This window comes from Harpia harpyja, chromosome 4, assembly GCF_026419915.1.
Source record: "Harpia harpyja isolate bHarHar1 chromosome 4, bHarHar1 primary haplotype, whole genome shotgun sequence".
NCBI classification, from domain to species: Eukaryota; Metazoa; Chordata; class Aves; order Accipitriformes; family Accipitridae; genus Harpia; species Harpia harpyja.
In genome coordinates this window covers 18,617,146-18,905,503 of record NC_068943.1, presented here as the reverse complement: position 1 = coordinate 18,905,503, position 288,358 = coordinate 18,617,146, and the positions used below count along the sequence as shown (strand labels likewise).

Sequence of the window (288,358 nt, the reverse complement as noted above, 5' to 3'; positions counted from 1 at the left end):
ATTTAGATTAAGACTACCTCAAAGAAGAGATTTATACTGTGAGGGATTTGATGAAAATAGACTTGGGAATGTTAACTATGAACCCCTCTGTTATGAACGAGGCTCTCAGTTCAGGCAATGTGGTAGCACCTTTGGCCCTTATGAAGCAAGGATGCCTAGGAGACTATTGGTATGTGCTTGGGTACACATAGACTTTCAAGCACTAGACAGTGGTCTTGCGCCACCTTTCCTTGGATTTAGATACCTGCTTTCCACTAGAGCCCATCAAAAGACATTTGGTTTTTTTCTTGCATCTTGCCCTATATGTTCCTCACAGAGAAGAACCAGGCCTCTGCTTGCAAACAAGAAATGAATTCCTGAGGCAGAAAATTATTAAGAACAATTAAAAAAATTAGTGTCTCCAACAATCATATATCCTATTTTATGTTTCTATAAAACATTTTCCGCTATTCTTTTATTGTCACTAGAATGCAGATTTACAGCATAATAGTAATATTTACATGAAATAGTAGGCAACTGCACTTTAAACCACTTGTTGCTGTAAGCCCTCCCTCCCCCTCAAACTACTCACACTAATAAAAAAGGAAAGTCTTTCACTTTGGTTTGTCCAGAGCATCCATAAGATCCATCTGCTTAACACATAAGCAACAATTTACATGTTTAGGCCACAAAAAAAATCCCCCAAGTGTTTTACAGGGAAAAGACAAAAATGTCAATTCCATTATGCCAACTCTGATACAAAAAATTTACATTATTTGCAGTATTAAAAACACTTGAGAAACATTGAGGCATTTTCTTTTTTAACCAGGAGCCTGCAGCCCTGAAAACAGTGGATAATAATGGAAAGAGTTTATTCCTTAGCAGCAATGCTACATTGCTAGCTCTGAACACTTCTTTTTCAAAGTTAGCATGTGGCACATAAATGATATATGACTTCGGGTCATATTTCCATGAAAAACCTATTCCAGCCTCTGTTCTGCCTATGAAAGATCATCCCATTATATGTTTAGACAATTGAAATACAAATATATGATTACATGTCCCTGAACATCATTCACCTACTAATATTATCCTCCTCACAGTCTGTAGTTTAAGGTATGGACAAATTTCTGCCGATTTTACAGAGTTCCTCCAAATAGCCAGTCTGAACTGACCCGATGTCGTTGCTGTGTAAGGTCAGAAACAGTAGCCAAGCTCACAGCAAAAAGTCCTTCACCCGCTAGCGTGGAAAAATGGACCCTGAACTGACAGAAAACCCCTAGGTGGGATATTTAAATCTTAAGTAAGTGGTCAGTTAAATGCCTGCAGAAGCAAAAGGACAGATAGCATATTTGGTATGCTAATAGAAACCTATTTACTGGAGGAAGTGACAAAAACATCAATCAAATCAGAAAGGGCTATTAAGAACTGTTAACTCCCTTTCAGATGAGCAATGATTTCCATTGGGAAGTAAATAAATATTCATGACAGGGAGCAGTGACAGAAATTTCACCAAAATTACACTCTGGCAAGGCTTCTGCACCAGACAAATCTTTAAGAGAGGCAGTTGGCTGGCGTTTTGGGTGGGGATTGAATATTTAGAGAACTCTACACAAGTCCCAGAAAAATCTATTTCTGTATTCTTTTTTCCTTCCTCAGAAATCTGCTGTAGATGTTGTATTTCAATATCATCCAGTAAGTAATCCAAACCCGAGATTTTTAAGGATTTAAAGATCACTTTGATATCATTAGAAGTCCCTATTTCCTCATACTTCTTTTGGTGTCTTCTCAAAAATATCTTTTTTTTTTTTTCCCAAGATAAAAAATCTTGAAAAAATTAATAGTGGATCCTGATATTCCACATCATTTGAAAACAAGGTTTGAGCTTTTTTATGCAGATAATTCTGCCTACAGAGCTCTAAATTTATCAATAATACAAAGTTAAAAGGGTCATTATGCATTTACAATGTCCCAGAACCAGATGTGAAAACAAATACTTGCTGGCTTTTCCTTTATTTCTGTATGAAAGAAATAAGTCTTTACCTCCTATTTCCTCCTTTAGGCTGACACATGGGAAGGCAAATTCTAGCTTCATCTATCCACTTTCCACCTGTTCAGGAAAAAAGTATTTTTGTCCTTTCTTAAGAAAAAAAAAAATCAATGCAGGTTAATAAATATAACAGCTCACAATGCATTAGTGTATTAGTAATGTAACCTAAAATTAAATAACCTACTTACAAATATGGCAGCCTTCCATGCCAAGTTTCAGCCTGGAGCAAGTTTTTATGGTTAAGTTATGAACCTCTAAAATACTGACTGTCCTTAATACACTATCTTACATGTCTCCATCTCTACCACTTGCTTCTTTTTGATACCAGTTAAGGGATATTTTTCAGGTAGCTTTGCAGATTGGTTACTCGTGTGGAGTTAGTTGGTAAGAATAAATGCTTATGCCTTATCTCAGTACATGGAAGAAGAGATTTTTGCATAGAGAAGCAGCATATTTTGCCTGAGATCTTCAGTGGAAAGAGGAAAAGGATACCCTGGCTCATTGCCTTAAAAACCTTCTCCTTTATCAAGACTGCTTGTCAAAATCACAGGAGGAAGAGATTTCTCCACTTCTCTCTGCTGAGCAGGTTAGCAATTTGAGGAATAGGGAATTTTTATATTTTTTTTCTGTGAAGATTCACTGATCTTGTAATGGGGGATATTTTGTTTTGTATTTTTCCCTTCCTAGATGCATCATAGTGGTCCAGATGTAGATCACTAAGACTAGGACCTAAAAGGTGAAAATATCTGTAGAACTTAACTGTAAAATTTCATTTCAATTTGTTGCTGGTGTGTAGCGAGGGTCAGGGACTTGAAAAGGACAACTGTAAGATTAAGGAAAAAGCTGGTGATTTTTATAGACTGAAGGAAAAAAGGTTCAACACCAAGGGCTCAGTACCATTCAGTCACTCAAGTTAGGCACCAAGAGCCACCTGTGATGCCCCGAGGTATCTAAGAAAGCTTACAGGGCTGACAGGTATGACGCACAACTCATGGGAAGCCCAGGCTGAATTGGCAGCTGGAGACTAAGCAGAAAACCCAGGTTACCTCAAGTGACAGCAGTCTCACGCTCAGGCAGTTAAATTTTGCTTGTAGGGTGGGATTCAGTTTGAGATCAGATCTATATATCAGTGTCTATGTGTAGGTACCTCCACCTAAGCTAGGAGCTCGATCCAGCTCAGTCGAAACGTCAATGTCTGGTGCCATTTGAACTGTCTCTGGGTTGGAAGAATGAGCTGCTGTTCCAGAGGTCCTCAGGTCTCCCATGGGTCCTGTGTCACTCCTGCCAGCCCTGTGTGCACGCCAAGGGTGTCTCAAATGGGATGAGACACCTCTTTTCAGACAATTGACTCCTGTCCTAGGTGTCTGAGCTCCCTTTACAGTCAGTACAGGTGTAGTCTATAGAAACTAGAGAGCTATTTGGCTTACTCTAAAATAGACGTGCTAGGTGAAATTCAGTTGCCTAAAGAAAGGCACCTATGGCCATTTCAGAGGTTCTCATGAATCTGAGACATCCTCACAGGGCTGGTAGATATGACACAGAACTTTTGGCAGAGTACCCTCCTGGGGCAGCAACTGGAAATCCCTCACTGTATCTAAAATGGTAGAATAAAACTATTTTTAGGCATGACTTTCACCATAAACCTTCTCTGAGTACAGTGGTAGCCTAGACACCACACCCTGTGGACACCATAGGCATGGCTCAGCTGCTTACTTGTAGGCATCCAGTCCCTTTTGAGGTGTCCTAAGTATCTTGAACATGGACATGGGGCTGACAGAAATGACACAAGACCTATGGGAAACCCAAATCCTTCTGGCACAGCTGTTAAAGTCCAAATTCTCAGGTAAATGCTGGGATATTTCAGGCAAATGCACACCTGTGTGTAGGCAGCTGAGCCTGGTCCTAAATAACTGCAGACTGTTAAACACGTCTGTCTTTTTTTCTTTGCTTTTTTTTTTTTTTTTTTTAATGCCTGCAAGAATAAAGGCAAGGTAAGAGTAGGGGAACTGAATCTTAGTGACAAGAATCACCCTGAATACTGATTATATGGTAGGGAGGCTATGTAATTGGAGTTCAAGAAAATCTCTGCCTCTCAGATGTGGAGGTGAAGAGGTATTAACTGCGGTGCTTTCAGTGAAGTTGAAAATTACTGTAAGTGCATCTACCCATTTTAAAACTTCAGCCTCAAGTGTGTGCTTTATTTTTTGTGTGCATCCTAGCCAGGAACTGGTATGGATATATATTCAAGCTTAGCTGCGGCAACTGCACAAAACACTGCAAATCTAATATGGATGACAGCCTAACCCAAATTTTGCTGTAGTTCAGACAAAGCATCATCACACCTCAGTGAAAACCTGAACCATGCATACAAGTCCTTAAATGTATGAACCAAAGCACATGCATTTGCATACAGCAGTATGATCAGTTCTGGCCCTAAAACTGTCATTCTTTCCATATTGACCCTCAATTTGCTGGTCATTAGCAACATTACAGTCTCAGTATGGTTACCAAAAATATAATGTATCTGTATGTAATTACATCACTGCAGTTCATCTTGTCATAATGGACGAACAGACAGATTCAAGTGCCACCATCTGATCTACTTTGCATCCATTTCTGTTTTGTGAAATTATGTTGTATCAAACACTGTGTAACTGCTAAATCATTACTTGGAGGAAGGCACCTAGTCTCATGTCTGTTTATTGTCCTTATCAATGTTCCCTTTCAGGCAAGGGATAGAGTTACCTGATGTCAGCCAAACACCAATACTATGTCACAAAACAGTGTTTCTAATTGTGGTCCTGCATTAAACTAGTATAAAAAGTTCCGTGCATTTCTTTGAACGATATATCGTGAAAGCTCTCAAAAATAAAGTGGTATTTTATGAGATCACCATTCATCTACAATTTCTTCATTCTAAAACCAGCAATATGTGGGCTTCGGGGAATGCAAGCCAATGTTGCTGCGTGACTCTGAAGGTTATGTCTAATGATTGTGGTTGCTAAGTTTCTCTGTTCTTTCCACACTGACATTCTACATCAGGACAAGAGCTGACTCACTGGTCAAAGTCAGTCACATTTGCCCTTTGACTACTCTACAGTTCATCAACCTTTTTTGTTATGGAAGTTGTGAGCTGTGATTAGTCGCTTCTCATAACATAAATAAAAAATGTACAGCTATCAAAACCCTTCATCTTCATTCAAAGGTCTGAAAAATATTGTAGTTAGTGTCAGGTTTTAATAACGTAGATTTCCGGACCTTTTCTTTGCAAATATCTACCTTTGAAAATGTAAAGAAATGTAGACCAACCTATCAGGGTTGAAGTTTATCAGTTTTTACAGACATGACAATAGACTTATGAATTGTAGGTGCTTTTAAAGATCAGTATTTTCAGGACCTTTGGAAATAAAAGAAAAGAAAGTGCTTGGAACAAAACTGTAACAAGCAGCTGTCAGAGCTAGAGATACAAAATCAAATCTAGGATCTCGTAAAAAGATCAAAAGGGACCAACAGGGGTCAGCAAATATAACAACAAAAATTCAGTAATACTTACCTATCTGATTATATTCAAATATAGCTAAAAATTAGTGTGGAGATACTCACTTGCATAGGTAAGTCAATCAATAACTACTTCTTGCATCCCTGAGTGCTGCCTGACAATACTATCCATATAAAGACCACTCAGGTACCCACCAGGTGTGAATCAGTAACCAGATTACATGGCTGGAATCTATTTATTCTTACAACCAGAGGGATTGTTCCCTACTTGGATGTAGCCCAATCCAGGACAAATCTAATCTTTTTTAATGGTTTGGTTATCAGAAATTATATTCCCTATATCAATTCAAATGCCACTTCAAAATCTGTCTTGGTGTCAGCTTAGGAGAACATTTTCAATGCAAGTATCTACCCACCAATTTTAATAACTGAAAAATTATTCATGTATTAGTCAAAACACAAGGTGAAGATAATTTCTATAAATTCAGTGTACCTAGCTGTGCAGACTGTAGTGACTATAGCACCTTTATGGGCTCCTTTAGGAACGTAGCAGTATGTTCTGGTGGCTTGGATCGATGGGTGCAGTTGTAGTTACTCTTGTCCCCTCTGAGCTGCAGAGCCAAGCCTCAGCCACATGTTTCGGAGCAGGAATGTGTGGGCACCACTGGAGCTCAGCTCTCCCACCTGTCTCAACATCTCCGCCCCTGTCACAAGATAAATCCATGCTGGAGAAGAACTGAAATATCCTACAGAAGGGACTGGGTGACCTTCAGTGCTGGAATACAAGAAATGGGCTGAAACGGATTACGGTAAAAAGTGGAAGGTCACACAACCGAGGACTAGTAACAAGAATTTGGATTGTGAGCTGGGAGCTTATAAATTGGAAATGACAGAGGAGAAAGTACAGGTTGTATCAGTCAATCACAGAATACCTATTTGTGTTTTAGCTGCAAAAAAGCCAGCTCCTAGAGCATATCAGGGAAGATATGTGCAACAGAGATAGGAAAATATTAATGTCATCACATGCAATTCACATTTCACCTGGAATACTGTGTGCAGTTCTGTTTATTCAGGAAAGATGAATTCATATGAAAAAACATCTAGAGAAAGGCTAATCAAATAGGGGAATGAGGAGGAGAAAGCAGAAAGGAGACTAAAGCTGTGGTTGCACATCCACACGTCACTTCCGCCAGCAGCAGCCCAGCCACATCCTGTTCCTGACTGCATCACTGCCCACCCCTGTCAGGGGACTTGGATCCCCAGACCTGCCAGCTTCACTTCTTGGGAATTCACCCAGGGAAAAGAACAGGGTTAGGAAGACTAATGTGGATGTAAATGGTATATGATTTAATTCAGGGGGGAAGTACCGAGCTCTTGGAGTTGTCTTCTTATAGAAGGAGTGAGGGCAAAGCTATTTACTGGTTTCCAAGGGGAGCGTGATAGGTTAACAACTAACGTTACATGGCACAGTGCCCTTAAAAGCAAGAAGATGGACAGAGGACTGCCAGTATGCCTTCTGGTCCCATGTTCTTTTACCAGTCCGGTACTTGTTTCTATGTCTATGAAAGACTTCAGAAATTTATGTCATTTTTTATCTTTATTGCATTAAAAAAAAAAAAAAGTAATAGCACAGATCTGGAAGAGAAATATTCCTCCAAAGGAAGAAGAATGGATTCATAAAGCTTGGCAAATTACAGTCATTGACAAATTAACTCTCTCTCTGAGAGATCAATATCCAGATTGTGCTGCAACTTGGGCTCCATTCCATGTGTCCCACAAAAGGGTAAAAACCCTGTTAAACCATTCCTTTCTATTGTCATTTTAAATAAATGAATGACAACTTTATCATTCAGAGGACCTAGGAGTGGCTAATTGTGGTGGGTTGACCCTGGCTGGATGCCAGGTGCCCACCAAAGCTGCTCTATCACTCCCCTCCTCAGCTGGACAGGGGAGAGAAAATATAACAAAAGGCTTGTGGGTCGAGATTAAGGACAGGGAGAGATCACTCACCAATTACCGTCACAGGCAAAACAGACTCAACTTGGGGAAATAAGTTTAATTTATTACCAATCAAATCAGAGTAGAAAAATGAGAAATAAAACCAAATCCTAAAACACCTTCCCCCCACCCCTCCCTTCTTCCTGGGCTTAACTTTACTCCTGATTTTCCCTACCTCCTACAACCACAGTGGCGCAGGGGGACGGGGAATACGGGTTGTGGTCAGTTATCATAGAATCATAGAATGGTTTGGGTTGGAAGGGACCTTAAAGATCATCTAGTTCCAACCCCCCTGCCATGAGCAGGGACACCTTCCACTAGACCAGGTTGCTCAAAGCCCCATCCAACCTGGCCTTGAACACTGCCAGGGATGGGGCATCCACAGCTTCTCTGGGCAACGTGTTCCAGTGCCTCACCACCCTCACAGTGAAGAACTTCTTCCTTACATCTAATCTAAATCTACCCTCTTTCAGTTTAAAGCCATTACCCCTTGTCCTATCACTTGTAAAAAGTCCCTCTCCAGCTTTCTTGTAGGCCTCCTTTAGGTACTGGAAGGCTGATGTAAGGTCTCCCCGGAGCCTTCTCTTCTCCAGGCTGAACAACCCCAACTCTATCAGCCTGTCTTCATAGGAGAGTTGCTCCAGCCCCCTGATCATCTTCGCGGCCCTCCTCTGGACTCGCTCCAACAGGTCCATGTCCTTCTTATGTTGTGGGACCCAGAGCTGAATGCAGTACTCCAGGTAGGGTCTCATGAGAGTGGAGCAGATGAGGAGAATCACCTCCCTCGTCCTGCTGGTCATGCTGCTTTTGATGCAGCCCAGGATATGGTTGGCTTTCTGGTCTGCAAGCACACATTGCCAGGTCACGTTGAGCTTCTCGTCAACCGACAGCCCCAAGTCCTTCTCCTCAGGGCTGCTTTCAATCCATTCTCATCACAGGTTGTCTCTGTCGCTCCTTCCTCCTCAGGGGCAGGACTCCTCACACTCTTCCCCTGCTCCAGCGTGGGGTTCCTCCCACGGGAGACAGTTCTCCATGAACTTCTCCAATGTGAGTCCTTCCCACGGGCTGCAGTTCTTCACAAACTTCCCTGGCATGGGTCCCCTCCACGGGCTGCAGTCCTTCTGGCACAGACTGCTCCAGCGTGGGTCCCCTGTGGGGCCACAAGTCCTGCCAGAAAACCTGCTCCAGCGTGGGCTCCTCTCTCCACGGGGCCACAGGTCCTGCCAGGAGCCTGCTCCAGCGTGGGCTTCCCACGGGGTCACAGCCTCCTTCGGGAACCCACCTGCTCCGGCGTGGGGTCCTCCCTGGGCTGCAGGGGGATATCTGCTCCACCGTGGACCTCCCTGGGCTGCAGGGGGACAGCCTGCCTCACCATGGTCTTCACCACGGGCTGCAGGGGAATCTCTGCTCTGGTGCCTGGAGCACCTCCTCCCCCTCCTTCTTCATGACCTGGAGGTCTGCAGGGGTGTTTCTCCCACATATTCTCACTCGTCTCCTCGGCTGCAGTTTCTGTTGCACAGCATCTTTTTCCCCTTCTTAAATCTGTTCTCCCAGAGGCACTACCACCGTAGCTGATGGGCTCGGCCTTGGCCAGCGGTGGGTCCGTCTTGGAGCCGGGTGGCATTGGTTCTGTCAGACATGGGGGAAGCTTCTAGCAGCTTCTCACAGAAGACAACCCTGCAGCCCCTCCACTACCAAAACCTTGCCATGCAAACCCAATACACTAATTGAAATTTAGGTCTCTCCTTTTGTATCTCACATTGAACACGTAAATGTGTGCACACATGTGTGTTTGTGTGTGTGAATAAACATGTATAAAGTTGAATTACTATTTCTTATTTTAATGAGAATAATACCCATCGTGCACAATTGCTATTCTACTGAAATGGGAACTGCTGTGTACTAGTTTATTTAAGAAATTTCAGTGACCGTATTTATGAAGGCAATGTAGAAAAAAATCAACATTTCAAGGAAAAAGTAGAAAGAGATTGAGTAATGGTGCATCAAACTTACCAGAATTTGCACCAGTGTGCCTCTGCTGTTTTTTCAGGCTAATCCCAGGTTGCCAGAAGATGTCACATTCTTGTCCATACCAGAGTTTCAGGCTAGTTAACCTTTAGAAGCTACCCAGCATATACACTGGGGAAACATTTTTGCACCAATGTCATTCCTGTGTTTCACTTTGCCAAAATATTCTACCACTATTGGAATAAGTCATTAAACAGGCAAAATTCCCCAGAGATCCCACTCCCCCAAAGAAAAAAATCAGTAGTCATCATTTTAGCAACTGGATAGAAAAAGAAGAGCCATATTTGATAGTAGGCTTCAAATGCTTTGGGTGGCTGGTATTTTAAGCCAGTCAAAAACTCAGCCTCACTGGCCTGTTAAAGAGGGATATGGCTGCTTTGCCACACCAAAGCAGTGCAAAATGGATAGAGCACATCAGTGAAAATGGTCCCAGATGTCTTAAATAATAAAATAATATACTAAATGCTTTGCAGTGCTAATGTGCCTTGTGCACACAGATCTCAAGACACCTCACAGACATTAATGAATTAAGCCCTGTAAAGTGGGTAAGTATTATCCATATTATGCCCAAGGGGAAAGTGAGAAACAAAGATGTAAGATGATGGTCCAGGAAGTCTGTGACAGACGTGGGAATAGAACCCAGGTCTCCTGGTCCCCACTCCAGGGCTGGAGCAACAAAACACTCTCTAAATTCATCTGTCAGTTATTTTTTTAAGTAAATTTAGTCCTTATGAAATTGACAGCCCCAAAGACTGAAGTGCTCTATTAAACCACAGTACAGGTACATCACCAGCACTGCCTGAGCACATTTTTCCCACGCTGTCTCAATAATAAGCGTCAGCTACACTTGTTTGGAGACTGTGGGCTGCTCTTTTTGCATCCTGCGCATTCAGCTCTCAAATTTCTCAGTAGAGATTATTGAACTACATACGAGGTGGAGCTTGTTCTAATGTGAGAAGGTAATAATAATTGGTGACAAATAGTATTTGTTATTCAAAGTAAGGACCAACAGTGATCTGTTTCCAGTTTGATACGCTGTCCAGTCCATGTTTACCAGGGTAGATTCTTGCTCAGAACTACAAAAATCATTTGCCAAATGCCTCAAAACTCACTAATATTCCTAAGAAACTGGACTGTGGGGTTTAATTCTGCCTTCGAAGCTTTGAACTCTATCACAACTGACAACTAAATTAATGCCAGCTTTACTGGCACTATCACAGAATCACTCAGGCATGAAGAGACCTCAGGATGTCTCTGGTCCAAGCTCCTGCTCAGAGCAGAGCCAGCTCTGAGGTCAGACCAGGTTGCTCAGGGCTTTATCCAGTCAAGTCTCAAAAAGCTCCAAGGGTGGAGACTACATGGCTTCTCAGGGCAGGCTGCTCAAATGCTTGGCTCTCCTTAGAGTGCAATTTCTTTCCTCACACCTAGCTGGATCTTCGCCTGCTTTAATTTATGCCCTTTTCCCACCACACCCCTCTGTGAAGGGTGCAGCTCTATCCCCTCCAAAACCACCCCACAGGCACTGGTGTGCTGTTAGGTGCCCCTGCAGCTGCCTCTTACCCAGGCTGAACAAGCCCCAGTCCATCAGGCTCTCCTTCACAAGGCCCAACAGTCTTGGTGGCCCTCCACTGAACCCACCTCAGCTTATCAATGTCTTTCTCGTACTGGGGGGGGGCAAACCTGGCTGCAGCACTCCAGATGCAGGTTAATGATTGCTGAAAAATCAAAGAATAATCATTTCCCTTGATCAGCTGCCTACATTCCTGCTGCTTACAGCCCTGGATGCTATTAACATCCACCACTGCCAGGGCACACATTGACTCAAGTCTAGCCCCCTTGCTCAGCAGGAACCCCAGCAGCGGGGTAGCTGGTGGTAGAAGCTCTACTTGTTGCTGTTAATGCCCTTTGCCCGTTTCAAATCCATAACGTTTCTGCACAATGTTTCTATGTTCTTATTTGCACCCTGTCCTCACTAACCGCCTGTTATACTGCCTTTGGCTCTGGAATCCAGTCATGAGTTCCAAGCTCAGCCAAGCCAGTCTGCTGATATATCCACCAGCTTACCTGGTAAGCATCAGGGTGGACCATTCTTGAGCTTGAAAGTGGTTGCCCTTAAAGACCTGCCAGCTTTCCAAAGCTCCTTTGTCCTTTAATGCTGCCTCCCACAAGATCTCACCTATCACTTCCCTGAGTTAGCTGAAGTCTGGTCACCTTAAGGCCACCGTCTGTACTCTGCTACTTGCCTTCCTCATTCCCTTCGGGATGTTGAAATGCATTGCTTAATGGTCGCTACACCCAAGACTACCACTGATTGTCACATCCCCAATCAGTTCTTCCAGCACGGCATCACCTTACCTAGCATCCATCTTAAGTTGTCTCCAACACCCTCTGGAAATGTCCTGGATTGCTTGTTTCCTACTTTTAAGTTTCTACAGGTTAAGTGATTAGGGTTCCTGATACAGGGTTTTCCACCAGGCATTTTATAGACACATTGGAGGTGAGGCAACTAGCGTCCCAACCTAACAGCATAGACCAAACACAGTGAGTTTGTGATCTGGGACTTCAACTTATAACCCTCCTTCTCACAACCAATTCTAATTAGAAATACAGTATTTTTAAAAATGAGATTAATTAACTAATGGCACCATTTCTTCAAAGATGTTGCTGACACACTATCACTTGAAAGCTTTACATTTAAATTAGATACTTTCTGAAAAAAATCATTAGCTATCCAAAAGTTGTAGGTTTGACATAGAAGCCACTTGGAAAAATTTAAAGCATCTATTATGCAAGACAAGCATGCTTCAGATTAGAAGTTTATAAGTATGTTTATAAGTATGTCTCACTATGTGGAAAACCCACTCAACTTACACATAAGCCACAAGGCATTCATAAGAAAAATTAGCCTTTGCTGAGCTGGGTTGGATTAAAATCAGTGACCTATAGGTAGAAAGCTTTGTACATCATTAGTGATTCCCTAGGGCAGCCTGGTAAGCACTAATGTTATGCCTTCTAGAATGAAGCTTGTTTTCTGGAAAGATAAGCTTATTAATTCAATTTTTGACCTTTATTGAGCACTCAGGCAAGGTTGTCCACCCCCTGGACACAAAGGTAATATCTCCTGCATACATTGCTCTCAATCCCAGACACGTTCTACAATTAAATATTTCAACCTCTTCCTAAAGGATCTGCTCCCATTAAGAAGTAAACAAGCATGCAAAAAATATTAGCCTAGATTGCTTCCTAAATGTGTATTGCAAGTTAAAAGTTCAGCCAATTTTGCAAGGACTTCGTATTAACTTTTGTATTTTTTTGTACACAGGCACACCAAAACATTTTTGTAGTCATAGAAGATTTTAGGTTTTCTATCTTGAGAGTCACTGTAACTGCATGGAGAGGCAGGAAGGATTCTGCTGTGCTTTCTCAGGAACCGTCGCTGCCTAGAAATATTCCCAGGCTCTGTATCTTGGTTATTCACATTGCTGAACCATCAGATCAGATTTTGCTGTGGTTTTGGCCCAGGCCAAACAACTTTCTCCCAGACATTCCCAGGCATAATTTAGGAGCTAGCAAGCGCCAAGGACCATGATTAGTGGTAGCAATTTACGTGTGGCTACCCTATTTTGGAGGGTAAGGATTTTAACAGCATAACAGCATTTTAACAGAGGCCTGCCATTCTATGTCAATTAGCCCTGGTGCCAGAGAGCAGTCCTAAAAATATTTAAAATTTACCATTTTAGATCTGGCCTTGGAAAGACACAACACAGATTTCTCTCTTAAGGTTGCAAGAGTATTTAAAAGGCAGCAGAATGAATATGAGACATTTTTGTTTTCTTTTGGAAGCAAGTTGAGAACTAGGATTGCAGACATCATAGGCAAGCTTGACCTTCTGTAAGGATAAAACCTGGAGGTTTGGATTTAAAACCATAAGCGCACATGGTGCTTTTTTGCTAGGCACCTCTGTTAACAAAAAACCTATGCAAACAGTATGTGCTATATAAGCACATCATTTGGTTTATGCCTTTTGATATTAATTGCAGTAGAGTAAATGGCATTTGGGTCTGCTATACTACAAGGCACATCCTGTTTATAGGTTTAATTCAGTGACATTGTCAAGCTCTTATTTTTTCTTATTTGTCAAATGGGTGAGCATTACCTCGAGAGCTATTTAATAATAAAGATTATGGAGGACACAGAATTGAGTAAAAAATCTCTTGGCTTGGAGCTCAGTGTAAGTCTTAACCTTGGGTGCAAGCTAAGGGATGAGAAAGAGGCATTTTCATCCAGAATCAATTACCACAAATGCTCCCACAGTCACAGCCAAAATCACATTACTCGCAATAAATTAACAATACCTGGCAATTCTTTTTAAGTGCCTATACTTTCAGATTTAGAAAAAAAAGGAAGAGTTAAAGTTCAATACAAGGAAGGAAGGTTCCATCTTGCTACATCCTCTGCCATGCCCTACTCTCTTTTGGTCAGAGTCTCAGTCTCCTGTGTCCATGCTCCATGTCCCATAGCACCTTCCATGCCCATTTTGGTGCCTCCACTCCTTACATGTTTCTTTCCTTCACTCTTCAGCACTCTTGTGTTCCCTTGCCATTTCTCTACATGCGATCTTTTCCATTATCCTTCCTTGTACTTAAGTCCAAGATTCAATAACAGCTCTTCATCCTCTTCCTTCTTTTACCTTGAAACAACATATGTTGATTTATACAATCTAGAGAAACTAACCTCAGAACTTTAAAATAGTTCCTGTGATTTTTTTCTCTGAAATTATGTATAACACACAACGTGTGAAATTCCAGGGAGACTGGCAGGTACTTGTCAAGATGAGGTGTAGGCAGTGAAACTGGTCTTGGACAGGAGGGTAATTTCTGACATAGTTACTCATACTGGCTGCAGTTTCATAATACATAACTGGCTCCAGAAGCAAATGTCAGAAAAATAATTCTGTGACTATTTGCAAAATTTTATATAGCATGAATATAGACACACACTTCTTATATGTTCATGGAAAGTAAACATGAGTTAACAAGACTAATGCACGTTTGCCTGTGTTAATGCTTGAGGAAGAAGAGGTTTAAGCTAATATTAAGGATGCAAACATCTAAAGCACACAGATTATTCTCTACAGTTATTATGTGTCAGGAGCCATAGACTGTTAAGTGCAGAATTAGTAAACTGGTAAATGGAATACATTGATTGCTTTTACATAACATAATACAACTTAAACCAAATGATCAGTGTCCCCATAAATCTTTACTAGTGCTTTTCCACAATGACAATTAAACAATATAACAGCACCCTTCACTGTTATGAGTGTGCATTCACGAGCAATGGCTTTATGATGCAAGAACATCACATTTTAATTCTTCAGACAGACACTAATTTTTAGTGGTCTATTTTCTTGTAAGAATGACACTTTGAGCAAGATAGTAGCAAGACCAAAAATGGAAAGTTTTCTGAAGTTTTTAATCTTGCATACTTGAATACAGATTCAAAATCCTAGCCTTTTTTTCAAGCCATCCTTTTGTTTCTAGGACACAGCAGCCAACAGAGGGAAATAATGCCATGTGAACTATTTGGCCAGTCTGTGCCATAAAACATAATTTGTTTTTTAGGTATAAACTCACCAAAAAACTTTCCTAATTGATTCACTAAGACCTTTCAAATCACCAAGAATATTAAGCAAGTTGAAAAAACTGTCTTTGAAGAAACTGCAGTGTAAATATTCCACAAGAAGAAAAGGAGGCAATGTCCACAAATAAAACAAGTTGCTGAAAATAATTTGCTTAATTCTAATTAAGACTGTTTCTGGTAGTTCATATACAACTGGGTAGGTAAGGAATAATATTGATGCAGGCAGGATTCCTGCTTTCAGTAAGAAAGTATTCCTGTACCATCTTGTTTAACTAAAAATAAGAGAGACCTGCTTTTATTCAGATCTTGTTATTTCTCTATAACAAGTGCACTGGAATAAGAAAAGTTGCTTTTGCCATAGTACTAAGGCAGAAAGAACAGGAAAAGGTAAGGCAACTGTTCTCTGATCTTCGTGTACATCAGTTACATGCAATAAATTCACTGCTCTTTGAGCACAGACAGAATCTCAAATGCACATATACTTTGGCTATTAGAAAGTATAAACCAAATAGTGATAAACAGTGACTATTTGTTGTTTAGATTTATTTTCCGAGTAATATAACTGGGTGAAAAAAAAATCCTAACCTAGTATTGAAGGATGTATCATTTTTAATCTCAGTGCTTTGGCTACTGCCAACATCGGATAGGGTGTCATATTGCAATAATTCAAAGATCTCTCTATTAGTTTCTCTAAGCCTTTAAAGTAAATGAAGCTGTTACAACAGGAAATGTTAGGCACATTCTCTAATTCTCCTCAGGTCTGGGACCTAAATTTATTTTAAGGAGAAATTCAAGGTAAACTGTATTTTACTTAAATGCATTAATCTTTTTAACCGTTATTGTTTGATACACTATCCAGGTGTTATTTTTCTTTTCAATGCCTGCAATAAAAATTGCTGTTGCTCCCTTTTGCAGTTCAGACGTGTTAGCAGCAGCATATTAAGGCTGCGAGCTACTCCCTAACACTGCTAACTTTGGGAAGTGATATTCTCTAATTGCTCGCACCCAGCACTTAAATATACGCCATACTCCGAAAGGGTTAACCATCCGAATCTGCTGGAGCAGTGTTTCCTAAAGAACAACAGAAAAATCATTAGTGTGTTAACTGAAACAATACCATACTTTTCTCTCTATTGTTTAACCTTTTGTCCACATTACAAATATCTCAGCGTAGTTCTTATCTTTGACCTTGAGGGACTGTAGCTTTATCAGTGCTTCCGTTTAGATCACAGATGACCTTCAGCTGATATCATTGAGCCCTGACCTGCCTCAGTGATCTGCTCGCGCAGAATACATATGCTGAACAGTGCTGGTGTGTGCAGTAGGGGTAAGTGAATTATTTACAAAAATTTGAGTTGACACCTTTTATCAAATGTGGAAAGATGAAGACAAAACAGCTGCTATTGCTGTCGTAAGCAATCTGCTGGTGATTGAATAAAAGTGTCAAGAAAATGGCTGCTTGATGGCCTTTTGTTCTCTCTCATCCAGCTTGATGTTAGTTTGAGCTGTCAGTTAGGAATCACGGCACAGTGATTTATCAATAGGCTGAGTGACCTTCTCGTTCCGCCGGCGCTAGCGTGAGAAGACAGCACCCTCTGCTGAGGGCGGCCGCCGCTCGCCGGCACTGCCACCGCTCCCGGCAGCGGCTCACCACCTCCAGCGCCAGCAGGAGCCTCAAATGGGACTCGCCCCCTTGGGTTTTTTCCCTTTTCTGCCTTTGGTTTGTTTTTGTCAAGTCTCAAACGCTTAGCTGCGAACGCTCAGGAAAAAAAGCAGCAGCTACAAACTGCAGTGCAGATTCGCAGGCTTTCTAACGAAAGGGAAAGTCGTAAGTGAATCAATCCCCGGTACTCGGTCAAACCGAACTTGCTGTAATTAGACAATGGGACGTGGAAACACAGCGGCGGCGAGGCAAGGCCAATTTGTGACGTGGGTTTGAAACACGGTGGTTATCTCGCACCGGATAATTCCCACCTTATTTGCATTTATTCTATAGCTCCCATTTTTTACACCTGTGTTCTCTCTCAAATATCCTCACGCGATAAAGTACTAACTCCTACCAAGTCGTACTGCTTTGTTGAACTTCTGGGACTAAACAAGCACTCAGGGTGTTTCACGCAACGCACTTGTCCTCTGCCAGAAGCTGGTCCTCCTTCCACCCAGCGCACCAGCTAGGAGCATCCCTGTCCTCTCCACACTCACCGACTTCCCAGTGCCAGCTGACCCCGGCAGAGGTTTTGAACTTTCAGGACATCAGTCTGTGCTGGGTCTTCCCCCACATGTAATCTTTCTGTTCCCCCTCCACACGGCCACTCTGCACCCCGCAAAGCGGCGGGCAGCCTTGGCGGCTGTGCAGATCCGGGCAAGGGCAGCCTGCGAGCAGCCAGACCCAACTCCGTCTTCCCTGTCTCTTCTGCCATGTGCTCTGCTTCTGCTAACAGACCCCAGGACACCTACAGCCAGAGTATGCTTTACACCTCATTATTAGCAGCTTTCAAAGACATTCTCATCAAAAATTGCTGTCCGGACCAATTCTCTCTCTTCCAGGTTCTTTTCACAGCTTTCTGTTAAATTTAAATTTTACTCAGTTTTCTTTTCTCTCTAGTAGCCTTCTTTTCTCACAGTTTGTGGGACCGATATTCCTGTACTGTGCAGGACAGTACAAGTCCCTTCTTTCCTTTCTGGAGAAGAGTCTTTACTGCAATTATCAGCTGGAACAGTAACTGTTGATACTTTTAAACTCTTTTTTTTTACTAAGGCTAAAGTAATGAGTGATTTTTTTTTTTTTCTTCAGGACTCCACTTTTCACATGTGCATGCGTGCACACACAACAGCCAAATTGCCTTTGTTTTTTCCTAGTAGGGGAGAAAAAAAGGAACCAGTGACTCAGAAGGGCTAGTATTATTTCCTCTGTACATGCAGAATTTAAAAGTAATTCTGTGAAAGAAGTTTTGCTTAAAAACTGCTGTGATAAAACAATGATTAAAAATCCCAACAGCTGCTGCTGCTGAGAAACAACTTTTTAATTCTTCTCTTTGTTGTTAATTTTGCACAGCGGGGCCCTTTTTCTGCATTTATTTAATCATTTCCTTTTAGGACCCACAAGTTAAACCAGTTCATAGCCAAGGAGTCTGGATCAGCACTTAGCTGAAATTTAGTGAAGTTTTGTGAGTTTTGTGCATATTCATCCAGGCCAGATCCTGTGGTTAGATCCATGCAGCAAGAGACCTTCACTGACACAAAGACTCAGATTCCAGGGCCAGCACCAAAGAAATGTCATTCAGTCAAGGAGAGAGAGCCTTTTGGTGGCACAGAGATGAGCAGCAGGTGGATGAGGAGAATCCAGATCAGAGGATATCCTTGTAAATCCGTGTGGTATCCCAAGCTGATGGGGTACTAGAATGACAAGAAGTATTTTCATTACTTACAAAGGGACACAAATTTCTAGGTCTCTGTCCTAGGCAGGTGTAGACAGCAGCTGAATAAGGGGTTCACATTCCTGTCATTTCAGCAATGCTTTTCTCAAAAAATAAACCTTTTTTTCCCATTTATTTTTTATAGCAGTTTCCTTCATTTTCCCTGCCTTGGTTTCACGGGCATGATTTTTTTTTACATTTCTATCAGGTCAGAGCCAATGATCTGAAATAGTACTGTTACACTGGTGCTTATCTGACAGAAGTGAAATCAGAATAACGGCCAACATTTTCTAGGGAGACAAAGCATCTTGGCTGACCCTTCTTTGTGCTCACAACATGGCTAGCAGCTCAGTGCCAAGAAACACCTTCCTGGCTTGGATGAAGGTTACCAAATTGCAAGTTGTGCATAGGTCTTAAAAGCAAAGTTCTTTAGATCATAAGAGTCTGTAATAGGACATAAATGGACATTTCATCTATAAAATGCCTGCTCATACACTGTCCTCACACCACAGCTAATGCATCAAAACATGAAATGGGTTCTGTGTGACAATTTATTCCCCTGGTTACAGAAAATAATGTCTTGTATTATCAGTAGATATTCTACAGTACTTATATGTTCTACTAAGATATCTTGCAAACATTTTCTGTGAGCTTTGTTATCAGTTTATATTATTTCAGTAAAAACGGTTATAATATTTTGTATTTTCTTGTGTTTAAATGGTCATTCATTTAATTTGCTTGTTGTTTAGGTGCTTACTTCATTTCTCTCAGACTTAAACTATAAGAGCTGAAAAAAAACCCTGTGTTGAATGCTCGTTGCAAAGATCAGCAAAAGTATAAAGGGCACATATCTTTGTTGTTTGGGATCATTTTCATAGGGTTAGTGTTCATATTTTTAAACAAAGATATTGATCATTTGCAAAAAACATACTTAGCATCTTTTATTGAAGGATATGAAATAATTTTAAAAGCACTGAATATGAGCAGAACTTCTTGAGGAGATGAGGACTTTTTAGGTGGTGTGGTGGTACTATCTGTTAAGAAGGCTACCCAGAACTTCTTCATGCAAGACCCTGTTTTGCTTGTAAGAACAAAATTAATATTTTAGGGTGAAATGTTTTGTGTCAAGCATCTGCTTCTGGCCCTCACTGCACTTTTATCCCTATCCTTTCAGCACACATCCTCCACATGCAGAAGCACAACTCTGAGGGGCTGTGAGGAAACTCATTGTCTTCGGCACGAGCCAAATGTTCTTAAAGAACATCAGAAATCCATGCCTGCACTGGACAGGATGGCTGTGTGGGGCTTGGATGGCACCAGGGCCCTTCTCATTGTCTATCAAAGGCTGGGGAAGTTGTTTGGGACTGTAAGACACAGCCTGCTGGGACACGGCATGGCAATTTTGCAGTGGAGTGGAGGGAGGACTGTTTCCAGCCCAATCCCAAGCAGACATTTCTGGGGACATCTACAGAGGCAGGGGCATTTAATTACAATTAAAGTCCAGTTTACTGTTGGAGCAGGAACTTTCATCCCCAGCAAGCCCACCTCAAATTTAGTAAATTACAAATCTCTGAAACTATGCCAAAAATGCTTATAAGGGAATAAGATTCATCAGATTAATTCCTGAGAGATTCTATCCATGCCAGACATGCTCCATCCATCACAGCTGAAAAGGGCTTTCCTTGCCACGGAAATTGGAATTAAGGTTATCTAGAGGTAGGTGTCTACACTGCAGCTATACCTGTGTAAGCCTGTTGGGAGGAAACAAGGAGACAAATGGGATAAGGACTATGTGAAAAGATATTGGGAAGGGGAGTGAGTGGAGCTGGAGGCAGGTGTTTTGTGCAGCAGTTTGGGAGAAGAGTTTGGACAAGAAGCTGAAAGGTGGAAAAATGGGATTCACTCCACTTGTTGAAAAGCTTGAGGGGAAGAGACTGAGCATGATTTGGTGAGAAAATGGGGAGCTGGATGGGGAGTAGGTATTAAAATTGTGTAGAAAAGTGCAGCTTGGAGGAAGATGCTAATGTCAGTCCAGACTAGGGGTGAAGACATGCACAGTTTGTGCCCAGAAGTACACTGCTCCTAGAGAGTGGAAGGAAACCCAATACTCCTAGGTCTGCTGAGAGCCAATGCCTATGAAATCCACCTCATTGCCTGCACAAGACATGTGCATTGTGAAACAATCTTTATTTGCATGCCCCACCTAACTTTTGATGTACTCAGTGAAGAGGATGAACCTGCTGAGCTACCAGACAAACCATCTAGTATTCCTACCCATTAACTCAAGTGGCTAATGTTTTTGTGATTGATGTCCACCATCCAGAAAGCACTACCAATGGCTGTTCATATGACATAAAATGACATTTCTTGGTAGGATTTCTTTTTTTCAGTTTATTGTCTTAGAAATAAACCAAAACGTGGTAAAAGAACTTTACAAAAGTCTGCCACTCAATGACTGTGAATCACCAAAATTAAGGTTACCTCCAAGAACTCCAATTTGCCCCTGTACCTATATTTTAAGGAGTCTTTAAATTGGCATCATCACATTCTATTTTTTTACCTTGCTTAATTCAATTCATATTAAAGCTGATGCTCAGTTAATGAACATATGCAATATTGTTGCCTCCTCACTGTTCAGTGTATGGCCCAAGGTCTTACTGCATATGATTCAAATCCTGCTCTGAATACAGAATTATTAATTTCCCCAAGGGCTTCTTTGTAAAACTTTCCTAAATATTTCCTAGACAGTAGTGAGTTCACTTTCATAACACCTCTGGGAGATCAGTGTCATTATTCCCATTTTACAGTTGGGAATAATAGCACAAAGAATGTGGGGCCCAAAGTATTCACTAGTTTGGGATATTCAGTTTAAGAACAACAGGACCAAGTATTTATGGGCATGTAGCATTCTACAATAAAATTACAATTTACTTCAATTTCAGTTGTGAGTGCTTATTGCTTCTGTAAATCAGACTCCAGACACCCATAACACAAGAAACACACAATTATTGACCACCTGTTCAGTGACTTGCCAAGCATCCCACAGGAATTCCCTGACAGATGCACAGATAGATAGAGTAAAATTCCCTATGGTTGCATTCAGCTCCCTTAACCATGACACCTTCTTTTCTTTTTTTGCAGTCTCTTATCTTGGCCACTATGCATGGGATTATTTCATCAAACTTGAACCACCTAGAAGTTAGCCCTGAGCTGGTCATCATGCCTCTCTGTTGACAATAAGGAGACTGGCTGAATCACTAAACCTCTGTAAGGATAAATGGGATGGGGGAGTAGGTGCCCGTCTTTTCTCACTGACTACAGAGAGATCCCAGACTAGCTTAGTTACACCCAGCATTTAGAAGGCTAATTTAAGGTAAAATGAATCCTTCCCAGTATAACTTTATTTTCTGTAAGAAAATACATAGAAAGCAGCATCCCTCACAAAAATGTGATAAGCACTCAGTGCCCAGGTTTAATCTCTTAACTAAATACAGCAAGAGTTACATATGTGAAACATATAAATAAAAATAGCTTCAATGCATATGTCCAGTGGGGGTAAATTAAACCATAATCCCAGCCTTATATCAGTCTATATAGCTTCTGAAAGTAGTTTAGTCACATTCTTTCAACACTGGTTTTGCAAGTAAAACCCTGCTTAACTCAGCCAGGGCATGTCCTTGTCTCAGCTGTCCTTGTCATCTCTTATGCACATTACTGCCTGTATAGTCACATTTTGTGATAAAAATAAAGGAACCCATGTTCTGTATCGTAACAGAGGGTGGAATTTTCAATCCACAGAGAATCAGCCCAAATTCAAAGCCCAGGTCCATCTCTCTGTTCAAAGCTATATGATCAGTGACCTTTAGATCAGACAGTCCACAACATGGCTAGATCACTAAGCTTGAATCCAAATTTTGGAGGGTCTAGTAAATCAGTCCTACCATAAGTGCCTGTGTTCTCTCTCTAACTAACAGATAGAAGTAGATGGTTTTAAAGAGCCCTAGAAGGTAACTCTGCCTACCTAAATCTAGGCATCTGGATCTTACTCCGCACCTGGAATCTGACTCTTAGAATAACAAAAAGCAAAGGACTTGACCTAGCCTTCTCCAAGTGAAAATCATGTTGAGCGTATGATATTGATACAACACTGAAATCTGTCAATAAATCTTGGTGCTTTGGAAAAGGCTGTCTCAAGACACCATAAATGCCAACAAAGTCACAAAAAAACAGTAAAGAAGCCAGTACAGCCTTGAGAATATATTACACCTGAATGTTTGGAATGAAAGAGCTATCGAACTTCAAACAAAAGTAGATGTGTACTTCTTACTTGTCATTACCACTTCTCTACATGGATTTTGCAGCTTGGACAATTTACAGTTGTGACCGTCTGACAAATTATAGCCAATGTCTCAAACTTTCATTAAAGAACTTTGGTGGAGAAGACAGCCTCTGTAAATGTGCTGGAGCTGTGTGAACAGGAAAATGTGGCTGGAGGAGAAGACCTCACGGGGGGTGTGACCGTGCTTCTCCAAAGCCACACTTCCTTATTTTAAGCAACCATGAGAAGAAGCACAACGTCTGCGCCTGAAGGAAAGGTCAGACAGCAGTCATGCCTGCAGGGAGGGAGAAGCAACTCCCTGAAGACCCCCCAAGACCACCGACCCATTTCCAGAGAATCCTGGGAACGTGAACTGCGTATGTCAAGACGACCGATTCATTTTTGGAACATTCCTGAGTTCACACTGCACTTGCTCAATGATGGCAAATCCCCACCTACCAGGGCAGACCCTTTAGGTATAAAAGAAGGGAGGATGAGTTCTCAGCACGCGCCCTCCAGAACTGGTCCTCTAGACTGGCTTGACCAACGCTGGACCCAGGACTGGTGAAATCCTCTTCTCTCTCTCTTCCTCTCTCTCTCTCTTTCTCTTTCTCTCTTTTTTCCACAGTCCTACACCTCATCCTTTTAAACACAAACAGTTGACCAAGTCTGGGACTAAGCATGGATCCAGCCGCCCCCGGGCTCCTCTTTGAGAAGGAGTCTAGAAAGCAAGGGGGCCTGCTCTGAGCCTCGTGACTCAATGGGAGGGCTCGCCTTATTTTCTTCTGTGAATTGATCCCCAAATAAGTAAGGCTTACATATGGTTAGCACATGTTGTACAGTTTACTGACATAGTTTCATGTTCCTTTTTCCATTTCTTTTTCTGTACCTCCCTTCTCCTTTCAAGTGGTGGCTTAATGACATGATGCAAAGTTCACATTGATAAGTTCACTTGTACTTGGGCAAGGTTAGCTTGGTTGAATAAATGTTGATTGCTGTTGAACTTCACTGGTGTCATTTCACCTCAGTTCTGACAAAGGAAATCCACAAACCTGAGTCGCTCCAATCTTGGGACACGACGACAGTTGCTGTATCAAGTGTCTTAGCCAACTCCATATGTTGCCTTTGTACTTTTACAAGTATAAAATGATAGGGTGCTCTCTAACAGCAAGATCTTAGAGCATTGGCACAGATGTAGCATAAAAGCAAGCTCAGTTCTGCTGGTCTGAATACCTGGTGCATCTCCAGATATCCACAACTGACTGCACAACAACCAGGTGCACAACATCAGCTACACACCTGAGGCATATCAGCTATAGAAAGTGGTACACTGCAGCTGCTGCTATCTCCTGTGGCAAAGAATGCATGTTCATACCACCAAAATCACAATAATAGAGCAGAGCACAAACGGTAGGAATGTTGGTATAGTGTTCAGAGTGGGTTCCAGCTGAGTATGTGCAAACACAATGCACAGAAAAACTCATCAGTTTCTCACTGATGAAATCCCCCAGGCTGACTCTTCATATATCAGATTAGTGGAAAACTTCATCAAACGCAGGAACAGAGACAGGTAGGTCTTGTCAGGATTTACAAAAGACACAGGAATACAGCTCATATCCAATACAGCATTGCCTCTCTGTGCTCCATTTATTTTTCCTAAGACTTTGCACAAAAAGGTGCAGCTAGAGTAATCCATTTCATGGGTTAAAAAAGTTAATCTTTTCCAACCTACAATATTTTTTATTTCACATTCTCTTCAATCTCTATGTCTTCAATGTGCAGGGATAGTTGTCTGCCTTAAATCTCATGCACATATGCATCATGACTTCTTCATAAAAGGACTGTAGAATGTTGAATAATATGTAAATTTTATGTTGTAATGAATTGGGTCCTAAGATCTTTAAAGGTCAGACACCTGATATAATACATCATGTTCTTTAATATCAACTACAAAATAACCGTAATAAATTTTGCCACTACCATATCCTCACACGCTGTTACCCACAAAGAAGCACCAAAGGAAATGTGTCATTTGTCAAAACATGTAGGGAAGCTGACGTGTGTACAAGTAATTTTGAAAGTATTGCTGAGGTTAGGCATAGTTATACAAGTTACAAGGTTGACTTTTGAGGGAAGTAACACATTGCCAGTGAGTCTGTTGCTTAAATTCCCTAGAAGATTCAGAAAGCCACAAGGCTATTTCTTTTAAACTCAACTCACAGCTAATGAAATGCCTGTGAATTAAAACTAGCTAGCAGAAGCTAGACACGTGGCAAATTGAAATTATTGCTATTGATGTGGAGTAAACAAAACAAGAAGCTGTAACTAGGAAAACAGTTCATTTAGGCACAAATTCAGTAAAGCCTTTAAGAGCACTCTTTAGGCCCAGAAGTTAAACATGTTTAAATACCTTGCTGAACAGGAGACTCATAGACATATGTTTCAACTTAAGCACATGCTTAAATGTTTAATATAAGAGATACTGAGCAGTTAAGTTCAATAGGTATTTCCTTAGCAGAAATAACTCCTAGCAATATTAATGCAAACAGGAGGAGAGGTAGACAAAAATGTGGAATATACACCAGAATTCACATGCTGTGATGACTGGATCCAAGACCCCTTGGGCACACCGCAGCATCAAAAAAGATAGGACAAGCACAAAAAAGTATGTGGCTCCCTGGCAAAGTTTGACAAAGATAATATGTGAGCTAATTTACTGCTTCTTCACAGTCTGCACAGGTAGACAGCAAAGCCAAGGACAAGCAGTACATATACTCACTGCTTTCTTTTCTCTACCAATTTGTGCCTAGCATTCCTGTCTCTGAAATGTGAAGGCAGTGAACCAGTTACAAGCTATGCAAGTGGCAAAATCACCAAACTATACTTTATAGAAATAATAAAAAATAAGAAGTGTCCCTGATCTTCTCAAAGATAGCAAAAGGAAACTCAGGAATGGGGCAGATCCTGTCAGCACAAGAAAAGATGTGTCTAACCGTAGGGAACACCACTGATAAGGTTTTGACACTTAACAAAAGGGAACTTCTTATTAAGTCAATAAATGGTTTGTTGTTGTACTATGATCACATCATGCAATGCTAACAATATGGCACATGTTCCCAGTCTCCTGGTATGCTCCTCCTTGTATGACTGATCTTTCTCCCACTGACAGAGTAGGACTGAGTAGGATTTTGCTTTAGATTCACTCACTTAAATTTAGCCACATCCAATGTAGGTATCTATTCGAAAGCTAGGTGTCCAAGTTCCAATTACAGTCAACAGAAAGATCCAGGGCTCAATTCAATTGCATATGTGGCAGCTTCTAGTGCCACCTGAGTCACTCTGGAGCATCCCAGAGAACCTCACACTGCTACTTCAGAAGGTCTTATCTGAAACGGAGCTGGGCATGTATGCATGGGACATGAATGGGGCAACTGATTATACTGTGAGCTTAAACACCTAGCTCATGTACAGGTGTCTGCAATGTAGGCATATCGATTTAGATAAGAGTCTCAAGGTGACTCCCACACTTCCTGTTTCCTTGGTAAGACCTAGTTAGCCAAGACCAAACTGTCCATCACTTATAAATAATGGCCTCCAAATAGACTGTCTGCTGATAGGAACATCCAGGACTCCACACTCCAGGCAGGAACGGTGAATGAACAGGCTCAATTTCAGCCCTAATGAACAACTGCTTCCTCATTCACCACAAATAAAGCCCCGATGACCAGCTAAAGCTAGGAGGAATGAATGTGATGCTTAATTTTATGCACTTTTTTGTTGTTACTCATAATGTATTGTTATAGTTTACATTACTGATCTGGTTCTATGGAGTTATAGTCATGGTCAATGGCGGAAAAATAGTCCCAGAAGAGAAAGCCCCTCTGAACAGAAAGTGTAGAAGAGAGGTCCCCTTTGGCCCTCTTGCAGCAGGAACAGATAAGCCTGAACAGAAACAGCGTGAGAAACAGGGAAAATCAATGAGATTTCACAGTCTGTATTTTGGGCAGATTATACGTATCTACCTTGCAAAAGTCTTTGGAAAACTACTGTTTAAGTCTGTGCAGCATTTTACCAGGGATGAAATGTGCAAATTGTCACTTTTATACGTTTCCTATGATACTTTCTTCCTTTGATACCAGCATATAACCATCATGCATTAAAGAAAGAAGAGATTCCCTATTAGTGTAAAACAGATGTATAATATAGGGTTAGTACCTGAAGAATATAATTTTAATTTTGCCATTTCATAAAGAAGCCTTAATTCATAAATGTTAATGACACTGTGGAGTAACAGTCTTTTCCCTGGAGAAAGATTAGACCTTATATCATATTGTATATTCTTGGACACAGTTTCAACCTGGTTTTTATTATCATGTACATTTGATGATTTTTTACAGGGATTCCATTCTACTTATGGCAAACATTCTCATTTATATGAAAATTTGTGATTTTAATATACATGACACAAACATAATTTTTTTAACCACTAACATTTCTGTTTATTTTAAATCATTGCAGTTCACTGTCAAAGAGTGTGTGTATACAACAAATTTTTTTACTCACTAGTGTTGTTTACCACAATGTGTGATGCACAATCTTCTAAAACAGTTTCCAACATTTTAAATTAATTCTAATATAGGTTTATCAGTTCCTTGTTATGGTGCAGAACTTATATTAAATTCTGTGATCCATAAAACCTTTTTTTGAATGACACATAGTTTAGTTTTTCATTTAGAGGCTATAAAAGTGTTCACAAAAGTTATGTTGGAAAAAAAATGATTGAAAGTGCTAAAACACTGTACAGAATATAAAATCCTTTCATAGACTTTTTATGACACATGAAACATGAGTCTTAAAGGTTTAATGTTACTGACTTTTATACAAGGCTTTTTAATTCTTGATTCCAGTTATGGTTCTGCAAATGAACTGTGACATTAAAAAGAATCAGGCTGGAACTGCCTTAGCTTTCTCTCTAGATGAGTTTCTCCTGGCCATGAAGGGTTCACATAATCTGCCCCACCCTGCCCACGTCTGGTTAGCACTAACTTGCTTTAGCAGCAGCCAAGTGTAAATCCTGCACTGCATTAAATCTGCCTAACACATCGCATCCTACTCAAATTCGTCATTAAGGTTAGGTGGGCTTATAAATTATTAAGAAGGGTGAAGTGTTACTTTATTTCTCTTTCTCTTAATATTTAATAGTGTGCTACAACAATTGGGCACGTGATTTAATTGACTGAATACAGAACCAGCACTGATACATACTCCAAATAAAGAGAGACAAAACCAGTTATTCCGTTATTTACATAGGGGCAAAGAAGTTCATGCTATTGGGACCAGTGGAGAAACAGGTTCTTACACCTTATAACAGCTAAAGGAAGCCAAGTATTCACACATGGACCACTCTCCCAGCTCAGCAGATTTTCCGGACTCTCCAAAGGAGTAGCGTCACATATTTTCTGGGCATTTCTGTGGGTGGATCTGTCACTAGATGAAAATTGCATGTGATATGGTCCCAGCCAAATGCAGACATGACCAGGTTGGAGGGGGTTCCCCAGCACACCAAGTAACCTGCAGTACATATACTACATTAGGGACTACAAATGGGCAAAGCAGCTGCAGTCTTGGTCTCCTTGAATCCGTCTCTGCACAGGTACTTTGCATAATCACATTTTGCCTGAAAAGCAGTTCAGCTCCATTGGCCCAAGGACTTAGGGAGGCATGAGAGTGACTGAACTTAGGTTTCATTTGACCTGGACACTTGCAGCTGCCTGCTTCAACAGCTGTATCTGAGCAAGTTGTCTATACAATCAACAGAAAGAAAAAGGGCATGATTAATCCCATCCTGAAATAACCATTTTACACCATTAGAAATGCCTGTTTCTCTCCACTGAGTACAAAAGCAGCTAGGATGACTAGGTCAGGTGTAGATGTATATATTGGTACATAAGAGGGATCTTGGCCTTTGAGTCATTTCAACCTGACAGCAGCCAGTCGAGAGATCAGTGCAGTAGCAGACAGTGCCCATGCAAGAGCTGTGTCTTGCAATTATTCACGTTCTGCTATCAGCAGTCAAGAGAAACACCCACCCATGATTGCATCCATAGAAGTAAATAACGTAGGATAGTGTGGGATACTTGGAAAGTAATGGGCACATAGTGAACAATCCAGACTCGATAGAATTGATCAATTTGTGAGCCAAGGATGTTTTGTAGGCAGCAGGCTTCAAGGACGCTTTGCTTGTGGACACATATTTAGCTAACGGTAGTAAGAGCATTCCAGATGCCTTTAGAAGGCCTTGAACAGAATAAACAAGAAGACAAAAAAAGAAAGATGCCAATTAGAAGAACACAGGTGCGCATTCCACGATAAAGGGAACTTGGCAAAGAACCTCAATTCCACAGCTTATCTTGGCCAATTAGACTGAGACAAGTTTCACATGTTTTAGTTAATACAACCAATTATGCCTTATGTTTATGCGCATGTACAGTGTTGTTATAACCAATCACTAGGTGTAACTAGGCGCGTGGACAGCTCATGCTAACCAATCTCTAATTTGCTTATGCGTGAACAGTAACTAGAATGAACATATAAACCGAGCTATCTTGGCAATAAAGTGGCATCTGCTTGATCATATTGATTGTGTGCAGTGTCCGTGACTTCCGCGTCAACAGGATAGGACCAATTATTTGGCCCTGTAGGCAAGAGGCATGCTGCTGTTTGCATCTATGCAGCTAAAATCCCTTTGCCTCCAAACAAAATAGCCTTGTCTCTACTTCTTACTGAGAAGAGCCCTTGGCTCATGCAGAACTTGGCCCAGCTATCACTAGAGATAGAGAGCTAGTTGGTATGGTTCCTCGTTTGCACAAGTGGACAAGATGGGTGAGTCCGGACTATGCTTAAGCCTAGGCCCCAAACCTGTTTAGTTTACTTGTGCAGATACAGTCAAAAGTTGCAGGTGAAGAGAGATAAGAATATTCTAGGTTCTACCTTCATTAATGTATATTTAATTCTCAATACAATTCCACACAACACAGAAGATTGATTAAGATTGACTTTTTAAGGACAGGGACACATTTTCACTGGTGCACTTTATTAAGTACTACTGCATACCTGGAAAACAGGCCATCACTAAATTGTTACGGTTTCTATACTACAATACATAGAAATTCTGTTCATAGCCCAGGTTCATAGAGGCTGTGTACTAGGCTACTTACAAAAAAAGAATAAAAAAGGGAGACTTTGATTCAGATAAAGCACTGTTACAAGATACCTTTTACAAGATTGTATTAAACTTCCTGTTGTTTGACTGCTAAGGCTTAGGAAACACAAAAATAATACCAAAGTTTTCATTTTTTCATATGTTTGTCAGAAAAGTAAACCTCAACTGCTGTTACTCAGCAGGAAACCTGGATTAAAACACAGGTACTTCTGGCGTTTTAAACTAATAATGCAGCCACTACTCTGTATCGCCTTTCCCACATTTTAAACACCTAGTCAAAAAGCAAGAGTAGGAAAATGTCACAAATATTTCACTGAAATGTTTCTTTTTTCTTGTCCAAGATGCCTTTTTGTGTGTGCACCTATTTCTGCTATCCATGATTGTACAGTAAAACCTCTTTCAATATCTTCTGCAAAAATCAATTGGCAAACAGATTTTTACAATAACATTATTGGTTTCTATTAAATATATGTATATATCACACTAACTATCTCACAATAGAACAAAATGTATACACATTCAAGTGCAGAAATTACCAACATCCTGCTGGTCCTTTGCCATGTAGTATGCCTTTAGCTTGCTGGTTGGTGCAATTGTAATATTATCAGTAGATGGCATGATTGGCTGGGGCTCAGTACCAATTTACTTTGGGGCATGATGGAATCAAAATATCTGTGTAGATTCTCATGCTTGCTTTATACCTCATTACAAAATTATTATAGCTGTAGCTATGCACACTTAACCAACTCTAGTGTATGCCATACTATAAGTCAGTGGAAGGGAATCTCACTATTGTCTCTACAGGGTTCAAAAACCTCAATAAAGGTTTGCCGGCTTTTTTTTAATCCAATTAGCAAGTGGCAAAAACACATTTACAGCAAAAGTTAATAGTGCATGATTGTGAAGCAGCAATCTACTTCATGAGCACTGTGTCCAGCAAATGCTATGGGCAATGTGATTCAGCTGCTGATGAAGAAAAATCCACTGCTGTTACCACAGTACATTGATCTATTCCGAACTAATTTCGTAATTCCAAGCTTTGCACTGGTTGCTCTTGAAGATTTGGCAAGCACATTAAGGGCAGATAGAAACAATTTGTACATTGTATATCAACATTAGCAAACAAACTCTATTTTCATTTTGCCTTTTAAGGTTTTTAATTTAGCTTCTGTCTAGAGAACATGCTTGAGTTGTGTTTGTAGGAAGAAATATTATTTTTACACTGTGAAGGAGAAGAAAAGAAAAATAAAGCTGTAAACTGCCATGAAAAGCTGTCGGCTACAAGGGCAATATTTCTCTCTTGGCAGAAAATCTCCATGTTCTTTTTCCAAAACCCCTCACTAAACTCAGAAACATTGATCCAGACATTTCTATTGCTTCCTTGCTCCACAGGTTGATTACATACTTCATGAAAACTTCATTTACAACTCATGTTGTAAATTTTCAAACAAGAGAAAGCATACCGCTTATCCACACCGCAGCAGAAATGTCATTTCAGCTTGCCTTATAGCTTTCCCACCCACTTCCATTCACAATCTCAGGATAGATTAAAATATTAAGTAATGTCAAGCTGTAATGTAATGTAAATACAAATTTAAAGTAATGCCTTGCTCTCAAATATCTGTAAAAGCAACCTATTATTTTAGTAATTAGAAGACTCCTTTTTCACAAAGTGCCACAAAAAGTGACAAAAATGTGCTGAACAAACCAAGGTCAAAATCTGGATTTTTTGTTGCTGAATACCAGTTCCCTTTAAAAAGCATCAGGGTAGGTTTAGTCCCTGGTGTAACTCCTGCACCTCATCACTTTCAGCTGCTCAGCCTGTGCCCAGTTTCAAGTGCAGGTATAGTAGGGAGGGGGTATCTTCTTACAGCAGGTCATCTCACTACCTCAGGTATCCCCTTTCTCCTTGCTCTTTCTCCAGGACTTCCCCACTTCAACACAACCTTTTGGAGCTTCTTTCTATAAACCGTTCATGTAGCCAGAACAAACCCAGCTGAAAGCTGCCTTTTTGTTTTTCTTTTTTTTTTTTAATGCTGTTTTGAGAGATGTCTGCTCAGGTGAGAAAATTATGTTTTCTCAAGTATTTTGAGGAAGGGAAGTTTAGAAAGGAAAGTAGCATTTAGAAAGCATCATCTTCTGGGCAAATGTGTTTTACAAAAGAGGCAAGGGATTTTTTGGTCCAAAAATCCAAAATACCAGAATCAAAATAGTTGTTAAATACAGTAATAATGTAGAAAGCAATTGTAACCAACAGGACTACATGAAAGAGACTGAAGTGGGACAAAAGAAGAGGATGTTTTCTTAAGCTATTGAATTAAGGTAGTGACAAAAGATAGGAGGAAGAATGAAAAGATGCAGAACTACAAGATAGCAAAGAAATTATTTTGGATTGAAAGAAGAAAGTTAATTCCTTGCCAAAATTCAGTAGAGGTGCCTAACCTGGATGAGTGTTGAAAATAAATAACACAGAAAGGGTGCCACAGAGATGTAAAGCAGTACAGGAGAGAAGCAGCATTAGAGAAAAGCAGGAATAACAGCACTGGTAAGGAAAACAGAATAGGAATGGCATGAGTTGTTAAGTCCAGCTTTCTGCTATACCAGGTGTAGGTACTTGCTACTGGGAATATGGCTCCTATGCTTTCAGAATTCACTTTTGTTCTGTGCTTCTTTCCTTGAAAATTTCTTTTACCTCTCACTTAGACTTTCTGCTTGTCCCTAAAATTCTTTTTAAGATATCTAATCTTTCCTGTCGGATTGGGATATTTTCCTACATGTTTCCCCATGTTCTTTGCATACAAACTCCAATTTCTGTGTTTTTAACTAAAGGAAATTCCAAGTATCCTGTAGATTTGACTGCCTGATGACTTCATTATCTTGCTTGAATTTATTTGTCTTTTTTTAAATTAAGATACCCAGCTACAGATATACTTCAGCTTTTCCTTCCATTGAATTCAATTTGAATCAAAGTGAGATTGCTTGATGCAAGACCAGCTCTTCTATGATGTTTTTATTTTTCACCGAAAGAAAGTCTAAACTAGTACTATCTCCTGGTTCAAGAACAGTTGGTGAAAAAATCTGTTAGTATAGCAGTAAGTATCTAAATCCAGTATTACAGATATGAAAACATCATCTCATGCTCAGATAAATATATAGTAGATGTTACTAATAGCACTGTCGTGGTCATGATCTGGTTCTGTACACACAGGTAATAAAATTATTAGTCTAACTAGTACAGCTGGAAAAAATGGATAAGCTTCTGGACTCATGAGTTGTAGAATGGAAAAAACAAAACTGAAATATTGCTAAGACACTGATGGATGCATATCCCAAATAGTACATGTAGTTCTGGAACCCAGTGTCAAAAAGGATACAGTAGCACTAAAAAACAGAGAAGAATGACAAAGAGAAGAAAGTATAGAATGGTTTCACATGCAAAAAACAGCTAAATAAACTAGGATCCTTCAGCACTGAAAAGATATACAGCAGGGTCTATAAATTCTGAGTGGCATGGAGAAATAAAGCAGTCCTACATTGTTCTTCTTAATAAAAGATGGAAAGAGCCTTATATGAAAGCAGCAGATCACACTGTCAAACAAAGGACATTTTTTTATCATCATTCATAGTAAAACGCAGAACACTTAACCACAAGAATTTTGTGGATGCTTAATGGCTACATGGGTTCAAAAAGCAAATGGACAAACTAATGAAGAAAAAATCAAAGTCCAGGAAGTACAAAAATATGACTGTTTTGTCTAAAAGTCCCCGAGCTGCAAATCAGTGAAAGGTGTGCTGCGCACACATGTACTTCTCTAGGCACTTGCTGTTGGCTGTGTTGGAACTGGGCTAATGGGATTTCAGCTTCAGCACGATACAGCTATTCTTATATTGCTATTAGCACCACTCAGTTTTAGTACACCTTGGCTTCGGTGTATATTGGGAAACAAAAGTAACTCATAATGACTGAACTTCTAATACTTTCCTTCTCTCTTACTGCAATAGAGGACTGCACACAATTCAAAATGGAAGAAATGTGTTTATAGCTGACTCCTAGCCCCATACTAGAACTTCCCTTATCTTTCTTTTCTATGATTCTGGGTCAGATTCTCTCTTTTCCCTGGAAGCCCTCACTCCAGGGATCTGTGAAGACATAAGCTTCATGTGGGAGGCTGAACCAGAAAGGTCACAGCTGTAGGAGCCAGCTAGCAGAGGAGAAGAATTTCCTTCCCTTGACTCTGCACCGTTTACTACGCCTCCTCAATATTAATCTTTTTCTAGATGGTATTTTAACCTACATGTATCATTTTAAATGCTGAAAAAAACCCCACAGAAGTATTATTACATATGGGGCCTGTGAAAAGCTGCTATTGACTAGTAGGATTTGAATCTTGTCCATGGTGTTGATCTATTCTGCCTGCAAAGGGAATTAAATTAATGTCAAAATCTCCTGGCCAATACATATCTACATCCACAAAATGGAAAGCATCTTGACTCTTGCAATAGTGGCGCTGAGCTGACTAGAATAATATCCTTTTCACTGCCATTATACTAACACAATATAATTGGGGAATTGCTAGAGTCCCTATATTTAATTTTAGTGCCTCGGCAAATGATCCTAATAGCCTAATGGCTAGATGCTGCTGTTGCTAATGCTGTTCAATTGACTAGGTTTCAAAGTGTATCAATGAGTCTTTTAAGTATCCACTAGAGCTGTAAGGTTTCAGATTACAGCTCTTAAACTATATGTGATCTCTAATGAAAAAAGGGGGAAAAAAAGGAATTGATAAAGCAAGCTAAGGCAGCAAAGTCAGCAAAAATTGCACAGATGGTCTAACTTCACTCTATAATTGGGTGAGCACATAAATTACATTTGGTCAGTAAATAATACACCTGGGAAAGTAAGCAACAATGCAAATAATAATCCATTTTTTAATAATTAAATCTTAGCTAGGTCCTCATTTGGTCACAATGATAATTTTTTTATAGAACTATAAGTATAATCATGGGATTTGTAAAAAAATAAATTGCCTTGTAGCTTTTTATGAAAATTAACACATATCCAGTATTGATCCTGATTTGTGCATGTTAAAACAAGTCTCCTCGGGTAAAATATTCTTAAAGTCAATAATATGCTGTAATCTCATGTGACACTAATAAAATAACACAAATGACAATTCATTTTTGTTTACTTGTCTCCTCTTTAATGGATTGATAAATTTTGTTTAAAAAAGAAAACTAGATCTTGGTGCATAGTAGGCATATTTCTAAAACAGTTCTGATTGATTTTTGGAGTCATTTTTGAAGAAACAATCAATCTCTAGAATTCTTTCCTGAAATATATTTTAATGGCTGTTGATGTATGTTGTGCATATCACAACCACTGAAAAACACAGCGCTGAAGGTCTTAATCCAGCAAACACTTTACACTTGCTTCCCCCAAGCATTTGATTCCTCCAAACATACACGTATGCTGTAGCTCCAGCGAGGCGCAGCTGATTTCACAGATTTTAAGTTAAGCATATGTGTTTGCAGATTCTAGACTAAAAGAAGCTGAGATATTACAGAAAACAATTCTGTCATAATCAGAGTTTATCTGTGTGCAATGCCAGCTGTATTTATTTCAAATTGCCCCAAATTAAGATTGCAGCTATTACCCTTCCTCAAGTAGCTGTACTTTGCAACCTCTTGGAAAGAGAATAGGAAATGGTGAAAGTGCTGTCATGATAGTGCTAAGAACTACATGTATTTACTGAGACAAATAGAACAACCCTGAAACTATTCTTCTGCCAAAGACAATATTGCATCTCCTCAGTTATGGGAGAGGGAAAGAGAAAAATAAGTTAATTTACTCCACCTGTACAAACTGCTAAGAGGAAGTAGGGTTTCAAGGCATTGAGATGCTTTTGAATTTTGTTGGTTAGGTCAAGTATTTTCACAAGAGCAATCTCGGTGGTCTCAGTTGATATTTTGGTGTTCACATAACAGAGCTAAGAGCTCAGTAAATGGTAGAAAAAATAAAGCCTGAATGGGGAAATGGTGCCAACCTATCTTTTTAGAGCAGAGGTGGATTTGGAACAGCATTCACTAGCTGTGAGAGAGTTCTGCAAGCAGCAGAATGAAAATTCTGTATTTGGGCTAAAAGGTAGAGCTCCTGTGGCTGCAGTCTGACTTTTAATAGGGAAAAGTCCACAGTGAAACTGAAAAGCTCAGCTTCCCACAGTGGGAACACACTCTTCCTCATCTGGATTTAAATGTTTCTTGAACAGGGGACAGCCTCCATACATGACCATAATGATGCAATTCTGATTTTTTTAGAGAAAAAGGACTAAAAAAGCATTTACTGGAGCAGATTGTAAAGCGCCATTGAGTTCAGTAGAAATGTTCACAGACCCCATCTATAGACAAACTTGTTACCCTTTTGCACTGACTACTGTCCAGACACCCAGTTTCCTATGACCTTGTATTTGGGCTGTCCTTATCCCACAGTTCCTGAGATTTAGAAGTGACCAAGCAGTACTAAACAGAAAACAAGCAAAACAAAGAAAAACTATTTATTTCCTCTTCTAAACAGAGCCTCCTCTTTTTTTTTTCTTTAAACATTTAATTTCTAAGAAAAATCCCTGCCTTCATAGGTTTTCTACAGCAGGAAGAATATTGTCGATGCCTGGAAATTTTCTAATAAAAAGTAGTAATTGCTGCAAGTAAACAAATTCATAACAAATTCATAACAAATTCATAGTGTTACCATTTTTTTTAGTTTACTGCTTCTGAAATAATGTAGGAAATTCTTTTTAATTAAAAAAAGCAAAGAAAAATGTTTTATATGTAAACCATATGAATTTAACAAATTACACACCCTCAAAATTCCAGTTCAAATGAGTTAAACTCTCTGGCTAAACAAGTTTTCGGTGTTGTTCCTCCACTGTGAAAAGATCTATTCCAGAGACAGATTAACCTATATGCTTTCTGATATCTGTAGGTGTGCATTGGCTGAAATACCTTCCTACCTCTTCCTGATTCAATTTAAGGAAACAGATTACTTGAATTAACATTACCTACTAAGTCCTTTGCTTTGTTTTTGCCTTAAACAGCCCCGCTTCTAGTCTTAAGGCCCTAGAAATTCCATTCGGCCCTCCACCGTTCATTAAAACAAACACTGCCTATTTTATTATTTGCAGTCCTGCCATCTCTCCACTGAAACAAAAGGGTAGATTGTCTGCTGCAGGAGACACCTGGAAGGTGCACAAAGTACAAAGGCCAGAATTCAAAGGAGTTCCCAGTGTATTCAACAAGCAATTACTTCTGCTTGTGATGGGAGACTGTCAGCTTCAAACATGAGGCATTCTTTGGAAAGATTAGTCCAAATTACATTTTATTACATTGGCCTGCTTGGATGGCCTAAACTTCATCTCGTTCTTATTCTAATGGAATTCAATCAAGGGTATTAATATATTGTTTATGACATGTTTGGAGTTCTTGTGTTATCAGCATACATTCATGAGAGCAGCTTCAAACAGTATCAGATAACAGTGAGCTGGATGTTGGATGTTGTACAGCACAGGGGATTTTATCATCTTGTTGAACCAGTGGCAGTGATTAAATTAAACTGTCTGAACAAAGCTTTTGCATGTCAGGCTGTTGAATGGCAAAATGAAAGAGTGACACACTTCAAAGATCAAGGAGAGAGCGAGCTGGAAAACCATACTTACGTAACTTCTTATTTAATATACTGAATAACTGAACCATTGGCTGCCCTGGCTTTTATTAGCAAATAATCAGAACAAAACATTTTATGCATTCTAGCATTAATTCACTACATGTGAATGCCAAGGTACATACGAAGTTCTCACATCTTTGTTACTTCTCTCATCTCAGTGAGCACCACACTGAATCTTACTAGTTTTTCCCTGCCATAGTTTTGAAAAACTTCCAGAAAATCTGATTTATACCAATTTCCCTTACAGCTTAGTTTTCATATTTGCAAGGTCCACAGGCACAATTCTTACATCTTTTCTAAAATGAGCAATACCAACATGCATAATTTCATAGACACCAGCAGGCCTGTTTGTGGGAATAAAACGTGTTCATAAAAGTAAGGGCTAAAATATCCAGACCCCAAACTCTTGAAATGCAAGGTGGTTAATAACTTATATTACTTTTTAATAGCAAATCTAAAAAATAAAGAAATAAAGAAAGAAAAAAAGAAAAAAAGTGCTAATATGGAAAGACTGGTTGAAAGAAAAGAAAATAAAAAACAAATTATTGACCTACATGCTATCCTCCCAGAGTGTCTGGTTTCTGAAAATAACTACTTTAGGCAAATTTCATTTAGATACTTGAGAGCTTTTAATGTGTACAGCATGATTTACAGTATAGCATACAACTTGCTGGTATTTTTGGTATGAACTCAGATATCTTCCTTCTACCAAATCTTATGTAAACAAATACTGCTACCATTTCATCTATTACACTGCAATCTCCATAAAAAATGGCTTTCTTCTAAAATCCCAAATAAGAGACTCCTAGATTTAAAATAAATAGGCTGAACCAAAAAGCAATTTCTGTTACAAGGTTTAGCTGAATCTTCACTGAGGATGGATTATTGGCTGGGTATTCATTTTTTTATATTCATTATAGCATAAGTCAAATCTTAAGAAACACCAGAATGATTTTCTTTGATTCTATGCAGAACCCAGAATGGGTCTTGACCTTGTTCAGGGTGTTAACATAATATGAATTATCATTTCTTATCAATAATAATTTCATCTCATTACTTTACTTTGCACATTTAAACAAGCTTTAGTATGCTTTCTGCATAAATAAATAAATTTCCTTTATTTATATGGCAAGATTAATTTGTTTTCATGTGCAAAAATGAAAGCATCCTTATTTTTATCGGAGCTGTGACTTAAAAACTATCTTCTTCAAAACTTGTAGTGTTTTTATTTGATAGTAATATTCTTCCTTCTTGTAGAGCCATAGTGCAATGACATCCATTAACATTCAAAACTAGAGAACGCTTTCAAATTCAAATCCACTTGAGATGGTACAGTAGCAGAAATGGAGCCTGAGGGAAAGAATTTTGAGAATAAACAGAGGACCAACCCATTAGAATATTCTACTGTGTATATCAGTTTTTATAATTGGTGGTACATATGTGTGTATACATGTTTGTATTTCGCTGCAGCTCTATGAATAAATCAATATTTAATATTTATGGCAAACAGGCTAAATATTAGATGTTTCAGTGCACTACAGTCTTTACGCAATAGTACAAAGACATCTAATTATCTGGTGTATATTTAAGCATATGTATATGCCTGTGCTTATTTAAGAAAAAATACACATTAGCTTTCCAGAGATACTTGTTTATGTTAGACATTTCGGGAATTTCAACCTATGATTTACTATATGTATAATTCTTACTTTTTTGATCTTCCTGTTTTCATCATTAAATAGCACTGTATGTGAGAAGACTTAATAGCCAAGTAACATTAAATGTTGTACTTGCTTAGAAAATGTACTTGCCTAATTTTCTTTGCAAAAAGTAAATACTACATATTCACTACTTATGAGGCACGGGCAAACTAAGCAAAATAAGGTAACCATTTTACTAAATAACAAGGCTATTTTACTATTTTTCCAAGCTATATTTCAATTTAATTTTTCAAATAATTATACCTAAAATGAGTATAAAAATGCTGGCTTTAGTATCATGCAAGTTTCTAAAGTTTGCTGACATGAACAGCATTATAGCAGAAGGAATTGAAGAAGCTCTCTTTAATTTTAGTTCTGCTACTAGAGAAGTCCAAAAAAGGGGTCTCATTATTCATGTGCATATTCATGTAAGACAAGGAGAATGTGACCCAGGTTTTATACCAAGTTATGACATCCCTCTGTGTTGCGGTATTTTTCACTCTATAGACTAGAATAAAAAATGCATAGTACTATAGTACACAGTATACAGTACACAGTATGGTACACACATGGTACACAGATAACATGTATTTTTAATTGTGTATAAGAAAATGTATATATGCACTGTGCTTTGGGGCTTTATTGTTTTGCTTGCCTAATATAGGTGTAATTCACTAGTAAGTAGGGTGAAAGCATTGAATAGCCATCAGATTGTAATAACAGTTGAGAATTTCCTCTGGTGTCTTTCAGTTATTATGTGATTCACTGACACTTTCCAAATCAGGTAACTTTCAGATATTTGTAGTATAAGGTACTCAGCCTGTGAACATTTATACATACAACAAGTTCCACTGCACTCAGCAAAAATACTACATGAATAATGGTAGTTGTGTCTCTCAGAACAGAATTCATCTGATCAATAATAAAAGGCTGCATCTAATTTAATCTAGATAATTAGCAGATTAGTATAATTTGATTTATCCATAACAGTAGTCTAAAACAAGTCAGACTGTGCCCCAAAATTGTGTCTCTCCACCAACAAACAAACATGCCTAAGGCAACTAGCTCAGTAGTAGACCTCGTTATGGCAAATGTGAAGTTAGATAAGGTGAATCTCCAAGCTAAGTATCTGCAGTCACGTTCTAGCATGAGAGAAACAGGTCTCCATCCCAAACTATTCAAGTGCATGGGAATTCCTCTGTAACTCATAAGGGAAAAAACAAATATATTCAAGACAGGATTGTAATCCAAAGCAGGAACAAGATGAACACTTTCATGGGCTATATAGGTATGAAAGAATCCACCAATACTCTTTGAGCCATTCATTCCTTATCATCAACCTTCCTTAAATAGGTTCACTTCAAACAATAGTAGTTTATTAATTATATTCTCATCAGTGAAATTCATATTGTTTTCCTGTAGATATAAAATAGAAAGAGTGTTGTGCTTCAGTGGTATTATTCACCACAGAAATGTTTCAGTTTTAGGGAAAATGACATTTGAGCTTCATTCCCTATATTACTAGAGACTTCCAAACCCTGGATAGAGTCTGGGGAAAGCTGCTTGTGAATTCCTTTTGTTACCGTGCTATTCCATATGAAGTCATGCAGACACAGGCTTAAATAGTTCCATATTCCATATTGAAAGTGGAAACAACAAACAGCAGAGTCCTGTTTGTCTAGTAAAAGCCTCATTTAGAAGAGCACTTTACAACATGACTTTCTGCAGCTAGAGGACACATTACTTCAACTAGAATGCCTGAGGAGTCCATTCCCATTCCTAATATCTAGGAATGTATTAATTATTCTTAAACATGGCTATTAGAAGTGTTAGCACATCAATATAAAGCAAAGAAAAAGGCAATTTAAAGTGTGCAAAAGGAGCAAGGCAATATTTTACTGTCTAAACTATATGCTTCTGTTAATACTTGTGGTCGGAATCCATCATCATGCATCAATGCATGCCAGGTCGTACAGGAAGGGAGCACTACTCTAACTGGCAGCCATAGCATGGATCAAAAGACCAGAGTGATATGCTAATTTGGTTTAAGATGAATAAGCATGTCAGCTGCAGCATTTTATGTAAAACAGAACTTGTGAAGTTTTACAGCCAGGTAGACACCAGAAAGGAATTACAATAATCCACCTCGGAGGTGACAGAAGTACTGTATGGATTAGCGTTTCAGCTGTGGCCTGAGAAAATATTATCCTCAACCCAGCAACAGCAAGCACATAAATGAGTAAAAAGTGTAGTGAGGATGGCATGTAAACAACTGCTAAAGAACACAAAGAGTAAGATGACTATGACTATCTCTGGCAAGGGATACAGGGAAAAATGCGGCGACAGACAAACGACACGAGGAATCCACTGAAGTACTTATATATGGCTTTCATCTACATAGTATCTGAAACACCTTTGTACCTTTATCAGAGGGCCCTTATTCATCAATGCATTTAAACTGGCAATTTGAGGTAGATCCAGGAGAGCTATAAAACTCTAACCAGTGCCTAGTAAGGAGGGTGACCCCTACTACTCGCAGCACAGGGCTGCAAGAGCTGTTAGCTCCTGAAATGCTCCTGAATGCCTAGGTAGTTTCTGTGGTCCCAAAAAGAGTTATTCCCCCTACCTTTGCTCTTGACATGAATAATGAGGGATTTTTCTTTTTCATATATAGTTCGACACTGTGTTCTAATAACAGTTCTCACTTCTTTGCATAAAGATTACCATCTACAAAAGGAGATGTAGCAAAATCACTGGTGTATAACATGGCTGCCTACTTAAAAATGGAGAGTCACACTGAGAGCATAGTAAGCCAGTGAACCTGGATTTGAAGTGGCTATGAATAAGCTTACAGAAGCAATTAAAATATTTGTTTAACATTCCATCTTAAACATTTGCACTCTAGGAAACACTTGTACAAGTCTGGCAGCATTGGTTAGGCCTCCATCATCCAGTGAGAGAAAAGGTGCTCTATGCTGCTTACAGGGCAATTATTCTGGACACGACTTTAAAACCTGAAGCTTGTTACATGTATATACTAATGTTCCTGTGCTTCGTTTTGTATGAACAAGGATTTGCCGAGTGCCAATGTACCAAATAATATTTCCTCAGGGAATTAAGCTGGACCTGGTGTGAGCCTAATTTAAACCATTATAGGAATATAATATATAAAATACAAAGATTATGCATTTTGATAAATATGGATATAATTTCTTTTTGCTTCACTGGGATAGGTTCCACCTGGACAGGTGTTTTATGGGGACATTCCCCAAGAAACTGATTATCCTTATTCTACTGAATGCCAACAGGCATTTTAATTGAGAAAATATTACCACACATTCAGTGTCAAGTAGTTTAATGGTGTTTAACCAGGTGCTAAATAAGTGTCAAATACTAAGCTCCACACTTCTAATATGTGTGTTGCAAAATAAAGATTAAGCAGGTATATTTCACATATACATAACCAGGCATAATTCTTGTACTGAGTAGCAAATAGATAAATAAATAAGGCTTAAGTGTACAGGATCTAATCAAGTGGAGCTAGATTCACAGCTTTACTAACACATGAAAATAATTTCATAGGAAATATGCAACGCAAACCCCACCAAAGTAGCACACATAGTTGCAGTGGTATTCGATATATTCCTGCAAATTTTATGCTTTACATTAATTTACAACAATGAGCAGTTTGATAAGTAAATCAGTCTAAGGGCTGTCTGAGCTTCATTACACAACCACGTACTTCTACTGTCACTGTCTTTGTCAGTCCTGTCTTGCTACTCTTCTCTGTGTGTCAGATTTGAAATTGGCTCATGAACTTTTTCAGAACTTTATCAGCAGCTGCATTACATTAAAATAACTTTATTGCTCACCCTTTTTCTTCCTAATTTAGATAACGAAACATTATAAATATCTCTACTTTTCTGTCTGACTCAGAGCAGCAAATAATAGAATGTTTCCCCTTATATTTTTGTAGTTCAGGATGCTTTAAATGTTGCTACGCTGTGTAGTTGCTGCTTAAACTTCTCACCCTCCAAAAAATGACTCTTACTTTCCAAAAACATTTTGGACAATTGAAGAATGTCATAGTCCTGGTCACCACTTAGGCTGCCTGGTTCTTGTGAGGTTTGTAGTCTGAGAGCATATTTAGCTTATTGATAGGCAAAACGTTTGGACTACAATGCCTGTGAGAAAATATTTAGCTTGCCATAGATTTGGGCTATGCTACTGTAAGGGAAAAATAAACAAATAACAACCAAGTATATCTTTCAAGGCCTATCTTTAGATAGTCTCCTCTAGACAAAAGAATCAACAAGACACTTGCAACAGTGCCATCTGGTGACTCCCATAGAGTCAGCCCTAATAACAGGATTCATTTGCAATAGTTGTAAGTTTGTAGCACAAAAGATACCCTCAATAATTAGGAATGTCTTAATTCTCATTTTAACCAGTAAAAACAAATGAATTTCCATACTTGGATACTGTCTGGGGTCAGGGAAGTGCTCTGGCTACTTTCTGTATTTATAAACAGCAGTCAAAAGAGTAAGACATGCAAAATTATAGAAAATAAAAATATTAAAATTTTACATCATACGTTAATTTACACATACTTGGAACTATGAAGGAGCTAGTTATGTACAGTTGAGGAAAATAGTGGGGTGAAGGAAAACTTAAGCAAAAGATCTTTAGTGTTATATATTTAAAAATCTGGAGAAATAAGACAAATCTTGAATTAGCACTAATATTGTACCATTCTTTTGAAAGGGCAACTGTGATGACCCAGGTAACCTAAGGCCAGTAAGCATCACAAGAAACCCAGGGAAAATTAATGGAAAAGCTAATAAGCTGATGTGGGATTCAATTAATATGAAATCAAAGGAATGAATGTAATTAATGATGGTCAACATGGTTTTGTAGAAAATAGGTCTTGTTAAATAAAACTTACTTCATTCTTTTATGGGACTATTAATTTGGTTTATAATCAAGTCACCACTGTAACTGCATACTTCTGGACTTTTGTAGGGAGTTTTGACTTTAGAAAGCCTGACAGCCTTTTTTTTTTTAATGGGCTAAACAATCTCAGTAAAAACTCCCTTCACAGGATTCAGAGATGGCTAAATCTTCCAAAATACAGTTTCCAAAAGCAAAGACATTGTTAAGACTTGATTTAAATAAGGATAGGACATATACATAAGCACATGCTATGGTCATATTTTTTAATGCAAGAGCACACACAAGCAGGAGCACCCATCCTGATTTTAGCAGCGTGCTGCAAGGTTCAGTAGCTAAACTGATACTTTGTCATTGATAACCTAGAACTAAATAAAATTGTTGCTGATACAGTTTGTAGATTACACAAAACCTGGCAGAGTGGTAAATGTAAAGACAAGACAGACAGAAAGAGGGATTTTGAACTGTTCAGTAGGGGGGACCAATTCTAATTAAATCCATTTTAATGCAGCCACATGAAAAGCTAAACAACTGGGAACAAGCTGGGCCATGCTTGAAAAGTGGAGGACCATGTTCTGCAAAACAGTAACTCCAGAAAGGACTTAAGGGATGGCCGAGAAAGCATAATTCAAAGGGAACCCTGAGTGTGATACTGGAGCAAAACAGTGAATTGGGTAGACCGATCTTATCTCCACACACAGCACAGGTGAGATTGCTATCAGACAGAAGGGAAGGCAAAAAACCCCACAGGCTGCAGAGAAGACCAGAATGAGCACTGGCGAGAAGAAAAATGCTTTACAGAAAGGAAAATCCTTCCAGCTTATCAAAAAGAAGATGGAGTGGTGACTTGATTATAATAGCTCCCTCAGGAGAAAATCCCACAGACTAAAGGGTTCTTTAGTTAAGAAGGAAAAAGCATAACAAGCAGCTGTGTACTGAGCTCAAGCCAGGTAAATTAAAACAAGAAATAAGGCACACAAAGTTTAATAGTGGAGATGATTAACTATGGAACAAACCAAAAAAGGAAGCAGTGGATACACTATCTCTATTAATGTCTTCAACACAAGAATAAATGTCTTTTTGGATATGCTTTATCTAAACACAAGTTATTGAACTCAATAGAGAGGCTGTTGGGTGAAATTCAAAGGCTTGTGAAATAGAGGAAGTCAGAGTAGATGATCTAATGGGAATATTTGCAAAGACTAATCTTAGCCTCAGGATACTAGTCTCCTCGGGTTACTTCTTCAGTCAATAGAGAGTTTCCTTTAGAGAGCAATTCAGAGACGAAGAATAACTTTAGTGCTCCGATTTGCCTCTCTCCACTGGCTGCAGAGAAAACCAGAGGTTTGAGGATGGTTGAAATCATCTGGGTTTTTCACTAAAATACCACCACCCTGTATAAAATTACAATATTATTAAATATTTGGGGAAGGGCTTAGTGGGGGAACTGTGGGGAGGATAGGGACAGGGAGGAGGACAGCTCTCTTTTCACTAATTAACCCTTGATAACCTAATCTGATTATGCTGGGAGCTACAACTTGTCTCTGAGACATTATCATCTACAGTGAGAGGCTGAAGATTAACATGGCACTTCTTTCTCACCCCCTTAAATATCCTACTTTAGGAAATCTCCATCCTTCCTCCATTCCCCTTTCATTTTGGAGACCACAGACAAGCAACAGATCCAGAAACATATTTGGTGGACAGAAATGAGCTCCTGGACAGAGGGCAGGTGGGAGAATTCATCCTGCCTCTACTTTCTCTTTTCACTACTGGAAATGGTAGGAGTTGTCTTAATTCTTACCTAATCTAATAAATGTGGCTATTTATTTGGTATTTATTCTAACATATTTATTTTAAACTGTGATGCTACTATGGTATTGGTACATCCAGTGGTATATCCTCACCAAGGAGGCTTATCTTCCTACACTACAGTTAGTCTATGTGCCACCCTTATCTCGATTGTGCCTTGTCTTAAACGTAGATTGCTGACTAACTTCCAGAAAGTATATAAACACCAAAAGGGAAAAGTTAAAGTGGCTATGAACTACAGAGGGTTGCAGAACTTCCTTCGGTGCAGTTTCTAAGACAGTTAGTGTACATTTTATTACTCTGAATGAAAGGAAAAAGATGCCACTACAAATTTGCTATGCTGAAAACTCTGTTGTGGCTATTTTACTACTGGTATATCCCATTTGAGTAAAAGTTAAATGCATTAAAAAAAAATGTTAAGTGCTTAAACCTCAGCTCTCTTTTGTGAGCCAAAGTCATGCAATCAATAGCACGCTTTTTTATTCTTCCTTCTAGTTTTAAAATGTTTCAAAAAATAAATCAAAAGGTTAAATTGCACCAATCCTTCATTAAACTGGAAATTGATTCCAAAATACTATTTATTAGAACCCATGCAAAACTAACAGAGAGGTATTTTACAAACCTGCAGCAGTGGTTGCAAATGTTTGTCTGCCATCTAGTGGAATATGCAACAGTTTTCAGTAAAATTTTTATTTATCTTCCTGCTTTCTGTTTTACAAATATTGGAAGTTCTTAAAAAAAAAAAAAAAGCAGAAGTAAGCATGAAAAGCATGAAGGATAACGGTACCCTTCTCATAAAATTCTTAAACAACAAACCTTAATTGCTGCAAAGATAAAATAGTCCCCTTTGTGGATACAAAGGTCTGTAACACAAATCGGGTTGTGTCAGCTGATTATCAGAGAAGCTGGGATGATAGAAAAAGACAAATATGTTGAAAACAGGGCAAAGCTCTGTTTCTTCTTCTGCCTGAGATTTTTTCCGAGAGGTTTTTTTGCCAAACCTAAACCTATAAACAGACACCAAATGTGACTTGGATACCTACTATTTGACACAGCACAGGACAGTAATAATAAAAAGCATACATATGCCAATGCATTGGATAGCTATACTGCACACTATAACACTCTGAAGGTATTTTAGGGATACATAAATACAGAAGTTTGTGCACCAGGACACGGAGCAGGTTTGACCATGTAGAATATTGTGTAACTCCAGTCTTTCTGATTGTTGTGCACATATTAGGACCAATCGAAATAATTCTATCAAAACTGTTTCCAGGAGAAAAAGGAGTGACCAAGGAAACTCTTTATTGAATAGTGCCTGATTATCTTGGGGAAATATTGTAGAAATGACTGCTGAAAAATTGGAAAACATTGAAGTCTGACCCCCTCTAATGAGAGAATTAAAATTGAGGGGAGCGGAGAGAGGAAAATGGTGAATTGTGGCAGATGTAGTTGGCAGAAAACCCAGCTCACAGAAGAAAAATGGGAGCACAAGATGTAGAATGACAAATTATAGTAACACTATACTGAATGAAAATCTTTGGAGCTTTAGAAAAATTATTTTCATTTTTTTATTTTAATTATTGTTAGTTTTTAATATTTTGATGAAGGAAAACAACCTATTTTACCTAGAGTGCCCTCCCATGGGAAAGTTAAAAGGATCTGCCCAAACAAAATCATGTCTTTATGTGCTCCATTAGGTCACAGTTAAGATGAACAACGTCCTATCCACTGTTGGTTCATGATCTGTATTGCTATTTCACTAACGTCAGTAAAACTTCACAGGGTGCAAGTCAATGATGACTTTGGCCCAACACATCTAAAAATGGAACGGCTACTGCAAAGTCATCAAACCAGAGCAGACAGACAGCCACTGACTAAGACTGGCAGCTTTATTACTGATGTCGTTCTTAACAGTGAAATGCATAGACCAAGATACCATGCTAAAAATATAGGCCAGATTATCAGTCTGTGTATGTGCCATAGATTTTTTTCTGCCTTCAATGTGAGTGCAATCATCACAGCACATAGGAATAAATAGCTGTGCATGTACCTTGCTGAGTTGTTCCTATGCCTGAGATTGGTTTCACCTGAACAGTGAAGCTAAACAAAACATTCATTTTTGAATGAGAAAAGCGCTTATCCGAAAAGAGACTGAGTTTTACTTCAGCCTGTATCCCTGTATATCCAACGTCCTATACAATTCAGGCTGTATCCTGAATTCTCCCTAAGAGAATAGCAAGGCTTTTTATATGTCCTAGAAAATGTTCATCCAGATATTTTTGTTTGTATCTTTACTTCAAAATGTGTGAGACTGGTATATGATTCTCCGTTAAATCACACATTCAATCTTATGTATGCCAGAGTACTGTATTTGCAAGTGATTAATATTTTTTCCTTAACATTGTTCTTACAGCATTTCTATCTCATAAAGTCTTGACCTTTACATGTAAAGTGTGTATTATTGTAACATCTTGGGTTTTTCACAGCTGTAAATCATAAATAGTCAATAACCACCTGCTGCTCACAATACACTTTGAGTTCAATGCAAGTTCACTGGTCACAGGAATGAGACTATTTCTTCATCCTTATTAGCTGTCCCCTCCCAAAATTATAATTCATCCTGTTCACCACCATCTGCCCCTATAAACTGGCTTGGGAAAAAAACCAGAGGGCATACCAAGCAGCTTTCTAAGAAGGCAAGAAGAAATGTCACGAGGACCTAGGGATGGACCTCCTTCTAGGAGCCTAGGGAAGTGGGATGGAGGATAGCTGACGAGATGGGATGGAGCAATAGCTGACTACTCGGCTCCTTCAAGCTGTGCCAACAAGCAGCGATGGCAGACGGGGTCGGCGGCCTCATTGTCTTACCACTGCCATCTTCAAGGCCAAAAAACCACTGGAACAGTCTAAAATGTTTTAGCATGGCCACCCCAGGCTTGCATCTGGCACCGGTTCCCCTTGCGAGGCCTGGCCACGTCTGCCTGGCTGGGGCGGCGGGACGGCCCGGGCTGCCAGGCCCTGCCCTGAGGGACCTCCGGGGGCCCTGCCACCCTCAGGGAGCCCCCAGCCTGGGCAGTTCTCCGGCACAGCTTCAGCATTGCTGAGAGTGGTTAATAAACCATTCCACCCGGTTCAAAAAAGTCTGTTGTTAAAGGGACTGAACCTGTGGGTAGGGAGTAGGGCAATATTAACCACCTATTAACCCTAGTCTCTCTTCCCTGTATCTCCTCTCCATTAAATAGGAAGATAACTCTTACCCGTTGCTATCTTCAAACGTACCAATTTTGGATCTGGTGCACAAATAAGATAATCAAGTAAAATCAAGCTGGGATGTCCCTCGGCCTCCTCACCCTCCCGTGGCTTCCTTCCCCACTCGGGGGTCCTTCCGGCTGCTCCCCTGGGGAAGCACAGCATGGCGAACTGCCACCTCCTCCACTCCCACGTTTTCCACCTCCTTCACTGAAAGATACATTCGAGCGCTGAACTCCCACTCGCCCATGTAATGACACCATTGGGCTCCTTCAGAGGTTCATTTTCATGAACTGGCCTCTTCCTACATGTAAGAATCGGAGGTGAGAAGATAGGAATATTTATAAAGTGATAATAAAAGTGCCTAGACTCGGTATATTCCAGATTGCCTGTTCAGATAATTAATAGTTGTGTTGTTTGGGTTTTTTTTAATCAGGTAACGTTTAAATGTCCCGGAAACCAGGCTTCCATTTATCTTACTGACAGAAACATCACTGGTATTCATCCTAAATATTCCTAATTTTCTTCACATTACTTTTACTTAGAGCTGTTTTATACTGCCCTTCATGGATGCTGCAGTCAGAAGGAACTGCTACAGCCAGCATGCCTGACACCCTGCAGAGAGGTATTGTAGACTTTTCCCCAAAAACTGGGTTAAAACATGTCTTTTAGAAGTATTCTTAATTTCAATTTAACAACATCAAGCAGTAGCCCATTTGCCATTTCCCTAGTATGCCATGCCAAAGTTTGCTTACCTTCACACCTGGGAAGTTGCACCTTAGTTTTAATGTATGATTTGTCTAATATCAGCTACTGGATCTGGTATGTTTTCTCTATCAGGTTAAAAAGATGCAGCCACAAGACTTCCTTCCATGTTCAAGGACATACCCATGGTCATTATGTCTCTCCTCAACTTCTCTTTGAGAACCTGCACACTCCTGAGTTCTTTCAGACCTCATCAGGCTTGTTCTCCAGTCCCGAAACAGTTTTATGGCTTTCATTTAAATTATCCTTGTGTCTCTACAACTTTCTCAAAGTATAAACAGTGAGCCTGGAAGCAGTAACCAGAAAGCACTATGGGTTTACTTCACCATTTCTACTTGATAAACCTATTTTCTGTATCTAACAGGAACTCTTCCTACAATTTCACAAAATCGTCACAGTAAAGTAGCTGTATATGATGCTTCAAAAATCCTTCTCAATTTACCATTTTTCAAGAACTGAGATTTTGTTTTTTACATATTTAAAGGTTGGGTTTTTTTCAAATCTCACTCCCAAGGTAACAAGACAGCAAAAGAGGTAACAACACAGCACATTTGTGTTTTTACTGAATGATGCCAATGGTGTGTTTTAACTGAAAATTGTCCTGCATAAATTGAAGTGTACTATGTCATCTTGCATGTAAACCCATAAATAACAAAAAAATTAGCCCACTGACATTTTTACCAAACCATGTTCAAATGGAACTCAGTATACTATTTTTTGTCTTTCATTCTTTGCTGATAAAAATCCCAAGTTCACTGGTTCACTGTTTGCTAGTGTTGATGCTAGGTAACTGGTCTTCAAGTCTCTGTTACCACCCTTGCTCTTTTAAAGGTTGAAATTACTTTGGCACACCTTTCCTTCTTTGGAATTCTGTTTTCCAAACTTTAATTAAATGTAATGGTTCAATGTAAATGTATGGTTCAGAGTTGTATCTCCGCTACTAAAGGCATAGCTAAGTCCTTAGCTCAGATAATGCATAGTAATGTAAAGCCCCACTGTTGAGCACTACTTCTCTTTAAAGCGGGTTGTCTACAGCCATACTACATAGCATTTTGTCATGGGTCACTGCTGATTCTTCGGTTATTGTACTTTTTTGTGCTTTTTCTTTTAATTTAAAGTATATTCAAATAATGAGGGCTGCAGGGTTTCTATAGCATGAAAATATAAGCATGCAAAAGTAGACAGGAGTGCTTCAAGGTGAAAAGTGTTGAGGAAGAATGGAAGGACTCAACCTGGTACAGCCTGCTGGAAGCAGTCCCTGAAGTAAAGTGTGCCCGCAACAGCATTCAAGTTCATCTCAGAGGGAACTAGTTGATTGAATCAAAAAGCGAGTCTAAGATTGAACCAGTATTTGCGCAGCTGGCGACTAGCACATGGGAAAGAACATTAGCTGACAAATATACATGTGCTTTTCATGGATACAGATCTATTAGGTCAAGTGTCTTGGCCTGATCATCATCGAGCTTTTTTTTTTTTTTAAACAGATTTTTTTGGTTAACAGTTTCATAAGAAACAAAAACTCCCTAATGTTAAGATGGAGACTTCAGGATCATGTGTTTGTCATCTTTTCTAATACTCTACAATCTCCTGTAAAGTTATTTTTCTGACTCAAGTTTATATTTCTAAAATGTATACAGTTACAAATGTCAGGGATCCCAATAGTTATCTAGAATGCCATGCTCTCTGCAGGACTGGATTCATGATTGTGCTTAGGTTCTCACAGCTGTGCTATATGTGACACCAAACATACAGTTTCTTTCTTACACTAAGTGGTAGGCAGGACTGCATTTTATTCACAATCACTGAAAAGGAATGGGAATGAACAGTCAGTTCCTGCCACAGGTCACCAGTGGCACTCTGCAGAGACTTTGCTAGGTCATGTGCTGCTTGACCTATTCATAATTAACCTCAAAGAGGGGACAAAGCAACAAAATTTGCCAATGATAAAGTTAGTGAGGGTAGTAAGACTACTGGTAAACCATGAAGAACTACAGAAAGACACATAAGACTGATTACGAAACAGAATGGCAGATGCAATTCAGCATAGATAAATAAAAAATGATACACATGGAGATAAACAACTGTAGTTTCACATATGAAACAATAGGCTCTGAGCTTATTACTACCACTCAAGAATGAGATGCTGCAGTTAAATAATGCCATGAAAACAGCTCAGTGCTCAGTTCAAATTAAAAAAACAAGTCAAGTATTAGGAATTACTAGGAAAGGAATAAAGAATAAAAAAGTAAACAAATAAGCCAGTACTTAACTACATGTCTAATGCTGCGTGCAGTTTTGGTTCCCCTCTCAGAAAATAATATATGAGACCCAGAAAAGTTTCAAAGAACAATAAATACAGAAGCTATTCCATGTCTTTGGTCAGCCAAGGAATATTTTAACTAATGCATTTCAGTTTAGAAGAAGAAATTTAAAGGTGAATGTTATATATCTGAAGAACCATGACTGGCACAAGCATGGTAGGTAAAAGTTTACTGTGCAGGGAACATTAAATTAAGCTAGTAAAAATCAGGTTCAAAATAAACAAGAAGTGGCAGTTCTTTATGCAAGACATCAATTGATAAAGGCTGCTGTTATTCAGGAAGCATATATAGTCCAAGGGAAACTGGACAAGTACTGGAAAAAGCAGCATTGGGGATTACTAAATAGACAAACCATATGATGTTCAGGAAAGCCTGGAATAGAAGACACATGGAAGCTAGGAGAACACAGAAGGAAAAGAACCAAATGTGCTTGCATTGTTCTTATCCTTCCTCAGGCAGCTACTTTTGACTACAAAAGAGGCTATTGTGTTAGAAAAACCTTTGGTCAGGACCTGTACAGCTATTCCTATGTTTATCTGTTCAAGAGTTCCAAGAGCATGTAAGTAAGGAGCATGGAGGAAAAGCACATGCTGTTTGCTTGGCTTCTTACAGTTAAATCTAGTAGAAGGTGGTGTGTGTTACAAACGCAGCCAAGGCTTCTCAGCCATTAACGCCAGGTCTGAGCGCTCACATTCACATAGTAGGGATGCTAATAAAGTGACAGACTTATTTTACAGCACAGAAACATTTCCAGTATGAAACTTCCTACTAGAGGGATTTTCTTTTTTTCTTACCAGGAAGAAGAAAAAATATTTCTTGTATTTGTTCTGGATGGTACCCCAAATCAAAAGCAATCAAAAGTTCTGTTAGACCAATTCCTAAGCACATTTGTTCCACACAGTATTTTGAAAGAAACTTTGCCAAGTACGCTGAGGAAATGTATACAGACTTTCTAGGTAACCACAGATCTGCCAGTTTTAAAAAACAACATGTCCTCCTTGCTTTCAGCCCAGATATGTTAAACATTCAACCTTAAGGTTTGCATTTCATTTTGTAAATATGAACTATTAAGTATAACCAATGTTACCATTTAGATCCATGTAATAATGAAAATGTAATAATGAAAGTGATGCATTTTTAGTGTTACATACGTCAAATTGGGGTTTTGAATGTCAAAAAACATGCCCTGCTTCTATAATTCTGCATGACAAATGGTCTACCAGCAAATGTCTAAGTGCATAAAAACAGTAAGCTTATTGGTGGTAAAATGGTAGGTGGAACTTCCTGGACAGATCAAGAATTACATATAAATTGTTCTCTTATTGCATTTGCAAGCTCGTTTTAAGCATTTCAAGGACATAGAATCAAAACTGAAAAAAAGCTTAAAGAGCAGCAGATTAAGAGTACACAAGAAACCATTTTCTTATGAAGTAGAATTCCTGGATGCAAGGATATTTACTGGAAAGTAACATGATAAACAGTTTACTGTATATACTATAAACACTTGTTTTGGCATCAGTGAAGACTCCTAGTGCTGAATGAGAAGACATTCCTATACCAAATGACTTTTTAAGACTCATTGATTCCCATCAACCAAACCTGATGCTTCTCATAAGTTTTGACTTTGAAGCAACAATATGGCCTTAATATTTTTAGGTCTAGTAGTCAGAACAAATGTAACAAACACAGCATCTGAACTCTGTAAAATATTCCATGCAATCTACAATTTAAATTTACATACATTTCTGCATGGATAACTGAAGTTCCTTTGTAACCCAAGTTAAAAACACTTTTTCCAGCAATTTGATTCAAAAGGACCATTCATTACCTTCACTATCAAAAGTGCTTTATTTCTTACTTTCAGACTGAGACTTAAGTCACTACCCTTACTCTAATTAAAATAAAATCAGGATGGGCTTCATTCCTATCTGGTCCATAAAGCAAAACTAAAATTGTACATGTATTTTTTCATCAAAGCAAGAGATAAAACCCAAGATATATTCACACTTCTAAAAGATGCGTTAACAAGGTATAATCATTATAACAATACTCATTGCTACACACTAGTAGGTTCAGCAAGTGTGCAGTATCTCACATGGTTTAAAAAATACTGGATGCCAAAGAAAAGCAACTGCACTATTTTCACAAATAGTTCACAAAAATACCAAGTAATGAGATTATGGGTGAACTTATCTTATTAAAATTTTTTTCAAAGCTATTCTATACATCATCCTTTTCAAGAAGATTACAGAAATATTCTGAAACCTTTGCACACACACTTATTTCACTTTTTTTCTGAATAGTGGCAATATTCAAAGCCTTTGTTAACTTGGCATTCTTCTCACACAGAAATCTTCTCCAATGTCAGCCTGTCATATTTTCAGCAGCCTAGAAACAGAAAAAAATTTATTGCAAGTCAAAGGTAGACACCATGTAGATTAAATTTAACCTTTTCCTGTAACTATTTTATTTTACCTAGAGAACTTAAAAGTCTAAAAATAAGCTACTAAGGAAAATTAAGATGTGTAGTGTTGTTCTTCAATCAATACTTTTTTTTTTAAATAATGCTGTCAACTGCCATTAGCCTTTAACATGGCCATTTCTGTTTGCTTGTGTTAAACTGTGTATCCTGTATCTGAGCAGCTTGTACCCTGTGCATTTTACCCTAACGCTTTCAAGAAGTGCTCAAATGCAGGAATTTTTTTTCCTTTGGAGTTTACTTCTTTATACAATTTATAGTAATTATTACTCCCACTCCTACAGATAAATTATTGACACAAAACTTAGAAAAATGACACTATCATAACTGCATAAATGACACTGCCAATTATTCGATCAAGGTAATCAGGAAGTATATTTATTACTTAATAACTCAACCCAGCCAACAAGGTACAGTTGTTAAGAGACTGACCCTGACAGATTTTAACCCAGTTACGGGACAAACAGGCAAAGGATAGCAAGGGAATGATAAACCAGTAAAAGCAAAGGAAGAAGTAAAACAGCCCTCAATTACTTATATACACATAGTTAAACACCTATGTATGCACACATTTAAGCATGTACACACATATAAAATATGCGTGAACATGAGTATAGAAAAAATTTAAGTTAAAAATGAAGTAAAAATTTTGAAAACTGGTGAAAAATAGCCCCGAGTAGCATCCATCTAGAAGAAAATCTGTAAGTTAAATTTTCTAAGAATCAGAATGCAGTCTTCCAGAACAGAGGTAGGCAGGCCAGATATAGGTTTCCCCTCCACCTCTCCAGAAATAAACAAATATAAGATACAGACCATGTTTAGGTAGACAGTGAAAAGTGAAAATCCTTTAAAAGGCAAGTGAAGATTTTTTCTGAACCATAGTTACCCTCTCTACTAGCTAAACCGGTAAATGCTAAATTATCAAAAGCCCTATATATACACACATCATGAAATCCCCTCTTGTTTGTCTTTGGAGAGATTCAAAGCACAAGTTAATGTGGTAAAAGCAATATATGAAGATTACATTAGCAAACTGCATGTACCCGTTTACAAGTACTGCTGCATAGTATTAGGCCTGAGGTTGTAGAAATGAGGTGATGGGGTTAAAGGAGAAAGTAGCAATCTCTTTGTGATATGATGCAGGTAGGGGGCAAATGGTGGCTACAAATGCCCAGAATAAAAAAATCTGTGGGTTTTGGTGGTTGTTTCTTTTCCTTCAGAAGAGTTAATCTAATTATTTCTGAAAAGATTTTATTCGTACCATTTCTCACTTCATGTTCCATCCAGTTGTATTCATTGCCTTTTCTATGGAACAGTTTAATTTCCTTGATTTAAAAATGAGTCACACCTTAAAGTACAATTTACAAATTGAAGTATAGCAAGTTGAATATGCCTGACACTTAAAAACAAATAAGCTTTTTAAGCAAAAGCTTTTTAAGCAAAAGCATTACCTTTAGAGCTTCTGTAGCCTTACGCAGTTCTTTAATAACAGATGATAAAGCTTCTGGGTTTATCCCCTGTTCACAAAGCCTCACACAAATAGACAACGTCTCCATATCCAAGCCAGTGTTTAATATTCTTGAAATCTCAAACAGAACTGCAACAGAAAAGATGAAAACACTTTAGTCCCTATAGACTATGAAATTTCAGTGATTGAAAAAGTTATTCATCAACATTTAATTTCTACAGTAGAGTCTGTGAACATGGCAGTTGTGGAAAGCTCTTGCAGTCTGAACCTCAACAGCAGCATTCATGTTCAGCTTTCCAGCATAAGCTAGAAGCCACAGCTTCTAACATAAATACCATGCTTTTCTGGTTCAGCAGGCTTAATACTGGATAATGGGTTTTGAAAAATAAAAAAATAAGTGAAGAATTCAATAATTAACATGCTTGCTAATTACGTAAAAGGTAGGCTATAAGAATAATCCATGCTTTTGAACTCCAAATACTGACAAAGTCATAGAATCATAGAATCGTTTAGGTTGGAAAAGACCATTAAGATCATTGAGTCTAACCGTTAACCTAGCACTGCCAAGTCCAACGCTAAACCATGATCCTAAGCACCACATCTACACATCTTTTAAATACCACCAGGGATGGTGATTCAACCTCTTCCTGGGAAGCCTGCTCCAATGCTTGACAACCCTTCCGGTGAAGAAATTTTTCTTAATATTCAATCTAAACCTCCCCTGGCGCAACTTGTGGCTGTTTCTCCCAAGTAACAAGCGATAGGACGAGAGGAAGAGACCAGCACCCACCTCACTGCAACCCCCTTTCAGGTAGTTGTAGAGAGCAATAAAGTCTCCCGTCAGCCTCCTTTTCTCCAGGCTGAACAACCCCAGTTCCCTCAGCCGCTCCTCATAAGACTTGTGCTCTACACCCTTCACCAGCTCTGTTGCCTTTCTCTGGACACGCTCCAGCACCTCAATGTCTTTCTTGTGGTGAGGGGCCCAAAACTGAACACAGTACTCGAGGTGCGGCCTCACCAGTGCCAAGTACAGGGGGACGATCCCTTCCCTGCTCCTGCTGGCCACACTATTTCTGATGCAAGCCAGGATGCCGTTGGCCTTCTTGGCCACCCAGGCACACTGCTGGCTCATATTCAGCCGGCTGTCAACCAGCACCCCCAGGTCTTTTTCTGCTGGGCAGCTTTCCAGCCACTCTTCCCCACATCAGTAGCGCTGCGTGGGGTTGTTGCTGTTACCCAAGTGCAGGAGCTGGCACCTGGCCTTGTTGAACCTCATACAATTGGCCTCAGCCCATTGATCCAGCCTGTCCAGATCCTTCTGTAGAGCCTTCCTACCTTGAAGCAGATCAACACTCCCACCCAATTTGGTGTCATCTGCAAACTCACTGAGGGTGCACTCGATCCCCTTGCCCAGATCATCGGGAAAGTTATTAAACAGAACTGGCCCCCAAACTGAGCCTTGGAGAACACCACTTGTGACCAGCTGCCAAGTAGATTTAACTCCATTCACTACAACTCTTTGGGCTCAGCCATCCAGCCAGTTTTTCATCCAGTGAAGAGTACACCTGTCCAAGCCACGGGCAGCCAGTTTTTCCAGGCGAATGCTGGGGAGTGTCCTGCTAAAATGAAGAGGAAGCACATTCTTAAAGCTTTTACAGGGAATGTCAGGAGTTTTCTAGCCACCTCCTTCCACAACTAAACCTAGCTTTAGGTCTAACACTAACACTGGTTTAAGGATAAGCAATGCTATTCAATTTTTACATGACCCAAATCAAGAGCAGCGCCGTGTCAGTATGAAACCTTTTGCAGAAGGAGATTCCAGTTAGCTTTGTGTAGAAATAAAGATCTCTCTCTCTCTCTCTTTCCCCTTCCAAACCTTCCCCGGAAGGCCCCTTTTCTTTGATTCTAATAAACAGTTTGTTATATATGTAACAGAACAACTCACTGAGATTTTATTTCTGGTGGCTACAGTAATCTCCACCCTGAGGTTAAACCTCTAGCAACGCAGGTTGATTTTGAACAGATGTTATTCACACTGTTTCTGTAATCAAACCTCCCCCAAACTAGAAGAAAGTGAAGTAGAAGGTCTTTCTTACCATGTAAAACCAGCATGGCAAGTGACTACTGTCCACTTGAGAGCTATGAGAATATTCTACTTCGGTATACCAAAGACACACTGTAGCCAGATCAAGTGTATGTTTAAGTTAATGGAAATTTGTTTTCTTCTAAAAACACCTGACCTTAGAAGAGATTAAACTATGAATGTCTATCCTAAATAAAATATACACATTGTTACACAGGAAGCCTGGGCTCCTAAATCTGAAGGCTAGTACACTTTCCATAGCAGTTCCCCAAAGCCTTAGTTTGTCTTTAAATCCACATATCATCCCTCCCATCTAAAACATTCATGCAGAAGTGGAGAGAATGTAGATGTCCAATACAGTTATGAGAACTTAGAATCGCTGTCCTTCCCAAACAAATCTCTGTCCATCTGCACAGAATGGTCTTATCCTCTTGAAGCATCAGAGCAGCCATAATAATCCTGCTAGTCCTGCCTTGCCTCCAGCAGCAGGTCAGAGTGGGTAGATCAGTGGCTGAAACACTAATTTTTACAACAGTTCAACTCATGAAGGTCTTTGCTAAGGAATCCTTACGTAACGGTAGCCGTAAATATAATACAAGGGAAGATCATGAGAAAATAACAAACACAAAGCGATACCCCCCTGAACACTCTCCCTAGCCTCTAGTCCCTCATTAGGGCATTTCCAGAGAAAGCCTTCATATTTAACAACCCTCAGTGGATTTCTGGGCAGCTTTCCACTCTGCCTGAAATCCTTATAAGCTTATGGCATAGCCATTCCATGGAATTCCACAGTGTCACACTACACATTGCTAAGAAACACCTCCTGAACCTGCCAGCTTTGAATCCTCATAGTTAGGCTGGAAGAGAAAGGGAACACCCGATCTTCACTCACCCTGCTTGCATTTCTCATGGCTTCTAAATCTCTGAAATATTTCCCACTGCTCCTAGTGCCATTTTGCTCGCATTCCCCATCCCATAACAGCGCCAGGTTTTTTGTATCAGAAACTACTCTAATTCCATAACACTAACTGCCCTTCTCAAAACTTTTTCACTGAGGTTTTTTTTTGTTTGTTTTTTGGGTTTTTTGGGGTTTTTTTAGTAATTTACTTCGGTTTTCTGACACGAGCTGTCCACAGGAACAAGATACTGGGGTTCAGATCGGTTCAGGTGCTGCCACTCACAGTGCCACAGGCTTGGTCCTTCCTCTCCCTTCCATGCACTTTCTTCCCCCCAGTTTACATCCAAGATGCACACAGCCAGGTGACATTACCTCGCATAAGCCATCTCAAATAACGAGAAAGAATAGCAAACGTATACATTTATAAACATTAAACCCCCAACGTTATTCTAAACTACCTAACAGCTAACTAAAAAGCCCCAGAAGAGTCACACGAGGTCCAAAGACGCTCGCACTACGCGGACATCCGAAGCGTTTGGGACACCACGCGTAACACGAAGCAAAACAGAAATCGCCCTGCGCCGAATCCTTCAGCAGCTGCAAACCGCAACCTTCCTCGCAGCAGAGCCGCCCGCGGCGACGCACAGCGGGCTCACAGGCCGCGCAGCTCTGCGGAGAGGGCCGACGGCAGGAGCGCCTGCGGCGAGAGCCGCTCGGAGAGGCCGACCCGGGGCTGCCGCCCCCAGACCACCCACCGTCCATCGTCTCCCGCACCGCGTTGAGGCTGGCGGCGTTGCTCGCCATGGCGACCCCGCGCCACCCCTCACCTCCCACCCGGAAGCGGAACGAGCTCCCCCCCTCCCCAACACCGTTCAAATACTCCCGCCCCCGCTCGCCCCACGTGACGCCCCAAACGTAACCCCCTCGCGTAGCAGCAGGAAGACAGAGGGCGGGTTTTCTTTCGAATTTGTGTAGCGGCTCCCCTGGCGGTTGGCCCGTTCGAGAGCGGGGGAGCTCTGCTACTGGTCTAGCGGCAGAGACTGCGCGTCGCGATTGGGCAGAGCCCGCGAGGGGGCGGGGCCGGTTAAAGAGCCGCCCGGCGCGGCGGAGGCGGGAGCTGCGATCTGGGGCGAGCATGAGCGGGCGCGGCGGCGTCCCGGTAACGGCAGCAGGTAGCTGCTGCGCGGGCCCCGGGCCCGCCCAGGGACGCAGCTGCTGGGGCTGAGGAGAGCGGCTCGGGGCGAGGCTCGGTGACGCCGTCCCCGCGGGAAAAGGGAGAAGGGGCTGCTCTTGGCGGGGGGGGGGGGAGGCGGGGGCATCTTCCCGGGGCTCCCGTCCCCTTTGCCGCCCTGAGGTGAGGGAGCTGGCGGGGCGGGGGGCGGCGGCAGACCCGCCGACCCTTCTCCCCCTGCCTGCCGTTGCGGGAGGGAGCGGTGACGCCTGCCGGAGCCCCTCGGGGCCGGGGCTGGTTTTAGCGCCTGAGCGAAGCGGGCCCTTTCTGAAGGGGGCCTTATTGCTTCCCGGCCGTGCGGGCGGCACCGGGCGTCTGCCCCGCGGCCGGCAGGGCTGCCTCCCGGGCTCTGGGAAGCTTCTGGGGCCGTCCGGTGCGGAGGAGGGCAGGGTCGCCGGCAGCCCCGGCTCGCCGTGGTGGCTGGGGCTCCGCGTCTCCTTCCGTGCTTGCTGCTTGGCTTGTGGGTGACGCGGGGCTGGCTGGCGCTGAGGGGCACCCGGGGAGACCGGCCCTGGGCTACCCCGCCTTCCAGTAATTCCTCTTTGTTTCTGAAGCGCTTGAGTGCCAGCGTTCGGTATGTGAGCTGTCCTCCAGGAATATATTTGGCTTCATCGCCGTTTTGTTTCTTCCGGTGGTTTTGGTGGTGGCGGCTGGTTTTTTGTTTGTTTTTTGGGGTTTTTTTAATCGCCTTTAATCGTCCTTTTAGTCGCCTTTAATTGTCCTTTCTTGTTTCGTTTTCATAGGTTCTGTTTATTTTTAGTTGTTCATCATACCAGCCTTATTGATCAGCTTCACATGTCAGTAGGTCCAAGCCAAAGCGAACTGCGTTTTTGTTAGTCTTTTAAATGTTTCTGGCTCCTTAAAAACGATTGATCATCTCTTCCCAAAACCTTCAGGATGACCCTAAAAAAGTCAAAATTATAATTTCCTTTATTTCCCCCCCCCCCTTCATTTTTCCTCTCCCTCTCTCTTTTCCAGGTATAGCTTAGTGTTATGGGTGATACAAAAGAAGCTAAAATGCAGATAACACCAGAAACTCCAGGACGAGTCACAGTCCTGAATCCTTTTGAAAGTCCCAGTGATTATTATACTCTTCAGGAGCAGATTGTCTCCAGTCCTTCAGTCTTTAAATCAACAAAATCCTCATCTGTAAGATCTAGTCTTTAGTTGTGTAACTATGCAGATCTAGTGCTAATATTTTGAAATGCATCTAAAAGTGTGTTTTATGTAGCGTGCTTTAATGTATATACTAAGCTAAAGAATTTTGGTGGCATTTGGTGTTTCTCCTGATTACAGGAGTATGTTGCTTTTAATACTAGCCACTTAGTCTTCGTACCTTCCTGATTTTTTTTTTTTCTCTTTAGATATTAGGTATATCAGTAGATTAGCATATACCCGCTAAGTGCCAAAACCTGCTGAAAGTAGATAAAGGACAGTTGTTGGATGTGGTGCTCTTGTCCCGCTTAAAGTGGAAAAAAACCAGTTCCTACTTACACGCTAAGCAGGCTGGATGCAAGAAAAACTTAATTGCACTTCCATTATGAGCTGTTTGCATAGTCACAGAATCAAGTTAATGACTGTGTATATGTAACATTTTTTAATGGCAAATTACGTTCTGGTTTGCAGTTGGAATTGTTTTCTGATAAGCAGTAGAGATGATGCTGTGCTAATGAGACTAAAAAGGCTTGGTAGATCATTTTTCAAACAGATATTTGAAGAGTATTTTGTAACGAAGTGTTAAATAAAGGGGTGAAGCTGCTTTATTTCTGAATTGGGTTTTGTTGTGCACTACGTGTGGCATTATGCGGGAGACTTGGCAGGCTGCATATGGGGTTGCAACTCCTAAGTCTTGGAAATGTGAGGTGAAAGGAAGGCTGCTCTATCATTTGGATAACTTGGGTTAGGTACAGACACTGGCTTTTCACAGAACTGCAATTTTGATTCTGGCAATCTAGAAGCAACTAAATATTATCCAAAATTCTGTATCTTTAGTAGATCTGTCCTCAGAAATTGAGAAGAAATTGACACCTCAGTTTGTAAATATTAGCTGTAACCTTCCACTTTTTATTATCTTGTAAATCATTGTAATACCACTACCAGGATAAAGAAGCCTGATTGACTTACTCATTTTTTTTTTTTTAAAGTAGATCATTTAAACAGAAACTCTTTTGATTGTCTTTGACAGAAACTATATGGAAGTTATGATTGCGTTGTTCCATTGAGATTTGTCCTGTGGTTTTATTTTTATCTTTTTAGACTAGCAAGCATTAAGATGTCCATTTCTTTTTTTAGACACCAGGAAAATTTAGATGGTCTATTGATCAGCTTGCTCTAATAAATCCTGTGGAAATTGACTCGGAAGATGTTCGACGCCAAGCAATGTATTTGAGTCATGCTAGGTAACTTACCATCTGTTTTTATGCAGTTAACTTGGCTTGAATACTGGAACACTGTTCTTTTGCTTTATTGACATTTCAACACAGCATTAAAGACTTTTTATTCAAATCTTCTACCATAGATTTTTATGTGTCCCTGATGTGGATGTAATATTTAGATGAGGCTGCTTCTGTGTCGCTCTTTTTTAATGTTAAGAACCACTGATCCACTCTGATTGTAGTTTGAAAGACAGCCAGATAAAAGCAATCAATGGAAGCAAGAAAATGTCTTGCCAATGATTGTTACCAAGCTACCTTTTCTGCTCCTTGTCGCAAAATAATTTATCTTCTCAGAGTGTTCCATACGGAGACTGATGAAGTGTAGGCTTCTTTGGTCTTTGGGACTCCTGCAGAAGGGTAGGGCTGGGAAAGCTAGTTAGGTAAGCCAGTACCCTTTTTGAAATGTATAGATTGGACTTAATGTGAAGGAGGGAAGACCAATAAGCTTGCTGTCCTTGAGGAGAAGGAGGTTGCTCGTTACTTGAAATAATTTGGGGATCTTGATCTCAACTTTTTCCTTTCTCTGAAAATAACTTCCATGGGGAAAACAAATGAGTAAGTAAAACAGGCTTGATATTCACGGCTTATCTTGAGGGATAGTCTTACACACTAATAGTACAGAACAACATGCCAAGTGAAGGTAGTCAAGGGAAGGCCACAATTGTGAATCCTGTAGACACTGCCATACGTTTCTCAGATACGAACTTGCACAAAGAATTGCACCTCACGGCATGAAGCACCACGGTAATAGAATAATAAAACAATCTTCCATCCTGTTTATGCCTATTGGACTTTCGAGTCCTGTTACTGCAATGAAACACAGATAGAAGGCTGTTTAGGGCAAGAGTCCTCTGAATATTCATAGAATTATAGAATGGTTTGGGTTGCAAGGGACCTTTAAAGGCCGTCTAGTCCAACCCCCCTGCAGTGAGCAGGGACATCTTCAACTGGATCAGGTTGCCCTGTCCAACCTGGCCTTGAATGTTTCCAGGGATGGGGCGTTTACCACCTCTCTGGGCAACCTGTTCCAGTGGTTCATCACCTTCATCGTAAAAAATATTGTGAACTAGACCTAGTGTTCTTAGTGTCTGACCGAACCTACATCTCTTTTTGAACAGAGAGAGGTATAAGAAGGAATATGAATTTCTTGCCACAGGAGAGATGTAGAAAGAGCGTTAACTCTCCTCAGCTGTATCTGTGAATCACCATGTCTTAATGTCAATGTTATTTTTCTTAATGTCTGTTCGTTTCCTGGCCTTCCTCTAGCAGCCAGCAGGTTTCAGACTCTAATACTTTTTGTATGTTATAAAGCCTTAAGCCTTATGTTTCTAGGGAGTTGATTAGATTGTTTCTGGAAGCCTATTAGGTTACACACAAACTAGTTTTAATTTAGATGGCTTGGGTGACAATTCCAGTGATGATTAGTGGCATGGCCTATAGATATAAACATGCATTGTCCTTTAAGTCTGTCCAACTGTTTCATACCCACTGTGATTTTTTTATTTTTTTTTTTTAAATCATCTGATATGACTAGAAAGAGGCTAGTATGTGTAGGTTTGCTATGTCCATGCTTGCATGTTTCAGTGTAGTACAGACTGAGGTGGTTATTTCTAGTGGCTGCAAACTGTACATGGTTAAATGCATACATATATATATATATGCGTGTAAGATTTTATATGGCAACTGATTTTAATTTACATTTCATAAATACTGCTTTATGGAAACTAAAGTGTCATAAATACAGGTCTTGACATTAAAAGTTCCTGATAAAAGAATTTGAGTTTTTGAAGTCCATGCATAATGTTACGCAAACTATATACTCCATTTTAATAATGCTTGTTAACAAGCCATTTTCTCGATTAGTTGCAACAAACCACAAGCGTAAGAAATTTGGTGTATAAATATTTCAAACTGTTAATTCTCCATTAGTGAAAACAGTTTGGGTAGCAGCACAGTGTAAAAGCTCATGAGCACTTTGCGAAGTCTGAGCGTGTATCACATGTAGACTTGATTTTGTGCAGTATTACTGTTTCTATAAACTGGGCCTCATCTGTGTGCTGTGTTTATTGCACTGCTTGTAAAACAATTAGGAGAACTTTTTTCTGGCAGACTGTGTTAGTGAAAAATAGTCTGTCAGTAATTGAGCAGACACAGTGACGTAGTCTTGTCCGCAAACTTTCCTCTTGCTTTTTTATTTCTACTGGTAGAAATTGAATGTTTCTAAATTGGATGCTATGCTATTTTATGTTAAGTACTAAAAAAACCTGTACTGCGTCTTGTGTACTGTGTGTCACAGTTGCAAGTGCTATGTTGCTTGAAGTTGCATACAAGACTGCCTTGTTTTTATTCTTGTTAAATACATATGACATTTTTACGTTGTTATTTTCCTGGAGTTATGCACTAAAGAAGAAACTTCCGCACTAACCAGCACTTTTAGTGGGACCTGTTTTCCCAGTTCCCCTGTTTCTCCTTTGGAATCTGGCTTGTAAAGATGCTTATTACTCGTGATTCACTATGCATAAATACACAATGATTGTATGCTTATTTTTTTTTTGTACAATAACCGAATTTTGTGCAAGTGTCTTCATAGAACTGTCACTTTAGCATCATCTAGGCAGACAGTTGAAGATGGTATGTCCAACTATTGCAGGTCTATTCAAAGTCTGATTAGCATCAAAGAAAGAGGGCTTTGAGGGAAAGTTCATGTATTAGGTACATCTGCATGTGTTTGTGTAGCTAATGTCTGTTATCTGACTGATTTCTGAAATTATTCAAGGGTAATTCAGGTATACTAACTGTATGGAAGTATTATGTGATTCAGCTAAGATGATGAATATTCATTGTAAAATTTTTTGAAGCTTATAAATGACATAGTAGTAACTGAAAGCGAAACTTGAAGGTGACCGTTAAAGGAAGTAAAAATGTAGAATCTCACAAATCATTTGAAGATGGCTGAAGTAACTACAATGTTTTTTTTTTTTTTAAAAAAGAGGTTAAAAGCTGCATAAGGGAATGTGTTAATTGATCCAAACTGAAATACAATATTGTATCCTGAACTCAAGAAAATACGGCAGACTAGCTATTTGAAAGGGGGAACTCTGCTGGGAAGGCGGACTGTGTCAGGAATTTGAGTATACAAACATTCCATAAGTATCTTCTGTTGCCCTTTTGTTCCTTACAGCTCAGTTTTTTATTCTGCTTGATTTTGTAGTGAGATTCTTTATAAGCATAATCTCATGGCAACTTTAATAGCAAAATCTATTCCTATGACAAGTTCAACATAACTAAATGGATCATTTTGGAAGATCAGTTATGATGGAGTCTTTGTCCAGATAAAAGTACTTGCTGATACAAGGAGTAAATAGATATTTGCAAATATGTACTTCTAAATGGTACAGATCTTTTTCAAATGAGCTGAGGTAACTGAGAAGTGCATTTATATTTCTAAATTTATGGTATGAGATTATTGCACATAACAGTAAAAACATCATAAGATTTAGGGTTTAGTGCAATTTCATTTATAATGTTTCTCTTAAGCATCTGTAAAAGATCACATGGTTGGACTTTTTTTTTTTCCAGTTATGTGATGGTTTTGATAATTTAGTTGTTTTTCATTTGTTACTTAGAATTGATAAGGAGATGGAAGACAGAAGGCAAAAAGCCATTGAGGAGGTAATAAAACTTTCTGTGCTATCAAGTATTGATTTGTTTTAGCTACATACCTACAAAAAAAGATCCATGTCTATTATAGGATTTTAAAACCCAGAAGCCTATTATATTTTACTGGTCAGTAAGAAAGTAATTTTGTGTCCTCGTCCCTTGTGGTTGTAGTTGGAATCCACATGGTCTTTTTCCTCCCATCTTTTTTAACATACCTGTAAGTCAAAACAGCAGATTTTGTTTCTTTCATGTTTCTTGGCTAGTGGGAATGTAGCTGTAAGATAACTCTTATAAATAGTTAATTTAAGGTTAAAAATGATCAAGTATTTTGGGTTTTACAGTAACTGTTAGTGTTAGGTAGCTTAGTTTCTTTTATTGCATTTTTAAAAATATAGTAGAACCTTGGTGATTTTTTCCACAGTCTGCTTAGTTGGAGGCAAGACTTTCTTCTGGTAGCTTGTAATACTTTCTATCTATTTTTCATTTTATTTTTTACTATCCATTTGTCTAGCAGAGAAGGAAAAGTACAGTGTTTCAAATCTTCACTATAGAAATCTTCAATGTTATTTCAAAAAATAAGGCTCTGACAGGCAAGTCTTCCTTAGTGTTATTGACCTTTTTATATTGTATCATGCTGTTATCAGTTTCTGTCTCTATAAACAAAAAATATGTTTTATGATTCCATAAAAGCGCTATGTAGTTGACCTGCAGCAAAGATACTTTGTTGTTCTAAATCCGCATTAAAAAGCGTATTTCTTCTTTGTGAGGCATAAACTAATGGATTATGCAGCTGAACAGCTTGAAACCAGGTCTCTGATAAAAATTATGCCTTTAATAGTGGGGTGTTTCAAGCTGAGTTTTTTTTCATTTGCCTTCAGTCTTGCATTTATTGTGAGAATATGATTTGCCCTGTATTTCTTGAAGCTATGTAATAGTGTTCATCTCCTCAGCCTCAGGGTGTTCTAGAGTGCAACTGTGACAGCAGATACAGTTTCTGATTCAAAGAAAAAGAGTGAAGTGCCAGTACTCATAAATGTTTCACTGCTAACCAGTTTAGCCAAATACACCAACAATATTGCCAAAAAGCCTTGGTTTTACTGGTGTTACTGTTACTGCAGTGTCTCTTTAGCACTTCTGCGAAATAGCTCAATTGTCAAAATACAACAATTTAACAAACTGAAAAGTTGAAAAGAATTATGTTAAACTACTGTGCAGTAAGTATGATAGAGACAATTCAAATTTTTTAATGAATAATTAGTGTTAAATGAAACTTTTGTGCAATTTTCACTCTGCAGACTTGAAAGATCTGAGGTGGTATGTGTCATACAGAACATGGGGGTCTTCAAATCAAATTGTTTTTTCTTTAACTTCTCTGGGCCTGAAATAATGAAATGTATTTTGGGTATAAGGGATAATCTCTGCAGGTTTTGGGGAAGGAAGAGTTAAAATTCTTAAAATATAGATCTGTGAGTAGCAAAAGGTATGACTTAATTTTTTCTTGTTCAGGGTGCTAATCTAAATTTAAGTTGAAAGTCTTCAATTTTTAAAAATGCTAAGATGGTTTATTTCTATTTGACTCTAGTTTTTCACAAAAAGACTCATAGTTCCTTCTCCTTGGACTGAACATGAAGGCAAGCAGGTTTCTCAGTTTAATTCAACTAAATGTAAGTTGCTTTTGTGTGTCCACCCAAAATTATCTAGCTTTTGGAGAAATTATCAAGCATAATTTTTTTCAACCTCAATTTAAATTTTAAGAACCAATGATAAAAGATGGCACAACTGATAGATTTTTAGCTGTTCTCTCCAAGTGCTTTCTTTGTTTAAAAATCGTTAATTAATCCAGAATCTTACATAATTTTTCCTTTTCGTTATTTTTGGTTCCTGCCCTTAAATCTTTTTCCTTTCATAACCTGTCTTTAACCAGTTTAATTTTCACACACAACTTTGCTGCATCAATACTGGTAATAGACAAGTCTTCTACTTTGCTCTTTTCTTTTGATATCTGCATGTCTGACTTATTCTGACTGCTTCCCTGCCAATATATGGGAAACTCAGTTCCATATTTTTCTATCCTTACTTGCTATGTAAATTCCTGTTGTCCTGCTAGCTCGCTGTCACTGTACATAGGGTTGTGGGGTTTTAAGTTTATTTCATTTATGCTGTTATTAGATTTTATTTTGTTATTAAAGTTTATATATAAACAACAGAATACATAGTAAATGGATTACAAGCTGGAGAAGGTGCTGAAATTCTCTTAATCAGCTATAATGGTAACCTTTTTTCAGTGCTCCTTTCTAATCTTTTCCAAACTTTGATGCAAAAATTTTGTTTAGTTGTATTAAATATTCTAACTTACTGCTGCTAGGTTTCAAAACTCTATATGCAATGCATGCTTAAATTTAAGTTCTTATCTGTTTTACAGCCATAGATCTAAATTACATTTCTCCAATTAGAAGACAGCTAACTTTGCATCCTGGGAAGAGCAATGGTGGGTAAAAGGAAATGTTGGAAATTACAGGCTTTCTCTAAAGCAAAATTTTTTTTTAATGGCTATTTAATTTCAAAAGGGAATGATTTTTTTTGTTAATATTCCTCTAGAAATAATTTTTCTTGAACTGTATGGTTCTATTAATTTTAATATCAATTTCTCAGTAATTTCATTCTATTATATTTTTTCCAAAGTAAAAACTGAAGTCCTCTGTAGACTGTAGAGTGCATTTTTTCCAACCCAATGTATGCACTTTTTCTGAATTAAGAAGTGAATATAAGCCTCAGGTTTATGGCTAAATTACAGTTTCAAGAAACCTTTAATGTGTTGGGTTAAAGAATCTTGATTATTTTCTCTGACAAATAAATAGCAGAAATCTTAAGACATCTTTTAAACTATTTCATTTTAGATAAATAGGTAGTGTTTTTTCCCCGGGATATTTTGATGATCTTTCTCCCTTTTCCTTTTGAATCCTTCCTTTCTTCAGAGACCTCTCTCTCCAGTTAAGAATGCCTCTCTACAGGCTTTTATGTTACAACCCTTGATTTTTTATGTCTAGGCCTAAGTGTGCTGCATATAGTGTTGTCAAATCAGAATCCTAGCTTTAATTAACACTTTCCCTTATTGCAACTGTAACTTAAATAGCTCAATCGCAGTGTGATTTGAAAGTGAATTTTTGTTTCTACAGTTTTAGTAAAAGGTCACTGCAAGCTAATTTTACTGGTTTTATTCATTGCAGCTGCTTGTCAGACAGTACTGTCTTTGCCAGTGGATTTTAATTTAGAGAAAATACTAGGTATGTCATGTAATATCTACATTTAATTATGAATGTCTAAATAAAAAACTTGTATTGTTTGCTGTTTTGGGGTCTTAAGAAATAGTGAAAACCTAATGTGAATTAAAGTTTTAAGTATGTGTTCTAAATAGTTATTGTGTGTTGCATGGGACATCTGACTTTAAATGATAAGGTGTGAGTGTAAGAGATAAAAGAGGAGGGATATGGAGGACAATTGGAAAGTGATTAAAAATTCTGAATGCATAAAAGGTAGTAAGAAGAAGATGCTCCCTGCCTCCCCCAAATAGAGCAGTTATTTAACTTGGCAGAGCTGTTTGACTTACAAATTGCTGGCCATGAGGCTCATAGCCCAACCTTGCCTTGAGCAAAGCTATGCTGTAATTCTGTGCCCTTAATTTAACTGAAGCTGTGGTGGTGACTGGAAGTTGTGTGGTGGCAAAAAAGCCATGACCGCCAAGTGGGGAGACGAGTCCAAATTAACTGTCTGATTATAACTGCTATATCGAGCAGTTGCTGCCAGCTTCTCAGGCAAAGGGACTGGAAAGGCCTGTTCTTACAGCTCATATGTGGGAATAGTGGGTATAGCCAGCTCAGAGTTTTTTGGCTGCATGCTCCTATACCAGTATTGAAGTTCACAACCCTGATTGTGGGCCATCAAAATTAAAACAGAAAAACAGAACTATATCTGTTGCTTTTATGTTTCGTCTTAACAAATGCTTCCATCAATGCATAGTTTGTGAATTCATGAAAAATTTCTTCTACAAGGAATATCCAATTAGAATAGAGCAAAAAACTGAAATAACCTGGTGAGTCTCAGCATATTTTAATGGGTCTTTGTTAACATCTGTATGCTTTTCTACTGTAAACTGCTAACTGCTTTGACTGTCTTCGAGTTGAATCTGGTTTGCCTTCGCATGTATCATGATGACCATCAAAGCGTATGGGAGACCTGAAAAAGGGTGTAGTTTTGCTTGGGTAATTAACGACTCCTTTTTCATAACTTGGATGTGAAGAATAATACAATTTTGGGAAGAGGCCAGCAAGTAGATGCTAGCCAATATTTATATTTTTTAAAAATGCGGACTTTAGTATTAAAGGATGATAGGCAGAAGTGTAACCTTAGTAGACAGAGTAGACTTTCTGTAATGATAACAAGTGATCCTTTGGGATAGGTGCCTAAACTAGATTAACTTCTTGCTGTATTGGTAAATTGGATTAAATGTTTTAATTTAGTTATATATGTCTCTGTAGTCAAGATATTTTTTTTTTCTTGCATTCTTACTGGAAACTACTTCTCCCGCACGTTTCTAGGTGAATATTTTAGAACTGATGAATTTGCAGATCAGTCTCAGGAAAATCTGAGCTCTTCATCACTCAGAAGAAAGCTGTTTTTAGAAGAAAATGGAAGTGTATCTGAGTGTTTGTCCCCTTCTCTGCATAGTCCATGCAGTAGTCAGCCACTTGAAGTGCTTTGTTCAATAGACATATCTCCAGTACGGTGCAGAAGCCCTCTGGAAACATCTAGTTCAGTAAGTAGCCTGTTTTGTGGGCTGGATGGGATGTGACTTACCTGGCACAGGAGTAGTTCTCAGAGCAGGCTGTACCAATTCTATGTTCTGACAGACTTCACAAGATGAACAACCATGTTTTTAATAAGCTATAACTGCTTTATGAGAGAGTAGGTGTTAGACCAAAGGGTGGTAGGGTGGGTTTTTTTTCAAATTCCAAATTCAGAAAAAAATATGTGAACAAAAAAAGTCTTGAAAGAATATATTACTGACTTCTATTATATCAAATTATTATGTTGGGCTGCTGTTCTTTTGTATAGAAGGAATTATGCTTCATGTTATGAAAAGGAAGTAGGAATTGATACATATACAAGACTTGCTGAAAGCATGTTGAAACTTTTTTTTTTTTCATAAAATGCGTATATAAAAAAAGGCCTGTTTAAATCCATGAACTGCTGTCTAAAATACTAATTGATATGAACAGGTGATATAATTATTTCCCTTATGGCTCATAAACTCGTTCATGGTGGAAGAAAGGACTTGTGGATCTTTGAATGGAGTGCTAAATATGCTTTTTTCTTTTCCATTGACCAGAGATTTCACATGAGTAGACATTTATTAGAACAGAGAACATAATGTCTGTTTTTTAAATTAAGCAAGATGAATCTTATTCCCAGGTGGACATAGCACAGATAAACTGATTTAGGGGGTATGGTTTCGTCCGTCTGGCGACTGAAGTGCATGTTAAAAAAACTACCCCAGCAAGAGTGTGGCTTAAAAAAAAAAAAAAGTCTTCACTATGGTAACCTAGTAAAGAATTCCTACAACATAATTATACTGCTAGAAGTTACTTTTCTTTTTGCACCATACTCTTAAGCAGGATCACAAGCACTATTCTCTTAAGGAAAAGTATTTTGTTTGCTGCTGAGTTAATTCAGGTAATATGGATTCCAATAAAATATAAATAGTGTCTGGCTTTCATCTGCATTGGTATGAGTAAGAAATTGAGATTAAATACTTGACTATATACACAGATAGCATTAATTCTCGGTTTAGGCTTCTCATAGATCTTAAATATAATGGATATTATAGTCTTAGTTGGTATTATGTGACAGTTTGAGTCCATTGTTCTTTTTCTATGTAGGGGCATAAAGTCCAAGTGAAGAGCTGCAACTGGAATATTTAAGCTAAACTAATGATAGAGAATGTCGTTGTACAGGATTAGTTTTCCTCAGTGCTGCCATATTAAGGTTTTTAGTTAGAACACTTTATATATATATTAGTCAAAGTTTTATGCTGCTTTTTTTTTTTTTTTTCTCCCCCCTTTAACTGAAGGGTCAGTTTTCGTCAAGTCCTATTCAAGGAGGAACAAGGGCTTATAGTCTGGGAAGTATAACCAGTCCTACGTTTCCAGAGGGGTCTCCTGCACATAATGGTTCTCCTACTTTTTCACCAATTGCTTTTCACATCAGAAAGACACCACTGTCAGGTATGGTTTAATTGTATATCTGTTATTCTTTCTTGATTTATATATTTTTATTATAAAACTTGCTGCATTCTTACTGGAACTTTTCAGAGACAAGTTACTGTGCTTGGCAGACTAGCAGTCCCCTCCTATATGACACATATACTGTTTAGCAGTGAAATATCTTAATGATGTGAAACCGTGAAGTGTATCTGCTTGCAAAAAATCAACTCGAGAAAATATTTTAGAAGAAGGAATTGTGATCGAATTAGAATGAAAAAAAAAAAAAATTAAAGGATTAATCTAGTGTGAGGAGGGGTTTTAAAGCCATATGCCTGAACTAAGTCAGGTCACAATTCTGATTTGGCCCAACTTGAAGCATTTTAATTGGACAAAGAATGTTAAGCTGAGTTTTCAAATCATGTGATCGTGAAGATTATTTGAAATTAAACTGCCTAGTGAAGAAATCATGAACATTTTGTGTCCTCATTGCTCTAGGAAATGTACTTCCTGTTTTGTCCATTGCCTGCTAAGACATGTTGCCATGTTTATACATGATTTTGCTCTGATGAGCCTTGTGGTATTTCAACACCATTATATGTGGAGATTGCATAGGTGTTTTCTCACTTATTTGATTTTCTTGAAAACTACTGCTGCCCCAAATTTTTTAAATGCCTATAGAATATGTGTATTGGTATTCGCTTGGAAAAAAGCCACAGAACCAGCCTTCACACATTTTCCTTTGAACACTGTGTAGTGTTGACATTTGAAAATGCAAGGCCTCTAATAGAGCAAACCATGTCATAGGAAACAAATTTGGTGGTAAAAATGGGATGAAAACTTGCTTTTACCATGATAGTTTAAATGTGCTGGTGGTTTATTTTTTGGGTTTTTGGTTTTTTTGTTGTTGTTTTGGTTTTGTTTTGTTTTTTTTTTTTTAAGAAGGCCTTGGAGCTGAGAGACAGAGGTCAGTGAAACACTATGTAGTTGGCTATAATTATTCGAAAGACTCTAGGGCTTTGAGGATGATGACTTTAATTCCATCTGATATCTGATAGAGTAACTTTGTTGTTTTTTACAGACCAAAGAAAATTTACATTTCGTTCTCCAGATATTCCTTCTTCCTCAAGTAGAATGACACCCCCAAGTACAAGAAGTCCTTATATAGATGGTTGTTCTCCAATTAAAAATTGTTCTCCTATGAGGCTTGGAGCTTGTAGAGGAACTGCCCAGTATCAGACTTCTGTCATTAGAATACCAATTGCAGTTGAGAACCACGGTGTAGATGAGAAAGACAAGGAAAATGCTTCTCCAGCAGAAGCTCGGTTCCCAGAAATGGATAATGGAATAAACTTATGTCAGCAAGATGGTGATACTTTTGCACATGGTACACATCTCGTGGTAGCAACTGTGTCTATTGCACCAGATCACTCAGAAGCTTGTTGTCAAAGGTTGTCATCATTTCAGGATATAGAAGGCTCAAAGGAAAATAATACCATAGATATGGCTGATGCAGCTGAAGTGTCAGAGGAAAACGCTTGGATAAAAGAAACAATTGGCAATAGCAATGCTCCAATGACCAGCTTTATGACGGGGATTACTTTCAGTATTGAAAACTCTCGCATGTGCATGTCACCTCTTGCAGAAAGCAGCGCAATTCCTTGTGACAACAGTAGTATTCAGGTAAAAATAAAAATCTTTTTTTGCTTCTCTGTAAAACTGAGCTTGACATGGTAACTTTCAATATGTATACCATTCTGGAAGTAATTGTCTATTTTCTCTTATTGGATGTGGCATGCAGGTGGTATTGTTACTTTTATTCTTTCCCCCCCATCTCCTTTTTCCTCTCAGTGGAGTTAGTGTAGCAATTATGAATTTTTTTTGTGTTACTATGCATAGTAATATACTTAATCCAAAACTAATTCTGACAGACCCGTTTACAATTTGCTTTTGTTATTAACTGAAACTTTGTTGGATTAAGTTCTGTTAATCAAATGCAAGTCATATCAGGTATGAGAATCTGAGGGGTTTATTGGTGTTAAATTGTGGTAGACTTTTAAAGCCCTGTTTCTTGATTTCAGGTGGACAGTGGTTATAATACACAGACTTGTGGAAGCAGCATTATGGATGCTGCGGGGGCTGAAAACAGTTGCAGAGAAAATGATGTGAATACTAACGTGTTTCAGAATAAATCTCATCTCCTTAGAACAAAGGTAGGAGTTAAATTGTGATACAAAAGTGATAGGTTTCCCATCTAAAGCATCTGTTCCCTGTTTTATTCAGTTTCAGGGAGCCTGAGGGGAGAGACTGTCAGGTGATAATAGAGGGTGTGTTAATGTAGCATCATTTCAGGTACTATGTTGAACACAAGGAATAAATGCGGGACAAATATTATAAGCTGGCAATAAAATTAATGTGTTCTATGACAAAGGCAGAGGTAGTTTCAGGGGAAACTGAGGTATATGCGTGAAGGGTAGTTGTGAGGCTTCTCATGGCTTCTGATGCATTGCAGTCTGTCTCTTATTTTTGTTTCTGTTGTTCTTGCTGCTCTTTTTATTGCTAAGTTTTTAAATATGTGCCTGTGGACAAGCACATCTTTGGGGAAAAATTGTCTGCTGCTACTTTTCATCATCTGGCCTCAAGTTTCCTAGACCATAGCTGGCATGCTGACTTGGTGGGGAACTTTCTGCTTGGGTACAGTCTCTTGATTACAAGCCCTTTGATGACCTATCTTAAAACCAAAACAAATTACAAAAGACAATACATATCTAGCAAAACTCCCAAGCTCTTAATCTTGTCGCTGATGGGAAGGAGTTCTACTTCTTCCACAGAATGGGAATCAAAGCTAGTTTCTTTGGAGGAGAGAGCAAAGATCATCATCTCTCACTTAGTAATTATGGTCTTATAAATTTAGTAGCTTATGGTCTACTACTTAGCGTTGTTTACAGTCCTTGAAGGAGAGACAGTACTGACCAGTAGTACCAGATTATAAAAAACCTCAAGTAAGCCCATTCAGCCATGACTTCACTTCTGACATGCTAATAGCCACTTCTCTGCTAAGGTAAAGAGCAGATTGATGGTGTTTTATAGACCATTGACATCAAATTTTGAACTGCTCATTTAAGATTAGGATAACTGTGCCCTTACAGGAAGAATAGATGGATATTTTATCTTTAACGTAAAAAAAAAATAGCCATCTACTCTGAGGTCTTGCCCCACTCACCCTGTTGGACATGGATTATACTTGTGAACGTACTCATCGGAATAAATAGTCTAACACCAAACCTGTCCTAGAGACTCACCAATGTCATGCAGCTGCCTTCTCCCACTGCTAGTCTTGCAACTGCTAGATCCTGACTAAGTCCAACTTTGCATTTTGGATTAGGACTTAAGTGTGGAGGCATCAAGTACTTCATTCAACTCTCACAACAGAGAGCCCACAAAGAATGAAAAGAAAAAAGCATGCACGTTGCTGGCTAAAAGAACCCAGTCTGGGTCATTCAGAGCATGTGTGCTCTGAAAGGAGGTTCTGGCTGACAGCACAAATCTCAAAGATTTGTGCAGAGAAGACATTACCTTTCATTTCAGAAGGGGAGAGGTGGGAGGCTAAGGTACTAATAGTAACTTGAAATTTTCAGGTAGTAAGTTTGGATCTTGTTTCTTTGGGGGAATTTTTGTGAAAATGGTTTTAAAATTAACTTTTCCTTATTAACCTAGGAGTGTACTGTTTTAAACCATAAGGACAATCAGTTGCTGAGAGCAAAATCTCCAGAGAAGCAATCCTGTTTCCAAAAAGCAAAACCACGCAGTACAGTATTTGGTCAGAATACAACTTGTAACATTTCTGCCTGGAAACATAAAAATGAAAATCAAGTTCAGGGTTTTCACAAAAATGGTATGTAGTTTTCTGATGGAGAACTTATATTGTGTTGTCTAATAAATTTTTATATATATATGACCTCAATTACCTGGAATTATACATACTATTTTGCTTTTTTAATGCAAATGTAATAAATTGTCTGGTATATATTAAGGGAGTTTTTAAATAATGTGGGTTTTTTCAGGTCTTACTAACAAATGTATTGGTATCATTAAGCAATCCTTTTGAAAATTAAGGCAGCTAAACTTGGTACAAAGAAACCATAGTGTTTTTTCAGAATTGTGTTCCTTCTGTGATTACGGTAGATTCCACGAGGAGCCTTGTTTCGAAAGTTTGGACATAACTTCAGCTTCAAGAGGAGTGTTTCAGATGGACTGGGCAAACCTAGGGTAACTTGCATAGCAGCCACTGTCACTGCAAAAACACCTACATTTTAAGAGACAACTCCTGAAGGCATGAGGGAATTTTTTCCATGGAGGAGAGAAAAAGGAAAGGAGTATTAGTTTAGATTTGGATTGCTTTTCCCCTGATCAGATTTATCATGTGGCTTCAGGAATACTAGCACTGGTACCAAGACAGTGTCACTGGACAGAAATGAACTGCTGGGGGTGTGATAAGAGCAGGGCTGGGGTCACAGGAGAGGGGCGAGTGTCGGTATCAGTCTAAAGTAACAGGGATGAAACTCAGCTGTGACTTTCATGAGGAAAGAATAAAACTAGTGTTCCAGAAATGGGTCCCTGGAATATGTATATGATTTAGAGTAGGCTGCAAACTGTTAAAAATGGGTGCTTTGATTTTAATACCAGGCTAGTCCTTTTAATTAAGTTTTCCTCATGAACAGCTGCATGAAAACTCCATTCTAGTTACAGAAATAACGCACTTTTCCACAACTTAAAGTTTAGTAATTGTATTAGTACTAATCTTTAAGTCGATCACCTGACTCCACCAGTGTCCCCTAAGAACACTTGTGTCCAAATTGATGCTCCAGTACCTTTTCGAAGGAACATAAGAAGGTGCAATAAGGTTAATTGGTCTCAGTACATCATTAAGACAATGGTGCAGCTTTCCTTCTATTAAAGTAAACCATTACACTTTTACTTCCCTCTTATGCTTAATTCCCAATATTATTATGTTGCTTACAGAAATTGCCAAAATATTTAGATAAATGTTTAGAAAAATAATTAACTTTTTGCATGCCACTTACTGCAAAAAGTATTAATATAAACAAACTCTTGATACTTTCAAGAAAAACATCAATGAACAAAAGTAATGGAATGAGGAGGGTCTGGAAGCCCAGAACTCCCTTTGCCTAATCAAATCTGATTTGGTTGAATTCGATTGGATTTTAAAAGAACCTTCTGGAATTTATAAATGTGAATGGGGAAAAAAAATCCATATGGTAATCTTCTAGTGACTAAGAGGGGAAGAAGAGATAAGGGAAATACTGAGATTTCTGGGCTCTGTTTGTCGAGCTCTGAAGTAAACCGTGTTGGATTAATCAAAAAGGAAAGTCCATTCTAGTACGTGCCCCAGGTGAAGTAGTCTTTCTCTGTTCATAGCAAGGATATCCAGTCCCAGGATACTGGATGGATGTTCTGCTTCCCATTCTGTTCCACAACCCACAGGAAAGCTTGTACCAAAGTGATAGACTGTGGCTGATGAGTAGCTATTGGCACACTAAGCCTCAAACAGTTGGTCACACCTAAATTCAAAGGCAACTGACAACACTTTTTAAAAATCTGAAAAGGGGAGGTGCGAACAGAATTGCACAGCATGAAAAAGCAATGCATTAGACCTGAGACTTGGGTGCAAGAGTTTTGTAAGGTTCTAAAAGTTATTTATAGCCTTGCATCTTTTCTGTTTCTCATGATACTTCTTTTTAACAACAGTCAATTGAAAGGGTGAATTTCAGATTCCTGGACTGTACAAAGGATTTATTTTTGCAAGTGTGATTACTAAAAATACTAGTAATGTTAATGTAAAGGGGAAGATGAAAAGCAGGGCGGTCCAAATTATGATCTGTTTCTGAACGATTTGGCGTGATATGTCTAATTAAGATTTGGTTTTATTTTTTTAATTAAAACTTTTGATTCTTTATAATGATATGTTCAATGATCAGACCCTGTGTGAGTATTTTCTTAAAGGTAAGGGAAAAGTAACATCAGAAATGGGTGAATGTGAGAAGTAACTAAGGATCCCCACTCAAATAAATTGCCTGTATTTTCTGTCCCGTTTTTATAGTCTTCAGTTAGATGGGAATTATTTATTTTATGAAAAGGTGCCTATTTTTTATTATGTTCGTATAATTGTTTTGTAGAGGAAACCTACTGTGCAAATTATCACGGAAATCATTTGACCATTCTGTTTCTCTAGTTGTACTTAATGCATTGGTTGGTACACGTTGCAAGAAATGGTCATTGTTTACATTAAATTAATTTTGGTAGTTTTAACGAGGGTCATTTAACATGTATAATTGTAAATTGAGTAGTGAAATAGAATAAAGACATCTCTTTCATAACTAGATTGTATTAATTTTTTTGCTACAATTTGCAGCATCTTACATGGAGCGCTGCCTGTAACACACACGTGTGTGTGGTGTTTGGGTGGGGGGCCTTGGGGAACAGAGGAAGAGGTCAGGCAAGGAGCTTGGCAAGCTTTTGCTCTCCTGCATACAGGTAAAAAATGGGTTCAGTTACTGTAATATATGGTGCTGAATTAAAAGTGCAGTACCAGTTATACATCTAGTGCTCTGCACATCTTTCTTTAAAATTTAGTTTCAAGTTTCCAAAGCCTTTTAGAACAGTGGTGACAGGATTCAAATGTCTCGTTCATAGGGTGGGGTTTTTTTCTCTTGCAATCAGTTAAACACATTGTCTCCTTTTGATGCCTTTTATAAATATGTACTTTATAAATCTGGTCCAATCCTTTAAAATGACAGCATAGAGGGAGCTGAGTAAATATGGCCAAGTGACAACCATGTATTGATCAGCTGTGACCCACTGATTACCCAAGCAAGCCACTGAGGAGTAAGTGAGTAGTAAAGTTTGTGAGCTCTAACTCTTCAATGATCTCTGAGGAACAGCTGTAGTACATGGGATTGCAGTTTTTTGGCTTTGAGAGCTAGGAATTGGCATCAGGAGAACCAGTCTATGGGTGCTGAAGCTAGAATGAAAACGACTGTAATCAGAGGCATGTTGGAGCAGGTTTACTGAAATGAACCTGTGGAATTTGACAGCAACCACCTTGAAGTCCCTCTGGTGGGAGCTCAGCACCGAGTCTAGAAGCACGCTTAAAATTACTTCAGTCCTCACAGCACATAAAATGTACTCTATGACTACGCAGCCAGGTGATGTAGCTTGACTGTAACAATGCAGTTCAAGGCACAAAATGTTTGGGTTTTTTTTGACAATTCTAACTAAGAATTCTAACTTGTCAGCATCTTGACAACACAAACTAGAATGATCACTGCAAAACTTGTCATGACTTGTGGATTTTTGTGTAACACAAATGTAACTGATGGTTTCCATCCTTTTTTTTCAGGCAGTTCATCAGAAGCTAAGCAATGATTTTAAATAAGCCTTAAGGTCTGGGACAAGGACTAGTGCACTTTTACAGTTTCTCTCTCCATCTGCATATCATGTGCATATATATACACAGCTCATCGGGTGTGAGAGAGAACTTTCCCAGAAGGAAGTACAAGTCTGTCGAATTTATCTTTCAAGAGTAAATTCTGTTAGTTAGCACTTAAGACCAGTAACAAGCACAATTAGTTCTTTCAGTTCTGAGGTGCTAAAGAGAATGCACTGCAGACTGAAGAGACTGACTTCTCTCAGGCTTTTCAATGGCCTTAAGGCTGTTTAAAAAAAAAACCCAAACAAAAAACTACACCTATTCCTTCACTTTGCAAAGCATTTATTTTCACCCACTAGACAAAGTATGTCTACAGTTTTATTTTAAAACTACTGTTCTCCTGCATACATATATTCATAAAAAGTTTTTTTTTAAAAAAGTTTTACAAATTATTAAAATGTGTATTTAAAAGTAAACAAAATCTGTTTCTAGCATTTTGCCCATAGGGAAAAAAAAATACATAAATACAAATACACGTGACTTCTATATCAAACTATTTTTGTAGCTTCTTTTTCTTTTTCTCTGGTTCGTTCTTGCAGCTTATCTCTGTAGACAGGTTTGCAGGCACATCATTTTCTACTATCTACAGTAAGAAAAGAATTAGAAGTCAGAACATGTTTAACTCACTTTTAGCTTATATTGTCCTGATAAAACTCAAGTTTACTTGTACAGGCCTTTTACAAATGCTGTATCAACATCAGAAAATCCTGTTACTAGTCATCTAAAAGAAGGTCTACCATCATATAACAATCACAGGTAGAACATTCAACTGAGTTAAAAGCTGGAAAATGTGCAGGGAAATACAAGCAGCAGCACCTCCCTGACTAAACTGCCAGCAGTTCCTTTGCACCAGATGATATGTGCCGCCTTCTCAGTTGTTTGCCATGCCTTAGCAAATGCTTGGAACGCAAGGCAGGGGGTATGAATGAGAGAGGTGAAAAGGGGCCTTAACAATTTTTGTTTTGCTTTTAAAACAATCACTACTTCAGTGCTGCTCCAGTCAAGCAGAGGCCCTGTCAGGCTCAGGACGCTGCACAGCAAAAAGGCACTTAGCTTTGGTAGAAACTGGAAAAACTTTTGAAATAAATGGAAAATGGACTTCTTCTAAAGCAATGAACAAGAATTGAGAAAAGCCTGTATGCTTACAGCAAACGACCTGTCCTCATGGAAAGAGGTCATCAAGAAGCATGCTACGCTTTCTTTGAGAATATGGAAATGAGTGGTATTCAAGCAGAGAAGAGTGAAGCAGGCTATGATGAAATACAGTTCACTTAAGTAGGGTTCATAAAACAACTGGACCAAGACCAGACACATGTATGTTCCTCCACACCTGAGTCTATGGGCAAACCGTAATGTCCAATTAGGGAAAGTAACAGGCACTTCAGAAGCTTGATGCAAGGAAGCTGATCACTAGGACTTTAATACCAGGTTATCCATTATGTGAAAGCAACAACAGCATGTGTCAGTAGAAGAGCCATTTAATTGTATTAGAGTACCTATGCTGGAATTAAACCCACCACTGTAAGCTGAAGGCTATGTTTTTGGTCAGCTAGTCAGGATGGCAATGATTATGACATGCTAAGGAGTATGGGAGAGGCTGTGCGAACAGGTAACATGGTAACAATAAATTACCTTCAATGAGTAAATATCACAAGAAGGCTCAAGACTGAGTCCAGGTTTCTAGCTGCCATAAAGGCCTGTTTTGTGGAGCAACTAGTCAGAGAACCCATAAAAAGAGAGAAGCAACTCTTGCCTGAGGACCTGCATAAGAGGTTACCCACAGAATCATCCTTCTCATACTGATTTCAGTGTACTTATTCAAAATGCATCACCACGGTAGAAGGATAAAAACCCCAAGCCTTAAAATGCATTACATGAGCAATAATAAGGAATTTAATGAAGACTTTATTAAAGGGGGTTGCAAAAAGGTAAAATGCTTTCAGGGCTGAGATGATAGATAGAATTTTAAAAAAGACTTAGAGTAAGAATATGCCATTTATCAATGGACTTTCAAGAGAACAGTTAAAGTCAGTAGAGTGATAAGTATTACAAGTCAACAGGCATCCTTTAAGACGTAAAAATCTTGTCCAAATGAAGAAAAAATAAGTGCAAAATGAAGTTAAAATAAACAGGCAAGCCCAAAAGACCAAAGAACAGCAATAAAAATTCTGAGTAAGTTAGAGGTAGGGAATTCTTCCTTGCTCCTCCATCAGTGGATAGCTTGATTATGGTAGAAGTCTAAAACAGGCATGAAGAACAGGTCAAAGTGTATTTGAAGCACTCGAGAAAATTAAGACTAACATCAAGAAAACTGTCACAAATGACCACAATCAAAAAAACCCACAAAGTTTAGAACAAACTGGGTAAGAGGAATACTAACAGTGCCAGGACTTGACACTGTCCATTGAAGAGTTCTAAAAGCAAGTGTAAAACTGTCAGCTAGCAACCATTGGTGTGTATAAACTCATTGCTTAAAACTGGTCTTGGTACTAGCAGGAATGGAAGATGATGCAAAGTGTTCCCACATAACACTATACAACACACAAAATCCTGTATGGATCTCTGTATGTATGTGATCCTGTATGGATCTATGGTGTCCTCACATTCAGAATCATGCATGTGCTTCTGGTTCCTCCCAGCTCAAAAAAAAAAAATCACATAACGGAACTACAAAAACATAAAGGTGATGAGGAAGATCAAAGATAAGAAATAGTTTCCAGAAAAGTAGGAGCTAACATATTGGATAATAGAAGTATATAGAATTGAGTGGCATGGGAATGGTAAATAAGAATAAAAGACTATTTTTCATAGTGTAGGAAATACAGTATGTCATCAAGTAACAGTATTGGGCACCATGCTTGACACAAATGAAAGGTTAAGTACTTTTTATTACATGGTGAGCTGTGGAACTCGCTGTTACAAGATACTGTGGGAGTCGGAAGTGTAAGCTGGGAAAAGAAGTGATGAAACAAATTCACAGAACAAAACTGTATACTGAACACAAAGATGTGTATCTCTAGGTGAGACAGTATTCAAGTTGTAAATTGCTGGAAGCTTTGAATGGACACAAGCGGAACGATCACTGTATGTACATCTTACCCCTATACTCGTTCCTTACCAGGAAGGAGGATTAGTAACTGATGTTTAGGATGACAAAGTATTTTGGATTAACCAGTGAGGCCATTCCTGTATCAAGGGATAACCTAAAATTACAGTGTTGGCTTTGTTGTAGACCAAGGACCTTCACAGAAATTAGTACAAGTAGTAGCAGGGAAGGGGAGGGAAAAAAACCCCAAACAAACAACAGCTTGCATTAGCCTTACTTTGTGTCTATTTTCAAGGAACGAAGCATGTCCCTTGGGGACTGGAGTCATTGCAACAGGAGTGTTCCTGAGTTATGCCCACAACAGCACCTCTGACAAACACTGGTTGGTGAGCACAAGCATGTGAATGCACAGCAAGATGTAAGCTCTCTTTCTACTACAAATTCTATTTACTCCTACTTTTTGAAATCATGAGGACTGCCTTCAACTCAAGCTAATACAACAGCTCAAAGATCAGAATATTTACATGTGTTTGGAAACAAACGATTTCTCAGAAAAAAGAAATAATAATGTTTGACTGCATAAACAACAAGGTTACTCTGGGTTTTCTTTTTCGTCCATGTTTACAGATAGATACTCAATTACTGCAACCACCTGTTTACCAAAAAAGTCACATGTAACTTAATGAAAGTACGCAATCTTGTAACGGCATGCAAAATACTCAGCAGGCCTGAGGTGTGAGACCAGGTGAAAACCCCAGTGTCCCAGATGCACTAAGAAGCTAGACTTGAAAAGTCTTAAGACCAGAGACACAGTTATTAGGGCATTACAGTTCTTACAACATTATCATGAGATAATTTTTATATTGTCAAAGTTGTAAGAAAGGACTGCCATTTACAGTCAGCAATTATACGCTCTCCTTCTGAGCCACCCATCACAGTTACACTGTAATTTACTGGAGCAAAAAGAAGATCCTACTGAGTTTTGGCAGATTTCCAAAAGGGAGATTTGATTACAGAACAATGAAATTCAAAAGATATTACTTCAGCAAATCATCATCTTTCCCAACAGTGGAAATATCCCTGATGGGCCCAGAAGGGAAATTTAATTTAGAGCCCTTTATTCTTTTCAACAGCCAGTGAAAGCAGACCTGTGTTTTACTGAAAGTAAATATGAAGCAACCACTACAATCTGCTGCTAAATGATTTTTTAGTTCTGGGCTAAATATCAATTTCACCATATGCTGATTTTTTAAGATTTCTGAAGGGTAATACGACTCTATGAAACACAGATCTTGTGCCTTACCTTTGGTTCTACCAACACCATCCGAATTTTCTGATGTTGGATGTTGGAAGCATCTAACATAATGTTCACTTTAACTTTATCAAATACATGTAATGTTGTGTCTTCCACAGTAAGTGACGGTACCTGAAAGTTCAAATTTTGTATAAATACTCACTGCTTACAATGTCTTATGTTTTTATAGAAATAAATATTTTTGTATGAAGTTATTAAAAGTTACGTGTCAATAAAAATGAACACAAATTACTGTCCTGAATGTTCAGAGTGTCATAATATGTGCCACATACATTTTTGTGGTATTTACTCAGATAATTAGGTATTAGTTGAATCTATTACAGAAACCAGTTCCTGACAGAACCTGTTTATTTAGACTTATAAAGACAATTGTGGCACTACTACTACAAATTAATAAATTTGCATTTAGAAAAGGCTCTCTTACCTTTCTAAATCCAACTACAATATATTTTAGTCAATCTGCTCACTTACCAAATCAAAAATTAAAGGTATTTAAGAACAAACCTTATAAAATGTACCTCATTGTTGTAATCCAGTCTTGGTGTTGGTTTTCCTTTTTCTTCAAAGAAGACTGTTCCTTCTAACCCATACTTGGGAATCAGAACCACAACTGCATTTTTTCTTACAAATAATATATATGCATCTTCATTCACTATTCCTTTGCTTTTGAAGAACAGCTGTAACAAAAGTAAAATACATGAATAAGGAGAAAAAAGCACTAGAACAGTCTCTTTTGGATTATAAATATACTAGCTTAAAAAAATAAAAATAGTCAAATACAAATCTATACTCCATGCTAATTACACACCATATACTGAAAGCAGATTAAAAAAAATCCCATTAAATGTTTACAACATTACTGTAGAATTAAGCATTCATCATATTTATAAAAAACACAAAGTAAAAAGAATCCTCAAGATGCCATTATTCTAAATTTTTCAGGATCGGCAATGCAATGTTGAAGCTTTTCCTCAAAGCAGCTGCCCCCATTCTTAATCATTCCTGCAGACTTGCTTGATTTTGCTCTACAAAGTACAACTCAATGTTCCCTCCCTTCCTTTAACATCAACATGAATTGTCCATAGTTGATCCTCACGTCTCAGAACTTCTTACCTGCGTATGGAATGCGACAGACGCTCTTTGTGCATACTGAGCCATTTTATGTCGGTAATTGAGATTTTTACACATATCTGCTAGTTTATGTTTATCTGTAAGTTCTGGGTAAGTACTGTCTGCTCCTATGGCCACTGCCAAAAGTCGATGTACTATAATGTCAGCGTACCTGCAAAGATGCAATGAAATGGTCAATGACATATCAAAACATACTTTTCAAAAAAAAAAAAAGTTCCTGAATATAATTTTGTTTTTATAAATCTTATAGATCAAAAAGTCTTTGTAATAATGACAGTCTGCTGATAAATCCATGTATTAATTCAAGATCACTCTCTTTGCTGACCAAAGATACACTCTGCAGAGCCAGAATGAACTGTACTGTTTTCTAAAAGAAATTCTTTACTATATTCTACCAACAGAGCCTGTATTGTTGAATGTTTACAAAGAAGAAACAAAGTTTTATTTTTGGACTAAAGAATGATGTTTCACCATGGCAGCTTAAGCCACTCCCTCTTCCATTTCCCATGAACCAGACAAACTTAGTGTAGAGTGGTATTTCAATGCCATTGATCTGCAAAGCATAATCACACTTGAACTTCTCGGTATATAACTTTTATTAGAACTTCAGCCAGGAGCTTTTAAACACATCCGTTAGCAACTAGAATTTACTATTAGGACTCCTAGAAGCTCCACAAATTATCCACACAAATGCATAGGAATTTTAATCCACCTGTAAGAGTGAAACTTGAAATGTTTCTAAAGAGCAAAATACGCCGACAATTATTTTCCTCAAAACTTAGATACTTCTTGGTTAAAAGAAAAAAACACCCTCATTTTCAATTTCATTACAGTGCAACAGCTACAGTAGCAAGTTTCAAATTAGGAATGTTTTTATATGTAAAATACAGTCTCCTCAAAATTTAAACACAGCTCCCACCTGAAAAATGACTGACCAAACTCTGCCCCAGTCTCTGGTTGAGTTATACAATGCTAAGTGATCCTGAAGTGCATTTCTATGCCAGAGAGATGCATTAGGGATGCATTTCTCTTATGAGTCTTTTTAAAAAATTTTATTAGACCTTAGGAGTTGCAGACAGCAGACCTAGCAGCTTACACGAAGATGGATCACCGCGTAAAGCCACTGCTGTCTCAAGTGAAATCTAAAGCTGAACAGAAACAGTATTTTGTTTTAAATGGACAACACCACAGTTTAAAATAGAATTTCTTCACAAACAAACCACTCTTTTGTTCTCTGAAACTTTTATAAAATAAAAGTACCTTCTAATGGGTGAGGTAAAGTGGGTATAAATAGGTGAGGCTAAACCATAATGATGAAAATCATTATCCATTCCAGAGCAGAAATACACTGCTTGCATCATGCAGCGAGTGGTCAAAATTCGCAACAGTGTATTTAGATAGGGGAACTCAGGAGATTCAGCTTTGTCTAACGATTCAGCTAAAGCCTTTGCTGAATCTGTCTTGATTTTCAAATTCTGGAAGGAGGGAAAAAAAAAAAAAAAAAAAGTCAGGTATTACTAGCAAATATTAACAGAGTATAAGCAGAAATCTAACAGCTACATCCATGCTGATCTTAGCAACTGGCACAGGTATCACACCTAATAACCTAATGGAATGCCACTATCACCCAAAAAAAAAAAAAAATCCACCCATGCACAGATCCATCCCTCATTATTACTAGTGCTCTATGCAAATAATGAGCAACTAAGTCAGTAGCCTAGGAATTCAGGAAAGACATCCATTCAGAACTAAGAAACACTTTATGCTAATATTAACAAGTTTTTTTTATTTCCTTTGGTTTCATTTTTCTATCCTTTTATTGAATAAATCAGAAGGGATATGGGGAAAAAACCAAAGTATTTATGCTACACAAAGATTCTCATCCAAGCACAATGTAAGCAGTAATCAACCTTCTTGTATTTCCTCCACAAAACTATTAAAGCTTATACTTGGAAAAGTGATTTGTAAAACTAGTATTGTATTACATTAAGTTTGTTCCGTGTTTGCTAGTGTTCCCTGATAAAAATTCAGGTAGCATGAAAATAAAGAATGCATTTTTAATTTACAGTCACACAACTACATTTCATCACAAGAATCAGCATGTTCTTTCCTTCATGTACATGTACACCACTGACAAAAAACTATGACCCAGAGATCAAAGTATGTCTGTATTATGGTAAAATAACTGCATATTACAAAAGTTTAACAAAAACATAGCATATTAATGCCTAATTGTGATGGTTCTGTCAGAGTAGTAAAAAGTCACTTTGGTTTATCAAAGGAACTTTTGTCTATGCACAGGAATTTAGCTTTCCAAATAAAATGGTACTTTAAAAATAATTTTCAGAGTACAAATGAAATCATTATAGTTATTCCAGTTTTATAGCAGAGGAAAATGAAATGGGTTGGGTTTGGGCTCGTCTGTTAATCTTACACCAACAGAATTTGGGAGTTTGTCTTGCCCATAGGAAAAAAAAAGGGGGGAGGGGAAGAGTTGAAGGGAAAGGAAATATGAGTGCACATCACAATGTCTAAAAGTTAACTTTAAAAATTTAGCTCCAAGGGGGCCCACAACCTTTAAATAAAAGGTCCTGAAACTGGAAAAACCATTTTTCAGTTCAGACTTGTTAATTCAATCAGACTTGTTTCAGGCTAAATTAACCTCTAACTGATCTGAGGAGAGGATGGAAACTATGAACACACATGAACACACTTTCTTACTTCCTGACTTTGAGACATGTTATTTGATGTGACTGGCCAATTTTTAAATACATGAATGACGTATGTGATCCGAAGCCAAAAACTGGCTCAAAAATCACACGTGGCTTGGAGAGGAGAAACATTTACAGCACACAAGAGTTACAATACAAAAGACTTAGAGTGATTTGCTTTCTTTACCTGTGAAAGGGTTTTTAAAAAGCACAAGATTCTTCCTTTCATCTAGACGTACAGATATCTTGCTGCAGGTACCAGCAATTTCAAAGTGTAGCTGACACACTGTCAAAATACTGCTTTCCAACCCTTATTCTTGGGTAAGTGGCCAACCAGAGAGAAAACACAACTTTTTATAATTAATTGACTTAATTAGCATGGTAAAAACTTGCCTTGGACTTTGCTGCCTTCACAAGGATGTCATAATTTGATGGGGGAGGAGCAGGATGCTTCCTGAGTAAAGCAAACTCCGGGAACTCTTCGTAAATTTTTTGTGCTACAGAGACATTGGCAAGCAACATGAACTCTTCAACCATGGAGTTTGTTTCTCTATCAACATAAAATAAAATTGTTAGAAAAGCATTAAATTATATATTTGGTTTGAGTGCCTAATGACGAAACACTCCACTATCCTAATAATATTATATAACAGTAACTAGTGGCTTTGAACATTTATACAATTAGGCAAACATTTCAAAGACTAAAAACATAACAATTATTTACTAAGTTTCAAATAATGAGTCAGATACAAAAAAAAAACCCTAAAATGCTCTAAAATAACAAATTAAAGAAAAATGCTCTTTGAAATGTCCAAAAAGACCAACAGATAAGCCTCTTGATTTCTTCCTAAGAGTACTGTTCAAATATCATGCATATGAACTTTGAAAGCACCATGTTTGCACACCGTAATGCCGTGACAGTATACATAACTAAGTGTAGATTTTAGCCCACAAATTCAGTAGTAGTGTGAGAGAAAGCAAGTACCTAGCTTCAGAAATTAAATCAGTAGCTCCATTCCTAGAACTCAGTAAGATTGTCTCTATCGCTCTGCACATGTGCAATAACTGCTCTGTTGTTCTTAATCTGTGTTTCAGTAATCCGTAACTCCAAGTTCTACTTTCTCTCCTTTGTTAATACCAATAGGAGAGCATCACAGAGAAGCCAGTGGGATAGAGAAAGTTTGAACCTTAGTGCTCCATTAAATCAGTAATAAAGACTTAAGTTCATATATGAAGCATACAGTTCAAAACTTGCTTCATAAATAGCGCAGTAAAATACAGAGGAATTCTCTTTTCTAGGATCAGCTTGCCCAGAGAAGTTGTAGATGCCCCATCATTGGAAGTGTTCAAGGTTCGACAGGGCTTTGAGCAACCTGGTCTAGTGAAAGATGTCCCTGTCCATGGCAGGCGGCTTTGGACTAGATGATCTTTAAAGCTCCCTTCCAACACAAATCATTCTATGATTCTATGACTGTCCTGCACTATTATAGGAACTTTGTATACTATTAAGTAAATGTTGCTACTTAAAACATGCCTTTAATTCCATCCCTGCCCTGAATTAATTAACTAAGGAAAAGGCATACTTGAGCTCCTTAGCCTGCAGATCAATAGGATCATGAGTTTCACTGTCCATGTGGAAACGAACTTCTGGTGAGGAAAGCGTCAAGGCTCTGGAAGACAGTAAGTGGTATTAACGAACTATAGTAAAGCAGACACAGCACTTGAGTTGCAACTCTGTACACAGCATCTGGGTTTATCATGAAACTGTAAATTAAAATTAGCAGAAATTAAAACTAAAATTGTGAAATCAATGTTCAAATTAGCAGAAATTATGATGCTGACACACATAAAGAGTGCTCCTAAAACTTCAAATGCTACTCCTCTGGTTGTGTTTTTATAATGACTGTAAGAAATCCATATTGATTGATCTTGTGAAGAAAAAGTTAACATCCCAAGTTTGTACTTTTGGGGAAATGAAGACAGGCATTTTTATGCAAATTGAAATGGCAAAACACTCTCTTTCAAAAGATCTTCACTGGAAAAATGGACACAGAGGACCATTATACAGTTTGACAGCAAAAAATAGCCAGGGAAAAAAAAAAAAGGAAAAAAATGAAACAGGGACACTGCACAGTTTACCCATTATCAATTCTTTTCTTCTTCAGAATTTTTGCTAATTTGTTTAGTCCACGTAGGCTGGTAGTAATATCATCATTCATAGTTGTTGAATCAATTCTCATCTGTGCTTCGGCGTATGTAAGAGAAGCCTTGAAGATGTTAAAAAAAAAAAAAAAAAAAGACATATCATGATACATAATTGACTACTGAAAAGAAAAACATAATTCTGCCTTGCAGAAACTGAAGTTTGCTGCCAAAGTTGGTTCACAATAATACAAAACTTTACATTCAACACCTAAATGCATGTCATTCTCAAAGAACAATGGACAAAACAGGACAGATCTATGCAAGATATTAAGAAATACCAGGCATTTACAGTGTTTTTTTATGCTGATCACAGATATATTTTATACATTAGAAGTCTAATTTTCAGAAATATATTAAACACCTACAGAGTCCACTGAATTTAACTGAAAATGATGACTAGCTGGTACATACTAACCATGTGCAATATATGTATCAATACATTTATACCTTTAAAATGAAATATCCTAACAAAGCAACTGCACAAAAAACATTGCAGCCTTAAAGATTTAAAAGAACGGGGCAGAATCAAACATCATCTTTATTTTTAGGATTTAAGCATGATTTTCTAATTCTAAGAAAATATAAATCAGTAAACAGAAGAAAACTTTATTATCATAAAGTCTGTTGATCATTGTTTTTATAAAAAGGTGTCCAGCTTTTTTTCAGAAGTATAATATATATGTGACTAACCTTGGAATTAATAATACTCTTCGTAAATCTGGTTTTTAGAATTTCAGCCTTATGATTCATCTCCCATATACATGAAAATGCAAGCCTATGAGAGGGAGAAGGGTAGAAAATTGTTAAAATCCATATATAAACATCCGGAGTGTCTTGTCGGGATCAAAGTATGGACCATATACATATACCTGTCCACATTAGATCTCAGGGAGCATAAATTGGAACTAAGTAACTCTGGAACCATATCAATCCTCTGCAAAGTAAAGAATAAAAATAATGATTAGTTAAAAGTATGTATTTTAATTTCCTGATTTTTAACATACTAAAAGCTTAGAAATAATAATTATTTTTTTGCTAAGAAAGCTCGGATTTCTGAAAGAAAAGTAAGCTACTTCAGAGGAAAGTCATTCCAAGATCCATTTTAATTATCAGCTTTTCAGTAACAGTTATTTCTGAAAAGAAACTGTGGTCTGTGTGAAATAAGTTAAAATAAACAGGACTAAGTGTACAGTTGTAATGAATACAAATCATAGGAAACAATAGAGATTTAGCTATCTCAAGACAAAACAAGGGAAAAGGCAAAACCAGGCCACTTTGGCAATTTCAGTTTGGTATTAAAACAGTAGTCCAGTTTCAGAACTACATGTTATTAATGCTTCAAACAGGAGTTAAAAGGGATATTCTAGAGATAATGGATTTAAAATGATAAAATTCTCCCTCTTGCTGTCCAGACTGAATGACAGAAAGCACCTTCATTTTGATAGTCTGAGGCAAACTAAATGCAGCCCAAAGGAGTCTACTTTTTTTTTCCTTAGTTTAGAGATGTCTCTACTCCCGAGAATTAAAAGAGGAAAGCAACGAAAAATCCAACCACTTAATTGTATAAAAAGCTTTTTATATAGAAAACAATTACTTTTTCACACAGATAGACTGTTGTTCCTCTTTTTGCTGACTCCTCATCCAAAGCATTTCCTGGGCGAATAAAATGACTGACATCTGCAATATGTACACCAACCTAAAAAACAAGCATCATATTACGCATCTTACAAAAGAGAAATAGTTCTCAACATGAAAGAAACTTTCTCAAGTTTTTATTTACAACCCAATTTACCCATTCCCAGTTCCCTTCAGCAGCTCCTATATTTAGTAATAGAAATAGTTAAAACCTATCTTACTGATATTAAAAAAATGAAGAGTTGCAGCAATTATGCAAAATAAGGGCATGCATACATTTAGTGGAAAGGTATATTCATTACCAATGCAACTCTTCTTGCCTGGGGCCTCGAATAACCTCTTTCATTTTCTTCAAGGTTCACTGCAAATTTGTTTTTGTTTTTCTGTTTGCTAGACCTTCCATTTTGGCACACTCTGCTATTACAATTACAAATTAATTTATAACAAAGAAAACCTGACTAAATCAGATAAAGGCGGTAGAGAACTGGTGTCAAGCCTGTAGCTTTTTTATGCTTTTTCTTTTTTTAAATAAAATAATCATTCCTTAGGCATTACAGAAGTAGCTTTGCTTTTTCTACTGGAAGTTCCTTATCTAGCTGTAGATAGCCATGTTGATACTTAGCTAAAGCAGTAAATAAATTATATATTAATATCCCATGCCCAATGAGCAGAAAGCAGGGTGAATTCAGAAAACATTAAATTCCCACTTCTGACACTGATGTAATGCAAATCAACTCGGTTTCTTTATTACCATCTCGCAGTTGTGTGAACACCACTAATTTCTTTTACAACGGATCTAGAGCTCTGCTCATGTCATTTACTATTACCACTACTGCACTGTTTGTAAAATAAAGGAAGTAGTAAATAAATAAATAACTGGCTTCATTTAAAAAAAAAAGAAACAATACCTCTATATTTCCATTTTCTACTTCTCTACAATGTAATGCATCATCAATATCTGTACAGCCAGGAGGATCAACACTACAAACATACAGATGCCTTAAGTCCTCCCTGTATTTCATATCCTGGGGGGGGAGGGGAAAAAAAAGAAAAAAAAAAAAAAAAAAGACGTTTTCAAGAACATCTTCCATATCAAAATAAAAATGATCATTTGAGAAAGGCACTTCACATAACATTTTCCAAAGCAACCAAATATTTTCAGAGTGCTTTTTTGTTTTGTTTTAGGACAAGGTTTACAGTAATATTTATTTATAAGATCAAAACATATGCAAAAACTACAGTAACAGAAAAACTAAGATGATGATGAAGTACTGAGAATTTTTCTGTTTTACAGCAAACAGGAAGAGAAACAGAGCAAAACCACAATCTTTTCATAATCTCAGAATTAGCAGGACTAGGAATCAAGTCTTTTTTAAGTGAAATTATGACTGATGTCCAGCTGGACAAATTGTTTAGGATATGACTGTTCTCAACCAACTTCAGCTTTCTAAGGCTTAGATGTCTAGACAGTTGAAAGAACTGCACGCTTTGGAAGTATCTACCTTTGCATGATTGCTACAAAAAGATCTCAGATAGGTATCTTCGACCAGACAACTGACTTTTAGACAGCTAATTTACACAAAGATCCCTCCTTCAGTTTCCACATCAAAAGAAATAGGAACAGGTAATAAATTATAATAAAAGTAGCCCACCTCAAAGAAATTAAAATACAGAAAACACACAAAAAACCCCGTATCATGTTCAAATTGTTCCCTGATGACGTTTTTCCATACATTCTAAACCAACTATTTCCCATCTTTATGCTACTGGGGGGAACCTGGAATTCACTAACAGCGTTTAAAATGAGCAATTCTGCAAACATCAATTTCTCTTTCTCTAATTACTTTACTGGATTATAGCAGGACATATTAAAGTCTCCTCTCCTCAGATGATTTTAGGGATGACACTGGCTGCCACATTTGGTTACAAAGCCATTTAGGAAGATGAAAAACTCTTAGGGATGATCTTACAATTATTTGAATTGTAGTCTCTCTCCTTTGCAAAAGACCCTTTTTTTATATTTTTATTTTTTAACGAAATCCGTAATATGTTTTTTATCTTAAAATATCTATCACTAACAAACACAGTTTTAGCCAAAATCCAAAAACTTGCAGAGGCCTTGTTTCCATAGGAAATCTGGCTGGTTTTGGACATTTCTCCTCTATTTTTGGTGCACTGGGATATCCAAGAATGTCACAGTTTGATCTGAAGGAGAAGGTACAGTAATTATTACAATAATTTAGAAGTTATTACCTGTTCTGTAATGCTCCATGGCAATTTTGGTAGGAAACTAAGGACACCCTGGGAAAAGGGCTGATGAGGGACATCATGTTCAAGCAGAAGAACTTCTGTCTCGGTCTCTTTATCTCCAGCACTTCCCAAGTTCTTTACAAAATGACCCTGAGAAACAATATACATACATACAAATATATACATACACATACACACATGCACATCAGGCAATAGTGTTTGCTCAAAAATAGGTATGAGACCATTATCTCAGAGGTTATTAGTATATTAAACTACACAGAAGGAGTAATCTTTCCTTCTTCAGTTAACTTTCTCATCTTTAAAAGAGAAATTTCATTTCAACCATTTAATTGATTCAGTAAGTCTGAACTTTATACTTCCTCCTCTTTTCCTAGAATAGCACTAAATTCTCCACATTTAAGACCGCAAAAATTGTAAATGTGGCAATTCAGTTTTGCAGAAAAAACATTTCTGTATAAGCAGTGAAACTAATAAGGTCTAATTTCTCTATGAGTTTGTGTTGTGCCACACATCCCACTCCCTAATACGTTAAATCTACTTCCTTCCCCATGCATCTCACCCTCTGCAGTTATGGTGTCTTTAACACTCCTTCCATATATTTTCCAAGTTTCCTTCACTTCTCTAAACATGCATGAGACAGCTGTGCTCTCGTTCATTACAAGCTATGCATTCCTACACAAGCCAATGGAAGCCGCCTCAAAACCTGATGTTCAACACAAATTTAAACAAATGTCCTCAATTTCTCTTACATCCTCCTCTATATTTACAAAGAACTTTTAAGAACTTAATTACCTGTAACTCTGCCCGACTGGCAGTTTGACTGAATTTGGCCAATGTGTTTAAAAATACTTGCCAGGATGGTGATCAGTGTGTGGATGCAAAGGCACAGCGAAAGGTTCACATTTCTAGGAACCCAGACTAAAAAAAGGTGGTCCCTAGTTAGTCTAAATAAAGCACCTTAATTAGCACATGTATGTTCACTGCAGAACCTAAGGACCAAGTTTTTAAGTATGATAACCCATACCTGTTTTTTTGGTGATAAGAGTAAACTAAATCATTTAGAGACTTCCTTAATTTGCACCATCAAAGAATGGCACTCAAGGAACTTAAAATTTACATCAACACTTTTTGAAGTTACTCAGGATTACAGATAATAATAAACATCTTAGCTAATAAACACATAAAAATCAGATAGATAAAAGTTCAGAAGAAAACACTTAAACTTACATTAGGATACCTGGAATTCCTGGGCCAACCGTCAATGGCAACAATTATTCTTTGTCCTTCCAATGTATCTGCTTGTCTTGTTTCTATTCGAATGCGAGGAATTCTGCGATCAGCTGGTGTAAACAAATGGCGCCGTGCCTATTAACATCCAAAAAAAGGAACAAATAATTTCTAATTAAAGAAAAAAAAAAATCTGCACTTACAATAACTTGATTATTTCCCTACCTCTTTGATCTGTGATTTGGAAAGCATGCCACAGAACGGTCGCCAGTTTCGTTTTATAATGCCCACTACTTTTCCTGTAGGTCTCAGCATGTCCTTGTTAACAGAAGTCTTCAGCTGGTAGAAAACATGGGGGTTAAAACCAAAACTGTCTGAACTCGCGGTAACATGCCTGACTGCAGCATATATCTCAAACCTTGGTGGTAACAACTTAAGTGTCACTATAATGCCATAAATTCTATTATGACTTCATAAGCAGAACTATGCCTCCCTGTGCTTTGCATGACACTTAATATTTTTAGTATGTGACAAGACTACTTTGTTGGCTTATTTTTTTTTTTTTAAATGGACATTGTTTCCGAAAAACAAAAGCAGCAGAAGATGGCTCTGAAGAAATGCTATCTTCTTCCACTGTCTCTGCTTAGTACACAACTACGTCCCTTTTCTTTTCCAACCTATTATTGTAATTTTCTGGAGTCCTTTTACATTGCTTGAAAATTCTGCAGTAATTCTGAACACAATAATTAAAAAGGATTCCCATGGAATTTAGTGGGAAGATCATGTTTCTAAAGAAATTAAAATATTTGTTGGACAGGGTGGACATGCGTGAGCACTGCACGCACATTAAGCGGACTTATGGCAAGCTAAAGAATATTTTACAACTCATTCCAAATGTATGCATTGCCTATAAAAGCTGACTGTCATCATGATACAACACCTGCTCCTATTCTAGCAAATCCTAATCTGCACATCAGTAGATAGCTTTGCATTATTACCTGAATACTCAGTAACTTTTGGATTTATTAAGTTTAACGAACTAACGTGGGAATTTCTGATTGGGTTTAAGTATCCATTTTATACATAATCATGTATTTAATGCAACTGTAGGACTACAATTAAGTTTTATAATTTCTGAATTCACAATAGCTTTTAGGAGTCAGTATAAAAAAGACGTATAAACCTAAAGCCTAACTGTCAGAGTACTGCAGATTTCATCACTCTCAACATAAGAGTTAAGTAAAAAATTATTTATATCATACAATGTTTTCTTTCTCCTCTTCATTTTCAATGTCATCTTCATTCTGGCCATCATCTTGCAAGATCACTGAGGACGGTGCCACCCATTCATCTTTTGCCAACAGCTCCACAGCTACAATATCTTCATGAACTGCTCGGTTTAAATGTTTCAGTCCCTGTATAATTATCTGGATTTTTTAGAAAACAAAATGAAAATGCAAATATTCATGATGATAGCAACAGAAGACCCAAATCAAAGCTGTATAACAGAAGAGTATATATGCATAACAGGCTCTGCGCTCTAAAACATTTTAAGGCATGTTTGCGATGCATTTTTCCCTCTGCCTAGGTTTTTTTCAGTACTGATGATATTTCAGGATTCCAGTTGCCTCTATAAAAAAAAAATTTTGTTTTCCCCTGACTTTTTTTTTTAAAAAATCAGACAACCTGTGTATTTTTGCAGGCTAGGGGACTCCTCATACTACCAGGAAATAGGAATAAAAGAAACAGAGAGCCAGAGAAGCACCTCCAGCCACCACAAATAGGGAGGGAGGAGGCAACTGCTGCTGCTTGGAAACAGAGTCTATACAACTGTGCCAACAGAGAATACAGTAGGCAGACAGGTGGGTTAACTGCTCGGAGGGGAACAGCCCATCAACTCAGCACCGGCTTGAAAATAGCAAGAGAAATAGAGTAAGAGAGCCCCAGAAGGGCTCACCACAGGTTTTCTGAAAATCATCCTACAAACTTGTTTCTCTGTCTTTCACCATATACTTCAAACTAATTAAAAAAAAAAAAGGGGGCTATATTTTAGTCAACTGAAAAACTATTAACAACTAGGATTCAGCTTCATTTTATCAAATACTTTATCAAAACACAAAGTATAATTTTAAACACATTCTTTTTTCAAAAAGAGCATAGTCAACATTTCAGTAGTCTATATCTATATAAACAAACAAATGAAAACAAAGAAAAAAGTCAAGAGAAACACAGGAGAGGAAAAATTACTATAATGCTCCATTTTAACATATGTCACCATGAAAGAATTACACTTTAAGTCATTACTGAGGTTAGTTAAAGTTCACAGCATGAAGACAAAAATGAAAAACTTACCTCTTTGTTTTCTTCAGCATCTCCATGAACCCAAACAGTAGCTTCAAGATAATTATCTCTGCTTGCCCTATAAGTTCCTTGAAGGTAAACACCAGATTTTATTCCTTGCTGCAATTTGCTAAGAGGAATATGTTCTGGGAAAATTATTTTTCCACTTTCTATTTCTTTCTATTTCAAAAAAAAAAAAAAGAAAAAAAAAAGAAAAAAAAGGGATGAAATGTTCAGAATTCTGTATTCATTATTCCAAAACTGAGCTCAGGAACATGACATTCAAGCTAACAAACTCCAAAATCCTAACTATGTGTAGGTATGAGTATGCATAATAATGAAAAACTACTATTAAGCAGCAATTTTTCTAATGAAGCACAAAAAGCATAAAGAACATAGAAACATGGCAATTCTAGGAACTCCTCCTTTTCTGTTTGCCTGCAGTTACTTAAAAAGACACTGCACAAGTGACATACACTTTTATGTTGATTTGGACATACTGACTGAATATACACTTAGTGAAGAAAATATCAGCATAGTACTGCATAGCAAAGAGTATGGCACACAGTGAAAGCATATACTGTAAGCTACACGAAACATGAAAACACATTACTGTGACTAAATGTTGGAGCAGTCAGACAATTAATTACAGCTGAATGAACGAACTACAGCTAAATGCTGAAAAGATCAGCTGAGCCCTCCACTTTCTTCCCACTCTTGCATGTCCCATTCCATTCTGTAAGAACTAACTCTGATGAAATTAACCTTCCCATTTTTTGGTGGTGTTAGTTTTCAGCTATATCAGTCTTATCTGAAAATCTAAGCCTTGATTCTGATAAACACTGACCACAAAAATCAGAGCTTTTGATAGAAAACCCTTGTAATCAGTAATAAGTTTAAACATAAAACTTTCAAACAGTAGACACAAAACAAAGATCTAAATGGTTTGCAATACACACTTTTGTAGTTTTCATTTTGTTTCCATTATTTCTAATATTTATACACTGTCTTTAACCAAGTTATTATTCTCATCTTCACATCAGTTATCTAAAGCAACTGGCTTTATACAAATAACTAGATACCTACTAATATGCATATAAGCAGCAGTAAAACCAGCTGCAATATTTCCTTTTTTCTTTTCAGTTGTCAAAAAGTTGTATTGCCAAAATGGTAACGAAGTCCAGAGTCCTCATATTCTAAACTGATGCTTATAGCCTGACATATGGTGTCCAATAATATACTGCAAACCATTTGTGATTAGATTATTTTATAAAAAGAAAATAAAAACATACCCCTTCATCAGATACACAAGCAAGACGATCTACAAGATCAGGATTAGCTATCAAGCTTTTTATATACTCCTCACCTACAAAAGCACACACATAAATATTTATGCAAGAGATGCACTGGATTTAGGTATGAAAAGACTGCTGAGATTGTTTATTTGAGCAATAAATTAAACGTACATGCCACTTCACTTACACGTATAAGCAGTTATCCCTTCCTCTAGAGCTTTCTCTTTATTAGTTCTGTCATTTGTTAAAAAGATAACTTGAATCTTCTCCTCATCCTCTATTTTCTTCAAGTGTTCACTGTACCATTTTACTGCTACCCGAATGGCTCTGTCATTGCGGTCATTAGAAGATTCTCCTTGCTCTTGCTGTATGTATGTTTCTCTAAATAAATTAAAAACAAAAAAACAAGGGGGAGGGGGGAACAAAACAAATCCCAACATCTATCCATACTTACAAAAATTTTTCAGACAAACAAGATCAAGACTGTGAGGCCAAAAGAATTACTGCTGTACCAATTTTTATAGTATGTGTGACACTCTATAGGCCACTGAAGGCTGAGGAGACAGAAGGGTAAAGAAAAAGAGGAAGGAAGTGTTAATCTCTAATACAACGTTCTCACTGCCGATTGAAGAGGACTGCATTCAAGATGCTAGGACTATGGATTCAAAACACCTAGAACTACAATACTGCAGTATTGGAAACTACTTGTGAGCACAAATAAAGGCAAATTAATTGCATCTTCATTTCTTAAAGCCTTCTGTCACTAACTGACTAACAGGTTTTTGAATTTTGCTACAGACTGTCCTGGCAATATTAATAAAGCATTGGGAGTGTGTTTAAAAGGGACACTAAAATGGAAAAGCATTATTCCATTGCTCAAGTTAACAGTCTTGTCTGTAAACTTTACTCAATACTCTAATCACCTTTTCATAATATACCTATGCTTATACTAATTATAAACCAGAAAAGCTCCTGGAACATGCAATAGGAATCCAATAGGATTCCTTAGAAGTATACAGTTCTATGCACTCCAATCTAATTTTTTTTTACCTAGTTCACATGTTCCAGTTCTGTTTCCCCACTACTTTTACTGGACATCAGTACAACTTTGTGTCCTGGTTTCAGCTGGCATAGAGTTAATTGTCTTCCTAGTAGCTGGTATAGTGCTATGTTTTTAAGTTTGGTATGAGAAGAATGTTGATAACACTGATGTTCTCAGTTGTTGCTAAGTAATGTTTAGTCTAAAGTCAAGGATTTTTCAGCTTCTCATGCCCCACCAGCAAGAAGGCTGGAGGGACACAAGAAGTTGGGAGGGGACACAGCCAGGGCAGCTGACCCAAAGTGACCAAAGGGGTATTCCATACCATGTGATGTCATGTCCAGTCTATAAACTGGGGGGAGTGGGGGGGGATCGCCGCTCGGGGACTAACTAGGCGTCAGTCAATGGGTGGTGAACAATTGCATTGTGCATCACTTGTACATTCCAATCCTTTCATTATTACTATTGTCATTGTATTAGTGTTATCGTTATCACTATTAGTTTCTTCTTTTCTGCTCTATTAAACCATTCTTATCTCAACCCATGAGTTTTACTTCTTTTCCCGATTCTCTCCCCTATCCCACTGGGGGGGGAGGGGGAGTGAGTGAGCGGCTGTGTGGTGCTTAGTTGCTGGCTGGGGTTAAACGACAACACTTTGTTACACCGTGTTCCACACCTTACCTATGATGTTCATTGGTGAAGGAATAGAAATGTTTTTCAGGGTTTTGAATCACATCTCTAATTCGCTTGTATACTGGTGCACTCCGATTCCTGACTTCTTGTAAGACTGTCTGTAGCACAATGACATTCTTAATAACAGGATCTTCAAGTATATCAATCTGAGGAACAAAATGGAAGTGAATCAAAATTGTTGTTTAATTCTACCCAACAACAGGACTTGAAATATTTGTTTGATTAATATGTAAAAAGCTAACATGAATAATGAGTTGCACTACTTCTGCCTTTTTCTCTCACCATTGGGAAACTGAACAGTATATTAAGCTGCTTCCTCCTGCTTGTGAGCAAAAAGTTCAAATAGGATTTTCCAGCCTCTCTGTGACCTGAATTTTGCTGGATTGAAGATAAGGACTTATTCTGACTGCCACCAAATCCAGCCCCAAAGTATGCAGGACTCCAACCAAATTTAAGGCCAGGAGTACACTAGAAATTTTATTTACATAAGATGGGTTCTTGTAAATTATAATCTTTGTAAACAAAATACTTCTATGCACAATCTGACAGTAATCCAACATAATTTAAAGGCTGTCTGCCACATGTCTTTGTGAGCAATGCAAACCATGAAGTAGTACCTGACCACTGTTACACAGCTAACACGGACATGCCTGTGCACATGTAGGCTTAAGTTCTCTAAAACTAATCCCACTGTTGCACTGCAATTTTCATTTCAGCCGATTCAAATCAACTGGAATTCTGCTAGCTGCTCTTCACCTTTTCAAAGATCCTTTTTTTTGAGGAAATTTGTTAAAAAATTTTCAGCACTTTTCTTTGCCAACACCTGACAGCTGTGGTGTGCAGGAGAGACAAATGTACACCAAAACCCCATGCACCTGTCAGGTAAAAAAGGTGAGCTTAATTTCCTAAGCTTGTGGCAAGGAACTGTGCAAACCCACCTCCAAAAAGAGACATCAGTAAGGCTCTAGAGAGTATGGCTAAAAGAATTAAAAGCAATGCCAGACCAAGCTTCTGTGCATCTGATGTTTGGATGACCTAAAAGATTCAGAGCCCTGTTCATAGGGCAAGAAATCCAGTATTAATTCTAGGCACAAGCAGAATTACCAGGTCAAGTCTTACTGTTGCAGTCCTGTTCCAGTTGCTAGGTAAAACCTTTTCCTACTGCTACCAAGACTTCCTAATCCCTGCTGCTCCAGTTCATGGCAGCATACCCTGGTGCATCCTCAGAGTGCTCTATAGTATGTATATACAAACTTTGCCAACAGACACCAAGAAGTCCATGGGTAACAGGCTGAAAACATCCCTTGACTTGCTGTTGTGGGAAGAAAACCCTTAGTTACACCTTTCGGGATGGGTAACTGCTGAAACACGTGAGTGTTGTGCCCCCTCCTGAGTAATCCATGTTAGGATTCATGAATTATTTCCAGTCTCCAATGTCTGCACGGGGCTATTCTACTTTCTACAGATGTATTCAAAAGCAATCAAAAAAAACCAAAAAAAAAAAAAGAGTCAAACATCGAGCTTGGGAATTCACTGCCTCTCAGCCTGGAGTTCTACTGTCTGCACTCCCCAAAGTCAAGCCTTTGCACAATCAGCAAAGGGCTGCAACGTTCACCCCATGCTTCCGGAGTTCTACAGGGGACGATTTTGCAGCCTCTATTCGTTGCCTGAAATCAACATCACGGTATAGAGAACCTAGGCCTATGACAGTCTCTGACAAAGAGGATCGGTATTTAGGAAAATTCAGATTGACAGGAAAATTCAGCGACCACCTGAAGATGCCAGCTGCTGCTTCAGAGTCTATTCGCTCTCCTTGCCTGCCTTTCCATACCCGTATCAGACCGCAACAGCTCAAGGAAGAAATGCTCCCACCGTTCGGGCAGCAAAACCTAAAACCGGAGTGTAGTCTGAAACCAGGCTGGCCTCAGTGATGCGGAAGGCCTACCTCGGCAGCTGGCGGGCAACGAACAGACTCCGCACGCCGGCATCAAGCAGGCACGGGTAACGCCGGGGAGGCACGGGCCCCGAGAGAGCGCTGCCGAACGCGCCCGGCCAGGAGCGACGCCCGAGCCCCGCTCGGAAGGCCGCGGGCACAGTCACCCCCGCAGCGGTTTTAGTCGAGGCTGGCGCAGGGCTGCAGGCCCCGCGGGGAGCCCGGCCGGGCCCAGAGGGAGGCGGCGGGCCCTCCTCCGCGGCGCCCGGGCCCGCCCTCCTCCGCGGCTCGGCCGAGGCGGCCGCCGGCGCCCGCCCCCTCCCGCAGCACGCCTGCGGGGGGCCGCTCACCTGGTGAAGGAGGAGGTTGGTGTCGGGCAGGAGGTAGTGCGGCCCGGGGCAGAGGCTGCTGGCGGCGCCGCTGGGCTGCGCCTCGAGGCCGCGGCCGGTGCCGGCGGGGCGGGGGGGGCAGAGGCGGCAGGCGGCGGCGCCGCAGGGGATGTCCTCGCGCAGGTAGTGCTCGCGCACCACCTTCACCACCGCGCCCGCCCGCGTGCGCTTCAGGAAGGTCCGCGAGGTCAGCATGGCGCGCGCGGCGCGGCAGCCCCGCCGCCTTCCCGGCACCCACCGCGGTGGGGGGGGGAGGGGAGGGGGGAGCGGAGCTCCGCCTCCCATCGTGCCGCGCGGCAGAGCGCGGGAAGCGGCGCGCGGCGGCGGCAGCCCGGTCGCCCTGGTGACGGCCTGGCGCGGCCCCGCCTCCGCCGCCCGGAGGGAAGGCGGAAGGACGCGCATGCGCCACCGGGCCCGCCGCCGCCGCCGGCGGGGCGCGGGGGCTGCGGCACTCGGCGCTGTGGCACTCGGCGCTGCGGCACTCGGCGCTGCGGCACTCGGCGCTGCGGCACTCGGCGCTGCGCGGGCCCCGCCTCTCCCGGCGTGCGTGAGGGTCGGCGAGCCGGGGTCGGCTCGCCCTCGCTCCTCCGCAGCCCGCCGTGTGCCGTTACCGGTGGGGCGGCTGCCCGTTGCTCCTCCGCAGAGTTGGGCAGCCGGCGGGTCGAGCAGCGTCTCCTCCACCGAGCCGCTCCTGCCCCGGGGAAGGGCGGGGGAGACGGCAGCGGCCCGGGAGAGCTAGCCCCCGGCGGGCTCCGCCGCCCCTCGCCGCAGGGCAGCCCGGCTGGCGCTGACCGGGGCTCGGAGCGCAGCATCCCCTGTCTCTGTCGGGCCTTGAACAGCACGCGTTAGTCTGCGCGTCTCTTAAGCCAAAGCTGTGGTCTGTGCCAAGCGGTCGTAAAAGTACGCGTGACTGGTAAGAACAACGGAGCTGCGCTTTCAGAGAAGACAAAGCTGGCCATCAAAGTATTCCTTTACCGTTTTCTCCACCAAGTCTTGTTGTGCCCTTTATTGGACGTTCTCTGACACTGTATGTATGCTTCGTGGGTCTCAGGAGTTACCCATGCATGCTCTTCCGACAGTGTGAATGGCAGATGCACATCTTGATTTAGCTATAACGTCTTACTAGTAAGCTTGATTCATGCAGGCATTTAGCTTATTGCAGTCAAAACCCTTGTTAACAATTATTTAGGAAGAGAGTCCTCGGGCAACTGCCCTCTTCAGAGCTTCTTAAAATGTTTTTCTTGGGTGAACAAAAAAATATAGACATGTGATGCTGAGAAGTATTGCTTAGTGGTCTTGTTTAACCGGTTAATTTTTCATAATGATGTAATGCCTTTCACTGTTTTGATTCTTGCAGCTGATTCTTCAGGCAGCTCATCTCAAAGTATACCTTGAAGAAGCTTGCCAATAGCAGAAGAAAATGTCCCATAAAAGCTCTAAGGAAATCAGGAAAGTAAACATTTCTAGCTCCTTGGAGTCTGAAGATATTAGCTTAGAAACCACAATACCAACCGATGATGTTTCTTCCTCTGAGGAGAGAGAAGGTACTGTTAAAATCACAAAGCAGTTGATTGAACGGAAGGAGTTGCTCCATAATCTTCAGCTGCTTAAAATAGAATTATCTCAAAAAAACTTGATGATTGACAACTTGAAAGTAGAATATTTGACCAAGGTAAGAAGTGTTGTTCCTTTTGTTGTATAATCTTTTTTTGTTTCTGGTGCTTTTAGAGTATGGTAGAAACTTCTGTTCTGAAATGAATTTCTGTGAATTGCATGCTGAAAGCCTGCTTAGTTGTTTGAGGGGGCTTTCTTGGTCTTTTTTGGTTGCTTGGTTTTGTTTGGTTTTTTTAATGAGAAAAGAAACAAACAAAGATATTGAAAACTTAGCTGACTTGTCCAAGTCATTATACTTATAAATGAATGAGGTGGGATCGAATTAGTTTTTCCTTTTCTAAAAACAAAGGAAAAAGACCTGTTTTCTTTCAGAAATGAAGAATAATTTTGTCACTGATGTAAGCAGCTTAACAGGGCTTTTAACCTGAACTTGTGGAATACCAGAAAAAGTAATCTGAATACTATTCAATGATCTATTAATGAAGATGTGGCTATAATACACCAATGTGCTAATAGTAGGAGATTCTGTTGTGTACAGTTTCCACTAAGATGCATGAAACTAAGAAAGGTGTGAAAGCTTTGCCATGTTTGTGTGCAGTCCACATTTACAACCTACTATATACTAGCTATGGCTTTCACTGGCTTGCTGCTCTGACTTTAAGTCTAGTTTGAAATTAGCTGAACAAGTAGCTATTTGGCTGAAAAAGATCAATTTTAGAACAAAGTCTTTTTTATTTTTAGTTCATTAGGGCAAAATTCATACAGAATTTTATGAAGCCTTAGCATATTTAGAGGTCTTGTTAGACAGTCATTGTATTTCACAGGGCATTGAGCTCTCCACTGTTTTCTTTCAAGTTGTTCTTTTTGTAAAATATTTTTTTGAAGTCACCTTGGTAACTTCTTTTCTTCATTTTATACTTATATTCTTTAGATTGAAGAGCTAGAAGAGAAGCTTAATGATGCAATCCATCAAAAGCAGCTGTTGTCTTTACGACTGGATACTCAGCTGGCATTACAGCAAGAAGATGCTAGGTATGATGGAAGTAAAACTAAGAACTTCATCTTTAATAACTTATTAATATGAATTCAAATTAATTCATGGACAGTTAATGGAAATGTTATGAGTTGCAGGAATAGTATTTATTTTTCAGATTATATTAGTATTCCCATTCTAAAAATGGAATTTACATATTTAATTTACATATAAGTAAATTTGAATTCAAGTCTCACTGGCTGAAGCTTGTAGTTCTGGTTTTATTGTTACCTGGATTCAAAATTTAATAGGAACTGGGAGTAAGAATGTTCTTAAAACCAGTAAAGAGCAAAAGGAGTAGGTGGAGGAGACAGACTTCCCATCAATTTAAACTGAATTTTTAATAACTGCAGCCTAGATGACTTGGGAAAGGTAAGGGGATAATGTTTAGCACTTCCAGTTAAGATCGCTTATTGGTCAGAAATGCTTTCACTTGATGATGTAGACACTTTTCATCTTGCTTTTCTGAAACATTTTGGGTTAACCTATAGCTGAAAATAGACTAGCTAGCAGACTTCTCCAAATTACTTTGTCAATTAAAGGTTTTAACACCTGTGAAGGAAGAGCATTACTTAATAGTCTCATGTTACAGTAGAGGATGCACCAGCTTACAGGATGTGACTAGTTCAAAGTCATATTCTGTAGTAAGCCTCGAACAGGTTTAGGGATGTGAAGCCAGACCTGAGATGAGTTATAGCAAAGTCTTTCAACTAAGAGCAGCTGACTGTCAGAAAAATGTCTGTCATACTGTATGCCTATTTGCACCAGAGTGGAATATTTTTATGTTAGCCATACTTGAGTTATCTGAGGAGTGCTAAGTAAAAAAGTACTGATGTGCAAATTGTTTTTAATAGGCACAAAAGAGTTGAACTACTTTCCTTTCCCCAGTCTTTTCATTAGTTTCCCTGTCTGTCTTTTACCTCACTTTCATCCCCATTTAATAGAATCGTACACTATATGTGGAGTATGTCCTTGTCTGACTGCTTTGCTGACCCGGGACTTTCTTTTGTCTTTTTGAAACCAGGGGGGCAGACATTGCCTTGTAGTACTAGCTAGTATTTTTAATATTACTTTTAAGTAATGTAGGAATTACTGCATTTTGAAAAGTAATTTAATTTTAATATATTTTCAAGAGTTACAGCTAAAACCTCAAAAAAAGTAGGTCAGTCGCCTTTGATTTAAATAAAATAAAGAAAACTCTTTGAAATATCTTTAAGTGATGTGCAGTTTCTCTTGCTGTATAATACCTTGTTGCTGGTGATAATAGTAATGATGGTGTTTTAAGGCTGGAAGTAAGCTTGCTTGCTTAAGTGTAGCATTGTCTGTGGGTTGGTTTTGGTTTTTGTTGTTTTTTGTTTTAAAAGTACCCCAACTTTGTATGTTACACTGGGCAGAAAATGAAGGGTTGTGTGTGGAATAGGCCATAAGCACATGTGCTGAAACTTGGTAAGACACAAATTGAAGTTGCTATTGCTTTATTTTGGGATTTACTAATTCCCTGGGTTTTGTGTGGAAATATATTCTGCTTTTTCATGTTTTTAACCTTTTAATTGGTAAATTAATACTAATTTATAAATTCAAGTCAACATGTGGAGAATAATTGTCACCTCTCAGATTCAGCTCTGTATTGTCAGTGACTATGACATTTCTGGCTTTTTACATATACTGTGTCTGATATGATTGTGTAACCATGGTGGTACACAGTCTTGTGCTAATTACCTAATCTCTAAGTAAATTTCCCCCTCTACAAAATGAGCATAACTCACTCCCTTGCCAGGGTATTGTGAAGGTTTGTCACGTGTGTTACTTGCTGCTTAATGTCTTCTGTTTTCAAATCAATCTTGAAGAAAACACCAGGCTCTAATGAAACAAGAAATGGAAACTATTTTATTGAGACAGAAGCAACTGGAGGAAACAAATCATCAATTAAGGGAGAGGGCTGGAGATATCCGTCATAGCTTGCGAGACTTGGAATTAGCAGACGACTGCTATGAGAAGCTAAAGTCTCTTCCTGAAGATCAGCTTTCTATCCCTGAATATGTTTCTGTGAGTATCATGTTTTGTATTGGTTTAAAATATAGCTGTATCCTGGGTCTGGCTGGGATGGAGTTAACTTTCTTCATAGCAGCCTGAATCTTGCCGCCACAAATCAGCTAAAACAGTGTTGGTAACACACCAGTGTTTTGGCTATTGCTGGACAGTGCTTACACAGCATCAAGGCTTATTCTTTTCCCCATTCTGCCTCCCCTGTACCGAGTGAGCTAGGGGTGCTTATGAGATTGAGCGGGGACACAGCTGGACAACTGACCCAAATTGGCCAAAGGAATATTCCATACCATCTAACGTAATGCTCAGCAATATAAAGTGGAGGTAGAGGAAGAAAGGGGGGGGGAGGGGGTGGCTTCCAAGGTGGTTATTGCTCAGAGACTGGCTGGGCCTTGGTCTGCTTGTGGGAGGTGATGTGTGATTGTCTTTGCGTGGCTCTTTATTTTGTTTGTTTTTAATTTTACCTCTCTTTCATTCACTAATTAAACTGTTGAGAAAACTTGGCACCTGAGTTTTCTTGCTTTTGTTCTTCCCGCTCTGTCCTGCTCCCACTGGATGCAGCAAGTGAACGAGCAGCCATATGGGTGCTTGGCTGCTGACCGGGGTCAACACACCACAAGCTGTAAATTGCCTTTGTTTAGAATTAAAGGGATGTGCATATAGTAGAAGCCAGTCTATACTCTTAGAATTCTTACTCTTCCCCAACTAGAAATGAAGGACCTTCAGAGGCAGATGTGCTTCTGGATCAGTCCGTTATGACTAGATTCCAGTGGAACCTTTTAATCCCAGACTCTGATGTCTTACAGTAGAATTGCTGATGTGTTTTAAGAAGGTTAAGCAGATGGGGTGTTACAATTACACACTGGGCACACATTGATGATATGAAATACAGCACGCTGAAAATAGGAATCAGAAACTCAGCTTGCCAGAACCACAGGTTGAGATGGCTCTTGCAAACATCTCTTACCTTTCCCTCATGCTTTCCATCTGGCCCTTTCCTATCCGACTAAACGACAGAGATAAAGTGTACCTTAAAGTATACTTTAAGACTCATTTTCTTGGTTTAAGAAGTTTAATTATGGTTTATGCATAGATGGAGGGGCGGGGGAGTACTCTGCTTGCAATAAAAAGACAATGCTTTCACAGACTGTGGGACATGTCCGGAGCATCCTGACTCACTTCTGAGAATGAAGAGGATTTAGACATGTAGACCTTAATTCACCAAAGTATTAGCATTGTACTTATCTATAGAGCTAGTTATTAAGGAAGCTGTAAATAATGTAATGTTAAAAAGCTTAGTGCATTTGCTGAGGTATAAATGCTGTGTGAATGAGTTCTCTTGCTGGATGAAAGTCATGGTATACTGTGCTCTAGATAGATACAGAGACGTAAAACTTGTCATTCTTGTTTAAGGGATGTTTTTGGGAACATCTTTTGAAAAGTTGCAAAACTTGGAGTTTTGAAAGTACTAGGAAAATGTTAAGGCTCTGAGTGATAAACAAGAACACTTAGCTTGGGGCCTATTAGGTTATTACCCCCTAGCAGTCTACTGTATCCACTGCCCTCTGCAGAAGTACAGGTTGAGAGGTTTTTCTTGATTCCTGCACCATCATGGTCGATAAAGCATGTTTTTAACACAAACTGAAATCCATGTCAGCTTGCTTGAAATCGGTGTGCAGGAAGCTCCAGGGCTTCAGGAGTTGACAGTCAGTCAGTACAAAAGACTGTAGCCTGGCAGGACAGATACCAAGAGTTAGTAACCTTGCCAGCTGCTTTAAGTGAAGCTGTCACAGCCCAGTTAGAGTGCTTAGATTGTATTTGTGAGTAGAAAGGGGCTCTAAAAAAGATGTGAAGCTTCTGAAGGGAGAGGTGAGTAACAGCCACCTTCTACCCCTGATCTACCTTTCTTTTCCTCTTGCGTTCAGCCAGTAAATGCTACTTTTGCCTGTGACTCAAACGCCACTACTTGTGTGTTCAGTGAAGCCCCTTTCTTCTTTACACATCACTTTTTTTATTTTGAAGAAGTCCTTTATTGACCAAATTAATTTTTATTTTTTTTTTTTTCTGGAGAAGACATTCTAAAGATATACTGTAGTAAGATGCTGTTTTCTGCTTTTTCTCTCGACTTCTTTTGGCAACAGGATCAGTGCGAACCTGAGAGTATCATTTAAGCTCAGTGATTGTTTATTATTACTTTGAGTTATTTAGCTGATACAGATGCTGGGAGTCTACAGAACTGCTTTGCATATCCTGTCTATGCATCCATTTGGCTTCTGAAAGCTAGGAAAAGGATGTTGAAGGGAAAAATTAATTGTTCTGATTCTGTTTTCTGCTTTGCTTAACTAAGGAGGAATTGTGCATTTCTCAGGCAGATAAAATCTCTGGCTCCAGGTCTATGTGCAAACTAATAGTATAGTCTACTGATAGTAAGGTAAAATTCTCCTTGGTGAGAAAGAGTTCTGCTTAAAGAAAAATGGAGCAAGAAACTTCCAGACTCTTTTTTCTATTTATCAGTTATAAAATAATGCCTTACAGTTCTCCAGGATAGAAGTAAATGTATATGTAATGCTTACACTTTATTTGAAACCTGGTATACTGGAAAAAAAGCAAGAAGTGGTTAAATACAGATTTTGTGTATAGAGGTATTCCTGGTTTAAAATAACTAGGATTAAGACAAATGTGAGATGTTTTTCACTGTTCTTCCACAAAGGGGTGCAATAGTGACATGTTTGAGCAAAGACCAGATAATGTTTAATGTTCATGATGATGACAAATGCAAAATGATCTTTCTTTTAAAGTCATGCTTTTTTGTTTTGAACTTATATGTAAAAATTTAGGGGATTTTAACTGTTTATAAGAATGATTTTTTTTTTTTTTTTTTTTTTTTTTTTTTTTTTTTTAGAAACCATGTATGTAAAATTTTAAAGCACTTCAGGCCATTGAACTGGTGCTTGGCAGCTGAATCACTTAATTTGTTCGGTATAATGAGCCTCTTGTGTACTCTCCTCTAAAAATTTTTCACCAAGTTGTTTAAGAGTGGTATCTGCAAATTCTGTTTGATCTGATTTTAATCACCATGTCTGTCAGTTGCATCATTTTGCTTACTACAGCTCAGTTGCTCTTTGCAGTTAACTGATTGTCGTTGTTTAACCCCAGCCAGCAACTAAGCACCATGCAGCTGCTCACTCACTTCCCCCCACCCAGTGGGATGGGGGAGAGAATCAGGAAAAAAAAATGTAAAACTCGTGGGTTGAGATAAGAACAGTTTAATAGGACAGAAAGGAAGAAACTAATAATGATAACAACAACAATAATAAAACGACAATAATAATAAAAGGATTGGAATATACAGAACAAGTGATGCACAATGCAGTTGCTCACCACTTGCTGACCAATGCCCAGTTAGTACCCGAGCAGTGATCCCCCCAGGCCAACTCCCCCCAGTTTATATACTGGGCATGACATCACATGGTATGGAATACCCCTTTGGCCAGTTTGGGTCAGCTGTCCCAGCTGTGTCCCCTCCCAACTTCTTGTGCCCCTCCAGCCTTCTTGCTGGCTGGGCATGAGAAGCTGAAAAATCCTTGACTTAGTCTAAATACTACTTAGCAACAACTGAAAACATCAGTGTGTTATCAACATTCTTCTCATACTGAACCCAAAACATAACACTATACCAGCTACTAGAAAGAAATTAACTCTATCCCAGCTGAAACCAGGACACTGATGCAACCACTTTCACACTTCATTTAACAGAAGCCAAGTTTCTCATCCTCTGCACCTACCCATTTTTAGCTTAACTCTAATTTTCTGTAAAAAGTGGTGGGCACATGCTAAAAGTTTTTTTTTTAAAATTGCCTATAAAGTTGTAACTTTTTCCTTACAGCACATCTATATAAATTTGTAGTTTTTAAGATATGCAGTTGTTTCTGAAATCCCATTACAGTAATTTTTGTTTCTGCTATATTGACTTGGCAAGAGGCAATGTGTGGTTTAACTGCTAAGTTACATGAATGTTTATTGGCCATTAAGCAAGCTAAATAACAGTAACAGTTGAACTTCTGCTACAACCTTCCCCTCATCTGCTGCATTCATTTGCACTTTCTTTTTACCATGGATAGGTCCATTCTTGGGAAGGCTGTGCAGATATGCTTATCCTTGATACCTGTATCCCATGTCATCTTGGTTTGATACTGGGTAATCTGTTTCAAGGTGGTGGTTGTTTGGGAAGTAAATGTGGCATGATGGCATAAGTTAGGTTTCCTAGGGAAATCACAGTAAAAATACAAGAACTTAAGGGAAAAGCTAGGTGTGGTTTAAAAAAATGCCCAGTGCTTTAAATGGTTACCAATTGTGACAACCAATGTTATTTTTTAAGAAAAAAAAAACCTTAAAAATTTTGTAATCACTTTTGTTTGGGGAAAAAAGAGGATTTGATTGAAATTCAGTTGCTTGGTTTCAGATGTAATCAGACAAGTTCTTAAAGAATCCAGATAGACGAAAACTGTGGTCAGCGGAAGCTGTAGTTAAGAGACTAAAATTGTATTTACTGCTTTGCATGCACATTTCTAAAGTGTTTGGGTTTTTTTTCCTAAGGAAGTAGTTGAAGCCTGTTATAGTTCAGAAGTTAGAAAGAACCCACAAAACTAACTTCACCGTTTGATTTCATGCAAACCCATTAGAAGCAATGTGATTTCACAGATGGACATGAAAAAACTCCTTAAATATTGAAGGAATAGAATACTGCAAGAAAAAGAAATAGAAGTGAAGCAGTAAAAGGAGGCAATAATATACAGTTAGTTTACTTCCCAGAATAGAAAGACATTTTATAGTTTTAACTGTAGCACCTGATGGTTCAGTTTGTCATTTGGAACTTTCACAGCATGAACAAAAAAATTATCATAACTTATTTGGGGTTTAAATGAATTGTACTTTTAAAAAAAATCCTTAATTTTGTTCATTTTATGTGCAAACCTAGACATAACAGATTGAGAATCCCTTGTTACCATCTTAAAAAAATTAAAATAGCAACTATATTTTGGGAAAGCTTTCATTTTTTTCAATAAAAAGTAACTTTAAATTTATAGCATATGTCCTGTTTTAGCTTGTATTTGTTTTCCATCTAAAGGTAAGGGTGAAAGGTGGAGTCTTTTGTTGGGTACAACAAATTCAGACAACTGCAACTTTCAACAAGCACAGTATTTGGAAAAGCTTGGAAACAAAACCCCCCAAAATGTACCACTTGTTAGAAAATTTCACTTTTCTGCCTTACTGCTAATCTTCCAGTCATGTTGCACACTTGCTTTATTGTATAAAGCAAACTACACCTATGTTTACATTGCAAATTTCTATGGCTTCTGTGTTTTTTAGAATTGTATGCTGTAAATTATATAGTATATACCTGGAACTTCTCTTTGTCTTCTGCTATTTACAGGTAGCAAAAGAGACCTGTCCTCTTTCTGTGTGGAAGTATAGTACATCTCGCTCTTGAATGCTTACTTTATTTGTGCTTTCTTGCTTGTATTTCTTCTTCAATTGTATATCAAACAAAGAGTTAATGATGGGGAGTATGGAGTAGCTTTTGCATGAAAATAGTGTTTAATTATCTATTCTCCCCACGCCCCCAACAAACAAACATTTTAAGGTATCAAGTTAATCTAGGAGTAATAACCTCTGTGTATGTGTGTGTGGGTATATATCAAAAAAGCTCTTTCTTCTTTGTTTTGTCTCTTTTTGTTTTTTAATACTGACTTTGTGCTTTTACTACTGTGTTTTCTGGTATTTTTTTCTTGTTCAGTAGAAAAGTTCTGGAAGAGTTTTATGGATCTGAGTCTTATTTGTCTGAATCTATGCCTGTGACTGGAGTGGGGGAAGAGAGAGGAGTATGTGTTGTAGTTGTTTTGGGTGTTTTTTTCTAAATCCTTTTACAAGGCTTTTTTTCAGTGTTAATTTAGCAGAGTCAAGTCTTTGAGAGGCTGAGCTACATGATGCAACTGAACCCATATAGCAACATGCTACTGCTGAAACTGTGTGCATGGGGTGTGTCACGGTGCTTCCTGGTTATGTGCTGTTCCTGCTTCCTGTGCTTGCTCTTGCATTTTTCTTGGTGCAGATTCAGCACACTGAACTGGCAGAAAACAAAACTAATCTCTCTGCATTTCTACATACCCCATAAAAATTTATATTGGCTTGGGGGAAGTTCGCAAGTTAAGTTGGTTTATTGCTAAATAGGCTTTTTTTTTTTTTCTTTTTACACTGTTAATCAAATAGTCTCTAGAGTTGGCACAAGTAAGAGGGTGGGACCACTTGGTCCATTAGCAGCTGTATTTTTTAATTGAGCAGCCTGACGGGGAGCTGCCTTAGTTGAACAGAAATGTGTATCTTTACCTTTATTCCTCTTTTGGGTTTTTTTCAGTGCCAAACACAAACTGATTATTTCTTAGCTGCTGCTGTCAAAGGCTAAGGAATGACACTGTCTTTGCTTTAACATTCCCCCACTGCCCCAGCCCCAACCAGGTTCTTGGTAGGCACTAGAAATCATTTCATGAATTATTGCCTTAAAATGTTGAGCTGATTTGTTTTGGGGATTGTAGTTTTGCAATTGCAATTTTGCCAGTCTCAATTTTGAATATATATCTTGTTCTTCTAGATCCGATTCTATGAAGTAGTCCATTCCTTAAGAAAAGAGCTAAGTGATCTACAGATGAAAAAGGAAAGCTTAACAGAAGAACTAAGTGGGTACAAATCCCAGCTGAAGTGTCTGACAGAGGTCTGTGAACCTTAATTATCTCAATTAATAAAGCGTGTAAATATATATATTTTGCAAAAAACTCATTCTCCAAATCATTATTCGTGTATAAGATATAAAAGCTTTTTTGATTATAAAAATTACTTGGAGGAGGAGGGGGCGGGGAAGGAGGGAAAGGGGAAACATGCTGTATACATCCTTGCATAACAGCTAATTTTAAGTTATGGTTACCCTGCAAGATTTTCTCATGAGACTGTTCAGAATAGACTCTCACCAGCTATGTTGTGCTTTCTGAGGGTAAGATTCAAGGTGGGGAAGCTGAGGCAGGAGATCCATCCAGCAGTAGTTGATGACACAATGATGGTTCAGTTTATAGTTTTCAAGACGGTCATGTCTTGGTAGTAATTTGCTTCACCTTTTCTTTTAATGATATAAAAATGCATTTTTTAAGAATTCTTTGGAGTTGCATCTTCTCTGTTATGCTTTTCAACTTTTTATGTTTTAATTTTCCTATTTATTTCTATACTAAAGGAAAAAGATAATTTGATTTCAGGTAAGGCATAAATGCCAGAAGTAGAGAAACAAATCATCTAAATACATTTAATTTTTCTTTTCAAAGAGTAAAGGAGTTGAAACGGTATAAGGAGAATGTTGTTTTTAAGGTATTTATGAATTTTTGTAGTATTCTTAGTATGTATGCAGCTAGGATGATTTGTATTTTAGCTCAGTTCCACATAAATCTGGAGTTGTGATAATACAGTTTCAGGTACCCAGAGTATATTTATCCAAGTCATGGCTAGCAGGGACTTAAATGCCACTGTCATTTTACTACTTCTGAAATTATTCTTTAGTTACCGCCTTTTTTTCCTTTAAATTTACTTAGAGAATAAGCAGGTGTAAAGAGATATTAATTATACAGGATTATCTTGTGAAATTCATATTATTTTCATTTCTCTTTTAAACTGAATTATAAAAAATAGTCAATAAAATTTGTGCATTTATGTGCTTCAGCATTATTTTCTGTCATCATCTCTGGTCATAATTGAGATTAAATTAATCCTGTTAACTTTGATTTACATGAGCATTTTCCTTCATTGTACATTTAATGTGCTCTGATTTAATAAAATTCTACAGGAGGATTTCAGCCTTCTGAGATTCAATAGACATCTGTGTTAATTTTTGCTGCAGCAATTTAACAGGATAGTAGATAACAATAATTAAAGTTGTGCTAGAAACAATTTTCTTGGTACATTGACCTTTCTTTAATATAGAAACTTCTAATTTTGTTCTTTTTATACCACATGGTGGCAGCATCCACCTTTCCCACTGATTTATTTTTTCAAAGTTTGAAGTTTACTGTGCTTTTCTTTTGATGCCAATGAGAAAGCAGTAGAGTGTTTCCTGTGTTGAACTGAGGTGGTTCTTTGAATGCTTATACCCTGTTTGCATAATCATGCTTAAAATGAGAGACAATTAGTGAGAATGAATACCTTGTTTAAAAAAAAAAAAAAATCAGGCAAGAGATCCAGATGTTGAAACGTCACAAGAAAAAAAAGCTTACAGTTGTTAATAAAAATTACTCCTTAGGCTTCTCAGGTTTCAGATAAGATAACTTACTCTGGTTCTTCCATGTGTACAAAACCAACCCCAAACCCAAGTCTTCACCGTATCTGTTATGCATAGAGATGACGTGTTTTGGATATTTAATGAAATGTGACCTGGTACGAGGTATTTTTTGTATGGGAAGACTTAAGAGTCTGTATTTTGCTTCTGGCAAGTTAAGATTTGACCTAGTGACTTGGTGAGCATCACTGTAACAAGGTACCTCAGGCTGTTTCAGATAATAAGGTAAGAGGAGCATCATCAATACGTGAGGGTACTTTAGAATGTCTGACGTACTTGGTACACTAAAACTAACATACCTACGCATCTCTTGCAGTTTACGAAGAAGTGGTTTCAAGGTGTACTGTTGGCGTAACTTATTTAAGCTCCTTCAATAAGGTCAAGCTTTATTGCAAGGAAATCTATCAGTAGGAAATAAAGCACAGTTTCATTCAGAGTCCTACTTAAGCTCTTACACTCTTCTTTTACTGTTTTTGTGGTATTCCAATCATTCTTTATGTCCGGCCATGTGAACATAGTTGCTGAAGTTTCTTGCATGTTATTAAATAACTCACACTCTTCAAATCCTTCCTCTGGTTTCCCATCCAATATTTCTTAAATTTTAAGTTTTCTCTAACAGTTGCAATATTTCTGTTCTCTACATAGCTTATCAACAAAGTGTCTGTTCTGGTTTTAAAATTTCTTTAGGAAACTACCAATACAGACATTTGAAATACAGTCATCACAGAAGTTAAGACATTTTTTTCCCCCCCTCTGTGAGAATAAACCACTTCCTACAATAAGCATTCCTTTTTTTCTACTATTGCAGATAATTAAGGCTTTTCCTAATGAGTTTCAACATCTTTTTTTTCCTCATTGTAGAACATGGAAAAGAATGAAAATATATGTTTAGCCCCAATCTTTCTATTTGCTACTAATGGCTTGGGGGAGGAGGATTTTGCTGGCTTTTCTGGTTTTTCATGGCTGACAGACTAGGTTTGAGTATGTTTTATACATCTAGATATTCACCCAGAAATAAAGTAATGAGAAATATGAGAGAATTAAGTATAGAGTCATAGGAAAGTCTGTCTAGCCAACAAAGAATTGAAAAAGTTTGAAGGAAAATCCAAACTTGTCTAATAGGTTAAGCCAACTCTAGGAAAATTTAAACGTGCAATGAATTCATCAAGACAACCATCGCCTAACATCAGCTATGTTATTTTGTGTCAGGATGGCTCTAGTCCTTTAATTTGGTAAAAGGAAATGAGTGCTAATTTTACTGTTCTTGTTTTGGAGTGTGAACTTAAGACACTTAGATTACTTTGTTTTCTCTGCTCACAAGCCTTTATATACTGTTTTGTGAGAAAGCAAAGCAGCACAGTTCTATTCTCTGAACACTATTACGATGAGCCGATATGGCTGAGTATTGGTTATATAAAATCAGGTCTTCAAAGCCACTAAATCTTTTTTTGCTACATGCTGCCATTTTTTTTTTTTCTGCTGGGTGGGGGAACCCACCAAACAAAACTCATTGTTGGCACAACAGACCTAGCCTAGCACAAAAGTGAGTGCAGTGGCCTGGTATTGTGGCCTCTCGGCCAACAGCCAACTGAGTTTATAAACTTCTAACCATGCCAGCTAGGAAGCTCGGTTCTGTAAAAACTGAATTGTCGTTGTAGCCTTGTAGAAACTAATTTTCTAAGACTTGACAAACCCACATGTTCTTTTTTTATCTCTGGGCAATTAATTAATTCATTTGTATTAGAAAAACTTCTATTTCTGACCTCAGGGCATAAAAGACATCTTTCAAATGTTTGTCACCTGTATTTGTACTCTAGGTATATGAAAATATATTTTGTTTGTTCAGAAGAGGCAGAAGGTCCTAAGTGTCTATCAGCCTCTGTTAGCACTCATTTAATTCTTAGTGTGCTGAGGAGTAAGACCACTAAAACTCTAGAACTTGGTAACAAAGTTCTCTTGTGGATTGTGTGTTGCTGCTTTGAGTTAGCACTTAATCAAAGCCTGCTGAATCTGTAAGGCAGACCCAGTAGGGTGGGAAGCTGCTTCTGACAACTGGTAGCAAAGAACAGTGTGTGAAGACTTACTTCTAGCACTGGAACATAATCTGATAAACACAGCTAGTGTCAAAAGATCTTTGTCGCTAATTTCTGTTTCTAAAGTGGTCAGTATAAGTGGTTCTGCAGTACTACCACCAAGTTAATGGCTCTCTGTACACAATTGTTGCATCTGTGGTTTAGACCAGTGCAGTTCCTCTGATTCTAGGTGCAGCAGCAACAGACTGGGGGGAGGCGGTGGAACAGGTAAAAGCGGTGTTCCTGTATTGCACTGGTGACTAATCTGTTACCAAACGTATAGTACAGACTTGTTTCAATCCTTTTACAGTGCTCAGTACTTCAAGTACAGATAACGTTGGCACCCACCATCTTTGGAGGTGCAGATAAAGAAAGTCCAACTATAATGTTGTATTACCAGGAGCTTCCCAGAAATAAAACCAGCTTCTGATGTGTGTGTTCCCATGCTGAACATCAGTGTACTATTTTCAGAGTTGTTTGCTTCCAAAGTGGTTAGAACCTTCCCTCAAACAGATGTAATTTACTACTTGCATGTTTCTCTTAAGGCTAGGAGAGAGTCTGAGAATGAAATTCTGCTTTTCTTCGTAGCTTTAGAAGATTTAAGTATTGCTTTCTTCTTCTGGCTATGACTTTCTTGGCAATGTTTTCCTGGAATTTGGTCTTGATAGAGTTTTATCAGGGCTTCCTTTCTCTAGTTATTTTTTTTCTGTAAAGTTGCCTTCAGGACGTGCAATCAAATTTATAGTATGACAGTTACTTAAAAGCTATGGTTAGCTTAAAGACAAAGCTGGGTGTATGCAGGACAAAGATCTCTTCTAAGACCTCGTCTCTGAATCAGGATTAGTAGCTGTCAGGTTTTGCTAGACATACCTAACAATTTTCTCTGTGATAATGTTTCCCAGCTGGAGGAAAAACGTTTCTGTTGTCTTCAAAGAATGAACTAAGTTACTGCACTCAAAGGATCAGTTGGCACTAGATGTATCTGAATGTTGTAAAATTGAGGCTACTGTTGCTACTCCAGAAGGACTGCGTTCTGTAAGATTTCTTCTGAAGTTTGCACATCTGTAATTAAAGACTGCACTCGAGAACCCTTTCCAAGCCCCCTGACACAAATTCTTTCAAGTAGTGCTTTGATTACTTGGTCTTCACGTCTCTCTCTAGAAAGGACTGATGAGGCCTCAGTCTTAGGTGAGATGTGCCTTCTTTCCTTCATTATTGTTAATATTTATCTTGTTCAGGAAAAAAGCTGCAAAGAAAAATATTCTACCAATAACTATTAGCTTGGGGCAGCAGTTTAACATTTCCAAGACTCAAGAAAACTTCCATAGATATGGAAGTTCCCTTTTCTATCCAATGTCTTTCTACCTCTTTTGATAAATAGCTATGGCTCATACAGACTGCTAGTTGTTCAGAAGTACCAAATGGCTTAATTCTAGTCTCTAATGCAATGATCTCAAGGATCCTTTTCACCTGAGAACATTTCACTGAAGTCAGCTTTTATTCCCCCTTCTTTTGTAACAGAGGCACTTATGCCAAAGCTTTTCTTTCTTACCTTTCTTGTAGAACTTCCCTATTTTGGAAGTAGCTCAACATTTTTGTTTATAATTTTTAGTGGCAGATAGTGCCCCAGCTACAGTCCTTGGCAGATTACCAATTTCATATCAACATACTAGAAGAGATGTCTTATCCAGTTATGCATAACTTCTTCCTGACATATGGGCCGTTGTATTCAAATAAATAATGTATCGACCAATAATTTTTGAATGCATGCTATCTAAACAGATTGAAGCAAAATGTCAACTTTACTAAGTAGCAGCACCTCATCCAAATAACATGAGGGAACTGGTTTTCACATAGCAATAGTATAGTAGCTTTACATTTGCCTAGGGCCTTAAGGTACCTTAGGATATGAACAGAAAGTGTTGGCTTGTGTAAGTGATCCTTCAGAGATGAAGTTCTTTTAAATAAGCTTTTTAAAAGCAGGATCACTTTCTTCTACAGGCTTATCTGTGGACAGTGTGAAGAAGTCATGCTGCTTCTGCTTGATTGGCTGATTAATCTTTTCCCTGCGTTTCTTTTGTTTATCTTCTTATCCCCAAAGGCTTTTTGAAGGATCAGCTAATCCCTACCATGTATTACTTCTCACTAACTTTGTTCAAAAAGTATGTCACTTGGTTTTTGTACTTGGAATTTAGAGGTGTTCATTTCAGTGACTGCTATAAGTTGCTGTTCATTCCAGATGGAGGATAACAGTGAAGCTTAATATCATAAAAGTGAGGTCTGTCATTAGACCTTTAGTTTCTCTACCAGTTTGGGTTTTAAATAGCGCAGATCAGGCAAGTTCAGAATCTTCTTGCTTGAAACATCTATCTGTTGACAGTGTTTGTAAACCAAATGGAAGTGCTTCTTGGTAGAGCCTGCATCACATGCCCTGTAGAAACCACCTGTACTGGTTAATACTGGGTCTCTTGGACAGCTCTGTTAACAATTTCTTTAGGCAATGTTTGCCTACCCATCTTGCACAGGACAGGTTTGTTTTAACCACCTCATCTGTGTGAGGTGCTACTCTCTGCAGTAGCAAAAATTAGTAAGAAGCTGTGCTACGCATTGTTGGCAGGATCATCACAGTCACATTCCATGTGAGGAAGTACTGTTTGTCCTTTAATTTTTTTTAAGGTTTGTGGGCTTACTCAAGTTATTTCTATTTATTGGTGTTGTTTCCAGGACCTTATTCATGTCCTTGGAAGTGCTCTATATCTTGTTCCTTTTAAAAGCCCCTTTTTTGCTTCAGCAGGACAAAGCTGTTCATCAAGAGACTTCCAGGCTATCTCTTGAAGATAAATTGAAAGATAAAGCTGTTCCACTGCAGAGATCTTAAAATCAGTTCAGGGTATATGGACATTGCTACAAACTAAATTAACTTCATCACATGCAAAGCAAGGCTGCTTCTTTCTAAGCACAGGCAGCTTGATTATATGTCTTTAAGATGTATTGCTGTATAAGTCCAGAAGCTTGTGTATCTGCTACCTGGAGATATGCATACCATATAGGGGGTTTTGTGTGTTAGCCTATAGACTGTTTATTAACTTGCCTTGTTGCATTTCTTCCTGTGATTAAAATACAACTTTAACATCTAAAAGATTAGATATTTGGAAAATAGTGACCTATGCAGTAGAATTAGTATTTCTTCAAGAATTAGGTAAATCTTTAAAAACCAAACCAAACCCCTTTCCTTAATTATCTGTTTAACAGTTTGATACTTTAGGTATGTCTTAGTATCACTTTTCAAAAGTAGAATTTAATTTCCTTCCCCTCCACTGGAGTTATTGTTACGTGACATTAACAACTAATCTGTTAAATAAAATTCAAAACCTAGTTTAGGTCTTGGGTATTACAAGGAACTAATTTTGTAGATACTTAACTGTTCCGTAGATGGGTGCTTTAGAGCTATTTATGACAAATTTGTCCAGAGGTTAACCAATTTAGTTTTATACTTTTGGTAGTTGTCTTCTAGCTGCTGAACGTGTAATAATGTAGGAGCTTCAATAGCCCACTCTGTGAAGGGCATATGAATTCCAGCATGGCATTAGCAGCAGAATGGCAGAGGGTCTCCACAGAGGAATTGTATCCGAACTTAATCTTTCAATTTGCACTTAAAAGTGCCCTTACCACCATTTCCTATTGCAAGATGAGTCACGTTTGCACTGTGTAACTGGGTACTTGCACCTGTATGTTACGTATTTAAAACTCTAGCTAACTTGTAGACAACACCTTTAAAAACATCTGAAAGAGGCTTTACCATTATAATTCCATCTTTATAAATGATGGCATGTTAATTGGTTTAAGAAGAAAGTGTTCTGTAGTGTTAACTTGCTTAATGTATTTCCATTAATTAGGGTAAACATAAAAATAAGCCATATATACCAGTATGTTAGGACGAATAACAATTGTGTCTTTAGATGACATGTTCTTAATGATATAACATCCAAAATCCTCATGAAAACTTTCTCAGTGTTGTGATTTTGTAATTGTGATCTAATGTCATTTTAGTGCAAGTGAAAATTACTAGATTTGTGAAATATAAAACAAAAAATTCTTATTTATCAGCAGAATAGTTACAATAAGTTTAGTAGCTCAGGGACCTTTTCTGTAGTGTCTTACAAGTATTTAGGTGTGTTTTTTCAAGAAGGCATTCTGTCAGTCTTTCAGTTTATGGTGCCTGTGAATTTGGTCAGAGTGTTCTTTGTGTCTTTCCATCCCTATCCTAGAGTATTATCTTTGTGTTCATTCTTCCTAGGAAGCTGTATGTAGGAGTCATCCACTCCATATATGCTGTTGTCCTAAACTTTTCTTGTCTGTTAAAAACTTGCTAGACAAAGTTACTATCCTCTCTTATAACTGTATAAAGCATAGTTTTCATTTTTTTTTTAAATTATGCACTCGTACAATGTCCCTCACTGCAAAATAAATTTAATTTGCAGTGGCTAAATGGTTAGTTCAGTAATCACATCTCAAGGCGGTCATTTGGTGTTTTCACCTTCAGTGAATAATATTGTGATGTCCTTTTGGCATAACCAGATGGAGTTATTGTTTATCAAGCATCCATTATCAAGCTTGCCATGTATCAACCATAGCAGAAAACAGAAGTCAGCTGTATTCTCAGAAACAGAATGTGGAAAAAAATCTAGATGCCCAGGGGGTATTCTCAAATTTTTAACAAGCAACTCTTTTTCCTGTCCATCAGTTTTCCCTAGTATAGGTGGATGAGCATTATTTTTTGGTTGTTTTTGTGAAGAAATTACTAAGTAGTACAGCATTTAGGACAAGCAAGTAAGGTAAGTTTGTGAAAATAAATAGCTACTTTGTAGAAAAATCTGAGAAATGGAGTCTAGATTGGAGATGAAAGTACAAAAGTCTGCTATTCCCATGGGGGGTGGGAGGGAGGAGTATGATGATTAGGAAATCCTGTTTATTTTCAAAAGGAATAACCAGTGTTTTAAAAGACATGCCTTCTGTGTGTTCTCTTGCTTTAGTCCCTTTTTTTCTAGTTGCCATAGTAGGCTCTCAAAGTATACGAAGAAGAAAAAGAAGGGAAAATGAAAGTTAACGTTGATAGACCATAAAATAAGCACCTTTTTTCTTCTTTTTTTTTTTTTTTCTTACTTCCTCCACCAAAGCTTTGGATGATACGCTTAAGCAAAGTTACCAGATACAATTTGGGAGTACCTGGCTGGCATTTTTCATATAGTGACAGAAGTTGCCAAACTTTCTAAATGACCAATCCTCTTTCTTTTTTTTCAAATGGACCAGCAAGCATCATCACAAGGAAACTTGTTTGAAAATGTTGTAAAGGTGGTGTGACTTTTGTGCTCCTACTATAGGTTTATAGACCACCAGCTGTACATATGAGGGTTACTGGTCTTGGAATTTGTGCTAATGGACAAATGTGTTAGAAAAAATAGGTACATTAATCAACTATTTAGAATAAGATAAAAATAAGTTGAGTATCAATATAGCTGGTTAATTTGTGAAGTGTGCTAATTTTCTAAATGCTGAGACGAATATACTACCAACTGAATATTCATGAGAGGTCTTCACAAAACTTAGTCAGTAATTGCTTTAAGTAAATATCAGTATAGCTGTGATCATTTCAAAATGTCTTACCTTCTAGAGCTATGAAGATGAGAGGAGGAATCGGTCAGAGCTTGAGGTTAGATGCCAGCGTTTAGCACTGGAACTGGCTGATACCAAGCAGATGATTCAGCGAGGTGATTACAGACAAGAGAACTATGATAAAGTAAAATGGTATGTATCTCTATAGTTCAAGTGTTCTACTAACATACAAATGTTAATAGATAAGCTTCAGCCTTGATTGACTAGGGTTTTTCATTTGATTTTTGGCTTATGCACACAACAGATATTTATCCTTACCTCAATCCACTAATGGTTCAATTATCTCCTGTAGTATATTGCAGTCATAAGATGAACAACATTTTGAAATCTGTTGCATCAAATTATCTTCCTAAAAGTTTATATTTAGGGATTTACTGTGTTTTCAGAAGAGCTTGTTAGTCTCATTGCTGCTAAAGAAGTGGGAGCTGTTGATGCCAAGCATCTTAGAACAGCTACTCTTTTTTTCTTTTCCTAGTTTAAAAGCAATGACCTAACAAAAGGCCCTGTGCTCTACTATGTGGTGCCTACACAGTGAATTAAGAGGGTAGGACCTTGGGAATTAATATTTACAACTTAAGATATCCTTGTAACCATAAATTTGAAAGGGCTGTTACGAAAACTCTTTGTCAAAGAATTTTAGGATTACCATAGTGAATTGGTTTAATAGGAAGTTCCTGCTGCAGGAACTGCAGGAAGTTCCAGTGTCTCTCTTCATTTTTAAAATACAGATTTTACAGTTCTAGCCTATGCTTTGAATGCCCATCTTGTAAATAACAATTGCAAAATAGCGAAAATGGACTTCTTGTAAATACACTCATAGACGTATACTTCACAGCCCAGCTCCCAAATGGCTTTTTCAGTGTTCTTGCAAGTACAAGAAATCTGGCCTTTTGGCACATCTGTTGGGGAATGGATTGAAATATGGGGATTATGAATAGAAAACACCATGTCAGCTCCTTAGCTGTTCATGCTGAATGAACTCGGGCACAGTTACTGACACAAATGACTTTGCCACTAAGTCATTTGAAGGAGAGTCTGTCTTCTGGATAACTGTTCACAGTTACGTGTACTAAAGCAACCTTGGAATCTACCTGGAAGCTTGTTGCAAATAGGATGGATTGATGCTATGGTTTGCTTCCCATGTGCAACTGCATCTTAATAAGTGGATCGTAATAACGTTCATGTGAATGGCCCCAGTGTTTAACAGTGTACATTTAAATAGTCTTGAGTTTAAAAAGGCATGAATGAACATGCCAAACCTATATTTGAGAGAGTAGGTTGTATTCATCCAGGTAGGCACAGATGAAGGGGAAGGGAGAGCACTGTTGGCACGACTGCATGAGGATATTTGGGAGCATTGCAGGAGTTAATCACTTCCAGGCTCGTTTCTGCCTTTAAAAATGCTATGTCGAATCTTCTAGTTCTGGTGTACTACAAGTTGTCTCAGTTTTAAAGCTATGCTATGCTTAATATAAAACTGGTTAGCTTTTTTTCCAAACTGCAAGATCATACTGGCTCATTCATTTCACTGTTCTGACAGGGTCAGATAGAGTGGAGACATAGAGCTGCTGCTTTGTGTGTATGGAAAGCACTATTATTCAGGACATCAACATAATTTTTGCAGCTGTGCCATGTATATTTTACACATGAGAAAAGTAGTACAACCCCCTCTGGTATCAAGGGACAGTATACAAGGGAGAGTAGCAACTGAGAACAAGTGTAGATTGCTTTGTGTTTGATTAGGAAGATGGGAATGAAGTGGCTTTACTTTTTCATCAGACTTCAATGTCTGCAAAAGATTCAAAAGAATGCCATGGGAAATAGCATCAAAAGCTTGATAAAGCTAAAAGGATAGACAAGGGTCCTTGCAGCTCATTGCTAAGAGGAGAAATGTATAGCCCAAAGTTACACTAAAGAAGAATAATCAGAGGAGAATGAAATACTTAGAATAGCAATTCAGGATTATTGTATTATAATTTAAGATTATTTTTTAAATACTTAGAAGTGAAAATTCTTTCATATAATAAGATACTGTTGTAGGTGTTAATAACTAAAAAAGGTAAGATTATCAGTAATTGCCCTATGAGTGACTGATTGGAAGAAGTCAGTGTCATGAACTGGAAGAAGGATGAGAAATTACAAATGCACAGGAACCTTGTTCATTACACTTTATGCATCTAATAGTTTCACTTTATTTTAACAGTGAACGTGATGTATTTGAACATGAATTGTCAGAACTCAGAAGAAAATATGAAATATTAGAGGTGTCAAACAAAGCACAAGCTAAAGAAAGAAGTGACTTATCAAAAGAGGTAAACATAAAGTTCTTATTTCAGTAATTGTGTGTTTCTTCATCTTGGTAATTTGATTCTTTGTCTAATCAAGTCTGTCAGGATCACCTGTAAGATCATGGAATAATTTAGATTAGAATGGTCCTCAGGAGACCAGCTGGTCCAACCCTCCCATGCAGTGCAGAGCCAGCTTAGGTCAGGTTGCTTAGGGCTTTGTCAAGTTTTGAGTATCTCCAAGGATGGAGATTTCCACAGCCTTTCTGGACAATCTGTTCCAGTGTTTGTCCACCCTCTTTGTGAAAAAGTTTTTGTAAAATCTATTCAGAGTTGTTGCAGCTTTTTTCTGTTGCCTCTTGTCCTGTCATTATGCACTTCCAAGAGTCTTGCTCTTGCTATGCATTCCAATTGGATAGGTGAAGATAACAAGATTTTTCCCTACCCAGTTTTCTCTTATGAAGGCTGAAAAAAACTCCATTTCTTTCAACCCCTTGTACATGCGGTGCAGTCCATGACGATCTTGGTGGAGCTCTTTTGGTCTTGCTCCAGTATGTTAACGTATGTCTTTATGAGGAACTCGGAATGGGACATGGCACACCAAATACAGTCTCACAAGTACTGAACACAGAATTATAATAATTTTCTTCAACTTATTGTCTGCATTGTTGCCAATACAGCCTAGTAGGCACTTGGCCTTCTTCGCTGTCAGGGCACACTTCTGGCTCGTGTTTAGTTTGTTCAGCTGGTGTTTGCCTATCCAATCCATATTTTGCCAGTTTTCCCATAGAGGTGTTATGGGAGATGGCTGAAAGCCATGCAAAAATTCAAATAAATGACATGGACAGCTGTCCTCTTATCCATGGAGCCAACTTTCTTGTCAGGTTTGCTAGGCACAGTTTGGCCTTGGTAAATCCATGCTAGTTGTTTCCAGTCACCTTTTCCTCCATATGCATGGATATGGCTTCCAGGAGGATTTGCCTCATAATCTTTGCAGGGACTGAGATTAGATTTACCAACCCAGAGTTCCCTGGGCCTTCCTCCTTGAAGGTGAATTCTGGTCATCAGAAGCCTTGCTCGCTTGCTATGACCTTTCAAACAGCTGGCCAACCTCACAGCAACATTGGCTATCTCCCTCAACATTGGTCAAGTGCTTTCCATTTTTCCCTGGGCATTATGTACATGCCATTTTCCTAGGTCTCTATCTTAGTCTTCCTTTGCTTCAGCCTTCCAAATTCTGCCAATAAGCTCAGGAGCCTGAGAGGCCCAAGGGCAAAATTTACCCATGAAGGCTGAATGCTGTGAGTATGCTCTCTTTCTCAAAGATGCAGAACTATTTATAATTTGCTTTAGCTCTTTTTGATCAATAGTGACAGTAGGGCAGAGCTACTATACAGCTTATGTTTTGTTGTATATGTTTTTTCTATACATCAATAGAATACAAAGGTTTTCTTCTTTGTGACTGTCTAGTAAAATAACGGTACAGTTGCCTGAAGTTTCCTTCAGTTCGCCTTTACAGAAGTTAGTTCTGTGTCAGGAATAGAGAGACTGCTGTTCCAGACCTCCTCTTTCTATGATACTGCATGTTGACAAGAGGAATTCCAGTGCTGTTTCTCTTCTGGGCAGGACTATCTACTAGGATGATGGACTGTTTTTCTCTAACATGTCTCTATTAGTCTTTGAAAGTCTTTCTGCTGGGAAAATGAATAAATGCCTCTTCAGGCGCAGAGGGCTTCTCATCTTTATTAGGGTTCCAGTGAGTTCTGATCCAGTTAGTTCAGTCACTTCACTCAGATCTCGGTCATTGCTGTTCTGGTAGCACTAGTATTGCACAGGGGAATGTGTTTCTGCTGCTCTAAAGACATTTTAAGAGCCAGAAGCCTGTCAGGTCAAGAGAAATTTCCCTTGCTGCTTCTCTGTTTGGTAATTTATTCATCCAAGAGTCATGAATTCTGTTCAGTGATGGCTCCCTTACTGGGCATGTATGATAACTTTTGGGTCAAGGGACTCAGAGAAACATATGTAGAGAATGTTTCCAAGTCCACTGCCTTGGTCTATAGGACTTTTGATGGTTTATACCAGTACAAGCTTCCATTACTCAGTATCCATTTTCACTATTTCTGCATCTAAATTGTTCATAGCAAGAATCGCTTCACTGAACCTGCAGGATTAATTATTCACCTTAAGTAAGCTAGTTAGGATAGAATCACCCAAAACTATCGGAATCACATTTTTCCCTTCGTTGAATGTAAGTGTAACTTTGCAACAGCTTTTGGGGAGGGAGAAGAGGCTTTTACTGAATCTCAAGAAAGAAACTTCTTCAGTTTATATCATCATTGACTATTATCAGATGGTTTGTAGCTCAGTGCAACTTTGATGCAAAAATAAGACTGTTTTTTAAGCTGTGTTCCTGTATAGAGATCTTTACAGGAAACACCAAAAGGAATAGAGAAATAATTGATTGGCTGTTCTGAATTAATTTGCAAATTTACTTTTTAATGCAATACGAAAGGGGCACTGCATGAGAAGGTTGTTCTTGACTTCTGTACAGGTCCAGGCAAGAATCAAATGGAGGATCTTTGTGTGCTAACACTTTGGCAGCTGAGTAAATGAGACCAATTATGCCTGAGAGAATTCAGGGGACATTGTGTTCCTTAGTGTCTCTGTACAAAAGTGTTACAGATAAAATAGTGGCTATAAGTACCACTTTAAAGATAGTATTCCTCTGCCTAATTTTATAAGGAGCCATAGAGATTCTCCGAAACCCTAGGGAAGAAACTGAGTTTCTGTTAGAAAATAACTCTTATATTCTCTTTTACATCAGTCTGAAGGCTTTGTTAGGCTGTTTATTCATCAGTGTTCTAGCATTGTAAGAGGACATCAAAATGCAGGTTTGTTCTCAGCATATAACAATGGCCAAAAAAGTATTGTCATTTACATCAAGTTTGTATGCATGCATCAAGTACTGCAGTGTAGCAGCAACAATGGCTTTTTTTTTTTTTTTGTTAACTCTATACTAAATTCATAGAATCATAGAATCATTTAGGTTGGAAAAGACCTTCAAGATCAAGTCCAACCATCATCCGTGCCCACTAAACCATGTTCTGGAGTACCCTGTCTACTCGCTTTTTGAATACCTCAGGGATGGTGACTTAACCACTTCCCTGGGCAGCCTATTCGAATGTCTGACAACCCTCTCAGTAAAGAAATTTTTCCTAATATCTAACCTAAATCTCCCTTGTTGCAACTTGAGGCCATTTCCTCTTGTCCTGTCTCCAGCCACCTGACAGAAGAGACCAGCACCCACCTCACTACAACCTTCTTTCAGGTAGTTGTAGAGAGCAATAAGGTCTCCCCTCAGCCTCCTCTTCTCTAGACTAAACAGCCCCAGCTCCCTCAGCTGCTCCTCATAAGACTTATTAATCTGAGAGGCAATAAAAGTAGCACTATAAACTAAAATACCACTTCAAACTGTGTCATTACTTGAATCTCCTGGAAGGTCCATAGTGGGTTTTGTATATGCTGATACAGTATCACAAGTTCTGGATTGGAAGAGCATACAGTTGTAAGCGTTCACACAGCATTTATTCCAGGGGAGGAGGAGTTGGAGGGGGGTAGTAAATCCTAGATTTCTTTCTTTGTGTAGTAATCCATGATGTCTGTGTTCACTGTGGATATACATATAACCTGTTACTTGGAGAAAGAGAGGACAGTTGTGGTTTTTTTCTTAAATAAGTATAGGACAGGCATTAATACCTCACCCTCTGTGGTGCTCAGCAAGTGGGCAGATGGAGAGAAGCATGCCTCTAAGAGCATTTTTTCTTTTTTGTATGAATTTTCAGCTGTTTAACTAGTTGTTCTTTGTCTTTGATTCAAGTATCTGCCTTAAGTAACCTTTAGTTCTTTTATGACTCAGGAAGGGTGAATTCTGTCTAAAACATGTACATGATGTCTTTATAGCTTTGGGGGACATATTTCTGATTAGCTATTGATTTATCATTCTTTGAACTTGGCATGTCACATCCTCAGGAACTTTAAACAGTAAAATTATTTAAGGTGATAAAGCTATGTTTTGCTATCATGAATAAGGAGATGGGCCACTCTGCACCAGTGCCATTATGCTCTGTGGCTGTTCTCTGACAATATTCACTTCAAGGAGATGGAGACTACTCTCTCCCACACCACTTTCTTCTTGGAGGAGTAAAGATTTGGTGATTGGGAAGGCCATTACAGAGACTCACAAGATATTCATGTTTCTGTTTTGGCATCAGTTCAGCCTTCTGTAGCAACACCATGCTAAATGAAAGTCAAAACAAGGCGTGCATAACCCTCTTTGCCCTTGGTGCTGACCTGAAACATTACCTTGTCCACAGCAATCATGATATACTTCAGCCCCAGAACTACCAGTTTCACCATTTCTTTACGGAGCAATAACAACTCTGGTGCCCTTAAACTTTTCACTTCTGTTTCTGAGAATGTTGTAGCCAGTATGATGATAGATTGGCACCAGGACTTGACATCAGTATTTCTGACTTAGTGCTATTCAGTACTATCACTATTCAATACTTCAGTACAATTTAGATACTGAGGTAGATTAAGGGACACTTTACCTCTTTTTCAGGTGCCAACTACCAGAAATAAGTCATTGAAACTCATAAAATTATAATTTTATTGAAGTCTTTTTTCAGCATAAAGCTTCACCAACTTACGTTAAACCTAAGTGTAGAGTTTTTTCGTTCAGGTAACTTCACAGAAGAGAGTTAAAATTAAATTGTAAATATGTGTACATAGGTTAAATACTTACCTTGAAGTTCATGTTAAAGTGTTCTTTTTAATGCCTTTTATAGCTGGCAACCATACAACAGTCTCTCAGTTTGTTGCAAAAAGATAAAGATTATCTTAATCGCCAGAACATGGAGCTTAGTGTTCGCTGTGCACATGAAGAAGATCGTCTTGAAAGACTTCAGATTCAGCTAGAGGATGCCAAAAAAGCTAGGGAAGAAATGTATGAAAAATATGTTGCATCCAGGTAAGTCACTGTGTGTTCACTTCTATCAATAGACAAGTTATTGACCTATATTCCTTTGTTTCTTGCACAAATCCTGTTTAATTGAAAATAATTTTAACTTTCAGAAAGCTAGTCCATATTTGCGTAACTAGAAACAGAACACTTTTGTTGAGTCTCAATGTGTATCAGCAAATTATTTTTTTTTTTTTAAACCTTTGATAGTTTAGACCATAGTAGTGAAGACATCAGCATTGGAAGTTTATGGCAACTGTTCTCTTAGGTGTATATAGAAATTTATGGAGGTAACTATAATTAATTACAAAAGAGAGAAAAACTCTTTGAAGTGCATATGTTACATGTCTTACTCCCTACCCACCCACCCCAAATGACCTTTATTAAAAACAGGAGCATTTGAAAGACAATCTGAACGATTATTGCAGAATAAAATAATTATATTTAATTTTCACAAATGTTTAAAATAGGACATCGCATGTTTCTTATCAACTATTAGAGCTATCAGTCTTTCATATCTCAAGTTTGAATACAGATTCTCTAAATGTAGCCTTGAGAATTAGATTGATCACTGTATGCTAGCCAGAGTGGTAGTGTCAAATCCTGATGTTACTTGAACTGGTATACATATGTGTATGACATGTTGAATAGGAAACACTACGCTATTCAGATACATATCTTGCTACATATGTAATGCTCTACAACAAAATTTCATAGAATCATAGAATATCTCAAGCTGGAAGGGACCCATAAGGAGTATCGAGTCCACCTCTCTCCTCCATGCAGGACTACCTAAAAGTAAATCATAAGACCAAGAGCATTGTCCAATTTCAAACCACATTTAGATTTTTCTAATTCGGAATTCAAGGTTATCCGGTTCATGTTATTTCCCTACATTTAGATGCCAAAAAATATCATTTCAATATATATTCCCAAAATAACATCAAGTATTTGCCTGTATGTACTTCACTAATGAACATAAAACTATTTTTTTGGTTAGTACTGTCCTTAAAAAAAAAAAAACCAGCTGTGGATTGAATGAATAAGCTTAGAGTATGAAGTAGGTTCAGCTTCTCTTCAGCTGCTTCCTTTGGTTTGAATCAAGAAGATGGAACTGCAAACAGCATCTGTGAATTTTGTGTCTTTATATAACTACCATGAAGTGTGCTAATATGATTCTCCTGTAATACAACCAAAAGACAAATTGTTATCTAAATGGAAATAATAATATGGAGTTCTAGCCCATATCAGCAGTGTTTTTAATGCTGTTTTTCCTTTCAATGCAGTCACTTAAACTTTTTTTAATTTGTTTTACATGTGTATATCTCAGAACTGTGTTCACCTGGAACTTTGCTTTTTAAATAAATTTTTAAGACTTGTTTTTACATGGGGTTTTAAAGACATAGGTCTGAGCAGTCTTTTTCTACAAATGTGCTTGTAAACAGTGACTCCTGTAGCTAGATTCCTATTTCTAGAAAACCACTGTGAAATCCTTATCCTGTAATAGTGATATAGAGGCACTTTTACAGAGCTGTCTCCATTTGGGGAACCCAGAAAGAGACATATGTAGCTTGTCTCTACCACAGTTTGGGATACTGTGCAAGCCTGCTTCACTGTCTGCTGGAATATCACAGGTCTCTGTCTTCTGCATTTTGATACCAACTAAAGAGAAATCCTGTGACTCTTACTTTGCTGTTAGAGGTCTCGATACTGTCACTGGGATTCTGTACTGTTACCAAATCTCTCTCTTGACATCATTGGTATTGGTGACTCTTTTCATGATGATAATTTTCATAGGACAGATATTAACTGTAATGAATAATGCAGGTATGTCTGCTCTCCTCTAGTGACCATTATTGTCTTTTGCAGCGATAATACAGCACAGCAGAGAAGACAGTGTAGTGTATTGAGCAGCATGTGTAGGACTGCACTGCAGCTTGGGCAGCCTAGGTTTTATTCAAGGTTCCACTGCTGACCTGCTGATGAACTTTGAATAAGTCATTTCATAATGTAAAAATGTAATGTAAAATGTAAAAATGTTCATGTAAGGTTTCTTTTGTAAAATGGAGGTAATGGTGTCCTTTTGTAAAGTGTTTAAAACCTGCATGTGATCTGCAATATTGCAGAAGCTGATCCTTCTTTATATTTTCTCACATATATGTACAGGAATCCTGTCTATTCAGGAATTTAAACCATCCATCTCTCAGGTCAAATATGTACGGTATTAGATTTCTTATAGAGACCTCTACAGAATCCAGGTTTTTTGTTAGGTAAATTAGAGGGGTACAAAAGTAGAGCAGGAGAAAACTATACCAACTAATGGACACTCTACAGTCCTCAGTGCTACCTGGAGGTGACATCAGTTTGGGTAATAAGCTTCTATTTGCTACCTTTTGAAGAATTTGAGGCTTTTTAATGCTTGCTTCACATCTGGATCTCTTTTCGTTGCTGTAGTTCAGGAATGAAGATGATGAAAACAAACCCAAGCATCTATTTTTAGGAATAAAGAATAATTCACTTTCTGGTTGCCATCAGAACTGCTGGCATTGGGGTACTGCAGTTAGGAAATTACACACTTTAGGAAACTGAGGGCTTAACTTGCCAATTAAAAAGGCACACTTCAAAATAGGTTGAGACTGTGGCAAGATGAATGGCAGCAGCTTATAGCTACAGTTCTTGGGAATCTGTGTGTAAGCACAGACCAACACAAAGGATTTCCCTTTATATGTTTTAATCTTAAAACACAATCCATAGTTGCATTGAGATGCTTAGATCATTTAGTTTATTTGCAGTATAAAGCCTTATGAATAATGGGCCTGGAAAGAAGTTCATTAAAGCCTGCAGCCTGAAGAAGGCAAAACAACTTGATAAGGCAAAAACATTTTTAATTACTGCTCAAGCAAAAGACTGTAAGAGTAGGTCAGGAATAAAAATCACAAGTGATGGTTCTTTGCTTCAGCAGCAATTCATTTGCTGTTTATTAAAAGGCATTGGCAGGGCAGTCAAGCTGTATACTCGGAATATGCCTTTGACTATACCATTTGTTTATTTTAGTCATCATAAAGATAAGTGTCACTTTGAACTGTCTTCTGGTGCCATCACTGTGGGTGTTCAAGACTTTTCCAAATTGCTCTAATTTTTTCAGTGAACCTTCCTGACTTTTAGCAGTCTTGCCATGGGAAAGAACATGTAATTTCTGCAGTGACAGCAGTTTCTTTTTGGCACGTAGTAATGGTAATAGCAAATTATCCAAGTACCAAGAGAAGGATAATGCTTATTGATTCTGAACATCAGAATTGTATCCTGAGGTCCTGATTGTCAGCATTCTTTTCTTTTTTTTCCTACATATGGAGCCACGTAACGTGTAAAGAACACAAAAAGTTTATAATGGGGACCTTACATTCCAGTACTGTGTTTTGTTTGTTCTTGTTGGTATTTTATTATAAACTTCTTCATTGTATCAAAGATCTTCATAAAGTATTTTGCTGTAGTGTGGTGCAGTTGAGGAAGGAGAGGAGATAAATTTACTTTTACCTTGTAGGGTCAACTGAAATTCAGTGTCTCAATAAAAAGAAAACAGGAAAACCTGGACAGCAAGCATTCTGACATTTAAATATTTTGGGCCTTTTAGTTAATGTGAAGGAGGTTTTGGCCAGCTGAAGTGCTAATTTCTAAAAGTTACAAGCTATCACACAATTGGAAGTTGGAAGAAATCTAAAACCTTTTACAGTTGTAAACGCACGTTTCTTCATAAACATGTACCTTCTAGCAGTTCCTCACTGCTGATTGATTATTCTTGAACATTAACTAGGTGCTATAAAATTTTAACATTCCTTAGCTGTTAAGTACTTACAACATAAGCCTTTTTTTGTAGTTTTGTAGGAGAAATTCTTTATGGGATTCCTTACAATCTGTCATGGGCTTCCAAAGTTATAAAAAGATGTCAATATTACTCTGAAATGAAACTCTTTCATCCTGGAATCTTTTGATATCTGCTTCTTAAAAACTTAAGTGTGTATTTTAATTAATTTATGTCACACTGACAGAATAAATTCCCAAATCTTGGATTTTTTCAACTTCACAAATGTCTACAGCATGTAATCTTCAATGTTTCTTGTGATGTTTTTTCCCCATATGAGGTGCAAATAGTACACAACAAAGTCTTGGACTAGCATGGAAGTATAGCAAGTTAGCAAGTTGATCAACTCTTACTCAGTGATGAAGAAGCTAGAAAACTTTGGAAAGTGAGGAATTTTTTTTTTTTAAGTGGTTAATTAATGTAAACAAACACTCATATAGAGGCTGACAAAGAATTTCTGGAAGAATGTTAAGCATAATGTTATATGATTAATCAATGTTGAATTACTTTAAAAAAACTTTTAAAAGTATGCAGAAAGCTTTTATTTATTCCCAACTAAATATTATTTATTCCTGATTGATTTTTCACTCAGTTTGCATAACAACATAGGCTAATATTTATTTCAAGCAATTTGGGAGGAAAATGAGTAAGAATTAAAATGTAAAGTCAAGAAGTGCTCTGCTCTACCTGTACAGCTGTACCTGAAGTTTTGATATTTTGGCCAGTGCAATTAATTTTAAATTCCCATGTTGTGTGTTTGTTTACTTACAGAGACCACTATAAAACAGAATATGAAAAGAGACTGCATGAAGAGTTGGAACAAATAAGGTTGAAAACAAATCAAGAAATTGAGCAACTAAGAAGCACTTCAAAAGAGATGTATGAACGTGAAAACAGGTAGATAAGTTGCAGGCAGTAACCTAATTAGGGCAAAACTGACAATGTTTTGTGCTTAGGTATAATCCCAGTTGACTGGCTCTTTGAGAGGTAATCAAAATGTGAGAATTTAAGTTCAATTATAAAAGTGAGGAGAATCCTGTAAAAACTAAAATGAAATTATACAGTAAATATATGGTGTTGTAATTGTTATTAAATGATGGACATCCAACATTGTCAATGAAAAGTATTATTAAAATTCATGTTCTAGATAAACATCAGTGGTTTGAAGTTTGTTCAGATGTACAGTGTTAGTTAATTAATACAAAATGTGTTGGTTTACCTGTTATGCTATATGGGCAATCTTGAAACTGTGCCAGGAAACCAGAAGAAAAAGTGTTGATGCAGAAAGTAAAGCAGAAAAAATGAGGGAAACCAATAAGACTCATGCCTTCTAAAATAAATCTATTTGAGATTGTTTACAGCATTATGATTCAAAAAAGCATTTATTTCCTGTAAATTATTATAAAATCCTCTTTTGAAGAAGATCCTAGTCCTGCAAAGACCTGCATATCAAATTTTGTATGTGTGTCTTCTTGTTGAATTCCGTGGGATTAGATGCAGAATTAGGCACATACATAAGCCTTTAGGGATCTAAGGATTTGGACTTTTGGATTTCTTTTTGAGCTTGTTTTTTGCCCTTTTTATCCCTTTAAAATGGGAAGAGTGCTTAATAATTCATTATAACTTCATTGTAGATGTCCTGAAAGTGTCTTGTGTGGAGAAGGAAATGACTGTAGGTAAAAGATATTTGTGGCATCAGCATCTGTTCCTCTAATAGGTGGTTTTGTTACTGCTCAGAAGAGTGAAAAAAGAACATGACTCCTGCTGTCTGTCTTCCAGTCAACTGGAAGGTTCTAATTAAAAAAAAAATTACATCATTGTGTAGTTTTGCAAGTGTGAGTAAAATATATACACACAGACATATACATCCACACCACTTCCTGTATGCAAATCTATTTTGAATTACCAAGTATGAATTTAAACCTCCACTGTTCATGGAGCTTTGACAAGGGGCTGTGTATCATTGAGAAAGCTACTGAAAGATATTTCATTTGTATCTGGAACTGATTTACAGAAGTTTTGTTCCTCATTTTGAAATAATTACTTCTGAAATGTAAATCCCTTAGATTTGACTTCATATTTTGCTAAAAAAGGATTTATAGCGTATGCTATTTCTGTAAAATACTAAAAAATTCCACCATAGGACAGTGCTTCCCAGTCTGAGGTGCCCCTCATTGGCGAGACAAATGGAACCCCAAATTGTGAGAAAAGCAGTTTGCAATGAATTTGTGTGATGTGGTGAGATGCTGATTGTGACTGAAAATAAAGCTAAGGTGCTGGTTTAATCTTCAGGCTCAAAGCATAGAATGGTACTACAGCTAAGCTAATCTAATACTCAGTTGCTCTTACTCCTTACCACTTTGCAAAGCCTGATGCTTCTTCCCTTGAATTTATTGGCACTTATTTTACACTTGGCTGAGTCAGTTCAAGAAGCTAAAATGGGGGGTGGGGGGAGGATGGGAGAGGCAGGGACAACCAATAAAAAAGTGATGCTTTCATTCTTAATTTATTTGAGATCGGTTTCACTTGTTTGGTTGTAGTAAGCATTGGCTATATTTGCATTAGCAAGCATGAGTGAATTCACAGGGCATGTGAATGTCTGCATGAGGTTTGACTTTGGATTAGCTGTAGTATGTTCCCATAGATCAAACACAACTTAGTAGTTTTGAGCATGTTAGATGCTCTCCCTGAGCAGATCTTCTGACTTGGTTCAATCTGACTGGAATCCAGTTTGTGCACTCTAGAATAGTTTAGGGCTGTGAACTGAAGTGCAACAAATGGCAGTTGCTAAGAGGTTTATTTCAAAAGCTCTGCCTCTGTGCTTCTGCTTCCCCTCCCCTGCCCTCATCCCACCTTTTTTCCCCATACCTGTTCATGAATCTGTAGGTAGTATCTCTGTCCTATTTTAGAGGGGTACTTTCACTTGTACGATAGGCTTGCTAGATACCTGATGGTCCGTATGGCCTGTACATGCAGCTATCAGATAGGTTCTTCACTTCATTTAAAATCTCAATCACACCATCTGAAAACTGGCAGCGTTGCTAGTGTGTTTCCTAGCTCTGTTCAAAATATTTCAACAGAAGGTACATTGCATCTGTGATTGTCATCTTGTTGGTTGAGTAGTACCTCACTTGTGTCCTTTTATCTTCTATTGCATTTTCAGTTGATTAGCTGTTAAGTTAAGCAAAATAGTTTATTCTCTAAATGAGTCGCTGTATATTTCCTACCATTTAATTTTTATCCCACTTCCGTTACTCTAGTCTTAAGAATACAACATTGTACTCCTACTCTGAGACATAGTATGCTTGATCTTAATGCTGTTAACAAAATAAATTACCATGTTCTTATATTTTGGTATGAGTCAATTTTAAAGAATCTACTCTCAAGATTGGTCCCTGAATTTCATTGGTAAATTCTGTAGCCCAGTAACTCAATTTTTAAAGAAAATTTTGTTATCCTTCTCTCATAGCCAGTCAACTGTTACATAATTCTGATGTTCATTCTTCATAAGTAACTATTTTCTATTCATATGAACTATTTTGAGTTCAGAAAAGTGCCATTGATAACATTTTCTTAGCCTAGAAAATAGTCTTTCATCCAAAAATGATACACCATTAGTGTGGCTAAAATGACCTAGGATAACATTTACATGGGCTTAATAATTTTCCATTTACCTCTATATCTTGACTTTTCTCTTTTCTTCAAAATTTGCCTGAGACCATAATTTCACTTTGCTTTAAGTCAGAAAGTTCCTGTGGGAGAGGGAGGAAGAAACAACTTCAGTGGGAAGAGCTTGGTTGCATCTACATTAACAGTTTAGTTCAGATGAAGAATGTGGTTTTGAAGTGAAACCCCCTAGTCATTGCTGCTTGCCACATTTTTGCTTGCCTAACAGTTTGTGCTTGAATTTGTGGTATTATGTTCACATTTGTAGCACATGAACGGGATTCCTTTTAGATGAAATGAAATTGAAAGGAGTCTCTAATATATTCCAAATGCTAGTGAGTGTTCAAGTTGCAGGAGCAAACCAGGAGTAGAGTAAAATCCTCGAAAACAGTCATAACATAGGTGTCTGGTCCTCAACAACCACTGTTTGCTTTGCAAATTGGCTGTTACTGTGTTGCACTAAATAATGGAGATACAGCTTATAAGCACTATCTAAGCAGTACTTCCACTTGGTACAGTTTATTGCAATGTTATGCTACAGGCAGACTGCAGATTAACAGACTATTAATACCTGTATAATTTTTTAACACAAATACTATATGTATTATTCTTCATATCATACTGTTCTCATTTGTGTCAGTGAAATAATAATGAGGTAGTTTGCAAGTGTTGACTGATTCTTGGTTAAAAAATTGAAAAAGTATAGATTTACAATAGTTTACAATACAATGTTTGTATTATTTTATGGTTCTGTGCAGATCAAAAATGATGCCAGCAATAGAAGCCAGAAGGAGACACCAATGATATGCAATAACCTATATATCAGAGTAACTATCCAATTAGTTGTATGTGGAAGGAGGATTTTTATGCCTAGCTAATCTGTTCCTGCTCTATCATAAAAGTTGTGAATCATCTCAACTAGGACAACGGCATTTCCCTAGTTATTAGTGAAGTACCAAGCAAAATTATTAGAATTTATTTAATTCCTACAAAAAATAAGTACTCTATAGTTCTAGTATTCTAGAATTATTCATATATTTCTACATATAAATAGGTGGCTTGATCATTGTTTTTAGAATTTCAGAACTGGAAACTTTGCTGGTATATATGAAAGTAATCTGAAGTAAAGCCTCTGTAATGAATAGGCATATAGACAGACAGACCCCTCTATCATTCTATAAGAATTGAAGAAGGTAGTATTGAAGTTAAGATCAGTCAGTAGTAATTCATCAAGCAAAACAGTCTTTTTCCTAACAGATTCTTGACAGAATAACTTTTGTTTCCTTCAGAAATTTGAGAGAAGCGAGAGATAATGCTGTCGCTGAAAAAGAGCGAGCAGTTACTGCTGAAAAGGATGCTTTAAGAAAATATGATCAACTCTTAGAACAGTAAGTATCTTTTAAAATGCATATAAAAAAATTATAGTTATACCTTTAGATATCTAAGGAGCTTTAGGTAAGAGAAATGACTGCTTTGGCTTTCTGCTTATAAAGAATAAATTGAATTACAAACATTTTATTTAAATGAAGTTACAGATTTAATTCTAGTAGTAATTTTTTTTCCATTACCAGTGCAGTAACAATATGAAAGTTTGATTATTCTTCTACAATCCTGTAAAGAAGAGCAAACATAATTATGCTTCTCATGGCAAGAATGTGGATTTCATGCTGTACAGTGGCAGTGGTCAAACTCTGAACCTGTTCTCTTGGGGTTTTTTTCTTTAGTTGAAAGTAGAAAATTATCTTGTATGATGACTTCAATTAATAGTTTTTGTAAAGTGTGGATAGAGAGCAGTAGTCATGAACAGTTATGCTTGCTACATGCTTCTTTTTGTACTGCTATCTCTTCCCAGTCTTTCATATTCTATGTATAAAATATAGTGTCTGTACAAACGTACAATTCTGTTCATATGGAGAAGGAAACTGGTTGATTTTCTGCCTGGTTACAAGCAGTCTTACTATCCTGTTCTACAGCACCTTGTCTTCACTTTTTGTAAATTTAGAGTATTAGCTATAGTAAATTATGAGGCCATTTAAAACTATGGACGGTAATCAAAGCTGTTCAGGGTAAGTTTGTCATGTGTCCTTAATTTTGGACTTGATTAATTGTTTAATCCAAATCTTTTTTTTCTAAAACGAAAAGTCAGTTCATTAACCAACTGTGCTACCTAGTCATTTACTCAAAGTGCTGCGTGTGAACTTTTTTTGCTTGGAATTGTTCTTAATTACAAGTAGTAATCTATTAAAATGTTAACTTAAGCATAGGCACAAATTAATTAAAGCTTTTAATTTTTATGTATGACTCCTAAATTGCGGTGGTGATATTACTGAAGAAATAGCGTTGCCTAAGGACTGAAAAAATGTCATTGCTAACTAGTGGTGTGAAACAATAGGGGTAGTTATAGAGTAAACGAGATGGGTCAGAGGACTTGATATCCATGCTGAGTTTCAGGGGTTTGACTTCAGATTAATTCTAGTTCAGGCTGAATGAGCCCAAGGGTGCCGAATGCCTTTTAGTGGTTAGAGTGCATTGTAGATGTTCTTGGATTTTCAAAAGAATTCAGTTAGCAAACTCTGAGATGGTGACTCCACAATGCAAATCAAAATGTGGAAATCAAAGCTGGTTAAGTGGGGGCAATCAGGAAACTTGCTTCAAAACTGATCTCCTGAGTCAAAACATAATGCTAATGTGAGTCAACCATGTGTTTCTTTCCAATGGGACTCCTACCTTTCACTGTGATAAGACTTACTATGACATGTGGGGAGTTCATATCTAACTGGAAGCTCTTCTGGAAAATAGGTCTGGTGTATTATAATTTTGAGTATACATTTTCTTGTTTTTAATGAAAATATCAACTTTATAGTTCTTAACACATTTATTTTTAAACTTAAGAACCATGGAGAAAATATTTTTCTGTTCTGCTGTATTCCCACTCATATAATGTGTCATTTTTTTCGTATTGTTGCTTTTTTTTGAGGAGGGAAGTTCCCCTGCAATCAGAAATATAGGAAGATTTTTAAAATGTAACCTTTAGATGGGGAAAAAAAGAAAGTTAGTAATATGCCATTTGTTGTCATCTTGTTTAACACACTCATGCTTCTGTCCTCCGGTAGGTTTCTCTAGTGATAAGCTCTCCAATTAAGTAAAACTCTCCTTTCCTCGATTTAAATAAGTTAATAAGTTTATTAATACTAGTTTTTGGAGTTCATAGTGGTAGATTATTCCTCAGAAGATTATGCTTTTTCAGAGAAAAAAATTCTGCTTGGGAAAATGGAAAATCCATACTTCCCTTCATTAAAATGTAGGGATGTCTCTTTAAAACTGCCTCACTTGTAACCACAGTACAGGTGTCAAGACTGATTTTTTTTTTTTTTCCCCCACATTCCAAATCATTTACCTAAATGAACTGCAAAGTAACAAACTGGCATGATGAATAAATGCCTTAACTTAAAACACCCCAAATTCTGAATTTGCTGTTCACTGTCATGTGGCAGTTCTGTGGAACAAAGAATTTTTCTAATATCACTAGAAACCCCCATGATAAAGAAATACCTGGGTTGTCCAATTCTATATTTAAGTGATTATAACAGCTAGTTTTACTTTAGTGAAAACAAGGTGACTCATTGTAGTTACCACTGGTATCATAATCTGTATAAACAAACATGTTTGAAAGCTTCAGAAGTATGTGGAATGTTGACTGGCCTGAATGGTGGTTAAATAAAGCCCCTGGCAAATCTTGTGATCAGAAGTGTAACTAATACCCAATTTTCTAGTCAAGTGCAGTTATTTTCATTTTTCTTACTGATGTTTGTGATAGCTTTTTTTTTTTAAACAGCTGTTTACAAATGTCAAGAAAATACTGAAGTGATAATATTCAGGAAAGAGTTATATTGGGAAAGAATCTGCTGTTTCAACCTCAAAGTAGATCACCGTGATGTCAGGATGTGAGTTTTGTTGCTCTCTTTGCTATTACATAGCTGTAAATTCTGTGTGAGAATCCATGTTTCATTTACCTGTGACAATGAAAAAACTTAACTGATTCGATATTTTGGATTAAACTATGGTCAATGTCACACATGTTCTAAAAAAAACTATGACCAGATGGAAACATTTTCACTTTGTTTTAAACTGCTGGCAATGTGACTAAGACTTTTTTCTAATTTTAAAGCTATTTTACCTCAGTTGAAAGTGTCTAGGGGTTGAATAAGGAGAGCAATTCTGTAAAAGCTCTATCATCTACTACATAGTAAAGTATAGATACTAAATATGTTCCAACTTTTCCTTCTCTTGAATAGTCCTGGAGTCTTATTTTCAAACTATTGACTGTTAATCTGTTACCCACTTCTCCTTGCCGAAAAAATCCAACTCAACAAAACAACAACAAAAACAGCACCAAAAAGTAGAACAAATGCATCCTGGTTTCCTATCGTTTTTTTCCAACTGGTTAAATTTTCTAGTTTCATAAAAGGTGCAACATCAAACTGAAATGGTTCCTTTGTTCAGAGTGGACTCTAAGGTCTAATATGGGGTGAACTCATACAAGAGCACTTCACCTCAGGGGGTTCCTACAAGAGCCATCTCTTGCCTTTGATTGTTCACTTTCTTTAAACCTTGAGGAGTATAATGTAATTTTCCAGGACCATACAGCACAGCTCTATCAACGGAAACTGGTTTAAAAATTCCAGAATTACTGGGAACACAAGGGAAATCCATAGATAGTTTGATTTTACAAAATCTTGTTTTTCTTAGTGACAAAAAAAATCTGTACTCTGTTACAGTTGATTGCTGCTCAAATGATGTACTCAAGGTGATTTTTCTTTTCCTGTCTTTGTAATGATAAAATGAGAAGTGTAGAAAAAACAAAGAGAAACAAAACAGGTATGGAGTAAACAGAAAAAGAATATCCAAGAAAATTGTGTTATGGCAATACTATTCCTCCAACTTTGCACTGGGCACTATTTATAAAAAAAAATCAGTTTTGTAAAAGCTAATGGGAGGTTTAAATTCCTGCCTCTGTCTATGAGGTAATAGGATATCTTTAAGTATGTACCTTTTTTTTTCTTATTTGAATATGCACAGGTGATGAAAGGGCATTTTTAAACAATGTTATTTTATAGTTGGGTTGAGTAAAGTCAGGATGATGGCTATAAAAAATAGTTTAGAGCCTTAGGTTTGTTCTATAAACATTTCAAAGGATTTTGGATTATCATTTAAACATTTCTGGATTGATGTATATAGCTCAGCTATTTAAAACTATGAGATTTTTAATGGACAATCTGCTACAGGTAAAAATACCTTTAGGAGTATTTTTAGTGTTTCTATTTAGAAATGCCTTTCTCAAATAAAGAGCAAAATAGAATAAGTCATTGACATTTCTTGATAGCAGTTGTCTATGCTTTGTAGGTTAAAAAAAGTGTGCAGAAAGTTCTCTGTGTGTTTGTGTTTACCTATTTAATGCTTTTCTTTCCAGTCAGCTGCAAGCTGTGTATACATTTTGGAGACTTCTTTTAGTCTATCCATTTATCTTTATAATTTGAGTCTTTTTTTTACCCCTGTTTTCTTTGTTCTTTGTAATTATGGTACTTTTTAGAATTCATTTGGAGGTGAGATAAATGCTATCTGATTTTAGTCATCTCTCTTAAACTTTGTAGGTGATGGAGGGAGGTGATCAATCCTGTTCATAAAATGGGTGTTTAAATTAGATGAAATTAAGATCCCTGTATCTTCTAATTAATTGCAGACAAGCCTAGAGGACTATCTTAGATGAGAAGATAATTGGATAAATTTACTGAATAAATAAATGTTCTACTTTGCATTTAGAATCTCTGCTGAGTATGCAGGAATCTTATTGTTAGATTAGCATTTATTACATTATACATTCATTGTTAATAGAAACATTAAAATTAATTATTTGTCCCTTCTATTAACATGTTTTTATAATCCGGATGTTGCTGACTGCAGTGACAGAATTCTACTCTTAAAATTAAGTCAGTGTATTTGTGTGCTGGACTTACTGCTAATATTTAAATGAGGGCCTATTATCCTTCAAGAATATTTGTATAAAATGAGGATTTAAATAATGAATAATAAAAAAAAAATGCTGAAAACTTCTGGCCAAAATATTTCTTTGCCAAAGCTGCCATAACCCTATATTAAAAACTACTGTCATAGCCCTTTACTCCTTGCTACTTTTGTATATGAAGCACTTTGTAATCCCTTGAAGCGCTATGTAGGTCTTGAAAATTACTACCACTTTAAATCTTCAGTTTAACTTCATTAGTGTTTTCTAAAATACTTTTTTTGGTAATAATAATTTGCTGCTTCTGTATTTATTTATGACTTCTATAGTATGATGTGTATATGTAATTTTGATGACACTTAGGATTTCTGTCAAAATAAAGCCGAGCCCTTTGCTGTCACTATGAGACCTTGTCTAGATTTCACCCCTAGTCAAAGTAACTACTACACATTTCCCATAAAAACTACCTTCATCTTGTTCTCCTGACTAGAAAGTTAAGTACGAGGTGCAGATAAAAGGGTAACATTCCATGAATGTCTTGGAAATTGCTGAAAGACACCCTCTTGGAAGTTCAGAATCTTTCTGACACACAGGCAGTGGGGTTGAGTGCACCCTCAGCAAGTTTGCCGACGACGCCAAGCTGTGTGGTGTGATTGACACACTGGAGGGAAGGGATGCCATCCAGAGGGACCTTGACAGGCTTGAGAGGTGGGCCCGTCTGAACTTCATGAAGTTCAGCAAGGCCAAGTGCAAGGTGTCCTGCACATGGGTCGGGGCAATCCCAAGCACAAATACAGGCTGGGTGGAGAATGGATTGAGAGCAGCCCTGAGGAGGAGGACTTGGGGGGTGTTTGTTGACAAGAAACTCAACATGACCTGGCAATGTGTACTTGCAGCCCAGAAAGTCAGCTGTATCTTGGGCTGTTATCAAAAGCAGCATGGCCAGCAGTTTGAGGGAGGTGGTTCTCCCCCTCTACTCCGCTCTCATGAGACCCCACCTGAGTACTGCATTCAGCTCTGGGGCCCCCCAACATAAGAAGGACATGGACCTGTTGGAGTGAGTCCACAGGAGGGCCACGAAAGTGATCAGGAGGCTGGAGCACCTCCTCTATGAGGACAGGCGGAGAGAGTTGTGGTTGTTCAGCCTGGAGAAGAGAAGGCTCCAGGGAAACCTTATAGTGGCCTTCTAGTACTTAAAGGGGGCCTAAGGAAAGATGGAGAGGGACTCTTTATCAGGGAGTGTAGTGATACAATGAGGGGTAACGGTTTTAAACTGAAAGAGGGCAGATTTAGATTAGATGTAAGGAAGAAGTTCTCCACTGTGGGGGTGGTGAAGCACTGGAACAGGTTGCCCAGAGAAGTTGTGGATGCCCCATCCCTGGCAGTGTTCAAGGCCAGGTTGGATGGGGCTTTGAGCAGCCTGGTCTAGTGGAAGGTGTCCCCGCCCATGGCAGGGAATTTGGATCTTTAAGGTCCCTTCCAACCCAAAACATTCTATGATTCTCGAAGAAGCACTGAAATCCATAACAAAAACAGTTCTATGCATCCTGTATTTCTACTGAAATGATTAGGGAGGCTCCTACTCTTTTTCCCTTTTCTTCTGAGGAAGGGTTTATTTGGAGTTTACATCTTAATGGATGATTCCAAGCTGCATTTTAATAAACAGAAGGAGAAAACCTAATTGATTTGATCAAATAGGTGAGTAGTAGTGTTAGGAAGACTGCACACTTGCTAGGGCATGCCTAGTTGTCTTTGGTTCTTCCCTAATAAGGTTCTCAAAATTTTGCATTCTTAGCTAAGATAGTGTTCTTCCAGAATGAATGTTTTAAGCCCTGTAACCAGTCACCTTGTAACTGTAACTGTCTTGATGTTGTAGAATTATCCATGTAGAGACTCATGGGAATGATAAGTTAGTCTGATGGCTGACCTTTCTGAGCTTCATTACATCTGGAACGCAGGCTTTGAAGTTTGTTCTCTTACTGTGCAAGGAATGTACAATGATTATATTTATAGCTCTAGAAATCTTTTTATTTCAGTTCCTCTTGCCCCAGCTCCTAAGAAGTAATTCTCACAAAATATTATTAGCCTCTGAAGGATGCTTTGGGAAGGTTGTGATATGAACATATCCTCATATCATAAAGATTTTCCTTAAACCTTGACGTTCTTGCTTTACCTGTTCATTTCCTGCTAGCCAAAATGCCTTAATCTTAAACATTAAGATTATTAAAGGCAAAATGATAAAATACTGTGATGGCTATTACGCTGAGTACCTAAGAAACTATTTACTCTTTTTAAGTCCTTAGGTTTTTTGCTAGCCTGGAAATGTATCAGTGTCCTTCAAGAACAACTTTGAAAGCAGTTATAAATTCCTTCAAAGAGGTATTGTATTATATGATATAAGGCAGCTGTTGCTTAGACTTCATATATTTCTTGAATTATTCCACTGCAGTCCATGATTTTACTATGATTGTTAGTAACCCTCATGTATACAAATGTTTTTGTGATTAGCTGTGCACAGCTTCTCATTAATGATTTAGAACTCATTACCGAACGATGTTTCAGATGCTAAAACTTTACATGGGTTCAAAAGGAGACTGAAAAAGCTCAGAGATAAATTTGAGAATTACTTAAAAAGTAGAAACCACATCCAGTTTAGGAAATCCTTGAGGTAGAAATAGTTGAACACTAGTGGCAGAGGATTAGGGAGAAATACAGTCTATGCAGAAGGTTTTCTTGCTTTTCTCAAAACATATACTTTTGGCTACAGTTGGAGACAGGATTATCAGGCTACATGGGCCTTTCGTCTGATACACAACAGCTATTCTATGTAGCTAGTCAATGTAGAACAGAACAGAAGCTATGAAACACTGGGAAACTTCTTAACCTGTTTACTGTGTGTGCTTTGTGTCCCTTTGAAAAGTGTAAGCTGGGTGTAATGACAAGATATAAAATAAAGCATTTATATGAAGAGGAAGTTAACGTGATTTTATTTATTTATTTTTTTTTAAAGATTGTTACATATATCAGGTTATCTATGCAAATAATACTTAGTTCTGGAATGTTTCTAACCATTTGAGCTTGAGGGATTAAATTTGTGTGTGAAGCCCCTAGCAGCATTAGGTAGCCCAAAACATTAACACTTCAATGGCAGATGAGAAAAAAACCTGTTTATAGGAAACTCCAAGTACATGGGTTTTAGAATACGGAAGAAGAACAAGTCACAAATAACAACATGACCGTAAATACGTGCAGTGATTGTTAGTTGCATATGTCTACCAAAACTGTGTATTATAATGCCTATTCAAAAGCTAAATTCTTCAAAGCTGGGACATTGTGTTTTCTGTATGGCTGTACAAAAATTTTTATATTCAAATGATGGCTATTTATGTAATATTAAATTTCAGCCTAATAAAACCATAAAAGTTTTCTTTTAATAGTAATTATCTTCTGGAATTACATTCTGAGTCTGTGGTTACATTCCGATTAGCCTCTGGAAAATGATGTGATGCTATACTCATATCTGGGTAACTAACTTGAAGAACAGTCTGTCCAATTAGGTGTTTGTGTGGTTTGAGAAGGAAGTTACAGCTTTGTAGTCTTACGGACCTCACAGTAAACTCATGGGAAACTCTGCAATGTTAGTCATGAAGACTGATATTTATGAGAGCGTGCTTTGGGCTGAGTTTTGGCCAGACCTTGTCTTCTGCAGAATCACATTCAAAGTGTTGAGAAAATGTTAGGTATAACTGGAAGCCTAACTCCACTGCTCTCATCCTGGTCTTCACTTGCATGGTGGCAATACCTGTTTCATCTAACTAATTCTCATGAATAAGGAAAATGGTAGTATGTTGTTCTGGAATTGAGGGTAGCTAGTCCATTTGTAAATGAATAAATGAAAGACTATGAGTAAATGAAGGACCATCATACTGTGTTCATGAACATACTACCAAAACAGTGTATCTCAGTGGGCCAAGGTACACTGAGGCCATAAGCCACAGGGAGCTGTTTGCCTTGGGCATTAGCCCATCCAGCATTGAATATGCCTAATTAATCTTAATCATTTTGAGGACTTCCCAAAAGAGAGGGATGTATGATATTTACATGTAGTGCTCACAGCTGATGAAACCACTGTTCACAACTGATGGAACAACCATGCGAGTCCTTGGCAGCCTGTTTGCAGTTTTCTCTCTTCATGAGATTGGCTTGTCTGGTGACCAGTGCCTCTATGAGGAGAGGCTGGGAAGACCAGGGTTGGAGGGCTAAATTCCCTACTTCCCTTTTGTATAGTCATGTTTCTAGATAAGATTTCCTCAAGAACGTATCCCAGACTTTGTCAAGGTTGGCTCAGAGTTGTTTACATTCAGGGAGACCAGTACTTTTTTTTTTTTTTTTTTTGAAACTACATGCCTTCAGCACTGAGGTATTGCATCATATATTGGATAGTGGGAAGGCCATGTCCCTTAGTTTACTCAGTGCAAAGCTATTTAGATAATTTTTACAGCTGTTTGTGTTTCTAGCTAAATGATCTAAAGGCACAATTGTGTCTACTTATATGACTGTCTGGGTAACTTTGTAAGAATATTCTGTGAAGCCAGCAAAATGAACATGCAGTTAATGAACTCTGGTTAACTATGCATTGAACAAGAGCTTGCTAAGGAATACCTTGATCCCGGATAGCTGTAGGATGGTAGTGTGACATATTAGCAGCATTTTTACCAAACATCATATAGCCATAGTGGCACTTAGATGCGACATGACATTTGAATCGTGGGGACACCAAAAGGTGGTACTACTTTGAGTTATTTATGGTATCAGTGAGTATATAGGTGTGAACTGGTTTTATATTTAAAAAAAAAAAAAAAATTACTTGCAAACAGAAGTTTAGCAAGACCCAAGTGAGATGGGAACATTTGTTCTGGATGGGCCTCTGAGGGGAGCACTGCATGAAAGTATATATGCTGGACTGCTGCTGATGGTAGCTGGTGATGATTAGTGAGCGGATTTGTAGTTCTCTGGTAGGAGGAGTATGGTGAGAGACAGTAAGGACAGAGAACCTAGGAACTGAATAAACCCAACAGAGATGGAATGGAAGGGTGCATATGAAAGAGTAAATCAAGGGGCTTTGCTACAAGCAATAAAGGGCTTCTGTAGTTCTTACTGCTAGGTAGAATTCATAAAGATGTTGCTCATATGAACATATACTACCCAACCCTTTCTCATAAGCCCTGTTTATTAGCAGTTTTTGTACTTGAAAGGAAACTGATGTTGATGACTGAAGACGATATTGCACAGACCACCCTACAAACTCCTTTCGTGAAACATGGAGAGGGTAGGGATTGTGTGTGTGTGTGCGCCTGCCCCTTATAGGTACTCCAGAAGCAAAAAAATTGCCATAGCTTATGCCTGCTTCTCACTCACAGAATAAATATTCATATAGGCAGCATAACTTGAGAAACTTTCTCTTGAAGGGAAGTAAAATTTTCCAATCAAGTGGTAGTTTTGTTTTAGAAATAAGCATGCTAGAAATATAATTTATGTTCCTTTGAGATGAAGCTTGGGTGTTATGTAAAATGCTTATACCTGTCAGTCATTTAGTCTTTTCATAAAATGTTAGATTTCATAATATATACGTAAAATGTAAATGTACATTCTTGCACTTACAAGTCTATTTGTAGATTTCTTCTAAAATTTAAATACTGGATATATTGTCAAAATGCTGCAACTCTTGGCTGATATTTTAACATAAATACTACTGCATGTGTATGTATATAATCTAGTTTAAGCTTTGATGTGGAACTTGTCATCTGGAATTGTTTTCATGGATATTCTAATTGTTTCGTGGAAAGTGTTCGTTGCCATGGGTAAACAGATACAGAAGGGCACTGATTCATCTGATTCATCCCTTCTGAAATTTTGCTTAATGTTTGCTCTGATTTCTCTGAGATCTTAACCTTTTCCTTTCCAGAAATGTAATCTAGATCGTAAGTTATGAGACGCTTTAAAAAGCTGCATATTCCTATTTTGACTTGGATACATTGCTGGGGTCACTAGAATTCGTTGTGGGTTGTAGAGAGGGGAAGAATTTGTTCCACTCAAAACCCTATGGGAAGGAGAAAAGGTTTTGTTTGTGCAAAATGGTACCAGAAGTAGAGGAAAGTGTTTAGAAACCCTAGTCCTTCTCTTGTCTTCATATGCCTCTCGCTTCAGGCAATTAACTGTCTCTCGAATCTCTGAGTATACTCAAGATAGACTGTTTCTCTAAACAGTAGAGGACAAACACAGTTTGACTGATGTAAATCCCATGCTCCTGCAAAATGCCCAGAATTAGGTGAAGTCTCCGTTAATATCTTAATTCTAAGAATTTTAGACCTAAACCCATGTGAGAAAATATTAGATCTTTTTTGTCTGTTGCATGTTCATCTAGGACACTTTTGTTTTTACAGGCAGTGTACTTTTTAGAAGCTAGTGAGGCTGGGTTTTTTGGTTTTAGATTTGTCCCTTATGACACTCTGTTCCCAGTCACAAGTTATGAAATCTGGGTCTAATTTCTGTGTTATGTCAAAATTCTGGGCTTTTTTCAAAGTATTCTATACGCATAGATAAATGGGATACGTTTCAGGTTTATTTTCTCAGTGCCAGATGAATGTCTCTTTTCAAAGAAAGAAAAAACTTTTTCAAGTAGTGCATTTGCTGCAAGGTACTTGCATTATTAAAGTGTGCAGGTGAACAGAAAGTAGTTGACATGCTACAAGTTAGAAAAGAGGTACTTCATGGTAATTTGTTTGCCTGCCAGGGCTCTCCCCACCCCCCCTGCATTTTCTTACTTTGTAAAATAATCAAATCTTCCTTTTGTCCTTTGTCTCAAATGGTTATCTGTTTATACAGAGCAACTGTATTAAACAGCTTTAGTTTAATCATTAGAGTAAGCAAAAATAATTGCAACCTTTTTTATTGCTAAATTGATATCCTTTGGCAGAATTATTTCTGAATTATTTTTAAAGATAGTCTTTACATTTATCTTTGTAAGTCTCTTTTGTTATGCCAGCTGTCTAAATCTTTTCATAAACCTCAGTTAAAAGAAACATATTTTCCATGATTATTTTAAAATATAATGTTTACTGGAAGGGAAGTCTAGTGAATTCCCACAGATGAAGTGTGAGTGTATTTCTCCCACTTGTAAATGAGTTCTTATTTCCTACAGTACATATTCTGGTACCACAATGAGTCATTTTCAACATGTTTTAGTTTAGCTTCTAAAACATTTAAAAACTTGGCAGATACATGTAAATGAATGTTACATCCAGTTTTAGAAACTGCTTCCAAATAATATTTTACTAACATGATGACTGTGAATAGACCTTTCAGAATGCAGAAGTGTCCTCTGTGATAAGCCTAAAAGCATTTGCAGAGGTCTTATTTTTATTTTGTTTTTCTTACCTTTAACATGTTTTGGTTTAACCATCCTGTAAAATAGGGAGAATACTTTTGTGAAAAAGCCTTAAGGTTTACAGGCAAAATGTTGTGAATGGAGTATTTTAGCAAGGCAAGTGATAGCTTTCTTCGGGTATATGAACTGAATTTTGCAAAATTTCTTGCTATTTTATTTTACAATTTTTTAATTTTACAACTTTTTCAAAATAAATATAGTGCCATCTCTGTTTTAATATGATATTGTTTAAGGTTATATATGCTATTCTACACTTTAATCTGTTTCCTAATATGTTACTTTGACAGTTCAAATATTAGAAAAGAACTCAAGACTAAATAGTTTGTATGATTAAAAGGGACTTATGAGTAATGGGGGTGGAGTGGGAGGAAGATGGGGGAGGCAGACCAGGCATACTTAGATTAAAAACCAAACAAACATGAAAAACAAACAAAAAGCCACAACTCAAAATCACCAGTGTTCCATTTGTGAGAAAGTTTATTTTCATTTATCTATTACTTAATATTTCTTATTTTAACTTCCTTGTCCTGGCTTCCTGGTATCTGGAACATTTATTATAATGGGACCTTGGATACGTTGCTCACGTGTTGATACCTATGCTTAGACACACTCGCATTTCTGTAGTCTGGATTTGAATACCACCCTAAATTTTTTCCAGTTGTTGGCAGCATTTGTCTTGTCAGTTTAATATGCATGGTAGGGATAACTTTACAAGTCTGTGATTATTCTCTGTTCCAACTTTAACCATCTGTATGTTGTCCGTGATGCAACACCATGTTATCAGTAAGTTCTTACTGTAATTACCACCCTTAAAAATTTCTTTAGCTTTTTATTAGACTCAAGAAGATGGGGAAAACATTTAAAACTTGGATTACTATGTCTTTCATTTAAAGATTTCCTGGAATCCCTTTTCCCTTAGTTGTGTGGTGTAACATGTAAAGGAAACCTATTTCAAAACGCTTCTTCTCTCCCCTCTCCCCAATTGGTCTTAAATATATTAACTTTTCATCAAGGAGAAATAGAAAAAAGGAGGGGTAGAAGTTAGTTTAGGGGATTGAGAGTCAGACAAATACATTCTTCTCCTTCCATTATGTGTAAGTTGTGAAACTTGCAGAAGATTGATGATAGGCAAAAGGGGAAAGGTAATAAAGATGAGGGGTGGGGAAAGGCATAATGTGAATTAAAAAAAGAGAAAACAAAAGAGATAGTCATGAAAACTATACTGAGTGGGATTCATCTGAGTGTGGAATATATAGTGCAGTTTGCCAGTCTTTCTCTTTGGAAGAGTGGTCTAAGCCAGGCAAAGACAAAACAGTCGCATGAAGGGATTGGGTGAGTGGAAGGCAATGTGTTGGGGATGGTGGCAGAGTCCATTTCTTCCACTCTGCCCATCCAGTTACATCTGTATAGCTGTTTGCAGAGGTTGAAACTGTAAATCTTATTGATGGTAACTTATTTGACACGCATTTAGTTCAGTACAAGGTGAACATCTCCTTCCAGTAGTAACACCAAGAACCCTTGAACATCCATTTTCAAAGAACTCAGTTTCATTCATACCACTGTTTCAGAATCCTGTGATCTTTTTGAAGCTTTTTTTTTTTTTTTTTTAGTGTAATATACTCTTAGATTTTGGAGGAGTTCAAACATTAGTTTCTGAGAAAAGTAAGTAAATGCAACATGGATTTCAGTACAGCTTTTACTGTGGCTGGCATCAGTCTTGTCTAACTTTAAATGCCTGTGCTGGGATGAAATCATGTCTATAAGGTACTTGTTTCTTTCCATTGACTTATAAGGGAGTCTACATGACAGGCTCAGATGTAGCTACCCATGTTGTAAATGTCTGAAGCTAGGTGAGGCGAGTCCCACCTGTCTTTTCTGAGTTTAAATGAGTTCAGCATAGACTCTTTTCACAAATTCATGGTTTGGGGAGCTTTTAGGCTTTACCATCATTCTTACTGAGTCTTCTTTCAGTACAGAATCTTTAAGCCTTTAAGAATTTGTCAAATGCTGGTCATAAAATTGAATGTTTTCATTATGAAGTATGATACACTTTATATACTGCTTTTTATTTGCCCCCCCCCCCTTTTTTTTTTTTTTTAAATGGACTCTGCTGTCTTCCATGATTGGAAAGATTTTGACTGACAGAAGTTCATTGAGATTACGTAGGTCTAGAGTTGTGATTATACAAAGGATAAGATCTGGTTAATAAAACTACAGAAGATAGGAAGATACCATGCTCCTTCAAAGTTTTCAATCTTAGTGATCTTACAGTAACTCTTAGAAGAGGTACCACACCGAAATAAAGAGGAAGTTTGCATTTGTCTTTTTAGAGAAAATGGGAGAAAGGACAGACAAAAATTGGATAATGTGCCATACTGTTTCCATAATATAAAATACATGTAAGCCTCTTGGGGTCTAAATGTGACAGCACCACTAAACAAAATATGCGTGGCAAGGTTTTGGTAGCAGGAGGGCTACAGGGTGCCTTCTGTGAGAAGCTGCTAGAAGCTTCCCCTATGTGTGACAGAGCCAATGCCACCCGGCTCCAAGACGGACCCACTGCTGGCCAAGGCCGAGCCCATCAGCAACGGTGGTAGTGCCTCTGGGAGAACAGATTTAAGAAGGGGAAAAAGATGCTGCGCAACAGAAACTGCAGCCGAGGAGACGAGTGAGAATATGTGAAACAACCCTGCAAGACCCCCAGGTCAGTGAAGAAGGAGGGAGAGGAGGTGCTCCAGGCGCCGGAGCAGAGATTCCCCTGCAGCCTGTGGTGAAGACCATGGTGAGGCAGGCTGTCCCCCTGCAGCCCAGGGAGGTCCACGGTGGAGCAGATATCCACCTGCAGCCCGGGGAGGACCCCACGCCAGAGCAGGTGGGTTCCCAAAGGAGGCTGTGACCCCGTGGGAAGCCCACGCTGGAGCAGGCTCCTGGCAGGACCTGTGGCCCCGTGGAGAGAGGAGCCCACGCTGGAGCAGGTTTGTTGGCAGAACTTGTGACCCCGTGGGGGACCCACGCTGGAGCAGTCTGTGCCAGAAGGACTGCAGCCCATGGGAGGGACCAATGCTGGAGCAGTTCATGAAGGACTGCAGCCTGTGAGAAGGACCCACATTGGAGAAGTTCATGATGGACTGTCTCCCATGGGAGAGACCCCACAGTGGAGCAGGGGACAAGTGAGGAGTCCTGCCCCTGAGGAGGAAGGAGCGGCAGAGACAACGTGTGGAGAACTGACCCCAACCCTCATTCCCTGTCCTCCTGTGCCACTGGCGGGGAGGAGGTAGAGAAATCAGGAGTAAAGTTGAGCCTGAGAAGAAGCGGGGGGGGGAATGTTTTAAGATTTAGGTTTTATTTCTTATTATTCTACTCTGATTTGATTGGTAATAAGTTAAACTAATTTCCCCAAGTCAAGTCTGTTTTGCCTGTGACGGTAATTGGTGAGTGATCTCTGCCTGTCCTTATCTTGACCCACGAGCTTTTCGTTACATTTTCTCTCCCCTGTCCAGCTGAGGAGGGGAGCGATAGAGCGGCTTTGGTGGGCACCTGGCATCCAGCCAGGGTCAACCCACCACATTGTACTTAAAATGTAATATATGGTTGATAAGTACAGGTTTTGCACGCGCTAATGGCTTTCCAGCAGGTTGTCATAGTGATATCTGGGGGCAGATTTTCCTTGACTAGGTTCCACTGAAATTTTACCAATACCTCCTCAAGCACCACCTAACCTCAGAGGCACTTAAAATCAGTCTGCATTCCAAGTTGGAGCACATCTAGGTAGAGGTCCCTGTGCATGCTTGGAAGTCTCCTGGTTTGGAAAGCTAAGTGCTTTTTTTGATATGGGTAGGGAGGTGCTTGAATTCTGTTCAAGTCCCTGAAGGGCCTGTTTTTATTAGATCATGGCTAACTCATTCAAATGCATTGACTTCACTCCAGAACACTGTTAGAAGAGGAGGTAATGGCTAAGCTTGCCTCTTCTGTAACGTGCTTTGAGCACTCGCCCAGGAAGTTCAAGACCTTGGTCCTTTCCCTCTCAGGCTCCCTAATTATTTAAACAGGTTTTGGTGTTACCTGGAAGTTATGTCAATTTGCCCAGAATTGTTGGCAGCAAGTGTTGATATACATAATGTATAAGTTAAGCAAAATACCACAAAAGAGGAAAAAAAAAAAATTTGGTGGATTTTTTTTGTGAAAGCTGATCATACAAGTCCTAAAAAAAAATTATAAAAATACAATTAAAATATAACTTTTAGACCTTTTTAGCTATGTTAATTGCCTTTTTCCATTTCTTTTTCCATTATTAAAAAACAAACAAAGATACAAATGTGGATATTGGCAATAAAGTAGTTACCTATAAGGTTTATAAACATAATTTTGAGAGTGAGCCTTTTGTATCATTGATTCTTTTGTCATTGTATGTAACCATCTTTTCATAAAATAAACGCTGATCTTTACTATTCCTAGTGGCAGCTTTTCTAGTTGTCATGTTCAGATGGAGTTTTAATTTCTGTTCTAAGATTATTTTCTCCTGGTTTATAACAAGGAGTTCTGATGCTAGCATTAGTCCTTAAACATCTGTTGTTTTGCCCTCTTAAAATCTTAGTCAGACTTTATTTTCCTAGGTTGTAGCTTATTTGACTTCTCATGGGATAGATTCCTTGTTCTCTTGAACATCTGAGTACCATTTCTTTTAATCTTGACCTTCCTTCCTTCAACACAGATAACTGGAATTCTGAAAAATGTTTCAGATCATTTCCTGCTCTGTCTTGTATGATACCATCATTTCCACTAGATGTACCGTAGTGATTCCTGGAACTGTTATGTCTTTTGCATAGCTGGATCATGTTAGCAGTTTAGTTATCCTGGTATCATGTAATGAATCTAGATCCTTTTCCTCAGTCTGTTCTGTCTTCTGTCTGGATGAAGAGAGACACCACCTTAAGTTTTCTAGCCCTTTAAGTCCTGAATTTGTATGTGCATTCTTACTTGTTTTCGTGATTATTCTATTAATGTAAGAACCATGCTCTCTGGCATATCAGAGTGGCACATCGCTCTGGAAGATGTGCAATCTTTTTGCTCCAAGTACTCAACATGAGATACAATTCACCTAAATGTAAGTGTACTCAGCGTGTGTACTACAAAGGAGTTGCAAACGTCCAAGATACCATTATAATAAGTGGAAACTTAGTAAGCACAGTTGGTGGGGTTTGGAAAGTCATTCAGCTGACCAAATAAAGATTGCTGCTTCAGGGCTGTAAAGGGTTCTCATTATAACCCTTTGACTGCAGTGACTAGATTTCTACCAGTCATACTGGAAACCTAATTTACAGGTAGGTGCGTAAGCCTTTCTAAACTTAGATTTAAAAAAATCACAGAATGGTTGCAGTTGGAAGGGACCTCTGGAGGTCGTCTGCTCCAACGACCCTGCTGAAGCAGGGCCACCTAGAGCTGGTTGCCCAGGACCATGTCCAGATGGCTTTTGAGTATCTCCAAGGAGGGAGACTCCACAACCTCTCTAGGCAACCTGTGCCAGTGCTCCATCACCCTCACAGTAAAAAAAAAAAAAAAAAAAAAAAAAAAAAAGTGTTTCCTGATGTTCAAATGGAACCTCCTGTGTTTCAGTTTGTGCCTGTTGCCTCTGGTCTTTTCACTGGGCACCACTGAAAAAAGCCTGGCTCCGTCCTCTTTGCACCTTAGTGGTCTTAAATGTACACAGCTGAGGTAGTAATGAACTATATCATCTGAGCAAACAATGGAGTCTTTAATGTAGAAGCTATAAGTAGTAGCAGTATGATGATACAATAAAAGATAATGTCATATGAATGTCAAGGAATCTCCGCAAACTTAACCCCTACAGCACTTTCATAAAGGAAGCATTTGAAGCATTTCAGAGTTGGATTTAGCAAAACTCAGTTTATGTGAAATACAAACCAATCTTATGTTAGTGAGATAAGAGTAGATTGACTGTGAGTAGGTTTTATTTATATTTTCCTATCCCATCTTCCTTTTCTACAGCATTCTCTAGACTGAGATGTGATATGATTGCCTAAGCAACAGTTCCTGAAACATGTTTTTAATCTATATTTTTAGTATTCTTTTTCAAATCTTCAGCTATTCAATGATGTGTCAATAGCATACAAAAATAGAATTGCTAAAAGAAGAAATTAAGTAGGTTGCAAAACTTACAATTTTAGCTCTGGTGTATGATGCTAAACAATGTAAACTTTCATTAATGAATTGTGGGGGAAAAAAATAACGTTTGTGAAAAGTGCGAATACTAGTAAGTTGTTTCCTTGTTTTTATCATTTAACAGTTCATACAAACCTGTCGAGGCATTTTTTTCTGTATTAGCTAGTTATGAAAAATCAGAAAATGAATTACCCCAGTTTCTCTGTAATTTTTGTAGTTGCGTAAGTATTAACTCTTCTGTACATTTTGTTTAGCAGCTACCAGATTTAATTATGAAAATGTTGACTAATGTTACTTTTTCATCTTTTAGAAATATGTAGGTTTTAATCACGTTTGTTTCGCTAATTACTAGGCATATGGACTATCCTTCTGTGTCCTATTTTAAACAGAAACTGTTTGATCTGTAAGAATGACTTTTTAATACACTCTGGGTTTTAGGAAGAGAGTAGTATAGATTATGTTACAGGTCAAACAATAGGCTTGCCTTTCACTTGCCTGCTACACTTTAATATTTCACCTATGTATTATAGCTTGTCAGTGAAATGATTAAATATGTTAAAGCATCGCTTCTTAAATTCTGTCTTAGGATATTAGTACTTATTATTTTTCCATAATGTTTGCAATTCCAGGAGTTTTTGTACTTACTTGCCTTGGCATTCCTACTCCGCTTACCACCCTACAAAATAAATCTTTGTATATTTAAATTGATGCCAAGATGCCAGCAGTACAAATTATAATGTATGAGTCATATTACAAACTCTTAGAGCATTTATTGGTACGCTAGTACATTCCTGTGAAATGACAGTCAGATAAATTTATATATGTATAATCACTGAAAAAGATTCTTTGTTGATCTTGCATTTCTGCACGTTTTAAATCAATTCAATGATCTTTAAATGTGCTTAGAAAGTAGTCATTTTCTCTTACTGCCACATTAATGCTAAAATAGTGAATGAACCATTTAAAAACAATCTTCTGAAATACTAAACTAAATTTATTTGAAAATTAGAACCATGATATATTTTCTGAATTAAAAATTGAGTTTGTGTATCTGTGGAGGGAATATAATGAAGGAGAATCTACTAAAATAAGAAAAAAAAATTTCAAAGGTAACTGAAATGTGATTGTGCCAAATAAAAGAATAGTTTTGCCAATATGACACTGATGCATATAAATGGTTTTCTAGATCTTTACAAAAATCTGAGTTCTAGTCCTACCAACTGAATTGTGCTCAAGACCTCTTCCTTTTGCTATTTTTGTCATTTTTTTCAATTACAATTTCAGAAATTTCATCTTTATTGCATGCTAATAATGATAATACTTAGAGAACTAATAATAATGCTTTCAGAAGGCCTTGAGAAAAAGATATTTTTTAATACAATCCGAAAAACACACATACAATTTTACTATTGAAACTCAGTGGCAAAAAATGGCAGCATGGTTTCTCTATCACAGAAAGTGAAAGAAATATTTTTAAATAGTACTGTAGAAAGTTTTCTTTTTTTCTTCTCAAGTCACTTCAATGTCAAATGCTCTCTTTTTTTTTTTTTGAGCTCTGTTTTGCTCTTTGATATTCTTTTGAACAGTACCAACCTCTACATTTCTTTTTTTTTTGAAGCTGCGTAAACTAATTTGAAGTCAGTGAGAAATGTAGAATGGGAACTGTACATGCCATTAGAGCTGTGGAAACTGGAGTTCATAGGAGAACAGTACCAGAGCAGTCAGTATTGTTACTTTTGTCGTTGTAATTTAAAGTATAAAATCTGACAAAAATATTTGCAATAGCGACAGAATTTTCTTTATTAAATCCATAAAAATAAATGAATATGCAAGTTATAATTCTCCTTCTAGTGTATATTTTAATTACTTTCTTCTCTGCAAAGTTTATGGTCCTGTTTTCTGTCTTAATAAGAGTACCAAATACTGCAGTATGCTTTTATTTTATTAATCATATTGCATGCCATATTTGATCATGATCTGAGAGATGCACTGAATTACTTTAAACACATGCTTTAGATTCCTATAGATCCATAGTACAGTTGTTGAACATACCCTGCATTTCTAAAGAAGCAAAAAAAGATTGCTCACATTCATACAAGAGCTTGCTTCCAAGCCAAGAATGACAGATGCTGGTACAGCTGAGAAATGTAGTGTTTTAGGAAAACACTCAAACAGTAGTTAACTTAGGTCAAAGTAGAAAAAAATTAATTTAAGATGCCTTAGTCTAGACTGGACTTAAAGGTACTTGAGGTGTAGATGTTGGTTGTACAAACTGTCAAGGATTATGTTCCAATTTGGTAAATCTGCAATATCTGAATGAAAGAAATAGTTCTGGTCTCTGCTTTTATTAATTTCAAATGTGCCTAATGTCTTCCTCATTTTAAGTAAGTATATTTGCAAGAATTTTTTTTATTGTTTGTATTTTCATGTTGTAGAGTATGTGTAAATGATAGCATACCAAGAAATGGTGAAGAGGGGAGTTGTCTGTACGTAATCCAAACTTTTGTGGCCTGGATTTGACTTTACTGTGCCAAAGCAACATATTTGTCCTATTTTAATGTTGACATGATCAGCTAGAGTCTTTAAATTCATTCCATGTGCTATAGAGAATAATTCACGAGAGATTGATTGTCACTTTTAGCAAGAATATAAGATAAAGAGTAAATGGAAATTTGAAAAGTAAAAGAGAAGTGTTAATAAGACAGTAGTACTGAATTATATAGCATCGTGTATAATAGTGCTATACCTAGCATTAATACACACTGTTGTAGAAACACAAGAGAGGTAATGGCACAGACTCAACAGCGTAGCACTTAACATACCAAAAATCCTGCCACACTATTGCACTTAAGAAATGACAATTTTTGTTCCTGCAATACTGAAAACGTGTATGGTTTTACATAAATAAGAAAAAGAGTTGTTCTGAAAATTTTTGTTTGTTTGTTTAAAAAGGCCCTTAAAGATGGCATAGAAGTAGTAACTTCTCAAATCTAAGTCATTGACTTTACAAACCTACAAGTAATTCCTTGCAGTCCAGCAAGGAAGCTTGGGAAAGGTATTTCTTGTCACTGACAAAAAAAATCAAACCATCTATAATGGGTGAAAAAGGTGTGATTCTGCAGTTGTAACAAGTTTTATTCTTTGATTAATTTATAATGTTGTGTGTGGTGGTAAGTGGCAAATAACCAATAATTCATTTGGCTTTAAAAAGAGATTATATTTTATATAAACAAGCAAGTTCTGTTGAATTGTGTTATATTGTCTGTCTAGGAAACAGAGATTCGTAAAGAATAATTTCTTCTATTTTGAGGAGGCAATTTTAAGATGGGATAAAATGCTAAATATTCTGTATCTTCCCAGTGTTGGTGTTACAGGCAGAGTTGAATTAGCTTGATATTTTTTATTACTCTGAAGGGGAGAAGTTCCCTTGAAAGTTCAAAGAAAATTGTTCAAACAGTTTAAGCCACAGGCCACTTCAAAATAATCCCTGTTTAGAATTTGACACGTATCTAAAATACTGTTTCTCTCAAAGTAGATATTCTTTACTCTTACTGACATATTTTAATTCAAACAAGAATTAATTCAGGGAAGTCCTGTGTTTTATGTGGGTCAAACAAGCTGATCTTTGTGGTTACTTTTGACTATATCTAAGACTATGTATACATAGTTCATTGTGTTCTTGAATGTATCTGGTCTAGCTTTATACTAGTCTGTTCATATACTGTTATTAGTTTCAGCACGAAGCTAAGTGAAGACTAATTTGCTGTTCTGCTTAGCTTATGTATTGACTGGAGTCTTGGAAAATGCTCTTCATTATTGAAAGCCCAGGCCTCCTTTTGAAAACCTGCTGTGACCAAAAGAATTGCAAATCTTAGCAGCATTCATCCAGAAGTAACAACTTTTTAATGAAATACTGATTCCCGTAGGTATTTGTCTCCACATATGTGCATTCATACATTCAAGTCTAAGGACAGTTTCCTTTGTTTATCAGTATTCATGCATGTTACCTATAACCAACAGTCCCGCATTCTCATACTTAGTCCCTTTCAACATGAAGCTGAGGATACAGAGCATGAGGTCCAGAACTATACTGTGGTTTCTGCTTTTTCTTCATTTCTCCAGGGTTGTCACCTCCACCAGTAGCTTTCTTATTGAAGGTAACTTTCTCAAATTTGACGCTCATGTTTTTTGCTTACTCTGCTTTAAAGAGGGAAAATGGACATTTCATGCAAGGTCCAAAACATTGACCAAAAAAAGCTGTTACTAAAAAATCCAGGAAGAGTCTCTTCTGAAAGAGAGACCCCTTGACAAAAATAGGAAACCTGGATAGATGTCCTGTTCTGAGTGAAAGTGTGTTTGCTCTTCACTTTCTAAGATCTTCACACCCATGACAGAGACCTTTCACTTCATCTAAGGACTTTATTCCAGTAATCTGCTGATGTAAGGCTTAAGCTTCACTCTGGAGGACAATTTACACTCCCATATCTCTGGAACTTAAGAATAGGAAAAAAATATTCACAAAGTCCTCTGACTAAGTTCAGTATCATTATATGAATAATGCTGGGTTGACACTGTTTTCATATCATTTACTAACAAAAGTCAAAATGGGATCTCCTCACTTAGGAATAATGGATCAAATGGAATTGGTTCATCAGCTGACAGGAGTGTTGAACACATTAGTAAATAGGATTGCTTGTTCCTAGTTAAAAGACAATTAGAGTGGGGAGTGATGTTTTAAGAGCTATTTTCAAAGACCTTGGAGATAACACGTGATTGGTCATCTTACCTCAGACACCAACAGGGAGCAAGTGTAAATCTTTCTCTTCAAATTTGGATGAATCGGGAATGAATTTGAGAAGTTTGTTTTTATTTCCTAGCTGGGAAAGCTGCTGAGTGTTTTTCCTGTGTTGCTTTTGCTGGCCAGAATCATCTGTACAGTAAATCCCCAACACCCTGTAACAGTGGGGATTCTGCTAATGGAAATATACCAAGTAAAGTTCTTATAATAAGACTTTGTACATAGAAGTTGAGGAGACTGCTAGTATTCTTGAAAATTTTTCTTTGAAATTGAGTCAGATTTGTCATGTAAGCCTCAGATCCCTCCCCTATCAGGAGTGCTGCTAGGTTGTCGGAAGTAGTTTTCCTACTCATCACAGGCATTGCGTAGCCTGGTATGAGGAAGTATTTGTTAACGTGTGTGGCTGAGTCAATCAGATTCTTGACTTATGTTATGGCTAGGTCGCTGACCTTTTTTGAGGTAATGTGTCTAGGGCTTCATTACATACTGTAGTTTGAAATGTTTGGCCCTTTAACTCTGTCAGGCAACAAGAAGAAGAATTCCTTTCCCTCTTACTCTTCTGCCCTGAAGTATAGCTGACATGCTTTCATTTGATGTTAACAGACTCAAAACTTTTAAATACTTTGTTGTGTGTGGCAGAGTGATCCTAGGGAACCTTGATGTCTTAGAGCTTTCTCACGGGATGAAAAAGCTCTAATATTTGTAATCGTAATCTAGTAGAGCCTGTGTCACAGTGATGGTTCCTGATGTGAGTTCACCCCTGAGATTTGCACTGCTGTGTTTTAACTCCTGAAACCCTTGGGCTTTATATTGCTTTCAGTATGGGTAGGGAATCTTCAATAAGAACTGCAGAAATCAAATCTACCTATAACTGTTCTTTAAGGTGTGTTTTCTATATGTACATTCGTAGCACACCCTGTTTATTGCTTGCCTTTGAATGTGCATTTATGGTTACCAGGAATTCTGAGATTGGGAAGAAGTGAGAATACGGGCCAAACTCCACCCCATTTATGTAACAGCAGTCAAAGTATTAGCCTGTGTGCCCCATTAGCATTGCAAAGATGAGCATGCTTCAGTGTCATGTACCTATAAACGCTGCATCTTCAAGAACAGCTGACAGTAAGCAGATTTTCTTGTTTTCTGAAAGACTGACTCCATTTTGAATTAAGGCAAGTTGAACTATTAGCTTAAGTGGTTTTAGATTAAGCTTAGAGTCTGGTTCCAACCTGGTTCAGACTTTAACAGTGGCAGAATGGAATGCTGAGAATGGAGCTCAGCATGGAATAGAGTTTAAAGTCCTGTGGAAAAGTATTAAACACCTCCATCTACTTAAACCTTCTTGTAATAAAGAAGGCAAAAGAATTGCATGTCACACAAAATAAGGTTAACTGAAGTACAGTAGTAACTAGACTGTTTTTCATTCATGACCTAAGTATTCACACAAAACTGGTAACCTGTATGGTCAGGCCGAAGTGCAACAGTTCATTCTTCAAATTTTAAGGGGAAATTAACTTTTCCTGTCTATATCTTAAGTCCTTATTAAGTGGAAGTCTTGTAAACCATAAGAATACAAAGGATTAGAGCCATGTTTTAACATACTGTTCAGTGAATGGGTTCCTTTGATAAAAGGAGTTAATGTTAACAATATGGCTATGTTAGAGGGAACTTCCCAGCTGCTGTTCAGTGAGTGCAAGAATTGCATCTTCAGTTGCTTTGTTAGTTGCATGATAGATGTAGCCATATTCTAGGGCTCCTAGCAGAAAGAATGGATAATGACAGGGATGAAATGATACGAGCACTGAATGCACAGAGTCATAGGAGCTTTCTCTTTCTATTCCACAATAAAAAGATGTCTACTTTGATATGCTATGATCTAACAGTTAAAAAGTTATAGTCTCCAGGTACTCAGTTGGGACAGGGAATATTTGGAGATCGGGAGTGTCTTTTCTACAAGTCCCATTAGGGGAAAAGACCCGAAAGAACAAACATTTGTTTTCAAGTCCACTACAAGAAGAAGAAGGAACATTCTATTTCTCAGATGTGGTTATTGCAGGGATTGTGATAGTTCAGCTGAAGAAAGAACTGATTAAATGGTGTGAGAGAATGGAGAAAATGGGAGGAAAATACAAAAATTAAGACAAAGATATGCAGGAAGGGAGAAGAGAGCTGGACATAATTAGAGGAAGCAGAGAAACAGAAAACTTAGTTAGTCTAAGAATTATATGCACTAAAATAAATACATTTCGGTGCTTTTTGCTGTGGCCTCTCAGGAGCCAGGTGATAGTTATATCACATCTAAGACTCTTCTTAGAAGGTATGCTTGAAACTTTTATTGCAAAGCCTGTTAGTATCCCTGTAATTCATTAATTCTGACTTCCTTTTTTTCTTTTCAAACCTGGATTTTGTTTTCTCTTTTTTAACTGCTTCCCACAATACTACCCTTCTCAAATTAATAACTTTAGTAGTAGAAAAAGTAGAAGAGCTATATAAAGGCAAACTTTTGTCTGTCTATAAAAATTTTGTTAAACTTGTCAGGCAACTGATAAAATACAGAAAAGTATGTTGTGAGAGCAAATATGCTCAAGAGCAGAGATAGCTTGGAGTTAACTGATTATTTTTCAAAATAGTTACTGCATTTTTTAAGTATTTTCATCTTTCACATGCCTCAGCAGGTAATATAGGATAATTTGATAACTGAAGAATTTATTGGGATAGGCTGCTTTATAGAAAACTTTGATTCATTGGACTTTTTCCTGCTTAGAAATGAAGAGAAATAAGTTTGTTTCTTTAGCGTCATAAACAGCTTGGTGATGTATCTGTTCAGGATTCATTTTTTACTCTGCTTGAAGCTTTTAAGAGCGTGCAGACCATGACTGTAGCTCCTTCATTTTGTTTTGGGCTGTGAAAGTATCTTCCATGTCCTCCTATGCTGTTGACGCGGTTGTCTAAGTGTGTTTATTGTTCTTACAATATCTTCAAAAGATTATCTGACTGATTTGAAGGACTTGTGCAGTTCAGGAAAAATAATTTTTGGAAGTAATACATGTTTCACTTCTGGATAATGACACACACGGATATCTACGTCTTAAGACTTGTAACAAACCAGCTAGTATACAACACTTTATTATTTGATAGTTGTCTCTAAAGCTGAAATGCAGTTGATGAGCTTGTTTTTTAAGTCATGTGAATGAAGAGAGGTCTTCACGCTGTCTACTTTGTTTTCCCTTTAATGGTAAAGTTAATGTGGTTCCAGTCACTATCATTGCAGAGGAAAGGATATTTCACATATCTTAGACTTGAAAGAAGACAGATCCAGTAATGCTCTGCTACCCATTGCTTGTCTGTCAGTCATTTTAGTATCCTTTCATTATGTAAGACCCATCTCTGCTAGCTGTTACCGTTAGTGTGTCTTTCCATCCTTTGCTCTTCTAACAAAAACTTCCCTGAGCTGCTCAGTTGCACTGCAGCATGCCTGATGGCCTGCAGGCAGCTTAAGGGAAGTTCCTTTAAGTTCTGAAAGACAAATGGAAATCCATTTATTTTTCCAGTATCAAACTTAGTTTAAAACAACTGCTGGAAGTACAGTTATAGTAATCTTTGTTACATGATTTTTAATATTTTAATAGCTTTTATGTAGCATTCAGATGCTAATAAGGAAATGCAAACTATCTTGTGTGTGACTACACATCATCCTTCTTGTCTTTGAAGGGAACAGATGTTTTTTTGTAAACGGCAAGCTCAGTATTAGCCAGCAGTGTACCCTGACAGCATCCTGGGCTGTATTAGCAGGAGAATAGTCAAGACATGAAGGGATGTCCAGTTTTGGGACATCCAGTACAAGTAACATGGTGATAAACTGGAGTGAATCTAGTGGAGAGCCACAAGAATGGTCAGGGCTGGAGCACTTGCCCTGTGAGGAGAGGCTGAGGAGGGGGTTTGTTCAGTCTGGCTGCTGCAGTACCTAACAGCAGTGCCCTCAGTGCCTACCAGGAGGTCACCGGGAAGATGGAGCCAGGCCCTTCACAGCGGGGCATGGTAGGAGGACTAGGGAACATCAGTTGAAACAGGAGATTCTGCCTCGGTATAAGGAAAAACTTTTTCACTACAGCCAAGCATTACTGTGGGCAGTCTCCATCCTTGGGAGTTTTCAAGACCCAAGTGGCTAAAGCTTTGAGCAACCTGGTCTGATTTCATAGCTGACCTTGCTCTGAGCAGGATGTTGGACTAGATACCCCCTGAAATCCCTTTCAACCCGAATTATTCAATAATTGATTTGCATTTGCATTGTTGAGTTCTCGTTTTTAAGGGGTAATTTTACTGGGGAATAAATGGAAAATTATGCAGCAATATGCTGGCCTCTCATATTTAGATTTTGATTATTTCTTAAGTCACTGCAAACACCAAGACCCTTCATTACATTAATTCTTAGGGGGAAAGTTGCTTTGCTGTCCAACATTGCTAACTGTAGCACTTTTAGGAACACATCCTTGACAATAGCAAGGTCTGCCTGTACTTTGAACTCTGCTTATCAGGAAATCAAACCTGTTACGTGTAATATAAAGGACATACCAATCATTTGTTAAATTATGGCAGTTTGAACTCTAACCTTCTGACCTACTCTGCCAGACTTTCAGTGGGGAAAATGGAGGGGGGGAGCAGTCTCTCTACTGATACAATAGTTACATATATCTTTTCTTTTTCAGATGTCAGAGAAGCTTTGTCTGATGGTCTCCCAGTTAGCTCTTATCTGAAAAGACTTTTCCCTACTTTCTCATTTTTCTCCCTGTCCTTTTCTGGGAAGCTTCAGTGACGACATTTCCTTTACTTATTTTTTCTTTGCTGATCATCTAAAAAGCTCCTTTTTTTCATCACTGTATAGAATGGAATTTTAGTTTTGATTTTACTAATTATGTACAAGTTACATTTGTGGAATTCAGAACTTAAATATTTGTATATTCATTTCTGACTTTTTTAAGGACATATATGGCATTCCAAACATTTTTCTTCTGTTTGTAGCTGTCTGTGGCTTTAGTGCTTTTTAGATTTTATTTGTTAAAAGGAGAGAGACGTTTCAGTACTGTTGTTGTCACTTATATAACTGCTGTTCTGTCAATCATTTCACATTAACTTTTTCCCTTTTTGCATTAATGGAATTAAAAAACATACAGTAATTACCTTGTATTAGGTATATATTTACATCTAAAAGTGTCTTAATTTTCTATTAAATCAGAGGAACAGCAGCATATACAACAACAGATGATAAATGCTATTGTGGAAGGTAGAGGATAAGATTGCTGATTCATATTTAAGTTTATTTTCTTCTTAAACTGTGGAATTTTTTATGTTTCTAATGTGTAAAATGTGACTTGAATTTCATGATTTGCACTGTTATCTTTGTTAATCTTTTAGTCTCTGGGTTTACTGCAAAAGTTTTATCAAAGTTGTATGAGATGGTTAATTGCATTTTGCTTAGTAGTAGTTTGTGTATACGGCTACAACATATCTGTATACCCATTGCACAACCCATAATATTCTTTCAAAATATCCTTGCAATCCAGTTTTAATTTTAATAATTAAATATTATTTTAATTTGGGTTTTAATTTTAATAAACTGCTTATGCAACCTAGTTTGTAGAAAGAGTAGCAAAGGGAAAGGGTTGGAGAAAAAAGTAAAGTACAGGCAATTTACAGATCGATGTGTTCACCATGTAAATCATGTAAATGAATAGAAAAGGTAACAAACTTTGTCAACATGAACATCCAGAGAGTTTATTTCCTTGAATCACCTTCATCTTGTTCATTTATGGTTTAGATTTGACCAATATGTGTATATCAGAAGTTTTCAGTAGCTTCTTTCAGTGTCTGCAGAGGTTTAAAGTTTGTGACTTAAGATATTTTTTAAAATAAATTAGTCAAAACATCTACTAGCTTTAACAAGGAAGGTTTTATGATTTTTTTCAGTTTGGGTTTTGTGTGTGTGTGTGTATACTTACTCATGCATATGCATATGTGGATGCAGTATTCTTTTTTCACAGTGACAGCACTAGTGTGGATTGATTAATTAAGGAAAAAGAAAAAAGTCTATTCCCTGGAGAGGATCTATAGCATATTGGTAATATTGACTGATTGTTTACCTCAAGAATAGCACGTAAATTTGGTAGTTTACTTATAGTTACGTCAAGCTTCTTTAATTATCAGTCTTACATTTGTTTCAGCTACTATCTTGAAAAATTGTTGCTCTAGAACATTCGGTGAAGGGAATGTATGCAAATATGCTAAGGTCCAGTTGTGAGCTGAGAGGGTCAGTAATGCTACATCAAAATGCATTTGAGCCATGTAAAGTAAAACTACATGCACATATTGGCACTCTGGAAACTCCCTGAATACTGAATTACCCCAGCAAGTAATAATCACTCTATCCAGAATCACAAGAAAGACCTGAAAATATTTATATTGATTTAGCTGAATATCTGACAGAAAATAACCTCTGTGGCTAGTGGGAGTGGAGAGTTTTAGAAGATACATTTTTGTATGTTTTATCCAAGAGGAAAAAACAATTCAAGCAACAATTTCAGACTCTCTGTGTAATTGTTGACTCCGATTTCTTAGTTTACTTGAGCAATGAAGAACAGTGTTTGCAGTGCAATAATAAAAATGTAACAAACAATTTCTGTGGCTTCTGATATCGCCCAAATCTGTTCAGGTATGTTTCATCTGCTACAATAGCAATTTATTTCCATTGTATTCCAGAAACACAAATACTACTACTATTAAAGAACATTTTCATGAAGTAACATTATTTCTTGAAAAGCTAATACTTGATTTTAAGGAGGTAAGTTGTTGAATCAGTATTGAAATTGTATGGTAGCTTAAAAAAAATAGTTATGAACAGCAGGAAAAAATGATCAAGCTAGACAATTCTAAGTGTATGTTACAAATTTGAAATTTAGTATAGAGTAATATTAAAAGTTGATGCTTTTTTTAGTGTTTTATAGCAAGGAAGTTGCTGGCATTTTCTTCATTGAGGTCTGTTATATATTTCTCATGTCAAAGCCTCTCATAGTTACAATTCAAATTAATTACTATCTATACTAATCAATATACATTATTGGGGGATATGTCTCTCTACTATTCCTTGCCTTTTTGTTGATTTAGTACAAAATTCAGCTTTGTGAACATGGCAATTTTTGCAAGGACTGAAGTAAACCATGAAATAAAAATACTGGTTTAATAAAGTTAATGGTTTGGGATGTCATAGGAAATCAAATAGAAAATAACGTTTGCAGAAAATGTGACTAAAGATATAATGAGGTTTTAAAAAATATGCTTCAGGGTTTTTGCTCTCGGGTTAAAATACGTACAATAGGCAAAACCATATTGCAGAGCAGGGACCCTTTTCAATCTGTTACTTCAAAGTGAATTTTTTAAAAAATTGAAGTATTTATCTGTTTGAGCAAAGATGTCACTTAGGCAATGAGAAATCTAATTGTGCTTATTCTGCTGCTTGTCCAGATGTACGTTCCACCTCAGTTCAGCATATTTCTCATACATTCAAGGTGGAAGACTTTTGCCATTTTATGTGCTAGTGCACACAGATGCAAAAGATAGCTTCGTGCAGTGTATCGAGGCTGTGCCAGAAACAATAGAACTGTTCAGCTTCTTCGGACTGCTTTTGGCTTGAGGTAGAGCTGCTGGTGTCTGCATCCTTTAGCTTGGCTATGTTTCCCTTTAGATTGTTGTCCCGTACTTAGGAGAATTCTGTGAAGCTATTTCCTTTGGTATCTTCTCACTAGGCTTCAGAAAACTCATTTAATAGCCTTCCTGTTTGAAAAAGAGGAATCTTTTATCTGTCTTTTGGGTTATTTTGAAGTTTTATTCGAGGGATCTTGTGAGGTGATAATTTTCATTTTTGGATTCAGAAACTAGATATCTCTGTGCCTACGTCTCCTGAAATAACTGATCTGGTAGGTATTCTCTGACTAACCCTGTATACTGATGATTTCTGTTTCATGTTTGTACAGTTTTTCATATTTAGAATTCATCATCCCCAGAAACATAAATGAGAACACAAGGATATACATCTTGACTAAGATACATAGGCAAAGAGAAAAGCAACTACCATTAGACTCCTAAAAATTACCAGGGTGACTCTGTTCTCCTATTTATGTATCTAAAAAAGCTTTTTTGAGGACAAAACGGTGAAATTATATCCCATTCCTTATTATATGCTTATTGGTTTCTTCAGATCCTTTCTTTTTGTTAAGAATGCTGTTATTAATATCTCTATACTGATAAAGTTGTTATTTGAATAGATTTTGTGTTTATTTCATTGAATCAAATAACAAAAGAGTTAACTCAATCAAGCTGCTGATTACTTAAACCAAGTAATAACAGTCTAGGCAAGTGACTCTGAGCAAGCTAAGCATGCTTCAGCAGCATTGAATTAACACAGAGTAGCAACCACATCCTGTTTCATTTTTAATAAAAGCATGACAGGAGTTGCTCATCTTTTTTACAGTAGCCCAAAAGTAAGCACGCACTTTCGGGGAGTGGAGGACTGGATTCAACGTCCATCAGAGCTTCAGGATTGGGAGAAAACTCCCTAGTGAAGGTTTATTATGAAGTTCTCATGACTGAAATACAACTCCCAAGCACAGGCTGGGCTAGCCTAGGCTGAAGCAGTCTCTGCCATTACTATTGAAGCTGTATCTCGGTGCAGGAGCAAATCTTAAGTTTTGCAGTGTCAGAGTCAAAAGGGAGCACAATTGCATAGTCCAGAGACAAGGAAACAAAGATGGATTCAGTCCCTGCCAGTCAGCACGATTTAGCATATATATCTAAAGCAGACTCATCTTTTGTAATGTTCATTCTTCCAATTCTTAAAAGGCATGGAACACTCATCGTGGTAATTAGGTCACTGTAGCTGTCCTAGTGGAATAAACACAAAGATAAGCAGCTACCTTTATAGTAATTCATCAAGATGTGCCTTTTATATGTATATTCTACAACCCCACCTTTAACTTTGCTCTTTACTAGTTGTGTTACAGGTTAGTGAGAAGATCTGTGCAGCAGCTAACCTGTTTCTTCCTCTGGCGTAAGGTACAAGAATATATGTGAAGTATGCACGTTCTCATCGGACACTGCAGGGAAGAGTGTCCAATCTAGTGTACACTGGGCATTAGTCTAGTTAGGGTAAAAAGAATACATGCATTCTACATACTGAAGAACTCCACTTAATGCATAGGTAATTTGGGGTTTAGGTGTCCTGAAACTACAGGTAGTGTAAAACAGCTGTTTATCTTGCTGAATCTGGTTGTTTGGAACTAGCACTTCCTACAAACTGCAAAATAGTATGTGGAAGTGTTGCCTCCAAGGAAGTTGTTTCAACAGAATGAGGATCAGAGGCCAATACATAACAAATGCTTAGAATGCTGCAAAACACAAAAATCTGCTTTGAAGCGAGCAGCTTTAAACAAAGCTTCTAAGCTTTCTCTCTCAAACAGATTTTGCTAAACCACATGCAAAAGTACTGTATGTTTAATTACTTGATACGAAGCAAATGTAACATCTGGCAAGAACTTGCATGTTAAATCATGTTTACCCTTTAGCATTTAAGCTATATGTTTCTGGATTTTTTTTAATAACAATCTAAAACAGGAATACTGTGCTGAAAAAATTCTCAGCATGTTATTTGGGGAAAAAAAATTTTAAGTGAAAACTATTTCAGCATACACATTTTTCATTGTTTAAACAATTTGTAGATGGCATGCTTCATCTTCTGTTTAATCATTATACTCAGAGCTTTTTTTTCTTTTGTTGGAGGTATTTAAATTGTTGTTACTAAGTGCATTGTTATTTTAGTCCAGATTAGAAATAATTTAACATATTTGATAGACTTTAATGAAGCAATAAATGGTACAAGACTGAAAATGCCTATAAACTTAATGTAACAATCTCCATAAAATACATGTGTTTAAATGAAGAATGACAGTTTTCTTACCCATTCCATAGTAAATATTAGAACAGACTTTCAGTTTATGAAACCAGCCAGATACACGATGCATCAGACTTATATTCAGTGCTTCAGAAGCTGAGCAATGAAAGCATTTGAAACTAAGGATCAGAGTTCCTACATTTTCAGTTACTTAGTGGGTAGCGTGTGTACTCAATTCATGCGAAATTTTTGATTCCTCAGAAACAAGCCAACCAGGTTTTAGTACCAAGGATCAAAAAGAGAACCAGTGAAAACAAGATCCTTTGAGTGCCCATGTTTGAACTGGAGTCTCACAGTTTGCTACATGTATGGACAGCGTATGTGCAGTCTGTAACATGACTGAATTTAATTTAGGCCTGTCTAAACTGCTGTTACTCCTTCGGTGACTCCAAGTGGCACAATGAAGAGTAAGGAAAATTCTGTTCTGTACTTTTATACTTAGCTTTGGGCTCTTTGGAAGTGAGGAAGCCTTAACAGCCAGACTCAGTTGCAAAAGGTGAGGAAGTTAAACTGGGATTTGAACCTCATATTGAAAGAAGTATGGGTAGGATTTGATGAAGGAAGCCAAACTATGAGGGTGATGTAGGAATAGAGAGAAAGAAAACCAGCAGATGGAGAGTAGGGCTATAAGATAGCAATGGAAGCTGAATTGGCTAGGAACACAGGTGAGAAGAAAAACAGATGCATGCCCTGAGTAGAAAAAATGAAAATAGAATTGGAAATCAGGAGAAATGTGGACAGAGAGGGAGGAGGGCAGGAACATTAGAGGACATGTTGAGGCTGCGGGTGGAAGGTTTGTGATAGGACAGGTTAAGGAGGAAACACCTAAGTGTTTAGGTTTCTCTGCAAATTTGGCACTGAACCAAAGCACAGACATTGTACAAATAGGAGAGTACATTGTAATTACTCTAAAGATCTTAGATCTGGAACTGACCCATCTGTGGAATCAGGATGATTTCACAACTTACAGGGGTTTTTTCCATTTTTAAACTTGAAAATAATGTCTAAAATATATCCTAAAGAGCTTTAGGTTGGTATAATCAAGTTTGCAGAATTAGAAAGGGTTGGTATTTTGTATGATTTTGGCAGGACTTCCTTTGGAGGATGTATTATTTGTATTTACTTGCTTGGCATTCTTTCCTATTAACAAGCTTAATACTAGTATTTGCTGCTTCTTGAATGCTTAATTTTACAAATTTATTGTCTTCTAATGTACTTCATTGTTCAATTACTTTTGAGGAGTACTGCTGTACATCTCAGGTTTTGTTAACGGGATAGACAATGGTAAAAAAGAGTCTGTTTCTGTTAGGTAAAAACACATTAGAGTTGCTATCTCAGTACTTATGGAATGCTTGTAAGAAGTTGGAAATGTTAAGTGAATCTCACTTTACACACATATATGATAGAAATCTCTGAATATTAGATTAGGCTGTGCTGGATGTGTTTTGTTGTTCCTCCATTCAAAAAACAGTCGGCTGCCATACTTTCTTCAGTGTACAGACTACATGATTTTACCATGAAATCTTTCAGTTTACTCTCGTTGTATGTGTATTTTGAAAAGTTATTATATCATTATCCACCATTTGCAAAAACAGACTCCTCTGAAAAATCTCAAAACCATTCTTACAAACCAGAGTTTAAGTCCCTCTCTGAATATTCTCTCTTCTACTTTACTCTAGAAATAACCTTTTTGATAACCATTGTGTCACTCTGCTTTAGCAAACTTCAGGCATTATTGACTGGTCATCCTAATGACACAGAGACGTAATGAAGTTGAGACCTCATTCCAGATGATTCTTACATGTGGGAGTTTTTCAATTTTTTTTCATTAGCTCAATCTGTAATTTCCCTTTCATTCCCAACCCTCATTCTTCTGTGAGACAAAAACCTCTATTCTTTCACTATATCAAGTTTGCTAAAATTTCTCGATGGAGAAAAATCCTGCACACCTGCATTCCACTATTTTTCTCCATAATAGTATTAAAGCATAGGCTGGTTTTGTTTTCTTTTGTTTTCCCTTAGAGACCATCTAGGCAGATTAAGGAATGTATTTTGACATTGTGTTACATGACTCTATACACACATGCACACACACTTGTGCTGAAATAGTAGCCAAGAAACCAGAGGTACTATTTGGCCAAGTAAAAGCAAATATGACAAAGAAACTTTGGTGCTACAGTGGAGGAGTTACTAGTGAGCTCAACAGCATAGCAAGGTCAAAAGAAAACTGACCCTTCATAACCTTACCAGTACAAAACATATCATGCACATGTAACCTACTTCAAATTTCCAAAACAAAGTACAAAAATTTTTTCTGAAGTTACTGTTCATGACTGGGTTGATAAGCATGCTCTGGAAGCACCCAGCTGATTGAGTAGACTTACAAAATCATCAGGGAACTACAAGCTTCTCTGTAAAGTATAGAAAGTAGGTACAGAGAAGTATGCATAGCCTATGTTTATGCATGTTTCCAGTGTATAAGCTCTGTACAGAACAGATCATTGAACCTCAGGCTAATTTAAGGTCTGAAGCTGTGTACAGGAAGGCATTGCTATTTAATTTGTATACAGGCAGAAGATATGAATTTGTTGTTGAAAGTCAATAAATATGACTTGTAGATAAATTTCATTTGTGTGTTGCATTGCATATCAGTTGGCTGGGTGACATGTATCTTTGTGAAGACTTACTCATTTTGGAACAAAAGCAGTCTACCCAGGATTGTAAACCATGTATATAGCAGAACAGATTTAGTGTCATGTCTGCAGCTGATCATGTACAAAGTGTGGAGAATGTAAGAGTACTGAAACTTTTTGCGTGGTAAAATGAAAATGGGAGCATACAGTCAGGGAGAACTGATGAAATACTTAAAGCATCAGCACTTGAAAAGCATCCTCAAGCAAAATTGACAGCAGTAGTCGATAACCAGCTAGATAATTGGCATTTAGCAGTTTGAGTGCAGTAACTCTGAGAACAAGCATAAGAAAATTGTTTTCAAAAGAGTGACCTTTTCATGAGCTTGGTAGGCTGAACTTCCAGACTCTGCTCATGCAGCTTCTGTAGGAACAATCTCATTCATGCATTGGACTGTTTACTCATACACGGATGTCTACAGAGTGATTATAAAGGGCTTCATAATGACACCTGTTTGTTCTGTTCCAAGTTAATTACAGTGAAAATTGCTTCCTCTTTGTGCCTTAGAAACATTCCCACATCTGAAATCCTCAGGGAAAATATTTGAAGTAATCCCCTTCCTTTTGTTAAACCCTCTCAATCCCACCTAAAGATCAGGTGCTAAATAGGATGGAATTGTGTTGCAACTGCTATTTGACAAATGACAGCTAACATTACAGCCGTGCTGGGTTAGAGTAAAGGTTTAGCTGGCGTTCTAACAATTTGTTAAGTGACTTCTGTGTGAGAGGTACCATCTTTCATTTAATAGTTTTCAAAGGATTTCTCTGCTGCAAGTTTGTTCAGTATCCTCTTGAGTAAGTGTTAATTTTTAGCATCCACAGCATCTTATGGTAAGGAATTTCACATGTTTTGTGTGTGAAGAATGACTTCTATTTGTTTTCATTCTGCATCTGCTAGCTTTATAGATGCCTTCTCATTCATCTGTTGGAAAATACAGTTGATTCCTATTCTCATTATCCATGCCACTTATGATGTTACAGGCTTCTCTTATTTCTTTCTTTTCCTTACACCATCTCTTTTCCAAGTTATAGAGTCCTAGCTTAAGTAATTTCTTCCACACAGTGCAACTGTGTAAGTGCATGATGTTGCTGGTTGTCAAAGGTAATCCTTATTACCTTTCTCTGATGCTTTACCAGTTCTGTTACGTACCTTGTGAGGTGAGGTACTAGAATGGTAGTCAGCATTCAGTATGCAGGCAACAGCATGGAATTGTAAAGTGACATGGTGATTTCTGTATTTTCTCTATTGCTTTCACAGTAATTCCCAAAATGTTGGGTTTGACCATCATTTAAAACTGAGCCAAAGTTTTTGTGGATTTATCTAGTATAACCCCAAGATCTCACTCGTGAATGAAAACAGTCAGCTAGGAGTTCATTTTGTGTATATGGTTAGGATCACTTTTACAACCTCCTTTGAATTTCATATGTTATTTAATGCTGAGTCTCATAAGGTTTTCTACTATTCTTCACATCACCCTCACTTTCTACAGTCCAGTAATTCATTATTCTATCAGCAAACTTTTTTACCCTTCTTTTTTGAGATTGCCTGTCAAGTACAATGAGTAGAATGAATTAAGTGCACTTTTAAGTGGAATATTATTTATCTGTCACCTATAATTACTGTATAGTGATATTCTCAAAAGTATACTTAATTTCTGCTTTTTGAGAAGGACCTGTGGTTCTGAATGACTGGAAATTAATACACCATTGTGGTCTGACATTTCTTCATATCTTTGGATATGGGAAAAAGCAGTGTAGCCCATATCCATGATATCTCAAAGGGTTATCCCAAGGGATGCGCCACTGATGTCTAATACCACTTCTCCCTGTCGCCTGTAACATGGTGGTGAAGATGGGAGACAATATCTCCTTAGTATCTCTCCCATGAAAAGACTTCAGTGCATACGTTTGTGTACTGAGAAAGAGATTCACATTGATCTAATGTTTTTAAAAAGTAGAGTATACTCTAAGGTCTTTGTCATTTGATTGTGCATTAACCACATGTTCAGAAAAGCCATGGACTGAGTTTTCTGTGTACTGTGTTTTGTTGTCATTATAGTATTGAATTTTCCTTATGATGTTTCAAATACAGGTTGCAATAGTTACATACATAACCATACTAATACTTAGTAAACTCTTAGAAATACTGTATTAATTCCTGAAATTTATACCTGTAATGAACAGAACTAGCATGTATTCTAAGTTTGCTTATTTTTGAATCATCAAAACTTTTTTTCTTTTTTTTTTTTTCTTTTAGGTATAGACAAATGCAGCTTGGCACAGAAAGCAAAGTAGCTGAACTTCTTCACCAAACTAAGTTAAAGTCCTTTGAAAGTGAACATGTTCAACTCATGCAACAAGAAACAGCTAAAAATCTTTCACAATGCCAAATGGAATGTGAGAAGTATCAGAGAAAGCTGGAGGTATGTTATACAAAGAGACACTTTACAGGGTATTACATAGTTGTTTTCAATTAGAATGTAGAATGGAAAAGCTTGGGGGAAAAGTAGCAAAGAACATACATGGCTGAATTAGTATCTCCACCAAATTTTGCTGAAGCAGAATCTAATGACAAAGGTTATTAAGTTTGACCAGTTCAATGGAAAAAAGACTTAGGAGAGAGGAAGAAGGCAAAACAATCTCTCATAGAGAGATGTTGAAGACAGTACCTTGTTCACGTGAGGTATATATATGCTTGCATCACAAAGCTGCTTATGTCAGTCTATGTGATTATTGTAGAGAAAGAAGACAGTTATACCAGAACAGTTATGGTGAATTCAGTATCAATATTAAAAAGTAGTATTTGTAATAGCATTGTTACATAATAAAAATGCATTTTATTGATACACAATTCCGGGACAAAGTTTTTACAGCTAGAGAAGTCAAGGAGAGCATGGTGTATACAGCATTGAAAAGACCTAACATTGGTAATCCTGTTGTGGTGGGTTGACCTTGGCCGGCTGCCAGACACCCACCCAGCCACTCTCTCATTCCCCCTCCTCAAGAGGACAGGGGGCTAAATAAGCTGAAAAAGCTTATTTATGGGTTGATATAAAGATAGGGAGATCACTTACCAATTAGCATCAAGGGCAAAACAGCCTTGACCTGGGGAGAATTAATTTCACTTATTACCGATTGAAATAGATTTGGATGGTGAAAAACAAAGACAAAAACTAAAACATCTGTTCCCAGCCCCTTCTCTTCTGGGTTTAACTTCCCTCCTTCATTTCTGACTCCTCTACGTCTCCCTCCCAGAGCAGCGCAGGGAGGGTTGGGGAATGGGGGTTGGGGTCAGTCCATAACAGCTCCTCCCTGATGCTCCTTCCTCCTCACGCTTTTACCCTGCTCCAGTGCACATCCTCCATGGGCAGCAGCTTCCTTCAGGAGAAAATCTGTTCCTGCTTGGGCTCTCCACGGGTTGCAGTTCCTTCAGGGCATGTCCACCTGCTCCAGCGTAGGGGCCTCTATGGGCTGCAGTATGGATACCTGCTCTGGAGTAGTCTTTCATGGTCTGCAGGAGGACAACCTGCTTCACCATGGTCTTCTCCATGGGCTGCAAGGGAATCTCTGCTCGGGCGCTTGGAGCACCTCCTCCCCTCCTTCTTCACTGCCCTGCGTGTCTACACCAAGGCTGTTTCTCACGCTTTTTTCCCTCCCTCCTCACTGCCATGCACCATTTTTGTCCTTTCTTAAATACATTTTCCTTGAGGTGCTACCACCTTGTCTGTGGGGCTGAGCGGTGCCCAGGGGTGGGCGGGCGGGTTGGAGCCGGCTGGAACCGGCTGTGTCCGGCATGGGGCAGCCCCGGCCGCTCCTCACAGGGGCCGCCCCGCAGCCCCCTGCCGCCAGCGCCTGGGCACCTGCAACCAGTGCAGCTATTTACATAGAGTTGATTAGCTTGGACCTCTTTATCTCTACAAGCTTAGAATTGATTACCTTTCAAACATGTACTTTCAAAAATGTGTCATGTGCTGTTCACCTATTTTAGTATTAGAAAGGTGTCCAGTATTTAGCAGAGCAAACTTAACTTTAAAATAAAATTTCTTCATCTGTGCAAAGTTAGTCCCAAATTCATATCAGTGAGTCCAATTTGTGAGATTTAAATGAGATTCGTAGTGTATGTAAAACAAATGTCAGTATACAAACTGGACAGGACAGAATAAAAACCTTTTTTCCAAGCGCCAGCTATAACAGCCTTCATTTTTTGCAGAAGGATGCTGTTCTTCAAGTCCCTGCATTTCTAGTGCTGAACCTGCCTAGGGTGTTTACGAAAAGGAACTATAGAGTGGAAACAGAATTAGAGAGTTTTAGATAAAATGTAATTTCTTGTTTTGTCTGTATTGGGACATTCAGATCCTGGCTGATGAGGTTGGTTGTGGTCACGAGTACTGGGAGTGCCAGTTTTGCTAGACTTTGAGGTTGCTAAACAGATATTTAGTTGCACAGACATGTCTAAACTTTGAGAAGATAGTTAAATTTGAGTTATATTTCCATTTTCTTTGTGGATATTTATTTGATCTGATAACATCTTGAATATTTGGCATTCAATTCTACTAACACTTTTGGCACTTCCTTTTTTCTTTAGAGAGATGCTTTGAAACCAGTGCTCTTAAGAAATGTTCTTGCAGCATTTAAATATTTGATGTCTGAAGCTTTTACTTTTGCTCCTTTTGATTAAATTCTTGATTTTTTAATTTCCTTTCTTATATATAGTATCAATGTATTAAGGGTTTTTTCTTACCCTTCTTATAGGACATTGATCTTATTTGATAATGTAGTCACTAGTATTTTGTGGCTCAGCTGCAGCTGCTTTGTGAATGAACTCTTGTTTTTATTTGGATTTCAGCATAGAGTAGTTCCTCTTCTTATGCATGCTAAAACTAGGAAACAGATGGTTTATATGTTGCCAAATTTTAAACTATACATTTATTCTTCTGTGACACTAAACCAATCTTTGAGTGGCTTGTTTCTCTAAGCATTGTGCATTCTTTAGTGTTTTTGACAGTGAATCTGGTATTACTGCTGTATACACTATGCATACATTTCTGTATCTCAAGATCTATAGTCAGTTGTCAACTTGAATGTTTGGGATTTTTATTTGGGAAGTTAGTATTAAACTTAGCTACAGTACTACTTGGATATTGCTTTACCTATTTTAGTTACTACTATACTTACCAAGAATTTTCTTATTCCAGTTGGTTTTATAATGTTTATGTTGTCGATGTTGTTTTTTATTTGCAAGCACTATATCAAGCTTTAGTTCTTATACGGACCCTCATAACTTCTACTTTTGAATATGTGCTTTTTTTGTTTAAAGGTCAGTGGATTAAGTATTTACATTAGTCCTTAAAATTAATGGCATATTACCTTTCAGTAATAAGGAAATAATAAGAATCTGGTATATCCTAAAACTAAATTTTGATATTTGTGCATTTACCATTCTGTAAAGGAACCTTATTTTTTTAAATTGATGACTGAAATCTGAATCCAGTTAAAGCAATGAAAATAAATGCATTTACACTGCTTTGACTGCTGTGTATTAATTTTTTTAAGCTGTTACCTTGCTTTTCCTAATTCTCCTTTAAAATTCTTGTAGCTTTTTCAGAGAGATTCTTAGAATTGCTAAAGCCTTAGGAGATAGGCATAAGTGATATGACCTGAGAGTGTAATCTGTGCAAGATAATATAGTTGAAAAAATAACTAATTTTTAAAGTGTTTTAATCTTTCCTGTGCAAAAGTTACATCAAATATTTAGTGTCATACTGCTAAGTGTGATACATGTATTATATTTTGCCTCTTTCATAAACAGCTGTAATGCTGAATCCCTGATCTTTCCTTTATTCATTCTCACAGGTGCTTACTAAGGAATTTTATAGTCTTCAGTCTTCTAGTGAAACACGCATTATTGAACTTCAAACACAGAATTCTGAGTTTCAAGCAAGGCTAGATACTTATGAAAAACTTGAAAAAGAGCTTGATGAGATAATATTACAGACAGCAGAAAGTAAGTTCTGTCACAAATTATATTGTATCTGTAGGTGTTTCTGGCATTATGACAAGATGTCTTGTTTCTTGTGGCTCTTCGAAAGTATTACAGTGCCTGTCGTTCTCTCTCCTTATGCCTGACAATTAAAATGCAATAATTAATTTTATAGAAAATATTAATGACGGGTTTCTAGATGTGTTTGTAAATATGTATCAAAAAAACATGAACTTAGACATATGGATATTAAAAATCATCTCAGTGTTTCTTTTCCCCTCATTTCTCTTTTCCTTATTCTAATCATCAATTATAATTAGATATGGGGTTTAGGATTCTCCTGTTAAAGCATATTTTGGATACCAGGAAACCCTCTTTGTTGACAGACAATTATAGGTTTCATAATACAGTACAGTGACTAATGTGAATTTTTTAATTATTTGGGGGGAAAAAGCTCTTCCTTGTGTTGAATTAATAATAATTAGACATGAAGTAGTTGCTTGTGGCAGATCAGTCTATTCCAAGTACTAAACCCTGCACTGAGTTCAGGCCTGATTACTCTTGAAAGTTTTTGTCTCTGTTTGGCAAAAGCAACAATATCTGTTCTCAAACACAGAAAAATTTCTGTGAGATCTCTATTGATTTGATTCTCGGCCTAAATGAATCCACAAAGGAATTAATTTCTAATTTGAAACTAAGACTCTAATCTTGAAGTCGTTTACCCTGTGTGTAAACAGAGTAGGACATTTTAACATTTCAAACTAATTCATATATCTTCTTGTCCTTTTCTCTTTCTTTGCTCCTCCAAAAAATAATTACAATTTATAAATAATGTTTTCCAGGTAGAAGATCATTGTATAAGCTTTATGTATAAACAGTAGTGTAGAGCAAAGCATATATTACTGGGATGCAGTGATGTCTGGGTATCTTCAGTAATTAGACTGTACATGCTTTTTTATTTTATACACTGCAGCTTGTACTTGTTAGAATGGCATGACTACCCAAAGGTTCCAGTCTGACCATAAGCATGTTTGCTATATACATGCTTATGTTTTAGTTGGTAACATGTTTTTTGAAGTGTATATATATAAACTTGCCTAAGGAGTATTTATGTATTAATACAGGATTTTTGGACCTTACCTTCATTTGTTCCGAGGAGAAGATACAGTTCAGAATGCTGTTTTTTGTTTACACTGATTTACATTTTCTTACACATCTTGGGATGGCAGTAAAGTTTTTTACAGAACTAAATCACTCTTAACTTCTTCTTATGTATTTTAATTACTATTTATATTCTATGCTACAGAATATGACTTAAAGAAATGAAAGTTTCCAAATGGACTATTCTGTTAAAATATAATTACTTTATTTTCTGATTTTGTTGGAGAAAAAAGGGAGTTGTAGTTCAATATTATTTCAATATCCTTTCTATTTAATAACTAACATTTTTTTTGTTACTATTATTATAGTGTATTTGATACTGAAAGTTAGGATTAATACTAATTAAGACTGAATTCCAGCACCAAAGTGAACTTCTGAGGAAAATCAGAAGAAATAAAAGTATTTCTTTTTAAAAACACTTTGAAGGAGAACACAGACATACTTCCTCCTGTGTCTCAAATTATGTCCTGGTATTTATATGTCATAAATAGCTGAAGATAGAAAAATAGTTAAAAGAAGGAAATATAATTATTTCTCAAATTTAATGTGTTCTGGAAATACTCCAGTCTATCTTTCAGAGGATATAACTTAGGCTGAAGCACTGTGTGGAAGACAATCAGAATTTTCCGTGGACTTTAGTGAGAATAAGATTTTACTCTTCAGTCCTGTGGTCACTTCTTTATATTTCAATACCATGTAGTATTTTTTTGTTCTCCTTGAGTTACGAAGCCTCTGCTGTTTTACAATATTTGGGGGTGCTGGTGGGGGTTGGGTTCTCTAGACTTTTTAATAAACTGTATTTGCACATGTGAGGTGGCTTTTGTCATATAATCATACAAGCTTTTTATTTTTTCTTTGGAGAATGTGCATGTGGAAGAGATCACTGAATTGTGACTGTTATTCCCTCATCATTATGCCTCACTTTATTAATATTGAAATAACATGAAACAGCCTATTCAGGAAACTATCAAGAATTTATGTAGCCACTCCTTACAGCTTCTGCATGGTTTCCACATGAATAACAATAGTAAACTTTCTTGGCATTTGTCTATTCTTCCTTTTCAGGGTAAAAATCTTCACTTCGGGGTATTTTTTTGTAGACTTGTTTGATTTTTCTTGCTCCCATTGCTTAGTATCTTTTAAGAAAAAGGTTGAGCCTATCTGTATCCTCACAGTGGCACTTTTTTGCAAAGTAGTATAAAAAACTGTTGTTAATAAGTGTCCCCCTAACTTGTAAAATTTATATTTTACACCACAAAGTCAGGCGAAGAGCCTGGAAAGACATAAAAGAAGACAAGGGAAGCACACACTGGTACAGAACATTACTTTGGCTTGGTATCTACAGCATTTCCAAATTTTTTTGTGTGTGTGTCTTCACTATCTGACATTTACATGGACGCTACTGACAGATATGAATTTATAGGGCAGGATCTTACTGACATTTTTCTGAGACACACAACACTGAATTTGTAACCAAAAAGAATGATTATGACAAAGGCAGGTTAAATTATTTTTTATGTTTTTCTGAACCAGATGTATTTAAGGCACTGGAGAATTCCCTGTCATAACTAAGACAGCCTTGAAAATCTGAAGTTCTGCTGCCTTTGAACTGCCACATGAGTAAACTTTTTCTGTCGTACTGGAATTTCTGAATTGTTTTTCATGTAACTAGATATGTGACTTATCATAAGTACTCTACTAGAGGCTTTTCTCTTTCCAAATGTGTATTAAGAATCCTTGTTTAAAATAGCATTAAAAGGGTATTAGACAAGTGAGGAAAGAACCCATAGCATTGTGCAAGTTGTTGAGAGAAGGTATTTCTGATTTTGAGGCACTTGAGCATTAGGAAAGATGAGTCAGATAGGACTGTCATGTCATTTCCTAAATTTGTTTCTCCTCTTCCCAACTACTTGATTCATCAAAGCTCTTGTGTGGTGCCTGGGCTGGTGTTCCCTTGTCCTCACTCCGTCTCTCACACCCCTGCCACTCCCCCTTTCTCTTTGTCCCTCTTTCCCCCTCCTCTCTGCCCCCGCCTACCTCCCACACACACACTTCTTTTTTTTTTTTTTTTTTTTTTTTTTTTCCTGGCCCACTTTATCTTACAGGAGAGAGGAAACCTGAATTACACGAGCTGAAATATTAAAATCTGTACATGTTTTAATCTTGCTGCTATTGGGATTTCTTTTCAAAGCAATTCCAATGTGTTTTAAATCCTTAGAAATATGTTTTCAGAAATCAATCATCTATGGAGGCAGAGATTATTTTTAATATTTTTACTTTGCATAGACATAAGAATCTCCTTCTTGCCCTTCTCTGAAGATGAGTATGGCATTTCTTTTCCTCAGGTTATCAGAAATTTCTGATCACCACAGTCTTTCTAAAATGATAGTGAGCAGCCTCACAGTGGCATCAGCTCCCTTGGCAGCCTTGGATGTGTCCCTTCTGGTTCCATGGACTTGTTTATGTCCAGTCGGCTTAAGCACTCCCTAATTTTATCTTCCTCTACTTCCTCATGTACACACAGAAAATGAATTCTTTAGAAAAAAAACCTAAACAACCTAACCCTGTACTGCTGAATTAAACTTATACTATTAGTGTGTATTTTGTGACTACACCAATAATATGAATATTCAAGGACACTGAACTCTTTTCCTTTACTTTCATATTGCATAAGTCTTATGTTGATTGGAAAAATAAAAACTGAAAAGCCTGCTAGTGTTGTAAGAAATTAATGTATGGCACTGTTTTAATGCTAATTGTGAACCAGATTGTTCCACTCGGGTCCAGAGGTTACACCAACTGAAAATCTAGCTTCTAGAAAAATGTTTGTGCATGTGTATAATTATAAATAGAATTGCTTAAAAGTTTGTAAGTTCTTGCACTGTAATTTTGTTCTTCAACAGTACCTTTCTGCAATTTTTTGCAGTGGAAAATGAAGTTGAAGCTGAAAGGGTTCTCTTCTCTTATGGGTATGGTGCTAATGTTCCTACAACAGCCAAAAGACGACTGAAGCAAAGGTAAAAAGTGCCTCCTGAATTTACTTGTTCAAGATAAAGTAAATGACGATGTGTGCATTATGTTTTGTCTTAGAATCCAGCCAGTTTGATTAATATAAAGATGTTTTTTAATGACTTAAGTGTACAGGAATAGAATGAAGACTAGGACCTGTTAATGTGGTTGATGCACATAAATGAGCGTATACATATTTTTCTCAGTCATTTTAAGATCTTTTTTTGATGTCTTTCAGAAAGATGAATTTTAATTGTATAAAACTAAACAGCTGTAAAAACAGACTAGTTACATTTTTTACATTTATATAATAGGAAGTAAGTTTTTAATACCCTAAAAATGATTGTATGTGATTGGAACAAAAACACATCTGTCAGCAAATTAAGAATGCCAAAGTTTCAGAGCATCACTATTTCATCTTTAAAAATACAGGATCTGATTCCAGTTATATTTCTTCAGTTTGCTCTGATACCATTTGATCAATAGATAAAAATGATGTGTAAGCTGAATAACATACTTGATCATAGTAATTTTTAAATAATAAATTTATATTATTGTCGTGGTTTAACCCCAGCCGGCAACTAAGCACCATGCAGCCGCTCACTCACTCCCCCCTTCACAGTGGGATGGGGGGGTGAATCAGGGAAAAAAAAAAAAGTAAAACTTGTTGATTGAGATAAAGACAGTTTAATAGGACCAAAAAGGAAGGGAAAATACTACTACTACTACTAGAATATACAAATCAAGTGATGCAAGAATACAACTGCTTACCACCTGCTGACCAATGCCCAGCCAATGCCCGAGCAGCTATCCCCCCACCCCTAGTCCCCCCAGTTTGTATACTGGGCATGACGTCACAGGGTATGGAATACCCTTTTGGCCAGTTTGGGTCAGCTGTCCTGGCTGTGTCCCCTCCCAACTTCTTGTGCCCCTCCAGCCTTCTCGTTGGCAGGGCATGAGAAGCTGAAAAGTCCTTGACTTAGTATAAACACTGCTTAGCAACAACTAAAACATCCGTGTATTATCAACATTCTTCTCATCTGAAATCCAAAACACAGCACTATACCAGCTCTAAGAAGAAAATTAACTTTATTCCAGGCAAAACCAGGACAATAATGCATTGTCTTTAAGAAATAATAGTGACATTTGAATGGCTCTATTCCAGCCGAAACGAGGACATCATGTATAGCTGGTTTTTACTACAAGTATTAGTTTGTTTAGTTGGTTTTGTCCTCTTAACTCCCACCTTCTCCATGACAAACAATATTTAACTTCAAAAGTTCTTGATGAGAATTAAGGGCAAATGATGATCTGTTCATGTTTACAACAAAGATTTATGGGCCACGTACTATTTCTTCTGTCCTTTATATTTGTTTTTCAAGTAAGTGTTGTCGATATGATTGTCAATCAGATTAGACCTGTTGTGCACTGAGTTACATATGGCTGACAAAAATCATAAAACTTGTATGTAGTACTTAACTTTGGCATGGCTTAATTTGCTCTTTCATGTTTTTAAGCCTCTTCCCTAACTTGTCAGAGAAGTGTTTAATTTCTCTTTTGTACTAGAAGGGATCTTAACACACGTCTCATATCTCCTAAATAAAAGTCCAAATAACTAGTTTGAAGAATGAATTTCTCTTTTTCTCAGTTATTGTTTACAGAGTCTAATGCTCCTTGTAGGAGGAACTGAGAGAACCAACCTCTTACCTGAAATTCTCAACAGCATTCACTAATTCCTCTCATAAAAGGCAAAAATAAAAGATTGTCTGTATGAAAGGGTAGATTTATAACACAGGTGAAGAATATTAAGACTTTTGCCAAATCTAAAAGTGTGTTCCCTTTTGCTGAGGAGAAGATGGAGGTTATGACTGGTCAAATTTTCAGAGAAAGTTTATATGTTACTATCTAGCTTTACACAGTCTGAGCCTCAGCTTAAGGGTGAATATAATCTCCCTGTCGGTCTGCTTTAGACCACTTAGACTTTTACAGATTCAGGATCATGGTCAAGAACTGGGTAACACTTTGCTATCCATTATTTGGAGACCAACAGTCTTATGTCTTCAGTTTATGGATGGTATGTATTGAGAGTCCAAGATCTGAACTGAAGTGACTTCTCCCTTTCTTCAATATACAAGTTTCTGAAAAATGGCACACATTTTACTGGAAGGATAGATTGTTGTGGAGAGCCATTAGTCCAGTGGTTAAGGCACACTAAAAAGTGGTATTAGCCCTGTATATCTTCCTCATTTTTAGAGCTCTGAATTTCCCATGTCATGTTGTGAAATGGATTGGTGACTAGAGTACCTAAACATGGAGGGGTACAGTGATAAATTCTCTATATACAATTTTGATAATAAGCCACCAAGTTGCTGAATCCTACAAAGATGGCAGGATTCATTACAGGATACTTAAATTTTGACATCTAATCCTAGGTTTAACATGGAGACTTGGCATCTAACCTCCCATTATAACTAATTTAGTTCTAATCAATACAGTCAATGGAATTTGGAGCACATTTCAGTTCACCATCCAGGAGTCCATTTTAGTGGAATATAGTCAGACTCTGCAGACTGTATGGAATAGGACTAAATGATTAATAACAGCTTGAACAACTAGGTTAGATGTCTGGAAGAAGGCTCTGCAATTGCATACTGAATCTTCCCATTGCTGCCTATGGAAATATGCTATTGAATTGATGATAAACTCTTTTGACTTTTGACATGAAACATGCAAGTGGTTGAGGATCTAGTTTTTTTTAACTAGGGTGTTTAACTCAATAATCCTTTCTCTTCACTTCTAAGTTAATTTGTGGATCTGCGTAAGAGTTTATATTAAAAAAAATGGCAATAACATTTAATTATTTAGCATATTAAATGTCAGACAAAACAATTTTGCCTCTGTTTTGAAAATGATAAAATACTACATTTTTCAGTGTTCCACTACAAAATATATATTAATGTGCTTTTTTTAATTATTTAAGGAGAAGCCAATTACAGTGATTCCCTAAAGTTGCTAAAAAGTAAATACTCATAGTTAGTTGAAACATTTTGACATGATTACTGCAATTGTGTAGTATTGTACAAATTATATAGGTGATTACTTTGTAAGAAATATTACAATGGCATAACTGTGGGAATGCTATTTCAATGCTGTTAAATGTAATATTTTCATTGTTTTTCTAACTTTGACCATTCTGCATGTTTCACTATGTAGTTTATATATATTAGTATTTAAGCATTGGTGAAAAATTAAGGCAATCAAGTTCTGAAGTATAAATGTGAGACTTTCTTATGCATATTTTGGAAAAAATTCAACTTGAGCTTGCTTTTCATTGGCACAGTGTTCACTTGGCAAGGAGGTTACTGCAGCTAGAAAAGCAAAACTCATTGCTTGTAAAAGATCTGGAACATCAGAAGGAACAAGTAACACAGATTTCACAAGAGGTAAATTACTGCTACAAAAAAAATCAAATCTGTAGAGACTATAAACATTGCAGAACAGCTGTTCATAAAATGAAATATTTTCTAAACAGCGTTTATTATCTATTTGATGTCAAAAAATTGCCTCATAATTAACCAGAACTCTATGTTAGATGTTTTTAAATAAGATTATATTGTATTTTGAAACAAAGATGGAAAGTGGGATTACTTTACAGGCTAAACAAGAATGTAAGCCAGACAGACAACGTTCTGATTTCTGAACAGAAGACCAGCTAGCCGAACTAGTTTGTTCTGTTTGATAGTTAATTGTTCAATGAATACCTCATTACTTTTTACACAGCTCTTCTCTTAAATCACTTTTGAAGATACTTCTGTAAATTCTTTTCTACATTGTTCAGTTCTTGAGTCTTTTGAATATACAAATCTAGGGAATGTTTAACATAAGCTGCTTTTTAAAAAAGCTATAATTAATATTTTTTTACTTTGCTACAATGAGTTTAATTTCATGATCTTTTAATATTCTATATATAATACCTGAAATCACATATTACATTGACATGGAGAAAAAACACTAAACAAAACTCAGCTTGAAATCTCCCAGAATGAGGCCGAACTAATTTTTTGAAATATTTTAAGATTGTCTTCCAAGTTTTTCTCATAGGAACCAAAGAACTTCTAGATTTGCTGTTAGGTATTGCCACCATATGGAATTTGTAGGCTGACTGTTTCAGGAATGTGGTTAACAGTTTGATTTTTTTAAAGCCATGGTAATTATAAATTAGGATAACTACACACAAGTACTTCACAGTGCAACTACTTGCATTTTCTACGTATTTTAAAATTACATGAATTTTTTATATTTTGTATGTGTAGATTTATGATTATATATATTATTTCAGTGAAAGATACATGAACAGTGAAGTTTTTGTATGTTTGTTTGTTTTTTTTAACCATTAATGCAATTTATTTGGATTCTTCTTGGGTAGTAATTTGTATTTGACTAAAACATATCTTTCAAATCTTCTTGAATTGAAGACATCAAGAGATTTGTGAATCTAATGTTATCCTTTGTATTTTTCTTTTTCAGTATTCTTTCACTATTGTTAATAAAATCTATGCTTTATTTCCCACTTCAATCTGTCTGGTTTCCACTTCAATACATTTCTTCTTACCCGCACTGGTTTTATATTTGCTTCTAGATCACTGATGAAAGGTTCAGTACCAGTGACCTTAGTTCAAATTCCTGCAAAATTCCACTAGAAGACCTTCACGTCGTTTTTGTTCTCCCATGAGATGTCATGTAGCCCTTTCTTGATCTTTTATCATATAATTGTATATTTTAAATCAGAATGTCATCCAGTACGAAGTTAAATGTCTTGCAGATAGCTAACGCACAGCTACTAAGCCTATTAACATCAAACTCATAAGGTTAAATAAAATCTTTGAAGACCTGCTTTCTATTAAACTCATGTCTGGCATTCAGGTCTGAATGCTTCATCAGATTTCTTTCCTCCTTTTTTTTTTTTTTTTTTTTTTTTAATTTTTTTTAAATTTTGCATATGATTATAGGCCATTTTGTTTGATAACAATTACTTAAGCCATTCTGCTTGCCATCCTTCAATAAGTGCAAAAAGAGTTTACGCTTGTTATTAATGGACTGGAAAATAGTTCATCGTTCGCATGTTATACAAACTGATCATCTGACTTCTTTTCAAACAGAGGGCAAAAAATGTTATTGAAAACTTCTGTGTTTTCTTCAGCATTATATGCATTTTTACCATATCTCTGCCATAATGGATTCTACTGTTTCTAGGATTTATTGGCTCCCATTTTTTTCATTCTAAGAGTTCTATGCCTGCTAGTACCAACTTTCACCTTGAAGTTGTAGCTCCCGTTGTAAATTTTCTGTATTTCATGTTTTATACTGATTGCTATCTATTATCTTTCTTTATATAGTTAAAGTTCTTAAACTTCTGTTTGCTGTCTTTACTGCATCCCCTGAGCTAAGATAGATTGTTACTCCAAACTGTTGTCTGTCTTGAAATTTATTTTTTTTTTTAAGAGCAAAACAGAGATCCTGTAGACTACAGCATGCTCAGGTAGCCCATTATTATTCTTTTGATTGGCAGTTTGTTCAGTCATCTAGATGAAATCTAGAACATGGATTGAAAGTTGATGCCAAAGTGAGTGGACTAACTTTTCTTTTGAACTTGGATTAAATACTGGTATTTCACTGCAGTATTTATGATACAGGGTTTTTTTAAGCTCTTTCAAAGAGGGAGGAAAAGAAAAAGATTGCAGTAACTACAATGGATGCTGTTTCTAAGATTCTTTTTTTGGACTGTCCTCAACCAATTGCTGTTGAGCTTTATGGAAAGGAATCATATTGATCTTCTGGGAAAGTCCAGCATTACCAAGAAGAAAATACTGACTTCTGCATAATTTCATTCATTTGATGGAATTCTGATATAATGTGTCTCCTTGAAAGATTGAACCCTATGGAAAAGCTCAGCTGCTGAAAAAAACTTGTCAGTCTTCAGTCAGTCCCATTATAGTTTGTCAGGCTTTATTTAACTGCAGGATCCTATCTATTTTCAGGTCGTGATACAGCATTAGAAAATAATTTTCTCTTAAAGTCCTCTTTCTGTTGCTTTGTATAGCAGTGACCTGCAGTGTTAAAGTAGGTATTGAGACTTACTTCGTACTACAGGCTTGTTGACCATGTCTAGGACAAACAGAATAAAGGAATTCTCATGACCTGATCCAAGAAAGATCCTCAGCTAGTGATAATCAGTTTATTGCCTATGCAACTCACTTCATGTTACTCTCACTTTAAGTGAGTGGAAGGCTATATATCAGCTCCTGCAAAGTAGTGCAATTACTACATTTAGTGTTCAATCTAAATTTTGGAATGAATTCACTTTGCAGAGGTTTTGAACAATAGTGACAGAAATGATGGATAGACAGTCTCTTGTGTCTAGAAGGCCAATATGGTCTTTGGGTGACTTAAAAAGCAAATACTGCATCAGTATACAGTAAAAGTGATATCCTAAATAAAGAAATTTACGAAGCTGATATATTTGGCTTGCTGCTGAATGACTTTTTTGAGCCTTCATCATGACATTGTATTTGTGCTTTTCGTATGCCTCAATTGAAACATTTTTACCAAAAGCAGGTTTACATCTCACTCTGAAAGACAGAGTATAGATCAAGCTGAACAATGATGAAATCCTTCAGCTTGGTAGAGAAGTCAATTCAGGGATAAATAATAAAAGTCCAATTGCAAGGTATTAGTTCTATCGCTTAAAAGAATGACACAGAAATACTTAAGTAAATCTTGTACATTAAGGCAGAAAGAAATCAAAGTTGCTTACAAAAAGTAATGCTTTTGCTCAATGATAATGCTTACTTTATAATGTGTGTATATTAGTAAAATTGATCCATTAAATGCATTTAATGCTTAATTGATTACAGTTTAATGACAACCTCTTTTAAGTTTATAGAATCAAACAGGCAGCAAAGCACCACCATAGAGAGGGAAGGAATAGCCTTTTTCTGTAGCAGTAGCATGCTTTTTAGCTGGTAAAGTTAGCAAGTTAACAGATGACTTAGCAGCATCAAACCAAGCTTACAATACCCCACTTGTCCTTTCCCACTGAAGTACTTTAATTCTTATCAGTGAGAACAATGAGGAACTTCACACAGTGGTGGATGACAGCATCCTTTGAAAGTTCTTAGGCTATCAAGACCAGGATTCCAAACAAGATGAGTTGGTAATTTTCTCCTGCAATGGCAGCCTCAAAGCTTTATACTGCAATTTTTAGACCATCCTAGAGATTAGTACTCCATGTCTTGGAATTGCCTGTTTGTCATGATGCTCTATTGTCTACCTGAAAGAGATCTTTTTTGATAGCTTGTACTCATAGAAAAATAATAGCTTTTTTAATTGCTTATCAATTTATTGAAGATAATTAGTTTCTTCAAGAAGATGATTGCCTGGGGTTTTTTACTTCACTACAATAAACTTTGAATTTCACTGTGGACTAAAACAGGTATTTCCTGAAGGAACTGAAGTTTTTAAATAATACTTAAAGATTTGCATTAATTTGAAGAAGTGCGATGTTATTGTGTCTCATTTCACTTTTTAAAACATGAGGTGGAGTTAACTCCCCTTTCAGTAAGGCGAGCAAAGCTTTGTATTCTGTTTTCTAATAAATGTGAACCATTACATTATAAGTTCTTAGCACATTTGACAGACTGTAGAGGGCAGAAGTAAAACTACAACAAAAATATAATGGAATCGGAGAAAGAAGGAAACACAGTCTCATGTTTTGAAAATTGGGAATAGGAGAAAAATCTGATTTTAGGAAAGTCCTGAAATATTATTTAAGTGGGCTAGTTCTATAGGAAGGGGGTTTTTTTTCGCTGCTCGTTTGGAACAACACAAAATAGGACAGCTGGCTCCTGAGTCTGATTTGGCAAATGCAGGTTGTTTATTGAGAAATTTTATAAACTAATTGGAAAGCTTAACCATTTTCCATTGAATTCATTCCATTAGACCTGTTTGTGTCTAAACTGTAAAATATTTTAATTCATTTTTTAAAGAATCTAGTTGGTATTCTTGACTTATATGTACACCAGCTGCTGAAACTGCTGAATCTTGATGTGCGATCTTAATCCTGTACGTATTTTAGTGAATGATCTTGTTATATTGCTGAAGATGCAAGCCATATCATGCAAGCTTTTTAAACGTAGTGATCCTAATTTTTTCAGAAAATAGGGCTAGAAAGGTTTATTTCCTATTTAGGGTATGACATTTTATACTACTCTTGTAAACATCCTGTAGGATTTCACTATTCATATACAGTAATTGATTAGAGGAAAGGGAACTTTTCTTCCATAATTACTGTGTTTTTATTTAGATTCAATTTCTGAGCTGAAAATTCCATTGTAGTAGAATACTGTTTTAAAAAAAGTCATTTGTGGTCAGTAAGGTGAACAAACAGAGGCCTTGTCTATACTAATCTTTTTCATCAATAGAAGCTGTTACATTAAAACTCTTGAAAATGCAGATTAGGAAAGTGTAGAGAGTGGTAGCATGATTGCAGTGAAAATACCGTATAATTAGAACAAAAAAGTGAGAGGATAATGTACTAGATAGTAATTTGAGGGTAGTTTGTTTCTTTTTTTTTGTGAAGTAACAGGTTTGGGTTTTATATTATTATGCAATTGGTAATAATCAATAATATAATAATTCAATAATAATCAGGTCATTATGCTTTATAAATTATAAAATTTATAGTAGTAATACTTCTTTTTGTGGCAGCTTGACAGAGCAAATTCTTTGTTGAATCAAGTACAACAGCCATACAAATATCTCATTGAAACTGTGCAACAGAGAGATTCTCAAATAAGTCTACAGAAAGAACATATCGCACAACTTGAAAAAGATGTCAGGTAAGTAAAATGACTGTTTCTTTATTTTAAACTGAAAGTAAAATCACTTATGTGTTTATCATTAGAAAACAATTATGTTATTGGCCATGAAGTAGGAGATGTTGACACTCCATCATTGACTAAGTCCAGTCTTTATGCTGGAACTCTAGCATCTGTGATTTCTCTCATACTATCAAAAGAGAGGCTTTAGGTTTGGAAAAGCAGCAATGACAGTCAGGTTTAAAGTGAGTTTGCAGTTGAGAAGAGCTCTCATGAAATAGAGGAAAGTTCAGAAGAATAAAAGGAAAGAATGGCACACCAGAGGTACAAAAGTGAAAATAAAGAAATAAAGTCAGAGAAAAATTATAGACTAGTCCACCAGCAAAGAGTATTTTGGGCATAACTCGAGCAGACTTCCTCTAGCCGAGACTCTATGATTTGGTGTTATATCCAGCTGTCAGAACTCTGGCCACTGAGCAACTTCCCACTATCATACAGCTTTATAAACTATGTTTAACATCTGGTTCACAAGCAAGCTGTTATAAAATAATCTGCCCCTTGATTTTCAAGGAAGTCAATAGCTGTGTCCCACTGCACTACAGAAGAATTAGCATTTTAACTATTAGGTGTTTATGTGGTATCTTGGTTTAGGAAACACGTACGGTAACAATTAAGAAGCATTGATGTGACTGTATTATGAAGCAATTACATGAAAAATACAGTTTTTTTCTAACAAATCTGCTGAAGCAATGAAAATAGAAGTAGGACTCACCATAGCTAAATACTTTATCCTACATACTGGCTTACGTATGTAGCTATTCAGAGTGTTTTGATGGTTTGCGATAGTATTTGTTATGTCTTGAGGAATACCTAAAACTTCTTATTATCCAAGTAAATCTATACATAAATCAATACTTTTATAAATAAACTGAAATTTTCATTCATACTTCCTGACAAGATGTCTTCCACTAGGCTTAACTTTGATTCAGTAAGAATAGGTATTTTTTTTATACCAGAATCAAGTGTTTTTAATATTTTCCTGGACTTGATATATTATAAGAAAAACTTCAAAGGTAAGTTATATTTTTCCAGGAGATGAAAAATCACAACATTCGCTATATGCAGGATCTTACTTTCCAATTATGAAAAAAATCATCAAAGTATTGGTCACTAGCAAATTAAATTTTTAGATTACAATAACATGAAAACGCCTTTCATTATTCACATACTAGTCCAAAAGTTTCTCAAAAGCTAGGAAAAAAGGGAGTAAATAGGTGAGGTCATTTCTGAAAGTGTTTGCTTCATGCCTTTAAAATATATAACAACTTAAATGCATTATTAACATTGATTCTCTTGAGGTTTTATGGCTCATTATAAATAATCTGTATGCCCAGATATTCTTCTTAAATTTAGCCTACAACTTAATGCACCTAATTTAGGAACTTAGTCAGGTCAGCTTTCCTTAGTAGTTCATGGAGGAAGTGGCATCCTCAAAAGCAATTCAGATTTTGGATGGAGTGAGTCATTTGCTAGAGATGCCTGTTACTTTCCTTTAACTATAAAGGGAGTTTTTGGCATCTTAAAGTGCCTGAGGTTAAGGAAGAAAATGGATCTGCACCACAGTGCGAGCATTCATGGTAAACATACCAGCAGTACTCTACTGTGGTGAGCTGGGGTGTGCTCACCACTACTCCATGTTTCTGTAATGAAAGTGTGGTCTGACAAAAAAATATTTTTATCCTTAATGGTTTTATAGCAAAAAAGTAACATTTACTTTGCACATCAAATGTTTTTGTAAGAAGTTTTTTCCTGTAGTTTCCAATATTCCTTGTAAACTAAAAATAACTATTATTCCCTTATCACAAGTTTGCCTCAACTTTGCCGTAGTTTCATAGGCCAGTGAAATTCTTGGAAACAGCCTAATGTCTTAGGGCTTTTGGTACATATCAGTAGTCTCTAATTTTGCTATTCCTAACTCCACATTTAAAAAAAAGTCCTAAATTGTTAGTTGATATTCCCTGGAGCACAGGAGAAATCATAATCTGGTATCAAATTGATAATGTTGGTCCTTTGCTTTCCCATAAGTGAGAGGAAGGTTAGAGGAAGGGATTTCTTACCAGAGGACCATTACATTCCAGCAATCTTTTGTTATGAGGATAGCCTTTTGGAATCTGCTGATGGCAGTTTTAAATTAAAATATCCCTTAGGTGATTTCAGATTACTTTGGGGACCAGTCTAGCTCCCAGCTATTCCAGAACTGAATCAGAACGGGATTTAAGTAAATTAATGATAATCCCTACCAAATATATGCCAAGTGAAGCTCTGCTGGATCAAAAGATTTAGACCTCTATTCCTATCCGTCTTAGTTTATTAAACAGCATTTTGTTGGTTGGTTTGTGGAATATTTTTGAGAGGATCAGTTCAGAGAATTAATGTTCCTCAAGGAGGGCCCTAAATTTTGCAGATAATGTTGGTGCTCTTAGAAAAGTAATAGTGAATTCATGGTTTATGAAGCCTGGTTTCTCTGTATCTCAGAGCTAAGGGAAAAAGTTAATATTTGTAAAGCCATTTCAAAATGAAATGTTTTTTTCAAACATTACCTATAGTTAATACTGCAGTTCTGCAGTAGCCTCTTTGAGGTTTAATGTATGCTAAAGTTACACAAAGTACATTATTCTTTTTTAAAATTTTACATACAATACATGCATTAGTTTTATTTCTAAAAAGCAATATCACAAGTACCAGCTAACAGAAAAATAATGTTCAAATTCTTGTTTTCAGGCAGACCTTTAAAAATACTAGTGTTTTTTTAATATAATTTTTTTTAAATCTCATATTTGAGTACCAGATTGTAGAAAAATTAACATAATGTTGATATCCCTGCACCCTGACAATCAAGACTGAGTACTTAGTTTTATCCTCACGGCTGCCCTGTGCTTGATCGTGCTTTTCTTTTCTTTGTATTTAGTGTGCAGAATCTATGGTGGAGGAGTGTTCTTTTCGTGTTGCATTTTTATCTCATCTGCTCAAGAGAGATGGTTCTGCATTATGTAAATCATGGATTCCCTAAGCAGAGCAGTCACATCTGTGTATCAGTGCCAGTGTTCTCTATCACCTCTCACTTAACTTGAGTGTGGACGGATCAGTGAGGACTAATTTGCAAGTGAATTTACATTTTCAGACTTAATCCATAATTGGCTTCTGTGCACAGTGATGATGGCCAATAATCTTTTTAGAACATACTCCTAGTGTGGTTAGGTTCCAGCAGACTTCCCAGGATGATGAATCAGTACTTTCTTGCAACCTTATAAATGTTTTGCAGCAACCTGCAGTATTTCCTTGTCTATTGAGAAGGCTGTTGGTTGTTACTGGATGTGGTTTTGATTCTCTGATGAAATAGACAGTCTTGATGAAATCAGCACAAGAGGAAGGCAACTATGAGGAAGGCTATCTATAACAGCAGTCTCCTTAGTTTGGGCTGTGGGTGTTCTTGTGACATATTTTTATGGATTTTTCACAAAATGGCCTAAAGTGACTCATAATGTGGTCCCTTGACAGGCAACAGATGTTTTCAGGATTCTCCATACTGCATCATTCTATGAAAGTGTCATTTCTGACAGCAGTTATTTCCATAAGAGGAGTGGGACAGATTCAGGTAGATCATTTTGATACAGTACTCTTGAGAAGTCCTGCAGATCCATCTAAGGTTCCTTCCAGTGTGGTCTTCAAAGTTCACTTTAACCAGAGCAGCTTACATGCCTTCATCTTTAAGTGTCATACCTCTAGAGCTAAGGCTGTCCTTCAGACCCTCCATATCAAAATGTCTTCCTCACTTGAAAGCACTATTCAAATAGTACTCAAGGTTGCTTGTGTCAATAGCTGTCAAACTGAATCATAGAATGGTTTGGGTTGGAAGGGACCTTTAAAGATCCCCTAGTTCCAACCCCCCTGCCATGGGTAAGGACATCTTCCACTAGATTAGGTTGCTCAAAGCCTCATCCAACCTCTTCCTAAAAGGAGAGGAAAAGTCAAAATAGGTGCCAGACTAAATCAAGGCCTTAAAGTAGTGTATTCCACCAGAGCTGGAGATACTTCAGTGGCTTGCTGAGAAATGTGTCTGTTCTGGACATCTTTCAGACAGCTCTGTGGATCTTTAGCCATACTAAGAACTGCAAGAGCTTTTGTAGTTGGGGTAAATGCTTAGCTGACCAGCTGTCATTGCTGTTAGTTATTTGCATGAACAACCTGGGGACCCATCTCCAGGTTATTACAGGTGTGTGACATTACTGCTTAGATTCAAGTGTGAAGGCACAAGTGTATTACCACTCAAAGATAAAAGGAGAGGTTGTTCAGGGGTAATCGAAGCTCTGTCAGATGTGGCCCACACGTATGTTCACTACCACTCTCCTTCCCATCCCCTTAGAATTCTCCCAGGCAGGCCAGGGGCTGTGCCGGCACTTGGCCGTGGAGAGAACCGAGGTGGCCCTGGGAGCAGAACGGTTCGTGTGCTTATGCACTGAGCGATGCACCTGCAGATATACTTCGGATACAAAACCTCTGGTCTTGAGTGACAGGGCATCTGCAGGGTGAATTTATAGGTGGTCCGCATATCTCAAAATATTCTGTTAAGTAACCTCTCATTTATGGTAGCCCACATAGCACTCTCGTTAATAAAAGTAAATAGCGACAGTTAATAAGAGCAATGGTATGTATGAGGATGACTCCTTCCTACTATAGAAATCTCTTTAGCATACAGTTCTTTAACCAGAAATTAAAACATCACATTTAGCACTCCTTTTGAAAAGAAATGCCTTGTAACTATGTCATGCTGTGGGAAACCAAATCTCTGAATTTCATTCTTATGTGTGTAGTGAAGTAATTGTAGTTTTAGTACATAATTTTCTGCTAAAAACATCTAGGTTTATAAATAACTGGAGACATTAAACAGGACTTCATTCATAAAGAGAGGGTATTTGTTTTAAATGCAGTTACTCAAATTTCTCAGCACCAGTGACTGGTTTTAAAAGTGGTTCACTTACCCAAAAGCACTCCTCAAAAGCCTAACTGTGTGGCAAATCTAGAAGCAGTACAAGGATTTTGCTCACTAAGAAGTTATGTACTGAAATGTTCCTTACCTAAACATTTTGGGTTCTCTAATTGCCATCCAAACATTATAAAGCTCAGCATGCAGTGTTAGCTGAGTTTTTCCCATCACAGAATGGGCAATGAGCTTTTTATGAGAACGTTACCATTCTGTGAAATATGCATCATCTATTCCAAAACTACTACACTTTACCTGAGAAATGCTCCAAAGAAGATTTGTAGAAATACATATTTCATTTTTTTCTACAAATGAATGTTTTCTGACCTGTATTACAACTTCTAAAAAGTTGTTTGGGTTTTCTTTCTTTTTTTTTTTTTTTTTTTTTTTACAATTTGAAAAAGTAATTTCTTTTCAATTTGGACACTGCACAGATGAGTTTTTAAGCCACCCGAAGCATTCCAATTAAAATCATTAAACAAAACTCTCCTAAATGCCTTTAAAAATCTGATCTGTGGTTATTTAGCTGCACAATGAGAGATCACAATTTCTTCATGTATTCTCTCTTCTAAAGAACTTTTATTTGCAGAATTTTTTATACCTCTTTCTCTAACTACATGACTTAAAAAGAAAATTTGACTTAGACTTTAAAAATTAGCTGTCTGCTCTGAGCTATTCATCTGTAATTAGCAGAGAAGGGAGATGCAGTATATGCTTATATTATTCAGTTTTATGTACAAAACCTTCACATATACTATTTCTGTGTTTGATTTTTTTGATGGTAATTTTGGTGGTATATGAACATAACAGTTTTCAACTTCATCATGCTGTAATGTGAAATTAACAGAAAGGCAGAATCCTTATTTCTTACAGCATTTGGGGTACACAGTTCACTGAAAAAGAAACCTACTTTTTTTCAAACTGAATAGAAGTAATAATAAAAACTAGTAACATATAAAACCATGTTTATTTAGTGTGCCCAGCATAAGCATATTATCCAGAACATCTAATAATAGAAGCTTCTGAACAGGATAGTAGCTAGTATATTTAGACCAGAGTTTTAAAAGATGGCTTAATTGCCCAAATTCAAAAGGCTTTAGAAGTCTGAGGCTGGGAAATGTTAGTCTCCATTCTCCGGAAAAATTAAGTCACCTAAAATTGTCTTTCTTGTGATATCCAAGCTACCTTTGCTTTAGATCCTGAGTGAAGTGAAACAAAACAAGCCAGTGGTTGCTGTGAGCAATGTGTATGTATACGACAAGTGTATTCCATGGGAAGTCCTGCATTCCTGGTAGCTGGATTCATACCTGGCTAGGTTTTGAAAGCGTGATGGAATGAAACTGAATCTCCGCCCAGACATTTTGGTTTCTTCTGGAAACCCAGGCACACAGAAAAAGCAGGAGCTGCACTACTTTTCAGTTAATTCTCCAACCTGGACTTTGGGGGCCACAGTTATATGATGTATCACAAAGGGCACCTTCTCCACACTCAGGATGGAGCAATCAGTGACCAGGACTGTGGAGCACAGCATGATCTACACTTGCCCTGCAGTGTGAAAACAGCCATTTGTGCTGTTAAGTAACTCCGGGGATATTAGATCAATTCAACACAGTCCATTTCTCCCAAGCGTTCACATGTTTTCACCCCAGGACAAGTCACTGGAAGACTTCTTTGAATGTTTAGTACTGTAGTACTTTAATACATCTCTATATCATGAAAACTTAAAAGTATGCTTATTTAAAGATGGTCAAGAAGATCCTATCTCTTCAGATGAAAGTTATAAACCTTGAGCTCAGGTGTGAGAAGCTGGTTTGTCTACACTCATAGGTTGTGGTTTCAGAATCATAGTAAGACAGTTAAGGCACTCCGTCACCAAGTGGAGCAGTCTCATCCTTACCTTCAGCTGTGGGTTTCCACTGTACATGGAAAATTAAGTTGTTTTGGTGATCCACATGAAAAATAGCCTTTAAAAAGACTCCGGCTTCCATCCAGTTCAGTGAAGTGACCTACTTATGTGGTCACAAATTTTCTAGTACCAACACAAAGAGCAGGTTACCAGTAGCTGGTTAGGGAAGGATGATCTTTCAGCAAGTTTTCACTTAGGTCAGCTGAAACAAACTGTAAAGCTGCTCTCTGTTTTGTTACGCTGCTAATTAAAACTGGATTAGGTTAAACTACTGTTTGATGGAAGTGTAGGGTAGTTTAAAGCTAGAACCTCCTTGACTGCTGATATCCAACATGCCTGTTCAGAACGTTTTCATAACAGGGACTGAAATGGTCAGTCATCTTTCCAAAATTGATCTTGTGAAGGTATTTCTGCTTTACTTGGTCATTATAGGTGTGAAATTATTATTGTTGTGTCTAGTAACTGCTTTCTCGCTCTGTTAAATGTATATATGCCTCTTTTGCAGAATTCTTTCAGAAATATATGAATTATTTCCTTGTATTTGCAATGATGAAAAAGCATAACTATTGCAAAACTACTATATCTGAAGTCTGCATGTGCTTTGGTAATTCTGTATTCATATGTATGACAGAAAACACATCAAGTGCTACTGAATGATGTGGTAGTCTAATTCCTGTATTTGACCATAAACAAAGAAAATTAGAACTGCTCCACATGGATCAGTCGTGTCACATTGTTTCAGAAGGTATAACTAGAATAGGTTCTGTTCTGTAGATGAAATTGAACCTTGAACATGAATTTCTGGTTTAGTCATGAACACTGATGTTTATGCTTATTCAGTACACTATTTAAGGCATAAAGAAACTTTTATTATTGCGTCTCTAATAAGTTTGTGAGTCATTCTCTAAAAGGATTGGTTTATGCTGTTAGAAAGTACAGAAATCCAAGAAAAAATGACATAAGTAAGTTACAACACATGAACCCAGGAAAAAAAATAGCACAGCAATTTCATCATGATTAAAAATGTCACAGAAAGCAAAATTCTTGAAAATATTAAAATATCTTTGTAGTTTTTCATAAATGTTACTACTTTCCTTTTAAATAACTCAGACAACTAAGCAATTTGGCTAAAGCATACAATTTTTCTGAGAATTAATGAATGCCTAGAAGGAACTGACAGTCATAATTTACAGTACAGAGCTTGCAAGGAACTGCCAGAAAATCTCTGGGGCAAAGGATGATGTTGCTTATTTGAAACACGCGGATGATACACAGCCAATTAAAGAAAAGGTTGATTTATTTGGTTGATCATTTCTGGATTAAATACTGGGAATATTAAATAATTTGTGTTTGCAACATATGTAATTACTCCATTCCATTTATAAAATTTTAATACATTTGCTTTTGAACTCCTGACCTGTATTCAGTATTACATATTTACACTCTATATGCAGAATTGCATTTTGCATAGTTGTTGATTTATGTTATAGTTTATATTGTACAACCTATTTAGTTAAGTCATGATAATGACATATATAACATTGGTCTTCCAAGAAAATCTCTGTAGCTGTTTTAACAAACTAGTTTATATACTGGCATTATGCATTCATTAGTCTGAAGTTTATTGTTAGAAACTGATGTTCGGGCTAAATATGAAATACCTTTAATTGTATTAGAATTACTGCCTGGAATCAGAATGTGTATGCTAAACATTTCAAATGTTCATATTCTATAACTAAAAAAACAAAGAACAATTAAAGTTAAACTTGACATTGTGCTATACAAGAATGCCTTCATGCTAAAACAGCTTTCATACTTGGTTCACAGGACAAACTTGATCCCATGCATTATCCTGGAATATAAAATAAAAAATGGCAAAAATACATTTACAATTTCTGCAAAAACTACACAGTGAAAAGGGAGAGCTGGATGTTGTTTTTCCTTGTATTTGTTACTTTCAAAATTCCAAATACAGTAATATAAAAAGAGGTGATACTGAGAGAACAGTGTGTGCTGCTACTAGTGATGCATACAACAAAGAAATCCAAATTTTGATATGGAAGTTGAGATATAAGGAGCCTTACTTTGCTTATAAAATGAGCTCATTTTGCCTAGAAGAAATCAAGAGATATTAACAGAAGATTCTGATAATTTAAATTACCCTTCAGAGAATCAAAAAAAGCCTCCCCATATTTTATGAAGATTTTGAATAGCATTTCTGTTTGACTAAAAGAAGATTTTGTATGTATCGGTACATTCAGGCCCACTTATAAAAATTCCAATTCTTGAACATAGAGGAGGATCTTTTGATACAATTACTTGAGCAGATTTTCATTGTTGCCAGTATTTAGCTTTAGAAAATGCATGTTTCAGCCAGAATACAAGATTAAAAGAGATTATCTGTTGCTATTACTGCATTTCCTATCCTCTTTCTACCAGTCTTTTAAATAAAGAAAAGACAGCTTTGCTGCGTGTCAAGAATCAAATGGCAGCAGATTTGGAGAGACTTCTAAATCACCGTGAGGTAATCTTCCTTTAGCTTTCCTACCATAAGTGTGTTTTTTCTCTCCTCAGCCTTACCTCATGGGAAAAAAATGGTTTACTTTAGTTTGATTTGTTGGGGTTTTTGTCTGTGTCGTTTTCAGAAACACAGGTGATGGTGTCTGTCAGGCACTCAGGAGGCTCTCAGTTGCTAAATTCTCTCTCATGACTTAGTCTCACTGGTCTTTCTTATGCATACAACAGACATGCCTTGCGAAGTGTTTAGCATTTGCAAGCTTTTAACAAGTATTTAGATAAAGGTGTTGAAATTGATACACATGTAATCTGCAAGGCCTGCATGTGCCACAGTATCTCTCCCTGCTCTCTAGTCATTGAGACTAAAAACCTGGACAAAGCATTGCACAATTCATTTCCATCTGAGTTTCTTTTCAACTCCAAAACAGGACAGTAGTCACACAGGTTTCCTCCAGACAAGAGTCAGGGTACTTCTTTATGTACTTACCCGAGTTTCATCCAAGCAAGGAGTCAGGGTGCTGCTGGAATACACTCTCAGATCTGAAAGTATGCAAAATCTTGCCATTTAGACATAAATACTCTATATGGGGATTCCTAAAAGGCTTTTGTGAAGATTTCTCTCTAAACAATCTTAAGAGACTAATGTGTCATGGAGTATGAGAGAAAATCTTTCTGCAGATTAAATGTCTGAAACAAAGGATAGAAATAAATGAAGTTTACCAAAGGAGTCCCATACACAAATGATCTGAAAAAGGGTGAATAGTAATATGGAAGGTTTGCTGAAGCTACAGAATACTGAAGATATAAAACCAAAAGCTGACCTTGAGCAGCTGTTAAATGATCTCCCAGAGCTGCTGAATGATATGGCAAGGATTTGCAGAGAAAATACATCATTAATGAATCAAAAATTATGAATGTGAGGAAAAACAACACAAGTTATATATATGCAGTGATGGGACCTAAATAGCCAGTTACCTGTTCAGAAAGATCATCACAGAATCATTATATCAATAGTTCTCTGAAAATATCCTTTCAATTCTCTGACTGGGAAGAGAGGAGAAGATGGGGAGATTCCTTTCAAGGAATCTACAATTCCCCGAAATTATCCTGTCTGAGATTGCATTATCACTCATTCTAATACCATTATTTCCACAGAAAACTGACTATCCATGCACCTCTTGAAGTCCTCTCACTCCACCTCCAAAATTGTTCTCCTCCATCTCCTTTCCTTGCTATTCCCCCAAATTCCCTTCTTGGATCAGTAAACCAAAACCAGTGTCAGGAATTGGTCCAAACCAGTTTGTCTCTGCTGACCAGTTACAAACCCATTTTTTGTTAGAACCAAACCAAAACAATTTCACAGACAACTGTGTCTAAGTGAGCCTCAACTTTAGTGAAAACTGTACTAATCCTGTTCCCTGAGTGTGCATCTCAAATGTGAAACACTCACCTTAAAAGTAAAAAGAAAACAAGTTCTTAAGCTGTTTGCTTTCTATGCGGAATTGCACTGCATGTTTGTCTGATGCAATTTCCTCCTAGGATAGTTTTTGCATTTAACTCTCTGAATTTATTGTAGTGCTTGTGAAGTTCCATGCATAGAGATTAAAATAGTCTAATTATAGAAGGGAGTAATTGAACATGCTTCCCCAAACTGCAGGTGTCATTGATCTGGCAGGATCATCTGTAGGTGCATTAGAAGTAATCATTTGATAGCTCTTATTTCTGATGTCTGTACCTACAGCGTATATTTAAATTTCACATTCAAGACTGAGATGAAGGCAAATGTTCAGTTTCGGTTGTATTTAAGTTTGCTTTTTTCTTTTGGGTTTTGGTGATTTTTTTTGTTTATATGAGACCCACTGGTCTCTATTAATGTAATGGAAAACATTTAAAGCATTTCTAGGTAATTTATAAGCCTTACCATTATATTAATGCATTATCATATCATTATGTTAATGATATGAAAAATACTCTGAGGGAACGTGACTTAATTGTATAAACATGTAGTGAATTTTCTGAATTTCCAATATGATGTGCCCTTGGCAGGCTAATTTCAAATTAATTTCTTTCAAAATTTCCTGTTCCTACTTCTTCTCTCCCAAGTAGTGCTGCTGCCAAGTAGTTATGCTCTCAAAGTAGTTATGGCTTGGGTGCCTAGTTTTAGTAGCGTCATATCAACCACGGTGCATTGCAGCTGATGAAAATCGGTACGAAGTGATAAATGAAGGTAAAATTTAACAATGTTTTATAAGAAAACTACAAAATTTCTGCCTCAAAGCTATGTGACATTGTTTACATCCAAACAACACTAGCCCCTGTGAGTAGCCTCATAAACTAGTCCTGATATGCAGCAGTTTGCTGCTTTGTGTCATTTCACCACTTAAAATTTTCGAACTGTGGCAAACAATGTAAGCAAGGCTGAGTGAGGCAGGCTTTTTAAAGAAGAAAGCAAATACTCGAGTCTGAAAGGTTCCTCTTACCCTGGATGTTAGAAATTGAGCAAATATTTCCAAAATTGTTACTGTTTTGTTAAATTTCTTTTTATATTTGTTAAAAATAGGCCATATTAGTCATATTGTTTTACCTAACAGTGATAATGCTTTTTTCAAGTTGCCTATGCAGAAAAGGATATACATACTGAAAAAGAAACTTTAGAAGTTGCGTGTTTGGGGGAAGAAAATTATGAAATGCCAGTATAACACACAAAAAACCCCTAAGAAACACTAAAATAAGCTGAAGTTGTTTTAGGAAAATGTGTGAAAATAACAAGTCGCTTTTGTGTGTGTGTGTATATTTAACTTTTGTCATTTGTGTTTATTCCTAATGCAGCCTTTTATTTTTTTACTTTTAATGCAGACCTCTTCCAGTAGTTCTACAGTTTATTGATTCCTCTAAAAGGCAATTATCTCATGTATTGAAATCTTTGTACAGGATAGGACAACTTAGTTTACAGTGAGTTAGTCTTCAACTAAATTTTTTTGCCATCTTAATAAAAAAAGTTAAATATGCAGTAACATCACAATTTCACAGTAACTATCCCTGCTAATAGAAAAAAAAAAAATCCAGATTTTCTAATCTTGGGTTAGTAAAGACTTAACTTCATTTAGACAAGGTATGTGTTTTTAAATAAAAGTAACATGCAATGTGTAAATACAGATTTATGCAATTTGAAAAAATATGAATTATGGGTTTATGTGTTCTGTACGTGCTATCATGTAGTATGATTGCTATCAGTCTTGTTGAGTCATTGCACATACTAAACTGTCATGTCTTGTTAGGAATTACCTTGTTACCCTCATGTTTGCAGGTAAAAACATTAGAATTCTTGAATAGATAAACCCAAGATATTCATAGTTAACATAAAATGGAGTTTAGGTATGTTAAAAGTACAAGCAAAATGCCAAAACAATGTTACTGCTGTCTTACAGTGACGTGTTCCAATAAGTATACAGTTTTAACTTAAGGTATTCCAGCCTGTGTGGTCTCAGACTGTATTAACTCTTTTAAATGAAATGTTAGAGTTTTGAGGCGTTGGGTTTTTTTTATTTTTATCTCCTTGTGATATCAGCTGGATTCATAATTCTTGCTTTGGAGGTAATTATAGCATTTTATACACTTTTAAAAGAAAGAACTTACATTCATGCTTGATCTTACTTCCCTTTTCACATATTTTAATTCTGGAAGAAAAAAGTTAAATTTTTAAGTCTGAATCTTGGAAGAATTTATATAGGGCTCTTACGTGAGCTCTTTTATTACAGGAAAAAGATGCACTAGATATTCATGTAATGAAATAGTTCATTATTTCAAATTATGTAGACAGCTAATTTGGTGATGATTATTATATTTTGCTGTGGGAAATTAAAGTGAAAATTGATCATTTGACTATACACATTCTTAAAAGTTTGGGTCTACCCATGAAGGAGAAAAATTGAAGCTCTTTTTTGTTAGGCTATATTCTTGGCCCAGATTCTTAATTGTTTCTTGGCCTGCTATTTCCCTTTTTTTTCTGAATTAATTAGCAAATGAATGTGGAAAACTTTTTAATCTAGCTTCTCATTTAGATCATTGAGAATTGGCTACTGCAATAAAATTTATCTTCTTCATATGGATAAATGCAAACTTCACTATTTGAGAGGGAGTTCAATGGCATTATCGTGAATGATCAGTATCCAGGATCATGCTGAGCTTATGTTCTTAGACATTCATAATAAAGTCTTCACAGTGCTGCTGCCCTCTTTGAGCTATCAGAAGGAACCAGGGTATGCAGTATTGTGATGCCATTTGTAAACCCCTCAGCACATGATAGCAAGTACAGTTAGTACAGCCAAATTTTTCAGCTGATTCAAGACTAAGAAATTTTATATGTTTTGTCAAGATAACCAATAGGGTTTTAATTGGTTTTCCAGATCCATCAGAAGAGCCTAAAACATTGTTTGGAGGAACAATGGGGTCTCTCATTAATAACCTTCTAGTAAACAGTGTTCGTTTTTTTTAAAAAAGGATATTTCAAATCCAGATTTTTTTTGCATTATTATTTGTAGTCTGTGTTCTGTTTTTATTCAGCTGAACTTTACACTTTTGACCCTCTATCTTTAACTGTGGATAACCAAACCACATACAAAAAAAAAAAAGACTTGTAGTCTTGATTCTTCCCACTCTAACTTCAGCACTTACCCCCAGATTGGGACCCTTCTTGCCCTAGTGTCTTTGTATAGTCAGGGGAGCACAAGTAAGAAGGATATTCCTTCAAAGCATAAATCAGGATGAAATTATACATTACACCTGAGTTGACCCAATAGCCATTAACACTGCCTTACCTCTTTGTTCTCCTTCTCTCTCCTCCTCTTGCACCAGCTCTGGCACATCTCTAATGCTGCACTGGGACCATGCAAATCACTAAACAGAAACCTAACCTGACCAAAAAAAGAAAACCACAAAAGTGAATTGCTGTCTGTTAGGTTAGCAATTTGAATCACCTTTGGAAAGGGTCCAGCAAGGAAAAGAGCAAGTAAAAATATTTATATGTCAATATTACTTACCTGTGAAAAAGAGGGCATTTTGCGTCCGAAACTGTAGAGTATAGGACATGAAGCTTCTGTGCCATCCTTTATCTGCATCCAAACTTTATCCTTTTGTGCAGATAACGGGAATCTATAACTTAAAGGCACCAAAGAGCAGTTCTCTGTTAAGTGCTGAAGTTAAGTGGGATGAATCCACTAAATCTTTTTAGCTGAAGCTCTTGATCCATGATTCCTTTTATCTGGGGTTTTTTTTTCCTTCTCTTCCAACAGTCAGCCTTTGACTAAAAGAAATGCTTACCGTGAGCTCTGTGATCTTGGCACTTCCATTGCCTTTCATGCTTGATGCAGTTGTTAGTATTTTGGAACATCAGAAGTGCAATTTTAGACTTTATCCATTGGCTTGCAAACTTCAGATGAAAACTTGGAAGGGCAGTCTGTCAGCACTCAGATGTTTGGCAAGAAGTTTTAGTAATGATTTTCTGAGGTTACATTTAAGAGGTTATAAATTTGCTATGCTTTGATGTATGGCATTGTACTATTTCTTCAGATATTTAAGATGCAGACTTATCATAGTAAAGAAAACGAATAATGTGCACAATTAAATCTATTTTAGCTTTTCCGATTCAAAGTGCAGAGTGTAGAAACTGACTTCTAAAATCTTGAAAATTAACAAACTTGTTTATATTTTTAATGTGGAATTCATAATCCATTGTTTTGGGAGGAAAAAAAACCAGAGCAAGTATAACAAGTGGAGGGGATCTTTTTATGTTTTAAATAGAAATATCCTAGGAGGCACGAATAGAAACAAAAATAAGACAGTGGTGTAAGAGACACCAATAGAAGGCTTTAAATAGGTATTCCTCTAAGTGCTAAGATCTGTTTCAGTTTATATGAGTATAAGGGAGTTAACTTAATTTACACTATCTTTTTTTTTTTTTAACTGCTTGAAATCACCTGTGTGCAATGCAGTCTGGCAATACAGTAATTTTGAATCTATAAAAGTAAAACTAATATCGTGAAACTATTGTAGTAAGAAATAAAAATTTATGACATAAATGGTGCAAATGAAGGCTGTTTATAATACTCATTATTTTCCTATAATGCAATTGTTTATGCAGACATGATTAGTTATCAGCACATGAGTATTATATACATGTTAAAAAGATATGAAAACCTGATATTTTATCTCCTTTACACATCTGTGCACTTGTGGTACATTAGCAGCTGTGCATACAAGTGATAGAATGTAAACTTCCTGAACTAGTCACCTGCCTTATTGACGCATTCATGTGTTACTGTGCCAAAGCTCTTCAAGTGAAGTTAGCAACCAGAAACCAGGCTACGGCTATCTGTTATGGGACGAAGTAGAAAACATGTCGTAGTAGTTTAAATAAACCTATTTGTTATCAATCATTTAAATGGATACAGACACATGGGGTTTGACTGCTATTTGTTTACTTAAATCCAGTTAGCTTATGTCAGTAAATTGTTGTGTCACTCTAATTGAATTGAGTGCTAAATCTGTCTAAATATGTGTACGTGAATTGGTACGAATCTTCAACTAGACCGGGTTAAAATTTATTTAGGTTAGCCATTGCAAGCTCCTATTCTTTTTAAAACATATAGTATAAGAAACTGTTATTGAGCTGTTCTTGCTGAGAATAGTCTACCAGGTTAATATTAAAATGCGAATTGCCTAAGTGACTGTTATGTTGAACTCATTTTTTAGTTGGCAGGTCAGAAGCTTTCCAAATCTGATGTATAACTCACCATTTATGAGTAAACCTAATGTTTTTCTTTTACTACCATGTATCTCTTCCCCCTTTCCAGGTTTTCACGGTTTCTTAACAATACGTCAAAATAATCCTGCTTAGTAATTGAATATTTCTCTGGCCTTCACCACAGTAACTGAACACCTCACAAATATTATCCTCACAACTTAAAGCAGAAGGGTATCACTAGCCCTGTTTGGCTGAAGCAACAACCACAATGAAAGAAATGGTGGTTTGCCCAAAACTCCCCAGAGTTTGTGGTAGAGGTTAAGAGTTCATGTGTCCTGATGCAGTATCTTAATCACAGCCATTCTTCTTTCCTTAGATGTTTCAGTTCAAAAGCCTGAAGAGAAAATCTCTTTAGTGTTTATTTTTCCTAACTAGACACAAATTAACTCTTTTCTCTAAGTCATCTTCTTATATATGAACTGACTGTAATTTGGAAGTAGTTTCCCAAACAAATTACGTTTTCACTTTGTGTCATTCGGAGAATTTACATTTACATTCATTTTTTAATCCATGTCTCCTGAAAAAGGCCACTTTCCAAAGTCCTGCGGGTCTCTTAAAAATGAAATCTAATGATTTTTTTATTTGAACCATAGAATGGATGTTGGTGGTTTTTTGTTTGGGTTTTTTTTTACATTATATTTTCTGAAAAAAAGAGAAAAAAAATCACAGCAGGCTGGAGCTCTTTGAATGTGATTCAAAGTGTAGCTTATTTTGTCCAAGCAAACAGAGGATCTGATGGGGTGCAAGAAAAGGAGATAAACATGAGGCAGCATTGTGTAGGTAATAAGTAAAAATAGCGAAAAAGATAGAACAAATGAGAGAGAAAGGTGAAGTTAAGGACAGAAAATAGTTATTTTATTATCTTTAAAATGTAGAAAATCTGACTTTTTTTTTTAATAAATGGTTGCTAAATGCACTTTCTGAGCATGTGTAAGATTGGAGAGAGTCCACGTGATCAAGCAAAAGGAACAGCTACTAATTAGTCCTATTAGGATATGCATAGTTTGCTAATGGCTCTGAGAGTTTTTCAGAGAGCTTCTATAAATGATCAGGCTAAGGTTCCCGAGGATTTATATAAATCTTGATGAATGTTAGACTTTAAACATGGCCACGTGAATTATCAGAAGCATTTGCAATTCCATGACATTGTTTCAAAATCTTAATGTTTCCAGTGTCTGAGAATCAGGTAGTCTCTGTGTTTGCACATATTCATCTCATGTCAGTATCCTGCACAAAACCCTGTTACTTATCAATAGTTATCCTGTTATCTGGCCTACAAAAGTGAAAGAAAAGTAAGGTGCTTTTATTCTTCTTTTCCTCTTTTGAGGAGAGGCAAGGTCTCCTGAAGTATCTGTGCTTTACCTTACTTTGACCAGTTACTCCTATATTCTCATGTTTATCTTTCTTACTTTTGTATTCCCCTGGGGAATGCCCCTCACTGCCAAATTCTCTATGTCCACAGTTTCATTCCATCTCAGCAATGACCTTTAGGATTCCAGATGAGTTTTCAGCATTTCATTATTAGTCATACTGTAAAGTATGGCTAATACTATCCTTAGCTGTAATTAAGTTATGCTGAAGAAGATTGACTAGAAGTAAGCTAGGACAGAAAGCCAATGTGTTGGATTTAGGAACCTGGAGAGTAGCAACAGCTGCCATCTGCAAAAAACAGAGGTAGAGAGAAGTTCAGAGGCTCATAAAAAGCTTTGGAGTCATAAGGGGAAGGGCAGTACGTGTTTAATCAGGGATGGAAGCTTAGTGGATAAAAGGAGAAAACTGCTTTGTTGGGGGAGAGGGGAAGGAAGGGGTATCTGCAGGGGTTGGGAAGACACGACCGAAAAGAAGTGATTGGTAACAGGTGCCTTCAAACAATCTCTAGCTCTGTCTCTTTCCCCTCTTTTCTGTGTAAAAGATTGTACATGATAATGTCAAAATTATTTGTGTTTCTAAAGTGAATGACTTCCTGCTCATCTATGTGCTGCAACTTGTTTTATATAAAAAAATGCTGATGTACAATGCTTAGCTCTCTTTTTAAATGTTAAGCCACAGAGTAATTATCATTTTTCTTATGCTACGTTTATGTTCCAGGATTCTAGTTTCTATTAATGTTCTGCATGTTTTCTAAGTAGATTACAGGGACATTTCTGCATCACAAGTAAGCCCTGGAGCTATTCTCAGCTTAAAGCTTGGAGAAACAAAGTGACATTTACATTGCTAAACGAGTGTAGAGAAGTTTCTGGCTCATTTTTTACAAGGAAAAATATGCTCCTAAGCAGTATTTCTCATTTTTGTTATCTATTTTGTTGCTGTCAAGCTTTTATAAAACTTGAATTCCAAATAGTACGGAATTTAGGAGGAGGAAGGGTTTAACAGCTGGGTACATTCTTTCTTTTTCTTGGAGCTGTATTATTTAGAATGTCTTACTAGTTTTCCTATATATTCTTTAAAGAATTATCTTTCCATTTGCAGTGGTATACACTAAACAATTGTGTACTAAATGGTGATTTCTACTCAGCAATTTTTTTTAATTTTTTTAAGAATCTTGGAAACCATGATAACAACGCAGGGTTTAGTAATGTCAGTTAATATAAGTCAAATATAAATACACTTTTTGCACTCAAAAATGGGAAGTTTCGTAGGCAAAATGCAACTTATTTATGGATTATGGGATGGAATTGGTACATGTATTTTAAATTATATGGTTTTGAGAGAGCTAGAATCAGTTAAAGCGATAAACTTTTAAACAAGAAATTGTTGAGATTTTCTGAACATTTAACTGATGTTCTGTTATATTCATTTTTCCTATATTGGCTCTGAATATTTTCACCACATTCTGCTGCTTATCTAGCTGTGTAAAAATTTTACTTTTGTTCACTTTATGGTAGCATTTGAATATTACCAAGTGGAAAGTGAATTTAAATACTCTTTAAGAAATACCAGAGACAGGGAGAATCAAACTAAAATGTTCCCCTCTTAGAATATACAAGAACTTCTACATAATAATTCATGCGAATAAGGCTGTTTTGACATTAGCATTTTTAGCATCTGTTTCCTGTGAGTAGAACTTACTCGAGAAAGCATACTTTTTATTAAACTTGAATTTGAGTAAATGAATGTCACAATGGCTCAGATTAAAAAAATATTCGGGGTTTTAGTCCTAGTTATAATTGCAAATATATTTCTGATCTTCAATACAAAAAGTGAAAAAAACTTACAGAATTTGACATGCAAGTTCTGAATTATGAGACAAATTATTTCCTGTTTTTCTTAAGAAGTTAGATTTAACCGTTAAGAACAAATTTAAGATACAGCTAAAATAGGCAGAGATTTTTATGTATCTAAAAAGACAGAATGTGTTCACTGCAATGACTGGGCCATTTTATTGTTGCCACAGTTCTAATGTATTCACCTTATAAAACTGGAAGTAGTTTGTAGATCCACATAGTCACAGATCTGTGAGTTCATTTTAAGTTTTTATGTGCACTGGGATATAGAGAACTCCTGAATTAAGTATAATGCAGAGAAGCTATCATCATCCTGCATATGGTCTGGCATCTTTCCACCACCCAGTTATCAGGTTCATTTGTTTGATCAGGACATTTCATACTGTCTTCCAGTTTCCAGCTTTACAATGTGTATCCGTGTGCCTAAGATGACCATATGTGCAAATCTCACACCAGAATTCTTGCTGACTTCTCATATTTCCAGTACAGCCGCAATTGAGGATGCAACTATGTCAAATACATTCTGCCTTACATGAGGGATTAAACCATGACTTCTTATGTTTTCTTAATTGCATAGGTAGTTGTTAAAATCTTCTTTGAGCTCTGTTACTCATGTAGGTTCTACTCCTGATAGGCACAAGGCCAGAGCATTCCACTGTTGAAGCTGAATTTGCACCATTTGTGCCACTGCTTCCTATCCATCTGTAGTCATAAATAGTGGAATAGACTGACTTACCATTTGCTTCATTTTGCTGTCACGTCAACATGAAGCTTCTGTAGTGTCTTTCTACTATTTCACACTTTGTCATCATTAATATCAATGTCCAGTGTTGTTAATTCTGTGCTAATAGTGTTGGTCTTTTTTCCATTTTCAGCTAAAAAAGGGAGACAAATAATTCATTCCAGGTTATAGGCTATAGCCTTTCTGCAGTGTGTCTCTAGCTGTTTGGCAGAAATAAAAGCTGTGAAGAACAGTTCTGAAATAATTCTTTGTGTGAATTGTCAGTACTTCTAAGGAGGAGACATTCTAGGTACTACTTTTGCTCAAGAGTCTCATTCCTTGATAATGACACATGTATGTCTCCTTTCTCTAAGTACACTCCAAAGTTAGAGTACCATACTCATTGCATACGTTGAAAGGTGGAACCAGGTTCTGTTTCAGTCCTCTGGTCTGTTTTCTCCAGAAATGTCAGTGATTTGATGTTCTATGCCAACAGTCTGTACAGAAGGCTCTGTTTCCTTACCTCCATCTTAACTGGTAAACTCCAATGATACTAAAGAGTACTACCAGTGTAAAGATGATCTGATAAGTCGTTTCTCAAGTCAAGTGGCAAAGTAGCAGAGATGGATCTTGCCTAAGTTTAAAAATCTGTAGTGTAGATGTCTACATCTGAAAATCATCTACAGATTTGTAGTCAGAAAAGAAAAACAGGCACTGTTATGGTGTGATTTACCATACCCTCATCTAAAATCAGCAAAATTAATCATAACCTATGAATTTCTCACCAACAGCTATATAGAGGAATCAGACAAGCTAGTTCGCCTAGGTTTAAATATTATTACTGAAGATATCTAAAGGTCAATGTGAGGAAGTCCAACCAAGTATCCAGTCACAAGTTCCAAAGCTGAACTGCAACCAGAGTTGTCACAAAGATCCCTCTCCATCTTAGTATCAGCTGTTAAATGATACAACTTTAGTTTTAGCACACAGAAAATCATAGTAGGAGTCTAAGAGGGAGCCAAGCAAGAAAATGCACAGACTTTACAGAGGACAATATCCTTAGTATTTTCTCTACCATCACCTTATATGCCCATCAAACTTGACCCTACTGAACACCCCGAGACAGACAACTGTGAAGATAGTTCCTTTTGAACAACCCTGCGCTACCCTTTTCCAGTTGAGATCACTTTCAAGAAGAAGTTACAGGAAGTATAATTTTTTTTTTTTCTCTGAATCCACACAAGAACATTCACATAGTGAACATGAACTTTTAATTCTTGAGAGACTGAGGAATCATTTCTGAAATGTGCTCTTTACAAAACACTACCAAATGGATATAGCATTCTTAAATGCTGGTTTAGATTTCTCAAATCAGTATTCTTTAACATACCCGTAACCTCATTTTCTGAGCTCTGCTTTTCCCTGTGCTGACTTGTTGTTTGAAGACTACAATAGCTGCCTAAATGGGAGGTTATGTGCATGTGAAGACAGATTGCATTGACTTAGCACGAACATGTTTTTCATCCCAGCACGGCTGTCTTCCCTTGCTTGCATGTTCTATTATAGCTATTGTTTTTATTGTTGTTGTTATTTTATAAGTTAATATAGCCAGAATAGTCACCAGCCTGCTAAACTCAAACCTACTATTTGGCTCCCACATTGAGAAGAGTCTAGTCTCTGGACTCAAGGTGTAGTGCACTAAGTCTCTCGTGAAGGAATTTTTTGTCCGGTCCCCTCTATGCAAGGGGGGCTGTACAGTCAATTGTTCTTGGACCTAAAGACAGTGCTGTAATCTCTCAAGTTTCTCCAGACTGGATACATATTTTTATTTTAGGTTATAATTTAACCACATGGAGACCATATGGCAGTTAAAGCAAGGAATACAAGCTTTCCAAAGGAGGTCCTGAACATGCATGCTTTACTCTAACAGTACAGAAGACTTACAGATTGGGGATGGGGACACACATCTAAAATCATCATCTTAGTGCTTGACTCACAGATTCTGAGAGACCTTAAGTTTTGATCTGCATCTTTGAGAGCAGCAAACCTCTGGTTTTATCCCTCCTCCAGCTGATTTTTCTGGTTTTGTCAGTGAAATTTGTTTTCTTGTTTAAAGATCATAGTATTTAGTGCCTTTTCTGTGTTTCCATTCTTTTACTGGGAATTTATGCTGTTTTCTTCCCTGGGAACACTTGTCAGTCATCAAAATTCAGTGGTTCTGCCAGAACCTGATACGTTTTCTAGGACAGAAATTTCTTATTCAGCTTCCACAATACAAGTTCTCTGCTTCAAAATGGAGTTCCAATCCAAGGTGAAGTTTGCAATCATAAATTCTATATGTAAAGCTAAAAGTAGAATATAATTTGTCATGGTGTCATGGTTTAACCACGGTTAAAGGTTTGGTTAACTGTACGTGCTATTGTTAGGGTCACTTTTGCTTTAGAGGATATTTATCTGAGTGCAGTAACCATGGGCTTTACTGCATGAGGAAGGAGCCAGATGGACCTGACACCCATTGTCTTCTTCTGTGATGATTTTAGCAATATGAAAAAACATTACATTTACCATCAGAATGAATTATCTTCAGGCCAGAAAGGTAAATGTCTCTTCCTACTGAGCATTTCCAACTGTTCAGTTTGATCTATGTAAAGTTTCTTTTTAAGATCATTGTATGGAGATTATTTGAAGGTGCAGGACATCCCTGCCATAAGAACATAAGAATTGACATTTATGTAATTGATTTCTGTAAGCCAGTTCCTTTTTCTTGAGACGGTTATTTTGCTTCTGCTTCCAGAGCATGATATATAAATATATCATTTTAACTGCTTATATAAATTTACATATTTATTATAATTATAGACACACATATATAATGTTAAGTGCCTTTGCAAGCTTTTGAGTGCACAGAGAGGATTCTTTCTTGCTTTGGTTATAGTTACATGACAGAGGCAATAAGAAGAAAAATCTTTATACTTGTTGACAATCTACTGAAAAGAAATTGAATTACTATCTTGATAAATATCTGTTGTGCTTAATGTAGGCAATTTTTTCATATAATTTGTCAGTTATTTACTTGATAAAACAGCATTCCTTTTTATGCTTCAATTATTTTCCATATCAGGCAATTCTTTTTCATTTTGTTTTGATTATGTAAGTTATGATTCTGTTACAATATTTAATATTGTACTAATTTTGAATTTTTGTAGTACTGAATTAGGAAAATGTAAGATGCTTTTCTGGTATATGTAGTTTGAGTATGTATCAAGGACAACAAAACCAATGTTAATAGAGATCACTTTATAGTATCTATAACTCAAAATACATTTATATTTTATATTGCTGCATGCCTTATTTTTGCATTTGCTTGTCTCTATCTTCTAGTCGCATTGCTAGTTGAAGGAATCAAATTTTAACCTTCATATTTCCAAACTGATCTTCTGCCTCCATTTTTCTAGGTACTATTTCAATTATCCATAATAAACAGGTAAAAACAATATTAAATAAAATATAACTTATTTTAACTTGCTTCAAGATGAAACATCATCATAAGAATCTCAGATTTTTCTGAAATAGGAGTAATAGCAGCAGACAGCATCCAACTATTTTGCCTTTTTTACTTTACCTTTTAAAAATGATTGACACTTCTTTGGTTTGGTTCCTTTAACATTGTTTTAAACTTTGATGATTTTAATATGATGCACAGTTTTTGCAGACTGTAAGAGTTTCACAACAACAGAACTGATAGCATTCAGCCTAATAAGTTAACAAGGCAGAATTAGGGAAAAATCCCCAAACAGAAAACATTTTAATGAACATCATGGAAAAGATTGGTGCCTATCCTTTGTCTGTACCTAAATAGCTCCTCCTTTGTTTGTGTATTGGCACACAAAATTGCTTTTTCTATTTTGAATTAAGGTTGTTGGACATCACAGTACCAAAAATAAATGGAAATAAGCAAGTTCTTCTGATACTATTTACAATGCAATACATGTTATGTTAACTTATATCCTGCTACATCGCTCCCATTGTTCTCAGTTCATTCATTCTAATCACTTATTTTAAATTCCAGCTACTTTCTGGTTATGTATGCAAAAGTTTCAGTGATTCTTTCATAGTTCAAGTAATCTTCATTAAATGTGAATTAATGTGCATAAGTAAGTGGAATACAGGATCTTAGATTGTTCTAAAGTATGAACCTGTGTATGTTTAGGAAAACTTACATGAGTGGATGATCTGTGATGTGAATGCCTACTCCAAAAATTAAGTTATTTTTAACACAGCAATTCAGTACTTCAGATATGTGTGCAAGGGGAATTATGAGTGCACGTTGGCTATTCAGGATGAAAGTTGTTTTAGGTGAAGTAGAAGGCTGAGAAAAGTAAATGATAAGGAGAGTGAGGGGAGAAATGGATTCAGCTTATGACAACTAAATTTAGGTATCGAAATGGAGGTGTCTGTGGTGAGGTAAGCATCTTTGCTTTATAGTCAATAGCAGCCTAGTCAATATGGCTAGTGTTACAACACAATTCAGCCAACACACCAATAGGTGTTCATTTCTGAATGAGTTGAATCACTTTTCAAGCTACACAGTAATGGAAAATTGGATTCCTAGCTCACGTGTAGATACTTAAGTTCAGACACATAAATTTAGGTGTTAGAAGCTTGAGTTAAATCCCACTTAAAGTGTCACACAGCTCATTACCTTTTTTTTTTTGTTTTTTTTGCATTTGTGCTGGTAGGCAGAGCAGGTTAGCATCCTTAACAAAAATTCATCAGGTTCCTGTGGACAGACTTTCAAAATATTTAATAATAGAGTATAGCCCTGATACTTTTTTGTATGCGTGACACTCACTGTACATAAACAGTGTTTTCATGCCAGCTGCATACTTTAATTTTTTCCTTGTTTCATCTTAACCCACCTTTTCTTGCCAACTGCATTGTTTTCCATGTATCTGCACTGCCACATCCCCACAGAATATTGTGTAAGTGGGGAGTGGGTGCTTTTATTTGCGAAGTTTGGGACAGTGAGACCAAAGCTGTAAAGCCAGTGCAGAGAGGAGGCTGGGTGAATCCACTCTGAGGTGTTAGTACTCATAGTCCTCCCAAGAAGGGTTGCTGTCTGGCTCTCCAAAGCCCTCAAACCTGGAAGCCTCAACACAGTGACACACTGCTTGCATAGCATGGCTTGCTTATAGGTCCAGGAGCCAGCATGGCAAGCACCAAATACCTCCACAAAGAAATTGGGACGTGCAGAGCTTTAGCAACACTGTTTATACGTGCACTGAGCAACTGAAGTGAATACTGTAAGTAAACAATTTGCACAGCTCTGCCTGGACATAGGACGGTGGACTTGACACAGTAGAAATGTAAAAAAATTTTAACCATCCATTTCTCTTCAAATCTTCCTCTACTTAGCTTATCCTGAAACTAATACATGTCCTTCTACACCGTGGTGGGTTGACCCTGGCTGGATGCCAGGTGCCCACCAAAGCTGCTCTATCGCTCCCCTCCTCAACTGGACAGGGGAGAGAAAAATATGATGAAGGGCTCGTGCGTCGAGATAAGGACAATTTAAGAAAGTGAAAGCAAAGGTCACATGCGAAAGCAAAGGAAAACAAAAGATGTTATTCTCTACTTCCCATCAGCAGGCGATGTCTGGCCACTTCCTGGGAAGCAGGGCTTCAGTACGCGTAGTGGCTGCTCCGGAGGACGAAAATGCCCCCCTTCCGTCTCCCTTTACTTAGCTTTTATAGCTGAGCTGACGTCATATGGTATGGAATATCCCTTTGGCCAGTTTGGGTCAGCTGTCCTGGCTACGTCCCCTCCCAAGATCTTGCCCAGCCCCAGCCTACTGGTGAGACGGGGAAATGTTGGAGAGACAGCCTTGATGCTGTGCCAGCACTGCTCAGCAGTAGCCAAACACTGGTGTGTTACCAACACCTTTCTAGCTACCGATGCAGAGCACAGCACTACGAGGGCTGCTGTGGGGAGAATTAACTCCATCTCAGCCTGACCCAATACATACACAAAAGATTCTTCCCATCCATTTTGAACCCTATACCTACTTTTCCCTTTTTTCTCAAGGTCCTGTTCACACTAGAACAAGTTCATGCATTTCTGCTAAGCATCATCGCCAGAGCTGCTTTTTTCTTGCTAGCTTTCTAGACCAACTTGCCAGTTTTTAGGGTTGGAAAATATTACTGAATCATGGTAGCATGCTAACAGTAGCAGGTAGTGCTAATGACTCTGTTTAGAACTTAAAAGCAAAGCTAAGAATTAAGATTGTGTTCAGGAGCAGAGAAATCTAAAGAGATGGGTAAAATTATTGCAGTTCAAGACAGAACTTTGTTTTCAGTATTCCCTTGGTTCAAAACAGCAACTTTCTTGCAAATGTGTTGGGCCAATTTTCTTTTCTTGTTTAGCAGTACACATACCAATGATTCTGTTGGATTCAGTGTTTCCTGTGCTATTTTGCCAAGTTTAAGGTCTTTCTCACTAAACGTGGAAAGACTTTAGAACAAATATTAAGGCAACTTCAGCTAAATTCTCATGATAAATTTGGCTGTGATGCCAAAATAATTTATTCGTTGTGGGCTAATTTGTCATCCCCACTCCTTGTCATTCCTTCCCCTAGCTTCACATTAGAGAATTCTCCTGTCACAGGAGAAGCTTGTGTGAGAGCTGACTCTCCAGAGCCTATTCCAAGTCTGAAAACAGACAGGGCTGTCAAGTACAGGACAGATTCTGTGAAGTAGAGGAGACCTTAGACTGCTGAGTGTATCTTGACACAAGAGAATTTGACCCTACGCATACAGGTTTCAACTCTGTTTCTGAAATAAATCTGCGTGACAGTTTTTGGGTTTTGCCTTGTTCAAACGTGCAACTATTTGGTCCATGGAATAATGCAGTTTAAGTATAGGAACAGCACTTGTTAATGTCAAAACATTGTTTATGTACAATTTAATCTCCTGCGATGGTGTATTTATTTGCTGTATACTTGCTTGAGTTATTTTCATCAAGAAATTCTGTCTATGTGTTGCTTTGGCAACATCTTTGCAGAGTTTACAACTTTGAAAAACATGTTGGCATCAACTATGCAGTCCTTTTAAACAGCTGCTCTGCAGTCATGCTGTTTCAACATGCCACCACACATGGCTGAATTATGCAAATAGTTAATATTAAATGACTGAGATACAAGAACAATTTGTACACTCGGTAAAGCCGGTCTGTGGAGTGTAACATCCATTCACATAACTGAGTTAGTGTGGGACAATTTAAAGGCAACAACGTGATTCTTTTGACTTTGTATCTTGTATTAAAGGCAGCAGTGGACAGAGAGAAGGTATATGGCAGGAATGTTTTAAAAGGCTTAGGGGGTTTTTTAATTCATTGCTAATAATGCAATGAAAATAGAATGTGCATCAATGCAATTTGCTGGCAAGTATTAAGAAATAGGTAAGATATAACAAATGTTTGTCATTCAGCTATAAATATGAGTTACCCAGTTCTGGTTGAGAGATAAGATAGAATGTTAGTTAAATGGAGTGCTAATACATTAACAGTATTGCTTATTGAAGACAACAGCATTTGTAAAAAGCAAGCAAAAACATTAATAGTTAAAAAAATGTAAAATTGTCTTAAAATTTACTTTGAAAGGCATTTCTACTGACCTTGCTATTCTAGTTCTGCAATAATGAATGCTCTAAATAATAATAGTACAATAAATAATAATAACAAATAATGCTTTAAATTCTGTCATTTATTTTATAGTAATTACACCCATTTCATGGGGGGAGAGAATGTTAGGCAGTAGGTGATGCAAGGTGACAAAAGAAGATGTCCAGTTAAAGTCACAAAATATTATGTTTTTTCCTTTCTCACTCTACATTTTGAATAATGTTTTGTTCAGCTAAGTAGTAAGAAAAGGTTACTTTTTTAATTAATCCAAATTGTTTACAAAGCAAATTATTAGAACATCCAAAAAGTCTGTATTTCTATATGCTCTTGTTTTAATTTTGCCATGTTGAAACTTTCATTTTTCACCAAACTTCTTTTCCACTCTGATCCCATTTTTGCTGTAGGTCGTCTTAAGGTTTTTAATTGATTTTTTTTATTTTCTGATCTGGATATAAAGACACGTATATATTTCTAGTAATGTATTTGTAAGACTTCTGTGCAAGACCCCTAGCACTCAAAAGTACAATTTATCACAGTCATTCAAATTAGATTTGTAAAGTCCCTTGGCCTGACAAAACAAATTCAAAAGAATTCTTTTAAATTAAATGGAAGCTTAAGTTAAAAGTTAAAAGAGATAGTGGGTTCGTTATTACACAGTAAATGTTCTCTTTTACAGCTTTTAAGCAATACAAAATTTGAGTTGTATAAATCCTATGTGCCTTTTTTATTTTCTTACTTTTACTAGTGTCCAATTAGTAATCTCATTAATTATGGCAAGTATATATTCATGCTTGTTAGATTTACTGATCCACTTACACATTTAGTTTGGTGAATATAAATTTATTCTTAACAAATAAATATTTAATAGATTCAAATGTAATTTTACTGAGTAACTTAGCATTGTTCTTTTGTGGTTTTATAGGAACTAGCCACAATGAAACAGATTCTAATTAGTCTGCATGGTAAACGCTATGAACAAAATTTACCTCAGTCTCATATTGATGTAAAAAGTGCAACTGCAAAGAACACATCAAACCCTTCAGTAAAACTGCTGCCAGAACATGAGGAAGAAAATGTGTTTACACCTAAGCCAACGTTATTTGTAAGTACTATAATTAACAGTAAGTGCCATAAGCTTTTTTGGTAATTCTCCTCACGTTTTTAAAAAGAAAAATGTGGGTTCATACTTCAAGGAGATCTATAATTAATTCAGCTGAATACTTGCAGCTCTTTATGGGAATGGTCAATGTTGGGGAGATAAAGTTTATGATGTTATTTAGCTATTTGATAGTTTCTACACCTTAAGTTCACAGCAAACTAGATTTTTTTTAAAAAATGCCATTATAATATTACAATATTAAGAGTGATTAGCAAAATTTTAAAAGCTGAAGGGACCCACAGACTATGTATCTACCCTGATCACGTATGAGCTGAGCGTGTGTATATGTATATTGAGCAGCAGGAGTGAGGAAGTAGGTGTATTTATGTATACTTACATTCATGTATATATGTATATTAATGTGTGTGTGTGTGTGTGTGTATAAACACATATAAAAAAAATACATGCCCGGTATTGCTATCGCTTCTGTTACTAAGGATACCTGAAATTATAAAACCCCATTTTATTCCTTTAGAAACTAAATGCTTGAATTTAAATACTTCAAGTGGTCTGCTTCAGATTTAGTGCCTCTAGTATTTGAAAGCTTCATGAAAATGGTTTAGAAGATTCTGACTATGACTGTGTCTGAACTGAAAGCCAAGTTGCAATGCTGAATCACAAAACAAATCATGACTCTTATTTACTTCTCGAGGCTACGTTTCTCTAGGGTAGACTGGTTGTATCCATTCTGCATAGCATATGTGCTATTTTGGTCCAAATATATATCTATATAATTTTTTTTCCATTTCTTTTTTTTCCTGGTGGAGAGTTTAAAATTCAGTCTCTTAAACAATATGAGGTTTGTATTGCAGCACATCAGATACTGTTTTTATAATACAAAATGTAGGAAATGGTTGCATCTCTTGGACATGATCTGAGGGCATTTGGGGATTTTAAGGGTTCAGATTTGCTTGGATAGTGTTATGAGACTAAACACAGGCATAGCCAGTGTTGTCTCATCTACAGTCCTTTTGGTAGTGCTAAATCATATTGCCCAAACTTTGTCTTCGACGGAGCTATTCAGTGATCTAAAATAGAACAAAAATGTGAGCTAACAATTGGGTTGTGTAGATGATCCAGGGTTTCAGTGTTTAATCAGTCCTGTCTTACTTAGGGATATAGAAATGGTGTAGGAATCTAGAAAAAATGCTTCTACATTTTGAAATTGTGACCAATTTCTCTTTGAAAAATTATTTTTTCAGACTTTGGAGTAGGAAACAAAAAATGGGCAGATGGCAGACTTTTTTCTTAGGGGGGGGAAAGAAATTGGTAGTCCTGTAAAAATGCTACCAATTTCGGTCAATTTCTAGAATTTTAAAAGCTTGCACAAATAGAGCAGATTTATTTCTGTGACTGAAATTTTCAAAATAAGAGAAAGATGGAGATTAAAATGTGATGAGAACCCCCACCACAAGTCCAGCTGAATAAAGTCGATTTTTAAAATTAATGGTTATTAAGTCTTAGAGGGAAGAATGAATAGAGAGCAGACAGCAAACAGAACTAGAAAGAGACAAGTTTAGGGACAACAGACAAAAGAGACAGTAGTCACTAACGCAAGAGATTATACCCAACCCTGAAAGCAGAATAATCCTTACCTTGTTCTACCTCCACTTCTTTAGTTTTATTTCTGTATACAAACAACCACTGAATTTGCCACAAGAATGTTAAGCGATCCTGACTGAGTAGCAGTAGCCCATAGGATTCTGAAGGCAAGGAAAAGTTGCTCACAGATAATTCTCTGCAATTAAAATACTTTCTACACTGTCAGAAAACTGCTGGATTCTTTTATTTTTAATTATAATTTTCTAAGAAGTGTATTTCTGCATAAAGTGGTGGTCAAGTTTGGCACACCTAATATCTCTTTTCTAAGTTCCATCCCATTCTCAACTGGCAAAGTCAGATGATGCTATTTCAAATGAAACTTATTTATGGCACAGTTGATGCATGTTTTCATTGTGATTGATATTTTAAAGCAAATCATTTACTTATTACTGTGTAATCTGTTTTTTATAACCTAAAGATAGGGAGGTTTTAGTACAGATACGTAGTAGTAATAATAACCTTAAATGCATAGTCTTGCTTTTTAAATTATTTGCATTTAAGCAAAGAACTCAATTATCACTGTGAACTACATAGGAAGGAAAGAGACTTTAGTGTAGATTGCATGTTTTTCTTCTGACTTTCGCTGTCTCACAATTAAAACATTCTGTATTTTACAGACAAATAAAGAGGCGCCTGTATGGTACAAGAAGCTGCAGAAGAAAACATCACCATAGCATTTTTCCAAAATTATTTAAAGTAATCCTTTGGGGAGCTTTTCTTTGAAGAAAGTTATTTTCACCATAATGATGCCCTTTTTACCATAAAAGCAAACAACTGTTTTGGTTTTAACTGTTCTTTTATACCTTCAAATGATCTTATGGTTCATAAAATTATTTTTAGATCTCTCATGTGAATAAAATGTGTGGAAATAATGCATGCAATGATTTTACTAACATATATGTGAATTTTAAAAGATAAATAAACACTAGCATATTGTACACATTTATAATCTGGGCAGTTAAAGGATGTGTTATTCAGAGTGTTCAAATTAATGCATGTTTCAGCTTTTTAATATTGTTTTTCTTGGACCCTGTGTTTCATGCCACATTCCTTGCAACTATTCCGGCTCATAGAAATTTAAAAAATATACATGAATTAGCATCAGACTATATCCTACTTTCTATGAAGGAAATTCATGTCAGGTGGAAAAAAAATTAATTTCTTGTTGGCCTTGATTTGTATAGTTTTGTCATTTGATGTCATTTGTTCTACCAAACAGGCATTAAAAATATTCTAAAGAAGCAATAAAATATATATTAATTACCAGCACTGATACTTAATGGGCTAGATACACTTGCTCTAGTGTAGTTACATCAGTGTAATAATAAAAATAGAACCATGATGTGCAAGTACTGTAGCATGTAATGGTGAAATGTTTAACTTGCCATATTTAATTCTATGAAAATAAGCCCCATCATCCAAGAACACAGTCTACTTATTTATTCCACTCCACCATCTACTTAGACTATAGATAAGGTCTCTAACATTTTAAAGCACTTTTGACTGCATATGGTACATTTCTATATAAAATATAAATACAGATGATCCTGTTTAAGTGGCTGCATACTGAAAATAATGCTCAGATTTCATTTAAGAGGAAACTCCTTTTTCTTGCCTCCTTTTTCCTTGACAATATCTCTTCAACTGATTCATTGTTCCTACCTGTACATGAACAATAATTATTTACTATATAATACAGAGCTATATCAACCTTATGATTCCTAGATACACTTCTCTTCATTTTCCAAACAGCAGTTTGAAGCACAGCAGTACTTCCTCTGCTCCAGGTAAGCTTCAGTTTCTCTATTTTCTTTTTCTAATTCTGAGAGAGTGAGGTAAAAATGCTAGCAATTGCATACCATAGGAATAAAATTATCATTCTATGAGTGAGGGAGGCCAAGTGTGTAGACAGAGGTAATATCTTTTATGAGATTAACTGGTGTTCACTGGGGAAAAAAATACACAAACCTTTGGGCTCACAAACCTGTCTGTACAGACATTCCTGAATAAACTTTGGTTTCCTGAACTCTAGGGTTTTATCTAACTTGTATTTTTATGTGAATAGAATCATTAACTTCTCTTTCATGTGAAACAGCTCCCATATGCAAATACTAATTTTGTAGTTTGTAATAGGTATTTTATATGATTCACAGCCCTTAGTTTAACTTCGCAGACTATCCTGTTTGTCTGTTATCACCCAAAAATTAAAAAATTGTATTATCTAGAAGGACTGTGAGTTATTTTAGGCAAGATACTAGTTGGAATCTTAAGTATTCACTATTTGTTCTATAGTATCCTTATAGACAAATTGGTGAGATACAGACTATAAGGTGGGTGGAAAATTGGCTGACACACCAAGCTCAAGGAAATGTTATCAGCAGTTCAAAGTCCAGCTGGCAACTGGCAATAGTAGCATCCCTTGGCAAGTTCATAGGCAATACCAAATTTGGGGGAATAGTCTATACACTGGAGGGCAGGCTGGGAGTTGGATCCACAAGAACCTTACGAAGTTCAACAAAAGCAAGTGCAGTCCCCACATCTAGGATGGAATAAACCCATATGCCAGTACTGGCTGGAAAGCAGCTTAGCAGAAACAGACCTCAAGGTCCTAGTGGGTAACAAATTGAACGGGAGTCAGCAACGTGCCAGCCAGCCACATCCCAGGTGGTATTAACAACAGGATAGCCAGCAGATGGAGGGAAGTGATCCTTCCCTTCTGTTTGGCGCATGGGAGACTGCATCTGGAGCGTTGCATCCAGTTTGGGGCTTGTTCAAGAAAGATGTTGACATACAGAAGGGAGTCCAGCAGAGATTCACCAAGATGATCAGGGGCTGGAGCTCCTGATGTAGAAGGGGAGGCCGAAAGAACTGGACTTGTCCAGCCTTAAGAATAGAGGGCTTGGGGAGGAACTCGTTGGGGTCTCCAACCTAACGGGATGGTGCAGAGTCAACAGAGCCAGACCCCTCTCAGAGGTGCACAGCAGTAGAGTAAGAGGCAATGGACACAAGATGGAGCACTAGAAAACTCAATTAGCTATTATGAAAAATATTTTTACTGTGAGGGTGGTCAAATACTGGAACAAGTTGCCCAGAGAGGTGGTGAAATCTTCATCCTTGGAGATATTCAGAACTCAACTGGACAAAGTCCTGAGCAACCTGGTATAATTGGACTTGACTTTGAGATGGACTAGATGACTGATTTTCAGAATTCCTGTCCAACCTAAATTACTCCATGGTGATATTTCTAAATATACTAATGTAAGATAGTGACATTAATTTACTTCTTACCATCCCAAAGACACAAAATTCTTCCATGGAAGTACAATACATAAGACTATTTTGATGCTTCCAGAATGAATTGTGTGTTGTAAATTTCTGTGTCCTCCAGGCAGCCTGATATTCTAGAAAGGCTGACAGAAAATTAGGCTGACTTGTGGTGAAATTTTATTGACATTTAAACAGTTCTTTGGCTGACAAAGTGACATATTCTGGGAAAGGGGTTTTTTTTAGAAAATTACTAACAAGGTCCATCTTTAAATTTCCAAAAATAAAAGCAATTTGTTAGCATATACTGATAACATATAATGCTGTTGGTAAGTTCTTGTAATCCACATAGTCCCTGTGTAAATCTCCTCAGTATTTAATTTTTTTTTTTCCAGTTGAAGACTTTGTATTTTTCCTGTGTCTCCTCACTGGACTTGAAGGCTATAATTAATTATCTAGGAGGAGACCTTCTAAGTTTTTCATGTGAAAGCTAGAATGTCACTTAAATATAACTATTCAAATGTGAAATACCCTACAGCAAAAATTAATGAACCTTTTTGCTCTTTAAGTAATGAAAAGGATCAGTTGCATTACCTGTACAGCATTTTTACTGATGTTCTTTCCCACAAACATAGTTGTCAAATGAATTCTTCCAAAATTATTCTTCATGGTCTTTGCAGTCTCCCATTGTAGTAGGTCTTGTGTCAATGATGTGTGAGTCAAAAATAATGAAGTAAGAGAAATTTCTAAGGGTAGTCATGCATGTAAGCAACTTGTGACTGAAAGTGCCCAACCCACATAATCATCCTCAGTTCCTCTTTTTCAAACCAAAGCGAGCAAAGAGAGACAAATCTCTATCCACTATTGCATTTCTTGGTACATTAAGTTGGTGTTACTTAAGTGATAAGTTTCGTAAGTATATGGGTTGAACAGGAAAGAAGGAAGGACAGTTGGTTTAGAGCAGGTTAGGATGTTTTTCTAACAGTGCTTTCTCACCTTTCCATCTCTTGCTAGAAGCAAAGAAGCTCTAACGCATCAAGGAAATCTCTTGTTTGAGAAAAAAATTGAAAACATGAAATTGCCTTTTTTTAATAAGGACCTAAACTTTTAAGGCTTGCTGCTAAATCCTGTGGTCACACTTCAGTGGCATTGTAGTTTCTAAATGCTTTCTGTACAAAGAAACAGTATGTCATTGGGATTTGTATTCTTCCTCCCCTTCAAGACTTTCTGTACTAAACAGTGATGAAACCTTGTAAAAGAGGAACAGCTGTAAATTCAAATATTAGTTGTCTAAGTATTTGTCAGTATCTCTGGGATACAATTTGCTACCTTTTACACTTTAGCTGTTATTTTCTCTTTCAATTATCCTTTTGTATGATATCTAGTTCCAGAAAAAAAGGAACGCTAACTCTACTAAACCTCTGACATCTGCAAGATGGTCAGGTAGAAGAATTCTTTTGCTCCTAGTAGGCGTTCTTCAACTTCCATGTCTTTGGAAGACATGATGCAGAGACTATCACTTTTTAGAAACAAATCATAAGCTTTTGAAGAAGTATTTATGTTATTATGTATATGTGTCTCAATCAGTTGTCAGTCTGTTGCACATTTACATCAAAACAGATTTATACACAACAGTTTGAGTCTGTAACAGCCTGTCACCTTTCAGGGTTGCTCTCATTAGGGAGGTCTACTGAGGAAAGAATTTATCTCCCTGTTAACATTACACTTAATAGAACACACGCCAGACTTTTTACTGAGTCAAAGAAATGTATCCCTGGTATTTTCTTATACTAAAGAATATCGAGAATCTGTATTCATTCTCGACCTTTGAAAATGAAACAAGTATCTCTAGAAGATCAAGTTTTGCTTAGTGTCTTTGGGCAGTATTACCCCTTCTTAAATTCCTAGGATTGATCGGGAGCTCTTGACCTGTAAAATGCATACTTCTGTAGCTTAATTAAGGCAGTTACACTTCGGGTATTTCAGACTGAAGCTGGGCAGCAATCAGCAACAGTGCAAGGTGCTGGCTCTTGGGGGACGGCATTGCTAGCGGAAATGGACAGTAGTTGGGAATGATGGAAGAGTGAGTGGCAGGTACTGCAGAAGCTTTTAGCAGTAGGAGAAGTACATCTCTTCACAGATGTTAGACCCTCTGCAGCTCTTTAAGCCCTCTGCTGACAGCACAAGAACCACCAACTTTGTTCCAAATTTTATTTTGCAGAGTTTCCTGGGTTTCTTTCCTCACTGATAAGTTTTCCATAACAGTAAATGCCCGGGGGTTTGAGGTTTGTTTGGTTGGGTTTTTTTGAGAGAGAGAGAGATTCCTTTTTCTCGGGACATTGGAACTGGGTTCAAAACAATGGTAAATTTTAATCAGCTTACCCTTTAAAGGATGAAGGGGACAAAAAAACCCAGCAAATTTCATCCCCATGAAAGCAGGAAATGACAGAAGTATTAAACGCAAAAAGTTTGGATTGATCATGGAAATAGCTTTTACTCAGAAACTTACATGTTTTCATAGACTGTGTGCCCTTTTTGAAGATACTACAGAAATAACCACTGTAAAAGAGAATGCTGCTTTGATTGAAGCAATAGAATCAACTTTGTTTGACCATGAATAATTGAAGTCTTTGTGTTAATGCTTCTTTTAAGGAGTAGTGGATCAGTAAATGTAACTTAATTGCAGGAAAAGTCTTATGGATGGAATTTATGACTGCATTTCAATGAAAGTCTTTTCATTTTTCCTTTTGGTTAAATAGAAGAAGGATTACTTAGATTATTCAGTGTTGCAGCTGAAATTGTTAGCAATTCCCAGTGCTCCTTTTTATCATGATTCTAGAGATACATACTGCAGCATGCAAGACTTTCTCTTTTGCTTTCTTATTCAGTTCGTTAGAAGAATGTGTTTCTTTGTGCATTATTATTAGGTAAAGCCTGGCAATGTAGTGCTTGACTTCTACGAGGGAGTCCTCATCTAGAATATATATGTGGATTTTAAACAGGATTTACCTAAGTGCAGTGGTCCTTTCTAAAAGAAAGAGGTGGAAATATTCCCACCGAGTTCTCTCCAAGACCTTGAGAGAGGGTCGTTTCTGTGCCCAAGCTTGCTTGTGCTCCCCATGGGTGGTGTAGTACCACACATAGAGGAGACTTGTCACTACGTTTCACAGGCCTATGGTTTCCAAGCACACAGCTCCCAGTGCCAGTGGAGCTGTGTAAACAGAGATTCACAAGTTGTCATCCGGAGCTATGTGTAAGATGTTCACACAAAAATTAATATCACTCATCTCCTCTGTGATACTGTGGGAAGTGTAGGCAAGGAAAAAAATACAATATTTTGATGCAGTCTATTCACTTGTCACCTCTTCCTTCTTGGGGGTTAAATTATTTTAGCATATAAATAAAATTCTAGCGAGTCTTTGTTCTTGGACATTGAAAAGGAAACATGCTGCAAGTCCTGCAAGGATGGCTAAGTCCTTTTTTTCAGATACTTCATCAGAGATCTTCTGTGTTCAGGTCTTGGGTACTGAGCAGACAACTTCTAAGACATCAGTAGGCACCACTTCTTACACATTAATCTTTATTTTACTAACTTATTACTTAAATACTGAGTGGATTTTGTGGACTTAGTATTTATGAGTAAAGGAGTACGTGCCTGAAAGTAACAATGAGCAGTAAAGAGACTAATATGTCAATGACTTGAGTCTTACTGAATTAGCACATTCCTTGTCATTTTGTGTCATTTCTTCCATTATTGCAGTAATTAACTTTGCAGAATTGCATTTGTTCCATTCAGCTGGGAATGGAGAACAATAACAGTGTTTACCAACAGCAGGAGGGAGCTTACCTTTCTTTCTCAATGCCGTAAAATCTCTGCAGGCTAATCTCAATGCACAGCTAGGGTGCCCTCCTACACAATGGAGACTGCCTGAACCTCCCTTAGGGAAACCTAAGTGAGCTGATTAGATCTGTTGTCAATGAAAACCAAATACCCGATCCTATGAAATATAGGAGTTTTTCATTCTGATGCACCATTTCAAATCTGTACAGGCTGAACACTTTGTCAAATAGTTTTACACCATGACAGTAATTCTGAGACAGCTGAATGACTTAAAAACAAGTACAGAGTATTTTCAATCCATTAAACTCTGTGAAATTACAAAGAAACTATGTAATGTTCTTACATTTCCAGCTGCAGTAACATCAAGAATCTTTGATAGTTCACTATTATTCTTTTGTAGTTGTAAGCTGAAATACTATACATAAATACATATACGTTTTAAACATAAATGTAAGTTAAATTATTTGGGTTTAATTATATTTATTTTTAATACAAAGCAAAATATTTTTCTGTGAACATCCATGTTTAAGATGCTTTTGGTCATGAATGAAATGCCAATAAAGTATCTTGAAATTAATTCTATTTAAAAATGTAAAAGTTACTGTTCTGCATCAACTTCATGGGCTTGTCTGATCTACTGTCCTGTCTCCAAGAATTGTCAGGTTCATGACAGAAAGGTGCAAACTCCCCATGGGCCAACAGTGGACAGCACCACGTTTACTGATTTGAATGACAGCCCTAATTTTCATAAAAATATACAGTATCTAATATGCAAGCTTTCAGATTCACTGGATGTTCCTGGAAACAGGAGTACCTGATCCACCCTCTCAGCTGTGTTTTTTGTATTCTTTCATGTAAGAGATTTTCTGTGTTCTTTATTCTTATCACCTCTGTCTAATTTTTGAAAATGTAAAGATGTAGCTGTAAGGTTCTTAAAACTCTGCTTTGGTGCCACTCAGCCATGGAGTTACCGAAAGTACAGATACGCGCCAGCATTCTCAGTGACCACCTAGACTTGTCCTAGTCATGACAACGCCTAGTCCTACTTCTACATAGAGAGATGAGATGACAGTACTAATAGTGCTTCACTCTGTATGAAATACCAATTGTTGGGTTTGGCAATAAGAACAAGTGTGATCCTGAACATGTATTTATTGGACCAGAAACTGGAACCCAGTCTGAACAGAATGGGCGAGGCTATTGGCTTCACAGGGGTCTATAGCCATTATACTGCTTCCATAGGAAACTGAGTGTGGTACCGTTTTCCTCAGGTGGTGGATAGGACTGAATCTGATCGTGCCTGTTGAGTGTTTGCAGAAGTTAACTTTGGGCAAGATAATGATGGGAGCATTTCTGAAGAAAGGAGTGACCTTCAGCGCTTCAGCTTTGGAAAGAAACGGCCAAGACAAAATTCAGAGCTTCCAGTCTATTAGCTTGAAGCACCTTCTACAGACTCCATAAAGGTCCTAAGTGCTGGCAGGGAACCGAATTTAATATATGCCTCTTCCTTCTTCGTTTTTTGATGTCTACTTTAAAAAATACCAGTTTTCTAGTTTTTATTTATCCCATCCTTAAGCACCTAACTTCATGAAATAATAAGGAGCCTTGGACAAATCTTAGAGAGTATGGATACCATGAGTACTTCAACACTCAACTTCACAAAAGTTAGCGCTTACTTTTCAGTTTTAGGTTGCCAGTAAGAGTAGGTTTAATCCAATAAAGCAAATTATGGGGCCATAGCATTTGATGGAGGGTGGATATTTAAAAATATAATGCATTAATGTTTAACAAAGTATTTGTAGAGGGGAATTCCTTAAATTGCGTAATTCAGTGTGAACAGGCAACTTCTTTGGCTGTTTGGCTATTACTTAGCTTTCCATGAGCACTGTTTTCACTCCTGTATTCAGAGTAGAGGGAAGCAGGCATTGCATCACACTGTCTCTCAGTGTGATATTTTTGAAAGAAACACTGACATGAGACTAGTTTAACGGTACCACAGTGTTCCTGGGGTAAAGAACATAGAGCTTTTTTTGTTCTTCTCAAATTAGATACCAGGAAAGCTTATTGCCGCTGCTTCATACTATAAATAACGTCACCTGGATTGGAAGTGCTGCAATGGATCATTGCAAAATGCTTCTGCTGATAGAACACAGTGGACCAAGCTGGTCTAACCTACTGTGATTAATAATTATCTCATAGGTGAAATTCACTATGTTCAAATGATTATTTTAATGTAGGATTTAAAATAACAGGGATGGATGCAGATGCGGTATTGATGAAAGACAGTTTGTGCAATTGCAACCTGCTCTATTCACATGCTCTGGCAATGGTAACATAAAGCAAAAGGAAAAGAGTTAACATCCTCTTTGTCCCTTCTACTGTTACTTCTTTCCTTTTTCAGTGAAGTAATATCTGAATACAAAACTTAGAATTTGAAAAACTGTAGTGCTGCATGGTAAAACACTTTAAGCCATATAGAACAAGATGTGATTTTTATCCTGGTCCTGCCAAAATATATGTTTTAATATTAGTTTGTTTCTCCGGTGCAGTAAAATACAGATTTTTTTTTTCCACAGGTTATATGCAGTTATGTAGTATCTTACGGCAATTTGTACCCAATACTGTGTGCGAGACTTACAAATCATTAGGACTTACTCTTGAATTGCACAGAAGCAAGATTTTCTAATCACTGAAAAAAGCTTTGTATTTTGTTACTCTACAAAGTTATCAATATGCACTCTAGAGAGAAAGAAGCCTTGTTTTGTAAAAAGAATGAATCAACTTTTCCTCTCCTTTATCTTATTTATATCTTTCAAGCAGCACAGGGATTAAGACATATTGTTAAAGTCTTGCCTCATCCAACTTGCCACATTAGTTACTAGTTCATTCCTAAGTGGGCTTCATAGCTTAACTAAGCATGTTAGGAACCGGTCAGGTAGACGCATTTGAAATGGGCTATACATTAATGAACTGCAGTTTTCCATGCCATAACGCAATAGACCAAGCTTTCATTAAGTCACCCAGCCACAAGAATACTTATGGGTCAAATGTGAACATTCTAACACATAAATATTTTTGTCTAGAGCTGCTCTAGTAAAAAAAAATATTAACAAAATATCATTAAAATGGAGAAAGGTTTTTTTATTGGTGTCTTGTTCTGAAAGTAAACATTTCTTTTTACTTATTTTCTTTTTTAATACTTAAAAAAGCATTTTCAAAAAGAAATCATGAAAAAATGAACTTAAAAAAAATTATTAGTGTATTACAAGTGGAAACTAGCTATCCCGGTTGCAACAGATGACTGCAATTTAAATCTCTCTTTTTAGAAAATAGTAACCTTAATTACCTGAATAAATGAATATCCTTAAAATAAGTGTAGAATAAAGCTGGATTGAATATTGCAACCAGTGATGAGGAAAAGGCCAAGGTACTTAATGCCTTCTTTGCCTCAGTCTTTAATAGTGAGTCCAGTCATCCTCAGGGTACTCCTCCCCATGAGCTGGAAGGTAAGGATGAAGAGCATAACATACCCCCCTTAATCCAGGAGGAATTAGTTAGGGACCTGTTACGCCACCTGGACACTCACGAATCTATGGGACCTGATGGGATCCATCCAAGAGTACTGAGGGAACTGGCTGAGGTCCTTGCCAAGCCACTCTCTATCATCTATCAGCGTTCCTGGTCAACGGGAGGTCCCAGAGGACTGGAAGCTTGCCAATGTGACTCCCATTTATAAGAAGGGTCGGAGGGAGGATCCGGGGAACTACAGGCCTGTCAGCCTGAACTCGGTACCGGGAAAGATTATGGAACGGTTTGTCTTGAGAGCACTCACATGGCAAGTCCAGGATAAGAGGGGGATCAGGCCCAGTCAGCATGGGTTTACGAAAGGCAGGTCCTGCTTGACCAACCTGATCTCCTTCTATGACCAGGTGACCCGCCTAGTGGATGAGGGAAAGGCTGTCGATGTTATTTTCCTAGACTTCAGCAAGGCCTTGACACTGTCTCTCATGGCATACTCCTTGAGAAGCTGGCGTCTCGTGGCCTGGATAAGTGCACTATTCACTGGGTGAAAAACTGGCTGGATGGCCGAGCCCAGAGGGTCGTGGTGAATGGGGTGAAATCCAGTTGGCGGCGGGTCACGAGTGGTGTTCCCCAGGGCTCGGTGTTGGGGCCAGTTCTGTTTAATATCTTTATTGATGATTTGGATGAGGGGATTGAGTGCACCCTCAGCAAGTTTGCAGACGACACCAAGTTGGGAGGCAGGGTCGATCTGCTTGAGGGTAGGGAGGCTCTACAGAGAGATCTGGACAGGCTGGATCGATGGGCTGAGGCCAATTGTATGAAGTTTAACACGGCCAAGTGCTGGGTCCTGCACTTCGGTCACGGCAACCCCATGCAGCGCTACAGGCTTGGGGAAGAGTGGCTGGAAAGCTGCCCGGCAGAGAAAGACCTGGGGGTGCTGGTTGACAGCCGGCTGAATATGAGCCAGCAGTGTGCCCAGGTGGCCAAGACGGCCAATCGCATCCTGGCCTGTATCAGGAACAGTGTGGCCAGCAGGAACAGGGAGGTGGTTGTTCCCCTGTACTCGGCACTGGTGAGGCCGCACCTCGAGTGCTGTGTTCAGTTTTGGGCCCCTCACTACAGGAAAGACATTGAGCTGCTTGAGCGTGTCCAGAGAAGGGCAACCAAGTTGGTGAGGGGCCTGGAGCACAAGTCTTATGAGGAGCGGCTGAGGGAGCTGGGGTTGTTCAGTCTAGAAAAGAGGAGGCTGAGGGGAGACCTTATCGCTCTCTACAACTACCTGAAAGGGGGTTGTAGTGAGGTGGGTGTTGGTCTCTTCTGTCAGGTGTCTGGAGATAGGACGAGAGGAAATGGCCTCAAGTTGAGGCAAGGGAGATTTAGGTTAGATATTAGGAAAAATTTTTTTACTGAGAGGGTTGTCAAACATTGGAATGGGCTGCCCAGGGAAGTGGTTGAGTGACCATCCCTGGAGGTATTCAAAAAGCGAGTGGACAGGGTACTCCAGGGCATGGTTTAGGGGGCATGGTTAATGGTTGGACTTGATGATCTTGAAGGTCTTTTCCAACCGAAATGATTCTATGATTCTATGATTTTACTGAATATTGTGTTGCATGTTTTTCTGGCATGTTTTGTGGAAAATAACGTGAGTAACACTTGAAGCTGCAAGTGCCAGTATGTTAACAGAGTGTTTTGTGTTTTTCTCACTGAAGAATTATTTACTTCTGTTGATCAGGCTCTAAATATTTTTAGAAAGGCAGAAAATAATGAGAAAAAAGCAACATTGTGTTAATTAACTGTTTAACTATGTTGTATATTATTTAACATAATCTACTACTTAATGTATGTCTGAGAACTGAAAAAACATTCTAAAGGACTTTGAAATTGAATGCATCTGCAGTTCCTGGGAATAATATAGTTAGCTAAACTAAGGTGAGATCTGTAATACTGTTTTATGTCATTAGACATTTCACCTTCTATAACATTTGATTTGACTTTTTTTTTTAAATGGACATCTTACATTACATATTTGAGAAGAGGGACGTTTCTGTGTGCGTGCATTTTGATAGATGTATGTGAGTTCTAAAGCCTTGTTGTGAATAGACATTTGAGTCACCACCGATAGCCACTGTCATTTTTCCCCTATCATCTTATTTCTAGATTGTTCCAGTGGTCATTTTCTGACTAGGCCTTACCTAAGTAAATGAAACTAGACAAACTGTGTGGAGACAGTTGCTTCCTTGATGGGAGGAGTTCATCATGAGGCAAACAGAAACCACGAAGGGGGATGCAGCTGTGCCTTTTCATTACAGTACACAATTAGAAATACAGAAATTTCCCCATCCAGCAAGATGAATATTGTCACCAACTCTGTAAGCCCCCAAATGAACAGGAGATAGGACTCGTGTGCAGCCACATTTTATTAAGGCTGATCAGTTTTCTCATAGTGGAGGACTGGAGTCTCTGAGGTTGCTATCATTTGGTTCATTCATCTTTCTTATCGGTCAACTTGTGATGGCCACTAAAGGCAGCAGACATTCTGATGAGTTTTTAGCTTCACTGGTGAGTCCAAATACATTCTCTGACATCTGGAGTTTTGACTAAGATCATGATTTTAAACATTCCCATCACAAAATGACATTCCTCTTTTATGGTGCGATTGGGATGAAAAATCAAGTACACCTTCAGAAGCTTTCATGGGAAGCAACTTTCAAACTCCTGGCTCACGCTTCTGCTGCAGCCTGAGGTAGGTTTTTGCAATCTCTGCTTTGCTGTTATCCCTCCTGACAAGTGACATCCAGTTATTCAGCTCACTTACTGAAAGATGTTTAATGTGTCTTCAGTGGAGGTCAAACCTCACTTAGTCTTGAGGCAGATGCATGGAAAATCAGTACTTGCTATTGACATTTTTTGAAATTACTTGCTTGTTCCTAAACTTCCTCTTTTTTTCAAAATATGTCAATCAAGCTACCAGGATATGTTGAAAAATGTAATGGTCATCTGATGGTTATTACCCTCATCATTAAGCAAGAGAGAACACTGTCATAATTTTAGTATCCTCTGACTGACTGAAAATCCTCCTTTTGCTGCTGCTGCAGCCATTTCTGATAGCAGAAGGGCTGGTTCCTTCCTGTTGGGTTTTTTCCTCCCCAGGGGCATGCTGTTTAGACAGACAGGAGATACTACCTAATTCTTTCTGCTCCTTTGAGTTGGGGTGGCTCCTCTGAACAGGTCACAGAATTGGGGTGCGCAACAGCAAAAATAAAGCAACAAAAGCACATTACCAGTTTACTTAAATCAGGAATTCCTGAGCTATGATGCGCGTGCTATTAGTGCTCTATAAGCTGCTTCAGAGTGATTCTCAAATGCTAACAAAAAAGATCCATCGGAACATAAACAATGATACTCAAGCAACCTCACTTTGAGAGACTGATCAAGACTGAAATTGTCTAGATTTAACTCCAGCCATTCAACCTCCAACCTTGGTAGATCTTTATGTGACAACTCAAAGAATCCATTCACACAGTTTTTGCTCTATTTAGGCATCTATACTGCACATAAGTTTTAAGTGTGTACTGAAAAGGTCCTCCTAAACAGCTGTCAGTCTGTGAGCTTGTGCTCATGAACTACTAGGACTCCTCGAGAGGTAAGAAAAGCAAGCCCGTTGATGAGTTTAAATTCATTATACAAGCTTTTTTATTTTTAATGAAAAAAGAAAGGGTGGGCATAAGTAGGAAAAACTGCAACTGCATTCTTAAAATGAGCATCTCAGTTTAATGCAGAGTCAATACAGAATTAAGGTCTTCAGAGGGAAGTAGGGTCTGCCTTCATCTGGAGGCCTAGCCCTCTCCATTGGCTATACACCGATTACTTCAGTAGACACTACAAGTGGGTGCAGGCTCAACACCTAAGTGAGAGAGGGTGGATTTCACCCCCCCCCCTTGAACAGTGGATACTCAAAAAGATGGAGCATTTCAGTAAAACACCCTCACCAGTGCCAGTTACAGTACAACAGCTCTACATGAGGTTCACCTGTTTGGGCATCTGAGATTTACATCCTTCTTGGCCACCTGAGGAATCATCTTTAGCTAACTAGCCATTATTAAGCCAAGAACCTTTTCCTGTCTTCATATATACCTATACTGGAAGATGTATAGTTTAGAAGCATCCAATATACCAAGGAATCTGGGGATTTGTTATTTCAGTAGACAGATTTCCCACCTTATTTCTTTCTCCCACACACTTAATCTCCTCAATAAAATTGATCAATCGTTATGTTTCTGTATCAACCCCTTTCTAGCTACCAATACAGAGCACAGCACTATGAGGGCTGCTGTGGGGAGAATTAACTCCATCTCAGCCTGACCCAATACAAAGGTAAATAGCTTGTTGTTAAAAACCAATCCCCATGAGACCTTACACACCAACCAGGCAATATTCCATTTGAAAAAAGTCAAGACTTGTCAATTAGGAATTTTTGTCAAAAATGTTGAGCAGAATCAAGTGATAAACTTTACAAAAATGTGTTTTGCATAAACCCTGCTATCTTTTGTGATGAACCTTATTCAAAGGTAGTTCAACATGGTCTTGTTTTTCATAAGAATATACGGAGTGGCATAAATTATCTTTCTATTTTAATAAATCCCCACATTGACTATTCACATTAAGCTGCTCAAATTAATGCCACAATGCAAATTTATAATTACCTGCATCATTTAATTTACATTTTCTTTTAAGTATTGGTTCTAGCTCTAGCTTTCTTAACAGTCTTCTGGAACATGTCTAATATTCTAACAATTACTGAATATTAATCCTGAAAGCTCATTGACCAGCTCTTTTAAAACTCTTGGTGTGAAGTTATCCAGACATACTCATCTAAGACCATTAATAGTAGCTCTTTTAATATGCTCTTGAATTACTGTTGAAATGGAAAATATTTTGTCATTATATGATACAAATACATTTCCTACTCTTTTCCCAAATACAGCACAGGAATATTTAGCATGTTTTTTCTCCCTGCTTATCAACAATTCTACATCTTTTATCTAAAAACAGAGAATTTTAAGAGTTCTTAATACATTTCATCGACTTTTTTTAGATGCTGTTTTCAATGCGGGTCATTGACTTCTTAGGCATCCTTCCTCCTCCATATTATTTTTCCATAATCACTGCCACAAAGTTATATTTGCTGTTACTAGTTCTTTTCCCAGCTGTTGAGTATCTATAATTACAACTGCCTTGCAAAATGCCCTCTAAAGAGGCAGAAGGAAAGAGGTTGTTCTTTTGAGGAAGGGGTGTTTTGTTTTAACTAGCTTCTGTGGGATTGTAGACTTCGAGGACTGTACTCACCTCACTCAGACTCTGCCTAATTATTCACTGGTTGCTACTGAAGCATGCTATTTATTTCAGCTTTGTCAAATTACCCCTTTTAAATCACCAAGTCGATATGTTTTTGTTTAAGTCCTTTTTGCTGATTACAGACAGTGTGATTAAATAATCATTTTGGGATGTCCACCAAAAGTTTCCCTTTTTTTGACCAGTTGTCAGATCTGATGATTATAAACTTGTGCAGAATTCTCCTGTGCCGCATGCAAGATTGTTTGAGTAGAGAGACTACCGCTTAATTTTAGAAATTGTGAAAACATTAGCGCCAATAGCATGAGCTCTCCAGCTTCATCACTAAGGGTAGAGCTCCGTGACACGCTGAAATTTAGGTTCCTACCCTTGCTCTGAATAAGGCAGTTCACGTACCACAGGGAGCATAGCCACACAGGGTCATTAGCTTCTCTGGAGAGCCAGTGGTCCGTCAGGGTCCCTGCAGCACTCCCAGTATCTCAGTAAGCAGCACACTGTACCCTGCAGATACCATGCTCTAAAGTCCCCAGGATCTTCTTTCTGCACATTACAGGCAGTTGATCAAGAGCTTATCCTTTCTTCCCCTGCCTGAAAGAAGGCAGCATAAGAGGTGAAGAAATTTTTTCTGACCACATCCCTTAATTATTTTTGCTCTCAACATCAGGATTTAGTTCCAAACGGGTCTTCGCTGCCCTATCTCATTATGCTCCTAGGGACTGTTGAACAAGTAGCATGTCATGGCTTTAATGCCCTCCTAGCTTGTCCAGCCAGACCATCCTCTCTGCCGTGTCCCAGCCTGTAAAGGCTCCATCTCCCAGCTGGCAGACCAGGATTTCACAAAACCCAAACCACTCTATGTTATTTCTCTAATCAGGAGATTTCAGCCAAAACATGCAAGTATGGCAGTTTTATGGTTAGAGTTTGTTAACAAATTTTCAGCATAAACGCTCTGGAGCCAAAAATGCTTTCTTTAGTAGTAAAGAATGTGGGTTTGTCTCATATATTTAAGCAGTTAAACATCAGCGTAGGACCACCCATTGCTAACAAATGTTGCCAACAGCATTTGCTTTTCCAAAGCAGGCAGCCTCCGCGTTTCATGGGGGAGGCAGAAGAAAAGAGTGGTGGTGGCTCCCACCAAACTTCCAAGTGACAGGCAAACCACCTTACCAAAAATCGTGTTATTTTCTAAGTACGCATTTTAATTAATCTTGTGTAATTACCCCCCGTGTGCAGATTTCCATCTCCGCTAATAGTACATAAATAATTAAATGACGTGCTTAAGGTGCATGCTGTTGTAGTTTCTGGCCCTACCGTGCAACAAGTCAGAGCCGAGCAGCTGTATGACAGCAGATGAAAATACAGGAAACACTCATCTCCTCAAGCTGAGTCAGGTCAGTGACCTGTTGTTCTCAAAAAGGCCTGTTGTAATAAACAGCCTCCAGTTCAGATATACATTAAAACTATAGAGGTCAAAAAAATGGGACTGGAAACAATAAAAGGCTTTTCTGTACTTGCTTTTCTCAGGTGGGCTGAAAATACTTGAAATGTACCTGAAGCCGAGAAATACGAGGCTGTTACCTAAAGTTACTAAGACTCCTTAAAATCCGAGTAAAGATTGGGTTCAGCTACTGAGTAAGATGTCTTGTTTCCTCCAGACAGGTTGATGATTCTTAATCCAAGAATTCAAGTAATGAGCAGTTGAAGTTTCCATCTTGAAGCATCTGTTCCGCCAAGTCAGCACTGGCCTTGATAAATAGCAAATCAGACTGATGCATGCAAGTGTATACACACATGCTCAAGTTAAACTTCAGGGAAAATACTTGAACAGATCTCTGCATAGACAGATTTATATAATTAATCTGTAATTAGGCTTTATACAGTGCAGACTGACTCAGTCAGGTCAAAACACAGAAAATGCAGACAAGGTAGGATCTTTACCTGTTGCTGCAAAAATTTTTTCAAAGGTTATTTGTGGGTAAGTTTACATACCTTCATTTAGTTGTCACAAACCTTCACCGCTGTTCTAACTTACTCATCTTACAGTGGAAGAAAAATATGTTTAGCTAAAGGATAAAAACAAACCACAAGTACAACTGCATCTGGGTGCTTTTAGTAATCTTAGCAAACTTCAAACATAACTTTAAAAGTTTTGCCTCATTTTTAACTGTGCTAAAGAGAAGCTTGCGTACATCACTCATTTTATAAAGTCTGTACCAAGCTTTGCAATGGTGACTCTCCCTTGACCTGTAGAATAGAGGAATCGACTGTTTTGCAGTTTTTGTGTCTTTATATTCTAAAAAACTGTCAAATCCAGTTCTCTGATGCTGGAGTCACTCTGCTGAGGAGGCTTCTACCTGACATGATGTGCCAGTTCAATTCCAGCAACAAGAAATGCCACACTGGTTCAGGAAGGTACGCTCTTCACCCCCAGCAGCGTGACACAGAAATCCCGAGGGACTCCACTGGGAATGGGAAGGTTTTACGCAACTGTCCTAGGGTATACAGGGAGGTTGGCAAAACGAAAACTCACTTTCTGTACATGCTTCACAACAAAGCCTTGACCGAGGGGAACTAGAGGTATTTTCCTGATTGTAAGACTTTGCACACCAGCGCAGAAAGGTGGAACTGGATGACTACTGAAATGTTAAGAAGGGAAAGAAGTCAAGACGAAGTGTATTTTTACTCAAAATGCCAGTCTGAACTAATTAGGGAGTGCCATTTATTTCAGGAAGAATATCCTTCTCTCTGTAGGGTCTATCACAGTATTTTTGGTAAAGTGAAATAAAAAATGGGAACCGGGCTTGCCTTTGCATAAGCAAAGGGAACACCTCTGTAAGATAATCCTGAAATGGCAACAGATAAAGGTACACAGCAATAGACTATCGTTTCGTGATTCTCCACATTCACTTTAACAGAAAGTCACCCTGCTACATTCCTCGTTGTGGTGGTGCTGTATTATATAGCACGAGTGGCATTTGCAAAGCCTGTCATGAGTTAAGATGGTACCTCGTGGCTAGTGCAATCCTGTTTTCACTGGAAAGTTAGACTGAGAAAAATAATGACTTTCTTGAGGTAAAAGGATCGTACTGGCTCTCTTTTGAAAGTCGAAAGTAAGAAAAGAAACCATTTATTCCCTTGGGGAGATGGAGTCTAATGGGTGGCCAAAAGAACAGACGGCTACTGATTTTGCAAGAAGAAAGTTTATTTCCACTTCTCCAGTAAATTTACATTAAAAAATTAGGTGAGCATTTGCTGACTCAGAAGAGGCCTCTGAATGTGCTAAAAGCTCCTGAAATTACCGTCAGACATCTTCCTGTGGCTTCAAGTCTGGCTCAGTTCAGCTGAGGTCCTCAGGTTTCCCTCACCTCATCATGATGAAACAGCTTGTCCACATCTTTCCACTCCTTCCTTACCCCTCCAAACAACGTGCGTGCAGGTCCCCATCAACTCTGGCCCTTCTCCTCCCCATCAGGACAGTGGAACACAAGTACCTTCCCTAAGAGGTATGTCTGGCGGAGCCGTTGAGTTAGGAAACCAGGGAGCCTGTCTCCATCCCGTCCCCCCTCCCACCCATCCTGAACTCCTTTGCTCCCAACCCCTCTCCCACAAGGCAGTGCTGTGCTCCACCACCGCCAAGCTCCCGACCGCCTGGGACTTGACATTTGTTCTTGTTTTCTCCTGTCTCCCCTAATGGGTATAGCACTACTAAGCGAAGAGGAATGCACAGAACAAGAGAGTTCAAAGTAATTGAGTCTACACTCATTCAGAAAGCCTGGATCCTTGCCCGCTCAGAACCTGCAGCATTTACATAGTTTCAGAAAGTTTAACCCTTTTTCATTGAACCTGGTAATGCTCTTCGATCACAGAGCGTTGCGCTTCTCTTATCAGTGACCAAAGACGCTGAAAGGTGTCTTTCACAAACCCAGCTCTAGGTGCTTACCACTCAACATTTCATTTCTCCTTCTTTGCTCTGTGGGACAGTAACTAAAGAACTTGAGTTGTCATTTTTATAAGATGCTCAGGAAACTGTGTTGCAGAGGAACAATCACTTACCCTAACTCCTGAACGCGTCTGACGAATGTCTTACACAAACAGAACTGTGCTGGGATTAAAAGAGCGTACTTGGTTTTCTGCTGCAAATTTGTCTGTTAAGGTGTAAACTCACTTCTAACTCTATCTGCAAAATCAGTGAAGAAACAGAAATGTTCCAAAATTATTATAACTGTAAACTTGTATTTTTTTTCTGATGATTAATTCTGAACAAACTCTCGTTTCAATTTAATTTAGGACATGATGTTAGCTGGCAGCTTATTACTGACTTTAAATTTGTAAATAAAAATTATTTGTTCAAAGAAATATAAAATCTAGTAACAATGGAAATTCTTAAAATGGGCTATCAAATAATTTTTCTGTCTGGATATAGATATGCATTTAGACTATCTGTAAGCTAAATAGTGCACCACTGTGTAGGTCAGACAAGCAGCAAACCTGAGCAGGAGCAGGAGCTGATCTGACTTGCCTGTTTAATTGTTAGTGACAGTAGAAATGCCAAAATAAAAAAACACCCTTTAAAAATTATATAGTCTCTAGTAGTCTTCCATTGACTGTTGCTTGACAAAAGACTGTAGGACCGGGCCTATCATTAGCACAAAAACATGGCGATGGGATTGGATTTATTTACCTGCAGTTCAGACCTAATTACATCCTTTTTAAAAAATTAAAACACACTCAGAGCTGCTTCTGAAAATGTTTAAGTATACACAGAGCTTTACTCAGCGATACCGTTCTAATTAACCTACGAAAGCGTTTGCCAGAGCAGGCCCTTTATAAATGTACATATATAAAACAAAGCAAAACAAAAAAACAATTTTGAAATTATCTGTTTATCATTCATTTAATCAGATGGAGGTAAAACATGTAATTAAAGTATGCAAGTCTCAGAAACATTTCAGTTACTACAGCCATACAATTTACATAAATGTCTGAAAGCTACTAGTATATGCTCTACATCAGATGCTGCCTAGCCCTATATTGTGCCTGACCTCGAAGAATTACAGCCAAATTAATTTCCCAACAGCATAGTGCAGTATTACTAGTTTTGCATTTTTAAAGCTGTTACAGAGCAGTTTATACTAAACTTGTCAGAGTTTCAGAGGGTCATTTCAGAGGTTCAAAGCCTAACTGGGTTGAAATAGGGTACATGAAAGGCATTCAAAAAACATAGTTTGAAGCATAACCCTAAACTAGGGCATAACCCTAAACTAGGGCTATGTAGAGGACATTCACACAAAAACAAAACACGATTTTAAAATCTGTTGGTTAAAACACCTGTTTCTAGGCTAGAAGAGGGAAAGAAATGCCAGCGATGAGTCTTCCGAAAAGGACACTGAAGTCACATATTGTATAAATGCAAATACGTGTTAGTGTTGGATGGAAATTAGCCTGCATGACTTTAAATGCTACGCCAACAGGAGTAGCCGGATTTACGTTAGTAATAACAAGCATCAAGCTGCTAAACAGAGAGTTTGTGTAAAGAAATGTTATGCTGAACTCTTTCTTTCCTGGTTCTGTAATTACCTTTCTGTATGCAGGCTCTGAGAGATCCTACTTGCTACGGATTGGAAGGCAAAGGGGAGTTTTGCCAGGTTGACCAGAAAAGTGCTTTTTTACGTTTAAAAGAAGAGCCCTGTCTGTAAACGATAGGGGATAAATGCGGGGAGGGGGAGGTTGCCAACATTTCCGCGGATTCACAGACTCTCTCCCCGCAAACCGGGAGCGCAGAGCTGGCAGGGCCAGGAGAAAGGTGGAAAGTTTGGGTTTTTTCCAAGGCTTCGCTACGTGCTGTACTTTTCCCATCCGACGTGAGCCCTTTGGTGTTGCACAGAAGGACGGCATCCCTCCTTTTTCTCCTGCTTCAGTGAAACACGCGGGAGCTTGGCTCAGCGTCCTGTGTCTACGGGGAAATACGCTTTGCGTCGAAACCACACCTCAAAACAAGTAAATAGAAACTTGCCTCATCCGAGATGGGGAAAAAAGAGACAATTGTCGCGCGCTCTTTCCCTCTCCCCTTCTTCCTCCTCCTCCTCCTCCTCCTCTGAGCTATTTCTGGAGCAGCGTTTTCAGAGCGTATGGTGGGGATGTATATTGCAGCGCTGAAATTTATTAGCAGCAGGTTTCGGGTGCGAGTTGCCTTCGGGACAAAAAATAATAAATTTGAATGACTGCTTTTAAAACCCTTTTGAAGATGAAAGGTAGGAGAGACGGCTGTTTTAAAAGGCCTACATTAGCGGCGCTTCTTTAAAAGACTATAAATAATACTGAAGCACGCGAGGGGCCTCGGCAGACGGCCGCACTTGTTGAAAACCCTCTTCCACTCCGCGGCCAGCACCGCGCGCCACACGCACGCCGCCCGGCCACGCCACGCCACGCCGCGCACACAGGCGGCACGCCGGCACCCACCGGAGCCCGCTCCCCGGGGGGCAGCCCGGCTGCTGGCCGCGCGGTGCCGCCCGCCCGCCCGGGGTCGGGGCCGGGGCCGGGGCCGGGGCCGGGATCCGGCCACCCCGCTCCGCCGCCGCCGCCGCCGCGCTCCCCCGGGCGGGGCGCGCCGCGGGGAGGAGCCGTCCGCGCTCCCCGTAGGCAGGGCAGCCCGCAGGGCCGGCCCCCTTCGCCGGGGCTTGGTGGGGTGTAGGGGGGGGCCGGGGGTGGAGTAGGGTGAAATAGAGGCGGGCGTGTGTCACCGGGTAGATACCCGTGGCCAGGTACAGGCGGAGGCACTGACGACACGGGAGTGGATGCGCTCTCGGGCTGGGGCTCCTGGGGAGTGAGCGCACGAGTAGCCGCCGCCCGCCCGGAGCCGCCCCCGGGCCAGTCCCCCTGCGCCGGGGCGGGCAGCCCGTCCGCGCCGCACCCGCCGCCGCCGCCAGCCTGCCTCATGGCTACCAGGGTGCTGACCATGAGCGCCCGCCTGGGTCCCGTGCAGCAGCCCGAGGAGCCGGTGTTCGCGCAGCTCAAGCCCGTGCTGGGGGCCAGGGAGGCAGCGATCTTCCCCGGAGAGGACCTGAAGCAGCAGCAGCAGCCGCCGCCGCCGCCCCAGCAGCAGCAGCAGCAGCAGCAGCACCCGGGGGGCGGCGGCGGGGGCGGCGGCGCGACCCTGCCGGCGGAGGAGATGGTACAGGTAGGCGGCGGCCACCCCCCCCCCCCTCACGGCCCACCGGCCATCGCCCCTCTCCCGCGGCGGGGCCGCCCGGCCGGGGAGCGGCCGCTGAGGAGCGGGCGGGCGGGACTGGGTGGGGCCGGGCTGCGGGGCGAGGGCAGCGGACCCCGAGGTGCGGGGCTGAGGCGGCGGCAGCGGCGGCGGGGCTTGTGTGCGTGTGTTATGAGGGGGAGCGGCCCCCGCCGCCCAGCCCGCCTGTGCGGAGGGCCGCGGAGCGGGAACGGCTCCCGCCTTCCCGCCGGCGGAGCGCGGAGAGGCGGCCCGGGGCGCGGCTGAGGCGGCCGGCGCTGAGGCGGGGCGCGGGCTCCGGCGGCGGCTGACGGGCCGGCCCGGGGCTGGGGGGGGGGAGCAGGGCTGCCCCCGCGGGTGTGTTGAAAGCTACAGCTGCTGCCTTTGCACTTGCCCGGCGGCGGAATTAGAGCGGCCGCCTGTCCTTCTCGCCCACGCAGGGAGTCATGTTCGGGGGGGGGGGGGGGGGGGGGAGACACGACACACCGGGCGAGGGGGGGACTTCCCGGGACTTTCTGCCCGTCCCAGGAGGCTGTTTGGGAGCGGATCCACAGGCAAACAGCTGGAGGAGCTAAAAGCGGGAAGGCGCCGACCGCAGCCGGGCTTCGGCCCGCGGACGGTGCTCGCTCCAGAGGCGGCTCCCAGCGCCCGGTGGGCCGCGGCGGGCGCCCCTCTGAGGCGCCGGCCTCCCCCTGCGCGGGGGCTGCCCGCGGCCCCAGCCCCCGGGGTCGGTGGGACGGGGGGGGGGGGTCCCGGGCAGCCCCCGGTGCCGGGCAAGCGGTCCGGCGGGCGCTGCGTTTCGGCGGTGCCTTCCCCAACGAATAAATAACTCCCGCCTTCAAAGCGAGCTGCCCTCGGCTCGTAAACAAGAGCTGGAAAAAGTAGCCTGGCATGTCGGGGCAGATCCAGATCAAAGGGACGGGAAGGCGGCTCTGTTTGTTTGTGGTGTTTACCGGGGGTCTTTGAAGAAGGGTCCTAAAATCCACTTTCGGGCAGAGTTGCAGTTCGTCAGCTGCTTTCTCTTGCGGGGTGCTAAACGGGTCTGGTATGAGCGCTCTCTTGACGGGGCAGGGGGGAATGTAGCATTTGCCCAGTGGAGAGTGCGTGATAAATGTTTTGCCGATGACTGTACCAGTAATGTATCGGTCTCCAGCCACCCACGGATTCCCTCACACCACTACCCTAAGAGAATGATTTCCCAGTAATTAAAGAGCTCTCCTAGGACCGAGGCATGGACAGGGACATGTTTATCACGCTACTAGCCAATTATACACTGCATAGATTTTTTTTTTTTTTTTTTAAGTGTAGTCCCAGAGACACTTTACACAAAGGGTAGTCTGATGCAGTCAACCCCTCTTCTTTTTATTCGATATTATTTATACCTTTACACTTTGGTGTCGTATTTCTAATCAAATACCTTTCTTTTAAGGATGAAAAATCCTGGAAGTGTAGAAAATATATATATAAAAACATTACTTGAAGTATTAGCATTCAAATAGCCAGCTGAGGATGTGGCTTTTAAAGTTAGCATTTCAAAGAGAAGCGGGTGAAACAGATAGGCAGTCACCCTGCTAGAACAGTGAATTCCAGAGCAGGAGATCTGCAGATTAGGCACAGCGCCTGTCATCTGTGCCTCACACTGTCTTGTAGGCATAAAAGATGAAAAGTTTGTTGTAAGCTGAAACATCAGATCGATCTTAATGCTTGCTCTGCGTGAACAACTTGTGCCATGACTTTATCTCCTTGTCCTTGATGATGTTGATTAGCGTGCCGATTATAAAAGACAGGTTTTCATTAGCGTGAATGTTTATAACTTCCTCCGTAGGTAGCTTGCGGCTGGCTGAACAGTATTGCCTTTTATTTCCAAAGCCTCCCGTGACTCGCATGCCATCATCTTTCTTAGTTGGTAACAAATCATGTGGATTACGGTCTGTTTTGCTTTTGTAGACAAGATGTGAAATGGAGAAATACCTGGCACCTCAGCTCCCACCTGTTCCCGTCATCCCTGAACATAAGAAATACAGAAGAGACAGTGCCTCGGTTGTAGACCAGTTTTTCACTGACAGCGAAGGGTTGCCTTACAGCATCAACATGAACGTCTTCCTCCCCGACATTAGCCACCTGAGAACTGGCCTGTACAAATCTCAGCGACCCTGTGTAACCCACATCAAGACAGAGCCGGTCACCATCTTCAGTCACCAGAGCGAAACTACTGCCCCTGCCCCCGCCCCTACTCAGGCCCTCCCCGAATTTACCAGCATCTTCAGCTCTCACCAAACTCCCGATGTGAACAACATTTTCATCAAGCAGGAGCTTCCTACTCCAGATGTTCATCTTTCCGTCACGCCCCAGCAAGGCCAGTTATATCAGCTCTTGAGCTCACCGGATTTAGATATGCCCAACACTACTACTCAGGCAGCCGTGATGGACTCCCTTAACAATGTCTCCATGCCGTCAGCCATGGCGGGCCTTAACACGCTCTCCTCGGCTGTTCCACAGACTGCAATGAAACAGTTCCAGGGCATCCCCCCCTGCACCTACACCATGCCAAACCAGTTTCTGCAGCAGCAGGCCACTTATTTCCCTCCTTCGCCCCCAAGCTCAGAGCCTGGAAGTCCAGACAGACAAGCAGAGATGCTACAGAATTTAACCCCTCCTCCGTCATATGCCGCAACTATAGCTTCCAAGCTGGCAATTCACAATCCAAATTTACCAGCGACTCTGCCCATAACCCCCCAGAACATCCAACCAGTCAGATACAACAGGAGAAGTAACCCAGATTTGGAGAAAAGACGTATTCACTACTGTGACTATCCTGGTAAGCAGTCTGGGGCAGAAAATCCCATCTCTTGCAATAAAAAAAAGTGTGAATAATCATGGATGAGGTACAAGTGGTTTTGTTTAGCTGTACTCTACGCCTAGGGAGAACCAAGTAATTTCTTGTCAAAGTAGAATTTCTCTTCTTTGTTGTTTTATTTTGTGTGGCACACTTTCACATTCTTTAAAAAAATATGTACCCTTTTCTTCATGTCATTTGTAATTCTCCTAAACACCTGAGCTCATTTTACCATGTTACAAAACTTGTAATCCATAGAAAAAAAAAATGATGGCCTTCTCTGATGTAATTCAGTGCGACAGTGCAGCTCCTGCTCTTGCTTTTCCAATACCTGTGATGGAGCAGAGGCTCAGTTTGAATCTGCTGGCACTGAAAGAACCATTTCAGCTCCCGGTAGCCGAGGCCACGGCTGTATCTTCCCTGTTATGAACAGGGGATTCAGCTGCCCACATAAATCCATTAAAGCCACCTCTGAAAATTGTCCACAGATTGTTCCCTTCCAGCCTCTCCTTCTCCTGCACTGAAGGGGAAGAGGGACCAGACTATAACCTGTGTCTCCGTGTAGTACATGGTCCCAGATACAAGACGCTTACACCCATCCGAGCACGGAGAGAAATTGCTGCTCGTGGTTGATCTCCCCCTTTTACCAACATAACTCTCAGCAGTGTATCACCTGTTCGGTGTGCCGTATGGTAAATGCTCAGTGGAAGAGTTATGCTGAGCCCTGGGTAACGATGACACCGAGTCTGGCTTGATCAAATCCTCTAGAAACTTTTAAAAAAACCATACTCCCCCTCTCAGTTGTTAACTTAGGTAGCAGGTGTTACTGTACATAGATTGTAGCAGCTATTGGTCTATACTACATTACAAGGTAGTAAGTCTACCAGAAACGTAGGCATTTTCCTCTTTCCTATGTAAAGCAGCATATCCCTAGGAGCTTTCTATATCAAATTTTACTTCTAAGTGATGATGGGGCCAGAAGGTAGTAAACTTAAATGTTTCCAGATAGTACCCCAGCACTGAGTGAGGAAGTTTAAACGTAACATGGTGCATTCCTGTTCTCCCTACTGAAATGCCTTTCTGCTTTTTTGTTTTGTTTTGTTTTAGGCTGCACGAAAGTTTATACAAAGTCTTCTCACTTAAAAGCGCACCTGAGAACTCACACGGGTATGTACTCACTCTCCCACTGTCTCTTCTTCATTCATGGCTTACACATTTTCTGAGAAAGCAAGCATGTTTGATCTGCCATCTTCTCCCTGTTTTCTGTAGAGTGTTGTGGGTTCAGGCTGGCAGTTCAGCTAAGAAAAATTTAAGATTTGGTCAATGACAAGAAAAATCAGTTTTATTCTTGATGCAGTTTTGTTAAACTATTTATAATATAGAACTCAAAATAGCTAAGAATAAAACAGATGGAAACTTTCCTTTTCAATCTGAAATGCCATAAAGTGTTAAAAAAAAAAGGGGCTTTTTTTTCCCCTTGAATAATGAATTGAGTGTAGTAAACATGCTACAGTTTTCAAGATTTATCTAAATGGGTAGAATTTTCTGGTTTCGGCTTTCTCTTTGACCTGTTAGAATTATTTAATCTTAGCATTTTTCAGAAACATCATGAAAACTCCCAAGGTATCGCCATTTCCTTTGTCCTTAGCATTAAGTGTGCTTTATTGTTTTTTTCAAGACAAGTGGTTCTATGTATTTATTTTTTTTAAAAAAGACATAATTTCCATTTTTTGTCAGTGAAAGACATTAAAATGGAGGAAATTAAAAGTGTCAGTGTGTCACACTTGTCTTTTGTACCTCAGTCAAATTCTGCCTGCAGCTACAGAGGCAGTCCCGTTCATGGGCCCGCGTGGAGTGGAGCTGGGGACAGTGTTGCTTGTGTGTGAGCGCAGGAGCCATGTGTGCAGAGGACAGCGGTTGGGAGGTAGAACCACCCTAGATGCTCTTCCTAAGCATTCACCTGCTGAGGCAGGGGGAAGGAGGAGAGAGGGAGATGGGGAGAAAAACAGTAGCTCACCAATACTACGCCTGAAACTATTTTGGGCAGTTCTTTGCTGGGATCTTAGTACAGAACTGGTCATGCTAAATCAGTGAAAAGCACATGGCTGATTTTGTAAAGAAATCAAATGAGAGGGCTGCTGTTCCTGTTTTTAAAAGCGAGTATGAAGCCCAGCTCTTTTATGCATGGACCTCGATTCAGAGCAAAACACGAGTCACAGTTCAAGCAACTCGCTTATTGAAGCAGGCTGTCAGCGCTTCGGCTGTGCCGTTCAAGTCATGGGGTTTCACCTAAGTTTAAACCAAAAGTCAAAACAAAACTTAGCATGAGCTATGATCTAACAAAATGTTTCACTATCTCTATGGGAACAAGGCCTTCTCTTCAGCAGCTATTTTGAATAGATCGTTGGATTATCGTAATGAAATTGAGTATCTCCAAGCTAAATGTTACTATGGAAATTTTGTTTTGATAAATGAGAGAGTTATCTGTGTTGCAGTCACAGTAAAAAATTAAAAGCAACCATACAAAGATTATTGCTTTGCATTAGTAATAGACTAAACAAGAACACTGTTAAAATATTTTTGATACATATATATAATCACTCATTAGCAGTCAGCTTTGTAAGAAAGGAATATTTTCATGAGGCTATAAACCTGAATAATGTCAGAGAGTATAATCCCGTTGCTCAAATAATCTGTAAATTTAAGAGCGTGTGATTTCCACTTACGCACTTTAGCCAGCAACTAAATACCAGTTTTAAATCTCACTTGCTATTATACAATAACTAGGAAGAGAGATAAAAGCAAAGCTTTAGCCTAAAAATGAACATTACATAGTCAGCATTTGAAACGTACACTTTTTCTTTTTTAAATCAATTTATATCTTTTTTGTACCTTGAGTAGCAATGACTTCAGGGTTTATAAAGTTAATACTTGCGTGCATAGAAATACGTACCACATAGCTAATATATATTGCTTAGGGTCACTAATGTTTATTGTTGCCTTCACTTTTTTACCTATAGATATTTGACCTTAGAAATGTGGATAAATGTGCAAAGGTCAGAGGAGCTGATGTATTCATGGAAACAAGAATGTTGTTTTAGATAAAAATCTAGTGAACTTAAGCAGGTCTGTAATACAAAGGGTCTTCTGGGGAGGTGAATGAAGGGATAAACTGTCTAAAACGTGCATTACATGCAAGAATGTGAGTCCATATCCTGTTACCTGCATTATTTCAGAGTTTGCATTAGTTTAACTCTCTTCATATTCACTTAATACTTGAAGATTTCCAGCACCGATTCTGATCTCTGCCTTAACACATGGTTGAAATTTGTATTACGAGCAAGATCTCTGACTTACCCAGTACCGTAAATCGATTAAATGAATGTTAAAGTAAATGGGTGCAAACTCAGGGAAACCTGTGAAGTTGCAGAGCTCCTGCAGGAGTGCGGGGGAATCTCGCTGTTGATCTCCAAAGAAAAGGGCTCGATGCCGAGGGCTAAATTGGGTGTGTGCCTCTGTGCATCCCATCCCCCAGAACTATGAGTTCATACAGCACTAGTAAGCTTTGGTTTTTATTTTTTTTTTTAAAAGGACTTTTGTGAAGCTTTTACCTTCAAAGTCTAAAGCAAGTGTCACATAATCCATTTTAATAAAGTTGTGTGTGATATTCTTTAAAATCCCTTCAGGGATAGCAGACCTGTTTATCTGGCTAAACCCGTTCTTTAGTAATCATGGACCACTGAAGTTGTTTTCTCCTTATTCTTAGTTTCTTAACAATACCTTTTAAAATTGGCTGCAGTCTCTGTCTCATCCCAACCTGTCCCCGCCCTTCTCAGCAATCTGTCATCTTAAAATAAAAGAGCCTGCAGCAAAGTTTGTCTGCCATTAAAAGTCAAGACAGACCTTATGGTTTTCCTTTTGTATTGGAAAATCTCAGCCTTTTCACAGTATTTATTTAGCAGCCTTTCTCTTCTGAAAGGCTTTCACTGGGTTTACGAGATGTTTTTTGAGAGCAAACCTAAGGGAAATGTTATTTTTGATAGGTGGAATGTAGGCTGTAGTCTTTTTTTCAATTCAGATATGAACACACTGTCAGACTTTATAAATTACGTTTAAATAAAACTATAGGAAATGGGCAAGAGGAAAATCCCTTACATTTTTCTTCTTAGGTGTTCTCAAGGTGTTTACCTTACACCACGTCAGGTGGTATAAGCTGGTGTAGTTATTCCAATTTAATGTAATTACACTCGACTTTTGCTGTTGATTAGGAATCCAGCATTTACGTAAAGAGCTAAGCAAAGTTAATGTATTTGTACCAGTCGCTGAAGCAAGCACGTTTTTCTTTCTCTAGGTAATGCTCTAGCATTTGTAAATTATGAAGTAAATTCTAGTTGTTGGTAAACTGGTAACCCGAAAATTGAACATGAACAAAGATTGGAATGCTGCAGAGATACAGAACATTTTGTACCCATCTCCATGCAGTTCTGGAGCAGACGTCTGGTACATTTTAATACCTTAAAACACTTCAGGATGGTATCTTAACTCTGTATTAGTTATTCTTGAAACAGGTAAAATGGGATTCAGTATGCTAAAGTACCTGTTGGAACATCTCTCAAAACAGATTGGATTTTTTTGACCTTTTAAATCAGGGATTTTCTTTTAAAATAATTTTACCTGTTAGTCATGGAACAAGTTTTGTCTCATAACCGGCATTGTGCAACTACGGTATATAATGGGGGAGGTGGTTATGCATTTATTGCAGGCTGTCCAGCAGTAAAACCACCTTAAGGCTCTGGCATAACAGCTGTATGTCCAACTTGAAAACTGTGCCAAATGTCAGTGAAAGGCAGTTACTTGTGTGTTGTGAATAAACCTAATTCGGTTCCTTTTCTGTCATCTGAGTATATACCTATATATTAAGTAATCCTTTAGAAGCAGCAGTCCTGTAACTTACCCTGTTAGATCTCTTTATACGTTAAAAGATTTGGACTGTGGAAGTTAAGCCTTTGATATGCAGGCACCTGGAATACCCTACCTGTACCCTACCTGTAACACTGCAGAAGAGCCGCTGGCTCCAGGGTGGGTTTTTTTCTATTATTTCTGCAAACAGCTGCACACTTCAGAATTGTGTATGGTTTTAAGAGGAAAATCTGTCATTGTTTTGAACACATCAAGGCACGCACACTGAGAACATTTTCCAGCTGCATGTTGGTTTTCCGTATACAGAGTCTTTGTACAGGCATGTCAACTGGTCACATGGTGGGCTTGCCATTAATAGTTTCTAGCATTAACTGCAGAACTATTTCATCTCTATCTATAGATCTAGTTTGTATTTGGTGATGGGAAGTGGAAGCCGAGATAACTCGAGAGAAATGGCATTTCTCTAAATGAGATGCACTCAAAATACTTCCACCGTCCCTAGTTATTTCAAATGTTTATGTAGGCATGGGACAGCTGCTGACTTGTGCGGTTCCTCAAGGTGTTAAACATTTTATTTTATTTTAGATCTCTGCCTCAATAGATCCAGAATTAGGCTCTGATGGTACACCAGAATTAGAACCAGTTGTGTGAGATAGACTTCAGCAGTCCGTAGGACTTGGCACTCCGAGTTTACCATAGCTGTAGACAGATGCTTTTTAAAAAAGGTGGTACCATATAGAATTGCCCGGGAATTCAGGACGCCCGTTGTTCAAAAGGGAAGACAAGTAGTAGTTGGACTCCTGCTGGAAAAAAAGCAGCATGCAAAAACATGTGTTGACTCAAATCATCCTGAGACTCAGGTGAGGGATTTCACTCATGGTGTACAAGTGGAGAACGGAGGTTCCAAAAGACTCTGCCTTGCTCGTGGTTGCAGCCTTCTTTGTACGTAGCAAACCTCATCCTGGAAAAATCTTTGCACCATGAAAATAGCTATTAAGTAATATTTCTGTGCAGATTCTGCTTCTTTAACCTGTTAGATGAGTCAGCCACACAGATGATACTTTAAGGAGGTGTCAGTAAATGCCATCATTGATAGAGACAATAAGGAAAAATGGAGGAGAGTTAAATAAAACTGTTGACAAAGTGCATTAAAGTGCAGCGTTGCTAGATGCTGCTGGAGAATATGTTGGCATCTTTTATTTATGAATTCTGCTAAATCCATTAGTTGCCTGTGAGAAATGGAAGTACATTATTTTCCTGTGCAAACCACAGTTTAAGGGAAAAGAATGCTTTTTTTTTTTAAAACACTTTGTGAATGATTGCAGACCTTGGGATTAATTGATCCGGTTCTTTATCTGTAGTCATAACCTAAATGAGACATGTTTAAATGTGTTGCTCAAAAGGGGGTGAAATCTTAGCAACATAAACCTAAATTTTAATTAAATATTGCTGGTCATTCTCATCAGCATCCAGCATGCAATTTTTATGAAGCAGGAATTAAATTCCAAGGTGTCAGGTGAGGGGTACTCCTGTTAGATTTTAGATACTGAAAAGAAAAGCCTAATATTTTCTTTTTGATTAAAAGCCTAGAAAGTCCCTCTAAGCATGAAAGCTTAAAAAAACCTGTTGTTTCTGTCAATTGCTCCCTGAGAGGATTAAACTTCAGTTCCAGGATATTTGATTCCTGATAAGGAAACTGTTGACCTAAGAGACCGGCTTTAAATATAGTTCATTTTGAGACCGCCCTACATAGGCTAATATAGTCCCAAGATTCACAGCAATTGCCGGTGATTAAAACTTTCCATTATTTGATTAGACATTCCTTATTGTAATTAATTTCTGAGCTTGACTGGGACGATTGACTCCTGGTTCCAGGGTAGTGTGTTGTTTGTTGTTTGTTAGATGACCTGCACCTCCCATTGGTGAAAGATTAGAAACATTTAAGTAATGTCCTAGTTTAGTCTGAGTATCTTGGTAGCAGCATTCCTGTCCTGTCAGGCTGCATTATTTATATTCGGTGATCTCTAACAACTCTGATTAAGGACATATTAAAACCTTTGATTTTGGCAAGTGTACAGTGCTTCGCTTTGAGTTAAAATAGCTTTAATGTATTGCTTTCAGGGTTTTGTGTGTGTGTGTGTGCATACAGTAGATGGAAATCTGGAAGTCTACAGTACGTGTTTAATAAATTCCATTTTAAGAGCACCTCTTATCTGACTGTACAAGAGCCAGGGTTATTGGTGTGAGAGCTAAAGAGCTGTTCTTGCACCACAGGCATAGTTGAGGAAATGTGTTCTTCAGCACAGGATGTGTAGACACAGCCGTGCACCCCAGATGGCATGGATTTCTTATAAACCTACTTAAAAAAAAAATTCCTTTCCTCTTTGTTTGCATATCTCCTTGAAGGGAGACCACCTCTGTTAAGACAGAATGTTACACCAGAAAGAAAATAAACCATTGCACAGGCCAGTCAAGATTCCCCAGTAATCCTTGAACTGCGTAAGACAACACTTAGCAAAATAAGAGTACTTCAAGCACTGGTGGGAGCTCTGAGAAGATAATGCCTTCTGCACCTCTGTAGTTGGAAAGTGAATGACGCACAACTCTTTTGACTGTCCTCTTTGCTTACCAGTCAGTTATCGTTTTTCCTGTTCACGCTTTTGTTAGAGAGAGATCAAATACTCCTTGATTTATCAGTGATAGGACTTACGAAGTGCAACAGCTCTCTGTTACAGGATTCCTTAAAATGTCGTTTCATTGTGAAGTAGTACTTAAATGGTCACCCTCTAGCCATTACTATACTAGGCAGAGGTTTTATCACATTTAAAAATGTGCAGCGTAAGTTATACATTTATATCATTGGTGGGCTGGATGTTTCAAGGACTAAATTTATTTTGTGACAAAATAAGCTGGACGTACCTTGCATGCTGTCAGCCCTCTGATCCATCTCTGTCATGGACGACCGAGAATTTCAGTGCACTAAAGAGCTTTTAAACACCTGAGGGATTTTTTTTATTTTGAAATTTCAGCTTTCTGCTCTTTCTCTAAAAAACCCCACTGTTTCAAAAAAGGGCAAAAACCCAACCAACAAGCTGCTTGTAACGACAACTACAGCACTTAGTCAATGGCGGAAGGAAGGTCTAATTTTAGGTAAACGTTGGGAGCTAAAAACTTTTGAATGAGTACAGACATACACCCAAGCAACCACTTTCAGTTCCAGTCAGCCTGGAAGAGACCAGAGTTTAAAACCGTGATGCTATGAACTAGAGGAAAGCTATTTCAGACAAACTAAAACAGAGGAAAAACATTTCATTTGTTCTTATTTTTTCTAAAAATTTGAGGCTACAGCATGTCAGGGAACTAAGAGAACTGATGTTAAGATGTGAAAAATTTGAAAGCAAATGCACCAGAAAACTTTGAGACAACATAAATCTTTATAATAACCTGTTTTAAAACTGGACATAATATAGGTTATGTACATAACTGGTGCAATTATCGTGCAGAAACTTCTGCTTTGCCTACCACCTTTTTATCGCACCTACTTGAATATTTTTTAAGGCCGAACACTTGCCACTAGAAATAAATCCATAATAAACACAAGTAATATTAAAATTATGGAAAGAATGGGGGGAGGATGTTGTCTTTATATTTTTATACCCTTATGAGCTGGAATTGGGTGTTGTCTTTTTGGAGTCTTTGAAATGCGTGCTGCTTTTTCTTCCTTAAGGAAGCTCCAAACTCACCGCTCTGACAGAAATTTCTGATAGGAAATAAGAGAAGTTGCAGGCATTGGCTGGTGTAATACCTGTATTTGGATTTCTGCATACCAACAGAGTTACCTAACTTTAGGTTTGAAAATCCAGCCCTTGCTGTTTGCAGCTGTATATTTAAAGAAAGCCATCCTAGCAGTGAATTGCAGAAATAGTCACACAACTCTTCAGTGAAATAAGGAAGCTTATTTTCTTGTTAATGGGGAAATTCATCACTAATGGAGGTTTTCAGTGACTCATTTTTTCCAAACAGAATTTTAAACAGAAACATTTTCTTGAACAGAGGCTGCGTGTTGAAGATAGAAGGTGTCTTCAAAATGACCGTCAGGCCCCCACTGGTAGCACTGTACCTTGCCCAAATGAGCGTGGCCATGACAGTCACTGCCAGTGGCTAGAATTAATGTTAGGAAAGCAATCGGTGCATTTTGACGCTACTAAATCCTAAGAAGATAAATTAAAGGGAGAAGAGCCAACACGGTGTGCCTCACGGGTCCAGACCGTTCTCTTGTGGTACCGACAAGGATCCCGAACCTTGGGATCTACCTTGGGATAGTTTTATCTGTTGAAGTGACTGGTTAGGTTAGCATGTTATATGTGGATATCCAGACAGCTTTTTGACATCCTTGCAATCTCACAGCGTTGTAAATTATTTTTTTTAACAGACAGATACATTGCAAGCAAAATAGTCTCCTTTCAGGTTAAACTCCCTTATCTCTTGCTAGGTGCTTTCTGTAAAAGAGCTTCCAAACTAAACATTAGGGCTTAAAATTTCTGTGCTGAAGTACAAGTCTGTTTCTCATGCTCCACAAATGTACTTTTTTTTAAACTGGAGAATGGATACCTATTAAAAGCTCAAGAACTTAAAAATATATTTTGTGATGTATAAGCCTAGCAAAATATTTTAAATCAATGATACTGGAAGGAGGTTATGCAGAAATCCAATTAAACTTATGAAATCCCTATCCTGTTGAAGTATAATTTAAAGGAAAGCAGTTCTGTTTCCCAGAAGTGCTGTGTATAATATTTCTGGCTTGGGAAGAAAGGTTTGGAGTGTGCTATTTGGCTGGAAATCGGTACCAGCTTCCTCCATGGTGTTTTAGTTGAACAGTGTTGACATTCTAACAAATCCCGTGGAAGCTCCCCTGAAGTGGAGGAGTTAGCTGTTTTCTTGCTTTTACAGTGAAATATCTGTTTGATACCACGATCGTGTTCCAGTAACCAAGCCGTACTGCCTTCGTATTTGATGACCAGTGGCATTCTTGGTTTAACACCCTATAGAAGCCCTAAATTGCTGGAGGAAAACCAAGTATTTCTGAAACTTTACAGCTACTGTATTTCGCACAATCATTAAAGTAAACAAATCTTACATTACTATGTAGCCAATGAAAACAGTGGATAAAGGGTTCAGTGTCCCTTGTTGTGTATACCTGCTTTTTTTAAAATAAATCTTCAACCCCAGATTTCTCAGTGCTTCAGAGTCAGCATAGCAAAGGAGTAGGATCACCTCAGAAAATAAGTAACGTGAGGCTCTTTTTCCCTCGCTGCAGGAACTTAAACCAAATTCTTATTTCTGCTAAATGACAAAAAGCATGTGTATAGGTTGAGAGAGAGAAAATACTACCAGCTAGTTGTTCCTCTGCTTTCTTTAAAGGAGTGAAAATAATCTCCACCTTCTTTTTCTTGCCCCCCTTCCTCCCTGCCCAAAAGGAAAACATTTGAAATTGATTCAGTTCTTAAATAGAACTTTCCAACGGAAACTAGCATTACAAACATAGATATTCAGTATTTTACCCCTAGGATTTATTCAAAATAATCTGGGCCTCTACACTGGCGCTAAAAATACATTTTCCAGTTCTCACTGTTGGCCAAAGCAGGGGTTAAAAGCAGCGTTCTGGCTTTAATTTCCAGTACATAAAAGTAACACTGTTAAAACAATCTGTGTAAGGCACCAGCTCGTTCCCCTCTGCACATCCCCTGAGCACTGCTCCGTTTAGCTCAGGTCTGCAGACATTGGCCGGCAAGGAGAAGCAGTGCTGTTCTGCATGGCGCTGCCTAGCTTTTCCCCTGAGCTGTTGCCGGAGGGGGATTCGTGGCTGTGGCACGCATTGAAGTGACTGTGACAGTGGTGTAAGTTTCTAGATAGTGTCTCTGGGAAGCTGGGTCCCCTGGAGTTTGATGGCCATTGGATTCAGTGTTGACTTGGAAGCTGTAGCACCCAGCAAGGCACAAGGTTCACCCCTGCCCCAACTGCTGGCAGTTAGTATGCCAGGAGCCTTCATATCACCTGCTTATGCTGCTCGCAGGTTAGAAAAAAGTTTTAATGGGGGGCAGCAGTTTTGTTTGGACTCAAACAGAGTCAGGTACCACCTGCGCAGGACAACTTTGAGACTGCTATTTCAGTACAGTGTAGTTTACAGTGAAGTTTCATATACTTCATACCTCCTCAATGGCAGGTTTGGAAACTGTGATTTCAATCTCCTGGTCCACATTCTGGTCTCATTCGGTCTGGATACACTTAGGCTTTTGTTCAATAAGTGCTATTTGCCCAGCCTCTTCACCATTTCTCTCATTCCCCGTGTAATTCTGCAAAATGGATAAGCGTTTGAGTATACAGAGGGCTGGCCATATACATGCTCTCTCTCTGGGCAGTTAGGGTGGGAGGATCACAAGATGATTGTGAGTTTAGCATGACAGTTTTAAGTGAAAGTTTTTAAAGAAGAGTTTGAAGGCAATACGGGGGAAGAGGGGAAAGAAAGGAGAAAAAGAAAGAAATATGCTGGCTTTAAGTTAAGGTGCTTCAAATGCAGGAGTTATGCTTTTGTGCAACCTCCATGTGTGCATGTGTGTTTTAACACAAAGTGTTCACGGAAGATCTCCCTGGTGATATGCCTGTGGATCAGCAGTACAGTCTTTTACAGACTGCATTAATAACCCAGTTTAAATACATTGAAAATGATGTATATAGTGCAAAAGATCCTTGCTGAATAGAGATCTTTCCTGTCATTCTGCTGTGAAGATCAAATGTGTTATCTCAACTGGCTTCTTGGATGTTAGAAAAGCTTTACGCACTGGGTTTGAATGAAATCTGTGTTTTAACCTATAGTACATGTTGCATGGAGAAAAAAAAAAGAGTCCTATATATTAGATCATTCCAGTCTTCAGTCAGTATCAGGCAGAGTAAATTCAGCTATGATAGAAAGTTGTAATGATTTGTGTTCTGATTTGCCATCCACCAAATAATTTTGAACTCTGTGAGAGGTGATGCCAGGCTCTAAGTTTGTTTTTCTTAAAGGATGATATGTTTCCACTGTGATTTCAATAAATCCCAGTTGTCGTTTATGCAAAGAGGTGGGTGGTTGGTTGGGTGGTTAGTTTTTCTTGTAGAGGTCTGCTTCTGGTTGTGACACTGCTGCCAACATGAAGTCACGTCCCCATTGTGAGCAAAGGGCTGATTCTGCTCTTAGCAGTGGATGGAAAGTTACTAGTTAGTTGATCAGAAGCAGCAGTAGAAACTCCCAGACAAAACCGGTTTCATAATTTCATCTGAATGATAAATTAGCATCTCTGAAGTAATGGTTTTGAGCTTCTCAAATGGTGTGCTCTGCATAACTGGTGCAGAACAGTCTGATAGCAGGATGCTAGCTTCTGTCCTCCTGCGTGCTTTTGTGATGGTAAAACAGGGAAAAGTAGGAGCTACTCCACAGCGCTGTAGGATTGAGACTGTGAGGGTAAAGGTCTGAGACCAATGGAGAGAGAAGATCTTTAAGATGTGTTCGGAAGGACTTTTTGGAAATCTTGGCCTTGGTCTGATTCTCGTCCAGATGAAGCTACTGCTGAGTGCTTTGATAAACTCTGGTTTCTCTTTGGTTTTGCCAAATGGGTCAAGTTAATATAAAGGATATAGATAGCAATCGACTCTACCAACTGAAAGGTGTTTTTGTCAACCAACAGCCTATAAATAGGTAATCGTAGCCTCTTTATTTATACGAAGCTTGCTTGTATGGTGACATCATGTCCGTACCAGCTCCTGAGCAGGTGTATGTACATGCTTAAAGTTCTGGTTTCACACAGAAGTCATCTTGGCTTTGTGGCCAGTGGCTTCATGTTTCTCCCATTTCAACAAACAAATCTATAAATTATAGACATGCTTAAGTTACCCCATTTATAGTTCTAAAATGGATGAATGCAAATATTTTGGGTGCTTGGGCCAGTGTATTCAAGACTAGCTGGATATTTCAAAGTTGTATTCAGAGCTTCTGCAACACATGAAGTTTTCAGAGACACCATGCTCCCGCTGTGACAGTATAGACTGATGGAGACAGCAAACACTTGCCACCTCTAAAATACAGCTTTCTAAGCACCTGACTGCAGACATTCAATTCTGAAAATGGGTGCTTTGGTCTTTTAAGTGCTTTCTCCTATATATAGCTAGCCCAAACCAGGATACTGCGAGTTTTTATTGCCTCTGACATTTTAGAAAATACTATCCTCATTGTGTTTGTAACACACTGTGCTTCTCTCTTCACACATCAGAAGCTCTTGAACTGATCTGCACACTAAAAAGAATCTTTTTAGAAATCTTCCTTCCCATTTCAGACCTCTTAAAAAAAGCTCTGTATAACTTAATTTACCCATTTTTAAAAGGTGCAAGCGTAAGTGACAAACTAGGCCGGATTGTCATGTGAGACTGCTCTTTTTTTCCTACTCCCTCATATTGAGATGAGTGTAAGGGAGCCTATTTCAGTCTCATGCAGGTTTTTTACCTCTGCATTTCTGTACTGTCGCTGTCTCCAATTTGTATGTTTGAAAGTTTCTTAGGTTTTACCGAGGTATTAAATCACAGATTCAAGAGCAAAATTGCTGAAAAAACAAAGGAGCTGTTAGTTTGGGGCATACTGAATAGAGCTGTGAGTAATTGGGAAACGTCAGCTTCTGTTTTGTCATTTATTTCTTCTTTAAATTGAAGAGCAATGCCATTCAATGTGATCTCGCATCAATTTTCTCCCAAAGAGTGACAGCTGACAGTCTCATTTCTCTGTGCTCTCTTTCAGGTGAGAAACCGTACAAGTGCACCTGGGAAGGCTGCGACTGGAGATTTGCTCGCTCGGATGAATTAACACGCCACTACAGGAAGCACACGGGGGCAAAGCCCTTCCAGTGTGCTGTCTGCAATCGCAGCTTCTCCCGCTCCGATCACCTGGCTCTCCACATGAAGAGGCATCAGAACTAAAAGCTGGACTTGTCGTTGAGGCTGTTTTGTATCTATGCAATTTCCTATTGACTCTTGACATACAACTGAAATATTAGTTTAATTTTTTGAGTATGGGCTATCCATTTAAAAGAAATCTCAAAAGAAACTGGAAATGTATATTTTGTATATTTATGCAGAAAAAGGGAAGACACTGTATCACAGTACCAGAGTGTTTGGTCGTTTGTTTGCTCTCATGATGTATATGGCTTTAGTCAGCAGGTTTCATCTCTTTACAAGTATTATGTCTTGACACATTGCAGCTTTATAAATTTTTTTTTTCTCTTGCGGTGTTTTGACCAAAGCACTGTCATTATTGTGACAATGTTTAGTAAACAAATTAATGAGAGGCTGCAAATGAATGAACGCAGTGGAAAAGCCATGAATTGTAATCTGTCAGGTTTTTACTGGACATACTTAGTACTTGTGGGTTTTTTTAAAATGTTAAGTCGTTCTGTGGAGATAAAACTACATAGAAAAATTCATAAACAGCCATAGAACAAAATATTTTGTTCTGTATGTTGCATGTTTGCTATGACAAAGATTTTGTAAATATGCAAATCAGCTTTTTAGGTTTAATACAAAAGTTTTCTAAGAATCATCTGAAAAAAGCAGTTGTTTTACATTTGATAACACGGCACATTTACAAAAAAGTTATTTAAATACCTCTCAAAACAGTACCAACTTAGCTTCATTTTTCTTAAGAGAAATGAGCTAAGCATCCAGATATTTTGTACCTGTTAACTCAAAATGGTGTGCACTGAATATTCAAAGCAGGATTTTGTTTTCAAATTGCTTAAAAGGGCAAAACATCTAGAACGAACTGTAAAGTCAATGTGGGAAGCTTAAATAACGGGGATAGTTACAAAGAACACAGAATGTTAAACCTCTTACTATAAGCTAAACTTAGTATCACTTTAAAAAGAAGGATTTAGGATGCAATTTTCATATACAGACATGTTAAGCTGGTTCAGCACCAGTATGATCTAGTTTCACGTGGATATTGCATGTAATTTACTAGAAGGTAAAGGATACAGTAATTTCGTTTAAAATTGCAGTGCAGTTTAGTTAATCCACTGTTCAGATTGACACATGCAGGGGAAAATTTACTGCTGACAAAAGTAGCTGAAACTCCACTGAAGTCAATGAAGTGGTGCCCTTTTATGCTAACAATGACTTTGATCCACCGTGCTCAGCCTTGAAATAGTAGATGAAGGGCCAAAGAAGAGGTTAGACCGTGTAGGATTTGGCCAGACAACCAGAGAAAACCAAACCAACCTAATAAGTGTCTGGACTTCACAAGCCGTAACATTAAGCTGTCAACCAAAGGCTAGAATAGACAATCAAAATACCAAAAAAGGGTCTTGCAGGAAAACCTAGCTTTGTTAAAACTGTTGTTTGTCTTTATTTATTTGTGGTATATGATAGACTCTTTTTTTTTTTTTAAGACAATTTTACATATACTTGATAAATTATAGTTTTGTTTGTTATAGTTAGAAATGTTGCTCTTAATGTAAATAGTTGACAAACGATGTAAATAATTTTGTAAGGCTTCAAATGTTTATACGTGGAAACACATGCATAAATTGGTTGCTGTTTTGCTTCTTTTGCCTCCCCCCTACCTTATTTTTGTATTGTGGTATTTCCTATGCAAATGACGGAGCAAACAGCTGTATAGTTGTAGAATGTTTTGAGAGAGAATGAAATGGTTTATATATAAAGACTCTTTTTTTTTTTTTTTGCAAAATAAAACAAAGTGCCTAATGTGTGTGTGTGCGTGCGCATGCTCTCTGTAGCTCCTGACAATGAAAGTTCTGTGTTTTTGCACTGGGAGCTGGAAATCATAGCAATATTAAGCTAGGAATGTCTGTTCTTCGCAGGAGGGGTTGTCTCTTTGGAAACTACCTGGCACTTCTGCATCCTACCCTGATGAAAATAATAAATGTGAAGGGATAAGGGATGGTGCTTTTCTGCCATCAGAATGTTAAAGGAAATGTACAGTAGCCTGAAAATGGTTGCAATTGTCCATCCACAGTAGCGTGATTGTAAATTAAAGGTACCTGTTGGGTGCATAGAAGAAGTATACAAATTCTCTCCCACTTTCAAAATGGGTAAAACCTATTCACGCTCATCTACAGCATTGCCCAATAGAAATTTCTCCCCCAAATGTCCTTTCATGCCCTAGAAAGACAGGAAGGTCCCATAGGAGTGCTATGCAGTGCTCTCCCCTCCCCCCAGCAGTGTCTCCTTTTCAGTATCTTTCCCTTGGGAGATGGAAGTATGGTTCAATTGTAAAATTTGAGTGGATGCGTATGTTCGGATCTGGGGGTTACATCCGTCTTCTTGTTCTTTCCTCTAAGCTTGACGAAAAGAGGCACACAGAGCTTTTTAAAAAGAAATTTACCTTAAAACCAATAAAAGAGTCAGTTTAAATATATACTACCAAATTATAATCAGCCAATTAAATCAACTATCAATTTATTCAAAATTCAGGTAGTTGTTGCCTTGTAAACTCCGGCTCCTAAATCCTTTCTTGAATTTCTCTGTTCTTGCCTTAAAACCTAACTTCAATTTTTCTTCAATTTCTTTTTCTCTCTTAATTAGCCTCTCCCACATCAGCTAATCCCTCTTTTTAAAAAATACCTAGGATAGCATTAACAAAGTCAATGGAGGCCTGGTTAATTATCAAGAAAATCTGCCTGCATCTCACCTAACTGCACAACCGCAAACATCAGAGCGGTGTTTTGGAGAATAGGGAGAAGAGAACTCCCAGATGCATCGCTGCAGCATTACCCGGTTCTGATCCAGCCATTAGAAAAAACGCCCGAGTTCCTTCGGAGCGTTTCTGCTTGGAGGGGAAGCTGGCAAGGAATTGGGCAATTATTCATGTGCTGTCACTGCGAAAGAGCTACCAGAGCTTATTTTGCTGAGCACAGGGTGAAGTGAGTAACAGCAGCGGCGCGGGGCGTTCGGAGCCACAAGCCTCCCTGTTTAGCTCAGCCCGCCGATTTGGGGTTGGACCAGTGGTGGGTTTGGTAGCTCCTTCCAGTCTTTTGCAGTGAATCTTCTCTCATCCTGTGTTTTGTCTCACGTCCGTAGATGAAGGCAGCGCTTGGTTCTGCGTTTCCCATGCCTTTTCACAACGAAAGCCCGCTGATTGCATGGTTTCAGCCTCCAACATTGCCTCATACTTGTTTTAGATGTTTCTATTGCTCAGCTACCTGGTTGCATAAACCAGCTTAATGGCTTCATATTAATCTTGAATGAAAGGCCGTAATTAGGCCCATCTACTTCAGCAGCGTTTAACCTAATTCAAACAGAGACAGGCACAGTAGACCTGCGCACCAGAATACATTACAAAACTGAAGGTAGAGGAGCTTTCTTCACTGGCAAGCGCTATGTCTGCAACGTGTGGTATTAATGCAGTAGTTCCACTGCATGGCTCATCTCAAAACCTGCAAGAAAAAAGTAGCATCACCGTAGCCCCTGCCCGGTTCGTTTAGAGCAGTTGGCGCAGAGTTCCCTAAGGCGCTGAGGCCACCATCAAATTCAACTCTCCAATTATCCTTCAGCACCCAAATTATCATTCCACACAAAGAGGGAAACTCCAGTTGGCCAACTGGCTTTTCAGGTGGCCACGTGAACAACTAGTCCTCCTCTTGACTGGGTGCCGAACTCCTTCCTGTGGTTTTCAATGTGACTTTAGGGCCTGATCCTCCACAGAAGTGCCTCTATGCTCACATGGGAACCTTGCGGCCTTCATTACCCGGGATCCTTGCACAGATCCTTGTTTTAATCTGGTCAGTACAGTGCCACGAGGTTCTGCCATGCTCTACAACTACAATAGTGGTGTTGCCGTTGACCTTCATGAAAGAGAATCCGGCTCAGCAACTGACTATTATCCGAAAGAATGTGGTGAATTACTCATGTGCTGAATAATGCATCCTGGCACTTTGAGTGTATTAGGACAGAGGGAATTTATTGGCCACTCTAAGTAGCAGAAGCAGCCCGATGGGTATGCTTTTAATAAAGCGACTCACATAATTTGTTTGTGTTTCCTTATTCCTCTTCTCCTCCACTACTAACCGTGAGGTTATTGTTGTCATCTGCTGTGTTTCTAGCACCCTCAGCAATGCTGCTTGTTTGGGATTTGGGATTTGGGATTTGAGATTTGAGCTGACACAGGCCACTGACCAGGCAGAGTCCGGTCTGTCTACGGTGAGCGAAGGCCCCTCTACGGCAAACAAAGAGTGCCATGGTTCCTGAGATGTCTTTGATGTTGTTATTGTGCTTTTTAAAAATAGCTACTGTTTATATATAAATATGTATGCGAATATATATTGGCACGTGTGTGCGCACGCGCGCGTGTTCGTTTGCATATTCAGTTCAATTCTGAATCCTGGCAAATACTTGCTTTTGACGACATGTCACGGCAGCAGGTTAGCTGAGGAGCGGATGGGGGAGGAGAAAATGGGTGCTCCCGTGTTTCCACACCAAATTTCCAAACAACTGGGGAAATTTAACGGTCTGTTTCCCCCCCCATGCGTACTGTACTGAGGAAGAAACGCAACAATGAATTTCTGTTTCCAAGGAGTAGGTTATTTCTTTATTTTGAAGTCTTCTAAATTTGAGAGAGCGAGAGAGCAAGCTGTGGGGAGAGGGAAGGGCAGTTATACTGCAGAAACAAAGCAAATTCACACTGAAAAAGTGAGTAGCTCTTCAGCTATGCAAGTTAAACACGTGAGTTATTTCTGCAGGACAGCCTGTGCAGGTGGTAGCAGACAGCATCCTGAAATGAGGTCTCAGGTGTACCTTGCCAAAGCAGACTTCCTCCATCCTTAGCCGCACTCTTCCTTCCTAGTCTCTCCCCGGCCCCATTCCTGCTGCCCATCAGTCTCGGGCTTAATTCGCATTTCCCATTACTCGCACAGCCCCAGGTGCTGCTGTTGCTCCTTCCCACCCCACCAGCCCGCTGCCGGTGGCGGGCTGGGGCAGAGCTGCCCCTGCTTCTGCCTGCTCCCGGCTGGGGCATGCATCTCACCTAACTCAGGTTTTAATTCGTAGCATAAAGAATAACAGCGCGGCTTGTTTACTTTCTGCCAGTCTCCCTGTGTTGTGTTGTATAACCAGGGCAAACTTCCTTTTTTTCTTTAGGCCCAGTGCTTGTGTCAATATATAGGACATTCTGTTACTACGTGCATAACAACTTTTGCACCCAGTGTGATCTTTTTTTTTCCGCGTGGGGCTCGGGAAGCTGATTAGAGCCTTCTCCTTCCCATGGGACCGAGCAAAGGCACGTGGTGCCAAAGGGGATTCTCACAGTTCTGAGGCAGCAACTCAGAAACGTTCAGCTGTTCAGCATGGAGTCATGGGGTTTCCAACCTTGCTTTTTGTGCTGACCGCCCCATTTTCCTGCCTTACTCTGTTTTACTGTAGTAGAATGAGTTCAACAGCTTTGGCTACAGGAAGCTTTAGGAAAATGTGGTTTGCCTCTTTCTCAGGAACCGAGGAGTCACAATAGCTGATTTGCCATCTCCTCTGCCTGGGAAATCAAAGTCTGAAGTCTCTTCTAAATAATATCCCCAAAGGCTATTTCTCTTCCCAGCCTCAGTTGTTTCTGTTTATACTTGTTTTGTTTAGCTGGCTATTGTTATTGTGGTTTGTCATTATTTCCAACCCATTGGGGTGGATCGCTAGACCAAAATAAGGACCTAGGCACCCTCAGAGGGACAGGAGTCCCAGTCTCCCAGGTCAGTACCCGCGCTGTGATGTTGCGGACTCACGGCTCTCTTTTTCCAGTCCCGCAAATCCGACACTCTCGGCTGCTCACTGGCCTGGCCTTGAGGAGGACGAAAGCAAACACAGTGAGCCCTCTCCGTGTCTCTGAGTAGCCCATGGCCTGGTGGGTCTTCTGGGAAGACGGGGACATTGGCTTTTGGCTTTCTCAGGGCCAGGAGGAGCAGGTATCGCATCTCCTGGCCACCAGAGGATTGTCCTGCTTCCTAGGTTAGTCTGTCAAACAGGGGCACCATCACCAAATTCCTTCAAGCCAGTGGCTTTGCAAAGAAAAACAGTGGCAGCTTGTGAGAAGCTTCATCCTGTACACATGCAGAAAGTGAGCCAGAAGAGTGCCTTTGACATTAAGACCCCCAGAGGGTTTAGGCAGGGCAGTACCTCATTTCTGGATCCTGACCAGGGATGAGCACGACCGGAGTCCTTAACAGTATGAAGCCTGAGGCTCTGCTGCATATCTGCACAAGCACAGCTCTAGGACCATAATGAATTTTAAACTCATAAATTTATTGGCATACAGAGTTCAACCTGTAGGGTTAAACATTAGCAGTATGAAGGTTTTCTGGATTATGTGCTTATATTACACCCCACCTTAGGTGCTAAATCCCTTTTAGGTGGATCAGACCTGATGTTTTGCTTCAGTGAGAAGCAGTAATGTGCAGCTTCAGTAACTCACATGACCGGAGAAGTCTTGAGAAATCTGTTTCTGCAGGCTGCATTGGCACCTGAGCCGTACTTGAGGTCTGGGTCTGTAGGAGCAGCCTTCTCCCTCGGCAGCAGCGATGGTGCAGAACTGGCACCAGGTGAGCACTGCCACCACCTTGTAGGTGACTCTGGGCACCCTGTAAACTTCAGGCTGGACCGGGAACCTCTGTCAGTGATCGAAATGATATAGTGAAATAGGATTTAATTTGAAAAACTGCTGTATTTAAGTGTGACACAAAAGAAGACCTAAAGTGTGAGTGTATTGCTCTCGGGGAGTTTTCACAACAAATTTCTGGATTCCAGTCTTTTAATCTGCAGTCTCTCTGGGGGTCAGGTCCAGATTTGATCCTTAAGAAGAGGATTATTTTCCGGTTTTGTTCAAATACAGTTATCTCCCAAAAGCAAAATTTATAAGATTTCTGCTGCAGAAGATGGAAGAATTCTTGCCAGATGAACTCCATTTCCTCTGTTGCCCGTTATCAGTAAGAACCTTACCTGGTCCAAACCTTTCCCGTCAGCCCATCTCTGATGAATCCCTTAAATGAGCACTCAAATTCACAAAATGTTGGTAAGAAAAAGCAATACTAATGTGTTCATATGCTTGCAATTGAAATTGGCTTGGTTTTTTGTTCTCAGCGTTCTCAGCTAAATAATGAAATAGCAGCAGTTTTCTTATATGAATATTTGTATGCTATTACTAAATTTACCTGTGGCTTCCCCTCCACCCCCAAAATTGATAAATCGCTGTTTTCCTTACACTGCATTTGGTTTTTCTCCTGTGCTGTTATCAGGCTAGAACTAAGAATCATTCCTCCTTTGAAGAAGCTCAGACAAATGGGTAAGCCAGGCTAAATGTCCCCAGGGGAAAACTTACTTCATTTCTGAAACATTAACAACAGCAATCAAATGAAATGTGAGTATTTTCAGAGTACATACTGTGCCTTAGGACATTTAAGCTAATTTCTTGAATAAAGGAACTTTTCAGTAACCTTAAAGAAGCATGCCCTGAAAAGACAGTTCTGAATACCAGCTATTTCTGACATGTACCATCTGCAGAAAAATTAGGCTCAGGGGACCCACATGTTCCTCTTTTATCATCTTTGTGAGATTATTTTGTGTATTTACGTTATTTAGCTTGCATATAGTGGCTGGTAGATGTTCCTTCATTTGCTTGTGGCTGGCATTGCTGTTTTGTGATGGTCCCTTAGAGGCACCTCCTGCTATTTCTTCTTAGTGATACGCACTCTGTCCCCACAGTGGGGAACAGGGTGTTAGCTGAGGTCTGGTGGCTAAAAGGAGGATGACCATCTGACCACTCTTCAACTTGTTTCCAAGCCAGTATTTCATGCAAATACCGCCAGCCACCACTGCCATAAGGTGCGTGGGTTGGTGCACCTTACCATGCCCGGAGAAACATCTGGGGCTGGCGCATTTGCTGATAAAACTGAATAAACTTGAACTGTATGCTATTTGCACAACTGTCGTTCAGGGTGGTTTGGCCCATGCCTGGACAGACACCTGATTTGAATCATTTTCCAGCACTCGGTGTAAGTGCAGAAAGTTCCCATTTGCTTCCTTTCAGACTTTTACTTCTTAATGCCACCGGGGAATTAGCAAAATGGACGAATGGTTTTTTTTTCCCTCAAGTGTCTCATCCTTGGCATTTAAGCATAAACATTGGAAAAAACCACCCTTAGCAATTAATGGAAACAAATCAATCTTACGGCCAAGGGAATGCATAAAATCAGTCTACAAGCAAGTACGTATATTTGTGCCGGGAAGTTGGATAAGCAGTTTTCTCCTCGCAGTGGTGTAGCTGTACAAGTGTTATGTTTGAGCAACCACGGCTGTGTCTGTACTAGTAAATTAAGCGTGGTCGGGACCATTGCCTGGTGCTGAGGCCGACAGAGATGGAAATGGCCGCATCTGTACTACTGGCCTGGCCTCCCCTCCGTGTCCCGCACACAAACCGCCCGTTGAGTGCGGCCCCAGCCCATGCCAGCTGTTGGCCTGTGCTTGGGAATTGTTTGGGAAAGTTGGCCCCGGCTCCGCTGTGCCAGGCACTGTGCTAACAATTAAACAGCACAGACAATTGCCTTCCAGTGCCTGGGAACGTTCCCCGGCACTGTTTCATTTACCAAGATGGACGTTAGCTTTGGAGTTCAAGCTTTGGCAGATTCAGCTCGGCTTCCCCCTGACTTTAAAAGGAGGGAAACAAACAAACAAACAAACAAAAATGGCATTCAGGGGAGCAGTTCTGCTGCATGTGGTCCTTCTTAGAGCCTGAGAAATATGCAAATACACAGGCTCTATTGATTTGCTTCAAATTACTCTGCATTGACAATAGAATAAAGACAAAAAGCAGAAATGACCCAGAAAATTGCCTTACTATTAAGAAAAGGGAAAAGGCATTTTATTTTATTTTATTTTATTTTACTTTATTTTATTTCATTTCATTTCATTTTAGTGAGTGACGGAGCTTGAGGAAGAAGTCTAGCTGGGGGGCTCAACTGGGAGGCTCCTCAGGGAGCTATGTAGAAAACGGGAGGAAGTGTTCGGAAATATTCCTTTTTGAAAAAAAAAAAGTAGAAGAGAGAGAAGGGCAGAAAAGAAGAGGTCTAATCCCTTTGAAGCTTGCAGTTTTATGAGAGCTTTGTCCTTGGGAACTGTGCACCAAAGATGACTAGAGCCGCTTCGGGCTTTGCAAAATTACTACAAACATAAGGTGAGTGGCTTTATCATAAAATTTGAGTGGCCATTAAAACTTCAAAGGAGACGTATGACCTGAATTTTACCTGTCACCGTCTGGAGTATTTATTAAAGGAAGATTTGATTCCTTTCTTTAGTTAACAACCTGGTACTCACGTGAGGTCATGGGCCAGATTATAGTTTTCATTGGTGGTATGACAGATTAGATGTTAATATTTTATTGTTCCTGACCTTGGGAATCTGTAAACCATTGGACAGGTGAGAGCTGAAAAAAAACAATCCGGCTCCTGTAGGAAAGAGAGCATATTTCCAATACCTGAGTGTGGCCATAGTGGTTGGCCAGGCTGACTTTGACAGGACACATGCCTCAGAGGACGCTAGGGATTGTAGTCCTGTAGGAGCCCCATCAAGCAGCGCTATTGCCCATTTCCTGGCAAACCTTGAAATAAGAATACCCCAAAGGAGGGGCAGACTCAGTAGTCAAAATGGTAGAGAAAGACACTGTGATAAAGCCATCTTTTCCCAGCAACACCCATAGGTTTTCCCAGCCTTTGTCCTTCCTCCTAAATCTGCTGGTTGGCTCTGCTGGAGCCAGTACAGTTCAACACCTCGTCCTCTCATGGGCCCCTTCCCTTCCTTCTTGATGGGGCTGCTGAATTGGTCACCCCTTCTACTGTCTACGTTCCTTCTCATTTTTGACCTTCTTCTTTCCCTGCTTTGAAACTCTTCCGCGAAAGACAGGTCTGCCTGTGGCTTCCCACCTTCCCTTCCAGTCTTTTCTGCTATTCCTCTGCCTGTCTGCCCGCCCCCAAGAAGTGCTTTTAACGACCCTTTTAAATGAGCAATTGCCACACAGACCTTTGGCATCCAGGGTAGCTTGCATTTCATCTTAGCAGGCATCTGTGTGAATATGCTTGCCTGCAGCTGTACTTGTAAATGATCAGAATAATTTTACTAATATTTGCATTAGACTGAGATGCCTATTCTTTTAAGAGAACATAGCAACAGCATTTTAACAGTACTCAAGTGCGATCCTCTGTAAAACTGTTAATCTGCATGGTCCAAAGTTAGTGAAGTGACTTCTGCAATATCCTAGCTGAGGAAATAAAAACATTAAGAGCTACCTTGACTGAAAGACACGGTATGGCTGTGGCCCAGTGAAAGCAGAATCTGCGGGTCTGGATTCTGAGGCAAATATTAACCCTTGTAATTATCTGTAAATAATTTCCTAGATCTAGATTAAGATTTAAAATTGGTATTTCAATGGACTTTAGGTGCCTAATCCTGGACAATGATCAAGATGGGCAGCTTGCTAGTACTGCCCTACTTCTAAAGGTACCTCTACAATCAGCCTAAAACCAGTGGTACTTTTGCTTATTAGGAATAATGATGGTGGTAGCTAGCTTTTGCATAAAAGACTTGTGGAAGGACTACTTTCCCAAGGACTCAGAGGTCCACAAGACATTTTACATTACCCCGCTGTTGAGGTCACCACCAGCATGGCATCCCTAGTGGCCTTGCCCAAGTAGTCAAGGAAGGGTACAAGGACTCCTTGGAAAGGAAGACTGTGTGAAAGGAAAACTGAATTTGTGTCAGCTAACTAATTCAGAAGCCAATGACTGTTATGGTGCATAGAAGTAAAGTAGACATCCAAAATCTAGATGTTATAATTTTAAATGCAAAATTAAGTTGTCTACAGAGATGTCTATGACCGGACTGGCTCAGACCTCTTCCAACAGTGTGATCAAACTTGCAGATAAGGTTGCAATCTTTGAAATAAAAAAAAAGCCCAAAACCAATCCAAACCAAAAACCAAATTAGCCATCTATAGGTGCAAGTCTGTTCCCCTAGCTGAAAGCTAGACTCTCTCAGAGCCATCCACCCTTCAGTGCTGAAGTGACCAAGAACTGCAAGTCTCCTGGGCCTTTGACCAAGATGTCTTTATCTAGTCCTGATGGATCTCTCTTCACCTCTGCAGTGACCTAAAATCCCATCACCTCATCTCCCTTGCTCTGAATCATCCTTTCTCTCATCCTCCCTTGTTATCTCCCAGTCCTGGCACCAGATTATCCTGACCATTCATGGCCTGCCTTTTCCTCCTTCCTTTCTCCTCCCAGTTGGAGCTGTCACAGAAGCCCTAGGCACAGTCTGGCTGGTGGCATAGTGGGATGTCCACCCTAACCGAGGTCATCTCACCACCCTGCTACCAGGCAGGTCATTTCCCCTTCCAAGACAGCAAGAGGGAGACTCAGCCTCTTCTTTCTCACCACATCAGGCCCGTTGCATTCCCTCTGCTCTCTCCTACCATACCAGTACCCCGATCCCCTCACATAAGGAAGACCCAGGATTAAATTGTTCCACCAGCAGCTAGCTAACAAGCCACAGCAAAACTGGCCTGGCTGGTTGGACACCAGCCAAGTAGCAATACAGTGGATCATGTGTCAGGGGTACTTATAGAAATGAAATGTCACAGCACTCAAATAGAGAAGGAAGACTTGGTCTCAGGCCATGAGGTGTAAAAAAGCTTTATTGGAATCTTTGCTAGTTGAAACTGATCATAAACTACTTATTGCCACTGCTAAAAGGGGCCTGGCAAGCATCTTGCTGGGAAACAATATTTTTTTCTTCAGTTACAAATATAAGAATTGCAAACCGGATGCTAGCCTGAGTGAGACTTGTGAAGCAGATAGACTCTCTAGAGCACCTGGAAAAAAATGCAGTGGAATAAAGTCCAGAGATAGATTATTTACCTCTTGCAATTTTATTGAAAAGCCTGTCTGAGACAAAATATGCAGTGTGACTGCCATATATAAGGATGTGATCCCACAAAAAGGAGCTGAGGCTTTCAGCATAATGTTTCTGGGAAAGTCTATTTCCAATTTCCATTATCAGTGTTAAAAGAAGCTCTTAGGACTGGTAGGATTTTGGTTTAAGTGGTCAGGACAATGAGCCTTAAAGTGTGATAATAAAGATACGTGTTTTAAAGAATAATGTGAGCAGCAGGAAAGCAATCTAAGACAGGTGCAAGAGACTGGCTTTAGACAAGCAGAGAAATCTGTAAAGGCTTGACCTGTGGTTTTGATACATAAGAAAGAAGTGAGAGAATCTGTATTCAATATTTCAGGGTAGGACTAGAAATAAGACAGGCTCCCTGACCCAAACAATCATAATTAAGATGGATGCAAAAGCATACATTAATTTAGCAAGAAAGTTCTACTTGCAAATACCACAACCAGGCAGATCATCATGCATATCAAGTGTCTTCTTTCTAGACAGGGTGCATCGTGATGTCCAATTGCGTGTCACAAGTGGGGCAAGAATTAAACAACAGGATTAAATGGGCAGTGGATAATGTCAGAAGTAGGCACTAGCTGCATCCAGCCTCTCGCCTGATGTCTGATTCCCTGCAGAGTTGGTCTCAGCCCTCTGCCAGGACTTGCTACAACCCAGCCTGGTCGCACTGCTCCAGCCTCTTGGTCTTGTCAGGTGGTCTGCCCCGATGCCCAGCCTATGGTCTTTCCATGCCGCTGCACCATGTCCACTCCACCCCCATGCTCCCCCCAGGCCTAATTCTCATTGCCAAGGTTTTGCTTCGAGAGTCGTCCAGCTCCAACACTTCATCTCAATGTCTTTTCGTATCCTGCCCGGTCTTCCCTCACACCCAAACTGCTCGTATCCATTAGCAAACCATGGTCATGTAGTCATTTTCTTCCTCTTTCTCAAGCTCCTTATCTAGACTTGCTGTCTGTGTTTACACTGTTGGACCCAAGAGTGCTTCCCAGTTCCCATGTCTGGATGTGTGCTTAGTCATGCCCTGGCTCCATACTGGGATGGAAACCTGGACATGTGTGCTGAATGGGAGCTGCAGCATGTCCCAACAGGCCTGACAATTCAGATGACCAGGAAATGAGGGCCCTAAGATATCCTGCAGAGCAAGTAAGTACAGATGCAGCCGCTCTTTCTCAGCTAGCTGGCTCCCTAGTCCCAGGTCCCAGTCCAATTTTCCACACTCAGTCATCGCTCCCCGTTTCCACACCCAGCCAGGCTAGGTTTCTGTTCCCTGCTTTGGGACTATCTCACAAAACTTCTCCTCCCGGTGGATCTCGTTCTGACCCTCTGATCTGACTTTTAACACCTTCCTTACCCTTCAAATCACATCTCTGCTTCCTCTTCCCACTGCTTGGTTCCAGCAGCAATCTCCCAGCGGATGCAGGAGAGACAAGTTTCTTGCTCTTGGTTCTTGTACAGGATCCCTTTCCACTTCTAACCATTGCTACCAGCTACTAAGTCACGAAGAAAGTCTGCTTTCCTTTAGCTCAGTTGCTTTGTGGGGATACTCGGTGCTTGGGTCTACAAGGGCCATGCTTCCAACTCTGGTCTGAAGAGAATCCTATAGCATGGTCATTAAAGGTCTGATGCCAAACGCCTTCCTTGGACATAGTGTTGACCAGAGTGTGAGCAAAGAACTTAGTTTTACATATGCAGTGAGACCAGAGTCTTGCACAGGTGATCTAGAAACAGATACCTGCCCAAACTTGCATGCTGTGCCTGGGACCATGTTTGTGCAGCACTGTCACATGTAGGAACTTGTGAGAAACTCAAGCATGTTCAGTGACCCTGCAGGATTTTAGCCTGAGCAAGCTGAAACACCTGCTCAGATAAATCTCTGAGTAGGTGCAGACCTCAGATTTTCAAATTTTTCAGTTTCCTGAATTTGGGTAGATTTTCATAGGGGCAGGGAAAGGCACAGAACTAGGTTTGCCATCATTGCTGGACTTGTGAAGGACTGGCTAGAAAACATGGGAACCCAGGGCTGTTTAACAGGAAAGCTAAAGAATTGCTTAACATGCAGAAATGCCCCACAATAATTTCAGAAATAGCAGGGGAATAAAAAGAAATCCCTGCAGGAGATAGACACCTGTATAATTTCAGGCCATATGTTACTTTTTGTTATTATAAGCAATCCTACCTCAGCTGTGAAATGCCTACATTTGTGCTCTCAAGGGCTCTAAATGGGTGGGAGAAGATGACAGAAGGCAAAGAAGAGGGTGGATAAAGCAGTGCCCAGAGATGTCAAAAGGGCAGCGCTTTGTGGGACTTGTACCATTCTGCGCCCTGATCTTTTGCTGTTGCAGGGACAGACCCAAGCACCAGCCATCCACAGTCACCAGCCTTACACTGTGTCCTCCTGGAAGAAGCTGGAGAAGGCAGCCCATGTGCCCTCACCACCAGGCTTATTTCTGAGGTGCCCGCTGGATCTGTGGCTGCACCGCAGCTGCTATTAATCCAAGAACCCCCACTGCCTATAGTATTACAAGCCAGGTTCAGGCTGCACTCAAAGACATGGCTGTCTGTCGCTGTATATTTTCATGAACGTAGGACACAAAGACTTTGCCTCTGTCGTGGTTTAACCCCAGCCAGCAACTAAGCACCACACAGCTGCTCACTCACTCCCCCCACACCCAGTGGGATGGGGGAGAGAATCAGAAGGAAAAAGGTAAAACTCGTGGGTTGAGATAACAACAGTTTAATAGAACAGAAAGGAAGAAACTAACAACAACAATAATAAAATGACAATAACAATAAAAGGATTGGAATATACAAAACAAGTGATGCACAATGCAATTGCTCACCGCTTGCAGACCAATGCCCAGTTAGTTCCCGAGCAGCAATCCCCCCAGGCCAACTGCCCCCCAGTTTATATACTGGACATGACATCATATGGTGTGGAATACCCCTTTGGCCAGTTTGGGTCAGCTGTCCTGGCTGTGTCCCCTCCCAACTTCTTGTGCCCCTTCAGCCTTCTTGCTGGCTGGGCTTGAGAAGCTGAAAAATCCTTGACTTTTAGTCTAAACCCTACTTAGCAACAACTGAAAACATCAGTGTGTTATCAACATTCTTCTCATACTGAATCCAACACATAACACTATACCAGCTACTAGAAAGAAAATTAACTCTATCCTAGCCAAAACCACGACAGCCTCTCAGCATAGGATCACTCTGTGGGACAGGGTGCTCATGAGAAGCACTCAGCTTCCCATATCTCTAGGATGTATATAAAAGCATTCTTTAAACATTGTCCTCACCTGGTCATGGCCTTTAAGAGATAGCTCAGGGGCAGAGTCCTCAGGATCAGTAGCTGTGCATTCAGTAAGGTCTCTGGGGTCTGATCCTCAACACTTAACTCTGCCTGCTGGAGGGCAGTTACAGTCCCGGACTGTGGGCTCTCACACTGAGCTCTTCTGGGGTGCCACTGGGGCTGCCTGAGCAGCCAGGAGCTGGTCTACACCCATGTGTTACCTCTTTCTGGAGTGGGGATGTGTCTGGAGTGTGCACCCAGACCCAGGAGCTCAGAGAGGCTCTGCACATACACCCCTCTCAGGGACCTGCCAAAGGCTGATGTTTGCTGAGGGTCAACTGCTGTCTCATTCCCATTGTGTAATGTTATGGTTCCCGGTTCTGTATTTTCCCTTCCCCCAGTGCACCTCTTCCCTAGCTCCTTGCCTTCGGTGTCCTTACACTTCATATTCTCTTGGTGGTTCTTTGGCTCCTTTGATGTGTGTATGAAAGTTGATGGAACTATTGAAGTCTACTAGCTGGCCGACACAAAACACCATGAAACAGCCCAGGTCACATACCACATCCAAGTAGCCTAAACTTAACAACCCTCAGTCCTTCATACTCCTTTGGCTAGTACGGCCAAGAAGAGCTGGGACTTTCAGCTAGATCTGTCATACCAAACCTAAGCAATTCGCAGTCTCTTTGTTCCACGGCTGTATCAGGTTCTAGTCTGACTTGAATGGGAGAGGTATTCTTAAGACTGCTTTTGTTTATTTATTTTCAGATGCACATACCACAAAAATTAGATTACGGTTTGGATTTTGTCACGGCTGTCTCCTGCAAAGACTGATTCTGTCTGTAGCAAGTATTTTCTGGAGGGTTTCTTCTATTAATTACATACTGCCACCCACTTATTTCCTTAAGGCAGATTTTGCATCTGTGATTTCCCTATGAAGCTTCCTTCCTTTAAGGTAGTATGTCTCTAAGGTGGGCAGACTGACAGCATAGAAAAGGCTTTTACAATCCAGGGGTCAAATATTTTTCTTCTGCCACACGGAGGGATGGAAGGTGCACAGACTGTGTGACAGAGCATTAATTCACCCTGGGCTAATGCTGGAAGCAATTGCAAACTGAGGACACAGTGGGAGGATCCAGTGTTGCCTTGATCCTGCAATCCCACCTATGCTTAACTTGACATTTGTAAACAAGGAGAAGCATAAGGTAAACACACAACACTAAGGAGATGATAATCTGGAAGTTTGTTAACATAATTTGGTTTTTACCAGTTAAATGGCAGAATGGTTGAGGCATCTTGCTGAGGGGCCATAGATGTGAGTGCAAGCCTGGGTGCAGACTGCAGTTAAGAGCCACTTACAGTCGGCCACCTGTGTGTGGACACCCAGCCATTTGGGCTGGAAAGTCAGAGGTGGGGGCTGCCTACCGAAATACCGGCATTGCATGAGCCTCACAGGCCAGACAGAGAGACTTCTCTAACCTCGGTGTAAATGTTAGTTTTGTGGTGCAGCATCTCTCTGGTGACTTAGTGAACAGTGCTTGACTCACAGCAAGGGTTCCTACGTACTGTTGCTATATGTCTTCATGGGGAAATGTGGGAACTCTGGAAACTGTGGTTCTGTGATAACTGGAGGTGATCATAACCTCTAATGAGTTCGTCACTGCTTTTTTATGACAGATTTGCTGATGCAGGACCTTTTGGGGCATTCAGGTGTCTCTCTTGGGCCTGGCAGCCCTTGTTGGCAGTAGCACCATGTTTTCTTTTGTTTCTGTTTATCTTTCTCTCCCTGACTTAATGAATATTTATTTATTCTGTTCAACATGGGGCCATTTCTGAGGGAAGGTTCAGACAGCCCATCCACATACCTCAGGCGTCCCCTGGCTGATGGCAGGGAAGTCCAGGAGAAGGTGTGAGATGTGTGTCCTCCCTCCACCTCCTTGGGCAGCAAAGGGATAGAAGCAGTCTCTCAAATCTTGAGCAAGTGCTTTAACTCTGAGGTACTGAGTACAGAAGAATTTGCTACCGTGTCCTTTCTCGGCCAGGCTTGGTGTTCGTTGTCGTACCTGCTCTGTGTGCCCTGAGCCCTGCAGGTAAAGCAGAGAGGCATGGCCGGTGTGCGTGCGTCCCGTGAAGGCTTTGCTGCAGACCTGCTTCACACAGTCCTACCAGAGGCCCTCATCACCTTGGATGAAAACACGTTACCTTCAGGTTTTGTCTCTCTTGTTTCTTTTTTTTTTTTTTTTAATGGAAAGCATTTGAGGGCTTGATGGAGCATCTCATAGCTTCAGAGCCACCTGAAAACCGTTCTTCCCTTCCCTCTTTCACATACTCTGAGTATAAACTGGAGTGAACGCTCAGCCCTTTCACCCTTTGTAGGATGTTGATAGAAAAAAACAGAAACATTTTTAGTTTTTAGATTGGTATCTTCACTTCAGTTCTCTGTCCCTGCTCTTATCTGCCCTTTAATTGTGGCAAAGGTTTGTTTGGAGTAGTGGTTTAAAACTGGAGAAGGAAATATTCTGCTTTGGCAAACCTTGCATGCAGAAAATCTCCTGCAGCATGGTTGTCAGTTCATGCTTTGTGACTTTATTTACAAATACAGTTCAAGGCGTAGAAACTGAGTAGGGCGCTTTTTGATAAATATATTAAACCAGCCCTCCTTTGAGACAGCTGACTCTGAATTTTCCAGCTCCCTTTTCCAAAACCAAGAACTTAGGAGCTGAATTCCTTTTTATTTTCTGGTGCTTCTTCCCATATAATGACTTCACAGATTATATCAACTCACACTGTATGTTACCCAAAGTAACTAGGGTTACCTGGTTTCTACCTCCATAGAGGTAGAAATGTACCCAAAATGTGTGAGTTATCTGCAGACTATTAATATAGGAAACTTCACTATATTGTTAAAACCACGGGGAGCTATACCTCCTTATAGCTGCCCTTCCATTTTTTTGTCCTCAGGTTGCACAGCTGGCCTGGGCTGATAGAAACACTATTCTGAATAGCACAAATAAAGCTATAAATCCCCATGTGAGAATTTTAATGAGTGTAACATCTCCACACTTTAAAATCTTCACCTATGGAAGTTATTTGTTTCAAATTTTTAACAGAAGAAAGTATGAATATGTATTTGTATAACTTACAGTTCTCCACTCACTAAAGCTACATAGAGGCCCTGATGAAAGTTATCATTAAACAAGATTTTTAGCTCTCCTAAGCACACTAACATGACAACTGAGTTTACTAAGAAAGTCCAAATGCTCCTTAAATAAAACTGAAAGGAAGCTGTAGCACGTCTGCTTAATGATAGCAAACAGAAAACAGTGAGAGAGCACTTGACGTTGAAAATTTAATTTTCGTCACCATGTATTTATCTGAGCTTAGCTCCCACTCTTGGCTGATAAGGAGTAACTAATCACGATTTAAGCATTTCTTCAAACCTAGCAACCTGTTGAACAGCTTCTTAATGTGCCTATCAATCACTTGGAGATAAGGATAGTTTGCACTCATAATAGCTAGTTGTAAAAATAAATAGAAGTTACTATAACTAGTTCAATCAACAATGGGATCTTTGAGGTCAGAGTGGAAATAATCAAACAGTAAGTATGAATAGGCTGTAATTTTTCTGATTAACAAATGTTTTGCTTGTCATGTGATCTTGAGAGCTGCTCTTACCTTCTTAGAGGACTAAAATACATTTCAGAATGTATGTATTTACATTAGGGGGTTAAACAAACGTATGCACATACCAGTTACTTTCTAAAGCTATCTGTGCGTGTAAAGCTTTTTTTTTATTTTAAAAAGTATCTTCATCCTAAAGTTAAATTCTCAACAGGCCACTCTACAAAGCATCCAGGATAAAAAAGGGAAATCTAATAATGTGCAGAAAGTACTGTGGAATGCAAACTACAGATCACTGACATACAAAATAAACATATTACTCACATCTCTCCGATACAGCTGAAAATATAACAGCCAACAGGAACATATTACATCTCAGCACCAGTTGCTGATCAAAATAACAGTGTCCATCTATAGCTACTAGTTGTGTGAAAGGAGTAAGGGAACTGTATCTATATCCGTATATACATCCAAATCAATGACACCCACAACCTGAAGACTGAGGAGACATTGACCCTAGTCTTACTGAATCCAAAATAGGTGCTCTGATCAACTTCTGGAGGCACCTATCTTTGCCAAGATTATATAAAGATCACAAGCCCCTCACTGTAGGTATTTTAAATTGCACCTGTGCTACATGTCTAAAATATTAAATGTAGATCATGTGAATATAGCTTTCTTCTGTCCTCACGTTGCCTCTACAAAAATACAAGTTCTTCCTCTATGCCCTGTGATAATCAGTGCAGTGATTTCAGACAAAGGTAAATATGTCTGTAGCTCATATACTGTACTCATATAAGCATAAAACCTGGAAACATGTGCTCTTAAAAGATACGGAGTCACAGAATCACTCAGGTGGGAAGAGACCTCGGAGCGGGAGGTCTCTCATCCTGCTTCCTGCCCAGGGCAGGGTGGGACACAAACTCAGACCAGTTGTTACGGCTTTATCTGGTTGTGTCTTGAAAACTTCCAAGGGGTGGTTATCTTCACGGTGATTTTTTTTTTTTTCCTTATAGCCACTCTGAACCTCCCCTTTTTTTAGTTTAAGGCCACCACCTCTTGTTTTCCCACCACACACCACTGTGAAGGACCTGGCTCCATCTCCTTGCTGGCCTGCCTGTGGGTACTGGGGCTGCTGTTGTGTGCCTCAGCAGCCACCTCTTCTCCACGCTGAACAAGAACCGCTCCCTCAAGTGCTCCAAGAGGAATTAAATTGCTGATGGAAATCCGTGTGTTGGCAAGAAACCACAGGATATTTGCTCTATCGGGTGGTTACTTCTCCTACCCTTGTTCATTCAATCATGAGAGGAGTGACAGACAGCACTTGACGACTTTCTGGCTCTTACATGGTTAATTCAGGGCAGCCTTGTCTCCCTGAAGAGGAGAGCACCCAGTTCATCACAAAGTGGCATGCAAAGTTTGGCCTGATTCTGCAAAGCAATGAGGACTCACAACTTCTGTATGTCTAATATCTCCCAGCAGCCAGCCCTCTCTTAAATGCAGCAAGGGTGTTGGCTATTTGGTGTGTTTCAGTATTCACAAAGAAAAACCAGTCAGGAGAGAAGGAACTACAAAGGAGCATTCTAGAGGAAAATTTGCTTAAAGACCACGGAAAAGATGAGATTCACTGATGTCTAGGAGGAGGAGGCAGGATTTCAAATACCATGGAGTCATCCTAAAAAAAAAGCCCTTTCTGGAACAGCAGATTGTGTGGAACTCACTTTATTTACCACACAAGATCTGAATCAATTTTGTTTAAAGAAAAGAGATGTTCTAAATGAGATGCTGTGACTACTTATCCATCAGTCACTTTGATCTATTTTGACTCATCTCTTTTAATTTGAACACAACATAGGAATACAGCAATAGTAGCTTTCTCAGGAGTTGATTAAAGAAAACAGAATATAACAAAGAGATGAGCAAATCTCCAGCGTTGCAGGCAGTTTAGCTGGGACATGTCTTTTCAAAGAGCCATCCAGTTTTTAGTTAGGGGTCTCAGGTGGAGAATCCTCTTGATCCCTTAGTAGATTGTTCCACTCACTCATTACTCTGATAGCTGAAAAAAATAAAAGGTGTGTCTATCCTCTGAACACAGCAGTTAGTGCCAACGTGTTCGTTCAAAGGGATCAAAACAGATTTTTTGATGAATTTTCCAAGTTATTGCTTAGATCTCATTTGTGGGAGTATGCGTATGTGTGTTTGATTTAAACCCAAGTCTGTCACTGTACACTTGGGTTTTGTTTCCTAAACTTAGTAAGACCTGTAAGTCAATTAAGTGGGAAATTATGAATATGCCACTGAGGACACTCATAAATATAAGCCATTTGCTTTAAATAATGAGGCCTTTGGAAAACATGCTGAGTAAACTTATCAGTATTCGTATAGAGCCGCTTGGGTCCCCAGTAATAGAATTCTAAAAAATGTCTTCCCCTCAAGTAAATAAACTTCAGGTCCTTGACTACTTGTAAGATTGTGAATGGCGTAATGCAAAATACTGCATTATTTTGACTTAATAAAAATGTTTTTATTTGGTTTTGAGACTGTAGTAAGGGGTTGTTTGTGCTGCCAGCAGCGGTTGCAGAGTACCAGTTCTTATTTCAGTGTAACATCCGTGATGTTTGAAATCATATGAGTTGCAAGTTTAAAAGTTTAAATCTTTCCCATAAATGCTGGTCATAAGGAAATGGATTAAAGAAGCAAAATACAGAACTCGTTGAACTTGTCTCTATTTTAAACTGGAAGGATTATATCTGACAAAGCCTTTTGTTTTAAAGTAGCCATCTCCACAGCAGTGGAACAGATTGGGTTACTTAAAGGGCCACTGACAACTCAGGGGAACAAACCCCTGTGACTTAAGACAGGATGCTTCGGTGTCTGAACCGTGTGTTGGATATCATCTGCTGCTTTTGTTCATTCCTCCCTCTCATCCCGTTGCCTTCACCAGGCTGCGATTCAATCTAAGAAGGCATGGAGTAAGAAGGAGAGAGAAATCCCCTTCCTACCATTTCCACCCAGGTTGGTGAGTTCCCCATTGGAGACCTCAGTGTGGGTGCATGGGAGGGATGCCGTGGAGCCCAGACCTGTGTTGCTGGGGAGGCACATGGCTGGCAC

At 38.4% G+C, this 288,358-nt stretch overlaps 5 protein-coding genes across 14 annotated transcripts; 3 read left to right on the top strand and 2 right to left on the bottom strand.

The window, feature by feature from the left end:
- Positions 1 to 54,501: 54,501 nt before the first annotated feature.
- On the bottom strand, positions 54,502 to 60,504 carry MZT1 (mitotic spindle organizing protein 1). Its single transcript, XM_052785996.1, has 3 exons — positions 60,356 to 60,504; positions 56,603 to 56,748; positions 54,502 to 55,060 (listed from the first exon to the last, which is right to left on the bottom strand). The coding sequence occupies exons 1-3, from the start codon at positions 60,402 to 60,404 to the stop codon at positions 55,037 to 55,039; spliced, it is 219 nt and encodes a 72-aa protein (XP_052641956.1). The 5' UTR covers positions 60,405 to 60,504; the 3' UTR covers positions 54,502 to 55,036.
- Positions 60,505 to 60,605: 101 nt separating this feature from the next.
- BORA (BORA aurora kinase A activator) lies at positions 60,606 to 85,044 on the top strand. 6 transcript variants are annotated; one of them, XM_052785991.1, is made up of 13 exons: positions 60,606 to 60,759; positions 61,810 to 61,980; positions 63,124 to 63,230; positions 66,893 to 66,938; positions 68,509 to 68,590; positions 69,349 to 69,414; positions 70,154 to 70,210; positions 71,522 to 71,739; positions 73,054 to 73,207; positions 74,265 to 74,866; positions 75,265 to 75,396; positions 76,901 to 77,078; positions 84,035 to 85,044. In XM_052785991.1, exons 2-13 carry the CDS (start codon positions 61,825 to 61,827, stop codon positions 84,085 to 84,087), a joined length of 1,851 nt encoding a protein of 616 aa, XP_052641951.1. In that variant the 5' UTR covers positions 60,606 to 60,759; positions 61,810 to 61,824; the 3' UTR covers positions 84,088 to 85,044. The 6 variants fall into 6 exon arrangements, with proteins under 6 accessions (XP_052641951.1, XP_052641950.1, XP_052641952.1 ...); XM_052785990.1 differs by having other exon boundaries at positions 60,606 to 60,772; XM_052785992.1 differs by lacking the exon at positions 84,035 to 85,044 and adding an exon at positions 77,369 to 77,958 and having other exon boundaries at positions 60,607 to 60,772.
- On the bottom strand, positions 80,959 to 104,167 carry DIS3 (DIS3 homolog, exosome endoribonuclease and 3'-5' exoribonuclease). Its single transcript, XM_052785998.1, has 21 exons — positions 103,885 to 104,167; positions 101,590 to 101,747; positions 100,057 to 100,250; positions 99,867 to 99,940; positions 98,587 to 98,754; positions 97,497 to 97,661; positions 96,460 to 96,573; positions 96,235 to 96,372; positions 94,990 to 95,136; positions 93,645 to 93,761; positions 92,696 to 92,797; positions 91,971 to 92,035; positions 91,792 to 91,876; positions 91,036 to 91,163; positions 90,480 to 90,566; positions 89,290 to 89,446; positions 87,446 to 87,660; positions 86,168 to 86,336; positions 85,573 to 85,731; positions 85,043 to 85,165; positions 80,959 to 81,276 (listed from the first exon to the last, which is right to left on the bottom strand). The coding sequence occupies exons 1-21, from the start codon at positions 104,116 to 104,118 to the stop codon at positions 81,187 to 81,189; spliced, it is 2,889 nt and encodes a 962-aa protein (XP_052641958.1). The 5' UTR covers positions 104,119 to 104,167; the 3' UTR covers positions 80,959 to 81,186.
- A 366-nt stretch (positions 104,168 to 104,533) lies between these two features.
- Positions 104,534 to 236,838, top strand: PIBF1 (progesterone immunomodulatory binding factor 1). Of its 5 annotated transcripts, XR_008234971.1 has the most exons (20): positions 104,534 to 104,836; positions 105,281 to 105,595; positions 106,469 to 106,569; positions 108,418 to 108,616; positions 115,266 to 115,385; positions 124,731 to 124,864; positions 126,936 to 127,044; positions 131,865 to 132,046; positions 136,668 to 136,793; positions 140,852 to 140,950; positions 178,948 to 179,113; positions 182,544 to 182,694; positions 186,758 to 186,848; positions 190,181 to 190,283; positions 195,607 to 195,737; positions 205,103 to 205,187; positions 224,527 to 224,706; positions 226,983 to 227,061; positions 228,118 to 228,152; positions 234,742 to 236,838. XR_008234971.1 is itself a non-coding variant. In XM_052785986.1 (19 exons), exons 2-18 carry the CDS (start codon positions 105,344 to 105,346, stop codon positions 227,037 to 227,039), a joined length of 2,286 nt encoding a protein of 761 aa, XP_052641946.1. In that variant the 5' UTR covers positions 104,534 to 104,836; positions 105,281 to 105,343; the 3' UTR covers positions 227,040 to 227,061; positions 228,118 to 228,391. The 5 variants fall into 5 exon arrangements, 4 of the variants coding, with proteins under 4 accessions (XP_052641946.1, XP_052641947.1, XP_052641948.1 ...); XM_052785986.1 differs by lacking the exon at positions 234,742 to 236,838 and having other exon boundaries at positions 228,118 to 228,391; XM_052785987.1 differs by lacking the exons at positions 226,983 to 227,061; positions 228,118 to 228,152; positions 234,742 to 236,838 and adding an exon at positions 219,383 to 219,411 and having other exon boundaries at positions 224,527 to 224,649.
- Positions 236,839 to 249,072: 12,234 nt separating this feature from the next.
- KLF5 (KLF transcription factor 5) lies at positions 249,073 to 267,293 on the top strand. The gene is made up of 4 exons (XM_052785985.1): positions 249,073 to 249,521; positions 251,517 to 252,387; positions 253,513 to 253,572; positions 266,147 to 267,293. The coding sequence occupies exons 1-4, from the start codon at positions 249,279 to 249,281 to the stop codon at positions 266,323 to 266,325; spliced, it is 1,353 nt and encodes a 450-aa protein (XP_052641945.1). The 5' UTR covers positions 249,073 to 249,278; the 3' UTR covers positions 266,326 to 267,293.
- Positions 267,294 to 288,358: the final 21,065 nt, after the last annotated feature.

What these genes read in the sequence shown, in the direction of transcription:
- MZT1 (XM_052785996.1), bottom strand. Translation starts at nt 60,404, where the DNA reads ATGGCGAGCAACGCCGCCAGCCTCAACGCGGTGCGGGAGACGATGGAC. An exon ending in GGTGCGGGAGACGATGGACG is followed by an intron (nt 56,749 to 60,355) that starts GTGGGTGGTCTG and finishes TTTCTGTTGCAG; the next exon opens with TTCTGTTTGAGATTTCAAGA. An exon ending in AGGCTACAGAAGCTCTAAAG is followed by an intron (nt 55,061 to 56,602) that starts GTAATGCTTTTG and finishes TTCTGTTTCTAG; the next exon opens with GCTGCTGAAAATATGACAGG.
- BORA (XM_052785995.1), top strand. Translation starts at nt 61,825, where the DNA reads ATGGGTGATACAAAAGAAGCTAAAATGCAGATAACACCAGAAACTCCA. An exon ending in GGCAAAAAGCCATTGAGGAG is followed by an intron (nt 66,939 to 68,508) that starts GTAATAAAACTT and finishes ATTTGACTCTAG; the next exon opens with TTTTTCACAAAAAGACTCAT. An exon ending in GTGACAACAGTAGTATTCAG is followed by an intron (nt 74,867 to 75,264) that starts GTAAAAATAAAA and finishes TCTTGATTTCAG; the next exon opens with GTGGACAGTGGTTATAATAC.
- DIS3 (XM_052785998.1), bottom strand. Translation starts at nt 104,118, where the DNA reads ATGCTGACCTCGCGGACCTTCCTGAAGCGCACGCGGGCGGGCGCGGTG. An exon ending in CAGTCTATCTGTGTGAAAAA is followed by an intron (nt 92,036 to 92,695) that starts GTAATTGTTTTC and finishes TTTACTTTGCAG; the next exon opens with AGGATTGATATGGTTCCAGA. An exon ending in CTGCAGGCTAAGGAGCTCAA is followed by an intron (nt 89,447 to 90,479) that starts GTATGCCTTTTC and finishes TTATGTTGATAG; the next exon opens with AGAAACAAACTCCATGGTTG.
- PIBF1 (XM_052785986.1), top strand. Translation starts at nt 105,344, where the DNA reads ATGTCCCATAAAAGCTCTAAGGAAATCAGGAAAGTAAACATTTCTAGC. An exon ending in ATGTATGAACGTGAAAACAG is followed by an intron (nt 136,794 to 140,851) that starts GTAGATAAGTTG and finishes TGTTTCCTTCAG; the next exon opens with AAATTTGAGAGAAGCGAGAG. An exon ending in AAAAGACGACTGAAGCAAAG is followed by an intron (nt 186,849 to 190,180) that starts GTAAAAAGTGCC and finishes TCATTGGCACAG; the next exon opens with TGTTCACTTGGCAAGGAGGT.
- KLF5 (XM_052785985.1), top strand. Translation starts at nt 249,279, where the DNA reads ATGGCTACCAGGGTGCTGACCATGAGCGCCCGCCTGGGTCCCGTGCAG. An exon ending in TCACTACTGTGACTATCCTG is followed by an intron (nt 252,388 to 253,512) that starts GTAAGCAGTCTG and finishes GTTTTGTTTTAG; the next exon opens with GCTGCACGAAAGTTTATACA. An exon ending in GCACCTGAGAACTCACACGG is followed by an intron (nt 253,573 to 266,146) that starts GTATGTACTCAC and finishes GCTCTCTTTCAG; the next exon opens with GTGAGAAACCGTACAAGTGC.